At 40.2% G+C, this 288,358-nt stretch overlaps 3 long non-coding RNA genes across 6 annotated transcripts in view; all 3 read right to left on the minus strand.

Moving 5' to 3' along the window:
* Positions 1–47,948, minus strand: part of LOC309438363 — a 118,563-nt gene extending 70,615 nt beyond the window's left edge. Inside the window, exons 1-3 of one of the 2 annotated variants that reach the window (XR_014183772.1) lie at positions 47,681–47,948; positions 8,897–8,993; positions 1,468–1,524 (exon numbers count right to left, since the gene is read on the minus strand). This is a non-coding gene — a long non-coding RNA (uncharacterized lncRNA). Of the gene's footprint in view, positions 1–1,467; positions 1,613–8,896; positions 8,994–47,680 lie in introns of those variants that run through there. The other variant, XR_014183773.1, reaches the window with a different exon arrangement.
* On the minus strand, positions 11,729–40,712 carry LOC309438364. Of its 2 annotated transcripts, none has more exons than XR_014183774.1 (5): positions 40,239–40,712; positions 25,488–25,689; positions 21,467–21,553; positions 15,259–15,476; positions 11,729–15,152 (listed from the first exon to the last, which is right to left on the minus strand). It is a non-coding gene; the product is annotated as an uncharacterized lncRNA (long non-coding RNA). The 2 variants fall into 2 exon arrangements; XR_014183775.1 differs by having other exon boundaries at positions 11,729–15,155.
* Positions 47,949–73,594: 25,646 nt separating the features above from the next.
* On the minus strand, positions 73,595–197,080 carry LOC309437890. 2 transcript variants are annotated; one of them, XR_014183663.1, is made up of 7 exons: positions 196,922–197,080; positions 192,082–192,151; positions 150,613–150,726; positions 149,938–150,022; positions 147,997–148,098; positions 146,540–147,146; positions 73,595–73,688 (listed from the first exon to the last, which is right to left on the minus strand). It is a non-coding gene; the product is annotated as an uncharacterized lncRNA (long non-coding RNA). The 2 variants fall into 2 exon arrangements; XR_014183664.1 differs by lacking the exon at positions 73,595–73,688 and having other exon boundaries at positions 146,248–147,146.
* Positions 197,081–288,358: the final 91,278 nt, after the last annotated feature.

Below are 288,358 nucleotides of genomic sequence, written 5' to 3' on the forward strand. Positions count from 1 at the left end.
CCCAGGACAAAGAATCTTAATTGACTATTGAAGAACATGCACAGAAAGCAACTTTTGGGTTCATAACTGTAAATATTGTGTCAGAAACTCAGCCCTTGCAATGACTCTCATCTATTTTAGACAGAAACAAATACTAGCAAGCCTAATCTGCTCAAATTTTGTCATTAGACCACACAACAGACTACTCTTGAGCAAGGAATAACCCAAAAATTAGTCCAAGAAATTATAAAGGAAATAATTTAAAATATCAAAGGAAAGAGGATCATGTTTGATACAAAGAGGTAAAACACAGCAAATAAGTTGTCTATTACAAAGAAATATCCAGAGTCACAACAAAGGGCTTCTTATACTTCATTTGTGCTATAACAGCATAGGGAGTGGGCTGAAGGTGAGAGATTAGAAAGAGCCAAATGTTATTAAAAGACAAACGTCTAAACTATAGTGCCTTTTAAGATCTCAGACCAGCCTTGAGAAGAAGGAGGAGAAAATAAAAATAATAATAATAAAAAAGAGCACCAAAACAAACAAACAAAAGAAAGCTGAATGAAACAAAAATGCCTAGAGCAGCTTTGCACATTCATAAACTACGTTTTACCAAGTCATTTCAAGGACATTTTCAAATTCTCCTGCCCTTGATGCTCTCTGCAAGCAAGAACTCATTTTATCCCACCTCTATGGGGGCTGCAAACCATTGAAAACAGAGAATCTTTTATTAGACACATGCCGTGTAAAAAGTGCCAGTGTGGCTCCTCCCTGTGTTCTCATCTCAAAGCAGACCCTGAACACAACTGTAATACCAATACTACCATCAACCATTGACAGCAAAACATTTTCCCATTGAAGTGGATCTCTTTTCCAAGTTACGTTTTTCTTATATTTGCTATTTCACACCAACTCTATTAATGTAAACCAGGTATCTGTAATAACCTTTCTAGTGGTGCCTGAGTTCAGTGATTCATCAAGTGTATACTACTCTTTAATAAGCTGAGGTCAATCTAATTTCCTCCTCCCAGTGCTCTCTCCCCCACAACTACTTCTTCCACGTGTTCCAGCTTTACTTTGAAGTACCTTCCTTGCTTGGCATGCTAAAATCCAGAAACAGAGTGCCTATCATTATGACTGCAGTTCATGCCCTGACTAGCCACAGCAGAAGGAGAATTAGACTATAATCTCCTAAACAATGTAGAATCTGTAAATCAACACCAACCAGCTCTTTTTGGCATGTAGATCAATGAACCAGTGTAGGGGCATGAAAATCCAAGCAACGTTTCTAAGGTAAGGTCAACCTCAGCATATGGATTTGTTCAGCTTGGATTTTTTCTCTCCTTTGCCTTTTGCCCCCCAAAAGCAAGTCTTCAGAAGACAGTTTTTATTGCTTCCTGAAAAACAGCAGCTTCTGCTGGCAGAACAGGCACACACAAACATAAGCTTAGAATATAGGCAGGACAGAGATTAAAAACAACCTACCTTCAGTACTACCCCGCCCAGCCTTCTTGATGGTGAGGAAATTTGCATTTCTTTGCTCTAAATACAAAAACAAGCAACAGTGGCTGCTCTAATCAAAGGAATAATAACATGTTGCCAAGAAAATTTGCAGTGCATCAAACCAGTTATAAAGATTCTGGAGTTATTTCGCTGAAGAAACACAAACTACCCATAGGCACATACAGAAAATATTCGGAGCGTCAGAGGAATGGAGTTGTGCCTGCTGGGGTAACACAAAGTTTCTTGGCACAGAGCAAGAATTTCCATAACACAGTGCATGAGGGGTTTCTACTTGCAGAAATGAAGTCCTGTCATGCTGACTGATATGTCATCATGCCCACAGTTTCACCAGGATAGCCCAAGTCCCATGGAAGTCACTGATGCTTTATATTGTAAGTTACTTGAAACCTCACAGGTGTTCAGGGAGCTCTCTTCCAGTAATGTGAGTCCAAATATAATCCCCCCAAAGAAGTGCCCATAAGATCAATTTTTTCCTTATCTGTCCTAATGTAAAACATAAAATTGAAGGTTTATGGGAAAGAGTTTTAAAGTAGAACTTTTTGTCTCTAGTCCTCTTTGGTTTCTCAGCTTTGATGTCTGCCAGATTCATCATATTCTCTGGGTTTTATTCTTTAACGGATGCAATTCTCCAAGAAAGGGGGAGGATGGTAAAGGCCAATCTGCTGACCACATACACCCAGTATGTGCTTCCTAAGGCTTCCTCTAAGTGACATTTCTGAAGTGGAAAGCTAGCAACTATCATAAACAAAAAATCTGTAATCTTAACTCCTCCTTACACTCAATTTTTCATGCCAGTGTGGACCAATGTGGAAAGAGAGGGCCTCCAGAGTATCAGCTTTAGTAGATGGGAACACGCAGGATAGTGTGAAACAGTTGGAAGGCCAGGTTTAAACATGTAACCTGAAACACTGGAAACTAGAACTCGCAGCGGGGCTTAGCAACAAAATCAACAATATAGGCAGCGCATGACATGTGATCACCAAAGCAGAAGCAAGGATGCTTAAATATAGTCTCTGTAGGTATTAGAATATTTCTGAGAAGTACACATCAAGCACGAGACAGATGCTACTAATAAGCAGGGCTTTAGACATTTATTTTTGTATTTAAATATTCAGCTATATTTATCTGAAAGACTCAACCATCCCATTCTTGACAGAAGGGTATGCCAGTTACTTACTGCTGTCTAGACAAAAAGATTTAAAATGGGAAAAGATAAAACTTCTGCTAGGGAACATGGAAAAGTGCTTTAAGAATCCATGAGAAGGGCAGTATCTCCACACTTGAGTCCCCAGAGCTTCAGCTTTAAGAGCTGTGTCTATTGGGGAATTTAATATATTATTTCATAAACTGTTTCCTAATGCTTATTCTTGACCTTAAATTGTTTGGGTTTAGGGGGAGAGGTTAGCAAGTTATGAAAACTATGGAAACCTGGAAAAAAAAATCAGTCTTACAGGCAGGAGTGATGTCTGATGATCATCTGACACTTCTGGAGTTGTGACCATGGTGTGGTGAACCACTTCAAACTAGGACATAAATATATGAATCATCTACAGTGAGTAAGCTGTCCCACTTCCAAATTTCCTGAAAAAAATTAATAATAAATCCAGACTATCTGGACATTCACCCTAAGTGTTTGGACAGCTTTAAATGATCCTGTGATCTCAGCAAAGAAATTGTTCTTGAAATGAGTTACACATTTCACCTCTATTTTTAACATAACCATAAACCAGACCTGCTAAACAGAGGTTTCCCAATCTCTGCTACAGTGATTTGGTACCATGTCGTACAAAAAGCTGGAAGGAAGCACCATAAAAAAGAGTTACTCTAGGCTTCAAGGAGAAGAAAGGTTTGAAGAATTTCACTAGCTTCCCTAAATATTCAGAAATATATATATATATATATGTGTATATGTTTTTGAATAGGGCAAATATTTATGTATCGCTGCATCCTTTAAGCATTTCATTACCATCCAAAATAAATGACAGACTGCGAGCAGTGCTCAGGTAACACTTTGGAACATGAAGTTCCTATCTAAAGAGAGAGCTTTGGATAGACACAGGAATGAAATGGATAGAGTTCATCCCTCAGCCCCTTGGTCACCCCATTTGCATTGCGTAAAGGATGCCCTGGAGAAATAGCTGAAGACAAAGCCCAGGTGATAAAAAGTCAGTGCACTGGCTTTATGCAACTAATTCCTCTGGTCCGTCTGGAAGCGATGTTGAGGTTCGCATCATGGGCACATTACACAGTACCATAGTATAGAGTGCTCTGCATGGATCTCTTATTGCCATGGTCTCCTGAGACAACTGCAGCCTCGAACAGCAGAAACATACCTAAAGGTGGTGTGAGTCTGTCACCTTCCTTTTCCCAAAACTTTGCATGGGCCACTGAGCAAGATTTAATTTTACTGAATACTCACCTTTATTCCCTAAGCAGATAAAATCACTTCAGAATTTATTTTATTATACTTGTACTAACCTGAAATACCGATCTTAAAATAATTCCAGGTACAAGCCAATATAAATTTAACCAAAGAATTCATGTGGCAAGAATGTTAAGCAATAACTTCAACAAATCTAGTTCTTGTACGTGAGTAAATATTGCTCTTGTTGACTAAGAATTTTTCCTGTGAATGAATAAATCTCATGGAATTAGGTACTATTTGAGATACACAGAGTGGCAAACCCTGTTCCTGTCTTGATATAAAATTATAGGAAATAGAGCTGGAAAGGGCTTTTTGTCCTCAAAGCAGAATCAATATTCGTGTCATTTGTAAGAGATGTGTGTTCTTAATGATGGTGACTTCATCATGTTCCCAGGCTTCGTCATGTTCATGTTTAGAAAGATTTTCCTAATAACTGTTCTGAATCTTCCCGGTGTAATTTTGCTTTTTATTTCTTATTATGTCTACCATGAATAAAAAAAGACCTATTACTCCCTTTCTCTTTACAACAGTGGTTTTTTTTACATCTTAATTATTGCCCTGGCCCTTCCGTCTTCTTTTAGAGTGTTTAATAACTCATTTTTTTTAAGCTTTCCTTGGCTACAGTTCTTAAGAGTCCTTACCAATACAAAATACTAGAAGATTACTTCTGCAGACTGCATTCTGGTTTTCATATACATACTAGCTGGTCACTTAGCTCTTTAATAATTCATCAGCTCATGTTTCATTTGATCCACGTCCGTTCCCGGATCTTTTCCAAAGAACTGCTGTCTATTGTGTTACCCCATCCTGTATTTGTGCAATTGATTATTTCTGTCTAGCACTTTGCATTTGTCCCTATTGAACTTAATCCTATTTTTTTCAGATGATCTCTCCAATTTGTGAAGATCATCTGGGATTCTAATTCTGCTTTCCACATGTTCAGAATCCCTCATCTCTTGTCATATGCAAATTTACTGCATATAATATTATTCCCTCATTCAGATAATTCATGAGAATACTTAACAATATTTAATCAAGGACAAGTCCCCGTAGAAACTTGACAGTATATTTCAATTAAACATTAAAATTAGAGAATTATGCTCCAAGTTTCACTTTTCATTCAGCTTTGCATTTACCCTCAAGGCTACATTTCCTTAGCTTTCCAATAAGAATATAATTCAAGAGAATGACAAAGCTTAAGTAACATAGAGGCAGGACACTTTGTGTGTCCCCTGTGTCTGTGGACTCATTGCCTCATCATAGCAGGAAGTTAGTTTGCTTTGTCATAATTTGCTCTTGACAAATAATTAGCTGTTTCCTCTCTCTGTGCTGAGTTCTAGTTGCTTATGAATGTTTAGGACTTTCATTGTACATTTTTTTCTGATACATTTTGGTGATTTTGTCATTAAGTATGCAACTCACAATCAAGTAGCAGGATTAAATACTGTGCAGATTAATTTAATGCAAAAATCAAAAGTGCTTTGAATTCATTTTCATCAAAATGTATTCTTCAAATATTCACTGTTAAAGAGGGCAGCACCTGTAAGATGTCTTGAGTAAGTACAGAACCATGCATCTCACACATAAGTGTTGTATCTCATTGATCAGCACTAGTAGAACCATCCCTCTATGCTGATTTATGTCTCAATGCAGCATTTGTTCGAATAAAGACCCCCACAAAGTATATGGATATCATGTGGTAGTGAATCAATTATGCTCATTCGGATCACACTCAAAGCACTTATGTCATGTTGTTGACTCTTCAACCACCTGCTCTTGTCAAGGAGGTCTGGCACACAGTATTTGAAGCATTCTTGATTTGCTCCAGTCATGCCCCATTCTGATTATAAAAAAATCTGTTGTCATCATTTTCATATTGATATCATTTTGAATAGCCAGCACTATCTGTACATGTGCATAAATGAGATGGAAAAGGTGCGGAAGATCTGTGGTGTCTTTGGAGAAATAAATGTTTCGTGCATCAGTCAGATGATAAAAGCTAAGTACACATCTGTCAAATTAAAATCCAGTTAAAAATGTGGCACATCATCTCTGACCAGATCTACTACTAAACCAAATGATCTACTTTTTATCTGAAGTCAAGTCATGTGGAAAACCAGGATGCATTCAGATGTAAGAATCAAATAGAATTACCCTTAAAATAAAGATGTTGAATTGTTAGACTTTATGCAAAATAAAATAGAAATGCACATTATACCAAAACAAAACAATCTTGCATGAACTCTGTACATACAAATTAAAAAAAAACAAAAAACAAAACAGTAAAAAAAAAAATAAATCAAAAAGCCCCCACTAATCCTAGCAACAGTCACTATAGTCCTTCTATGTTGATGTGTGGGGTTTGTCTGCATTAATTGGGGGAGAAAAATTAACTGTTTGTAATGAGTCACGTGAGAATAAAAATCAATTTGTATATCAGTTTTTCCAGGAATCAATTCTATTTGATTAAGGACATTACTGAAGTTTCCTGTTCACAGACTTTGTACAAAACTTATTGCTTGGAGAGCATCTTCACTTTTGAAAGTACACTAAAAAGCTGGAAAGCAGAATTTCACAAGTTGTTTAGGGACAAATTTTCTCTCCAGTCATCTCATTTTAAATTGAGTTATTCCAGATTTACATCAAGTAGTTCAAGTGAAAAAAAATTTAAAAATCTTGCCTTTCATACATAGCATATGAGGCCTTTGCTGGCCTTTCACTTCTGGTGTTACTTTATGATGTCTCTACAAGTAATTAGATATTCATGGTGTTTTCCCCTTGCAAATTTATCCAGAGCTTCATTTGCAAGATTTCTTTCTCTCGATGTCATTCATTTAGGATTAAAAGTACTTTGTGTAAAAAATATAATATTTTCTTCCTGAATTTGCAGGAGCAGGAAAAGATTAAAACCAAACAAAAAGACAGTATACTTGAGGCTGGAGTCTGAGACCAAACATGTCCACCTGTGGGACTTTGTTATTGGACACATATGATTTTCTAAATTCAATAAACATGAAACGGTAGACAGTAAATTTCTCAAATGACAAATCAAAGCTACTGAGGTCTTTAAGAAATGTTAATGTTACACATGGCCTTCAGGACTGTCAATTGGTCCATTCCAGAGCAGGAGGAGTTGTCCTGTCAGGAATTGTAATGGCACAAAAGGAAACTAATATTAGGACTACTACCAGTCCTGAGGATAGGATGCAAATGTCTTCCCATTCAGCTATAATTAACCAATATTAATAAGGCTAATATTCCAGTCTCTAACAAAATTTAGGAACTAGCAAAACTAGAAAAGTGTAACCATGTGATCTATTGGCATCTCTTCACTCTTTTCACCCTGACAATCTGTGAAACGGCGAGATGCAGTGACCTGAGTGAGCTTCCTGAAGATGCCTTCCTACTGAATGATAAGTGACAAGGAGTGGACAGATCAGAAAAATCACATACCTGCTTCTTACTAAGTACCTGTCTACAGCTGTAGTGGAATAGGGCAACTGCTTTCTTTTCTTACCCTCACCCTACATCAAAACACCCTCGAAGGCAATTTCCTGAAATGGCACTTTTAGCTAATGGGAAAGCATATTATAGGACACAGAGAGAAACTGTAAATGATAACAAGGCTTAAATTCCCTGACTCTGGGCCCCCATAACCTGCTATTAATCTGGTCACTCTGAGGAAAAGGTGGTATGTTGGTAATTACTTCTCAGTTCCTCCAACAGAAGTGCTACTAGTTATACTTTAAATAGAATAAAATATTATTATCTTTTTGGTGTTTTCATCATACACTGTTAAAGCACTGCATTCCTGTGCTGCATCCCACTGTGATGAAGCCAAGGGCTGTGTCTATCTGGTGTATTTTTATGTGGGCAGCAATTTACACTGTGTGTGATTGACTAAATTTAGCCCAGCATAGGTACCACAGTTTCCTGCTATATTCTAAAAACTTGTATAAAAGAAATAATGCAGCAATCAGAAAAATGAAAGAACTGCAAACAATTTTTCAAAAGACTGATGAAATGGGAGTCTTTCTACTGATTTCAGCAGACAATGAGAGAGCATCTAGGTGACATATTAAACAGCAAAATTTCACATATGCATGCTTCTGAAAAAAAAAAAAAATCATTAACAGGAGAAAGTTTCAAAAGGTTCACCAAAAGCAGAAAAGGAAAAATCTACATAAAAAAAGGCTACAACAGACTTCAGTTCATGACACGCACTCAACCCATACAGCATCAAAACACAGTGAAATTCACTGCTTGAAGCCCCACTTCATGTTCTTCCCTCTCTCAACAGTATATGAACCACATAACATGCATTTTAAGTGTACTTCTATTTAAAGCTTTCAGCCATGCTGGATCATTTTAAGCACCTCTCTCCTTAAATGAAATAAAATATTAAATATTTAGACAAAGGGACTGTTAACTTAGGCCAGGATAGGCCTATATTAACTGAGATACATATTCCAAATCCAGCCAGCAACCACAGTGTCAGAAAAGCATGAAACTCAAGTCTTGTGTGTCTTATACTGGTATTTTTTCCACTATAGAAAGAGCTGTGAATAGGTCACACAAGTCTTGAACAACAACAAATCATGGTGCAACAAGGATACTACTCTTTGGTTTCTGCATATTCCTTGAGCTATTAAAATTTGGTTATGGTGAGAGCATGGTATGGTGTGTCAGACCACTAGAAAAGCTTTACTTCGTATGCACCTACACAGTGGATGATTTTATTGCCTTCAGTGCATATGCTGTTGATAAGCATAAATCCCTTTGCCCACTATTCTGTGAATACACCTGCAAACAATGAGGTGGAAACACAAGGATCCTCAGGTCACAAAGTGCACACAGATGTCTACAGATCGCTTGCCTTCCACTGAAGTGACCCAAGTCCTCTCCACGGTGAGTCTCTGAGTCACATCTAGAATCTTTTGTTCATCCTGGATGATCATACCTTACCCTTAGCCAAACTGCTTCAAGCATCTTTAGTCCAGAGGGTGAACTGCAAATCTTGGAACATCAAAGTACTCTTGAGATTTGTGGTGCTTATTTCTTCCTGTGAGTGAAAAAAAAAAACGGAAAATGGTTCATTCCTCCTTTTGGTCCTATAAATTTACCTCTTCCCATGGAGACAGATGAGGTGGCAGCAGATGGAATTAGAGAGACAATTGTTTTGAATGTGGCTTGTGCAGCCAGCTTCACTATCAGGAATCCAGAGTAGCTAATCTTGAAAGGAAAATGAGTATGTCCTTCAAAACCAAATACCTGGCATCAGACGTGCAGTTTAAGCTATCATTCATCAATAAACTAATCTAGAAAACAGCTTGCTTTCCCATAGTCATTTCTTCTTTTCAGATGAATAGTTGTAACAAGTAGGGGGGGACGTAATTGTGGATTCCTCATAGATTTGGGAAACAGGAATTTCTAAACCCTAAATTTTAATCTTGGTAATTGACACTGTGTATTTTTCTGCAAATTACTTAGCCTCATTATGTCTTACAGTCCTACAAACATCACATATCTTATTAAAAATAACACAGAGACCCTGAGCTTAAGAGGTTGCCCGCAGGCGGTTATCATATGAGCAATAGATGCATTATTGAAGCAATTTCTTTTGCACATCTATACCAGAACAACAACCATTAGAATAATTAGATTCTTTTGCTGGCCAAAGAGCTCTGAGGCATCCATCTCTCTGGTTGCTGGCCTTCAGTGAAGGCGTTTCTGTCTTTTAAAACTTTTATGGGCTACAAGCCGACTCTCAGGACAAACAGTTCCTTTCTCAGGTCAGAATCAAAATCTGTTGTATTAAATTGTACTTGCTGTTGCCATGCCAACATGCTTTCTTTGCTAACACTTCATTTTGCACTCTGAATGTCATGCCTAATAAAAAAATCAGGACTTTCCATTTTAGCCATCTCAAATGTACATCTGGACTCCATCCCAGACTGTAGGCTCCTTTAGGAAATATTCTAACTCCAGTTAAAAATACAGTTCTAAACCATTTAAAGGTGGCTAGGTATAATCTCCCAGCAGGACTGAATTTTAAGACAAAACACTTTGATAGAGAACTACTATTCAGATTTTCTGATATTATGGAATTTAGTAGACCAGCAAGGTAGAACATGAAGTTTTCCATCATGCAGGGTGCTTCTGTAAATTCAGGAAAACAGTGCGCAAAAAAAGAAAGAAACCTGTGTCTAACGAAGAATCTATAGACAAAGGTGAGCTAAGTAGAGAGCATGGATGTCCTCAGGATACATTGCTTCCACATACAAATATGTGAAGTTTGCCTTGACAAAGGCAGTTAGAAAGTTATTCAGCAGTTATTCAGGCAGTTCAGAAAGTTATTCAGCTAATCTTCATCATGCCACCAGGACCACCTGTAACAGTGTTTTACTGCAGAAACAGCCTTGGTTCTTCTGTTCCCAGTTGCCGCTTGGTGTAGGGAGCAGGGCTGAGTTGCAGAAGCATTCCCCCTGCTGCCTGGGGCATTCTAGTGGGCAGGGGAGACACTTTGCTTTGTGCCTCATCAAGCTTTACCCCAAACAAAGAAAACAAGCAGCAGGTTTTGAAGACACTGTAAACTTTGCTCTCACAGCTGGAGGCAGAGTGGAGCAGCAGCAGCCAGCAATAAGGAATAGGCGAGAAGAAAACAAAAAGTGATGGAGAGAGACAGCCGTGGCACAGAGAGTTCATTCTGCGCCTCTATTAAGAAGTCTGAGAGTCCCCTACTGGGGAAGAGAAACTATTAAAATGTTCATGAGAAAGAATATCACCTTGGGCACTTATTATTTATTGCAAGTCTTTATTAGCCGTTACTCTTCAAACGTATTCCAAGAAGTCCCCATGTACTCCCTGTCCTGCTCCAGTCTGTCAGGAGACCAAACATCCCACAGCAAGTGCCAGCGTCAAAGTCCTGCTCTGTGGCAGTGAGACCTTCAGTTTGCAAGGAGGTTTCTTTTACATGCACAGCTAGGATTGATTTACAATTTGAGCTTTTGTAGATGAATCCACAGAGTATTTAATGTAAGATTATCCAAAGGAAGAAAGTTATAACAATCAAAAATAGCTGAACATACTCTACATAGTTTGTTTAGCAGTGCCAGTGGTTCTAAAAAGAATGAAAAAACACTGGAAGCACTGATCATGTACATGGTACCCAGCCCATCGCTCCAGCTGCATGTTCATGTTAGCTTCTCAGCCCTGCAACATGAAATCTTCCACTTAGTTTTCCTCTAGTATCATTCACCATTTGAAATACAGGGCAGTCAGTCTATATAAACTACATATTAAGGTTATATATGTCTACTTGCACAGCATAAAGGCAAATGTAGAAGACCAGGAGACCTAGCATGTAGCTTCATTTTCTCATTTCTTACTGGAAGCAGACACCAACAGCATACAAAATTTCCTTTGGTCTATTGATTCGTGGTTTTTTTTAAGACAGACACCCAACCAAATGTTCTCCTTGAATCCACACAGGTCCTACTGTAGAGCACATGTTCTGCTGGAACACAGCCTTTCCAAAAATCCAGAGCACACCTTTCTCCTGCTGAAGCACACATCACTGAGACACCATAGATGCTGGGTTCACCATTAGGTGTAGGTCCAGTGTTTGTATCCATGATGATCCTCCAGCTACAGTACATAAACACAGGTCTACCACACTGCTACAGCTACAGCTAATTCTGCCATTAGCTGATGCAGACTCCCTTAGGCAGCAAATTCTGCCAGAGTGCACAAGAAAAATATAACACTACAGACATTTGAAACAGAAGGCAAACAACCTTAGATATTTCTCATCCCTATTTATTATGTCATCCTGCAATTATAGAAGTAGTCCTACTAGTTGGAATTCATTTGCATGAGGACTCAGAATCAATATAATTCACAGAGGTGAAAAATAACTTTATATTCTTAAAAGAAGAAATATAGAACTTCCCAAAGACTTTTAAATTGATCATACCACACACTTGACATTATCGTTTTTAGAAAGTTAGGTTTAACCACTTACTAGTCTTCACAAACCTTCTGGGCACCAACAGACTACTTCAACTCTAAAGACATTTGGAGGGCAGTGAACTGCTTAGTGAAATTAAATCCACAGTGAGCCTGAATCTAAAGCATTTGTCACAAAATTCTTACGTATTTGATATCTAAATCTTCCTGAAGTAAGAGGATTGGAGATAAAATATATGGGAGACAATAGTTCACATAAATCAAATCTCCTCAACTGATCTGATTCTGTTGCTTTCCCAGAAGTACTCCTGCACTTGGGAATTCCTTTAAATTACGGGAAAGAGAATTAGGCCACCCAAACACACCACGTAGCCTTAGTAATACACAATTAACAAGTAATAAACAAAATATTAAAACCCTCTTTCATTCTTGGCAAGTCAACAGAGTGTCAAACCTAGCGATGATTCTTTTTCAAAGCTGTTGTCATTTCCCCATTTTATGATGTCACTGCTTAAAGCTGTTAATGCCAAGGAAATATTGATACAGTAAGATATATTTCCATGTGTTCAGTCACATACAGTATTAGTACAGGGAATAAAGAAAACACATGCCGAAGTAGGGAACAATGTGACACATCAATAATAAGAAATCAGTATGTTCTTCATTTACCTGTATGCTACATGGTAGATTCTGGAAACGTTTACACAGGGTGCTTTGGGCAGAAAATTAAGAGGCTTACAACCACATCATTTTACTCACTGTGTCTTGTACTTGGGCACACTTAGTCATAATTGTCAACAAGATGTGTTACTTTCCTTGAAACAAGAAGAACTGCTTTCAACATTGCAAAATAGAATCTCCCTAGACTTTCTTTCACAGCACTGAACATGAGCACAGTGTCCTAGGCACACATACAAAAAGGATTGCAATTACCTGGCAATATTGCATCAATTAGGAGAAAGGAATAAATTATAGAATTATGCTGTTAAGATTTAGTTTGTGGGGAGGGGATGATAAGTTGATTCTTTTTGTCTCTTTCTTGTCTCTTTTTAACGAAAGCGTATTTTATAAAAGACAGAATTTCTCTATTTTTTCATGTTCAGAATGTATGAAGATTGAGTCTGGGTTAAGAGTTATAAAAATATCAAACTCAAGGGACTGGAGAAAAAGAGAATACTTTCCATTATTTAATCTTCATCGTCTGATGGGAAACAATTCCTTTAAGAGACCTGAATTCTGGTGCTCTGTCCCCTCCACATGCATAGGTGCTCTCAGCCAGGCACGGGTAGAGTATCAGAATTACCCTTGACATATGTTAATTGATCTCTGTGTCTAAGAACCTAAGGATGTGATAAAGCGTATGCTATACACGTCTGGTACATGGAAACCAGAGTCAATGTAACATAATACTATAATGAATAAAACCAGAGAATTCCTGTTCAGAGTATGATTCTGTAAGCTACTATTTATAACTTGTCTGCTGTTACAAATTGGCTTTCTAGCTGCTTTCCCATGTTTGTAACAAAGAGGCTTGACTGCACAAAGGTCTTCCCACTCTCTGGTAAGGATAAGCATCAAGAGCAGAAGAGCCTTGTGAATACCTAGAGCCAAGGTGACACACTTGTGCAAACTACAGAAAAGGAAATATCAAAACCTTATCATGTTTTTGGCAATTCATATAGCTACAGTTCTTCTCTGTATTAAACAGAACATGTTTTTGAATACATGGAAAAGGAGAGAGCACAGAACAGGGAGAGGGAGAAGAAGTATTATAGTACTAGGTAAAATGGGTAAAATAGGCCTTCAATGAGAGGAACTCCATCACAGGCCACTGTGACCCACATTAAAAATCTTAGTCAACTCTGGACAAGTGGGCTTACAATTTTGCCACCTTCAATTTATATTCAGATGAACAGACAAATGAGGATGAATTTATTACAGTTTATAACCTTTCTACTTTTCCAGACACAGAAAAGCAATATGAATGCACAATTGCAATAATTCCATGGCATTCACAGACTTAATAATTTGTATGTATGTAATCAGTTATATAGTAGATATCCAATGCTACTGTGTGTCATAGGGCTCACTGGCTAGAGACAGATGTCTTCTCTGTGTGTTTTCAATAGATTTCCTCTATTACACCTCCTGAAGTTACTTGAAAGAATTTAATATTCTCACTTCCTCCTAGGTAAATCACTCCTGTGTTTTTCCTTCTGGAGTTTATTGTCTTTTTCTGTATTGTGTTTAGATTGAGGTCAATGGCTCTGGTCTCTGTTTCCGCCCCCGCTACCCCAGCCCACCGCCTCTCTTCCAGGCAGGAAAACCCAAGTGAGGGTCAGCGGCAAAGTGAAGGTCAGAGATTTCCTTGGCTGGGCTTCCACGCCTTCCCGCAGCAGCCTGAGTCAGCAGCACTCCTCGCCGATCAGATCCGCCTGGTCTCTTGAGGGCACTCAAAGGAATAAAGCTCCATGACTGATGTCTCCTTCGTGAGAAAACCAGCCATTTCTAATCCAGTTTCCTTAACACTAGCGGAAGGCTCTTCTTCACAAAGCGTTAAGCAGTTGTCTGTTAAATCTGGCTCACATCCTATGCCAGGTGTCAGTTAAAATACTGAACCAGTCCTAAACAGAATTTTACCTCCATTTAACTTCTGTTGAATGTCTCTTCAGTTAGCAAGCAAGTAGAATTTTATGCACTTTTAGTAAGCTTTTCTTTAGTGTTTTAGCACATCCTAAAAATGTCTGAGTCAATCTACATTTCACAACAGTACCAGTTATCAAAATATGTGTTCTTGTACACAGTTTTTGATTAACATTCCCTCATTACCATGCACATAAAACATTGTGCTGGAAGTGAGAAGAGATTTTACCACTGTAAATCTAATCTTTCAAAACTGAGTATTGATTCTCATTTCTGATTATCCAACACAAGCCAGTTCACAGCCTGCAAAAAGAAAGTATTCAATATTCTCTGATATCCTATAGAGTTACTAGTACCAACAGTATATAAGTTTTGACCAATGGAGCATTCTTAGTTCAAAGTCTGTCTTGAAGCAGTTGATTGATAGACACCCAGGTAGAAAATAAGATGCAAATATTTCTCAAATATAAGGGCAAGACTGGCTGACGAGAGAAGTAAAATGCATGGAAGTGCTGCAAGGGGTACATCATTCTCATGCAGAGCTGACAGATGGAGAAAACGAAGGTCTCTTTGCAGTATTTTTTCGGGAATGTCTTTGTTAGCACAAGTTCTGCTGAGATAGACAAGAACACCGTTACTTCAAAGCACCATATTTTATTTACAGCAACATGATCTACCCTCGAGCTGATACACAGCCTCCACAGTCAAAGCATTACCTGAGGACACTGGACATCTGCCTGCAATTTCCTTGGGTCAATGCTGCCTAAATCTTCAGTGGGACTCTCATATGACAAGGTTATGCTCACTTCTTCTGCAGGGGCCCAGCTCACAGAGCAGGCTGTGCAGTCTCAGTCCAGGTAGCAGCTCTCAGCCAATCACTTACACGCATGGTGATGGGATTCCCAGCACCCAGAGGCCTCAGTCAATCAAGCTGCTGAAAAAAATGCCAAATGGAGAAGTGTGTCTGAGATCGCTCATTTCTCTACAGTGCAGAGCTTCTTTAAACTTATTGATGATCATAGGGATTATTCGTGAATCCCTTCTGTATTCAGAGGCCTCATATGTCCCTTTAGGTGTGGTTGACTAGATCAAGATCGCTCTCTTGTTTTACACATCCAGTGTTAATATCACCATTCACCTTAAGCTATAGCACAGAGGACAGAAGACTTCCAAAGGAAACAGGCAACTCGGACCCTACACCCACAATGCACTTAGGATCCTGAATCCATGTATCCCCTACTCAGCAGAAAACCCCAGAGTTCTTCCAAGTAAGTGAAGATTTGAATACACAGCTCAGCATTTCACCACAAGCACTACACACAGTTCTGAATGGAAGTAGCCGTGGATGCTCGCTCTGTGCTCAACCCACCACTGTCACCACAAGCAGACCTACCAAACCCAGCCCTTCAGGAGATGTCAAATCAGAGAAGCCTGCTTTGTAGCTTCTGATGGTGCTTTCAACTTGCCAAGACACTGAGTCTTACCAAAATGGTATTATTTCTGAATAAAGGCAGTACTACTCAAGGAATTTGTTGGCAAAATTGGGTCCCTGGGCTTTCAGAAACAAAGATGACTGCAGATGGCCTTGCAAACTCTCAGTCTGAACTGAAATGTAGGCATCCAAGCTTCACTTAAGGGGCTTGAGTCCTCCCTTTGACCAGTACAGACAGGCCTGTCTTGTGGCTAAGAGCTGCACATATATTGGTAGATTAAGCAATGTCAAATGCTTTTCTTGTTAAAGTGGTGAAGCAGCCCTGACACAGTTTTAGTTTGGGTCAGCTGGCATCTGGGAGTGTGCCAGGTTACAGCTAATTCCTGCACAGCTCAGGAGTTAGTATAGGCCAGACACTGCTCCCAAAAGTCAGTTTGGGTTGGTTAAGTGTAGGGGAGTTCAGAAGTATGGACTCAGGTCCTTCCAGTTGCAAATACATTTAAAGCTAAACTCACTAACATGGCAGTGAGGACCAGACACAGAAATCCTTTCGTGTCTCAGTAATTATGTTCCACAGTCCAAGACAGCAAAGCAATGAGAAGAAAGCATATAAGATTACACAAAGAAGGACTGTGCTATGTTGGAACTTTCTGTTCTTGGAGACAAAAAAAAATATTATTCTACTAATGACAAGACATATTGTATTCTTATGTTATGTAGTTGCACTTGTAAAATGCAAACACAGGCTCACAGCTGAAAAGTAGTCACAGAGAGCATTCACCAGGCTGATTATGAATATGTGCTCAGACAGATCAGGGACTCCGAGGATTGAAATTATGAGATACTCTACGTGGCAACGTGGTTATTTAAATACCTCCTCTTCCAGTGGGATTTCACCCATTATTTAAAGAGAGGAAGCACATTCATTCCTGAGTGCTCCAGATATGGGACAGTTCTGAAAAGCTTTCTGCACAAATGAAGCAAACGTGGTATCCCACAGGGGAACCAAACAACAGCTTCTGTCACAGCCTCAAAACCAACTGTACCTGAATGAATGGGGGCTGGAAGGTAGCTGGGTTCATGGACAACAGAGTTTGTTGAAGTCTGTCACTCCCTCTTGAGGGCTACTTGCGTGGGTTTAAAACTTTATACAATTGCAATAGATACAGCTGACAGCATGAAAACAATTAGATTAACATGTAAACAGTTGAGACTATAATGCTATTAAAATGGACGTTCAAGGAAACCATAGCCATTTCTACAGCTGTTTTGGAACATCTCTCTTTGGCAGAACATGCTGGATTGTCATTCTAAATGCCTGTGCTTCCCATGCTGGTTTCCTGAGGAAGGGTTTGTGGACAGACTTGTTTATTTATTACATTTTTTTTACCTCTCTTAGCTGTAGCTGTGGATTTCCCGGCCTTGTGAAAGCAGTCATTAGTTGCCTTGTTTGGCCAGGATAAATCTGTAAAGAAACCGGCTCTTGTCCAGAGGGTTCCTGGAATTTTCTCCCAACCTTGTGTAAGAGCTTAATAAAATCAAATTTAATTTTATGTAAGATTTGTTACAAGGCCATAGGTGTTTTGTGAGAACAAAGAGCAAAAGAACTGAAATCATCTTTACTGTTCCAAAGTAAATCATACCAAATGAAGTTCAGATGGGACTTTTTAAGGTGATCATACCTTCAACTGGAGCAAGATCATATGGGTCTTAAATGAGAACTGAAGGAAATCACCATCACCTACGTCCACACATCCTGAGTCTATTTAGAAGGCACGTTTCTTGGGTGTGCCAACCTAAAGCTGCAATGAACTCCCATAAAAACAATGAATGATCACAGCACTTATGACCTTCTGTCCCTCGAGTGTTGACTATTTTTCTCTGGGAAACAGAAAGCAACCTGCCCTTATACATTTTTAAAACAAACACTCCATTGCAAATGCCTCCCCCTTTGGAGGAAGACATACAGAACAAACACCTATCAGATTTTAGTCATGTTATTTAATACAATGTTAGAAGAAGAACAGAAGCTCCAGCAAAAACTGCATTATGAAGCCAGTACACAGTAAAGAACAGCGGTGTCAAATTCATTTTCACTGGGGGTCATATCAGCCTCGTGGTTGCCTTCAAAGGGCCGAATGTAATTTTAGGACTTTTTGAATGTAGGAGCAGTTACATTCATACGGTCCTAAAATTACATTCGGCCCTTTGAAGGCAACTGCGAGGCTGATGTGGTGCTCAGTGAAAATGAGTTTGAAACCCCTGGTATAGAACATGGTAAAATACTACATCTTCAGAAGACATTTATGCACTTGGCACTGAACATGTGAAGCTTAACAAAATACTGCCTTAGGTAGAATGCAAGTCCTATTTATGAAAGTTATATCCCTGACAACAGTATCCCTCATTTTCTGAAGTCTGCAGTTCTGTGGTGATTTTCAGCCACATCCATTATGCCAACAATCAGTCACCCATACGGAGTGCTGCATGCAGCACAACCACCTGAACACTATTTTTTTGATCATTGATTATGGAATTGTCCTGCATTATTACCTACTTACTAGGTGAGAGCAACCCAAAATGCTATTTGTAGCTTCAGCTGGCTGGAAGGACTTACCCATTCTAGACAACCATCCATTCTGACTAAATTACAACCCCTCCTCATGCTTCAGGATAGCACTAGCTATGGAAAAGTTGTGAAGAAACTTTCCATTGGCTAGAGAAGCACCTCCTGCTTGCCCATCTTCTCAAGAAACCAGAACAGCAAGCTGACATCAGCCTGACACTGCTTGCTGTGGAACGCTCACGCACTGCCTGATACCAAGATCCTGTTCTTCAGTGCAGTTCAAGGACTGGGCCTTGTACATCTCATATACTACCTTGCTTGACAGCTTACCATGACCTAGCATGACAGCTGTGGTCATCGGTAATCGCTGCCAAAAGGGAGGATCATAGGAGTGGGTGGAAAGGAAATCAGACATTCCTGGCATCTGGCCCAAGCTCTGAAGCTTGCTTTCACCAAACATCAGACTGAAAACAGATCTCCGCTTGCTAAGGAGAAAAGTATGGGCTTCCACTTTTCCATCACTTTTCCTTCGTGCAGTGTACAAATGGTTTCCTTTCCCAGAATGAAAAGGAGAAAAGAGAAAAGGCAAAGGGAAAAACACATGTGTTCAAACTAGCAGAGTAAAAACAAAAGGCTAGAGATGGATGTTGCTCCCTGGTTTGTTACTGGTGTTTTTTTGTTAGCAACAGCAGATTAGGCAGGCAGGGAATGATGGCCCTTGGAAAGCAAAACAGAGAAGTGCTTACCATGTAAACAGAGAATCAAAGAGTTACACAACACAGAGAAGTTTTCCTTTTTTTTTTTTTTATGAACGCACTATGTAGGAAAGGGTATATTACAGTAGAATTTAATAGGTCCTCTTTCTGTTAAATTTTCACAAATTCAGTAATTACCTACAATGCAGTTTCATTTAGGGCTCATCAGTTTTGTCTCTGCCCCCAAGGACAGTGATGCCTTTTTTTCCTCATAAATAAACCACCTGAAGCCAACAAAATTCTATGGTGTTTAGTACTATAAGCACTTCTCTTAGAAATGTGGAAGGGGTTCTGCTTGTTTCGCTAAGATCTTTTTTAGGGCAGATGGAAGAGAAAGTAAAAAAGAGGAACAACCACTGACAGGGGATTGTGAAATAACGTGGTCTAAAAACCCACTGATTTGAAAACAAATAAGTAAGATTTAGTGGCTATGTCCACTATGGTAAAACCCCAAAATTCAAGAACTTCCCTGGCTTCTGGGCCTGCCGCTAATTTCAGAATGGTATTGTGAAATCCTCCAGCTATTCGCTCCAGCTGAGCCTGCCTAATTTGAATTCCTCAGCACTTAGACATATTTCCTTAACAGCAAATGATACAAATAATCACTTCAGGAGACAGTAAAATATATAACATGGGGTCTTTAAAAGAAAATGTTATTATAAAAATGAAATACATAAGCAATAGTGACAGCTCTCCAACAGATTTTTGTCAAATCAAATGCAATCAAAACCATCCTGAAATTTCTGAGGTCGTACACACTGGCAGTTTAAAACCCTCTCTCTAACCCCATCACCATGACTCTTTCAAGTGAACAAACATGCAAAGATATTTCAAGCATCATGGCAATGTTGACTCGGAGCATTGTTAACTCCTACCAAAAGGCTGTGGGAAGCACAGGAAAATGATAGAAGGTTTCATTTATTAATCTGTGATGAAAACCAGGCTTCTGTTGACAGAGGGGGCAGAGGGAAGGGTAAAGATAGGCTTGTCTGTTTAATGCTTGGCCCAGATATATATATTTTTTTTAAAAAGCAAGCAGCTGAGTGCATTGCTTCTGGCTGTGTCTTTCTGTAGGTTGCCGGTTGCCAGCATTCACAAAGTGTAAGTTATGTAACGCACTCCTATCAGGAGTCCGAGTTCAAAAACATTTCATGAAGTCCCATGCTGTTCTCGACGGCGTAATTGTTTCTGATAATGAAAAGTCTGTATCACCCTGATTCAGCTCTCTCAGCCCTCTCCAAAGGCAGCACTTTATGCTCTCCCTAAATCTTTTCTCCCTCCCTTCCTCACAACAGTCTCTGCTCATTTCTTAAGGAGACTATTCTCTTCCCTAAGCCCCTTCACTGGCTTTTGCCAGAGGAAAAGAAAAATAAAGGAGGACACATGTAGTTTTGCCCTTCCTGTGCTTCTGAAACAGGCTGTTTTTCCTTGCTTACCATGTGGAAAAATCCTCATTTATTTGGTAAGAGCAAGAGAAACACTGGATTCAAGATCAAAAGTATATCAATCACATTTCAGTATTGACAGAATAGCTTTTCTGACCTAATTTTGAGAGTGAAAACCTAAATTTCAGGGCAATATGCCTCCCAGAAATGTGCTTAGTCCTGATGGAGTCATTTGAGACAATTTTCAGGAAAATTCTGCAACTTTTCACAGAAATAATTATTGGATGACTTGTTGAGTGAGGAATTTCATTTGCAGTCACTCTGCCACTTTGATATCATTAAAATCAATCAGGCACATAGATAAGAGCATGTAATTATTTAAGGTATCTAGATTAGAGTGTATAAAGTGGAAATCATGCCTGACAGCTCTCTGTTTCAGCCTGGATTCAATGTTCTCATGCAAGTACCTGAATATGTAAATATTAGTCAGTATATATCAGCATGTAAATAATAGCAATCTGCTTCCTTGGTAAAATGTAAATAGAAGAAACAAAAGTTACAAAAATAAAATTGCTATAAGAGTCAGAATTAGTATAAAATACCCTTATCAAATATCTCATCAAAATAGAGGTCTAAACTCTAATCAATATTAAACTGTGCTTCCTCATAATTCTGTTTCCAGTTGTGGTCGCAAATATAGCTAACAAACAGCTCATTCCTTAAGGAAGGGTGAAATTTGATTCATGTAACTGTGTCTAAGCAAACATGAAATTTAGGGCAAAGTACCTCTGGGAGTTTTGGTCCATGACAGTCAGTCAAGGGATTTCCATTTCTTTCAGCGGACTTCAACACAGATGCTTGAAGCAAGGATATCTGGGAAAGATGTGTTTAATGTTAAAGTAAGGATTTACAAAGTACTGGAAAAGTGTACTGATAGAAACCTTCAAAGCACAATTAGATAGATTGGCAGATGAAATATCCGTATGTAAATCTCAATCTAGTTCATTCATCACGTGTGTTGAAATAAAGGAGATGAAAGATGAAGGATGTAAAAATTATTTCTAAAACAGCAACAGAAAGTTTTATTATTCTTTCAGGCACAGTTAAATTTTAAATAACTTAATTATCTGAAAAGTATGAGGAATATTTTCTTCAAGTATTTTGTCTTAAATTTCAGGGATTTTGTTTATTTGTCCCCACTAGTTTCCTTTAAAGTGATGATTCCTAGAAAGAAGGGAATAGAAAGTTGTCAGGCACTGTTTATCTTTAAGTGAGTCTTCAGTTCTTGGTTAGGCAAAACTCACAAGGACTTCTGTTCCATTAACTTGTGGTCTAACAAGCCTCAAGCATATACATGGAGGAAAACCTCAATTTGTTTCAATAAAAGGAATGCTTAAAATCACTGCTATTAAGCATGAAAGGATAAGCCTTAATCACGATTCTTTCCACTTTATTTTAGCAACTCCAGACACTAGTTAATTCTTGCAGCGAAGCTAACAGAGATTAATTTAAACCTCTCTGAGGCACAGAAATTTTGACCATCTTCCCAAATCAATGACAGAATCAGCAACAGAACTCAAGTGCTGCAGGTTCAAGTTCCTAGTTATAAGAAATAACTTAAAAATTAAACAAAACACAATGAGACTTCCTACAGTAACTCAGACCTCAAATCCTACAACCACTTCAAAATCTTGTGAGTCCTTCTTCCATGAGTTCCCAGTGAAATCCAGGCCATACTGCTTAATTGACCATAGGACACAAGGCTATACAAGACCTACTTCAGGTTTTATATCTATAAAATAGGGCTAACAGTACCAACCTCTTTTTAAAATGCTTTTGAATTTGTTCAGATCAAAACAGCATGAAGATATACTGATGTTGGACCTGTGCCTACAGAAATCAAACATAGTTCACAGATTCAAATATGGTTCATAGACCATGTCATCCCAAGCTAGAGCTCTGAGAAAAATGAACAGAAAACATTGCAAGTGTCAGCTTGCTACTTCATGTAAAAGCACTGTGAATGAAACATGTAAAAGCAGCAGCTGCAAAAGCAAAGAACAGAAATCTAATTTGTGTGGCTTTAAGTCATTGAATATCACAACATAAGCAAAATACAATGTTTATTGCTACAAGGCTTTATATAATTTAGTTTCTTTTCTCTCTCCAGCATATTAAACTTTGAAATCTCAATGACTCATTTTTATGTTGCACATGCTTTGCAAAATAATTCCAATTGCCTGTAATTCTACAAAAAACAGCAATTTGCTAAAGATTTTGTTGGCTTTGCAAGGCAAAAGAAAACACACAAACATAGTTAATGGATATGCTGGAAAGCACCAACAAATACTTCAAGTCCTAAATACCAGTTCTGAAATACATTTTGAATAAATTGTTGATTAGCTGCAAGAGTTACAATACAATGTTAGCTAATACTTGAAAACTTGCCTGATATGCTTGAATTAGCCTGAATTTAAATAAGGCATATCATAATGAATCTGGGCCTAGTGGTATTGACACTACTACTAAATAGCAGTAACTTCAGTATTGATCTAGAGTGAGAAGAGAATGAGACCATCAGTACTTTAAGAATATTACTATGGAAAACAGAAACTAACCAACTTAGATGCTGACATGAGTAAGAAAGCACATTATGACACATTAGAGTGAAAAACCTGGTCCCGAAATGAACCCTTTGCACTTTCTGACTGGTACCTTAAGCAACAGTCAAAGATACAGGAATCTGGACAATTCTCGAAATCATGACTGAAGGAAGAGAATTTATTTTAGTATCTAATCTTCAAAACACGATTACAACATCTTCATAGAGTCCAACTTTAATTTCAGAAAACACAGACTAGTTGTCTTACAGCCAAAACACACAATGGATTTAGGAAAGCTGGATGACTGGTGGAAAGCACTGTAGTGAAAATAGCTATCAATATTTTCATCAGTTTGCTCCACTCAGTTTCTCAGCACAGTCATGTTAAGGCTCATTGCAAGGTTTTTCGTCAAAACAAAGCACAACAGACTCTTACTCCCTGGTGAAGTTTCAGTCCTGTTTTCCAAAACAGAAGATTTTCAGTCAAGTGTCATCTTCTAAAAGGAAGTTTCTACACACTCAGAAAGTAGCAGTATCACGAGATTTACATTCCAAGCTAATCACGTTACTTTTGTGCAACTAGGCAATGAATTATAAGGTACTTATGTGTTTGTACTCACGCTGAATAGAGAAGGCTCAATTTTCATTCAGCACCATACTTTCATTAAGTCCTTCTACATTTCTCAGAAATATGTGTCAAAAAGCATTTCAATGGTATATGTCAGTTCCTTTCTCTTTGAATCTCACTACATTTTAGAATGCAAGAAGGTACTTGAAGCAGCAGAGCTTACATTTGGGTAAATGCTATGGCTGTCTTTGTTGGCAAGATTCATGCCATTTACTTTCACCTGTGTAAAAGTTCGGTACTTCCTCTAAACCTCATCTAGGATTCCTGCACACTATTCAACAGAGAAAGTTAGGGACTACCAGACAGCAATAATCTCATCCTAATTTTAGATGATTTACATAGTTCAGATGAATCACCCTCTGGACACAGGCCTTTTTCTATTAATGGTCAAAAGGGAGAAAAAAAAAAAAAAAGTAAATGACTCACGTGCATCTAAAGCCAAATTTAGACCACTAAGTGTAGGTGAAATGCATTTTACCTTTACTGGTTGGCATCCATTTCGGATCAGGCTATCTTGGACTTACACCGTGACTTTCCTAGGCCATGGTGAGAAAACCCACACTAAATCTCCACCCATTAGTGAGAAACAACTCATGGACGCCAGCAACTTCTATTAAAAACATTAACTATACCAGTCCCTACAGTATAGTGATTCATGAAATTACATTGTTTATAGCATGTCAAATAAAGAAAAAACTGTAGTCTCCAAAACAAATACTGAAGAAGGGTAATATTAGAGAAGTTTATAAGATTCCAAGTAGTTAATAATAAACAGGACAAAACCATGATGTCCATATGCTGGCAGAAGAACACCTCATGAATCATGCATCTACTGTGAACAAATATTTGTTGGACGGTTTCATTGGGGTTTTTTGATGTGTCATACTGCATTCATAGGATGACATCTGAGAAGAGAAGATGAGCAATGGAGGAATAAATGTTTTGGAATATAGTAATAGCCATTTTTAACCTTTGCCTGGATGTGCTCCAAGACCTTCTAGCAGTACTCCTGCCTAGCAGCAGTCTCATCACAGAGCCATCCGAAAAATAAGAGAATGAACTCAAAGCAGAATAATTATGGATACCAATGAATGGGCAATTTAAACTAATGATGTAGGAGTTGACCAATGCATAGTAATCTCAACACGTGACAAAGAGTTTTATGCCTAGTATCAGCCTCACTAACCGTCTTCCTTGATAATCTAATGATCTTGTGATCGGCACAAGAGAGGCACAAGCATTGTCAGATGAAAGACTTGAGACAACTGACTGTTGGCCAAAATCTCCCCCTCTCCCTCCGTCCATAGCATTCAAAGCATTTTAACTTTCTGTAACAAGGGTATGTGATCTCAAAAAGACCTGGCAGAAATAAAATGGCTGTCTCAGATGCTGGACACCCAGATCTCCCAAATACTTTATTTTGCTACAGAAGACACATAATTCTTTTAATTTGAAATTATATTAGAACATATTATTTTATATTATGTAATATAGTATATAATAAAATACTTAATAAAACTAATAACACATAAAATAATTTTTAACATAACAATACTGCAAATATTGTCACAACTTACTCTTCAGAGGTTGGAAACGCTGTAAGGAAATCATCAGTAACCAAAGAACTTAACACCATGATGATAATAATGATTGGAATTTTGTGAAGAAAAGGTGGACATGGCTTGAGAAGGCTGTTCGCATCCAACATTAGGGAAAGATCTTTCAGACTCGTGCTGGCCATTCCTCACTGTGCTCCTCTCCAAATGTAGCACTCACCACCTGTAAAGCCAGTGAACAGACACAGTATTGCAGGCAAATGGAGAGGGCAACATAAATCTCAATTAGAGTACATTTTGAGTAGGAATTATTTTATCTTCAAGATGGAGAAAGGAAGTAGTTGCTCTAGGGGCTGAGAAAATTGCAAATGCTGAAGGAGGAGCTCCAGCTGAGACAAAGAAAAGGCTACGACCTTCCTACCGGTGTTGTGGACTCATGGTGCCTTCCCGGATGTGTCTACGCTGAGGTACCCACTCCTGGCAATCACAAGATAGATACACAGAACAGTATGATTCTTTCCTAGGGATTTTGTCTAAGCCCTCCCTAAAAGTACGGGCAGAAAGACAGCCAAATTAGTTCTGTATTCTTCCAAAAGGGTGTGGGAGAAGTGGAAACTTATGCTTTCCACAGATACTGCTGAGCACAAGAGAGGCACGGCCACTAGAAGACTACACCAGCAGCTGAATCCATCTGGAAGAAAACATCCCCACGTATGTCCAAAATCAAATGAAAAAACTCAAGGAATGAAGAACAAAGGACACCTAGGAATGATTGCACACAGCCAATTATACAACAGCTTGCAACACAGCTGCAGAGATCAGTACAACTTTGTGTTGCATGTTCATCTACATTCTGAGTGCAAATTGGACATTTTAACAGTTCAAATTTATACAGTTCCCATATGATCCTACACGGAATATTACAGTCAGTTGAGTATGAGATTACCAGAACCACGTGATGAAAACCAGGGAATTTTCTGAGCTGAGCAATGCCTTGTAATAGATTTATATTTAATTTTCTGTACAAACACATTTATAGCACTTCTAAGAGCTCTCATAGAAAGGACTTCAAACAGCAGTCTGGTAGTATTTGCAATGTAAACACCAAGAATGGAGGTAACATTACAATTGTAGACACAAAAGTAATACATCTATTGAGGAAAAAAAAAATCTTGAAGTATCAGGCTTTGGAATATTGTCTTTAAAAATACAAGGGAATCTTCATTGCATGAAAAACACTAGCAGAACAGAAAACCAGATTCCTTCAATAGGTCGTTTCAAAAACATACTTTTCAGATCCTACCCCATACTGGAGTCTTCTAACTATTGAATGGCATGAGGTGAAACCTAAAGAAAGCAAGGGTTCTCACAAACACATGAAAGAGAGTCATGATGAACATGTCTATATTTTTCTGTATGGACTCCTTTGAGGCTCCTTTGCCAGAAGAATGCAGAGACACCTGAACTCCTGGCAGAAGATGCAGGGCTAGCCCAAAGACCCCACAACAAAGCTGCATTAACCAGGTAGTCTGAGGCTTCTTCCAGGTTTGTATTTTTTTTAATTCTATTTTTATTTTTTACAGTTTGAATTATGATTTTTCACTGTTTTTCATCTTGAGATTAAGAATTTGTGAGTCATATCTATTTCTTTATCTGTCCTAGGTGGATGCAGCCGTAAGAAACACAGCAAGTCCCATAGAGACATCAGAAGCAGCGGGTGGAAATCAGTCGTGCAGTCCCTGCCTTCAGCTCATCATCTGACTAACTGTACCTGAAGAACAGACTTATCCAGCACAGAGCTTTACAGACTCTATATTACAGTTTAACTGTTGGTGCAGGAAAATACATTGTGTTACCCACTTCATCTTCTGCAAAGACATGCTTCTGCAAAGGCCAAAAGATGCATTTACCTCATGTCCATCTGCACGGCTCTACTATTTGCAGCAATTACTGCTTGCCTGCAGACTTGTCTAATCACTGAGCAGAGAGAAAAGAATTCTTCTACTTGCTGAGTGGTTTTAGTTTCCCAAAATAGTTGACCTTCTTCCTTTTCGAAGGCAAAAAAAACTTTCCCCTGCCTCCCCACCCCCTTCCTGCTGGCAGACATGAGAAGAGAGCTGTGTTTGTTTTCACGGTAAATAGGAGGCTGGGGCACTGACAAGTCTGATCTCACATTTTCCAGCTGTAATATTTGATTTCTTTACAATTGCACATACGCAGAGTTCAGAAGTTAGACTAGCCTAGTAAGAGCAGTACTTATAAAAAAATCTCACAGCACCAATAAATAAATAATTAAACAAATAAAGGTTTGAGTGGCAATGCATGGTTCTTGACATGATAACAAATACTCCAACTAAGATACAAAGGTTATTTGGGCCAAAACTGCTGAACACTGCAGCTGATCCCCTCCATCCACACGTCAGATTTTTCAGATTTTGAAGGTCCAAGATTCAATATTGAAATCAGACAATTCTTGGCATTTTTAGGTTGCCTGACATTGTCCCTATAGGGCTCAGGAAAATGACTTCAAGGCCTATTTAGAAAGAAGAAAAACTATCATTAGAAACTTTTCTTATCTCCCACTAACAGAGATAGCTGTGTATCAGTCACTGTGACGATGCTAGTTTGCTGCTTTAAAGTTCAGATGTAATTTTAACATACAGAATTCTTGTCTTCAGCTTTATATTAACATTACTGATATTAATTATTTACATTGATCACTTTCAGACAGATTTTTTTTATAGTTAGTTTTTTATTTTTTAATTTGAAAATGAGAGTAGTGACAAAAAGTATTGCAACAGGAATTCAACTTAGACATACAGGATTTTCAGAAGTGAACAGTGATTTTTTAAGTACCATTATTAAGAACCCTAAAAACCCTCCAAATAGAACAGCTGATGTTTGAGGAGGAAATGGGTAAATATATATCATTACTCAAATGTTTTTGTCAGGACAGTGGAAAACGTTCAGATAGTAGACATCCAGAGGTAAAAAGCTGACATGGTACTCCCAGTCCTGACATTAACTTCATTATCTTTGCAGTCTTTAATAAGTGTATGTTCAAGGCAGGAGGGTTAATTTATTTATTTTTATTTTAATGGAAATACTTCCCTCAATGTGCAGACTTTCCAACTCAGATTCACCAAGTAGCACGTACTTCTGGAAGACTGTAAAATCCTTGATGTTGCTCTCAGCCCAGCAGCTGGGAACCCAGCTATCCTGGGGCCCCATAAAGCTGAGCCCAATCCTGCAGACTCGCTGATGCAGACCTAGAAGTCCAGAGAGACCAAGCGAGGCTCTCCCAGGTACTTAACTACAGCAGCTCCCAAGCAGACTGGCGCGAAACAGGCTGTGTTGCAGACAAATAAAAGGGTTTCCTTAAAAAAAAGGCAGATTTCCTCAGCAAGCCTTTTTTGCCTCTATTGACAGATCAAAGCTGACACTTTGCAGTACACTTAGTTTCATCCTGTTCAGTTTTCTAACAGAAGATGTTTTGTGAGGGAATGCTCTGGACAGCTCTAACTGTCCATGTATTCTTACCTTAAAAACAACTTTTTGTTTTTATTTCAAGACCAGTGACACGGAAAAGATGGCTCGTGAACAGCCTTATAACTAGTGCAGTGAACCCTGCTGTTGCTCTGTGAATTATCAGGCAAACCTGAGTTTTGTTCATCTTTCCTAGAGACCACCTGGACAGAGTTGGTGTGTGGTCCAAAACCTACCCATGAGAAGGTTCAGATGGCAGATAATAAGAGACAGACCACTGCTGAGGACCTGGTGACCTGGGTATTTCCAGGCCTGGCATTAACTTCTCTGGTGCCTTTATTAACCAAGCACTTCAGGTCAGTGGGAACTATTTCCACCCTTCTCTGCCATAGATGCTTGGAAATGAAATGACAATAGGAAGCACTTGCATTTCTTTCAAATCTCAGAAACCTTATTTCAGTTTGAGTTTTGGAAAAGACTTGGGAAGTCCTAATTACTCCTGCTGGTTCATTCCAGGACAAGCACAGAGAGAACTAAAACAGACTCTTCACCTCTTGTTACAGTAGAGCAAAACAGAAGCAAAGAGAAGCAGAGGTACGTGGTAAACTGGCCTTGAATGTGCCTTAGTACTGGAGAGAGTTCAGAGGAGGGCAATGATGCTGGTAAATGGTCTGGAGCACAAGTCTGATGAGGAGTGGCTGAGGGGACTGGTTATTTAGCCTGGAGAAAAGGAGAATGAGGAGAGACTTTATCGCTCTCTACAATTATCTGAAAGGAGGCTGTGTCAGGGAGAGTGTCAGTCTTAATTCCCAACTATTAATAAGAAGTGGCAGAACAAGAGGAAATGGCCTCAGGTTGTGGCAGGAGAGGTTTAGCTTGGGCATTAGGAAACATTAATTCACAGAAAGGGTTGTCAGGCACTGGAACAGACTGCCCAGGGAAATGGTGGAGTCACCATCCCTGGAGGTGTTTAAAAGGCATTTAGACAAGGTCCTTAGGAACATCTTTTAGTGCCAGTGTTAGGTTAATGGTTGGACCAGATGATCTTGAAGGTGTCTTCCAACCCAAATGATTCTATGATTTCCCACTCCCTCTCAACCAGCCCCATTTTGACACCATAAAATAGAGCAATTCAAGGTGACTCCGAATTAGCAGCGATTGCTTTTGGGCAATTTATTCTTTGTGCTTCCAGAGGACCAACATGGAGACAATCTAGAACAAACTTTGTGCGACAAATGTCGACCAAACACATTATTCATTTCCACAGTTAGCTCAGAGACCCCACAGACCTGACATTCCTGAGAGCAGAACAACCGAAGGGCTTTTGCCTACTGAGCTGTATGAGCCTCACATATGTTAACAGAGTCATTCATGTTGTCCTCAGGTTAATAACAAGGAACTTGCTATTTTTTCACAGTACAACAGACAGCTGGACAGATTGCAGCTAACAGACAATGCTTATGTTCATCACACAATGCTGAACACTGAAGAGTTCTATAACTTAATATGTTATTGCTCCATAGAAAATGCTTCTCAATAATGATTTCTACAGTAAGTTCCTACTTTTAGATTTTCTAGTGTGATTCAGTAAATTATTTATTAAGCTGCAAAACACTGCTATCCATCTAAGACTGTATTATGATGATCTCTTCGGACGTTTACAGTTTAAAATTTGTAATTGAATTTCAGAGTTCAATATACTGCAGTTATTTTACACAGTGTTTTTCCATATATGGGATTTCAAGACGACAATAAATAGGAAAAATCAGTTTATTTTGCTCACACTCCATCTATCCCAGTTTGGTCATATCCAAGAGTACTAAGAATTTGTAATGCAAGACGTTTCATAGCCAACCTTTTTCTTATCCCTCTTTGGCCCCCATCTTTTACCCAAAACACAATCCCCCACCCTGAGAGAAAGCACCCTTATGAATACAAATGCCTGCAGACAACTTTTTATTTGGCAGCTGTATAACATTATGGACTTATCATCCGTGAAAGAGTTCTACTTGCCTCACACTGGAATTAAAGTGCATTAGGAAACCAAGAAAAATGTTGTTATTGCACATCACACTGGGTCAGACAGCTTTAGAAAATCCCCAGAAATAAAGGAGAAAACCATTTGCTTTTTTCCTGTACCATCAGTATCATCTGACCGACTGCTAATTGTACTGTTGAGGTTTTAAAGACCTCTATTCAGGTAAGTGCTGGCCAAAAAAAACCCGCTCTCATTCATCAAAGCACAAGTACTTTCAAGAGTAACCTAGTAACACAGAAAAGACTTGAAAATCCTCAAAGTCTAGCCACCTATGGAGCAATCATGTGAAAAAATGTCAAAGAATCACTTTTGTAAATGCTTAAGACAACTGCTACTGAGTGGTAAATACAAAATACTGTTTAATTGCGATTTTCAAAAATTCTTCCTGCTTTCAGTCATTATATGTCTGTCCCTCTGATGGAAATGGGAATTCTTTCCGTTTTCAAGCCTGTGCTCTCCTTTCATTGCAATGAGGACCTAATTCAGAGCTTTAAACTGTGTTCTGCAATGCATAATTAATCTGGCTTCATAGAGACCTGGACAAAAGACCCCATTCAATCTTCAGCTCCTTCCCCCTGAGATATTGTTATTTCTAAAAACTCCTGCCAGCTGGGCTGGAGGGAAATCTCAGCACTGTGGGAGAATGAACAAACTACAGGCCTCCGAGGGATTTGAAGTAACTATCTGACTAAATTGGATTAGAAAGTAAGGAAGGGGAGGGGAAGGAGAGCTTATTCTCAAGTCTACAAAAGCTCATAAAAAATTCTTAGAAGATTTTCATATGTTGAAGGGGAGATAAATATGCAAGTTTTTGTAACAAAACAGAGAAAGAATTTTAAAACATGCATGAGCCAGTAAACTTGAGGGTATTTGAAGGGATTACTGCTGGTATTATTTCAGGAAAACTGTTACGTCTGCCTTAGAGCTTTGAAATGGCATTTCTCTGCAAAATATAGGCTGCAAACCAAGAGAGTCATACTTTCTTTCCAGGTATTTGATACTTCTCCTGTTTGAACCTATAATGTAGCCTAACCATAAGTTGCTTTAAATTTCCTCCTAAGCGCATTGCAATTAAAAGCCTCTGTCCAGAGGATTTCAAAGGGCGATGGAGAAACAAATTCAGTCTTGTTAAGAGAGCCAGCTCCCTGCTTTTGTCTCCCGCAAGCTCATTTCTCCAAAGCATGTCGGTGACACTACCCAGATCACCTAGCTACCTCTCCTGCATTTCACAACATTTTTAGCAGCCATGCCCATATTCAGATATACCACCCCATTTACCACCAGACTTTTTGGAAGACAAAGCAGAAAAACCTCATGGTCCCATGATGGAAAAGATGCTTTGGGCTCTCTGTCTCACTTTGCCATCCCCAGCTGACATGAACCTGTTGCTCACAGACTCCTGCTCCTGTAGCACTGATGTTGTAGTTGAACGAGGTTATGTGGGTGCAGCTCAGGACAAAACGTGGCTCCCAAGCTTCAGAAATATTTTCAGAAGCCAGATCTTTTAGCCACCTTAACCAACACTCCATGTATTTCAAAGGGCAGCCCTTATGACAAGAGCAAGGACTAGTTAGTAGGCTTTTACATGTTACAGAAAGAAATAACATAAACACCTCGAGAAAGGCCAGTAGGCTCACTTAAAATGCTTCTGCTGTCACCATCAGAAATTTAAAAAGCTAAAGTTATAGCAAGACCTTGATAATGGGACCAGCTTCACCTTCTTCCCCCAGCCTGAGCTTGCCCATCATGGAGGTGAGGATGCATGGGCTGAGCCGCCTGGACTGCTGCTCACCACCAGAGCAAAGAGTTAATGGCACTCATGTAATGTATTAACTTCTCCATGATCAAAAGGACTGAAAACATTGCCTAAAGGCGGGTATCCTTAGGACTTGCATGTTTTTATGGAGTGAAAACCAGGGCAGTTTTCAAAGGTCTGGCATGCACTGAAGAGATCAGCATAAACAGTGAAAAATGCACCCTACTGGATGATGTATCTGTGTAAAGATGGGCACACAAAAGTTACAATCCATCAGAGCAATCCTAATCAAAGATCCCAGTTGTGCTCTTTCAATATCATCATTTGCCATTTCTAGACCCATTATCACAGAATAGTTTTCTGTAATCTCCCGTTGCCCTGGGGAGGAAGTGCATGGAGGAGAGGGAGTAAAAAAGTGAGGGGGAGGAGGGCAAAAGCAAAGGAGAAAGCAAGATTCAGCAAAATCTTTCAAACCAGCAGAGGTTTTTTAAGGGTGTCACTTCATAAAGAAACACTTGTGTGTAACTTAGCAACAGCAACAATAACAAAAGTACTGGTAGCTCATGTTCCAGACAAACAGAGAAATGTTTAAAACATTAACTTGTTATACAAAATTCATACAGGCCATTTCCAGTTCTTTTAATTCCCATGCTGCAGGAAAAAGCAAGCCAAATCACCACACTTTCTTTCCCAACCAACATAATGAGCCACTTGTGATGAGTGTTACACACAATCCAAAGTCATTGGATGTTGTTAAATCCATGTTGAGGCATCACATCAAAAATCCTTACTTTTAACAGTAATCTAACAACTCTGAATAACCCTGTGGCATTTCTCAAAAAGGGCAACTAAAAGTTTCAAATCCATGAAAGGTTTTCTAACCTCGTGGAGGAATAAAAATTGTTATGACGTTCAGCTAAACATATCCTGAGTAATGCTAACTACAGAAGTAAAAGGACTACCTAAATTAGCGGTGACTTGTCTTCACTGAAGGAAAATCTCTACCATTGTTTGGTGAGACTAATGGTGCAGTAAGAGGATTAGACATGTCCTCTCTATTGACAACATCTATTTCATCCTACCCAAAACTGGCATTGGAACCTGCAAGGAATGAAAGACAGACAGCCCAACCCAAGGCAGCCAAAGTCAGTGTTAAACCCCAGTTCTGCACTCTGGACTCTGCATTGCCCTACCATAAGCATGAGACCACACAGAGGATCTTCTGGCAGATGCCACTTTCCTCATAGGCTACTTAGACACTGTACCCCACCATGGTCAGGACCTTTCCTACCAGTGCACACTCAGCACTCCTAATTCCCACTCTGACCCACCTCCTTCAGCCCACCCATGTTGTTGGCACCACATAGAGAGTCTCATCCTGGAGAAGAGAAGGAGGGAGCTTGGAGAAGAGGAGCCTGAGAGGAGACCTCATGGCGGCTACAGCTTCCTCTCAAGGGGAGGAGGAAGGGCAGGTGCCGAACTCTTCTCTCTGGTGACCAACAACAGAACCCAAAGGAATGTCAGGATGCTGTGTCAGGGGAGGTTCAGGTTGGACATGAGGAAAAGGTTCTTCACCCAGAGGGTGGTGGACACTGGAACCGGCTCCCCGGGGAGGTGTCACGGCCCCAAGCCTGACAGTGTTCAAGAAGAGACTGAACAATGTCCTCAGACACATGGTGTGAACTGTGGAGTTGTCATATGCAGGGACAGGAGTTGGACTCGATGATCCTTGTGGGTCCCTTTCAACTCAGGACATTCTGTGCTTCTATGATCCTGGCTGTGAGAGAAGTCCTGCAGCACACCTGGGACAGGAGCAGCGCCAGAGCAACCATTACAAGTGTGTCGGCAAAACCCAAATCTGCTGTTCAGGAAGCCAAAGTAACTTGATCTCCCTGCAAGGATGACAGGACCCCAGCAGTGGTGCTGGGCAGATGATGGAGGGAAGAAGAGCGTAGCCTGGCAAGGCTGTGGGTCAGGTTTCTGCATTGGGACTGAGGCTCACCCTTGCTGCAAGGAAGGAAAAGGGTGGGTGTGGAAAGGAAAGCAGCAGAGTCTGGGATTTGCTGTTCCTACCGCTGCGTGAGGGGCAGAGAGGGCATAGAGCAAAGCTGTCTGTCTCCTGAGGAAGAAGGTCCTTGTCCCCACCCACACCACTGCACGGGAAGGGAGTGGGACACAGATCAAGCCTTTCATTCATTCATCTCCAAGAGTGTTTCTCTGTTAGAGAAGAAAACCAAGGCATGGCAAGGAGCAGGATTTGTTGCACATTACAGAAAGAGTCAAAGAGGAACCTGTATGTTTTGGACACAACTTCTCCATCTACATGCACTTGTATAAACTTGGGAAGCTAAACAGACACCCTGCTGCTTGCCCTGCACCTGGGTCTTACCTCTGCTCAGCCTGCTCCCAGCCCTATAGCTCAGCCTGCTCCCAGCCCCACTACTCACCCTGCACCCAAAGTCTGCCAGCTGCTATTGCTCCCTAACTTGCTCCACTTACACAGACGCATACACATGTTCATCTGTGTGTACATATTCATCCCAACAGCTGAAGCAGATCAGCCAAGTAACCACAACAGCAATCTGACTCACTTTGAGAGACATGAGTGAAATGCCCAGCCCAGCCCTGCAGGGCCAGCGGTGTTGTGGTTATGGTGGTCACCTACGCTGCCCCAAACCAAGGGCTGTCATCCAGCCTCATCTTTCCCCACAGCCCTGACGTTTTAAAATTTCATCCTACATAAACACGAGGGGAAATTTTAACTCTGTTTTGTTAACTCTATGTCAGTTGACAGATTGAGAATCCACAAAAATCTCTTAAAAAGAGATGAGTGAATACCGAAAGGGGAAGCAGGGCTCTACAGCAACAGCTCTGTCTGTTATGGGGCCCTTCAGCTCTGCTCCTTGCAGACTATGGTCTGCCTTGTCTTGTAGAAATAGGTCATTAACTTCCTTTTTCTTAAATGCTTACTCTGTGTTTTACAAGTATACTCGTATAACTCTGAGACAATTTAGTTCCTTGTTTTTTCCCCCTCTTCCTCAAAACCTTGAGCTTCAACTGGCAGCAAACCCCAGGACAAAATAACAGTACAACTCAAAAGGGCCCGACATCAAGGAAAAGTTGAGGAATAAAATATAAGCCAAGTTTTCCTGTCACTTACTCTGATACCACCTTGGATTTATGCTGAAATATTTCAGAAATTTGACCATTAGAGTCTCAAAAGGAGGCAGCAGTCAACAGGGCTTCCACACAGATCTAAACAGCCAGAGGTTTCCATAGAGGGACTCCCACAGCATGAAACATAGGCACAGAAACACTCCAGAGCAGACCTGGTTATAGTCCCCACATCTGTCCTTGGGAGTACACAACTCAACATACTTTCTGTGTAACTTCTCTTGTTCTCAGCTGTCTCCTTCATAAGTTACAAACTACACTGTCTCACCTATGCCATCTGGTCCTAATCTCCCTGATGAAAAGTAATCCTTAGAAATGTTGAGTCTAGGAAATTAAGTTAATCAGTGTTTTCAAAAGGGTCTAAACTAGTCATCAAAACCCCAAAATGTTGATTAAATGGCATACAAAAATGAATATGAGGCTTTTCATTCAGCTGTAACATTTGATTGTGCATAGGAAATAATTCAGTTTAGAAATTGCTAACTTTAAAGTTCAACAAATCTTGCTGAAACCAGGAATTCACATAGTCATGCATTTTAAGCATAAAGAATAAAGCTCTATCGAAAGCAAAAAAAGAAGATAGTGGCTTAAATGTAATATTGATTCACATTTTGGGCAAAAGCATCATTAAAAATTTGTCATTTTTACAAGTGTATTTTTGTCCAGTATTATAGTAATAGCAATTAGATCCAGAAGCACTAATTTCGACTTGTCAGATTTAATGAAGATGATGTTGCAGAGACTCTCAAGAGAACAGAGACCCAAGCACAGAGTCAGATGCACCACACTGAGATCAGGAGCTCTCCATTTGCTTGGTTCTATTAGCCTAGGCAGAACAACCTGGGTGTAGCATTGCTTTGTGCCCAGTCTAGGATGTCCCACACAACCCATTCCACACCAAAACCAAAGTAAAACGTAGTTAATCCTTCTATTATCAGAAGTGTAGCTTTTAAAAAACTTTATAGGAAGCATTTTAAATGACACAGGGAGAGGAGGTGGAGTCCTATGAAGAGTTAATCTGTTTGATCAAACATTTAACAAAACATTAAGAGCATCCAAGTTCCTTTTTATGCCAGGGCACATTCTTCAGATTACGTAAAGACATTACATATACCTATATTTTGGCATGGGTTATTGGCAGATCACCACCCTGAAAAGAAGGATAGACATCTTCTGCTTTCACTGTAAAAATACTCTGTGGTCTTGCTTAATAACAGTTGTGAGGAGCACAAAAATAGTCAGGGGAAAGAGCTGGGAGCAGGATGTACTGTCTCCTGGCATTCATCCTGGTACATGTTCCACAAAACTGCAGCTAGAGGAGCTAATGGCTGATGACACAGACACACGAGTGCTCTCCCTCCCATGTAGGTGGTATTAATATTTTTATCTCTAAACCACCTTTATCTGGTTCACAGAGAAATTTGACAGAGCCACTGAGCATCATACGAGCTGCATAGGAACTGGCAGGCTCTGGCCTGAATTTTATCCTCTGACCACAAAGTACGAAGAAGTTTAAAAGCTTAGGTTGAAATTTTTGTTAATGAGAAATCATTACAAGTGGGGAACACGAGATTGGGAGCATGCAATGCAGCCAAGCCTTGGTCCTTCCAACATGACACAACTGAGGCAGACCTGGCAGCAAGACATTACCCCTCTGCAAGACAAAAGGAAGGTCTATGGGAGCTGTGGGGGCACAGGTCTTGGGGCTTTGATTAGCAGACACATGCCCTGTCCTCCTGTCCAGGCACCCTATAGTCACTACAGTCTCAGTGATCAGTCGGTTCAAAGACCACCTCAGTTAAAACATCCTTGCACGGGCTGCTCGATGCACTTACTCAAAGCATGGTATGAACCACTGGTTTAACAACCACAGTGGCACAAGCATCAACCTTTCTCCAAGCAATCCATGGCACCTATCACCACAGAGACAACAATCAAAGCATTTAAGAAAAGCTGTAATGCAAGTTGTGTCTTTCTACAACTCTGGAATAGTATACAAAGTGAATAAATAGAAATTTTTAAAATGCATTTTTCTAGCTTTTTTTTTTTAATCCAGCTAACAGGTTTTATTTCAAATGCTGAAATCAATGCTAAAAGCATTTGACTTCCCCACATCATCACCAGATTTGAGCTGAGGTACTAGTACCACAAGAAAACCCCCCAAAACAGAAGAATTGCCATTTTGTCTTCTAGTACTATGAAGCCATAGTGTGATTCTCATCTCATGTATACCTGGACCAATTGTATGAATGCCACTCATGTAACTCAGACTGCAAAAGAACTGCCTAATTACTAGTGGAAGGGAGGTGCCTGTGCTTTCTCGGACATTTTAAGAATAAAAAAAACCAAAACACACCAAACAAAAAAACAAACAGACAAACCCCCCCCCACCCTCAAGAACAACAAAAACCCAATACAACAACAACAACAAAAAAACAAACCCCTCCACCCCAGTTTTGTAAAGATTATTGGGGTCAGAAAGTCATGTCATGAACGACACTTTAAAATAAAAAGCCATCTACATGATATTTTGAGTGTCTTGGTAGATTTAATTCCCTTTTCAAGCATCCTTAAAAAGTGAATTAGGAAATGGAGATTAGAGTGCAGTTGGCACAGGAAGAAACAAGAAAACAAAACAAAATCAAGTACTCATCTGCTATTGAAACATCTAATCTAAACCTTTTTATGGTTTTAAAATAGAAGCTATTTATAATACATGTGCTTTAATCAGCACATAAGAAACAAGCCAATAATTAAAAGATCAAAATAAAGGTTTAAACTCAAACATAGTTTTGCAACTGCAGTTATAGCCAGATTACAAAATTCCTTTCACACAATGCGCATAGCATCCTTTATACTTAATGACATTCTGCAGCTGGGGTAGTATGAATCTGAGTTCTTTCTGTTCCATGTTATTTACTTCTGCAAGAAAATTCCCCATGGCAACTGGCCAAAGGGGCTTGTCTCCTTAGTGTGTGAAATGTGAGCAGATACAAACTTGACACCATATTTCATCCCCCCGCCTGCCCTCATGTCTACATTCCTAACTGTAACTTAAGGGGTGGCACTGACCGTTCTGGGGTGGCAGGAAGCAGCTTATTCAGAAAGATAAGAAGAGGTGGAAGAAAAAAAATATTGCAATGCTTCAAGGCAGTTTCTGAAACTAGAGTGAGATTCTCCTCACCCATAATCAAGACAAGCTGAAATTGTGCAACAGCTGATTCCCTTCTAAAAATGTGATGTTTATCCCTTTCATTGACCTTCTAGAACTGTATTTATAATCTAAACAAAATTTTTTAAAAAGTAGAAATTTGTCAATACTTGATAATGGACATCTATACTTGCAGCAGTACTCTTCTCATTTACAGCCAATTTTCAGCAACACAGGTTGTTTGGTGTGGGGTTTTGGGGGGGGCTTGTTTGTTTATTTCTCTTCTTCCCTGTGTGGAAGGTCCATGAAAACACAGAATACTTCTGCAGCACAGTCTCCCAAAGCTAATTATGAAAGAGGCAATCTGGAGCACGGAGCCTCAAGCTGGACTTTAGAAAACAAGAGGCACCTGGGAAATGATGTGCAACTTGCAGAGACTCTAAATACACTCAGGCAAAACCAAAATTCCCCTAAGGACCTCAGTCAGCCGAGGGTGAAACAGTGACCTTGAACACGTTTACCCTTCTCGGAGCTGATCTGCATAATGCATCTTCTATTTTAGGTAAGGGATACCATCAGTGCACTTGCTTCCTTTTGCATCCTAGTTTCCACTTCAGTTCCTGAATGTACAGTTATGTGTAGTACAGACATCAGTAATGCTTAAAAGATGCCTAGTTAGCAAGGTACGTTTTCTGAGAAAGCTTGAAGGAGTCTCAAAATATTGCTATCAGCTTCTAAACACTCTGCTATCTGCCATGGCAAGGGGGATATGCCTACCTTTTGTGTGTTCCACACACTATCTCAAGAAGTTCAAGCTTCAGGCCACTCTAGGATGAATCCTGTGATTCCTTTTGGCATACGGGGTAGAATGCCCTTTCAATATTATTTGCAGACCCAAAAATGTCAATACCATGGGTGCAGTAACATTTTAATTAATTTCACTTGAAATTAGGATGTCTTACTTCGGTTTCAAGAAACAAGACTGAAACCAAAATTCTGACAGTCCAACTATGGTTTGATTTGTTGTTATTTTTGATTAAGAAACAAGAAATATTAAAGACTTTTTTCAATCCTGTGTGCTCTCCACGGAGCACGAGCAGAGGAACAAGCCGTGGGTGAAGAGGACACTTCATGTCAAGGGGACGTCACAGCAGTAGCTTTACTCACATGTCTGTTCCCCATGAGAGCTGGAGTCTTGTTCAGACTGGCTGCAGAGAAGAGGCATTCCAGGGCAGGGGTGCTGAGCTGGGCAAGTACATTGCACATCCACCAATCCCAACCTGTAAAACACTCCCTGGGGATCTTTCTAGCCCAAGCAAGTGAGAACAGATTAGTCTGTACACAAATCATGCCAGAAAAACTGTCACTGTAACAAGCCTCAGTCAAAATGTTTGTAAAGCTTAGCATTTTAATAATCGTTTAAATAAATGGAAAATGAGGATGGAAGTTCTGAAGAGAAAGCCAGGAAGCTGTTACCAGAAGAAGGAATCAACAGGCTAAAATCTGAAGGTTTTCCTCTGCCTATGCTAAGGCCTGCTACCAAAAATCTTACATTAATGTTTGTGTGACAGCTACTGGATTTGTGAGATGTAGCAATCGAACATGAATGTGATTAAGCCTGGTTGGCCTGCACATAGGACAAACAGAAATGCAAATGTCAAAGAGTGAATGGTAAATTGAAGCTCCCAAATTATTTTTATCATTTCAGTAGTCCTCTCCCCTCCCCTCCCCTCCCCTCCCCTCCCCTCCCCTCCCCTCCCCTCCCCTCCCCTCCCCTCCCCTCCCCTCCCCTCCCCTCCCCTTCCCTCCCCTTCCCTCCCCTCCCCTCCCCTTCCCTTCCCTTCCCTTCCCTTCCCTTCCCTTCCCTTCCCTTCCCTTCCCTTCCCTTCCCTTCCCTTCCCTTCCCTTCCCTTCCCTTCCCTTCCCTTCCCTTCCCTTCCCTTCCCTTCCCTTCCCTTCCCTTCCCTTCCCTTCCCTTTCTCCTCTCCTCTCCAGGAAGCCAAGCAGCAGTGCAAAGGGCTGAGCCAGCATGAAAGAGGACATCAAGTCCAGGATATCTGTACCTCTACCTTGTCCTACACAGCACAGTGGCAAAAGTTATCACCCACTGTTTTGATGTTGCCAGCAGTGCATTAACAGTGTGCCACAAGATTTGTTTATTCTGAGCGGAGAGAAAGGGCTGCTGCATTTTGTGTAGCCTGGTGAACACACTGAGCAGAGAGATGACTATGCAGCATCAGCTCCTAGGCATTCCCCAGGAGACAAAGGCAAGGATCCAGCCACTAACATGGAGCCCCAGCTCACTGGCAGAAGCTGGACAGCCTGGGCTGTCCATGGCCACTGTCATCCAGTCACAGCAGTGCCAGCTGATGGGGCTACAGACTCTAACCCAGCACCAGTTTCTCATCAATGCCCTTCTGCCAAGGGTTATTGACTCCTTAGATCTGCTGGATGAGCTGCTCCACTGGCCATCCCTAGCCTGTTTCATTCAGAAGCCCAGATAATTTAAGCAATTTAAATTTCGGTCTGTGCCAACCCAGCTCATTTTGACTGAAATTGGGAATTGGGAATTGTGTCAAGAGAAACACAACTGGCAGCACAGAGAAGTTTGTAGACTTTGGTAGGGACTAGTCACTGCAATTTGTGCAGGAAGCAGAGATTTTAAATCTCTTCAGCCATTTCAGCTGCTACCAGGAAAGGACTTGTGCATCTTCAGCCACAGGGACTAATTTTAACAAACATCATCTAACCACACTCCATAATGGTACATCAGCTGAAAACCCAGCGAGCACTATATAACTGCTGTTGGCTCTGAAACATTTCCAGCCCAGACCCTCCTGCTTCTTTGGCTGGAATGGGAGAGATTGTAGTAGTTACTCTACCACTTCACACCTGAGGAGGTCTTAACCAGCCAACTGGGACCCAGTTCTGCTCTTTCACAGTAACAAAAGCGTCAGAAGAGAGTAAAAAGAACTGATGGAAGGCTGAGGGAGAAGAGCAGAGGGGTACGTAAGCAGAGGAATCCTGCATCAGGGTCTAAACCGCATCTCTTGAAGGAACAGCATAGTGTAACAGTTCAGAAAAGGACAGGCTTATCGGAATTTACGTGATCTCACACATTGCAATAATAAAAGAACATTTTGAAAGAAAGAAAAAAAAGAATTAGGGACAAACACATTGTTCATCAGATCTAAAACAAGAATTTGGCAATACTAAGTCAAGTCAGCTGTTTCATATAATTTCAAAATAGATGTTTTAGTTTACTTTCCTCTTTTCAAATACTTCAGTTTTTCCCATCCCCAAGCACCATCACCCAAGTTCAGATAAAAGATAAAAACAGCAAACAAAGGGAAAAATAACAAAAAAATAGTTGAGGTTCAAAAGGCAGTTACTGTGTTAGAACATGATTTTGGCTTCTATTAAAGGGACCTGCTTTCACAGAAATGCTAATATGGCACAGGTTGGCACTGCTACATTCATGTCAGGAGAGCTGTTCTGATTTGCAGTACCTGAAGATCTGGTCCAACTAATTTTAGGCTCAGGCTCTGTGGGATCCATGTCTGTAGCACTGACATGAATCAGATAAATAATTTTTAAATACTGATCTTTCAGCTTTTTCAAAACAGCTTTCATGTTTTAAAGAGCTCTATCTTTGAGGAGGTGAAGGCTGTTGTTTTTTGGTTTTGTTTTCTAATACAGTGGATTTTCTAAAGGAGTTAGAACTTGGAGGGTGGGTATCATGGGCTTACCAAAAAGCAGCCCCTGTAGATGCAGATTCTGAGGAAAGCAGCAGGTACCATAGCATGTATTCTCAAAATTACTTACTAAATAAGTTAATTTTCTCCCTGTACATTACAAAGGGCTCTGATAATACAGTGCAGTGACTAGGTTTCCACAACTGACTTAAACAACCTGACTCAATGTACTGTGTGCTAGTTGTCCCAGTGACTTACACACAAAACTTTGCCTAAGTTCATGGTTTAACAGCCCATGTACCACCCTTCCAGTGCAGCTTTCTGTCCCCACATTTCACCTCCATTCACCACTTCAGTCCTTCCTTTGATTTCCTGTTCGTAACAGCCTGTGTTTCACATTCACTTCAGTACTTAGATAAGTGATGAAGAAGGACAAAGATGCTAATGGTCTCCAGAACAGAGGAACCCTGTTCTTTTCCAGGTAAGGCAGGACAGTGCCGTTCCAGAGACTCAAATTTAAAGCAAACTTTCACAGCTCCACAGCAGCAGTTGTCAGGGCCCTGCAAGCCAGGACAAGGGCAGGACTCTCAGAAGCATTTTCATTTCAAAGGGGATGAGGTACCAAAAGCCTCACACCTGGTCACCAAGGTGGGCCCAGTCCCAGGTGTATCCCTTGTTGGACACGTCTTTCAATAACTCCACTCCAGTTCACAACACTTTTACACTCAGACCCTGCCACCTTCGCGTGAGTTAAGCCCATCTAGATAAACAGGGACACTGAAGTGTGAGTAGACCCTTCTTACAACCTTCTTAGCTAACAGATTCAGCAAAAGGTAAAAAGCTAAAGGTCCTTTGAGGAGCTTTCACTTCCATTTATTAACCACTAGCATCATACTGAATAAGGACTCTTGCCTCTATTGTACTTAATTTTAAAATTATAAGAAAAAGAACAAACCTCCGGCGTGACATATTCTTTACCCTAGGCTTTCGCTCCTTTTCTAAAGTCTTGTTGATACTATTAGTTGCCATTTATACCATTGAGACCCATATTACCATCTACAAACTTGGCACCTCAGCAACCCATCCCAGATGAGCAAGCAGGCAAATCAGAGCTGAGAATCTTGTCTCAGCAACATCCTGCCAAAGAGCACTCAGATAGGGGAAACTAAGAGAGACACAGAAGATGGAAACCAATGGCACTCTCCCAGATTGCCCTTGAGAAATGCACTGGAGTTCAGGCATTCCCCAATTCCTGCTGTCCTTTGCTGGACTTTTTTCAAAGCAATCTCCCAAATTTTACACTGAGGAGGACACTATTATTGACAGGAGATCACAAGCAATATCAGGTTGCTGATAAATCAATAGAGGTGTCTGTTTGTAGAGTAAGATCTTCCTTTCTCAGCCCTTTCACAGTAGTCTAAAACTACACTCAGCTGTAGTAAGATTTCAGAGCATTTCAGTTCCTGTTCCCACATGCAGCACAGGAGTGCCTATAGAGCCAAAAGAATTCAGGCCAAACCACTAAGAGTTTGCTTCTTTAATAATACACACTTGACCACATACTGCTGGGCAAGGCATGTAGTCAGCTTTGCTTGTATCAGCTTACTGAGAAGACCACAGCCTTGTAAACTGTGAAGTTTCTTCTCGCACAAAATTGGGAAGGAAAGGAACTTCTGCTCATACTGTGCTGAGTAGAATTTTTTTTTTTCCCAAAAAAGGAAGTGTCCTCATAATAGTAGCATTGTTGGGTGTATATTTACTTCCAAGCTCATTAAGGCATTTGCTTTTCCTTCTTACATTACTTGTATCTTTCACCACAATCATGTTAGCAGTTGAGCAAATGTATTTCTAGCATTGAAGGAGCAGGTTAAATAATATTGTCCCCTGCTCACAAAAATATTCTGCTCATTTGGAACAAATCTATACTACAGCTCTCCAGCACTTCTCAGAATGAGAGGATATGCAAGTTCACAACTTTCCTTCTGAAAAGATAAGCAATTTTAGAGATAAGGAAGTAGCTACAACTATTTCAAAACTGTGAGCCTAGAGTTAGATTTCTAAGCTTAGTGTTTGCTTTTCCAGAGACAGAAAACTTTCATTATCAATTTTTGAAAATAGATATTCAACACCTCTGAATTTCAGAACTACTTTTTAGGTATTAAAGTTTAGTTTGAAAATACTGACATTTATCTTTTTCAGATTAACTCCAAGTCCTCCAGCTAAATTAAAACATAAGTTATCTACAAGTTCTTTATAGAGGCATAAACAAAAATGTTTCTCATAAGTATTTGTTCATATCTACAGATACACATGTAGTAGTTTGCACAGATAAGATGGAGGCCAATTATCACTCAGTACAACTGAATATTTAACAAGTAGTATAAAAAGAAAGATCTGTCAAAAGAAACATTTTTAAGAAAGTGACCAAGGAATATGGTACCTACCTCCATTGTTCCCCCCATCCAGCCAATCTCAAAGATTGCTCTCCCTAACAAAGTCCTTTATTGAGGCAAATAAATTTCTGAGACTTTACAGAAAATACAACATAACAATTTAACTCTGGGGATATTCTTATTCTGGATAAAAGGAGTTTAATTAAAGTCTAGCTTAAATTTCCCTTACAAGAAGAGATTTCAAATGATTTATGAAAATTCTGCTTCAGGTATCAGAGTAGCAACAGCCCTGTTACAATCCAAATCCCACAAATGACAAGTATCAGCTCAGTCTATAAACTCAACCTCTCATCTTGTTGTTCCAGTACAGATTGTTCCAGTTTGGCTGCTTCCTGAACTTTAGGGCTTGGAAGAATGAAGAGCTTAAAAGCAGCCTGAGCATATGCAATGCATTTCAAGCAGCCTGAGCATATGCAATGCATTTCACTTGCCTTATAAACACCGTGCATTTCTAGAAATTAGTTAAATTGCATTTGAATGCAATATTCTGGTAAGCAAATGCAAAGCATCATTCCCATATGTAATATTCACTCTGAGAGTGATATTGAAACACATATGTCCTAGCACCATGAGAAAGCAGAGCTACATGCCATGCCAGATTGGCAGGTTACAGAAGTTTAACATTGTATTGGTGGACATACTTGGGATCTAGGATTCAGCCCAATGTATAGCAAGATTTTAGCAGGAAGATGAACAAGATAGGGAGATAGTTTGCAGAAATATGGTTTAAATTTCTCCCAAGCCCACAGCACCTTCTGAATCAAGTTTTGGTACGAGTCAGTATCCACATTTCATGTGATAAATATCAGAAATTGCTGTTTTCATAGAAGGATTCATTGCCCCTTGGAAGATCACCAATATGGCCATGAACTGCCAAATCTAGGGCAAAAGTTCAGCTTCCCATCATGCTCCTATGGTAATGCAGCTCTATACTTGCCGTCTACAAAGAGTCCGTGTCAAAATGCATCAATCCACTGTACCCTTGTGAGCATGAGGAACAGTTTTCCTTTGTCAGGTTGCTTAAATGCTAGTTTCTAAGAATAAAAAACATTCAAGGCTCACACTTATTTTCTGCTTTTTAATGGAAACACCTAAATAATTTGTAATCTTAATTAGTACATGAGAGTATAGTAAACTACAAGGAAATGGAAGTTCCAGCATAACGAAAGCAGCATGTGTGGAAGATACAAACAACTTGATTCAGTAAGCATGCAAGGCACTGAGGCCTGTTTGTCACCAGATCTCCCCCAAACTTCCCCCTGGAGTGAAACTCAAGAAGCATGCACGGCCAAAAGCATGTCAGGACTTGGTAGGGAAGCCAATACTAGAATAGCTGTGGTAGTAACAGTGTTCCACATTCATGAAGATCTTGGGTTACCAAGATAAATTCAGCTGCGAGACTCACCCTTGTGCATTCTTAACCCCTTCACTGCAATGTGCCTTCACACAGGGCAGTGCGGGGGGAACACTAGGAGCCTCTGGAAGGGCTGTTTCTTCTGGTTGACAGTGATATATATGCTACCATTCAGATTTAATCTTTTCAGAAATTTAAAAAGTCTTATTTATGAGGTAGTTGATATTGCTGCGGTTATAAAGTCCTTGGCCATTAAATCATAATAATGCGATTAAGAGAGCTATTTTCCTCATGTATTAAGGCATAAGACCTCCTCATTGCAGTGTCCCCAAATGCAAAATCAAAATAATAACAAAAAATATGCTTATACTGCTTCCAGGTCATTCTTTGAAAGCTTTCACTTCCTTCAGCTAAAAAACAGTATCATTTGAGGTAATGCCTTTCTTTTCTCATTTCTAGATGCTAGCTGCAGTGCTAACAGGCAGGCATCTCCGATTTTGTTATCTTTTCAATCATAATATTACAAAATTATTATTTCAGGGTTGCCAGTTTTACACTAAATTGAACCTGTAGCCTTCCCTTTCAACAATATATTAGTGCAAACAATACTGAGGAAAGTACGTTCCCTCACTGGCACATGTCATTAAATTTCCTAATTTAAAAATATATTAAATAAGATCTAATAAGTGCTTGACTGTGTGCATATAACTATGTTCAAAAACATCCTTTTTGTACTTGTTGCACAAGAAGTAGATGTAGTGTAAAGTTTGAAAAAAGACTTGATTTATTTCTTTCTCCTGAATTGGTTAGCAAGAAGCAGAGGAAATATTGCAGCAAAGCCTAGCAATACAATACTTGGGTTTAAAACCTATTAAAGTATAAAATTTCAGCCATGTTTCTATCAAAATTCAGACTCTTGTTCCGTTCTTGCTCTGCTGGAATTTTGTGATCACTCTGTCAGCATCAATGCCTCATCTGTACCATGGGGATCCATAAATAGTTCCTTACATGGCAACAGAACTATAGGAACAAGGCCATGAATTTTGGGATAAATTGATTAACACATATTAAAAGGGGACATGTAAGTATTGAGACAGCAAAACTCACAGTAAGTACGGAGATTTGTGGTCCGCTGAGTAGGATACACAATTAAGAGTCAGATTTATGCCGGACAACTTGCAAGAATAGAGAGCATCCAAAGCTCCTGTTGTCTGAACTTGTGGCTTCTTAGCAAAAGTCTGGGTGTTGAGCACATAGCTGTCTTTCCAAACAGCTTTTCTAAGGCTGCAGAGGGAATAGCCCTGTTAACAGATTGAAAGCGGCACCACGTACAAGAGCTGGGAAGGCCAGCTCGATCCGAGCAGCAGTTCTTCCTTGCTCAGATCCAAGCACTCAGGCTGAATCCCACTCTGAACTCTTCACCTCCTCTCCAGCACGCTTCCCCTCTAAATATAAACTGCACTGCTGACATGATTGCAGCTGGCATTAATCTTTTCAGATGTTTTCCACGTTGTCCTTGGTTTTGTTTACTATGTCAAATCACGGGAAATTCTGATTTAGGCAGCAAAGAAATAACAGAAAAATGTATGTAGATGGGAAAAAAAATAGATTAAAAAAACATAGGAACCAATGGATGGGTGTGGGGAGTCAGGAAAAGAGATTCATAGAAAGCAAGTGATCTGATGAGCCTGAAGTAAGCTGAGCTAGTAATGCTAATCTGAAACATTAAATATCCTACAAGTGTTAGAACCTCTTTCATCTCTAATTGTAATAGAAACAAAACTGCATACTGTGAACAAACATCTTTGCACCAGAGATCTTTGAACTCAGTTACGCATTAACAAACTATTCAGAGCTCAAGTTCCCCTGGTATTCAAGCAGCTAGAGAAAGAACTTAAAAGAGAAAAATTGCAGACAGCAACTGTGTCCAGCTTGTGTCATTCAGTGGAAGAACTTCAGCTCAAATCTGTGTACACAAGTGTGGGACTACATAAAAATTTCAGAATTACAAGTCTTTTTAAGAATTCAAAGCAAACTGCAAAGCTAGCATGAATAAATGCAGGGAAGCACTGTGTACTCTAACAGAGGAACTTTCTCATTCTATTAAATCTCCAGCTTCTTCATGAAAACACAAGTGACAGCAATAAAAGGCTTCCTCTTTCCCTGTTGCAGAGTAGCGCATACTGCCATGGTATACAGACAAATGAGGTGTGGTACAACAAACATACAGACTCGTGTGTCAATTCTAATTTTTCCATTGCAATGAAAATGGCTATAGCAAATTTAGTCTAAGTTTTCGAGGTGACGCAGCAGGAACAGGGTTCAGAGTTCTGAGAAAAAGAAAGGGAATATGGGAAGACTGCCTAAAAAAATATAAATAAATAAAAAGAAAAAAAACACAAAAACAAACAAACACCACCATACAAAAAGATGCCAGTATTAGCTGAACAGCAGACCAAGAAGAGCAGAAAAATGTCAAAGCCCCATTTTCCCAATACTACTAGCTGTCACGAGCTCCAGCTTTTAAAAGAGAACAAGGGTCCATACTTGAAGGAAAGTTTAAGAGACAATGTGCTTGCAGTGACATCCACCGCATGTTACATTTCCTCCCACGTCTGCATGGCCAAGCTGGAGGGCAGATGGATAAAAAGGCATAATCAGGTTCTCATTAAATGGCTACAGCCCAAGTATTACACATATATGCTCTACATGTATTTAGCTGGCAGACTATGGCCTGCTGTGCTTTTCATCATGACTGCTTATAAACAAGATTTTCCATTAATGTTTTACAGAATTTTCTTATATCTACCCCTTGACATTGCATGCTGCTTAATTTGTCTAAACACTTGCAGAAATACACAGGACAGGGCAGGGGGGGCTGTTGCTGTTTGATGAACCAGTGTACAGCGCAAAACATTGGGGCAGAAGCTTGTGTACAAAATCATAAAAACAATAGGACAATTTCATATCTGAATAAGTCTCTAAATAGAAGACACAAACTTATTTCTTTCAATACTCAGTTTAATTTATACTCTCTATATTACATTGTGCAATGAAGAGTTGCTCATAAAGAGTTTTTCTTGCTGGAAAGCAGTAGATATTCATTGCCCTCTAGGTACTAAGATATAAACAGTCAGATTTGGAGAATCACAGTTCCTGTGTTGCTAAGATATATCCTTAGCTAGCAAGGGATAACATAATTCAGAGGATAACGCACAATTAACTGTTCTGCTAGATAACTAGCAATTCACCAGTAATTTCAGTTAAGTATGTTACAAGGGCCAAACAGAAAACTCAGCTTCCCAGCATATCCCTCTGTACAAGGTTACTCCCTTACTGCAGCAGGACCCCTAGAAAAACAAAACAATAAAAAACCCAAACAAAAAACAAACAAAACAAAACAAAAAGCCACAAACAGACAAAAAACCCAAACAAACAAAAAACCAAACCAAACAAACACACAAAACCCCAAACAAACACACAAAAAACCGACACAAAACACTACCAAACACCACAACCTGTCTGCACCTCATCCACTTCATTACAAATGCCTGTGTTTCAGTGTCAAAGCTTTCTTTGACAGAGCATGGGGCAAGAACAGCCCCAGCTTCCACAGCTTCAGGACTGCAGCAAGCTTTTCTGCTCTATTTTCTACTCAAAGCTATGTCATCTAGGGTTGCAAACTAGCACCAACAAGAATTCCTAATTTTCCTCTAGTCACATACAGGCAAAGGTATCTCAGCTCAATAAATCAAGATTACTGACTCATGTACTAGCTTACAAGTATGCCTTTTTGTGCTTAGGGAGGGAGGGATGAGGATGGAAAGGTGCAAGATTTCCCCTAAGCTGTTAATACACATAAGAAATTAATTTTTCCTAACTGGTTGAAAAAGGAACTGAAACTGAGTAGAAAACAAAAATCATTTCTCTATTTAAAACAAAAAGCATGAAGAACAACCTGGACCTTGCATATTATGTACATAATACAGCTGGGGAATTATAGGTAGAACTCTTGATAATTATTGCTGGTGGCAGAAGTTCGATTAGTGCTGCTCAGAGCTGGCAGAGTTCCTGCACTGAGGACAGATTTCTGTGGACTAAAAAGCACAGCTCTAAACACTCCAAGTGTGCCATAAGGGGGTGGAAGGGTTCTGTGTAATTACACTTCTTGCCAATCTACAAAAACAACAGCCATCCGCCACTCCAGCCCAAACATAAAATCTGGCAGAAGGAGACTAGACATTCACACTAATCGGCTGGCCTTCTGTTTCAAATGACACATGCTTGTAAACAAACAAACAAAAGTACATTTGGGTTTTCAGACCATGCCAAGAAGAAAAAGGAGACTTTTTAATGCGTTGGCTAAAATCTTAATATGCAAACCGTCATTCGAACTCTAATTGCCTAAATTACTAAAAATGCATTACAAATTTACAACAAACACTCTACCTGATGGCTAACATGGAGATATTAAACTGCAAATTAACAATAACAGCTATGGCATTAACCTGAGACACTTGAGAGAAATGAAAAATTAGATCATTCCAGAGGGCAGACAGGAAAATGCACAGCTTTCTTGCATTGCCTACATGTTTGCAATGAAAACCACACAAAATTTGCCCGAGCTTAGGTTTCACTACAAACATGAAACATAGCTCAAGGGAAAATTTGCTAATGTTTGCATAACTATTCAGTCAGCTGGGGCCCAGCCTCAAGCAGAGCTTTGTGATCTAGAGAGCCATGAGAAATGTGTAGTTTTACATCAAAACTAGGTGAAATGGGGAAAAATTTGAGTTTTGTTTTGAATTGCGAAGACATTTTAAATGAAACTTCACAGGCAAATGCAATAACAGAGCAGATTGCACGAGCACAAGTGAAGGCTGCAGATAATATGCTGTGTAAAATAATAATAATAATTTTTTTAAAAAGGCTCAGTCTTGTTCCAACAAGCCCTGTCAGGGTAAAATCTGTTCTCATCCTCACAATACAGCTGAGGGACAGAAGACACTCTTAGTTCCATGTTGTAGGTGGGAAACTGAGGCAGGGTGGTTACATGTGAGCAATAAAGCTTGACTGTGAACTCAATTTCCCATCTAAACATCCTTTCTCTCACTCAGATTTACCTCTGCATGCAAAGCCCATCACACACACACGCCTCCTTCAAGCAGCTCATTAACTCCAAAGCCAGTGTTCCAACAGTCTCATTTTGCACATACTCTAAGCAGATCATTCAGGAAGGTTCCACATGCAGTTACCCATTTGGATTTCCTTACATCCTCCTATCAACATCTGGCCCCATATATTTTCATGCAGTGCTTTTTAAAGCAGTTTGCATCAATGTTCTGCTTCTGCATTTTTGAATGATTTTGGGATTTCACCTCACTTGAATTCAGCCTGCCAGGGATCTTCAATGATAGAAAAGCTAAAGGGCAATCACACTGGTCTACAAAATAGTTGGCAATTGCATAGCTGCCCAAAAATTACGTGTTGCTGTATTGAGTAGGTCTCTTTATAGAGAGTCACTAAAACACCCTCCCACAACCCACACAACCAGAAGGTCTCCAGTAAGAGAATAACAGTAAAATGTATCTTTTGTTATGTCAAAATAGGATTTTACATTGAGATAAGTAACAGAGAATAAGCATAGCTTATTTTTATCTCAGTATGCATAATTACAGTCAGACGTATAAACTGTCATCACACTGCTGGGGAGGAGAGGAACAATAGAAGGGGATTTTTTTTTGGCAGAGGGAAAGGAGTGATTTTCTGGTTTGCTTTGGATTTACAGTGGGCTAGTTATCTCAAGATCAATATTCTGATGTGAGGAAAAAAAAAAATTTTCCCCTTTTTATGGCAAAACCATAGTTTCTATCCTCCAACATATGAAGGTAATGGTGGAAACATTAACAGTCACCATTTTCTGAGAGTAATTTATTCCTGGAATCGAATAGCCTCTGCCAGCACGATTACATTCAAAAGCGAACAACATTAGAAAATCCCAGTGACAAGGACTATTTAGCAAATTACACAGCTAAGAAATATTTTCTGACTCATTTTGGTCCCCAAATTAAAAACATGTTAAAAAGGTTGGGTTACCCAAATGGAAAGATCACTTGGCCTGGATTATAAGACAGACAAGGGTTGCTTCGGAGGGTACTGCAAGGTCTAAAACACATAGGAACAGGAACATTATTTGTCAGAAACTTTTTGGAAAAGCAGAGCAATAGCCACATTACAGCTCAAAGTGGGATTTCCACACAGCCCAGCTCCACAGAGAGTTACTCCCCAGAAGCAGCATAACTGTACCCATACAGCTATTTAGCAGGTCCTGTATGATCCACTATAGCACCGCACTAATCTAGCTACGTATTTTCCATTTCCAGCACCATCTCTGCTAACTCAGGTATCTTTTTGTCACTCCTTTTGCATAGTATAGACATGCGGTTTGCACTCAGAAGTATAAATCAGCTCCCAAACCAGACAGACCCCAGAGTCGCTTGGGACTCACAACTTTAAAAGATGCCTAAATTCCATTTAAAACCCAAGACAGGGTCACCGCCTGTCCCAATTCACTTCTCTATTGTATCACCCCAACAACAGCTGGTAGATGTGCTCTGAGCAGCTCGTCTCTTGGCACCTGGTGGAAACTTACTTTCCTTATACAAGGAATTGCTCTAATTCTTCTCTTTTCTTTATTCTGTGCAGAATATTAGGTGAGCCTTGCAGATACCACCTGAAGTGACCAGGACATTGTTAACACCCATAGAACAGAGATCCCAGTTCTAAAATTAAACAAAGTCTCAGAGTGACCTACTGTAATCCCATTTAGATCATACCCTGAATTAAAGGCAGAGGATTTTGCCAATTGTGCTATCAAGTAAAGGGGCACTGTCAGCAGCTACTGCTTTTCTAAACTGTTTCAATAAATCTGCAGAGTGTTTCCTTAAACTTCTAAGCATCTCAACTCCACTGCTCAATTTTCTTTTTCTACATTCACAGCAGGTCATAGAGACAATCAAAAATAAATAACTCTTCCTTGAGATGATGGACACTTGGCAATGCCACCTAGAGTTTCTCAAGACAGGCTGAACAGACTGAGAGTCATAAGATAGAAACAAATGTAAAGTGCCCAAAGGGAGCCAAAGCCCTGATACAGAGAGTGCATCCAAATTTTAATGAACTAGTTCAACCAGCAAATCCTGGAGTTTTGCGATTCACAAAATAAACCCAGACTCCAGCCCCTGCTGACCAGACATTTCAAAAGGCTTTAGTAAAGTCTTATTGGGGAAGGCTGGCCATCATTTACTTATTCTCTACAAAAAAGAGGAAAAAAATCACAAGCACTGTTGGCCAGAGTCACATATGGTTTATGTACATAAATGATCATAAGAAACAAAACACAGAGGGCCATTTTGCAATATTGTAATTGAATTTGATAGACTCCAGAAATACAGGATGTATAACATGTCAAAAAAAAAAAAGCAAGCTTAAAATATGCATTTGGTGCCATCTTCACAATATGCGCTCTCCTCTCAGTCTCTGAGATCTACATGTCATCAACCAAGATCTACACCACTCTTTTGGCAACAAACGGGCAAGAAAACAAGCCCATCAAAATTAATCATTGTGGGTTTTTTAAGGAATGTCTTCAAGGTACTTTGGAAATTATTTTAAGTCCCATAGTTAAGTCATCTCACAGCCTTGACCACTGTTTCCGTGACATGAAGCATCTAGAATTAACATCTCTTCCATGTTGAGCAGGTATGTTCCTGACTTTACCTCATAAAAGGTCCTCTCTTCACCCTCTCACTCATTCAATACTGAGTAATTCTGTTTATAATGCAGAGGGATGTGTCAAGAGAGACTGTCAAGGGTGGTGTACCACAGTGATGCCCTACTACAATTTTACATACATTTAATAAAAAAATTATCTTTAAGGTTCTTTGTTATCTCAAAATGGAAAACTACAGCCAGCAAGAGATCATGAATGAGAAACAGTGCAATAAATAGAGGGGGGAAATGCAGTTATTGGTGAGAAAGCAGATAGGTTTGCTGCTGCCAAGAGGGGAAAAAAAAAAGCTGGAAAATGGAGGGGTTTCATTTTGTAATTATTTATATGAATTGCTAGTGAGAAATCGTTGTTTGTTATTATTTTAGCAGCCTACTGGCAACATTTCAAAGCTGCTGGTAAATGTTTCAAGACCCATTTGAATAAAGTAATGTGGATTTAAATTTAGCTTTTTTTTTCTTTTCATCCTGCAAATCTTTTTTGTTTTAAATGTCTCTCCACCATCATTCAGGTCTGCATCAGTGGCCCTACATCGTTATCTTGCTCTGAAACAAATAAAATCCATTTTTGGAGAATGGGCAGCCAGACCTTTGGAACCCTGATCTTGTAAAGAATCATACAGACAGCTCCATTGAAACAAAATTTTGCAGTATTTCATTGATCATGTCCATGAGTAAAATGCAGAGGGACAGACTGTGACCTCACATTCAACAAAGAAATTGAAGGAAAAAATACAAGAAGGGTGTTAGCAAAGCAAGTCCTCTCTACCCCACCCTAAGAGGACAATGGCCTGTATTACAGAAAGCCTCATAACCTATTCCAGCTGTAATCCCTTTTGTCAATATTCTCAGAAGAAAACACAATAACTGGGCTGAGTCCTTGGCAACCACAGAAGTCAGGGTCCTTCATCCACCTGTCCTTAGCAGAGTCCTGTTAGCATCTTGATGATAACCAGGTTCAAATTAACAAGTTCCACACAAGCACCATTATTACCTTGGTCGTTTGCAGGTTCCCTAATCACATGCAATTTAGAAATACTCCACATAGTGTTTTCACATGTATAAACCACAGGTTATAGGTAAAAAACAAACCACGTTACTGCAAGAGTGCAACATTTTTCATGTTTGCCAGAGGCACAGAGGGGAAATTTGTCCCTGACCTCCCTTTCTTTTGGTCTCCAATATCCATATCTCTGCCCTCACTATCTCAAAGGCTCTCCTGCTTCTAACTTTCCACTGCATTATCAGTGAACAGGTATCGTTGAAGAGCAAATCAGATTAAGGACTTGTTTTCAATTACTACTGAAGAGTTGAGAGTCAAGTGAGATGACAAAAAACCCTATATTACTATATTTTATATGATATAAGAGCAAATGCAGTCCAGTTTAAGAAGGACAAGGAATTACTGGACAGAGTCCAGCAGCCAGCTATGAAGGTGCCTGAAGCACCTTTCTTATGAGGAGAGACTGAGAGCTGGGTCTGTTCAGACTGGAGAAGAGAAGGCTGAGAGGGGATCTCATCAATGCTTATAAATATCTCAAGGGTGGATGTCAAGAGGATGGGACCAGACTCCTTTCAGTGGTGCCCACTGATAGGATGAGGGGCAATGGGCACAGACTGAAGCACAGGAGGTTCCATCTGAATATGAGGAGAAACTTCTTTACCTTGAGGGTGCCAGAGCCCTGGAACAGGCTGCCTGGAGTGGTTGTGGAGTCTCCTTCTCTGGAGATATTCAAGACCCACCTGGACACGTTCCTGTGCAATCTGCTCTGGGTGAACCGGCTTAGCAAGTGGGTTGGATGAGATGATCTCCAGAGGTCCCTTCCAATCCCAACCATTCTGTGTTTCTGTTTGACTGGAGCTGCAGTCACACCACATGGTAGAAGCACATACCACCACCTCCAGCTGTTACCCAAGAAGCTGACAGAAGCCAGGTAAAACCACACCTTCAGAGAGAAGTAATTACAGAGGAGGCAGAGATTTACCAAAATGGTTTTAATACGTTAAAGTTAGCAACATACACAATGGCATGTCATACCATTTGCAACACGAAAGTAGCTGAGCACCATCATTATGATGCTTCAGGATCTTTCCAAGATGGGAAAGATAGGCTTTCCTCTCCAGCAAAACATTTAACATGAGCAGCTGTGTAGTTTCTTAGTCTTTAGTTTGGCTGTGGGCAACACTTGAAAATGAAAGGATCACCACTATAAATCTGGATGTCACAACAAAGTGTTCATCAGTAAACAGCAAACTGACAAATCTGACAGACTAGTCTGATAACTATGGCAAAGCAAGGAATGAAATCTTTGTGCAGATTATTTGCAGAAGTCACTGCCTGAAACTTGCCTCAATGGTGTCTGTATATGTTTATGCGCACATGCATACATCATTATAGATATAAAAATCACTAATCTACAAGTTTATCAACTTTAGTCTCAGCCACAAGAATCCAGTGAGTGGTGACGCATTTTAGATAAACCACCAGCAGTGCAGAGAAAAGTAACTTAAGTTTAAATAAAGTGAAGATCTTGCTCAAACTTTTCATTATGCTTCTCCAAATTTGGAGATAATTATTCCCAGCAGGAGAAGGATTTATTTTTTGTGTTCTCTCTTTAACAAACAGAAAAGCCTAGATGAGACATTCTGTTGAATTATCTTTATATATATTAAAATCTCTTTTTCCATGCTCTGAACCTGCAGTCTGTGAACTGTGCAGCCCCAGCTGGTAAATTCTGGGGTGCAAGTTGTAACACTGGTGCACTGAAGCTGTGCTGCCCTACGCTGCAATGAGAGCAGGGATAGGCTTAGTACTGACTGTGTCCTGAGTCACACCACAGCGACACCCACTCACCACTATTGCTGTTATCGAAAGCTAAAAAGCTTGAGAAGTACCAGCTGAAGCCCTCATCACTACAGATGCACTGTTATAGGTGTTCCAGTCTTCTACAATTATTCTGAAAAAACTTTTTAAGACTTTCTGTTGGATGGTTTCTTACCTTCGGATTCTCCTGTAACAATTATAATGGCTTTCCAAACTTTAAGTGAACAAACTGCTAAGTACTTGACCAGAAACACAGCACAGAAATAGGCCCACAGAGACCAGTGGAACTACCCAAATGCATCAAGTTTAGCAGGAATGGCGCCATATGAATTATCATCTGGCTCTACCTTGATCAACTAGAAGTCTTACAAGGTCTTGAAGGAAATATTTCATTTTTACAGAAAATATCCCTAATTCTTTCTTTCTCTGGGGGCAGGGGAGGTCTGGGAGGATGACATAGGGAAGAAGGATAGTGCATATGTGAGGAGATGCTTTTTGTTTTGTTCCACTGAACATCCAGAACCCTCAGTTGGAGCCTGAAATGTATCCATGACTTGGATTTCTTTTTTCCAAATAGTTATTAATTGTTCCTGACTATTGGCATCTACAGACAAATAATTAAAATTATAAAATAATAATATAATCATGCTCTATTAATGAGGCTTTAGATACAAGTCCAATTTCTCACTTTGCCAGAAAAGCCACATACAGAATAAACAAGGCTTACCAACTCAAATCTGCAGCTTGGTAACAGCTTTTGAAAACCCCATTTTGCGTACGCTATTTGCAATATGGTCAGATGCATCTCAAAATCTGTTGATCTCCATTTAGATTTCAAGAGTACTTTGCATCAAGTACCTACTGAAAAAGTCAGAAAACTATTTTTCTGTTTTCCAGTTCAATTGTAGATGTACATATCAGCTATTTACTACTGCACTGGTACCATAAGAAATATGTTCCCTGTTTATTTCTCCATATCACAGCAGGGTACACAAACTTGCAATAGTTTCTAGTGCACCCACCAAAGGCTCAGAATGACACAAATTGCTAAATCAGAAAATGTGTGCTGTGCATTTAAAAATCTTGTTCAGCTGTATTTATTATTGCTAGATTCCACCCCCTTTGTGTGTTTCATTATGAAATATAAGATGCCCACATAGTTCTAATCATGCAGTCCATCAATTCAGAGGAAGTCAATAAAGGCCGATACTGGAGAATGACAATAGCATAAGAACCACAGGGAATTTCCCCCTGAATTTCGAGTCCTCTTGGCAACTGCACTAGAACTGAAGATGAAAATAAACTGGATCACAAACCTTTGAAGAGCAGACTTTCAAACCCTTATTCAGGCTTAACAGCCATAGCCTCTTCCACTGATTTCAGGAGTACCTAAAAAACCCCATCAAAAACCACTGCTTTATTTAAAGAGAGGTTACCAAGTCTCGTCCACATGCTTGAGAAGAAAAAAATAAGATTTCTTACATGATGAAGGCAATAAGCAGAGAAAGAACAGAAAGGGTGGAGAGATCTATGGATCTGGCATCAGTGGAAAAGGCGACTCGCTAAGGCTTCAGCAGATCATGACAGAGGCAGCTGCAGCCCAGGGTTTCCAAGCAGTTCAATAGGAATTCTGTGTAGGGTCTACACCTTTCTGATGCAGAAGATGCGGGTACAACCCTAATCTCTAGCTACAGGAGACCCAAAGCCACCACTCCAGCAGCCATGCTAGGACTCCAGTACACCTGAGCACACTCTGCAGAAGCTTTGGGCTCTATTCTCTCTCACTTTTCAAATGCTCCTGGTTCCATAATGATGGTATAGGTCTTGTGCATTTCATCATATAAGAAATACGCTGCTCAATAGCGTCAGGCAGACAAGTCCACTCCTGACGCTGAGCCTGATTCTTCTGCTGCTTAGGGCTTTCCAGTTGCTTGTGATGTCTAAGGGTCCAATCTTCTAACACATTTGTTTGACCACTACTGTCCTCTAGAAGAAAGTCATCAGCTCTGATGGCTTTGGTGGGGAGGAAGGTGCAGTGCCAGTTTCTGATTGTTTCAAGTCTCATTTCTCATCACCAGTATTACACACCATGTGCTTTTGCTCCGTGTAAGGCAGGACACAGCACGTGGCTTCAGAGTGCATTGAGTGTACAGCCTTGTTTGTAGCACTTCACATACCAGTGGCGCACTCCAAACCATACAGTTTCCTGCTACAAAAAATTTATTTTCCCCAATTTGCAACAGACTGGAGGAAACAGGCTCCAACTCAGGGGTCAGGAGACTATCTGAAGGGACGAGGAAAGCTTCACCATAGTTTCCTGCAGCTGTCGTTGCAAGAATAGACTCGCCTTGTAAAGTCAGCATGGTAACTATCTTTTTCTTTTGAGGTCTGGTGATAGCAGCTTTCTCATGTAACATTTTTGGACTCTAGCACCAGGCATATCAGGCATCTTCGCTATTTCAACAGCATCAGCACAAACAATTTCCTACGCAGTCCTGTTCTGCCAGCTCTCAAAGATGGATTTGTTTGCTCATCCAAACTCATTACACTAGCTAAATGTTGGCATTGCTTTAGAAAAAACCCTACAATTTTTAGGCAGCCACAAGATATATAAGCATTGGATTTGCACAAATCTGCCTGTATTCTGAAAAAAAAAGACACTGTGGTTTCTAGTGTAATGCTAGGGAGATGTACAGCTTGCAAGCTAAGAATATGTATATGGAACTACAAACTATTATCTTATTGGACTGTACTGTTTTGTTTTTCTTTTAAACGTAGGGACCTTGGACACAAGGAAGGGGAGAAAAGACACAATGTATCTGAAAAGCATAAAATATCCTTCATTCTTCCTATAAATCTGCAGACATTTAAAAAGATCAAGAAGTGAGGGGGTCAGTATCCTCAAAAACTATGTGGGAGAGTCCGTGAAGCAGCAACTGAACTCCAGAAAACTGCCTCTCACAGCACATACACCACCACGAATGCCAGCTTTGAGTACAAATCCCTTCCCTTCCAGCACTTGATGTCTTCAAGAGCTGGAATACCACAAGGAATCATACTCATGATTTAGTGTTGTAAATCTACCTTTATCCTGAATGCAAAGCTTTGCTGAAGTAAGTGACAGAAATTTGCTGCAGGCACTATAACTAGGCGACTTTGCTCTGCATAGATGGGAAATGTGAGGAATATGGCAGAAGCCCAAGAGACATGGCTTGGTTTGTGACAGATTCAGACTGAGACTGTTTGAATGCATCATATAGCATTCTCTGGTTCTTTTCATCTTGCTTTTATGCCTCTACATTTTAAGACAGGACTAGCACACATGCACAGTTTTCTTCCATGTTTAACCATTCCACCATCCCCCCACATTTTTCTGGAAACAGTATTGCAGGGAACACCAGCCTTGGTGTCAATTAAGCTCAAGGTTCAGTAATAAATACCACATGTCAGATTACAACCCATATTTATTTAGATGAGCATCAGGCCCCCACAGGTCTAGAGGGCTGACAGCTCCGACAGACATGTGATTAGCAAAGGTATAATGTGTATAGAATGAAAGATAGTGGTCAGACAATCATTTCAAATTAAATGTTTGGCCCAGGTCAAGAATCAAATATTTTTGACAGTTCTCAGACCATTTTACTCTAAATTTAAATAGGATTACAGCTGGCTTGAAATATTGTTAGCTTTATAAAATGGCAACTAAATGACAAAGTAAACAAGTATTAAAAAGAAAAACTAATTTTTGATCCATTTGGTATTGAAAGAAAGCATTCTAATAACACTTTGTTTCTCTCTTTCCCTGTATGTAGTGTCATTGATCTTCTCAACTGAAAACATGGTGCAAATTGGCATGGGTTCTAGACATGGCCAGCGAGTCAGCATCTGTGGGAAGCATCAGCTGTAACTTCCATAAAATAATAGCTCATGTTTGGATTGAAATGCACATGAAGCAGCATTTTTTCTGGAGTTTGCTTGTGCAAGAACATTACTACTCAAAAATTATGGGCAACTGATCACAGAGGAATTGAAAAATTAGCCTACAAAAGTCTTTAAAAGGTTATTCAGGCTACCCCACTACCCCAAGGCAAGATGAACTATATCTATGTCTTTCCTGCCTGGTGGCTATCTAACCTACTGGAATTTCTATCACTTGAGGTCCTTTACAGCTTCCCAGGAAATTTTTACCAGTGCTTAAACATCTATCTTTGCCAGTAGAAAAACTGACTTGAGCCTTTCTTGTGCTAATTTATGGCCATTAACTTCCTCTCCTAACTACCAGGGACATGGTTATCAGATTGATCCCTTTCTTTTGGCAGCTGCTTGGTACCTACTTCAAAACTATTATTTCTTCTCTCATGTAGATTAAGAAAGCCTGAATTCAGTCTTGCCATACAGGTCTCTCTTTAACCCCTTTAACCTCTATTTTAGTTCTTCTCCTCAACTTATCTGTACCTGCATCCAAAACTGGAACTCAAAAGAGTAATATGGGATGAGAGGGCTCATTTCATGCAGTTTGCAAAGTTGTGTCTTTCTACGACCTTCTATAGCACCTGGGTTTTTTTCCTCCTTGCAGTCATATGAAACTGTTGGTTCCTGTTCAGCTGCTCAGTCATAAAAGCACCAGGCTGTTTTCTGCTGAACATCTACCTATGTTATCCTTTGTCCTGCATCCATACTGCTGCCCACTCAAGTCATCCCTCCCGTTCACTTACTCCAACTGAACTACATCCCATTTCTTCAAACTGTTTCTTCAGTTTCTCAAGATTACTTCAAATTTTAGTCATTCCTCAGCAGGTTTTGTTTGGGTGTTATCTACAAATCTTAAATGCACCATCCAAATTGTTTGAATGTTCAACAAAACCAAGCTATAGAGACCTGTACAGAGTCCCTCTCAAGGTCATGCTATTATGACAAAGGATTACTGATTACACCCTCCTTCCAATTAGTTTGTCACTGTCTGGAAGAATCTCATTTTTGTTCCGTTTCCCTTATTTCATTGTGAGTATGTCAACTAAACCAGCATCATAACACTCACAAATTCAAGGTATAAAGCATTTTAAGTTGTACAGTACCTTTTAGTTGTTTTTAGCCTTCCCTCCTATAGCTACCACCCAATTATAAACCAAAGCTTCTGAAACTGTACTTGTTACCAGAAGCAGCATGAACTTCAACTTGTGGTTACACTTTCAGCAACAAAATTGGATAAGTCATCTTAAGGCATCTCTGCTTTTGGCCACTCATTCACATGGCCACTTCATACTGCTTAGTGCTAACTCATCACATTTGTGTACGGCAAACAGATTCTGAAAACCAAATCACCCAGGCACCTCTGCAAGCACAGGGAAGAGGCAACATTATGGTTACTTCTGCTGCTGCAAAGAAAAAAAATCCCTAGACTACTATTTTAATGCCAACCTGAAAACCAACCCAAAACTTCTGAGAGTGAATTTCTAGTGATCTAGCTCAGTTACAGATTTCTAAGAGAAATCCAGAGTCACTTAACCTGTACAAAGTTAACAATCTTGTCAAGAGCCAGGCAAGCTAAAAATGGAAGCATCTTGTGGTACTTGTGCATGCTGGCAAGTACTGATCTAAGACTCATGGGAGCACAGCTGCAAGCAAATTCAGACATTTTCTTTTTATGTGCCAGTGAAGAATTGTGCGCACTGCAGGTTCCAGCTGGTGGGTCATGCTCAAGCATTTGGGATGTGTCTTCAACCAACACAGCTAGATTCTAGATCCAAAAAAGTTCAACTTGTTTACAGTCATAGTGATTCTCATGAGTCTGATCGTGAGCCAAGATAGCATCTTCAGCTACTACTTCACTTTCAAAAAAAACTTGGAATCCAAAATTCACAAAGCACAAACTCCTCCTCCTTAGGATAATGTATGTTGGAACTTTGCAAAGTGAGGTCAGCAAGTTTGCCATATATGCTTTAGAACATACACATCCTTCCACATATCTTATTATTCATATGGCATGGCTTACCTGCGTGTACATAGGACCCAAATCAGAATGGCGTCTTCACACACATGCTCAACATAAGCACGTTGCCTTTCCCTTTCAAGTCACAGAACAACACACGCAATTAAATTTAAAGTCCATGCCAGAAAGAAGATGACAGTACTTGTTTCTTCTTGTTGTGGCTGTCTCCCTGTCATTGAATTAAATGGTAGATCTTTAAATATGTTGTTAAATCTACCAGCAGTGACAGAAACACTTATTTGCCTTCTGCTATTTTGGATGACAGCAACTATTTTTTAATCAAGTTTCCATTCATAATTGTGCTTCCAGCATGTGAGTTCAGTGTTCTCTATTTGATTATTTTAATGTTCCCTTGTATATGCCAGCCAAAGGCTATTATTCCTTTTATTTCTGTGTGTGAAAAAAGCAAAGACTCATAAAATAGCTTACATTCCTAGAGCCTGTTGCCTTTGGGCAGAAGTGCTCTGGATCATCAACACTGGCAACAATACACAGTACTGTAAAAATAGCGTGCACACATGCAGTGCAACAGACTGGCTCGCTATCACAGGACAAGAGAAATGCAGCTCACTCTTATGACCTCAGAAATAGTTGCCTGTGCCAGTTTAAATCTCCAGCAGAGGAATTTAAATGAATGTTGATAACTGGCCAAATAGACTCTATGTTCAGTAAGGGGATGAATTCTTATTATTATTGCTGGTTCTGTCTATAATAAAGATGGAAGGTTTTTTTAGTAACATATGGAAAATCATTATAGCCACAGTCCAAAAGTAATTGCCAGTGGGCAGTGTGCTGTCGACTTCTTTCAGTTTGTTGCTTCATCACTTCACCCATGACCTGAAGGAATAATTTCTCCTTCCACAACACAGCAGCAGTTTAGTTTCCGTGCTCATTAATGTCTGGTGCCCCTTACAGTTATAGTTCTCAGCAAATCCAAGAGCCATAAAACACCTTAATGTCTGTGAAATTCTATGTCTACTATGACCACGTGGTACTGAAGTCTCAATTTATGTTAGATTTGCTAAATGAAATGATACAACACATTTGGCTTTTGGAAATAAATTTGGAAGATGGGACACTCCATTTGCCATGAAAAAGCCCAGAAAGAAAAATCATACTGTATTGGCAGAGAAAGACCTGGACAATGTGATTAAAGAGAGTTAGATGTGCATAGTCGAACTTCAGGCTTCCCAGAGATAATCACGCTCACATCCTCCATGAACTGGAACCAGCAGCAAAGTTTACACATACCATGAAACATAAATTTAGGGAACACCTGAATCGGTGGGCTCAATTCAAAGCCATAATTAGAACTATTAAATCTTTCATACTTAAGCTTTTAAGATTTTACCAGGTGTCAGACATGAAAGCGAATAGGGCTTAGACATGACCACCATCAAACTGGCTGTTCCCCTCCAGTCTGTACGCCTCCCCAGTCGGCTTTGAATCAGCTGGGCAACTGCAAGTTTAGAAGCTGGATAGAAATCTCAACAAATATTTTTTTGGTAAAAATATCATGGCTAAGAGATTTCATTTATTGCTATTCACTTGAGGAAAAGCAGGCACAAGCCAGCAGGACACTCGACATCTGGGCAGTCAACACACACCCCCTTCTGAACTAGCATGGCACCCTAGTCCCTTGCTCAGTTGTGGGTATCTAGGAGTATTTTTTAGCAAGGTTATCATCTAAAAAGATGAACAATCAGAACTGCCTTAAAATGCTATGGACTGAAGGATGTTCTAAAACTCAACAAATCAAAGCAATTTTTAAAAATTCTCAATAAAGGAAATCTCTACTTAAAATCAAGACTGGAAGATTTTTGCCTGTATTGTTTTTGAAACACTTCCTCTAGTTCCAGAGTGAAATAATTAAAGGAAGTCTTACATAACAGATCTGATTAGGTGATCCCAGCAGTCCTCTCTGTCTTCAAAATCTATGAATCTGCCCAGACACGGCATAAAAATCAAGAAACTAAGTTGCATAAAAATTGGCTTGAGGATTCTTATCAAAGAAAAACTGGTTTGCATAATTCTAAGTCAAAGCACATGCATAAAAATGGCAAATATAAAAAAAAAATTGGTAGATTTCAGTGGAAAAAGAAATCAAAATTTGAGAGTGGAGATAAGTTCAGATGCTGCAAAGATGGATGTATAGGCCTACCCACTCCCTTATGCCAGCAAACCCCTACTTGTACCTCTTCCTTCCAGTGAACTTGTGTTCATTTACAGCCTGACCACTTGTGAACGTACTAAGTGGGTCCACAGTGATCTGTATGTCAGTGTTCACACACCATCTGTTCTTTCAAAGGAGGAATAAATACTTTCTTCCCATACGATCCCTGAAATCTAACCAGAACCTGTAGTTATAGAAGCCATTTGCATTGAGAGGAGTAAGGTCAGAAGTAGTGTGCCTTGAACCTCAGCCCTTACTAATAAGAACTCAGTGATTCAGTATATCCACACACTGTCATGTTATGTGGAAGGAATATGCATTGGGAATGAGTATGGATGTTACTAATGCATGGAAAAACATGAGACAGGGATAAAACTTTGTCCTTAGTATGCCTACTTGAGGAAAGAACAAACGCTAGTGTAAAAATAGAGCTGAAGTTCTAGGAATTCTTCTGGGCAGTCATTTCCTATCGGCCTAATATAGATGCAAGGATGCAACCCCAATTTTTTATTTTTTTTAATCCTTTTTTTTCCAAAATTCTTACTTGTCATGCCATCTGACCTGTTCAGAACAGGAAAAAAAGGCTAAACAGAGCAAGGTATTTTTAGCACTCCTGAAGGAGCTTCTTCCAAATGTCATTCATTATAGAGCTACGTGAAATGATCTCTCTGGACGCACACTCTAGAATCTAGGACAAAGTGAACGACTTCAGCCACAGCCCACCCCAGAGTAATACTGCCTTCCCTGCTCCAGCATAGTGCATTAAATTCAAATTGTTTTGTTCCTCAGCCAAGGGACACAGCAACATAATTTACTATTTCCCTTCTGAATATCCAATACAGAATAAATCTGATCTGCTGGGGAAGTGTTTTGAAAATCTAGCCTCACAGCATATTATCTGTTTCCTGGAGCTTCCTTCCAAAGATTCAGCAGCTAATTTTACACCATTGTACCCATCAAGCCTTTAGAAAAGGCAGGTGGGAGGGAAGGAATTAAATGGTTTACAAAGCGTGAAAAAAAATGTTCTAAAAATGGAGGAAAACAGTTTATTACCCTTTTGTTGCAAAGCACCTTGTGTTGCACTACAAAAGCGAGATAAGATTACTAACTTGAAAATATCATCATAATAGCTTCTTTTTATATGACATTTAGTCCTAATCTCTCACAGCACTTTTTGAATTTCAAACCAAATCTCCACTTGTTAGTGGGTGAAAATACAAATGAAGAGTATTGTGTAGCAATAACATGACTCATCTTTCTCTATCATCCTCTTGGTTTTCTTTCAGGGGTACAGTTTTTCTGTCTACCTGATATTTACAGGCACTGCTACATGGTGAACCGCACACAAGGAACAGTAATAATTTGGTTTGTATTGCCTACCTGTGTACATACTGGCATCACAGGAAAAAGTGAGAGTTTATTTATTCAAATGCTCTTTATATGGCATATCTGGACAGCTCACCCCAGTGGAAGATCTTTACCATTAACAGTAATTTCTTCGGAACAGACACCTATAAGCATAGACACGTCTCTCCAGAATTAATGGCAAGAGGAACTTACTGTGGGACTTGTAGGAAACATGGGCAACAGAGGGAGGGATCTACATCTGAAGTCCACTCCATTTTTGGATCCCACTGTGACAGTCATGGGTCCCTAAGACATGGGACCGTGCAAGGTGGCAGGAAGGAGAAAGAGGCAGAAACCACTTATCACCGTACTCAGCCTCGCAGGATTGTTCAGGTGCAGGACGATGGCAATTCAGCGTTCACTGATGCTGCTTCTCCAGTTCACAGCAGGGCTCTGATCCACAGTGAAATTCATGTAAGTAGAAGCTGGACATTTAGTACCTTTCAGGATCTATATCTAAGCTTTTAGTCTACTTGTAGTTTTCTGTCCTGTGAATGTTCAGATGTTTTACAAAAAGAGACCAGTTTTCAACACAATTAAATAGGCTGACCAAGACAGAAATATTAGTGCCAAAGAAGAAAATATCTAATATGGCTAACAAAAACAGCTGTGATTAAGGCATTCTAACAATGGCAGGTCAACTGTACTTCTCTTTTATTCACTATGACTCAGCTACCTATGTCTGACATCCATGGCAGAGAGGTCTCACATCACTAGAATTTGGACAGGAAAATAAGAACAAAATCAAATATTTTATTCAGAGTCAAACTGAAGTTTTGGCCAGAAAACTGTATTTCGCTGCTTTTCTCCTGTGAGGGAAAGGCAGAGAAAATCAACAGAGACTTATAATACTTACTAGCATATTCCCCTGGAGGAGGGTGCAGCACTCAACAAATCCCTTCATTCACTGTGAAGAACATACAAAATACTGATGTGGACCACCTCAGCCATTCATTCTATCCATCTCTAACATTATCCTACTTCCACTGCCATTTATCCTTCATGTTCTCTGCACGTTTCTGCTTGTTCCTCATCCCCTTTCTTTAATTCTCTGTTCCTCCTTTATTTCTTTTAATTCTCACATTTCAACCGGGCTGAGAAAACTGACCCTGTTTAAAAAGCCTCTCACTTTGTATGTTTTCAACATATATCTATGTATCTGACAACAAGTATAGGAACAAGGAATACCATCTATCTACAAAAAAAAAATCACTTGAGAGTGCAATAAAAGTTAAGGAACTGACATTTATCCCTTTTCTCTTTTACTGTGTTCCTGTTTTCAGCTGGTTTTGTTTGTGGAATATATAAGCGTGCCCTGTGGTGTGCTACATCTAGTGCAGCACTGTCATTTTGTTAATCGTAATCAAACCCTGAATGTGCAGCCATGAGAGGAAGGAAGACTCCCTGCTCAACCAAGTTAGCAGACCCATTCTGATGCCCCGCATAATTCATACTTCACATGCAGACAGTTTAAGCAGAGCTCCTATCTGCTAGCTGCCAAATCCTTTCAGTGGAAGTAAAGCTGAGACCTGCTAAATGGTCCATTTCAGTACATATATCAGTGCTTGAACAAAGTAAGCAGTATTGGCAAAAGAACTTTTCAGCCACCATCTATTAATCCAAGTTTAGTCAGGATAATTCCTGGATTTTTTTTCTGTATTGTTATTTTTGTTATTTTTTTAAAGCTCCCAGCCAGTGTTGGCAAAGTTTGTAATCATGTAAAAGGCCTCAGTAAAACTCTGGAAGGAGATATTGTCAGGAAAAGTAAACCCAGCGTAGACCAAAGAGATTATTTGTGAAACAAATAGAATGCCTTAGCATCCTGCATTTTATTTTTTGAGTAGTCATGAGGTTTTGTCAAGTTCAAGCACAAAACTAGTGGCAATAACTTTTAGTCCAATGGTGGTATTGTTTTCAAGGCTGCCTGACCCAACAGTAGGTGAGCTCATCCTCAGCCCTGTGCTTAAAAATCAACCGGTGTCTACTGAAATCCAAAATTCCCAATTAGGACACAACACTTTCCACACAGCACATCAGAAGAAATTGGTGTCAAAGACCGCAATGCAGACAAAAAGTGTGAGGCAAGAAGTTAGGCAAGAGTAAATGATGAAAAGGAGGTGGTTCTGAGCAAGGTAATCACCTGTAAAGGGCATTCACAGCCCTGAAACACCTGCAACCAGTAGGAAACTACACCTGTCTTTTCTCACAAACTACAGCTGATCCCACCATTACCACAGACAGCCCAACAGAGACAGAGCTTTTCTGCTCCTACCAGAGAGAAATAACTGTGAAAATATGCTTGAACCTGTTAAGATACTTAATGGGGAGAAGGAACAGCAGTCAGAACACCTTAAAAATATTTAGACAAGATTAATTATGGCCAGCAGGGAATGACTGAGTTTTCTTTAGATAGTTTCAGCAACCTCAAATGTCTCCAAAAGCTCCAAAGAGGACAAAGAGCGCAAAGCCCGAAGGTGACGAAAGGTGGGAGAAGATCCAGGCAGTAGAAAAGCAACAGCATGGGAGGAGACCAGGAACTAGAACCTGTTAGTATCTGTGTATCATAGAGGTGAGCAATTTGTAAGCAGATTCTACAACAGTTAATATTCCAAGTCTTGAACTGAAAAGGCCACAAAGAACCCTCAAGATAATGCAACCATACATGTCAGACCATTTCCAAATGTTTTATTTTCACTTGTTCAGGCAAGAGGCCAGCTGTGGACTGCTCAGAAACTGAAACTGTTGCGCCGAACACAGAAAGGCACCACAAGCCTTAAGAGTGCAGTGGGCTAACAAACGCTGGTACAGATTTGTCAAGAAGAAATAAAGAAACATTAATCTAATTTCTTGCATTGACTGGGTGATGAGACATATCCATAAGAAGACAGTGTGTGCACATACCTTATGTGTACACATGCAAAGGTTTTTGTGAGATCTTACTTGAGCCTGTTAATATTCTCATAAATATATTAGGGAAATAATTATGAGACTGACACAAAGCTGATGGGAAAAAAAAGGCCACTAGTACTAGAAATGTGAACCAGACAAAGCTACAGAGAGGCTGCTCAGCAGAGCTCCTAAAAACCCCAGCCAAACAGTTGGCTATCCTAGATTGTACCCTGAAGATGTGAAACAGTATCTACCACATATTTTGAAGGAACTTTATACCTGTAATACCTCCAAGTTGACTGAAAAGGTTGTGAGGTTCTACACAGAAGAGAAACACTACAAGTCCTGCCCAGATCCCTCTGTGCTGAGCCTTTGGCCATTAGCTCCTCCTCTCCCAAAGCATCCAGTTGCATGACAGTTTCTCTTAGATGGTGGCGGTGGTTGTTGTTGTTTTAATTCTGCTTAAATGTTGATTGGATTCAGGGCTACACCACATGTGCTTCTAAATGTCTGGGGCATCATTTGTAATCAGATCAAAGGCTTTGTTTCAAGAATAAATACTCCAGTGATGATCCTGAAGCGGCTTCTGCAACACCTCAGGATCAACTAGTTTTAGGGGGGTAAAAATCATCCTGCAATCAGGTACTTTTCTTACTTTATTTAAAAGAACTACAGAAAGTTCTAACGCTGATTTCCAATTGACATTTCAAATCATGCTTTGCTACTCTGTATCCTCAACATTACATTTATAGGAAATAAATCAGAAAAGCAGAAAAAAACCCATGTTTTCTACTAAGCATTATATTTAAATTCCAGCTAAGTAAAGCTACAAATTATACTTGACTGCTATGCATTACTGTGTATGTTAGTATGGTAACTCATGAGCTATGAATACAACTGTAGTATCTATCAGCTGTCAGAGCTTCTGCAGATCCTGCTAAAATCCAGGACCGCCTTCAGTTCCCTTTAGCTTTGTAAAAAAGAGTACCTGCATCTGGCGTTGTGTGCACAGCATATACGAAGTTCATGGCCAAGCCCAGAACTCTTTAAACAGGAAATTCCTAGGGGCCAAATCTCAAAGCTGTTTTTCAGCCCTATATTGTGCCAAGAGTCTTTTTGATTCCAGCACAGTTTTACAAACCAAAACAAGAATTGTGTCGCACGAAATTCAGGGTTCAGCTCAATGACTCAAGATTGCTTTTCTTCCTTAAATAATGGTTGCTCCAGGATTTAATTCTCTATGACCAAGACAAAGAGGTTTAGCCATTTGGGACTAAGGTAGTCAACAAAAATTAAACACAATCTTTGTCTTCCCATGTTTCACCATAAGGTCTCAAGCGAGCCAGTATGGCACAGCTTTGAGCACAAAGCAAAGCAGAGAACTACACTAGGAGTAAAAATATGTACATATGTCTCAGACTGTATCTTGGGGAAAAACTTCCAACCCTACTACGCCACACAACTGACAATCAGCTTAAACAAGTCAGGCACAACTAGTAACTCCAGTGTTCTCTGTTGCTCAGTCTGCTATGTCTCATACCTTCTCTGTCATAGTTATTCTTCCTCTATAACAATCTTACAGATTTTTCCCCAATCTGGATATCTGCGATGAGAGCAGTGACTTTCAAAATAAACTTTTATCTAGAGGTAGATTAAAACTTTCCAGGAATATTCAGTCTACCATTTTCCAACAGATTTATCATACTCTTGACTGACTCTTCAAGCATCCATAGTAGCCCATGAGACATGACAGTAGTAAAGACATTATACTGGTTGCAGAACCATATTCTTGCTGGAGGGACATGGAATGTGAATGATGGTTTTCAAATCACAGCAAATGCTTCATTTCACAGACTTCAGAAAGAACATAGGTGAATCAATGCTACAACTACCATCTACCAAACTCCTAATTACAAAGACAAGTTTTCAATCCATCTTGCATATTCTTCACATCTCCAGAAAAAAAAAAAAAAAAAAAAAAAAAAAAATTAGTCACTCATTCTTTTATTTATTATGCTCAGAAAACAAGGACAGTGCCGTTTCTCATGTTAGTTACACAGAAGCTTCTAGACACCAAAACTACAGAGCAAATCTCTGAATCTCTGTTCCGATACACACTTTATACAATCCTCTGCAGATCATAGGTGTATAGCGTGGCAAAAACATAATCAACCACTGAAAATCTAGAATGCGCTATAACAAACTAGTATTTGATGACTGATCATAGAGCTTATAAAGAAATAATTCAAAAATACTATTACTGACTTAAGAATTAAGCAGTAATTTTCATTCCTTCTGCCTTCCTAGGCATAGAATTTAGAGAACATTTATTGTCATTCATGCTTTAGTAGATTTGTGTTTAGCCATTAATCTCTGAACATTTCCAGCCAGGTGTTAAGAAAATGTATATTAGCAGTTGCATTCAGCATAAACCAAATCACTGCTTGTTTCAGTTACTGGAAGTGACGCCCAGGTTAAACATGGCCAGAGAACAAGGTGGGAGTACAAGTAACTTACTTTGTTTTATGCCCTCCTCTCCACCCTCCCCTTTAAATAGATAGATAGATAGATAGATAGATAGATAGATAGATAGATAAATAATTGGGAAATCTAATAACAATTACACACAGAGGGAGATTTTGACACTCTGAACTTTGAATGAATACAATGAACCAAGGGAATCTGGCCCAGCTGCTTGCTACGTGCAGATTCTCATACGGCCCTTATCAGCTACTTCCATTTGCAGGTAGCATGAACATAAATACTCTGAGATGCAAAGACGACATCTATCACTCAGGAAAAAGATTTTTAAAATATCCATCTACACACTCGATACTGTAAAGGTTTTGCACTCCAGTTTCAGGGTCTTTCTTGTTTGAGCCTCTTTTACTGTACTTCTCCTTTATTCTACTCCATTCCAGCCTCCATTGTGGTTCTGAGTAAGAGGCAAACAAATCCTATTCTTGCTGTTTTCTTGTTCTACATCCCTTTAGCACAGTATATTCACCTTCCCAGTTCTTGATGGAGCTCTGATTTATTGCAGCAGCAGCTGCTCTTTACTGCTTGTATTAAAACAGAAAACACCAAGGACTCAATTTCTAAGAACAAAGGTTTAAAGAATCAATTTTTGCTTCTGATCTTCAAATTTTATGCATCAAGGTCCACACTACAAATTTAGCTGTACTTCTATGCAGTTATTTCTCTTGCATCTTTCAAAATCCCTTTCAAATATTCACACACAAAGCAGTAATGAGTTCTCTCTAAAAGGACGCTTAACTACCGATGCACTACAGTGACTGTGAACAGACTTAAGGTACACCCTTGATTTTAATTCCCATTTAACCAAGGCTCACTTAAATCTAAACAACGTTTAGCTTTTACACTAAAGACACTTTCTGACTCATAGGTCTAAATTCAAATAGATGTTTGGTGGTTTGTCTGACAAATAGCTATAGACTGAGTGTAACAAACTTCATTGAACTTCCACAGGAAAACTTTCTTGTAGAGGAACAGAGGTATACAAAGACTCAAAGCAGAAGTCTATTCACTTTCTGTCAGTTCTTCTAAACTGTGCTATAATATCACTTTTGCAGTGGAATTTTAGTCGTTTCCTTATCTATAGCATCAGATCTCAGAAAATCTATTATGTTGCAGCTGACAGTTCCATAAAATCATGTCATTTCTTTTGGGAAAAGATTTTTCTTCAAGTGTAATGATAGATTTTAATCACAGTTTTATATGCAACTCTTGGACTTTTCAGCACATGTTAAGGGAGAGGCTTGGAAGCTTGAAATGACATTGCCTTTAGTTGCCAGCCAGATTAGAAGTGTCAGGGAGGTTTTAATGATACTTTTGCAGAAAGAATAAGAACCTGACAGACTTAGGAGGTTCCAGTATACACATATTGTAACAAAGTGTTTTATTGGTTTGCAGATTGGAAGCTGTGAATCAGGTTTTCATATTTGAATTGCAGAGACACCTAATTCTTCTCAGTTGGAATGGGAGCAGCCTTCTGTCTGTTCAAGGAGTTAAGAGTCCAGTTCATCTGTGCAGAAGAGAAAAAAAAAAAAAATCCAATAGACTCAGACAATCGAGAAGGATTTGACCCAAAAGTTGGCAGTCTTAGACCCAAACATGTCTACCAGAAAATATGAACAAGACCCCTGAAAATGTAATGGTGCTCAAATAACGTATTCTGCCTAAATCCATTCTTTACTGTGGTTAGTCTCTTGTGCTTCAAGGAGAGACCAGAGAACCCAAAAACACACATCAAATTATAACTTACCATGAGGAAGGTTTTATTTAATGACCCCGTAGATGACAAGTGAAACCCCCAAAGCATGGCATTCTTAATCAAGCACATTTTTCTCCCTTTTTTTTTTCTTTCCTCTCCCTTTTTTAATAAGCACCAGCAGGAGACATCTTTGCATCAGATGCGATAGCAAGTCAAGGCTCGAAGTCAGACCAGCCAGGAACAGATGTTTCCTAGTGGAAAGCTATGCATGAGGATTGAGAATCTCAAAAGGAGCCAAATGATCATTGGGTGCCCTTTCATGATAAATTGTAACACTGTAATCATAATTAGTAATGCTACAAAGCCAGACTCTTAATTGTGCAAACTTGAGTTAAAGCTGTCTTTGTTCCGGAATCCTTAAGTCTGAACTCCACCATTACAAAAAACCTCATAAAACTCTGAAGAGGGTAATTTCTCAGGTGGAAAGCACCCTGCTGCCACGTTCCAGTCTGATAAGTAATGGTAACAAGTCATCCTTGTTTCTAAATATGTCTCTTCACACATAGCCTGCCCCCAAGTTTCGAATTAATTTTAACCATGGTAAAATAGAATTTGAACTGCTTATTCTGTTTTGGAGATCCTGTGAGCAGGAGACTAGTGCACATTAATGAACTTTCTAATTAAGAATTGTTTAGTAAATGACCTATCTTATAACAAGCTGATTTCTAGACTCTCAAACTCATCCCATATTCAAAGAGCAGATGCAAAGTTTTGGAATAAGACTTTATAAATAAAAGCTGAATCCCTACACAAAGTACAAAATTGAAATCAACATTGACCACAGATCTGAGATCAGCTCTCAATAACACAACAGCTGCAGACTGTGGTTATCATCACATTCTCTAGAGTATTTTTGCAGATGCTTCATTGCATCAAACTGGAAAATTTGATTTTTTGGTAATTGTACTTTCAATTTTAGAGAATGCTATGGAGACAAAGTAATTTCTAACTTTAATTTTACAATAACAAAATGGCAGTTCAAAAACCAGCAGTTCCTGCATGTCAAACATTGGTATTAATTGGGAAGGTCATAATAGCCAGACATGCAGATCTTCAGCATTTTTAAGGCTCCTCTGCACAACTTAATTAGCACCAACAGACACTTAAATCTGTCCTAAAGCTGACAATGCCTCAAGCATTTCCTTAATAGAGGGCAGTGCAGGTTCAGCTGTGTCAGGCCACACCAGCTGCCTGGCACCCCAGTTCAGCACAGAGCAAAATGAAGGAGAAACACAGTGACCTTCCTTCACCAATCAGGAATCTAAGCTGTACTGGGGTCAGGGTAACCTGGCAGCTTCTGCAACTAAATGGGGTAGAAAACAGGCAGAAAGCCAGAGGGAAAAACAAGCAATTCCACTGAGCACTGCCACAATATACTCAGCCAAACGCCTTTTCTCCGGGCAAGTTAGTATTGCGACTGCACACTCTGCATTAGTGGCAACAAGCTTTAACTTGTCACTTCTGTCCCCCTCCTGCACAAGCAGAAATGTTTTTAAAGGCTCATTGCATTTGTTGATTTTGTGCAGGTGGGGACACTGGAATCCCACCTGGATTCAGATGAAAGCCGCCTCTTAAAACAAACCCAAGAGCTCTGATACCGTTGAAAGCCTCAGCAATGCAGTAAGCCCTTTTTCAAATAATGTGGCTGTTTGACTTCCAGGTATTCAAATGAAGATTTTCTGTCAATGAGATCAAGGATAACCAGAAGCCAAACCATACACCAAGGCCAAGCATCTGGGTCTTCTCTTGCCCACTGCTCTTTCCCAGTCAGGCTTTTTCCTCTCCCTCTCAGAGAAGCTGAATTACTGACTCCCCCTTATTACTCTTCAGAGATGTGCAGGTAGCACAGATGTCCCTGAGTAGCTGCAGTCAGCCACATTGTGCAGTAGCTCATAAAACTGTATTGCTGTAAATTACCCAAAACACCCTATACTTTTAATGGCAACAGCAACTGTTTTTTTTTTTTCCCACAAAGCAGAGAAACATCTTAAGCAGCAGACTGGATGCCCTACGCTCTTCTACTATATGGAATTTGTTTTGCAAGCAGAGAAACAAAAGAGATTTCAAGTGATATGCTCAAGTTTTTAAGCTGTATTCAGATCTTATTTATAGCCATAAATATGTATCACAGTACTAAACTTGTATATCGTGCATTAAAACAGTAGGGCATTAAAAATATTCTCTAGTATTTTAAAGAGAAAGTCTTCATTAAGACACTTCAAAGGATGAAAAGGAACAAGTTTTCCCCAGTGAAAAAAACCTGAATGCTTATGACCAATATGTTCCTATGAAATACCACAAATTCAACAAAACTGCATTTCTGAAAAAAAGAAATACTTCAAACAAATAATTTTTGATTACTAGCTCAAATAATCCATTACACGGTAAGATCTAGGAGTTCCAGATGAAGGTCCCCTGCAAAGATCTCTGTACAACAAAAAATGTGCTGGTCCTGAAATTATGCTCTGAAGTTTCGATCTTAGTTTTGCCAAATCCTCTGATAATCTTACATTTTACAGCACACAACTAACTTGACCACTTCAGGACCATTTTCATAGCTACAGTACCCATGCCTTAAAATAAACAATACACAATGAATGGTAACCTGCATCTCTTCCACTCTAGTCCCTTCTGAGGTCAGAGGAGTTAACTTCAAGTTCTCTCTCTTAAATGGATCTTGGTGAATAAAGATGAGTATGTGGCACTAAAGTGAGCAGTTGTGCTGCCATTGCCTCATTAACCTATGCTTTTCTGAAAGAGGGAACCTGAACACGCTCAAAATTTTGCTGTTTACAGCAATAAAACTGCTCCATCCTTCTGCTACACTTTGTTTCAAATTATTCTTCAACTCCTGCAGCTGTAACAGGAATTAATTAACTGCAGGCTTGTGTTCATTTGATCAGAGGCCTTAGCGCACCCATTCATACTGATGCTATTTGAAACACCGTAAGCCTCAGCTAACAGCTTAGGACTCTGAAGGACAAAGTGAGAACCAAGCATTATATCCAAAAATTTTTTTGCCTTTAGCATCTGAACTAATGTGTTACCAGATTTGTTTCACCTTTTCAGTTGCTACACGCCTTCTGAAAAGCGCGGCTCTCTGAGTCATTCGGCCGTGTTACATCCACCAACACATCAGCATAGTGGGTGTCGGCATCACCATGCGCCTGGAGCACAGCCAGCATTTGTATTTTAATTTTCTCATTATTAAAGCCAGGAGGCTAGCCAAATTTTCAGCAGGCAGAGGGGGGGGGAAGTAATTTCACTATGGTCCTTTAATGCCCATCTCAGTTTGAAACCACCTTAGTGAAATCATACCTGTGCAAGACCTGGGCCAGCAGAGAATCAGGCTCTGGCATTTTGCTTGGGGACATTTGAGATCTAAGAGCGAACCGTAAAGCTCAAATCCAAGAGTTATGTTTGTATCTACGCTCATTACATTTTTCTTTTGTTACTTTTTAAAGCTATAAAAAAGGTTTCTAATACGTACCATAAGCAAACAAGTCACAAGCCAGCCTAATTATATCACTCTTGCCCTTTGCTTAGAGCAGTTTTAACTCATCTCTAAATTCCAGTCATCTGTTTCTAATTCGAGTACATTTCAATTTCCTCACTCAATATGAGGAGCAGCAGCACTAGTGCTCACCAGGGGCCCTCGCCAAGTGCAAATAAGAGTCAGGAAAAATCCTGGTGTTCTGCAAAACAAGCTGGCCCGGCAATCCTCAGCATGGGCTTTCAGTAATGCCACTTGGACCCTGCACCCAGCAGGTTGCTAAGTACAGGGCAAGTAGCCCATAGAGGTGCTATTGCTAATGAATATAGTTTTAATATTTTAATATCAGCTGCATTCTTCATGGAGTGATTAATGCCCCCAAAAAGTGAGTGTTCAGCACTTCAGGGAGTAGAAAGAAAAAAACACATCCATTTTCCCCTGTTTTTCTGTTACCACTTGCTAGAGAAAGCATGCCAATCGATAGACATAGCACCTCTATCAGTCGCTGCCCTGCTTTGATGCATCTTTACTAGTAAAAACTCATTTTGAATCTTGTAAGTCACTATCCCTAAATGTCTATGCATGTAACCTGTGCAGATGAACACCGACATGGGAAGTTGTGGGACTGGAAGAGGAGAGAAGCACAGCTGTGTGGCTATCAATCTATATTACTCTATAGCTCACATTGCACAACAGCATCTTTTGTTTCAGGATAATAGGTTAAAATGCAACAATCTCCAAATGGGTTGTGTGGGACTTTTTCTTTTCAGTGGGAAAAAATATATATATATATAAAATCTGTATTTCTATTGTTTATTTACAAGATGACGCTATGCCGAACAATATTTCCCACTTCAAGAGCATGTTACTTACAATAGACCTTTCTTCAAGAAGAATCAATTCACAAATAAAAAACATGATGCAGGTGAGGAAAAACTAACAATTCTCAGACTTAAGTGGACCACTATGGATTTGAGAAAAGACTCTCCACACGTGAGCCTGGGATGGGCTTTCCTGATAGGATATGTAGCTTCAAGAACAAAAAGTATAATATGCTCATTACAGTGGGAAACTTCAAACAATATGAAGAGGAGGAAAACTAATAATCTGTTCCAAAAAATACTCTTTATAACTATTAAAAGTTTTGCTATTTAAAATAAATATCCCCTAACTGTGAAATTTTAATAAAAGTTTGTTAGGGGAAATTCTGGTTGCTTTTGACTCTGTTATTTTCCATTCAAGTATAAATGAAGAGGAAATAATGAATTGCATCAGGACTTTTCTGAACTGGGGTCCCCCTAAGATTTTTTCAATGAGATTTCTCAGTCAAAACACTTAAGAATAGAAACAACATCTGCAGCAATAAGGGCAGAGAGAAGGCGGCACTTTTTGCATATTTCAGCAGCTCTGTGATTTCCAGATAACCTGCGTGAACCAGTCATAACTGTGTCAATTAAAATTTGAATTTAAAAAAAAAAAAAAGTTAAAATATTGCTGCAGACTTCTAACAGGGAAAACTTAGCCAAAATGAGCTAAGTCTAGTGTTCACATTTATTAATATAATTTAACTTATCTAGCCAATTTCTTAATCAACCATAAACAGCTAAATCTCAAGCATTATTCTTAACCATACTTCTCACAGATACATTGGAATTCTAAATTGAAATCTTATGAATATTTTTTTCCATAGATTAGCATAAACTCTATGGCACATATCTAAAATCAACTTCACGCAAAATCGGAGCCATGTGCAAAACCTGCAGAACCCAGAATGAAGAAGGACACTCAGCTTCTCTGAGTGGTAGCAGATGTGAAGCCCTGGCACTACAGCCTCCAGTTAAAGCATTAAAAAAGGTCTTAATCCACATTTACTGGCAGATTTCAGTGAGTGGGCTACAGAAACACCTCCAGTTGACTGCTGCCTCCCATCCAACCCCCATTACAATGTCCCCACTGACAGCAGACACAGAGTAGAATACATCCACACTCCTAAATCACTGTTTACTTCTGGCACGGTAATGTAAACAGAAGTTGGTGTGTATGCCATTAGAGAGATTTATTTGACACTCAGTGTGCAGTTATCAGCGCTCAAGTAATGTCTCAGTTCAGAAAGTGGTTGGAAAAACAGACGGCTCCACCCTGATTGCTGGCCTGAGCTCCCACAAAAGAAGACAGATCTCCAGAGAACAAGGCATGCTTCTTCAAAAGGCTGGGCAATGCCCATACACATGGGTTTGTAAGAGTACAGGTAATGTTGCCATCTAGTGACTCCTGCCATAGCAGTATTGGCATGATTTTGATGGGGCAACATCAAGTATTCTCAGCAGCTATGAGGCTTTCTTCAATCTGGGGACCATAGTGTGTAAGTTTGAGGGTTGCAAAGCTTCCCATCTCACATCCTATTATAATAAGGGCTATTCATTAAAAAAAAAAAAAAAATCTAATCGTTTTAGGGTCCCTCTTGCCTCTACCTTCTAGAAAAGCAGTTACAGCACTTCTTCAGCCTATTCATGATCAAGCTGATGACCCTTAGAAACCTACAGCTCAATAGCTTTATTCTCTAAATTCAGTGATTTTCCTAGAACTAGACTGTTACCTTGCACCACTTACTTAGACTGCTACGAAACAATAATGATTAATTTTTTGTTCAATTTAATTTGCAAGGTGCAAATGGATTGAGAGAACCTGAGATATCCAGCAGCATTCTTCTAGCATGCAAGCAGAAATAACCTGCAGCTGTGCTAGATCTGCAGCACATTAGCCAATCTTTGATGAAGACATGCTGCAAGACATTCTCCTCAGAATGGCACAAAAATCTCAATCTGTCATCTAACGTGTTGCAGATAAAGCAAGTCAAGACTGTGCCTTTCCTAATGCTGCTGTGGCAGAGCTGTGATTAAGTTTGAAGCATTTAGCAATCAGTGCGTTTGTCTATACATCACAGAAGACACTTCCTTTTTCCAGGGAGCTTGAGGCAGAGCTCTCTGCAGAAGTTTTCGGAAGGAGATGCCACCTTGAGACATTTGATTTGTTTAGTGTGTTTTTTCTCTATTCAGGTTTTTCAAACTGGAAGAGTGATAGCAATTTCCCTTCAACAGGCCCATACTGGAGACTACTGGCGGCGGGAGTGGGGGCGGGAAGACATCAAGAAAGAATTTAGCAGGAAAGCATGACTAGCACACACAGGAACAGGTAAAGCTCTACAAATAGAAGCATGAAGTCTAGCTGTAAAAGAGGTGGTTGGGCTTGGTTACAAGTGAGGGGAGAGCAGAAACAGAAGCAAACAACATTAGAGACAGCTTTAACAAATTAAAAATAGTAACACAGGGAAGGGGCTCAAAGAGAAAGAATGTGCACTCTTGGACAGTAAGAGGAAAAGCGCAGCTCTGAGTAGCCAGGAGACAAGCAAGGCAAGGATCCAAGAGCAAAGAGCAGTTAAAATGAATTCAGAACAGAGAAACACCTTTGACACTCAAGGAATTTGTTAATGCCCCACTATCAGGAGAGAAATTAGAAGATTTGAATCATGCTGATTCTTTTTCTGTGCCTCACGCTGACAGCCAGCGCCCACAGGTCTGTTTCACAGATTAGTCAACAGCATGTGTACTGCAGTCACAGCTTCTGCTAGGTATGATTTTAACACAAAGTAGTTTGGACCAGCCTCAGTGCATTGCTTTCATGTCATTCTTGCACTTGAATAAGTTTAGGAACATCAGCTGTGTGACTTGGAAAATTGAGAAACCCTGACAATGTCTCCGTTTCAGTTGGTCTAGCTGAGTAAACTCAATGCTTTGGGAAACTGGCCTGGTCTTTTGTGTCACCCTGTCTTGCCACTGGCCTCCAGCTCTCCATTAGATTTTCTCATGCATTCCAAGATTTACTCTGTTATTCTCAGTGAAGTTTTTTTTTCCACAGTTTGTGAGCACATCAGTTCTCTCCCTCATATGCACACAATCATGGAAAGGTCAGAAGTCACAGATGTTTTGCAAAAAACATAGAACGCATGACTTGCATGAGATCTGTGTCTTACTCATAATGCAGAGAGAAGCATATACATCCTGCATATGGAATGCATCACATTTATCTTATTTAACACATGATTCACGTTTCTCATTTTTGCACAGCTCATCCCAGCTATATAGTAGCTGCTATCACACTGCTATCGCCCAGCTTAAAAAAATTAAAAAAGCTTAGCATTGTGTAGAACTGTTCCCCATAAATGAAACCTTGAAGGCATGACCAATGAAGAATGCATCATTTCAGAAGAGAAAAGAGTGAACAATGCAGAACACTAATCTAGGTCTCATATCATACATATAACGGGCATGCCTAGACCTCATTTATGGGCTGCCACCCATATTGATGTTTATTTAGTGCAGAATCAAACAAAGAATTGCTGCCTCAGAAGACTTAAAGCTTAATTCTCCTACCAGTCCTTAGGTCAAGTCAGCCATAGCAAGTAACAATGACAGATTCTGAAAGCATAAATGGGCTCCTGTAAAGATATAAGAGAGTTTTAAAATACACTGAACTCATCCTAGGGGATCCCTGTAGAAGTAGCACTGTGTTCTTAGCTCCCTTTTTGTTGAACATACAGAGCATGGTCTGTACTAAGGAACACACCGGCTTCTTACACTAAATTGATAATCGTATTTGTTGCCTCAAAAATCCACCTATGCTGAGGAAGTCAGGCATACTCAACTTTTGAAAGAAAAGTGGTTTCCTACCCATGGATTGTTCACGTTGCAATCTAAATAGATAAGATAGAGAGGCAGTCTGGGACAGCAACAGTCTACAGAAGCAGCAAACACCACAGGTATGAAAGCTCAGTACTGTTTTGGTTTTGTTTGTGTGGGTTTTTTTGTTGTTTGCTTGGTTGGGTTTTGGTTGTGGGTTTTGTTTGTTTGTTTTGTTTGTTTGGTTTTGGTTTGGTTTGGTTTGGGTTTTTTTCCCCTCCTGGCTGAGGATTTAGTTGAAATAGGATAAGCTAATGGGGACTGGTAGAAACAGCTACCAAAGTGAAAAACAGACTGGACAGAGATGAAGAGAAAGTCTTGAGGACAAAGCACAGCTGATAGAAAAGTAGAGTCTATGGACCAAAGCTGTAGAAAACATTGCAGCAGAAAGGCAGAGGAAATGCGCAGTTTGACACTAATTTCCTGCACCCTGTACCAGTCAGTAATGTGCACAAGGCAACGTGCAGCATCTGCAGCACATGAACTCTCACACGATGTCCCCTCCATGCATCAGGCCTGAATGGATCCTCACAGCCACACTGAGACTTGTTTTTGCGGACAGGGGAAGTTGGGTGCAAGGATGGGGCTCATAGGGTGCTACTGAGGTGTGTACGTACAGGACTGGAAAGAAGAAATGCATTCTGACGGGTCTAAGCATTGGGTATGCAGGACAAAGGGGAAAGAAGACATGGCAGGCTTAAAGATAACCAGTGAGGGGCGCTCAGAGGTAGATGCCACAAGACTAAAGACACTTTCTATCTCAAGGCTATGAAGACCACATAGCTGGTATTTCCTTTGATATGATGGAGAGGGGCACAGCTGCATCTGCAAGAAATCAGACTATAAAATTAGCCCTCCAGATATAATTAGCCTAAGTTTAGTTAAACTTCAGGTACATTGCAAGAAAATCCTCCAAGATCAGTGGAGAAACTCAAGAGCTTCCCTGTCAATTATGAGGGGACCCTATGATGAGATATTTAGCTTTCTGAGTAGCTGTAGCAGACATGAGAAGTAGTAATCATACATCAGAATGACTAGGTAAGAAGATTTCAGATATGCATCTTAATATTAAAATTTATTAGGACACAGAAATAAGGAATATTTTACTGGTAACGGGAAAAAAAAAGTCCCAACAGTGCATGAAAATAGCAAGGCCTCCATTAGAACAAATTCAAGCTTAAAATGCAGTCTTGTAAATGTGTGTGCAGTATTTATACAGGGGGCAAGGGCTTTTACAGCAGTGCTGGGAAAAACACAAAAAACTGAAGAGGAGAAAAAACATGTATAGAGTAATAAGAAAAGCTTTTTTTTTTCTTAGATCTGTGATTCTACAGGACAGTCTAAAATAAATGTTCTCAGACACTTTAAATTGGGCTAGAAGAACCAATGGGGAAAAAAACCTAGAAATTCATGCCTAAGCAATGACTTTTGCAAGTTTTGCACTGCTGGATGTGAGTGCAAAAGGAAGGATTTGCACAAAAGCAAGACAAGCTGGCTTCCACCTCCCCACCCCCTTCTGCTCAATGACCAAGATAAGAGGTCAGGAAATTCAGATGCCCATGCATATGCCTTGCAGAGACCAAACATACCAGACACATTACTGTATCCAACACATTTTCTGTTTGCGCCTTTTTTTTTATTTCACAGTTCCTATAAGTTTCATAAGGCTGGCTTTTTTTTTAAGAAAAAAAACCAACTCAAGTGAGCTGTGCATGTTTTATAGTCAATACATCCATAAACCAAACACATCGAATACAAGAGCAGCTTGCTAAAATTCATTCAGGCGAGCCCTAATTAAAAAGAAAAGAAACCTTTGCAAACAGCATGTCTCCAAGAGGTGAAAGGTCCCCATGCTGCTGGGTGAGGAAACACCAGGGCCACCTTTAAACTTTAGAGTTTTATTAGTGCCTTTGTCAGCAGCATGTATCTGTGTGTTGTGTTTTAATTGAGGCTCTGAATTTGTCTGTGACAGACTCAAAACAGGAAATTAACACCCTGCGGTGTGGCGGCAAAGCCTCAGAGGAAGCAGCAGTGGGGTACATGAGGCCGAGGATGAACAAAGACCCATAAACATAACGTCACCCATAAAAGTCACACTTTAAGGCACAGGAAGGATCCTAAACAACACTTGGCTGCATTACACACTTGCAGTTAAAAAAAAAAAAAAAAAAAAAAAGCAAGCCTCAAGTTGAGAGTCAGAACATTTACAAGGCAGTTATTTTTCTGAATATTTGCTACGGTTTTTGGTTTTTGAGCAACGTAGTTCAAAGTTAGGCATAGGAAATACCCAACAAGCTCTCAAATGTTACGTTTCCACTTGACGCATGGCTCAGGGCTAAGATATTGCTTTTTATCTACCTCCCTGTTTATTTGGGTTATTTCCTATTCGCAAGGGTTTCAATTTTTCTGCAGGCAGCTGGATGGATTTCTACTGTTACCATGGTATTGCTGACCTTTAACATGGGGCTGTTAATGTGACCTTTGCTTCTTTCCATTTCTACAAGGATGTTTCAGTGTAAATAGTTTGGAAGCCAAATAGCACCAGGAGATTCCTCCTCTTGGAGACAGGAATGCAGCAATCTCAGCAAGCAGAGGAACAGGGGAAGAGGTGCAAGCTGATAGCTGACAGCAACAGAAAACTGCAGAAGTACCTGGAACAGAGAGGTCTTTTCTGCAGCTGAGACATATCTGGCAACCAACTTTTACAATGCTTAACACTACCTTTGAACTGCCCCGTCTTGAAAGGAAACAATAGGGGAGACCATACGCAGTTGCAGGGGCCCAAAGGCAGACTCTGTAGGGCAGAACATCTGACAGTTGTTTGAGTGGGGCAACAGAGGCTTAGAATGAAGAAATACTGGCAATATTGCTTAAGACAGCTATTGTAACTCCAAGAATTTTGAAAGCCTGAAATGTTGTCATGAACAGGGAGGATGTTAACTTTCTACGAAAAGCATCCACTTACAGCATGTCAATTAAAATAACACCAGAAACCACCTAATTTACCATTTAAACAAAAAAATAAAACCGTAAACCCCACTGTTACCGCCTTTATCTAACGTATTCTTTGCCCTAAGCAACTGTTACTATAGTTACATAAATTCTCATTCTGTTAATTTAAATGTAAGGCAAGTCCAAAGTTTCATGGAGCAATAGGAATTGCTGCTGTAAATTAGGCCTGTGTGCAGCCTACTGAACTTTAAAAGATTTCTGTCAGACTCCTCAGGCATGAAGTGATATTTTGAACACTGTAACAGTGGCTAGAAGCTTCAGGAAAAGGTGTTCATTATTGGAAAAGTTTTGTTCACAGTGGGAGTTTGCTCTAATCCTGCACAGATTTAGAATTAATTTTTCAAGAGAGACCAAATAATACCCTAAATTCCATTAAAATTCGATGGGATTTATGTGCCTAACATCCTAAGTCCTTCTGAAAATCTAAGCTTTTATGTTTGGCTTATGCTGTAGAGCATGAGAGGGAAATATTTCTTATATAACTCAAACAGTTCAGATTATACACAAGTAATCCAAACCATCTGTGGATCACTGCAGTCAAAAATTTGTGGGCTGCTTCCCCTCCACCCCCTTTTTTTTATTATTATTATTTTAAACAGGGTTTCTAATACATTTAGGCTTCGGACAGAGTAAAAAAAGTACAACTCTTGGGTAAGCATCAGAGCAGCCACAAAGCTCCCCTGGTTTTCACGGCTGGTCCCCTGTGTGCAGCTGCAGCTCAGTGTTCAGGGAGGAGGCAGCTCTGCAGAGAGAGCACCAGCTGCAGGTTCCCCTGTGCCAGGGGAATCCCCAGCCAGGGAACTCAATCCACTTCAAGCGCTTCCAGCTATCAGAGCGGCACAGAGGTGCTAGATCAGCTTTGGGTATGGCTCTGGTATTGAGGTGACCCAGAATTTCCATCCGTTACTAACACAAAATACACTACAGAATTAGAATAACTGCACTGACTTTGTATGGATTGTCTAGAAGTGACCTAAAATGATTAAAAAGGATAAAATCAAATTACTAATTTAAATCAATAGCATTGTAAAAGTGTACTTCTTGTGCATTCCTACTTTTTTTTTTTTTTTTTTTTTACAACACATAGGATTAAAACAGTAGAGATGGGTCCAGTTAAAATGTCATCTGGACTCTGGCAGCTTGAACATGTGGCTCCACACATGAAGGCTTTAGATGGTGCTCTGCTCTGACCGATACTAATGCAAAAAGTCAGCAAGAGGAAAGTACCAGAATAAATGTAAAAGCCTTCCACTACAAAACAGGAAGCAAAACAGCACCAAGAAGCTATGCTGTTTGCCGGGGATATGTTCAAATCAGATGTTATTGAAGAGATTCGACCCAAACTAGGATGCTGTGAAAACAAGTTTAAAGACAGGTCACAGATTCAAATGGAACCTAAAATTAGTACAGAGTGTTTTGTCTCTTCGTTCTATATTCCGGTGCTACGTAATGAGATCATATTGCTGCCAGAGCCAAATGATCTCTCTTACTGCTGTTGCTATGAGAGGCCAAGAGAAGCTGCCAAGACCTCCAGTGAAGCATTTTCAGTGAAAATCTATATACATGTTTTTACTGCACTTTCTATCACTGTTCAATGTCTTACAGAGTTAACACTCTGATATGGTAATTACTTACCTAGCAAAGAGTAAAGCTGTGCGTGATTCCACAACACACAGCTGATAAGGGGATGCATTTAATGTTAGAAATATTTTGTTGAGTAGAAAACCTGAGACGGGAGTTGGCTGCTATGGGCATTTCAAAAGCTTATATAAAAATTAAAATTGGAGTAGACTCAAAGGCCTCACTTATCTCTCATTTTTACAAGTGACGATCCAAACAAACCCCCGAATGCTTAAAGAACAATCTTAGAGTAAAATCTAATGTGATGGAAGGCTAATTAAGCCGCCTTGAAAAGTTAAAATAACCAGGAGTAGGAACTTAAGAAAAAGCCATTTTCAGCAAAATAAGTTGGTTGGAATGGTATGTTGTTTCAAAATCTGGTAGCAATCATCTTTGTATTAATATGCTGTAAATATGTTCACAGAATGAAAAAGAAATAAATACCAATCTTGAGAATATACTGGGAAAATGATATTTTCAACCAGCTGGCACTTGTCAATAGGCAAGGCTACTGTCAGAGCTCGGGCAGTCTTATTCCTTAGGTATGCACAGAGACCAGAGTACAGATACACCCACTCTGACCACTGACACAATTGCCACCGGCACACATAACTCTACTCTTACTTTAGTTTCTCAGGACGATGTTTCTACAAAGTTGCTCAGATAATCTAGAATTACAGTAGGATCTGGTGGTGCCATCTAAAACTGCATCTGTCAGTCATGTCCAATAAGGAGGCAGGATAAAAGCTAACTACATACAGCCCAAAGAGGCAAGCTGATGTAGGATCAAACATGAACAGAACTGGACTGCTTTTTGGCTGAGATTGTTATTGCTGGCCCTAACAGACTTAGTGATCCTGTTTTTCTGAGATCTTTGTAACTTCAGACAGCATTTATTTCAGAGGGCAGACTGACATATACCCAAGAGATGAATTGCAGATATCTCAGGACAACTTCGATTCTTCAGAGGAAAGATGTAGCAATGCAAGGCGCAATCCCAGGGCTTCAACTCAGCTTCCCACCTCTTTTGCCAATATATTTGGTGAAAAATAGGGGATGAGAGAAGAGGGAAAGAAAAAAATAAAGCAAATGGAGGTCAGATATATATAAACTAAAACAGATTTAGTGTTTTTTCATTTGGTTTGCAAATTTTACTTAAAACTTTTAATCCCTTTGGTACATTTTAATCTCAGAGGCAAGACCAATTTATGCAAGCCGGCCAGAATATGTGAAAGGGGTAAGGGTTGAGACTTTTCACCTAAGACCAGAGACGATCAGTATCAAGACTGCAACTAGAACTCAGGTTCTCACAGTCCTGGTTTTGCAGTTACATTTCTGGGACTCATTGTGTCCCAAATGAGCCTTTTTTACTTTCTTGGCATTACTAACAGAACAGCTTTTCCTGTCTACAAGGAAATCTGATTCTCCTGCATCATAAAGAAAAATCAGTATCGCATTTGCTGAAATCAGAGGGACATCCATTTGTAGCAGGTGTTAGGAGAACCAGGTTTAGTATCAGATTTTTCTCTTGAGAAGTCATTCCACAAGTTAACAGAAAACCTTCTAAAGTTTACTCCTGAGGATTATTTTGGGTCTAATAGAGACAAAACTCAGTTGGACCAATCTAGAACAAACAGATGGTTTTTGTTTTTTTTTTTTTTTCCTCTAGATTGTCCACTGAAATAGAGTAATACCTGGGTTCAACAGCTCATGAATTTAACTTAAGCAGTCATACTTGTGTAGCATGAGGCTTCATAAGCTGTTCGAATAGATTTACTTCTAGATCTAGAGAAGACATTTAGGGAAACATTGCTCCTGAATGGATTGCATAACACTTAATAAACCTTTTTCTTAACTAGCATCTTTGCCAAATAGCACCTCGTTTTAGTTTCTCAACCTTACAATAAAAATATGAAGAACCTGTCTGGCCACTAACAGCATTCACGTAAGGGGATTTTCAGTCTAGTTATATATAAGCATCCTCTAAGAGGTTTAAACCACAAACTTTTACTGCAATATAAAAAGGGACTGTGCCGGACTTTCTAAAAACATTTGTGCAGAGGCATGAATAGCCGTCTTGGGGAAACTCCCTGTATTAATAGAAATAGCTGTTATTGCCCGTGCTGTGCAAAAGCTCAGAGGGAATAATTACAAATATTCTTGTAACTTGTTCCGTTTGAAGGTAGTGGTTTTCACAAAGACATCTAAATAAGTGGGAAAGTCAAAAAGCAAGCTGATTAAAAAAAAAGCAGCAGTGTTTACTAATACAAACACTGGCAGTAAGAACTGTCATTCCCCTTCACCAACACACACATTTCTGCCCAAGGGGCCACCGGTATTCTACTCCCCACGAGATCAAATTTCCCCATTGCCTCAGGGTTTATAACTGAAGCAAGACCATTTCTCAGTTTCATGGACTGCACTCTAATTAGCAAAGTATCAGTCCAGACCTTAGGATGTCTGAAAAATTAAGGTCTAGGATAAGGATGGGGGAAAAGAAATGTAACCACCAATGTAAACCTACGGATTCTGATGTTAACACATGGCATTTCTCAGCTGCAATCAATTACAGCAGAGACTGCAACAGAAACCTTGTACTCCTCCCCCCTCAAAGGCTTCAGCTGTAGCGTCTTCTGCTGTCCCCAAATGCTTCAGCTATAACATCTTTTCTTGTGCTATTAGTTGCTCCAAAATAAGGGGAGGGTGTCATGCATGACTGACAGCCAACCCATTTTTATAATCTGTCTCCAAAGTACTGGGTGTAAGAATGCCAATTTAACAGTAAGGAATATTTAAATTAGCAGTTATTTATGCTCATGTAAAGTCACTGTTGTTACAAAGTATTCTCCAGTGTTTCCTGGACACACATTCTCAGCTTTCCAGAAATTTGGCTAAGGTTATCAACACCAATTAAGGAAGCAGTATGAGAAACAGAAAACCTGAGACATCAGAGATTATGAAATGCAATCTATTTTGTTTCATTTCTGAAAGAGCCATTCACAATAAAATTTAATGCTGAATTCAAACTGTGGGCCATTAAATCTCTTACCAATAGAACCCTTTGGTTTTCAGGACTTGTCTCACGTACAGCACAGGCTGCCTGGGGAATAGAAATCCAACTATTTTTGACATTTCAGTTGCCTGTTTATTGATGCTATCTGCTTACATCTTGCATAGCAGTAAAAAACCAACCCAACAAACAAACAAAACCAAGAAAAACCAAAAACACCCCACAACAACAACCAACCACAACATTTTATTGCATGGATATCACCAAAAAAATCATAATGACCTGCTAGGAAGTCTCCACGTTTTTTCATCTTGAAGTTGTCCAAAGGAATAACCATTAAAGTCCCTAGGAGTCTGTTGGGTGGCCAACTTGAAGTCAAGAAGCCATGGAGCTCAGCATTTCATGAGGAGGGGCTGGGGGGGACAGGGGAAATCAAGGAACAATGCCTTCCAGAATACCAGGCAGAGATTGAAAAATATACTAAAAGTTGAGCATTTTTTCAGATTTTTGGGTTTGCGGGGGGGGGGGGAGTTGTTCTTTGTTGTTGTTGTTTTGTTTATGTGGCTTGTTTAGTGTTTGTTTGTTTGTTTGTTTGTTTGTTTATTTTTTTCCCCTTAGGAAAACCCCACCAAACACACACAGCAAACAGCTAGGCTTAGAAGATGACTACTTTTAAGAGATGATGGGGTTAAATTGTCAATCTAAGTACATACACATTCACGAATGTCCCTCCATTCATCCAATCAGTAACCAAAATCAGAAAACTGGGATGCAAGAAGTATTTGCTCTTTGATTTTCTTTCTCTTTCTAGTTTTACTTAGCTTGGAAGATCAGAAGAGATATTTACAACATAGTCCTACTTTAATTATATCCAGAGACTTGTATTTATAATGAATTGAAAACAAGTTTCTAATTTTGTAAGACTAACAAGGCTGAAGTTTTTCCATGCCACGTGTTTGAGTAAACCAAATTTGGAGGGGGAAGAAAGGGAAGAAGAGGAAGAAATTCAGTCAACAGCTCAGCTGTTTCTAAGAATGAGGGGCATCAAGAGTAAATTGGTTTTGCAAAGCTCAAATTCTATCAGCCTTTTATTCGAGCATCTCTAACATTTCTAGACCTTGGATTAGGAATATTAAATTTCACAAGGGAAATCTTTGCACTGAGGATGGCCCTTTGTGGCTCCTGGGTACAATTCTGCCACTCTAAGCTCTTGCAAATGAAGAATGAAATAAAGTCTCCACTTGTACCTAGAGATATTTTAGCAATTAACATTTCCTAGTATCTCTTCATTTAGCAAGCTGCCATCTCTCATCAGTCCAAGCTGCACATACTATTCAAACCAGGAAATTTTAACATGCTCCATGCATTTACAACTTCTGCCTACAACTGCCACAGAATATCTGAACTCATTCCAGCTTGAGAAGAAGCAGATGAATCTGGATTTATTTTTCATTTCTTTATGTAATACCTCCTTCTGTTTCCTTTGCTTGGGAAACTGATGGTAGGGGTCTTGTCTGTTCTTGGTAAATCAGTGAATCCCCAAAGGGCTTTATTATGTCTAAAAAATATTCCTTTGAAATGAAAACTGGAGGTGCTGGGGAGAAGGCAGGGAAACAAGACTGAAGAAGTAGGAGGTTCTGGTCTGAAGAAAGAATGCCTTTTGGATTTCAGCATAGCAGAGGTGTTCATGGTAAAGACTGGGAGGGCCTGAGCACAATCTAAAGATCCACAGAAGAAACAAATGAAAGTGAAGGTGGACATGCAAATAAGCATTAGACAGACCAAGGGCTACAACTGACGGGTCCAGGACAGTAGAGCAAAGGAGGAAAAAGGCAGCAGTGGATCTGGGTGGGCAGTGCATTTACAATGAGAAGACACAAACCAGCCAACTGAACAAGATATCCAGGAAGGGATCTGTGTTCTGAGAGTAGGCAGAATGAGACACAAAGAGGTGATTTGGACAAGGAGCTCAGAGCCAGACTGACCAAGGGATGACTGCATGGACTGACACATTACAAGCAAGTTAAGAAAAGGCTAGCTTAAAGACAAGAGAAATCTTGTGCATAAATGGTACAGAAGGAGATTGGGCTTGCTGAATGAAGCCTACTCTCCTCCAAAGCCTGAAATGGGACCCCAGGTACCCACATTCCCCCTTGCTTCCATATCCATCAATATGGGTGGAGATGACTAACAAGGTTTAGATTTCATTTCACACTTGTACTTGTTCAGACAGAATAACAACCTCCCATGACTACTGGTTAGTCCAAGGTACCTCCGAAGTCCTGCTAGTGAGTCATCCAAATTGTCTGCACTAAAAGGATGTTAACATTATAAAAATAACAGTTAAGAAATGCATGAAAGCCCTATTCACTACAGATCTGGTGTATGGAACAGAGATGGCACTCCACTTCCAATTTATACTGATCACACACATCAGTGGCTGCACAGCAGTAGGGCAAACAACAGAGAAGATTCCTGTATTAGCCTACCTTTAGAACAGGGACTGAATATTGTATGTAAAGTAATGATTATTTTAGGTTTAAGAACTACCTCACAATAGTTTTGCATGGTGTAATTCATCCTGTGAGCATTAGCTCATTCACCAGGCACTGAATCCTTCTTTTTGCAATCTTGATTGCCTCTATTTTTGCTCAATTTTTTTGGCAGCAAGTTTATATATACGGCATCTGAATACACATGACCTCCAGTTTCTCACTGCCTGAAAGTCAATGGCAGTTACACAAGTAGCAGAAACAAAGAAACCTATGACCACTTGGGCTGAGGTCCTGCATAAACTGAGAAGAATTTTACCTAGCAAGCCCCACTGTAAGTTAAAAATATCCAAATAAATTAAGCATATTTTTCAGAAAGGCATCTAGTGTGGAGGTCAAGATTTCAACTGATGTCAAATCGCCTACATCATTATATAAATTGCTTTTAAACTGAACTTCTTCATTAAAATTTTACACTTGGTATTTTACTATGAACTAATCTAACTTGTTTTTTCTTATCAAAGTTCACCAATACCAATGAATACAGAGCCAGAGATGGTGAAAATTAGCACATTATTTTAAAGACTTTATTTTCTATTAAATGGTTCCAAATGAGTGATTTACAAATGATAAAACAGAGTTTTGGTGAGCACCAAAGGCCTGATTCTACCTTTAACTACTTGAGAAATGCAAGTTATACAGTAAGATTTTATTTTTTTTTAAGAGACATTCTGCTTTGTTTCCTTATTGCTTGAATATTGAGGTTGAATTTTTAAGAAAATTTGAGAAATGGCTCTTTCATTTTACAGTACAAGAGAATAAACAATTATATGTACTTCAAACTTTCATTAGAATAAAAAAAATACAACCTTTTCTTCAAACAAACTCCTACACAGTCAATATTGCTCAGCAAAGAGCTGGAGGCTGGCCTACAGGTTTCAAGGGCAAAAGCCCACCATATTTGTATAGTTGCTCAAGGGAAACAGCCTTGCTTCTCCGCTGATAGTTGAATGGAGAAAGCTGCAACATAGAAGCATGTGCTAAGCAAAAGGAACAAAAACAGAGGTCTGTTTACACTCTAAGATCAAGTCAGAAAATGGTAGAAAAACAGGAAGGCACATTCTGAACCCGATACCCATTTGGTTTCCGTATGCGGTTTCACGCTTCTGAGGTAATGGACTGATGTTAAAACACCGTGTGCTTACACCACATTGCTCATGGCACAGTCACACTTGAGGAGCGGTGGAACACCACGTATAGGCACACGGCAGCTCTTGCACAGTCTCCACCAAAACACTGATAAAAATAAGAACTATACCAGTTGGTGGCAAGCATGTGACATGAATGATAGAATATAACAAAGGTGAAGGTTTCATGTAAACGTTCACGCACAGATGACAGGAGAAGAAATGGTAAGTGGGGGAAATAAAATATACATATATAAACTCAACGAGAAGTTAGAAGTTACTACAAACCGTAGTTCATCCAGTGCTACTGCAAACCACTTTTTTTTTTAAAATAATCACCCCATGTGACCCAAAGCTACCAGTTGCTCCAGGCTTTCAAATCTTTCCCCAAAAAATCAGAAGAATCAGGCAAGGGAAGGGGAGATTGGGTGTAACTGTTCCTCCCAACTCATCTACATGTCAAATGACAGTGCTAAAATTCTGAGCTGCCTGGGGTATGATCTTGCTTTCATTTACGCATTTTTACAGCAAACAGCACAACAAAACCTCACTCTTTTGGGGATTTCAGAAGTAGGTGATAATAAATTCAGAACACATCATCAAAACAGGGATATAATTAAAACAAATGTATTCCATCAAGCAAAACAATTTTTCCATCAGCTTCAGTGGAAACAGGGTAAGGGGTCTATTAGATGAAAACAGACTGAAGAAGATACCTGGACACATTGTCTTGGTTTCGACTTGCTCTTCCAATTTCTCTTTTGAGACATCCTCACTTTGTCTAAAAGAGAGGTTATGAATTTGCAGCTGGGTGCCTATAGACTGCAAAGCTGCTGCCAGCAAGCGTAGCTATTGTCCATCTAAAAACAAACGACAAAAGCCAAAAGGAGACTGCCATACCCAAAGATCTGCTTGAACGAGGACTCTGGGATCCTTATAATAGATTCATCAAGACGACAATTCTTTTGTATACCATTCCACAGTGTCCCAATATTACAATTTTGAAAGGGGATAAAACACTTGACATTTTTATGTAAATGAATAAACAGCACGGTACACAATCACATAGTAAAGATTCAGACCTCTTACACTAAAGGAATAAAATTCACAAGTCATGTCAATATGCCTATTCATTTTGCATGACAGAGTGGAGTGACTTAATTCAAAGACACACATTTAAAATGCAGGATTCAAAAGCCTTATCTAAAGCCCAGTAAGTTTATTCAAATCTTTACAGCTAGTGCATCAGATGAGCAATTTGGATAGAGTTTGGCTTCCAGCATGTCATGAAGTTTCCTGTCAAGGCTTGAAAACTATTTTTCCTCAGATTCATTCCTGGGCGGTTTTCTCTAAAACATCCATAAAGAGGGAAAATACAAGAGTGCTCTAATACACAAATAATCATGATGCAAGAGCACACATAAAAAAATCGCACAAAGGAGTAAGCAAGTTTACAGAGCCAATGTGTTTTTTCAGAGAGAAATAATAGCCAAATGGGAGACTAAGCAGCAGGGGACAAAACAGATTGCACAGTTTCAGGAAAAATGGGTGGGGCAAAACGAAATTCAGTCCCAATTGTGTCTGGTACTGAATAATATAGATGAAAACTCTAGACGTAGAGTACATTTTGTACTTGCAGTCAGGTATGCCAAAAGGACATTTGTTTGTCCGCACATGTCAAGACAGTCATTATAATAAGAGATTACTAGAGATCTCCACCCTCATCTTCTAACAGGGCTTGTAGCATAGACTTTTCCTCCATTGTTTACAGGAGCTATAGAAGTTTTTGTGCATTTCTGCTTCAAACACACAACCTATAAATCTATGGAACAGAAGTATCATTTTCCTGCCCAAATCTGTAAGTGGAGACCAAACATAGCTTGCTATTCCTCTGACCCAGTTGAAGGATCTCTTTGAAACAGTGTGATGTAAAACCCACACTCATATTTATCCTGTGACACCAGCTTCTATAGAAAAGCTTTCACATCATTGCCTAAGCCTGACTGACATTTTTATTGCCCAAATCACTAGGAAGACTTAAATTTTCCAGTGTATTGCTTCTGCTGGAGCAAGACTTTTGGGCAATGCACCAATTACCCATCAGGAAGCAAAAAAGAAGGAACACACATTATGTATGTTAGTTCTGTCATGAGTACAAGCAGTGATTTTATGGATATCAAGGGACCATAAACCATGCAAAAAATTCTAACATACCACGTAACTTAACATTTGTAACCCCTGCATTAGCCAGGTCTTGCAGCAAAGTGTTCTGTTCTGAAACAGGCTTAGTGTAAAGTACAACTCAAAATACTGTAAGACAGATTAATGCAACATAGCAATTAAGCATCCTATTGACTTGTTCTGCTTCCAGTCATTCCAAAGCAGAGCATTCTAACTAAAATATTACCACAGTAAGATAAGAAAAAGTGTTCTGTATTCAGCATAACGCTGTCATTGCAGAAATGTGTCAAGGTCCTAGAAGAGCTGAAAGGCAACCTCAGGAAACACTTAGCAGTCTCTTCTTTAAATTTAGGTTAGTGCTTTGAAACTCCAACTTGCAGGATTTGGAGAAAGGCTAGCATATACTTGGGAGCTCAGTACCTGGTAACACAAGAGAAAACATGTAGATTTACACAGCTTTAGTCTCAATAAGTGAAGCTAAGGATAGTAAACACAGATCGAAGAACTATAGCATACTTAAATATCCAATTAAAAATTATATCAGTTCTTGAAATTATCACTATGACCAACATATTGTGTCATCTTGGTCTCAGCTCAAAGTCCTGAAGAATGACAACAGTGCCCAACCTGTAGCTTTCTTCACCTTTCCTTTCATCCTGTCAAGCAGAAGTGCCATGTGTATTTTCCCAGCTGCACTACTTTCTGCAGCTCCAACTCCTTGCTGTGTCACCTGTAATCAACACATTAAGCTTCCACCTTTGACTCACTCCCTCTTTACCTATAATCTCTCAACTTCTTCAAGAGTGGGAGTGAGGTTATACTAGCAGAATAATGTCTTACTCTCAAAGGCTATCTTTTCCTTCCATCTACCCTAGTTTTCCTTGCAACACTTTTTTACCTTTTTCCCTCCAATATCTCCGTTCTTAAGTTCTTCTCTGCTGATAAAACAGTGATGGCCCCCATGGCCAGCAAGGAAAGGCTGAGAAACCCAAACTTGCTTAGTCTGGAGAAGAGATGGCTTTGGGGAAGGCTAACAGCAGTTCCTAAGCACCTATGTAGAGGGGATGGAGGGGATGCTGAGGGGATGGAGGAAGGGGATGCACAGTGATATGCATTGGGATGATGAGAGGCAATAGGCATAAATTGAAACAAGAGAAGTTTAGACTGGGTGCAAGGAGAGGACAGTGAAATGGTTTGCCCAAAGTGTCTGCATAGTCTCCATCCATAGAGATTTTGAATATCTGTCTGGATAAATCCCTAAGCAACCTGCTCTGACTTCCCAGCCATTCCTCCTCCTCCAAGTCAAAATATACTGATCTGTGAAAGCAGTAGGGATAGTTGCTTTACAAAACAATAACAGTGAAAGGAATCTCTAACCTCCTTAACCCCAAGCCCTCAGAAGCAGCATATTCAGTGTAAAAAAGTAATTAACTTTGATTAAGTATTAACACCAGTTATTGATGCATTAGGTGGGGTTTAGTCTTTCTTCCTTGTTCAAAGTTCCTGATGGCTGTCAAAAAGCAAAGCCGTCACCTGGCTAGACTTTGTAATCCAATGACTTGCAACAAAGTCTTCTCAGACTGCCAGAATCATGTCATCGAAAACAGGACATGTCCCTAAATCTTATGCCAAGCCAGGTGCCCATGGTGATAAAACATTCTCCCAAAGACAGCCTGACCTTGGCAGCTGCACAGGTGCAGTTATCAATCAAGGTTTATAAACACAAAGCCAGCCCAGAGTCTTCATTCCGGACAGACAGAATGGACGCCCTGGTGTTTGGATAGGCAGGTGCCAATTGCTTCATCTCCTAGCACCCGCTGCTGGCCAGTCCAGAGCTGGAACTCTGGGCTGATAGAGGAACAGATGCACAAAAATAGGTGCCCGAAGTCCTAGTTGCTAAAGGGCTGCCAAGGTGACAGATTGTACAGCTAGAGGAAGAAGAGACGTGGATCTGGCTGCAATTAGAATTTAAGTGGTGTAGCTAGTAAGAGATGTCATCCACTAAGCATCTGCCTTAATTTATCCTTTAGTAGAAGATACTGGATTCCTGAAGTATTGCTCAAGAATTTATACAGAAACTTCAAAGTATGTTGTTCCTATGGCTTGGGAAGAGGAAAAAAAAGTTCAAAGACCTAACAAGTCTGTATTGACCTCATCTGTTTTAAAGCACAGCCTTAACTGGCCTAGGTGATTCTACATTTTATATTTAAAGTGGGCAGCTAGGTAGAGCAAAGAGGCAGGCTAGACATTTTAATGGAAAAGCAATGAGCTCACACATAGCGAGACACTTGTGAGTCTGCACAGAAAGGAGACAAAGTTTATGAACACACACTGCACAAAAACTTTTTAAGCCATATTAACAAGAAAAAATCATATGGCATCAGGCTTCACTAGTCCTAGCACTCCTAGAATTACATGGTTGAATATAATCCCGTTCAATGAAACAAGCAGAGACATGGTAGAGTACAGACACTAAAACCAAAACAGAGTATCAAAAGCATTTACAGGTGGTAAAAGCAGGCCCATATAACTAATCTGAACAAAGGATAAGAGGAGTTTCAGTTCGCTGATGGTTCTGGAAAGGAATACTATTTTGCACTGGCAGAATGCTAAGACTGACACAAATTGAGGCATCATTAAAAAGCCAGAGGACAAGCAACATTTTTCATTTCCCCCACTTCAAAAAGGGACATTTCAAGCAAAAATGTTCAGTTTTGATAGAGAGTTCTACAAACATTTCAAGAGTAATCAACAGAATAAATACAGATCTCTCTTCTGATATTGCCAAATTTGCTTTTGTTTTTGAAAAGTGGTCAAAGCAACATTGTTTTGAGCCAATATTTAACTATAATCCTGAAGTATATCTTTAAAGTATTTATGGTACTTGAGCACATGTGTTTCAAGGCTTCAAAGTCAGTTTTAATAGTATTTTTAAGACACATGTTTTTTTCCCATTCCAGTTTGAAGTTTTCAGATACAATAGTAAAATTACTCTACTGTTTTACTGGTAGATTTCACGTGCCTCAATTTTCCTAAGTGGATTTTGCAGACTTGCAGGCAGAAAGTTTTGCAGAGTCAGGAACAGGAGTTAACTCTCCTGGTTTCCTGTTCAGTGACTTAATGAAGAGGTCATCCTGTCTCTTTTGCACATGTACATTGTGTAATTCCTTTGGGGACCAAGGGGAGAGGAGATGTGCGTGCATACACACACCCATATGCATCCAAATTAACTACTTTATTTGATAATTCTTCTGTAGGATCCCTGCCAAAAATAAACAATTGGCAGAAGATATATGTTAGTATGTGTTCACCCAAATATTCACATCTAAAGAATGCAGATATCACTGGGCTTTGCAGTCATTGGATTGAGGGATAGTGACAATAGCAGTAGGATTAAAATGCTAGTATTTACAGAGAAAATGTTGATTCATCCACAAATATCCATTCAATATCTCACCAAATGGTGTAGATAATGGTCAGGTATAGTAAAATAAAAATCAATTTACAAAGCAAAAAATAGGGCATATATAAAGTATTTATTGCAGATGGCTTGTCTAGCTCTCATCACAACCAGACTTCACCAAGATAACCTGCTCAGTACAATAATTTTAAATGTTTGTGTGTCCTTAAAAAAACAGGTTGGAACCTAGAGGGCCTACTTATGGAGGTTTGTCACCCAATAAGATATTAACTGCGCCATTACATCCTAAAGCCCTCAATAAATCTGCTTCTTTGTTTGCCTATGGGCTGAATTGTAAGAAGAGGCTAATCAAACTTCTCTAAATCACATGGATGCTGTGGGAATTTATTGTTTATAGCAAGTGCTTTGGACATGTATTGTAAAGCTACTATTCAAGTTCTAATTATTCAGCAGCTCCAGGTTTGCTCAGAAATTCTTGAACTCTTGAGGAACCTGATCTGAGTTTCGACTGTAAGAAAACTTGAAACCAGTTGAGATTTGCCTGGTCTCACATTTCACTAAGTATTTAGCATAACTGATAATGATCCTTCTGATACATGTTCCACTTCCTTGAGTCTTTTGGTTTGCTTTCTAATGGCTGGGCAACATAAACATGTGACACTGTTTTTGCTAGGGAAGTGTACCCCTAGCAAGTTGCTCTAGGTATCAAACATTCATGTGTTTCATGCATTGTAAGCCCAGTTAGTTCAGATATTTGATACTTAAAATATAGCTTCATTAGGAGACATCTTAGAGTACAGCCACTGTGTTCAACAAAAAAGCCTACAGAAATATTTATCTTGTTGTCTGAAACAGTGATAAAAATAAATTGAGTGCAGTTATGCTATGAGTGCAGAGCCTTTCACATCCTCATTTCAGCTCTCATCCCTGAAGAGTCTTCCAGAGCTCACAGAATTGAACCTAGCTGTGGAGACCCAAAGCCAGCAGGTTGCCACTGAGTTACCACTTAAGACTTTGTCACTCAGCTGACTGCAAACAACTACATACCCACAGCATTACAGATGTGTTTCTGACTGTCCTATTACAGCTAGAATGCACATTTTGTAGCCTGCCTCACCAAACCTAAATCTAGCTCTGTTTAGAAGAGACATTCAACTGAGTGCTCACAGTATCTAGGTAAACTCCGAAGCACAGAGTGGGACTTTCCTTGTCTCCTAAACACATCCATCTAAAACTTCCACAAAGCACAAGCTAACACAGAGTTCAGCAATGCTTCTATATTAATTGCTCAACACTTAAAGCTACATCTCTCTGTCAAAATCACCCTTGTACACCACAATCTTAAAAAAAAAAAAAAAAGGCAAAAATCTACATTTTTCTTTAGCAATAAAAACAACCAACCTAATGCTAGAAACCTTGGCATATCCAGAAACCATTTAAGCCCAGAAAAAAGCAGTAACAATCCCTTTTTCCATATCCATTCAAATAATTTTGCACATCTTCTTTGCACATCTGTCGTCTGCCTTTTACTCATTCCCTGCCTTGTGTGTTGTTGTTTTTTTTCTTTTAACCCCCCACCCAATCAAGACCATTTACCTGTACACAAAAGTTATTCTTTTTCCTTAGATATTTATTTGCTTGTGTGGCTTATTCATTCTCTAACACTAGCAAAGCCCCTGAAGACATTAAAAACTGCTGTTGAAAAAGTTAATAAGAATGACCTGATCAGTACTTCTTTCAAAACAAGGTTGATGTGAAGCGGTTGTTGCCATCTACTAGCAAATAGAGGGAAAAATAAACTGCCTCTGAAGCACATGATCATAATGAGAAAATATTAAGGATTATTAATTTAAAAAAGCTGTGAACTGCTGCAGCTTAGCTATTGCTTTACAGTGCATTAGCCTTTCCTGCAAAAGTGGCAGAAATTTCAAGATTTCTGAAGGGGTGGGCAGACATAAAGGAAAATGCTCTTTATGAAATAAGGCCTTTTGTTTCTAGTTCTCAGCTAAAATTAGGCTCTTAACTTGAGACATCTTGAAATTGCCCAGTTCTCCACTAAGTTCAATCCTTCATCTCTAACAAAATCACTACCCTTTTTGGTGTGTCAGTTTGGGGTACCTGAAACAGAGAAAAATAAAACGTCCTGGTCACTTTAAAATCTTTATCCTATAGTGACCTGAGATGAGAAATGACCAGCTTGGGTCCCTAATCCTGCAGCCTCTGAAAAACCGAGGTCTTGACTTTGAGCTCCCTAATAACCACACCAGCTGTAGCTGAGATGATTCATAGATTTTCCAACCATTAAGATAATTTAATCTGTTTGAGTAACACAACACTTAAAGTCTTACATGGCAGTTCCTGCAGCACAATGGATCATGAACCACACTGTAATTTTACTATTTCTAGAATAAAAACTGATATAGTGACTAAAGATAAAGGGAAGAAATTGAAGTTGCAAGGTACATGCACACAGAATTGTCTTTAAACAGAATGTCCCTTGGTAATGGCTGAATTCCAGCACAGGGGGTCCTTAAAGAGTATTTTTAAAAGTCATCTGACTCTGAATTATGTTCTTTTCCTAATCTCAGATTCTAGCCTGCAAAGAGTCACGCTAGGGAAGGACAAATAGTTTAAGTTTATGCACTCCCCAGAGCATATAATCTTGCCAGGGCAGCTGTGTTGCAGTAAGCAGGCTGCTCTGTTGTATATCACAGATTGCTCCTGATCTGTGCAAGTCCTGTCACAGGAAAAACATAGTCAAGAAACAGAGCAAGAATGTAGAGCTTAGCTTTCAGCAGAGGGAGGTATTGACACAGCATATAACTCCAGGGGAGGGGAGCTGAGACTGACTGTTTCAGTGCTTGGCTGCAGTTAGAGGCAATATAACCCTCCTCTGGCAGTATTTTCTCTCTCTTTTAAAATAAAATAATTTTAAAAAAATAAAAAACACACATACAAACAAACAAAAAACAGCTTTGCTGACGTTGTTCTCCTGTTTGCAAATGTTGAGTTGCATTCTGTTGTCCATAGGGAAAAAAAAAAATGAGAGGGTGAGGGAAAAGGAAATAGAGACATAAATTTGAAGAGAGAAGTCTTTGGTCACCAAAAATAGCCACAGCAGATAGTGTAACTAAAACCTGCCTAGTGCCTGTGCTGTCAGCGCAGCGCACAGGGCAAAGTTACATAATATTTTCCACATTTATTTCAAGCAGGGCAGCCTGCCAGCTTGATAGATTTCTAGAAAGGGTGGGAGAGAGAGAGTGGTTTGATTCACAGACTGCTGTATTTACAGCTCACCCCACGGCCACTGCCTTCCCCTCTTTGGGCGTTTACCTTCATAGTTTGCCAGACAGCAGTGTGAGCATAACCCTGATATAGAAAGTAAGTCACTCTTCAGACTGTCTGAAGCACTACAGCTGCACAAGTTGGCTTTGGTTTTCTTGTTTTGAGGGTGCTAACCTGCACTGATTCACTGAAAGCTCAGTTGTTGTCAAAGTCCAGAAATTAGCAGTAGGAAAAGCGCCTCCACAAAAAGATGAGGAGAGAGGGGAGCTTCAACTTCTGATCCTTCACTGCCCTTACCTTTAGCAATAGACTCCAAAAATGGAGTCTTTAGCAAGAAAAGTTTTCTGCAAAACTGGAGAAACAAAACTTAATCCTTAATTGGTTTTAATTGGTTAAGGTTAGAGGTGGGCATGAATCTCTGAAACTAACCCCAATTTTCTCTACAGACAGGGCTGCTCTGATCAAGTGCCTGGATGAAACCAGCTACCTATAATAGTTTCCTGTGAGGAACTGCTAGGAAAGGTATAATTATGTGAAAAACATTTGTCAAGAACAGTCATACAAATGACTAAATGAACAGTTCTGTGCTATGTGTGACAGGACAAGCCATAAAGCAAAGCATTGGTCTGCATATTTCCTGCATTTAGTCTATATTTTCTTTACATGTGGCAGGTTCTCCATGGGGACTTCTCAATTACCTCATTAAGATTTTACTATTGCTGGCAAGCAATAACATTGCAGCTTCCCATCAAAGATAGACAGGAAAAATTACTAGAAAAATTACAAACAAAAAAGTGTGTTTCCTACGTCCAACTTGCATGTAGAGAGTGAAAGGGGGGCGAAAGGGGGCTGAAAGGGAAAAAATAGAACACTGATATCACTGTCATAAACCCAGTATGTTGTCCATAAACCAGACTACAGAAAATGAGGCTAAACGTATCCTTCCTTTTCCTATCTGTAATGTATGCACAGCACCATATATGACTCTGTAAGGATATCTGAATGGGAACTAATGGAAAAATGAGCTGAGACAATTCCCACCAAACTGCACACAGAAGTTGCTGATACATTTATGTAAAATATTGGAACCAGTATCATTAAATCAAGCTGTTCCTCCAAAGCAAGCTGCTCTGACCACGTTTTTTAAATGAAGAAAACAAAAGGATGCCAGCTAAATGCCAACATGTCATAATTTTAACCTGCAAAGAAGAGATGTTCCCATACCAGCAAGGAGATAAAACAAAAGCACAGTTCATGAAACAATGCAATGATGTCAAGTGAGGCGTAATATTCCCTCTTGTTAGTAACATTGTGTGCTTTGAGAGTAATGCCTTTGAGCCTGAAATCATCCTCCAAAACAAACTTTTTGCTTTCAACATTGGTCTCATCAATAGTTTACAACTGCAGTTTTTGGGTTTTGGTTATAATGACCTCCCCCAAAAATGTCGGGGGTAGAACATCTTTGAAGGTTTTTTTTTTGTTTCTTATGAGCAGGTTTAAAAGGAATCCCTCAATTTCTTTTCTATCTTGGATGACATTTTATCATTTCCACATTTTTTCCAGTCCAGACTCGGAGTCTGCACACTGGCAAAGTCTATAAATTTACCCAGAGAGAACTCAGTATCCTCTTCTTTTCCGCCGAAAAGAAGCCTAATTTTTAAAAATGAAAATAAATAGTATTGAATTTACAGGATCAATTGTTAGCTGGGGGGAAAAAAAAAAAAAAAAAGACATCTGAGTATTTGGAAGAGGGTGACCTATTCACAAACTGATAAAACAGAATAAATAGTCTCTAACACAATAAGCAATGAAATTATGTAGCATCATCCAACTGTAACAGTTTTTTTCCACAATCTTGTATTGCCATTCATTAAGTTTTGTGAATATTTAAAGATTGAATAATGAGAGTGGCAAGAAGGGAAAATAGAAGCTGAGGCAGAAGTTTGCTGGAGGGGAAGAACACAAAATCAGGAAAAAATGGAGAGCTGAGTCAGACACCAAAGAACAGAGAGTGACTAGGACAATAGGCTGGGACACAAAGATGCTGATTCGATTCCAGGCTCAGCCACAAACTCTGCAGCAAGCTCTGTGATTTACTTGGAGTTTCAACAAACTAGTGGTGAAAAGGGAAAAAAAACCTTCCACCTCAGGGAAGGACAAGTAATGAGTGCAAGGCACAAAGTGTGTGTATGACCACCATGCTATGAGGTCTGCCAGGGACTTACCCCATTTGGCTCTCAAAAACAGCTGAGTGACAAGATGCAGTTATCTGCATAGCTCCACACCAGTCAGTTCTCCTCAGCACCAGTATTACCATGCCAGTAAGAAATTACCATCAGGCAGGAATACACACTGGAGTTTCAGTGTAAAGTTTGGGGTCACTATGTTTTAACTTCCTAAACACTCACAGCTAAGTTTGCCAAAGCTCAGGTTTTTTACTTCTGCTGCAGAACCTCACTTCTTCTTCACTCTTTGGAAAAGGAAATTCAAAAGCTGTAACTAAACAGCTGGATGCAGGAAGGCACCGCAGTTCCCGAGGGAGGGCATATGCCCCTTCAGCACATCCTGACCACATCCTCAGGTAGAATCACTCTGAGCACTGCTTTCCTGAGCCCTCATACACTCCCACCTGGCTCTTCACAGAAGGGAGGTGCCTGGTGAGGGCTGTGGTGTCATTGAACAGGCCCTGGACTGGACACGGAGAACCAGGACCAGCTGAGCCACTGCACTTCATTACTGCCCCTTGCACTGCCACAGTCTTAATGCTGGGACGTTGGCTACAGAACCAGGTTTTGACATGGCTGGATGATGACATCGGCATTTACTACAGTTATTAATGCAGGGCTTTCTAATTTTAACTACAGAAATAATCTGGTAGCCCAAAAAAGTGATTACAAACCTCAACTAAATTCTAAACTTGAGGAAACTACTTAAATGTTCACAGGCACTCTCTGTCTTTTGATTGAGAATAAAGGTGGGTCTTCCCAATGGCGCAGGAAAAGACTTTAAAGCTATTCCCCTCTATTGAGGCTGGTTTTCCATTATAAATCTATTTTTATTACAAGACAATATAGTTAGACTAGTCATTATTATTTACACAATATCATAAATGTGTAGGACACTTCAAAAACTATAAAGCAGAGTAGTTCCAAAAGCTCTGAATTTATTGACATAGTGTTGCAAGGTGACAAGAGCCCTGAATTCCCATGGAAAATATTGTGTAATGGGAGTTCTCATCACCTTGTAGGAAATGAAGGATACACATACTCAAATGCACTGCCTTTTATTGTTATAGGAGGTAATTTCATCTAGACCAGCCAACAGAATAATTTACAAAGTGACATGAAATGTTGTAACTCAGGAGGCAATAGTGGTTTTTGACAGTTAGGGAATTTTGCCTTAGGCATAACCAAGATGCCAGCAGCTTTGTTACCTCTATGTTTAATAGAGAGCTGTTAGCATGGCTCCACCACTGTGGGAAGTTGAGGAGAAGATCTCTGCCATACAGTCAATCAAAGCATAAAATTCCTCAAAACCAGAGTGCTTTAACATCTTTAGTGCACAGTCATAATGAACTCACAAAGTAGTATCTGACGAAGATCATTTAACACTGGTGTTGTCCAGGTAAGACAAGTGCTGTCTATTAACAATGATACTGTATAACTCTAATTTCTACCAGAATTCCTCCAGAAGAAGAAAGCAGAAAAAATGTTTTTTCTCTGAAGCCAATGATGATATTGACCTCAGAAAACACATAACTCATAATCAAATTACTACTGCAGCAGTTTCATAAACACAAAATATATGTACTGTAGGACTGTGGAAAACTGCCTTTGGCAAGGTATCTCTCTGGTCTTAAATTCCTAAGCACATGTGCTTTCACATGCACCTCTGTGCTAAGGGCTAAGGGGTAAGTTGATAAGGTTGGTTCCTAGACAAATGTGAAAGTTGGGTGCCTTGTGACACTGGAGTTTGGTGTAAGCTGTTCCTCTTTGCAACTGGTCATAACATACTGCCACAGCAGGCCAAGAAAAGGCAATGACCGGCCTTTATGTGTCATCACAGCATTACCAGATTAGCAGGGATTACAGAGCTTTCCACTGCCCACTGTGTCTTGTGTATGGACCATGGGCCTTTCTCCTTCTGGGCCTAAATGAACAGATGGGCATGCAGGTGCTGGCACCATCTCACAGAGCAGTTCAACACCCTATGAAAAAGATGTCATGTACACGTAGCTCTTCAATACACAGAGAGCATTTCAAGAAAGGGATATAGCAACCACAAAACATAACTCCCTTCTGTCCTCAATCAGGTACGGTCTAGCTTCAGAATAACTTTAAAAAATCTTACAGGTTTTCTTTAGTTAGGGTTCTCTGTATGGAATGGACTAATATGCCAAAAAAAACCCCAGAAAAGACAAAGGTGAGAGAACAACTGAAAATGGCATAGAAGTATGTGTAAGTTAAGACATAAATCTGACTTCAGCTTTGCACATTCCTGCTAAGTATAACCCAGTTACACTTCCTGGTACAAGCTGAAGGATTTCATACATTAGAAGCATACCAAATTACTTTTTCACATATAATCAATTTTCATTTTCTCATCAGTCACAAAATTCTATTTGGGCAAAGCACTTTAAAAATCTATTTATATACACCTTGCTTCTCTATCTTATTTGTAAAAGATTGTTTTAAATGACTTGTCATTTGTTTACATCGTGCAAGCAATGTTTAGATCTAAATTCTGATAGTACATGATGAAACGCAAAAGAAAACAAAGAACTTCCACTGAAAACAAAAATTCTCAAATTTGTATCTTAATTATACTAATAACTACATCTCGGTATTTAGGGTATAAACTAACTTTTATAAACTAACAGAAATGTGGCTAGATTCCTTCTGTGTCAAAGACAAAATCATTTTCCCAGTGTGTCAGAGGATTGGACAGTTACAGTTAGTTTTTTTCATGCAGTTGTTCTGCTATACATTTGAGATTTAAAAGGCATATGTGGCCACACAGATTCAGGGGGTACAAATTAAACACAGATATTACATTCTCCGATCACTTACAGTTTGCAAATTAATTCAGCCTCACTAGGAACAGAGCTTTGTAATAAACCAATGTAACCACTAAAACTGAAAGGAGATTGAAACCCACAACCTCCAGAGGATGTCACAGCCAGCATTAGAAGACATCAGAAGAAAGTACTGAAGAAATGGGTCACTCACTCTGCAACTTACGAGCTCCTGCTGCCTAGACTAATACAACCCCATGTAGCTGAGGAGGTCTTCCGACTGCATAGCTTCTCAGCAAGTTCAGTGGGCAACAATAACCAGATGGCAGCAGCAAGTCCTGGGTACCATCCTCAAATAAATGAAAGTACAGATCCCAATCAGACCCTTATTCCTCTATTTTTTCTTCTGCAAAATTGAGATACAGCCCTGTAGGCCACTTTTGTGGTTCTTCCCACTTAAAAGCTCTCAGAGTCCTTGGGGACAAGGGAGCATTTATTGAGAGGAAGAGAAAGAGGAAAAAAGAAGGGAAAAAAAAGCCAAGAAAACCGACAAAAACTACCCATGTATTTCTATTAAAAAAAATAAGTGTAAAACCCAGCAAATGCAGAAGTAGGTAAACAGGACAAGTTTAGTTCTGGTCAAAACTCTTATTTAGAATGCAGTTTTCACCACTTAAACACCCTAAACTACCTGTGCTTGGATTCAGTGGCAGGTGACCCTTTTCCAGACTGGTCCATTCATAGAAAACTGTCACAAAAGGTTCCCCCAGATTTACAGCTACATGTGTGAAATGACCTCCATGATCTTCTGCCTTTGGAGACCCTGTAAAGTGAAAACTACACCACAGCCCCATGTATTCTGAGGCCAAACTATAACATCACCTTTATTAAAACTGTCCCTTCCAATTTCTCAAAGATTTCCAGTTCACAGATGAGGAATCCAAAGCAAAACTGGACCTTTTAGGTACAGCCCCTTCATTCATGGCAGCTGAGTCCCATTCCTAAACCAACGCACATTCCCAGGGTGATGTATTCACTCCAGAGAACATCTTGCTATAAGTAGTAAAATAGCATGGGTAGGCACATCTACAATCCCTGAGATAACACTTCTTACACCTTCTCTTTTTCCACAAAGGGAAGAGAAACATCTATCCCTCTTCTGCTTCCACATAGTACAAAACATATTACCTGTTGTCTGATCATGGAGGCTGTGAATTTCTAAATTGTGCAAAACCATAGCTTGGCAAGTATTTAAACCCCCACCATGTGTAATTACTGCAGACAGCAGGAAGCAAAATCCTGCAGAAGGCACAACTCTGGAATGCAAACTGGGAGGAAAAGAAGTAAATATGTATCTCCTAGGGAATCATCAATGCCTGCACCAGGATTTCCGAGACCTATTTCTTGGTTCAGTGGATCATACATCTAAGGAAACAGTCACTTTTTATTGAAGATCTGAACAAAATTACTGTACTTTTGGTTTGTATGCACCAAATGCAGAGGCAGCAATGACAAGAGGCTCACTGTGCAGCATGCAGCAAGTGTGCCACAGAGATCAAACCCCAGGTGCTACTGGAACATGTTGTGCTCTTCAGTCTCTCATCACCTGCTGCTATTGGCTGACTTTAGATATCAGATGGAAATATCACACCACAGCTCACCCAAAGCTGCACCCACTCTTTCACGGTAACAGACATTTATGACTTGCAGTTTGCGTCATTTATGCCCCCTAACAACAGAAGCCTGCAAATCTGCCTGCATTTGCAAAGTAACCAAACTGCCTTATCTAGAAGTGCATGCTTTCTTGTGGCTCTTGTAAGAAAATCTTTATTCTGTCATCTTTTTTTTTTAAAAAAAAAAAAAAGTGCTTCATTTGACAGCCATAATAGTGTTCTTTTGAGAGATATTTTGTTCATAAAATCCTGCTTTAAAAAATCTTATTGGTGGAAGAACTGGCAACAGTAGGACAGTGTTATCCTCAGCATAGATGGCAGTTTGATGGTTGAGATAACTCAGACAGTTTGTTTTGGCAATATTTGCTAAAGTACTGGAAAAATAAAACAGAATGCTGTAATTTCATTCCAAGTCTAGACATCTTTAGGTCCTACATTGTAAAGGTTCTGCTGCACATTTTGTTATTAAGGTTTTGCCTTTTTGCTGTCATTTGCATTTCCAGGAGACACCAGCTTAAAACTTTGCTTCACCTGAGAGGAGATGGAATCCTTCTCTTCTGGGACAAATTACACTTTAAAAGTGTAATTTGTAAAGCCTGGCTTTATAGAAACAGCATAAATTAAATTAAGTCCTCCATAACTTGATGTACAGAATCAATTACTATCATAGATTCAACTATGGACAAACTGTATTTCCAGTGGAAAGCAATATCATACATTTCAAAACCTTAAATATTTATCTTATAACAGCATTTTGAGTATCCTTGATTTAATGAAATATTTTGCGTCACAGGTCTCATTAGCAATTACTTCAATCTCCCTTTTCACTGGAAAAATGTGCTATCTTCCCTAATCCTTCAGATTTATAAGATAACAGTCTTATTTATACCACTGGTCCAGATGTTCCTCCAGGCACTGGAATTCAATAAAGCAGATGGATTTAAAAGAATGGCTTCTGATCAAGGCCATACTAAGTTTGCAATGTTAGAAGGAGCCCCAGGGAACACTGTTGTGAACAGCATGCAGGGATACGCATTCAAAGTTGCAAAATATGTTATCATATGAGTAGGTGACAGAGACAGGGTATACATACTGACACTCAGACTATTCTGGATGTAAGCTATTTCCAGTATTTGTGGGAAATGTGGACAGTGAGCTTGCTGGTTGATGGAGCACCTGTGAGGCTTGTGCATGTTTTGCCTCAGAGCATCAGCAGATCACAGGTCCCACCACCTTCTTGAAAATTCAGACTGACCATCTGCCACAGTCATGGCTCAACCTTGCTTCTGCCATTGTCCCCCACTTCTCTGTGGGGAACCATGCAAAACTCAGGGGTTTGGGGCAGAACTCTGGCTCCTCAGCAGCTCAGAGAACGTCAGCCCTGTGTTGACATGCTCAACCCTTTCCAAACTCAGATAAGCCTGCAATAATGGAAAACCAAGGAGATTCCTTGCACCTTTGCCTCCCCACCCCATGGCCTAACACACTGCTGAGCACCCCCACCAAATGTCTCTGCACTGCATTTTGTGCAGTGATCCATTCATTCTCAGTAAAGCTATAAATACACAATGCCATAAAAGGTTTGTGTTTAGGCCTTTCTCCTGGAAAGAAAACATATTTCAAAGATCATTTGGGTGATAAAAGTTTGACAGTTTTATCTGCAACTCTAAGCAAACCACTGTTTGCTAAACCTACAGAACAGCAAGGTGGCAGTCCTTTGGAAGGTACCAAGAACTACCCTTGATAAATGAGGAACAAAAGCAGATGCAATTTAAAAAATCTTTTTACTAAAGACATAGGTATGTATAAAAATCAGCAGTCTAAAAGTATCCAATAGATTTGACAGATAGCACTGTGATCTGCAGTAGGCAACACCTTGCAGTACTTTACAGTTTGATTCTAGACTTTCTGAAAGCACTGCGTATGATGGGGGTACATTTATATTTCCCTTTCTAAGAACTTCAAGTAACAACCTTCATGTAACAATTTTCTGCAGCTCTTTGGCAAGAAATATGAAGAAAAAATATGGTGTGGCGATGGTGTGCAGGACTAATATAGTAAATTTAATATTTTGATATTATACCATTCCTTAATTCACCTTTGTGCTTTGAAACTAGGCTTGTAGTATTCATATAACTCTGTGAGGTCCTGAATAACTCCAGTTAAATTGTGGTGGGCATGAGTTGAGGCGTTCATTAATTATCACGATCCAATTTCTCCGCCTCTCTTCCATGCAGATCCATACTTAGGATAATGGGTCACTAACTACAGAGATCTGTTTCTGATATATAGTTACTTTTTGAATCTTTTTTTAACAGGTATTTAAAGCATTTGTCTGCTACCATGCAATCTGAATACCTGCCAGTTGTTCGCTAGGAAATTTGAGTAACATACAACTTTAATTCTCTTCCCTGAAGTAAAAAGGTGCATGTGTTAGAACACCCTGCCTCGAGGTCTGGGAGGACATCTCCAAGGCTGTGTGTGCTGCTAGAAGGCAGCTTGTTGTCCCATTAGAGAAGTCAGAGTGGAAACAGCCTGTCTTCCACTGAGACTGGAAGCAAGCTCTGTCACATGAAGAAGTCCCTGTGGATGTCTGGTCAGGAGCTTTGGAGTGACCTCCGGGAAAGCTCCATCTCACCCTCCACAAAGTGAAACACACAGTATCTGAGGGATTGAACTGTAATCACCGTTTTCAGCCCAGAACTTCAGTCAGTCTTCCAGATGCTGGGCTTTGGCCATTATAGAGAAGCTGTAGACAGGCAGACAGACCCCCAGCTGCCTTGCTGGGATTGCGTGCCAAGCTAAATCTTCTGTAGCGTGGCTGAAACACTAACTCATGGGGAATTTGCATTTCTTTCCCTTCCTCTCATGCTGCAGCACAAGTCACCAAATGCTCAGGATTTATACTCAAATAGCCCTGGTTATTATCTGGTTGCAGAGGAGAAGCAAAGGGAGTAAGGGCTGCATAACTGGAGCTCATTGCCCCTTTTATCAAACACAGCTCAGGCATGCGAATGGTTAGATACACATCAGACTTTCAAACTGCGCTTTCTATAGCTGCTAAAACTCACTGAAACAGCACACGCAAATTTCCCTCTCTTCTCTCAAATCAAGAGCCCCTGACGAGAATCAGTGTTAATCCTTGGTTGCGAATGGGTTTTTATCCGTCCCGGAGACAGTTTATACTGCGGCCCAGCGCGGCGCAGGCCTGAGGGGCCTCTTATGTAACGCATGTCCCGCACAGCACGGCCGGCATCTCGCTCAGGCTTGCGGTGTGCCCTGAAAACCCTCTCAGACAGGCACCCACAGGAAATATTGAAGCAAAAACAAAAATAGGGAATATAGCTTTTTCGCAGATAAAAAATAACAAAGCTGCGTGCCATGCAGGAAGACTTTGTGCATGAGGAGTTAAGAAGACGCGTGTTTCATATTTTCATGTACACCTCTGCGACAACACCACAGTATCTTCCTCTTGTAACAAAAACCAGTCCACCCTTATTTATTTCTTATGCATCTGATAACTGCTAGAGAACCTCTAATACAGCTATTCTGCCTTTTATCGCAATGCAAAACACAGTATAGAATCAGAGCAGATCAAGCCCAAGAGCGCAGTTAAAAAATCTCCTAGAATTTGGAATGATTTCTGTGAGTATCCCCAGAGCTATCACCACAGTGAGTCAGCCTCCCGACTAAGTATAAAGGAGGATAAGTGTATATGAAAATCCATTTGTTTTCTCGCTACTTGAGCTATGCTCCACCAGCATCACTTTCTTGTTCCAGCAGTCTGGAAGCAGTTTTCACCTGAAAACAAGTCCTGCATATTATGCTCCTTGTATTTCTGCACAGAGGCCACCATTGCCTACAGCCTTGGAAAAGAAATTCTTAGAGTAGAAAAGCTGTCAGGATCATTGTTAGAGCCCATGCAAAGGTAGCAACTGCGTGTTGCTAAATTAGGAGTAGCTATATTCACTTGTGCCAACAGCATAGGTGGGGGAGGGAACAGGGAGACTCTCCAGAGCAGCTGAGTTTGGACATAGCAGTGAACACAGAGCCTTCAGCACTGACTCACTTTTTCCATTTTTAAAATAAAAACATTAGCAAAGAGATTTTAAAGTGGTTACTGTGCTTTTCTGCTGCAAGCAAAGCCTTTTCATAAGTTTCGACTATCCTCACCCCCCCACTCAGCAGTAACATATTTTAGCAATCCCTCCTCTTTTATTAAATCCTTTTAGCCATAAAGCCCAAGATAGTTCTACATGGAGCAGTCCTTAGTCCATAACTTACTGGTTTCTAAGGGAAAACTATTGTCCAGAGAAAGCGTAGGAGCCTGGGAGCCAGGATCCCCTGGCTCCACCCGTCATGTTTCTGCTGACATGCTGTATTATGGAAAAACAAAACAGAGTCCTGGTTGTGAAAATAGGGCCCAAGATGCACAAGCAGATTTCTGTGTCCACTGAACTTGACAGAGGCTTAGAAGTTCAGCCATACAGATGAAGATTCTTCAAGTGTAGAAGGTTTACTTATGCTATATACCTACAGAAATAATAATAATAGAAACATAGAGTTTCTATTATAGTATCAATAACATCAGCAGTTACAAAAATCTTGAGTCAAATCACATCTTAGATTCACTCAAGGAAAAAGAAAAAAAAAGAGATACTCCAGTGCATCTAGAAGAAGGACAAGCATATGACAGGATAACACTATCAGACTTGGACTGGTGAGTTGTGGAGTACTCTCCAGCTAAACTAAAAAGGATTTCAGCAACAGTACTCGAACTCACAGGTCAAGCCCTCAGCCTGAAGATTAAGCAGCAATGAACCACATCTGTGATGTACAGTTTCAGACAAAGTGGAACCCAGAGAGTGCAAGAGAGGTTGAGTGGCATCTTTTTTGACATTTAGGGCAAAGAGCAATTTTTCACATGCTACACCACCCACAAGTGCTGCCTAATTAGGCAGCTAAAGAAGGGCTCAGATTTTTGAAAGTGTTCAGTACCCAAAAGCTTACAGCCGGACACTTAGGGCCCTGTCTTTTTTAAAAGGCACACTAAACGATTTTGAAAGTTTGCCACAGAGCCTACGATAAAAGTGGGAGCAAAATTTGTGTGAAAACTGCTTCTCGGTCATGTGGTTGAAGGATTATAATTAGCATTTTCACTTGAAAATAATTGCATGTACAAAGCAACAGCCTTACATTGATATTTTTTTCTGAAAAGCTCCTATTTAAAGTTCAAATTATGAAATCCCCACATTTTTATGCTCCGTGATAACAATTTTGGTAAAATTCTCTTCCCTGTACCTTTTAATTAGACAGTATCAGGAAGCCTCACAGATTAGAACAAGTATTCCTCCTGTAGTCTTGAAATTACCAGCACTATCCAGTTGATTTTGAGATTTCTCTTGCTCTCGCTTTCCCCCTCTTCACTTGCGCATTTGTCTCTGTATTCTTCAGCATCATATTTTTTGGTAATTTGGGAAATTCTCAGCTATTGTTTTAAATAATATCCATTCCACAGAGGGGAAGTCTATTTTTTTTTATTCCTCTCTTCCTTCCACCCCACGCCCCTCCAATTGTGCATTCCTCTGCACAAACGGATCCTGGAGTTTGTTGCACGGCAGTCTGTCTCTATTTCCCCTACAGTTCCCACAAGAATATTGTATTCCTGTTTCCCATCCTGTCCGAGACTGTCTCTGTGGTTGCCATGTACTTTTTAACAGTTGCCACATTCCACCTAAAAAGTGGAACAATTTCTCAAAACACTCAGCAAGTGATTTCAGTTTGTTCAATACTTCCAGATCTTCCTTCCCACATGACTGGTTTACAAACACATTAGATGTAGTTTTGTGGTCCTTAGACTGATGGAGAAAATGTATACTCTCTTAAGCTCACTCACCCCTTATATGGCTAAAGGCTCAAGTCCCCACCACCACCCTGGGTGTAATCTGGCAGAAATTCAGGCACAAAATGTAAAAATGAAAACAAAAATCCAAATTTGGATTAGTTTCTGTCAGGAGAGAAATTAGGTGGTTAAAAAAAATCAGAGTGCACAAATTCAGACTATCAGACTCATGAAAAGTGCACTTTCCGAAGGATTTAACTCTGTCCCAGTGGTCTAGATTTCCACTGTTATAGCAAGCACAGAACAATGGCTAGGACTCGGTTGCCAGAAAATGGTGCATTTCCTCTCCGAAACTCACGTCTACTCAGCTTCATAGCTGTAAGGTCAGCTCACCCAGTCAAAGGGTGCATCGAGCACCACAATGTTCCTCTCTGCATTCAACATGACAGAGAGCCCAAGGATAACACTGTTGGTTGTATCCTCAGCTGCAGGTCCTGAGTGGGACAACTCCACGGAGTTGGGAAGAGCTGTGCCAAGCTGGCAGAGCATTTGGACCCAAGTGTGCACAGCAAATGAGGCTGCATAGGCAGAGCAGACACAAAATCACTTCATTCCTGGCACACCAGTGGACAAGTGCCTTGTAGATGGGAGGGCAAAAGGGAGAGGGAGAGGTTTCCCCTCCACCTCTCTGCTTTTCTAAAGCTTTCTCTAGTCCCTTTGAGAGATGATGTCTTCAGAGTCTTTGCAGGAAGCTCAGACCTTTGTCTGACAGCTGCAGAAGCAGAGGGTCCAAAGGATTATTTTTTTTCCTCTTTCAGTACTGATCCAGCAACAGCAATGGCATGGCAGACACAGCTGTCTTACTTGGGTTCAAAGCCAGTATCTTTTCCTTTTTTCCAAACACACACACACACACTCTCACTGTATCTTTTGATAACAGAGAGGCTGACATCATCTCCTACCCAGTTGTATTTCTCTCTCTGTTACAGGACCACAGAACCAGGGTGTCAAACTAATTTTTCACCAGGGGTCACATCAGCCTCGCAGTTGCCTTCAAAGGGCTGAAAGTAATTTTACAACCATATGTATGTAGGGGTAGTTACATTTATATGGTCCTAGAATTACACTCGGCTCTTTGAAGGCAACTACGAGGCTGATGTGGCCTCCAGTGAAAAGGAGTCTGACACCCCTGCCATAGAGGTAAGAGCAAATACACTATGTGAACCACTGTTGAGACAGGGGGAGAAAGGGTTCATATACACCCCAATTTGCCTAACACCTCTTAGATCTAAAACTTTTTAATTCATAATAGTCTTATTGGGAGAATTTGCTTAGCACAGAGATAAATCCACATTTTTGTACACTGAGAATTACAAGTAATGCTATTGCTATGAAGGTCTGATGAATCCTTTCTATTTATGACAAAACTTTTTCTTGTCTCTCAGTTTTACACTAAAAATCATATCTGCTTGCTGTTCATAAAAGTGCCTCTTAAACAGAAATAAGGTTAATTTCCATCCTGGAGTCAAGGCAGTTGAAGTAAATTTGTGCTTTCCCTCCTGGTAAACAAAATAAAATCCTCACTTACCAGGAAAGTACTGAAGACAGTGCTACTTGACTTTGTAAAAGCACTTTTATGTCACAGATAAAAAAATGCTATATGAACACAGGCTTAATTTTAGACATTACATGAGAAGCTAGAGGTGAAATGACCTCTTAAAACCATCTCACCTACCTTCTTCCCTGCTTTAAAGCTTAGCTCTTTTCAGTATGTTTTTCTGCTGTGTTGTGCTCATACTCTTGCAGTTCTGTAAAGAGTGCTCCTCTACTTTTCACTTTTACACTTATATGAGACTTCCGTATTTCCACTGTAATGGAGCTGAAGATACTTGATTTTAGAAGTCTTGCCTGCCCTAATGGAGGGAAGGTCACATAATAACTGATAATGCCAGGCCTAGTAAGAAAAAAATCCAAAGAATCACAGAACACCAGATTACACTGAAAAAAATGTTTAGCTGAGAAAGGGATGGAAAAGTCCATACTCCTTACAGGTTTATTATGCTACACAGATAAATGATTTTTTTCTGCTTGGAATTTTTAGCCTTTAAAAATGTTTTTTTTTAGCTGATATATTGTGTCTTAGCTTGTCTTTCTCTTTCACCCTCTTTTACTCCTATAAGGGCTCCCTTGAGGTTGACTACAGTTCCTGTTAATATAAGGCCCAGAATGGAACACAACATTCATGGTAAACCGCTTGGGTTTAATCCCACTTAATTTTTTTTTTTTTTTTTTTTTTTTAATATGTGATTCCAGTTATTTGGGTATGTTTCTCTCAACTGTAGTGGTTTAACCAAATGAATGCCTCCAGTCTGATATCAATAGTTTTGTCTTCTTCATGGGGAGACCAGGAAGCTCAGCTTTTTGTCTCTGAAGGACTGTGGCCTCTCTGGTTAAAAAGAGAACTCACAGCCAAACATTTTGACTTCAGATGACATCTGGATGTTGGGGAAACAACTGTGACACAGTCAGTTCACTAATCTGGATTCTGGGTTTCTGAGCGGAGCAGATGGGCTATGGTAGATACCAGAGGTTGAAAACTGATAGTGCAACAAACAGATTTTGTAATTAATAGGTATGTCACAGAAAATACTGGAAGTGATGTAACAGAAACTAATCTATACTCTACAGAGATCACCTTGGGTTGTTTCCTTAGGATAAAAGCTTCCTCTAAACACTTTTTTTTTTTCTTTCCCAGCAACAACAGAACCATTTCACAGCTTGTAGAATAACCTTTCTCCTGACTTTTACTCCACCCCATATGTCAATTTGATCTGACAGAAGAGTACATAGCACACAATCAATGTTTAAGATGTGAGAAGAAAATCATCAGGAGTGAAAAGCAGTTATACATTGCTTTGACTTCTGTGTCTTTCTTCTCTATTCTCCTGTTAATACAAAATGTCTGTAGAGTTTTCAATACAAGATTTGGGTTACAATATGATTAAACACCACTATATTTGTCAGATTTTCAGCCAGATAAAAGAAAAAACAGAGTGTTCATAAAATGCAGTCACAAGTCCAACTCGGACTACTTGTTGTGGCATTAAAACAAACAAGTTAAAAGTAAAAGGGATAAAATACATGTTAAGGCACATAAAGTCTCTTCATTGCTTTGTACAGTGAAGAGTTTCCTAGATGTGAAAGCAAATGTCAGCTGCTCAAAATGCACTACCAGTTTTGGACATGGCAGAAGACAGCACTTTCCACCAGAGGCCTTTCTTTTTTAGACCAGAAAAATGTGTTGTGTACATGGGTGTATATATATAAAATACAGAGATGCAGATATCAGGACAGTCACACCAATTTCTATCACAGACTAGTAAGGCACGGCTAAACAGCCACGCAGTTTCTTAAAAGCGTATCACATAGTCGCTAAAATCTCAGTAACCTCTCTTATTTTTCAACATCAAAAATAGATCCAGACATTTTTAAGATCTATATTTATTTGACTGACAGTAACTGACTCTGAATTACTACATCTATATTTAGAAATCTCTGGATACACATTTTACTGCACTGAGAGTCACACTCAGCTATTCACACATTGTTTCCAGAAGTGATGGGTTGTACCGAGTGCTCGGATTCGTCATATTAAGTCACTGATGAAGTTTTTCATTGTGCTTCTCATTGCCCTTAATAAGCAAGTCTTGGAACCCACAAGCCTTCTGATATTTTGGGAAGAAGAAATTAACACGTATGCAGATTACATACAAACGTATGCATGCATAGATTATTTATTTTCTACATTTCTTAACACTGGAACTTTTAGCTGATACTGAAGAGTAATTAGTTGTTTCCAAATAACATTTGAAAGATAACTCGGGAGATCTGCAAGTAGCTTTCTACCCCTGAGACCTGTCGGTGGACTCTGTCTTAGACGCAAATCTAAGAATTCCAGAACAATTTCTTTTTCAGTTAGAAAGAAGATAATCATAGACTGAAGATCTGGGAACAAGAAACAGAGTTACAGAGTTACAGGGCAAAAATAAAGTAACCAAAACAAAATCAGACAGAATGACTCCCTAAACGTTATTTAAATAATGATCCGTTATTTTATTAATTTCTTGTCTTTCTTTGTCTTCAAAAATCAAAAGAAAATATAAACATTAAGTAACCTTATTTTCGGTGTAGAATGACACTGCACAAAGTTATTAACAAACACTAACAACAGGAAAAAAAATCAATTATCTGCATTAATACAGTAACTTGGACATCTGAAATAAAACTCAATTGTCTAGTTTCATAATTCAAATTTTACTCTTTAAATCTTGATGTTACCCCAGATTTCTATTTTTGTACATACAGGTACATAAATAGCATATAAGGGGAAAAAACCAAAAAATTCTGGAAATGTTTCGTTTCCCCTTCTTCCAAAGAACTGTTGTCTGAAATTCATTCAAATGTACTTGATCTCCAAAACAATAGTCTACACTTTTGCAGTACCTTAAAATCCAAATATTCTAAATTACTTTATGAACTCATTTTAGCAATACCATTGAAATGCAAAGGAAAGCAAGTGTTAAATAAATTTTGAGAATAGCCTTAGTCTGTCTTAAAATTAGCTTAGCTGGGATTTTCTTGTATGCTTATACCATTTAGTATTTGAAGATTGAGCCTGTGTCTAGAGTCTACTAGCCCAACGTACTGACAATATGGACCAAAGTGATCGGGACCAAAGGTTGGCTCTAACTGGGAATTTTTAGCTTATTGCACTCCTTTCACAGATGATAGACACACTAGTGATTTTAATGATTACAGCCCACTGACATCTCGTTCCTAAAAATACAACATGTTCTTTCTGGAGTGAGTTGGAAGATCATTTCACATAGCTCAATACAGACAAATATTTGCCACAGGCTGCAGTTTATGCAGAAGTTTCTCAATTGTTCACAGCAGTGAACTCTCTGGCACAAGTATCAGAACAAAGGAAAAAAAAAAGTATAGCTCTAAGAACAAAATTTCTTCTTCTTTCAAAAATGTTAGATCATATGAAAGAAAGCTAAGTACTACAAAAGCAATAAAAATGTACCACAGTTTAGTCTTACATCATTTATGCAAACCACTTGCTTGCAACAGTAAATTAAGTAATATAATTCTCCAAGTTTCACCAGATTTCAAATTATATATCCTATTAGAAAAAAGTTCACAATTCTGAGTATTGTCTTTGCTCTTTCTTCAGCAGTACAAATAACCAAAAACTTCGTGCAACAGAGCTTAACTTTCTGTTGTGACTGAGGTGTCTAGTCATGACTAGTAGTTTTGAAAGCTGTTTATTAATATATGTATGAAAGGTTCCTAAGTAATTTTCTATTTGGTCATTTTCAGTCAACAGTGAATGCAACTAAAAATATTTGAAAATTCAGTATAAACTAAAATGCCACTTCTTTCAACTTTGACAATGTAGCACCATTTACAAGTAGTGGTGTTACTGTTACTCTGCCTACAAATTAATAGAAAACAATCATAAATATTTGCTTTCCATTAAATCGACACCAAGGTGCATTATCAGTAAGTTGTCCTTCAACCCTGAACAGCGTGTAACAAAAGTGTGTCAAAATGATTTAAATATAATGTGCATTTTAACTTGAGCACGTAGAACTGCCAAAGCGCATCCCCACAATTACAGAAAGAATATTAGAATACCTTCCAGCCAATAAAGATGACTTCTGGCTATTAAGAAAGGACACAAAATTGCAGTTTTTTGGTTCTACATGAAGGGAGATGAAGATGATAGAGAGAGTTTCAGTGGTTTTTAAAATGTGTAAAGGGTTTTCATCATGGAGTATGAACTCCAGTGTTTTCTTGTCCTCACAATTACAGAGAATTAAAGAAATTAAGACTAATTCTTGAAGAATAGATAGGTGATCCTCCTTCCTTGATTTGATTTTAGACATTCTCATCCACTGAAACACCGGTGGTTGTATTTCTTTTCTGTAGTTCTTCCAAACACAGTTGACCTCCATGTTTTTTTTTCCCCCTAATGCAGTCCCTGTACTTCAACCTGTGATTATCCTCTTGACAGTTTTTCTGAAATTCCAGGATTTCTTTGTGAGATCGGGCAGTTCTTTAGTCATTGTTTGTGCCATTCATTGCCAGCAATTTACAGAAATTATTTTATTAAAAAAAAAAAAAATAGGTGTTGCTATTATTTAAATACCTATAAAAAAACAAACAAACAAACAAACAAAAACAACATAAAACTTAAAATTCATATTTCAACTTAGCAAATGACACTTCCCGATTCAACAATTCTCTCTAGCAAAGCTGACTCTTCATGAAGACATAAAAGTACAGATGGAGGTTTCAAAAAGAATAGACACAAATCACTCGCGTCAAGAGTCACGCACTAAGTAATTGTGTAGCATTCACCTTCAAATCTTTGTTCTCTCAGTTTCTTACCGTTTGTGAAATGATTGATGTCTTTTCCTATCCAAATAGGACAGTGGAAAGAATATTTTCCTCATTTAAATAGGTTTAAGCAGACCATAGAAATGCACTGAATGTTGATTAGGTTACGAGTCAGCTTGAAATTAAAATGAAATTCAGCTTTAACTGTAAAGAATTCCACAGCACAACTTAAAAGAGTAAAGATAAAGTGAAATGTATTAAGATTGACAAATACATTTCTTTAAAAGAGACTGGAACTAATAATAGTTGAATTCTGTATTCGTCACAAATACCCGTAAGCAAAAAAACATTCTATTTACATAAAGCAGAACTGAAATAATGTTGAACGAAGGTCAGTATTTCTGTTCTTTGGTACATTCTACATCCTTCATAGGAAATTAAGAGCTAGCAGGAATACATAGTAGCACCTCAATGTTCATCACATCAGACCAGAGGAAGATGCTGTGCAGCTCTCCAACAAATCACAGCTAAGCAACACTTTAAAATTAGATTTTCCATGAGCAATCCACATAGCAATTTTTTTTTTTTCACATCATGAATCTATTGCAGAGATTTTAATCTCCATACAGATACTTTACAATTCACAGTCACAAAATATCTCCTTAACTTTACCAACTAGAAAGAGAAAAGAAAAAGGGTGAGGAGAAGAATTTTTCTTATCTTGGGTCTGTCAGAAGCATGTATTCTCTTCCTCCCTTCCCAACTGTCCCCTCCTCCTCTCCAAAAAAATCACTTCAGCTATCTGTTTGAGTGAATGCAAAATTATCAAAGCATGAGTAACTCAAACCCTTCAGGTTTCAGGTCCAGCCATCAGCTGAGATGGAGAGAGCACTGGGGTCAAGTGCCATCGTTTCCCTGCATTGCTGATGGGTGAGGTGTTAGAAAGCCACAATGGAGCAGCGCTCAGTTTAAGGTCATTTTTCAGAAGCTACAAAAATTATCCTTCTGTTTCAGGACTGTCAGAGCTGAAAAGCTTCAAAAATCAACTCCCAGGAAACTTCTAGCACTTGTCACAGGTTGTCACTGGAGGGCCAGCCCTGCCCAGCTCCCCAGGTTCTCCACCACCTTGCCCATGGCCCAGGACTCCAAGTGGGGACACTGGGGCCTGTTGGTGCCCCGTGGGCTCTGAGAAAGGAATCCTGGAAAAAATATCATTTGAGCTGTACAGTCCCCTAGCCAGGGCTTTAGAAATAAGCAGACAGTGTTTTTCCAGTAATACCCCTGATCTCTGGTGTTTTGGCCGCTTTAGGCCACCTTTTCCTGACTCAGCTATCCAATGTAAAATAAGCAGAACAATATCTAAACAATATCTACTGTTGAAGAAGTCTGAGACCCCGGGTCATATTCTCAAAGCAGTAAATATGACTAGATTGCAGACATATGAATGAGAGGCCAAAAAGATAATTTTATTTTATTCTGACTAGTTGTGACATTCGTCACAAATGTATTGCAGATGGAAAAAGAGGGAAAACATTTTGTTGTCTTTCCCTTCTCCCACTCCCAAAATTAATACATTTACAGGTGCTGTCGAAGTATAATTTACATCTTTTATCCTCCATCTGTGTCATTTGCAGGAGTTATGATAACACTTCAGCAATCCTCTACTCCCATCCCCATGGAAACTGCCATCAAACTGCCAAAAAAGGGACAGAGTGCTTTAAACTAATCACTTTTCAATGGAGGAAGGCCTTATTTTTCTACAGCCGTTTCCATGGGATCAGAAGCCATTGCTGGTTGCCTATTTGTTTAAAATCTTGTCAAGTGCACAGGCAAGTGCTTCAGCCTTTTAACTGTGACTTTTTTTTTTTCTTTCTTAACCGGGCTTCTAAAGCAGATATTGTGACCCTGATTCGTCTATCCCACTGGTTGTCAGCCATCAAAATCTCATGAACTCAGTAGAGTTTCTTGAGTTTGAAACCAGCGTAGAAGAAGTTCCATCATTTAATTTTGGAAGAAAGTTTTCAGTGGGATGAATGACAGAGAGAGCATATATGATTTTCATTCCACAAGGTAGTTCAGCACCATTGTGAAAGGAAGAACTCCTAGGCTGATACTATTGGCCAGCACAGGGAAAGGCTATGTATTAATATCAGGATATGGAGGCTGCAGTCACAAAGATCAAAGAGACTTATTTAATGACTTTCTGTTTGCACCTGTGCCACTTCATATTAATTCCCTAATCTACAAAAAGAAGAAAAAATAGAATATCAGGTTCTATTGAGAAGTGGTGAGAAGAAATACCAAGAAGGCATATTTTGCTGTGTAGTTCCTTGAATAAGCACTGCAAGGCAAATCTCAGTTATTTCTAGGCTAACAGATTAGTCCTGTGCTAGGAAATCTCCTTTGGTGTAAACAAGAAATTTCACGTGAATAACACCATCTGAGTCCAGTTTTTTCTGTTAATGGTAAACAGCCAGACTTCAAACCATTTTATTAAAATGATATATGTATTCCCATGAGTATGTATGATTGGATATGTCTCTGCTTTGGCGAGAGCATTTCGTTCTGCAAAAATCCAATCAGTTGAACTGCTAATGGCACAGATTACCATTAATTTGGACAAGGATGCTAGCCAAGCAGAGGAGAATAAAAAAATTCCAACTCTACCCCAGTGTTTTACAAAGAAAATATTCTAGGAAAAAATATTAATTATACAATAAAACTTCAAAAATATGAAATTCTTTGGATCCTACAGTCCTGTATTCAGAATTATGACACAGCATGGCACTCCTATTAAAACATTTGGTAATTTGTGAACAAGTCTGTAGATATGCAGCCAACTACATGGTTCTCCTGTTATAAAATTATACTGTCTTTTATTCCAAATGCATGAGAAATAGGATTTAAAAGTAATAAGTATGCGATTAAGTAAATGTCAAGACAGAAAAAAAAAAAAAATAGGAAAAAGCATCCTCACCTTCCACCACTGTTGCAGACTTATATCCTGCATGTTCCCGGAAGGATACAGTAAATTAGGAACTCAGTTTTTCAGAGGTATTAAATATCCCTTAGTGAGACCAGCTAAAATTATTCAAAGCTCATAGGGATGGAAAGAGGGATGAAGCCAAAGCGTCTAAAATGGTTGAGGTCAACAGAATTTTGAACTTAATGGATATGTGACAATTTTGTTGAACAGAGCTTTAATCTTGTTTAAGGCCAGGACCTCCTGAGGTGTAGAAAGGGGACAATCAGAGAACTCTGCCTTGAGCACCTCATTTTGAGAGGCTGGTTGGATCCATTGGGCTTTACATCAGGACACAACATTCTCCTCTGGATCTACTGAAACCTTTCAATTGATCTCAAGACTAGCAATTAGCTCCAGCACAGAACAGGTGCTGTCCACACCTGAGAGCCAGCCATTGGAAACAGCTGATTTTTAAAACAGTTTCTTCAGAATAGTTCAGCACATTCTTATTTATCCTAGCAAGCTTGTCAGAGCAGTGACTCAGCTAACAAAACTCGTCCAACCTTGGATTGTTTAACAACAAACATCAAATCAGCTTCCCCATTGACTCTTATAACAAGTTTCATAAAGATTTTGTTTTCAGCTAAACCCAAAAGGCAGTTGTACGAAAGCACTATTGAGAGCTGTTTAGATAAACACACAAGAAAGCCAAAGAAAGCCAGCCATCCCTCTTCAAATTGATGTTAAAATGATCAGTTCAGTTTTTCTGGAGATACATGACCACTGGCTATATCGACTTTTTACTCTCTCGGCTCTTTTCTGCCCTTTCTTTCACAGTCCTCATACCTCCATTCAGCCTCCTCTCAGACTCAAAATACCACGGCTCACTCTTTAAAAACGGGTCCCTTTTTTCTGGACAGTGCACAGGAGCTTAGAGAAACTTTCACTCCTGACTTGTAGTTCAGCTTGCCTCTGGCTGTTGTTTGTATAGCCTATAAAATGCCACACAATCCAACTCTGATGTACAAATTGCACAATAAAATGCAATGTGGTTTTTTTTGCTCTCACAGCTTATCTATAAAAGGAAAAATAGAACAGCTTTGCAATCCCCCAGTCAGTATTAAAAGAGAGGTAAATACTATAATATTAACTTTTCAGCTATTCTATACTATTCCATATTTCTGTGACACTAGAAAAGATGATACTGAAGTAAATTCAAATTTTTGCTCTGGGACTTAGTGTCAGAAGTTTTGTTCTTTATATTTCTTAATATTCATCTGTACCCTCTGTGCCAGCAAAAATGCTGGTATTGTTTGCAGAAGTCATTTTTCTGAGTCTCATCACTATGGGTCTTGATATTGTTTTTATTAATTAGTAATCATTATGTATCAAGGTCTTACTCATTTGTTCCATCTAGGAGATAATTCCTGTCCTCGGATGCCATTGGTTTGAATAGGAGTCTCTTGCATACATCCAATTTTTTATTCTTCCTGTTTATGGGGTTTTGTTTCATTTTAGTACTGGGGGGTGGGGGGGAGACACTGTGGAAAAATAAATCACATGTACGAAATGATAGAGTGTCCAACTGGGTTATTTTGGGTCACATTTCATTTTCACATCAAGAAAAAACGGGAAGAATACTGAATGGAAAAGTATTATTATAATTGGAATCCTGCTGGTTTATACAGGCCTGCACATCTGGAATAGGGTGGGAAAAGAGAAACAGAAGAGTGGGAAAGGCTGGATTTGTCTCACTAGACAAAACCAGGGAGTCTGGAAAGCACATGTAGTCTGGTTTCTTAAGTTACAGTGAAAGTCAGCACTCAGAAAATAAAATGTTCAGCACTAAGCCTTTCCTCCCCACACATCTCATGTTCAGAAGTGCTCCTGTTCTCTCTTTGAAGCTACACCTCAGCCACCTCCATTAGTTACTGTCTATGAATGTGTGGGCTGTTCTCCTCCTCTGGAGGCCCCAGTGAACACTTCACTGAGGTGGCAAAATGATCCCTTTCCAGCCAGTCTCCTGGTTACAGATTAACAGGGACAGCCCTGGTACCATACAGTAATTTAGACAGGCAAACACATTCATCCATGTGACTGATAAAATGTGTTTGCTTTGTATTAAAGAATCTATAAAAGCCTTTTCTAACACTGCTATTGAAAAAGACATGGAGGTTTCATTAGTGGTAAACAACTCGAGTGCCTTATCTGGGTCACTATGGTGTTACACACACGGGTCTTTGCTCAGCGGCCTTGACAGCTCTTCGGAGGCTTCATCTTGGAGTCCAACTGCGCCCCCAGGCAGGGAAAGAGCAGAGGCATGGATCAGATCATCTCCCTAACTGTGACAATTACCGCCCGCTCTCACAGACGGGAGGGGTAGCACATTCACCCCAAGGATGCCAGTCCACAGTCATTTCACAGAGAGGATGAAATGTCTTCTCACTCCTACCTCGCCAAAGAGCTCCAAGGCATGTAGCCGACGCTAAGGTCCAGAAGAGAGACAATGCATGCCGTTTGCTATGTATATGCTACAGGAAGAAGCCATAAGACTACATTAGTATTCAAAGACAGTGACAGTATGGTGATGTAAACTGTCAGGAAGTATCACATAACCCAAACACTATTATTTTTATTCCCATTATTTTGTCATCTCCATCTTATTTAGCTCTCCACTTATACTTCCCAATCCATCATACAGCATAATTACATTCAATGAATGAGCTCTCAAGTTACATTACAAAAAGAAACCCATTCTTAGAAGTTTCTCAACTGAGTCGTAAGCAATTAAAAACATCTCCAAGTGCTTCATTTAATTTTCTTGAATGGGAGAAGTCTTAGAAGTAGGTAGAAGTAATTTCCTTTGCAGAAGGGCCATGAATTCATATTATGGCATATGAATAATGCATTGTTCCATTTAAAACATCTGAAGAGCCAGAACAGTCTGCTGAAAGCTGGACTGACTGGCAATATAAAGCAGGGGACTGAAGTTCTGCAAATAAGTCAGACACAAGTAATGCAGTGCTGAGGAAACCTTGGGTTGCCTCATCTGTCAGATGCAGGGGGCCTATAGAAGAGGGGACCTTGTCTTGTTCCAAGCACAAAGTCAGCTTAACTTAACTTAACTTAACAAAGCTAGTCTGCTTCATGTAAGGCAAGTTATTTGTGTCCCTCAGCCACTTGACAATGAGCAAGGTCCAGATATTTCCCACCAAGAACAGAGATCTGGTGAAAAAAATACTTCCTTCAGTGTTAGTGTCACTGAAGCAGCATATTCATCAGGGTGAGCACTGCAAGATTTTGTAACTAACCCTTGCTCATTTTATGACTAACCACTAACCCATTTTATAACCAACCCTTTCAGATCTTGGAACAGAGAAAAAAGCAGATGTATTAATTCTGCAGCTGCAATTCTGACTGCATAGCTCTACCATCCTTCACACCGCTTTGTCTCTGCTGGGCTCAGTAATCCCTGGATAACAGGTTCACCTTAAATATATGGCCAAGAGACTGGGGAAAATGGTGCAGAAGTGTGTTTAGGTCTGTAACTGGGTTTGGGATCTTTTCTTATTTCTGAGAAACAGTATACTTGTTTAAAAAAAAAAAATACAGCTATAAAAGCCAAATATTTGTTCTGAATTAATGTTTGCATAATCAGGACTGACACTCTGGCATTTTTCTGCTCTGGCTAATCTCAGTGCTTTCTGCGAAATATAAAGTCATTCTCCATGATTTCTATTGTCTTTCCGCACAAAAGGTTCTTTGTGCACTGCAGGACCAAAAGTATTACATACAGTAAATATTTGAGCTGAAGGTGTGCTACTGATAGGTTTGTACCCATTATCATTATTTTATGTTGTTGATGTTGCTGGCTTGCATCCCACTTTGTGGCACGGCAAAGTAAATAACTGGTTAGAAAGGTGTTGAGAAGGAATGAATCTGCTACATAATATACAAATTGCAGCAGATGACTGCCACTTTAGACAATAAAAATCTTATTATTTTTAATTGCCATGAGAATGTAGGTTTCTTAGAATACAAAATATACTGTAATGACTCACAGGCTAATTTAGAATACTAGAACACCTTCATAATTTACTTCAGCTCCACCTAGAAAGGTCAATATATAAAAAATACTACCACTTCTGCAAACAGACAATGAAATTCTACTATGCTTATAGTGGGGCTTATCTCATTTAGCCTTAACTAACTCAAAAGCAAACAACCTTTAAGTTAGTCAACTAGGTATTCCTGTGATGGGATGAACAGCTTTGAGAGACACATATTGCATTGCCTCAATTTTAGAAGAAGCCAAAGCAACTGCTTCAGACAGATGCAACTTTTAGACAGCTAAACTACATGAGATTAATTCCTTCCTTACTGGTGTTTGTGTTTCACTGCTAAGTACTTTACTACAGTTGGAACACAATACCATTGACAACGAGAAAAGGATACAGAAGACTGACCTTTGTAAAAGAGGAGTTTTTCTCATGGCATAGGGACAAACAAGTTAAATTTAAGTTACTTCTGCCACCATTATTTGTTTAAATCCTCCTTTACCAAATAAGTAGCCTGACTGGTATGTCGGTGTTATTAGCTGAAGAGTTGGGTAAATAAAGCTGGTGGAGTTGACAGCATGCTACAACCCTATTCTTTTTTCAAATACGATGTGCGTGTGCTTCCTATCATGTTATTCTTTCAGTTAGATGTCAAAAAAGAAGCCAAAGGTTTCAAAACCTTATCCTCCCACTCATGACTTGAATATATACCCAACTTTGTACATGGCAAATAAAAACTGAGCCATGTGCGTTAGATCATTTCAAGATCCAAACAAAAAGCATGCTTAAATTTCCAGCATGAATTTAACTTGGAGAATTCCTAGCAGGTACCTTGGAACAATGCCATGCTATTTATTCTCTCCTTGTACTTTCTGCAACCTCATTCCTGCAAGATAAAACAACATTTCTAAGAATTGAAGTTATTTGCCTCTTTGTCTTTTTCAGATACAAACAATTGATTACTCTTGAGTATTAACCCCTAAAATGAGATGATGGGAATTTCCAGTTGCCAGTCCAATATATGTCCGCAAAATAATGTGCCACATGTGGCCCATGGTTCACCCTTACTCTACAAGATGTGCTGCAATGACTTAAGAGAACCTTATTTGAATAAGAATGAAAGATGTTACCCTTAATTTAAGGACACATAAACTAAAACCACTGAAATGGAACCAAGGATCGTACCAATATTGTGCTGTATGCTAATATTTTAAGTTTCTTGGTGGATTTAACTTAGCAATCAGAGGATTTTTTCATTCTACTTGGGGACTTTTTCTAGAGAGGAGGGAGGAAGAAAAGAAAAGAAGAGAAGGGGTAAGAGGTTTGTGGTTTTACTGTGAGTTTTGGAATGGAGAGTTTTGAGCTAAACCGTCATCTGTTTTTTAAACCACAACCCTAATTAATTAAATATTCATATTGAGATAGAATTCTTTAATCAAAGCTGAAATAATTTCTAAGAGATGTATGATTCCCCTAAAACAAAATATATCAGCTTCCTCAAGAAATTATATGGTAGAGTTCTGTGGTGTAAGTTGTCATAGGATCAGAGGGGACTTTAGGTTGGAATCTCAGCCATCAGGACAGGCCAGAACGCTCAGGGCTGAGATCAGTTGGGTCTTGAAAACCTCCAAGGACAGAGACTGCACAACCCCTCTGGACTCTTGCTCCACTGCCTGACTTCCCTCTTGGAGAGAAGGTTACTCCCTGGGTAGAGTTTGCTCCTCTCCTTTCAATAAATGTCAGTTTGGTCTCATCTTCCTGCCACGCACTGCTGTGCACGTCCTGCCACCACCCCCTCAATGACCTTCACACAGGCACTGGGGGGCTGCTATTGGTCCACCCTTGAAGCTGCCTCTGCCCCAGGCCGAACACCCAGTATTTATTTGCAGCAAATCCATGATCTGTAATAAAAATCATCAAAAACTCTCCTGTATTCAGTCCACACAGAGCTTCAGTTGACATTTCCCCTAAGAATGTCAACCAAGAAAAAGGCTGACCACTGACATGGTAGCTCCAATCTGTCTGCTTCTCTCATATGGACTGCACAAACCAAAAAATCTACTCTAATACCTAATTTCACTTTGTCTTGTTGCAGCCTCCAGCAGCAACTCAGGCATGCTGTGAAGACCAATGACTTTGTGCCGCATAAAAACATGCTGCAATGATGAGGGATTATTATGGCTCTAAGGGTAGTGAGTTGATTGTACAACACAAAATGTCAAGTATCAGTTTGCATTACAGCTTCCTAATACCAAGAATATGCACCCGATGAGGAAAAAGGTAGCACAAAAAGTCTGCTACAGTTCAGACAGGTACATTACCCATGTAAAAATGATCTTTTACTATGAGAGTAGTGTAATGCACAATTTCACACCTTTCTAACCACCTCTAGAGAGACTTCAAAGATCTGAAACCTTTGATATTCCTTGGAAGATATGAGGAATGTAATTATGAGTTTTGTAATGAGTACAATTTTTTCTAGCCTATTGTACAATATCATAGCATATATTATCATGGCAATTGTCTAAGTGAATGCTTTTTGACTTGCTTCAGCACAGTGTCAGGTAGCCACTCCTAGGTAACCACCTCCCTGCTAAACCAGACACAGATGGCATCTGCATTGAAGCAGATGAGGCTCTTTCTTGCATCCTATTCCGCCACCTGGTTCAGAAATATGGTAACAACCAACCATGGATACAATCACACCTGAATTTGCCACAACCCTTTTTTCTACTGTGAATCATTAACTATGATTTGAGTATTAATATAACCAAAATATGGATGCACTTACGCTCATAAAAAGCACAAAACAACGGAGAAACAAAAGTAGTTTGCTTCCCACCACTAAGGTGCTAAACTGAAATTTCAGTTTAACTCCACATTTCACATTTTTTAGCATGATCCTATGTAAATTATTAAGTCTCTCTATGTGTTTGATTCTTACGTACAGAAGTGATGTTAAAATATCCCTTTCACCGTCCACTATTAGTTTGCTGTTGTTCTTTTATACTGTCAACACTACACAGTAGTCAAGAGTAAATCCATGTCAAGCAGGTGTTATTAATAATTTGGAAAGGCTTTACATCCTGAACTTAGGCAGGATAACTGCATAGCACTCTTCAGAAACCAACTGTCTGAGCCTCCATCCTGGGCTTTGGGCAGGGTCTTTGCTCTAGGCAACACTTCTTCCTCTCCACAGCACTCGGCTTTACGCTCACACCTACATGAGCTGCAGCCACAGTTTAATTGGTGCTCTGGGCAATAACTTTACACAAGGTCACAGCATACGTTATACCTGAAGCAATGAGGAAACCTAAAGACGAATGTGGAAACACGGGATATGAACAGTGTAGCAATGGCATAAATTATCTAGTAAGATTAACTCTACATTTATAGCCTGTCAGCATTCCACTGGTCACTTAACAAGAAAGGACAATGTAGGAATGCTATTGGCATTCACGAAGCCATTTGTAGTTCTGGACACGTTTTTCACTGAAGTTTTGAAATAAAGTTACTCTGCAGCAGTACTTCAAGAGAACATAATGAAAAAATAAGGTGGCAGGAGCAACAGGTTCTGGTGAAATAAAACATTTAACATTCTTTTAATAGTCTGAGCACACATAAGGAAAATAAAACTTCACCAAAAAAGCAATTAAAGCTTCAAGCCAAATCCTCTGTGGGCATAAATCAGTTGTGCTATTTTATACAAGGTAAAGAGCAGGCCCTGAAATGAATTCACCCTGCTGCTCTGTTATCAAAGAGCTTCTATTCACCTCTCTTGCTCACCAGCACTTGAAAGGAAGCATCCCATGAAGTATCTGCCAGAATCCACACGATATATCTCATTGCATTTCCTCATCATATCCCCTCTGTTGATGACCTCTGGACCCTTCTTTTCAAATGCTCTGTGTTCTGATACCCCCACTGCACAAACATGGTTACCTGTTTCCTACAGAAATAAACTTTGCTCAGTAACCATGGACATAGTTTATCCAGTCAGGAAAACACACAAAACAACTGTCCATTGTGAAAAAAATGAAAACGCTCCTGTTCCCATTCAATGACCCCATCCCCACTGACACCAGAGCAGCAATTTTTCTTATCTGAGGAAACATGACCACATGGGAGAAGATTACACGTTGGAATATTGCAGTCACATTGAGCAATGCCTTTCTTTTTCCTCTTCTGTAATCACCATACTGAAGGATAGATCTGACAGGATTTTATTGACACAGACTTTTTATAGATCCAGCTAAAAGGTCCCCAGACACTCATTCAGCTTCCTGTACATATAGTACAAAAGCACTGCACTGCAGAATCATTGTTAGTGAAAATACATTTTGCTCTGCACAGGCAGGGGAGGAGAGAGGGGAATTCCAAAAGATCTTAACAGACATCACTTCAATACAGCACACTACCTGTGTTAGTTCACCATAACCAAAGAGAAATCCTTTTTTTTATCATTAAGGGAATTGTAAGACATGGCCTCAGTTCTTAGCCTCAATCTATCTGATTTTTGGCATATGTCTCCTTTACCTCGTTTCCCTATCTCAACAATAAAGACTAGTCCCTTCACTTCATCTGTCTTGTCAAATTAGACATATACACTAACCCTTTCACCCTATGTAATGTGGTTGGAATAATGTAAGAGAGCCCTAAAAGCCTCATAACCAGTCACTAAAAGATTGCTGCAATGAAACACAGAAGTCACAAAGCTGCTTTCAGAAGTACGATACTACATCATGTAACAGCCTGATCTCAAGTGAACCTCCAGAAACACACACACTAATTGTATCTTTAATTTTTTGTACTTTGAGATCCTTAACTGAACAATTCAGCCAACTATCAAAGTAATAGCACCGTTACTAGTTAAAGTTGGAAAACAATTTTTTCCTTAGCCTCTTGATTTCACATATTTATCCACTTTCGAAGCTGATTTTTTTTATGTCTTAGGGTATAAACAAAACACAACACCAATACATCTTGCTAAAATGGAAGCAAATTCCCAAGAGCTTTTCTGCTATGGAACAGTGGGAAACGCACATACACACACACTTTTCCCATTGTAATGAAATTCTAACCATACTTGTTTTTGAATAGAGCAACAGCAAAAACAGCTGAAGTTTGAAATGTGACACTCAGCACACACATTGTCCTTAATAAGAAGTACATGGTGTGCTGTGTTTGAGGAAGACATGGGTTTTGCTTTTTCTCTTCAGTACTAATTGGCTGGAAAAAAATAAAATCCCTTCCCATTTTAACAGAGCCCAATAAAGCTGTGCCTTTTTGACACCACAACAGTTACCTCTGCCCAGATTGACAAGCTCGTGGGCTGCTGATATGATTTGTGTGAGGGAAAAGTTCATACATGGATAACATCATACTGTCCGATTCATAAAATGATAGAGTAAAATCAGCTAAAAGCAGTCACTGATCCATAACACAGACCAAAGATTGGCTCTGGCAGCTCAGGCTTAACACAGTCTAAATCTCGGATGAAGTCAGAACACCCATTCCTTCTGGAAAAACTTGTGATCATCTGTGTACTTCATTGTGCCCTGAATTGCCGTTGCACCCAGCTGGAGGCCTTCCTCCCCCTTCTCCAGTCATGAAAGATTTGAAAATGTTGGTTTTGGATGTCTCGCTTCCTTTGTAAGTAAGTTCAAGACCCCTTTCCTATGATTCCATGCTGGTTTTCACTGGATGCTGCTACTACCACCTTCAGCTACCTACAGAGTGCAAATCTCCTGCAAAGACAACTTCTACAGTACTCTTCTAACCTTTAACATATTTATGGCCACATTTATGCCTTCATCTCTGTGCCACTATAAGGCCACAGCTGTAGTGTACAAAGTCTGATGTGTCTCACTGTGAGAGTGGTCCCAGAAGAATCTCCTTTTCCTTTGGATCAAGGATTTGGATCAGAGCGGCCTGGCTGTATGAACCATTTATGTGTAACATATGCTGTGTGGACCATCAGGATCCCAGGCCATTATCTGACCAAACGACAGCCACTGAAGGTTACATGCTAAACAGCAAGCCAAAACAATGCCATGTCTTAAAGAATTTGGAGCTTAGTCATGTGTAATCCAGGAACATGGTCATGTAAATCTCTCAATTTATGGGCACCTGTAGGAAGCAGCCTGGCATGGCAGATACCCAGAGACAGATAGAGTTTTCAGACAGGAATAGGGTAGCTGCCCAGGGCACAGAGTTCTGATATCTAGAACTTAAGTATTGCTAGAGAGATCAAGTGTAACTCAGATACAAAGGCAGACAAGAGCATTCATTACAATCTAGATGAGTCAGAGTAATCTGTCCAGGCAGAAACGGGAAAGGGGACATATTTACAGGGTTGTGTGTCTATCACTCTTAATTAATGTTGTCCTTTAGTTATGGAAGCTCCTCAAGCCTAGTGACGCTCCATAAATAGCTGTGACTTCCCCGCCACACTGCAAGCAGTCTAACACCACTTTGCAAACTCCGTTTCACTTGCTCCATGCTGCACCACAGTGAAACCTTGACAGCACATGGTGTTTCACTCCCAAATCCTAGCTGGTTACGTTTTCAGTTTAATAGATTCAAAAGATTACTAATACTCATAATTTAACATTGCAACAAGCCAAAGACCAGGTTCTAACCACAAAAACAGACACCTCACGCGTGCTGCCCTAGCTTTCCAGCTCAAATAATTGTCTGTGACTGCCAACACAGGACACATGAGTAAGACACTAGCACTGAAGTGCATACTTCAAGATCAGTTATCAGGGTTTGCAGGCATTTCTCAGCAGCAGGGAAGGCAGCCATCATTTTCCATCTCTGCAGGATTTCAGCAGAAACTAGCCTCTTCAACTTCCTGATGCAGAGAGAGCTTTACAGCCTTACGCAAGATTTCATGTATATCATTATAGCAGTGCTGCTTGATTATATTAAAAGAAAATGTAGATATAAATGCCCACTACCTCTCTCTTTCACTTCCCGATTTTCCATCCTCTTGTTATTGACAACTTTAGCTAATCACAACTACACAGTGCTGTAACAAGTGCCACAACTATCAGTTGACATCCTGATTTTTGTCAGCAAAATGCACACTCCTCCATTACCCTAGAGGCTGTAGATGTGCCAGGAATATGGACAAAAAAGAGTAGGCAAGATCATCAAGCAGAAAGACGTAGTCTACTTGTTTCTGTGATCTCCACAAGGCCAGCTAGAATGGGTGTCTCCTCTATGCAAGTTTCTATAGCTGTAATTTATTGAAGCTTAGACATCATGCACCCTACCCTATCTGAAGGATACAGAAAGAGCAGAACTGTTTTGTGATGGCTTAGAAATCGATGGAGGAAAACACTCTCTTGTTAATAGAAAACCTCACCAGGTCTACAACAGAGAGACTGGAGACGTGCACACTTTCAGTTCCTGTGGAATAGATGAGGTAAGCCAGATAGGCCATCCCTGGACTTCACACATCACTGTTCTGCAGATAGCTTGGGCAACTCTCATTTACAGCAGGGGTGTCAAACTCATTTTCACCGGGGGCCACATCAGCCTTCAGAGGGCTGAATGTAATTTTAGGACTGTATAAATGTAGGAGTAGTTTTCCGGCTTTCCATACCTCATAACAGGTTCCAACCCTTGACTTCATGATATCAGCTCTTGTCCATACAGTTAGATGTCAGGGATTGACAGTTTCTGTTGCTGAGTGACAAGTGCATGGTCAATATCATGAGCACAATGCTTACCACATCAACAGATCAAGAGTAGGCTGTCATGCACATCTTTCAGTATTCTCAGCAATTATTCCAGCCTTGAAACACAGAAGTGAACTTTACTAGCTAAACTTTCTTTATATCTTCCCCATTCATCTTCACTTGACGTAATTGAAATTCAGAGTATCATAGGTACATACCTATATTTTTACCCACCATTGGCAGAAAGTTTCATTTTCTGCAGACCTGGAGAGACATGGTAAGAAAGTAAGAAGTAAGACATGGTAAGAAATGGTAAGAAGTATTCTGTAATTCTCAGGTCTACTCCTGTTGATGATGGTTAAGTACCCCTGTAACACAGACTCAAAGCAGGGAAGTCTCAATCCTAATGCACTGCATAATCTGCAGAAGGCATTACTCTCGTGTCTTCCTGGGTTTCCTCATGTGCTGACCTTGGAAAAAGAAAAATCAGGCTGCAGAGGCCATCACTCACGCTAATCAACCCCAAACTCATAAAGCAAAGGAACACTTCTTTCACCAGGCACTACTGAAGCTCAGATTCAGATATGTCTCGGTACCAAGCTTTTGCTGCATCACTAAGCCTCTTCAGTTCAGGAGCTAGACTTATATCTTGCGTTTAACACCAAAAATACCCATCCAACTGTACATAGCTCCTTGCACACAGCAGATTTCTTGGAGCCATAGAATCACCTGGGTTTTGCTAATCAGCATCCCATAGTGTCTTTTGTTTAAAATAAAATACACTCCCTCATGGCTGAAAGAGAGCATTTTGATAAGGTCATCTTGGTAATTCTGAATGGAAAGTTCTTAGAAAGAGATATTAAAGTCTAATTAAATTCTGGTGCTTCTTGAATTTAGTAGGGGATGAGGATGTCCATCACTTTTCAGATTTCCCCTTATTGTACAGATACAACCAAAGAACAGAAGTGTGCTCACTAAATGATTGTAAAACTTTATTGTTCCTTACAGAGTTTCAGCATAGTTTTCACAGAGGGGGATCGAGGGGAAGGTTGTTAGGTTTTGGCTGGAAAACCGTATTTCAGAACAATGCTAATCAAACTGCTAATGACTATCCCTTGAATAAGTGTGGCCAGCATTGTTCTTTGGAAAAAAAAAAAAAAAAAAGAAAAGAAAAAACAAAAGGACCAGCATTGTTCAGAGACACTAAACTAGGATTCTTTTGTCTATAATTGACAGTGGAATATTGCTGGTACATAACAACATTCTGATGGAGAAGGCCTAATGCTCTGGGTGTTTACCTGAACATTACTGGTGCCTCCTCACTGGAAACAAAGTCATCAGCAATGCTGCTTTTGCCGGCCTTCCTTCCAAGCAAATATGGTAGACAGCAAGAACTACTCTTCAGTTCCAGCTAAATGAGCAACAGGTCAGCTCTAAGTATAATAACTATAAGCTCTAAGCATAATAACATAATAAGACATTTCTAAACATCCAAAAGATTGTGTTTCATGAATAAGCTGCCTTAAATGCTATTTAAACAATCTTATCCACCACTAATACCAGTGTTGACATTGTCCTGGATTTATAATGCATTTTCAAAGGTCATTAATGTTGTCATCATCAAATATCCAGCATTTCTTCTCTGAAAGGAGATGATTTTTGTTTTCTTAGATTTGATCTGATAGAATCAAAGAGAAACATTTTAATTATTTTTCTGCAAACACTTTTGACTCTGTGTTCTAATTCAAGACAAAAATAAACTACATGTGTTCTGAACTCTCAAACATCCCACCAGGCAGGAGCTCAGTTTTTTAAGCAATCTTCATCTACTGTTAAGACAAGCTGTTTTGAATGTTTCTAGGAAGATTGCTAAATACAAGTTATAGCTTGTGCTACCAGAACATGTGGTGTTATGGGAAGAGAATACGAAATACAAAAACACTCATGCAATTTTCCATGTATGCCCTTTTCTTCCCTTCAAGATATGGCAAATGCTTCTACTCTTTCCACCACTCTGACTCCATACCTCAATTCTGGGGCATATTCAGCCCACCATTATCAGAGCTGAGCATTGAAGCAGTTGCTGGGCTTCCTTTATTTGCACCAGCTATAAAGGAAGGAAACATTATTTTTCCTACTGGGAGCCCATATTGATGTCCTTAATGAACACGCCCTAAGCCACCTGGGAGGATCCCGGGATGCTGGAGATGGAAGTGCAGAGGGCCTGGAGTAGGTTGTAACAATTGCTTTTGTAGCAGGTCTAAGCACAGATGGTGGCATCTGGTTCCTGTAGCCTCACATCGGACTGAACCTGAACACAAACCTATTTATGAAAGCAATATGAATTATTTTCACACCAGTTCTCACTCTCTAACCTATTCTGTTCTCTCTAAGAAGGGTGTTTCCTTCTGGAGTTCTCAGGTCACCAAGTAGGAAGGGAACATATTAATTTTAACACTGAAATTCTTCAATAAACCGGATGCACTGATAAGAGCTGTCACTGTGTGGGAGCATCCCAGGCCAGTAACTTGGCATAATTACTCTCAGTGCTGTGGGCAGCGGCGGTCACATCTACCTCCATTCTGATCTCTACCTTGTTTACAACAAACAATCTTCTTACACTTTGAGGGGAGTGGCAATAACATCTACAGAGCAAGACTGGAGATATCAAAAAATTACTTGAAAATCATTCTAAAATGCATTAGAAGTGAGATGCACAAAAAGGTGAGAAAATCTGAAGAGGACATCCTAGTAAAAAATCAGTGTTCTGTGCAAAATAGGGTTAACACTTGAAAATGTAAGCTATTTCCCTGTGTTTTCAGGTGGGTTTAAAATCAATTAAAAAAAAAAAAAAATCTTCCTGATCACTTTCAATAGTTTAAACCAAAACATCATGGACATCCAAGACTCCTAAATATCACCAGTGGAATTCATTTTCTGTTATTTTCCTTGGAACTAGGATGAAGTTGAAAATTAAGTGCTCAACAGCTTTGCTCAGGAAGAAAAAGATCTGTGGGACTTAAAGCCTAATATATTAGATGCTCAATAAAGAATTGTAACTGAGATGCCCACTTGACCACAGACCTTTGGCTCACTCAACATATACTAGAAAAGGTATTACAGAACTTGCAGACACTTGCAAAAATTCTGTTTTCGAAGGCAAATACCTCAGCTTCACACAAGTTTAGAAAAATAAGTAGACCAGTACAAAAGGATGTTTAGTGTATTATATTTCCCTTTAAATGTGTACCTTGTTTCTTTTAATAAAATAACAGTATGTACGTGATTTTTCTAGGTTAAGTTATCATTTCGTCAACAAACAAGTACTGTACATCCCACCCACACAGCTTAGGATATATCTCAAGTAAAATAAAATAATGGCAGTACAGGAACGCCTCAGCTTTATTATTTGATTTTTCTGAAGTGCATATTTTATGCAACTCACATGTTTTGCCCAAAACACCCTTGAGAGCAGTCAAAGTGGCTGCAAGAATCACAGAATCTGTCTCATGCTTGCCTTCACCCACTTGGCTGCCTCACAGGCAATCCAAGGCTTGACACACCAAGCATACTCATGAAGTCTAATAAGCTCCAAGGGACACACATTTCTGAAGTTGCTATTCTGGCTTACTTTCAGCAAAGCAGGTAAGCAAAGTTTTGATAGTATATAGCACAGAAATATATGTTATGCATGATATGAAGCTGTTATTCATTAAGAGGTAGAGGATGGCCATCCACATGGTCCTTAGTCATTCATACTACTAAGCTTGCGTTATTGAAAAAGGTGCCACAAGGCAAGAGAATGGGAAAGTAAAGGGTCACTTCAGCTAAAGCAAAAATATAATGCAAAACCTGAAGTAAAGCTCTAATCCAAAATGTACAAGTTGTTGTCTGAGGAGTATTATGTACACCCTATTGTACCCTATATCAACTGGAATTTTCTTAATTCAGAAGGCCCTTGTTTAGTCATGCGAATAGAGCTCTACATTGTATTAACCGGAGAGGATCACACTTAAGTCCAAGGAACTGCACTGAGTTAATGGACTTACAGCAGCTAAATTATTGTGTGAAAGAGACATTGACAACAGGGTCAAGCCTTGTGTTTAAATCAGTCCACCACAGAAAACCTTATGCATAATGTCCAAGGGTATAGCACATTAAAAATATATTGTGAAAAGAGAAAAAATATCATGCTTTCTTTTGTAGCTGCCAAAATCTCCTTTTTCTCCTTTGCCATGTGCAAGTCATTGCTAGAAGAGCCTCTTTGTTCAGGCCAAGAAGGCTGGCATGAGGAAAGGGAGGTGCCTGGTCTCTAAACATGGGATCCCATTAATATTACTGATAGACTATTCTTTAAAGAGATCCATCTGTTTCTTATTTGGCATATTCAGAATAGTAGCTTGTTACATTTTTATAAGAATTTGTGTGATCCAAGAAAAACAAAACTTCATGTAACGAAAAAAAAAGAGAGAATACTTATTAAAGGATCCCATCAATGTTGTACAATTTAAACATCCATCTCCAAAATAGCTTCAGCCTGTTCCATTCGCAGCTGTCCAGTTTCTTTGCTTTCAGGGGGAAGAAGGTAGAAGGCTTCTAATTTCCCTTTGATTTTCCAAAATATGCAAAAAAGTAACATCTCCTAAGTCCAGAATAAATCCTCTCTTCTTGCGAGTCACTATGAAATGCTGCCCTTCATGGCTGTATTACAAACAGGTTCCTTCAGTCTAACTCCTAAGCTACCCCTGCAAGAATTCAAGCTGAAGGCAGGAGCTGAGGTGTGATAAAGTCAGGTCAGGTCAGGTCCACTCCATGACAGTAGGTACCTTTGTCTGGATAACGACAATTACAAATATTATTCTAACCCAAGTGTGGAAATACAGGACATGCGCTTTACAAAGGTGGAAAAGAAAAAAATGTCCCAAAATGAAGACTGGGTCTTTCTTCATATATTAAGTATACAATTTCCTAAAAACAGAAAGGGATTGTATTCAGCTTGTAGTATATATGCAAACTTGCTCAAATGCCTGAAATAGTCAAGAGCATCGTTTCTTAGTGAATGCAGCCAATATAAATTTATAAAGAGTCCAGCACTTCTGTTTTATCCTAACAAATAATTAAACCTAATTATTCACACTATTTACCGGCACTGCCACTCCTTCAGGCTGGTATTATACTAAAAACAACATTACAAAATGTTATATGCCTTCCTGATTTATAAAGTCATTTAATTATTATATTTTCTCAAATTTGAGGATGCATATTATCTATTGACAACATCCGTGCATAAGTATTTATATAATATCTAATATACTTGTGAACCAACAGACAGTGAGAATTCAATACATAAATATAATCAGAGTAAAAAGATGAGATGTTTTTCTTTTCAAAGGCAATATTATTTTCAACAAGGTTTCTATGTACTACAATGGCTACCACTCTTTTTATGTAGTTGTAGGCTTAGGATGTTGCCATGAGTCAGCTGTAAGCAGGCAAAGTAGATAATGCAGTTAAATGACATCACCTCTAATCTCCAAATAATTGTCTTTTTTTAATTGCCATATAACTGTATACAAGAACCATTATTCTTTTCTTTTTTTTTTAATATAGAAGTACTTATCCCATAGTCATGAAGAAAGATACTTAAAACTGGTTGTCATACAAAAGCTGCCAAAATTTTCCTGAGTCTGCAGATGTTTCAAACTCACAATTAGCAAAATCAAATGATCATCAGGATTCAGAAACAAGAATTGCCATTGAAACAAATTGTTTCAGCAGCAGAACCATGAGCTGATGTGCCTCCTTTTCAGTTTCAAAATGAAAAAGCAGTTAGGCATTTTCACAGTGCTCAAGAGGTGCACAAAAACCAAATCTGCTTTGCCTTCAACTGCAAACTGCTTGTGTCCAACAGAAAGCAGTGTGCACCAGCCTTCATTCCCACCTCGACTCCAAGCACAAAAGGCAGCACCACAAGCCCCCGTTGCTCTGCTGCCAGAATCTCCCCATTGATCTTCTACAATGCATTGGTGCTCTGTCAGTCCAAAAATAACACTGCTGTTATGCTTCAAATTTAGGATTTGAAACAATACAAAATGAACTGGGTAGCAAAAGAGTGCCACTGATTAGCACTGACAGCAAAGGATGAAACTCAGAATGCTCTGTTACATGAAGGTTAACACACAAATAGGACATTTAATTCTGGTAATATATTTGTCTAATGGGATATTCCACTAGCTGTTCTTTGTGTGTTGCCAGTTTGCAATATGGGTCTTGGCCCAGAAAATAAAGAACTCTGGTTTCCTAGGCTGGACGAGTAATGGGATGCATCTTACAAAACTATTCCTTGGAAAAAGATGCATCATGAAGCACCATCCCTCTCTGGGACTATGAAGAGGTGCTGATGCTTTGCAGAGGCCACTGCTAATTTCTGCAGCTCAGGACAGCACTCCTGATAATATGCAGCATATACAGACACAACAAAATGGAGAAAATATATTTCCATTCAGCGGTCTAACAATGAAGACATCTTGATCTCAGAGACAGTGTTAATCAGTCTCCAGATGGACGATTTCAAAAGTTTGCTTTAAATAAAAATAAAAAAAAAAAAAAAGAAGAAAGAAAGAAAAAAAGGAGTAAAAAGAGACCTGAGAATGCATATATTAATATATCTTAAAGTGTGTCCTTAATGCCATTTGAGCTTCACAATGGGTTGTGCTGGAACTTACTGTGACTGAATAAAATGCTGGAAGCCCCATTGAAGCCAGGAAGACCCACACAAGGCCTTCCCCACTTTTGACGGAGAACTTGTGATATAAGCTGTCATGTAAAGACAATATCCGCATTAGAAAATCTCAGCTCTTTCTCAGCTAAGCCTGAAACAAAAGAGTAGAGCTATTTGCAAGTCTGAAAAGCTAAAAAAAGCTATAAAGCACCGGTAGCAGTGGTGGAATCTCTAGAGGTCCATCAGAGCAGGGTCTGTCTCACCACCGTGTCCAGGAGTGGGCAGAAGGGGAACACGGGGCCTGTTGGTGTCCCCTGGACCCTGACACCCTAAAGCTGTGCACATTAATGATGCCTGTGGAAGTACAGCTGAGTAGCTTATGTGATTTTATGAAGAAAACACATTTAAAATACTAACAAACATCAGGATTATGAGATATTAAAGCAATTTAAAATGTCATTACTTTGTTCACATATAAGGTTACATATTTACTAATGGTAGACATTATACAGTAGTGCTCAGTTGGAGGAGGGAAAGGAAGAATCTGTTGAGTGCATGGGCTTTTTGGTTTCAGGCAGGAAGAAACCCCTTCTTGCTTATTTAATAACTTGTTTATTCAATACATATGAACCAACCCGTCTTTTCGGAGCTCTGAACACCTCAACTTGGATTTACCTTCTCACAGAGGAAAGAAACAAAAAGACTTTCACTGGAATAATTTCGCAGTATTTCTGCAGACCTTACCCCACACTTGGTGCTTCCATTCCAGCACTGGGACCTCCTCCATTGCCAGCCTGCAGAGCAGCTCCTTTGGCTGCAGGGCCGTTTGCAACCTTAGTTTCTTCCTAGCAGAATATACGGTCCATTCAGTCAAATCATGAAAGAAACGTATTTCTAGGGCAATGTAAATATTACCATCAAAAGTGAAAAAAAAAAAAAAAAATCTAGTGCTTATTTCCAGGTATAGGAGCCATCCAGACTTCTTGAAGCAGAGTTCATTAGTAATCCTTCGCTGTAGGCATTAGATTTTGTCCCATCAACACAACTGTAGTCATTATTTACAGGAAAATTATCCTTCTTGACAGATGTAATGGAAAAAAGCACTCAGTGTTCTAGTGAAATTAATTTCTATCATACTCATATCTACTGGGTAACAAACTGTGAATCAAAAATTGACATTAAAGAGTAAGTATGCAAAATGCAGAAACACAAAACACAGAACTATTAGAGTCTCAAATACTTGTAGAAGAAGAAGAATCCCAATTAAGACCATCGCAACACTCTCGCTATTGTCTTATTGCACCAGTGGATAAAGATAGTTGCCTAAAATCTATGTCTCACTCTAATGCATCAGTAAGGTAACTATTTCTCTTCATGTCTAGCTGTTCAGTCATGTACAACTTTCCCAGACTTCCAACTGACCTGCTAGATTTAAGTTTCTGCAGTACCTTAGACTTCTGTAGAGTATTGGCAGCCTGGGTTTAGAGTTGGGAGTGAGAATAGGACTTTCATAGGAAAGAATAGAGATGGTCACAACTGACACTTCATTAACACTGAAATTATTCCCAGAAGAGCTTCCTATCCTCACAAAAACTGGAAAAACAGGTTTTGAAACTCTACAAATGTGACATTTCAACATTTAAAACAAAAAGTATTGGTTTTGTGGTTAAAAACATATTTTCCTGTTGAAACTTAATGTAGTTTATATTAAAAGGTTAAAAAATAAAACAAAAAAAAATCAGCATTAAAAGAATATATATGTTTGGTTCTTAAGTCAGTCATCTATTCGCTGAGCCCCACACTAGGCCTGAAATTTCAAAATCAACAGAATCCTTGTGGGACAAGAAAACTGTTTTCTGTATATCCACACAACAAAGGGAACATTAGCAGTTAAAGCTCTTCCCAGTTTCCTTATTCCCCTCACCCCTTTTAAAAAAAAATTATTATTATACTTTTTAGAAGATGGCTACACATATAGTCTCTAAGGGACTAAAACCAATGAGTTCCTTCACCTGAATCAACCAAAAAATTATTCTTGTAGATTCATGATATCAAAGATGTAAACATACACACCTATATTTTACTATGACTTTTGCATAGCGAATAGATTAGTCATTGTTGATGCTGAAACTGTTATGACAAACTAAATTTTGTTTGGTTGGTTTTGGCTTGGTTGTTTGTGGGGGTTTTAGTTTGGTTTGGTTTGTATTTAAAGGATAATGTATTTGAAAAGCTGAAGAGCAGTCAGAGGCCACTCCTCTTTTTCAGTATCCAGCTTTTCCGATCATATTTTCTCAAGACCACAAAACACAGTAGCAAGAGAAAGCTGAACGTATTTGAATCAGCACAAGTTACAAATTTATGGAACTTAAGACCAGAAAAGGCTGCTCAATAAAACAATCTGAATGCCTCTATATGACAAGCTATCAAATTTCCTCTGGGCTCTCTTTTATTGTGCTCCCTCCGTTGCATCTCAGTGACAGGCTGTGTTTGGCTAAAGCATGTTTTGCAGACAGCCCTCCAGCTGTGGGGCAGCTAAGATACTTATATAGGTACAATGTACGTATATAGAAGAAATGAGCCACCAAGAGAGTTTTAGACAATCACAGAAACAAGGGTAACTAGCCATTGACTATAATCTGAAAACTAAAAACATGCCTCTGGAATTATGCATATTTGTTCTAGACACAAAATCATCATCTTTCCCTGAAACAGTTGAAAAGCTATACCATGATGTTTTACCAGATCTTCTAGAGTTAGTTAGGACATCCTAACTATGCTGTCCTAGCTATGCTGCCAAACCCACCCTTGTGGGCAGAAGGCATACCAGCACAGGTCTGATTTTGTCTTGTGATTAATGAGATGGTTTAACAATACAGAAGGAAAACCTTTTGTGGCCATTGTGGTGATTGCTGATAACAGTATATGCTATACATATACTCAAAGGCCTTTGTAGTGTAGGCTACAAGTTCTTTATCAGAGAAACAGTCCAGTGGAGTTACAAAGAAGATGTTTGAGAACCATCATTAAATGGCAAAGCCTTTGAGAACCATCACGAAATGGCAAAGCCTTTCTTCCAAGCATGTAGTCAATTCCTTCTTTCTCTATAGCAAGAATAATATGTCTCAACATTGAAGAACTATTTCTTTTCATGTCTAACTGTTCAGTCACGTACAACTTTCCCAAACTTCCAACTGGCCTGCTAGATTTAAGTTTCTGCAGTGCCCAATGCCCCAATAACACTGCAAATCTGGTGAAAAAAAAATGGTTTAGCTGTTCTCAATTAGAAGACAGCTATGGGGAAAAAAAAATCTTCCTTTAAGCAGTATGCCAGATCACCCTACAAGGAGGAGAAAATTCAAGTTTAGCTTACAAACAGTCTAAAATATTGAAAAATATCTTAGAATTTCCTTCATGGGTTGCCTTTTGTTTCACTGAGTGAATCTAGCTTACTTATTTCAGACTTAAAAGACTGAAATATATCATAGGAAAGCAGCAGTATGGATGCTTACTTGTTCATATGCTCTTTCATGAACTGAAGTACATGGAGCTTTTTAAGGGAGAAGAAGAGTCTCTTTAGTCCCCAAAAAGGGATTTCCAATATTGTAAAATTATGCTAGGAATATAGCAATATGACTTGTCATGACAGAAACACATAGAAACAGTACTACAGTCTGTCATTTTTTAAAATACTTTGGAATAATCTACCCCAAATCAGGAGACAGATTCAGATTGGTGCTATGGTCATCACTGCTTCTAAGGAGTTCTTTGTAATAGTATTTGTGAACTTACAGACCTCTTAAGGCTAGAAAGGACCACATAGAATATCTCATGTTCTCTTCTCTTTAGTACAACCATATCATTTCACCCAGCTGTGTCTCCATTGTTTGCTAAAGCATAACATCCACTCTCAGTTTGCAGACTTCAGGAAGTGGTAAGCTTGCTTTTCTTCCCAATAATTTGTTCCAGTGCCTGATAACTTCATTGGTAGCAACTGAGGAGTGTAACACTAATCTAGGTGGCAACCAAAAAGTACTGGGAATAGATCTACCTGTTTAAATAATGGTATTCAAGATGATTCATATCCTTCTCATCAGGTCTGTTAATCATGAAAGCAAAAAGGCTTTAAGAATTTATTTTTTTTTTAAGCAGCCACTACTTTTGTAAACTTTTTGCATTTGTTTCTCATCATTTGGGTTTCTAGAAGCTTGTAAAATTTGGAGGCAAATCCACATTCTGGTTTCCATCTCCATAAGCCACAATGCTTTCAAACAATGACTGATACTTTCTTCTGTAGCTTTCCGTGATTTCCATGCAGCCTTTTTTCATGATAGAATGGAAGCCTTCTTCTCACAATGAAATTATTCCCATATGGAGTCATTGCTGGAAGTTCATGAGAACTCCTACACATGCACAAAAAAGGAATAAGAAATGTGAATAGTCTTTGGGATGCCACAGAACACATTTCCAGATAAAATAATAGTTTGAATTTTTGCAGACCTTTCCATCTTCAAAGCATTGGACATGCACTCATCATCAGAAAATATTAGTGATATTAATCATCATAAATGTTATTTTACTATCGTTCTGCTTCATCATCACTGTCGGATTTAGCTGCCACAGTTCAAGGGGTGATAAAACTATTATATATGACGGATAGTCTTAGCCTCTGTAGTGTACCCAACTTTGACAAGTACATCGCCAGTAGAATTCTTGGAAATCTTACTCTGTGGAATAGGGTTAGGATATAGAAAGAGTGCATTGCACAAAGGCTGACTGCTACCATATATTAAGACCAGGTGGTCTTAATGGGTGGGCTACAACCCTCCCATCTGCCCTCCCTCTGTAAATCTGTACTCGCTTTGAAGCTTTACCCTTACAAGTTCTGAGTCCTTTATTAGAAGCTGAGGCTCAGCAGCACAGGGGATTAGCCTTTATTGTCTCACTCATGACCAGGCCTGTCTGAAGGCCCTTTTTTTTTTCTGTAAGAGGTGCTTATTGATGGCAGAAGTCCTGCGGCGGATAATTCCCAGAACACATCCATACATGGCAATGGACCACAGTGTGGAGACTCCTGAGCAAACCTGATGACTGAGATAGTCCTATAGCACACAACAGCACTATGCAGAGAGGCTGTTAAGGTCCCAAAAGCAGCTCAGCCATGTTTCCACAGCCCTGCACCCAACTACATTAGCCCTTGCTCTAGTTCAGAGATGCTTTGATACAGGTCTACCAATTCAGTGCCCATCTCACCACGACTGCAGCACCTCCATAACAGTGGCACATGGCCATGTACCACCCGCTGCAGTGGACTGCTACAGTAGTCAGAACTTCAGAAACGGACACACAGCAATGCTGAAAAGAAAGAAAGAAAGCGCTTTAAAGTTCTACGTTTATCATCTGTTATGCCAACAGAGAGGGAAGCTAAAGTTCGACTTATTTGATCAAACTAAGTAATTCAAGCATCTTCTATCTAATTTTAGGCCAAAGAAAATTGCAGTAATCCAGAAGCAGCTGATAAATCAAAAACAGAAAAATAGGAATTAAAGTTTAGTTGAGGCCTTTCATCTTTATTACCCTTCTTTATGTGCATATGGTAGGTGCTCAACACTTTCGAAGTCTGTATGATATTCTCTTGTGCTTCAGGAGCTGTAGGGCTGTAGTTGTCTATAAAAAGGCAACCTAACAGTCTCCTGTGACTGAGAGTTGAATGTGTTATTTGTTACCAGCTGGTTCACGGATAGATTGAGCCCAAGTCTTGGCTTTAAGTGATCAAACTTACTTTAAAACACTTGCTCATGGGGTGAATTCATGTATTGAGAGAATTCTGGCACAATATTTTATTCTGACTCTGGTCTATAACTTTTTTTTCTAAACTAATATTAAAACCAGAACCTATAATACACCAAATGCAGACTGCATTTTTTGGAAAGCTGATACCAAACGTAACAGTAAATGAACCCTTCTGAAAGGTTAAAGCTGCTTTCATATAAAACATTTTCTACCAGGAAATGGAAGTGGAATGTTGAACTAAGCATTTAACTTGAAAGAACCGTGCAAAAAACTCCAATGGTTGCATTATCCTTTAAAATAAAAAAAAGCAAAAGGTTTTTATGAGCATTCAGAGCTCTAGTTTCATAAAAAGGGTATTATGGTGACAAGGTAAAATGAATCCCGGTATTTTGGATGCTTTATTCAACCTTCCAACAGCTTCCTCCCTCTGCATTAACCATTCTAGGGTGACATTTCACAGTATTTCTGAATTCATCCAACAGTCCTGCTCCTTCCACTTCTTCCTGCATCCTTCTTTCCCTGGCATGCAGGCCCATTTCTTTCCTTCCACTCTGATTTTCACGTGGCTCCTTGGTGAACCCAATTGGATTACTAAACCAAGAGAAAACTATTCATGTTTTTATTTCGCTGAGCTAGGTTTCTACCAGCTGGCAAAGTAAAAGAGCTCCAGGGATGATACAGAAATCAGAGATGGTGCAGAAGAAGAAATAACTGAAAACAGCACTCCTAGATATTCTTGAGAGATCTCCAACTCTTAAAGCATCCATTCTAAGTAATGTGATTGTCTCTTACAAATAGACTTACCATTTCCATTTGAGATTGTGGACATGTTACGCTAGCTTCTGCAAAAAAAACTAATGCCAGTAATCATACCAAACAGATTTACTATTTAGAGAGACAACAAAGGTAAAGGGCAAACAGATACACCATAGGGTGATTGCACACTGCTCTTAGGAGTAGACACTCCTGCATGAGGGCAAAGACCCATGCATCTTTATGTTAAGCAATCAAAGAGTGTCTATTTACAGGATATAATTTTCTGCTTTTGGAGAGGGGAAATAAAAAAATAAAAAACAAAAAAAGGTTTTACAGTTTCCTTGACTCCTGATTTTGATTCCTTCATCATTCGGAGGTGGTTGGGGAAGCCATTCAAATAAGCCAGACACATTGAGCTACTGCTGATTTGCCAGATTCCAGTGTCCTCAAGTGTGACACAACATTATTATTCAGTGTCCAGTATTTAAAAATCAGAAGTGATTTAATCTGGCTCTCTGCCATCCCACTTGCTGACATGTTGACACCATGTAAATAATGCATAGCTCTGTGACCAGAGTGCTTTCATGCCACATGCTGAAAGAAACAGACAACACCTGCTATTATTATTAGCCACATCTTAGATACCTTAAATGTGCAACATGAACATCAAAATGTTGTGTCTCCAGCTCTAGACTTCTTCATTAGGGCTCAGAAGGAACCTGTGTATCCACTGAGATGAAAAACAGAAATTGCTGATTTATATCTCACATTCTTTAAAAGTCTCCCTTCTAAGACTGTTGCTAAATAACTGAATTTGTTAACTAACATAGGAACTTCCACCAGCGAGATTTTTCTCTGTACAGTGTTGACTGAAAATGCCACCATTTTAGAAGAAAGCTTAAAGAGCAACAGTTCTACACTCCAAAATTCTAACTATGTAATTAATATCAAACACTGCTCCCTGCTAACATTAGCCAGCCTACTTCAACTCTTCTGATCATGTCAAAATGTAAGTCTACCAATATCATCAGGGCATGCTTACTAAACCAAAGCAAAACTGTGGTTTCCATTGGAGAACACTTTAAAGCAAAGACCGCACATCTGATGTGTCACCTATTTCTTACATGACCGTCTTTGGTCATCTAAATGTCACACAATCTCAGTTATACTGAAAGCAGACAGCAATATATGCTGCTTCCCACAGGGCATTTAACAAGATTGAAGGTTATCTATATCACTAGTCCCCAGCTAGCATTACATACACCTGCCTCTCCACTCTTCTGACTGCTAAGCAGAGAAAGTGGCTGATTATATTTTTACCTTTCCATGGTGTATAACAGCAGAAAACTTGCTTGTCTTCTTCATTTCTCTGAGCCTATATCATCAGAGCAGGACCGTGATATGCATTCTTCATATGAAGACACACAGGTGTAACTGTCAAATCAGGAGAGACAACAAAACGATGAAAAATTATGAAAAGCAAAAAAGAAGTCTTCATAGTTTAGAAGTTGGAATGGTTGTGTTGTTGTGAAGAACACATCTCAGTCCTCACTCTGTGGCCAGCACTAGGGAATTGCAGCCATGTAGACATGCAGTTCTCTACTGACTTTAGATTCCCAAAGCCTGAAATAAAATAATATCTGGCTCCAAATCACTGAACTGTGCAACCAGCTCATAATTTCTCAGGGAAAATTAGATATACAGCTCAAAATGCCTTGCTGAAATAAATTCCTTTAGAAACTTTGGAAACTAGCAAATATATAAAAAAGAGACTGTTCTTTCTGGTGTTGTTCTGTTGTTTTGGTTTGTTTTGGTTTTTTTCAGCTCCTATGAGACAGCCAGAGCACACAGAAATTTGGTTTATTCCTGCTCAAGGATGAATACATTGTTCAAAAGGATCAGCATTTTGACAGTCCCAGAATGAGACCAATTCTTTCTGTTTTCTCCATTAAGAAGACCAGGAATCTTGTGGTCTCTTTTCAAAAGAAAGTCATTGTCCAGAATCTTGCCTTGGAGATTTATTTGCAGTATGTTATTTAGAACAGCAAAAGAACACTGGAATGACTTCCTAATTTATTTAATAAATCTGTTCTCAGTCTACTTTATTCGAAGCATTTTTATAGACAGTTTCTTACAAGCTGTTCTACTCTGAAGCTCTGTAATTACACACACCCACCAGTCAAACTTTCTCTTGACCAGAACTGACTTGTAGTGACTACAGTAAATTGAAAGGAAAAGTTTGAGGGAAAGAGTAGGTTGGTTGAGAAGATAACTCACTGGTCATGATGTGATTTCTGTTCTGACAGTTGCTATGGGTAATGTAGATGCCCCTCACACAGAAGTGAGAAAGCCTGTCTTGCGGAGCTCTTGAACAGTTTTTGCTTTGCCTGGGGTTTGGATTTCACAAGGCTAACTAGATTGCCCTTGTCTAGGAAACCCTGCGGGTAAAGCCAGATGGTGTCTGCATGCAAGCTGGAAAGAGTAAAAACTGGGAAAGGGTAGTGGCTGAAAACTAGGGAATAAAACTCACCAAACTAGACAAGCGGGTAAAATATAAAAAGTTAACAAGAAGTTATGAAAGTGGCATGACAAGGGTAATGAAGTGTGCTCACCACAGGAAAAAACGTGAGTATTTTGAAAGGAATGTCAAATGTATTTGGATCTTTTTTCTAAAGTTCATTCAAAGCTTTGTTCAGCAAAGTATGCTCTCTTCTTCCTCAATGAAAGTCTTGTAAGAATTCTATTAGTATCAGAAAATTCCTCTAAATTCTTGTTGCCAGATATATGTCTGTACACACAAGAATAAATTAATTATTCTAAACAAGTCCAGTGCTAGACAAGTAGCAAGTAAAAATAGCACAACTCGCACATTCTTACTAAGAGCTAGCTCAGCAGTCAGCAGCACTGCCTGAATGGTCAACTATAAAAGCTTCTGTTACGTGGTAACCTGATTTGACTGTTTCCTCTACCAAAATGTCCTATTTAAGCAACATAGAATGTACAGGTAAGCCTCATATTTCGTGCAGCTGAAAGTGTGTCAACACTGAAAAGAGCGAAATTTGGGTAAATGTGACTGACTGACAGCAGTAATGAGTCTCTTCAAGAGGAAACAGTGCACTCTTCCTGCCGTCATGGTTTCTCTCTCGATGGTGGAGGGGGACAGAGCAAGGGAAACAGACTCCGCCACATTCGAAGGCAAAATCTTCCGATGGTGAGGCTCTCTTGCATTTTATCTGATGTCCATATTTACAAACTTGAGAACATGTGGTTTCACAGAAACATTCAGAAGGGAAGACAGAGGCAATGAGCAGCACATGCACAACCTGTTTGCTGTGGTAGTTGAGAAGAGCATGAGGGATGCCAAGTCAGGCTGGTGAGGCAGCAGCGAGAGCTGTGGCAAACAGCTGGTGACACCACCAGAGCTGTGGCAAGGAGCTGGGTGTGAGGGCACCGGATGCACACACATACACGAGCCCAACTGGAGGCCAGAAGCAGCTCACTTCCTTGCTTGTAATTTGAGTCGTTTGCAGACCCGTTTCAAGTGGCACACAAAATAGCTTTTTTTTTTAAATACACGTAACAATTATTGCCCCATCCATACAGCATTTTGAACATTTTCTGTGATAAACAGTGCTAGATTTTTTTTTTTCCTACTATGAACATTTTAGATTTCGTATCTAAAATTCATGCACAGTTCCACACAGAGATGTAACCTCTGCTTGATTGTTTACAATTCCAGTGTTATACCCTTTCTTCTCTGCTCACTTTGGCTAATGTGGCTTGATGATTTCACTCTGTGTTTTCCCTTTTAAATCGTATACATCAGATAGCAGATATTCATACTTCCCTTCCATCATGTGACACATTTTCATGATGCAGAGTGACAACGTGGCAGAATCACTTTTTAAAAGAATTAGCCTTGATCTACTCTACAGCATTTCTCAAAAATATGCATGGATTTTTACAGAATAAATTAGGGAATGCAAGGTATAGATGGTGCTGTGCTTGCAAACATTAAATCCTATGTGTTACATTTCTGCAGAAGATCAGTGCTCACTCAATTAGTCTGATGATTCCTTTGTTATTTAAAGTTAATTCCGTTTCTGAAACAGCCTCTTTAAAACTGTGTTATCTGCTTCATCTCTGCACTAGCCTGCTATCTCCAATATGACTGATGCTTTGGAAGACATTGCCGTGAAAGGAGACTCTGCTTGCAGCAGAGTACTTGCAAGCTGACGAACTGTCATCCATCTTCTCTTTTACAGTATGTGCTGGTATAAACAATGAGGAAATCAGATGCTTATTCAGGCTGCATTGAAAAGTAGTGAATCAGAGTTTCATTGAAAATTTGCTGAGGGCACAAGGCTGTAATTTTAAAGGTGTTGAATGTTCCAGATAAATGTATTCTTAGCTTTCTGAAAAGAGCCTAGGCACTTTAACTTCACTTAGTTCAGCTCAAGGCGAATGCTTTCAAACTCCTCAAAACTGCAATAGTCAACGACTTGAATGTTAAATGCCTAGTTACCCTTAAAAACCTGAACCCCAGTTGTTGATGACCAGTAGTCTTAGCCTTGCCAGCTCAATTCAGTCTTCAACTGTACTGTATGAGTGCTACCTACCTACCCATTAGAACCAGGTCATTACCACCCATCTGAACAGTGACTCAGAAGTAATAAATGAGAAATATCCCTCTTGGCCTGTATTTGAAGTCATAACATATAGGCAAAAAGCTAACCATACCATTGCAACCATCCTAGCCCTACAGTCTTATCATCCTTCAAACCTCTAAATAAGCATGAAAAAAGAAAAATTCTTTCTGACAGTCTTTCCTCAGGCTGTGTATGACTGATCTGACAACATTCAGAAAATTGTCGTGAAAAGAGGTTGTGAAAAAATTTTTCATTCTAGGAGCAATTTTTTATTCTAAATAGTTTGTTTTTTAAAAAAATTCATTAAAACGTAACAACATTCCAAGCTAGGATCAATGTGTCTGAAATGACACACTTCAGTTAAAACAAATAAAAAAAAAAAAAAAGGCTTTTTTTTTTTTTTAAAGACAGAAGAATTTGTGTTTTTTAGATTATATCAATGGAAGATCTAGCAAGCCAAAGTGCTTTCCTTTTCCATTCCAGCTAAATCATACACTGTTTAGGGTGGAAATTTGGCAGGAAAATCTGTTGGATTATGCCCACATTGTGGCTGGACTGATTTCTTTATCCTTTTTTGATAGATGGACAACTAGCTGAGCCTTGAATATCTTCAGCAGTGCTGATTCGAAAGTTTCAGTTGGCAGCTGGTTTCCTTGGCTATGGATCCCTATGTTTATAATTTTTTCCTGATATAGAATCCCAATTTCCCCCTCACAATGCTTAGGATCACTTTTTTATTAATATTTTTTTCTTTCTTCTTTCTTGTTAACTAACGAGAATAATCAAATATCATCTCTTTTTTTTTGGTTCCCTTTTTATTATGGACAAAAAGAGGTCACTTCAAACTTCCTAGAATTAATGTGATTAATTCTCTCAATTTAACCTCATACCATGCGTCTTATTTTGTGAGCCTACCATCACTTTTCTTACATAGCTCAAGGTTAAGCCAACTTTTTTTTAAACAAAATATCTAAAACAGTCACGGTATTTTAGCACATGACCATAAACAAGACTAAAGTTTTCCTTTCTCATTATGTATATTTCCATGGATCATGTTGTATAAAAAGTTAGCTGATTCCATGGACCTTTCATCAAGCTAGAAAATGTCTGAGTTTGTAGAGCTGAAAAATACCAGTGCTACAAAAAGGAAGATGCTGATCATTGAGATAACATTTGGAGAGACTAATTCTAATCAGCAAAGCAATGATCCCACTGAACTGGGAGGATTATGTCTCTGGAACCACTACAAAACATTTAAGTAGGATCAGGGAAGGAGAGATTCATTCTAAAGAGAGTAAAGACAAGGTGACAAAGGAGCAGTGGACTGCAAGTTAGCACTTTGAAAAGCTGGTGAAAAAGAAAAAGTTTTAGGAGCTGAAGAAGGACCTAAAACTGACTAAAGAGTTTTGGGGAGCTGTTTGTACATTGGGAAGCTACAGAAGATGACATTAGCCTTGCAGTGCTGAGCTGTGTCACCCAACTACAACTCATGGATGAGAACCCTGGGAGGAAGGAGGCCAAACTGCCTCCTGACTGCAGAGAAAGGTGAAGTAAGCTAAGTCCTGTCTTCCTTGCATACAATTCCTTCCTGCTAGCAGTTTCTTCCTCAGTATGTGCAGAGTCTTGTGCGTTCCCCGCCACGGTGCCCAGGTGTGTTCCCTGGTGCAGTACAGGACATCTTTTCTGGATATATTCCATTAGGTGCATGAGGAAACAGAAGTTCTTCAGTGGTCCTAGCCCTGGGTTGGATTTTCACAAAATCATAATTAAATCAAAGGTAGTAAGTACCCGGTAGCTTCTGGCTGTCCCACTAAACACCTACTTGCCCTAAGCGTCTTTGAACTGATGTTCAAGTGCTGCAATCGGTCATTATAGCTTCATGGATCAGACAACAGGATGTGTGAACACGCACGGAAAGACGGATCATGATGGTATGACTCTGGGAGTCTTTTCTGTTAAAGGGGTGAGCGCTTGGTTCAGAGTGTGTTTGCTCAAGCTTCCAGACACATCCCATTCTCATCAAACGTGCTCATACGACTAACGGGAGATGTACCAGTGACTCCTATGCAGTCATTAATCTGATTTGCCAAGGCATTCTCACACTATTAACCTTTCTAGCTACAATGCAATCCTTCCAGCTACAGTGTAATCTTTTGCATTTTGTCAGTAGTTCCACAGTACCAAAGGTGCCAAGATCATTCAAATTTTTTGACAATTTCTCTAGTTCAGTTCCAACCATGAAAGGTAACTCAGCCAATTCCAAATATAAAAGAACTGCCTCGTATGGGCATTCACTGCCTTCAGTGACAAATAAGTTGGTTTAGGGTAGGAGTGTTATGGCCACTGAGTAGAAAACTCGCCATAGCCTCAGAGCTGACCTTGTTTTACCAGGTAGCTTTTAGCCACCACACCATTTCCTCTGAGCCATGAACCCTTTAACCCTTGCACATGCATCTGGATCCGTGTGTTCAAGGAACACTTATTTCTGCATCTCACTGACCCCCATCATCAAGGTGAAGATTACCAAAGTCTTCTTTTCACTATAGGACTGTCGCTTTTAGGACGTGGGAAATGTGGTTCCTTTTTTAAATAAAGGAAGTCTGACTAATTCTGTAAAGCCACAAAGACCAAACTCTGCCTACACATTTATTCCAGCACCTTACATCATTTCAGCTTTTGAAGTTCTGATGTCCAAAATAACCTTATTGAAATCACAGAACTTTTAAACAACCAGGTCCATACAGGGCAATTGTTTTCCTGACACTGAGGATGAAATTCCACAAATCAAAACACTATAATTGAAATTCTTCTTTAGACTCTAAGAACTTGTTGTGCCTCCATCTGCCTGCTCAATAATTTTCTGCTAAGCATTACTACTGTGTACAAACCATTTACCAGCATTGCTTTCAGGTTGAAGAGCCACTGCATTCAGTCTGACATTGCGAAAAGTTCTGCCTTGCTGGAATTGCTATTTTTGCATTTACATTTGCATCTTTCACTGGCTTGCTGTAGAATGCCATGTATCTAGTTCACGATCTGAAGCCTGAAACTACAGTCTTTGACAGAAGTAGACAGACAGACCTGCTTTCTGGTGGAACTCTTCCCATTGATGTGCAGTCTGGAGGAATGTCACTTCAAAATAATTCCTGACTAAAATGTTTGCATGGCCATTAGGACAGCTAGTAAGGCAGCAGAAGACCTCATGTTCTTGGGCTGCTGTTTATGCCTGTTATCTTTCAGCTCCTATCTGCTTCAGCCAGTATCAAAGCACTGAAGCATGGGGCAGAGCAAGCTCACTGATGATCAACTGAAGTTGAGCACAGTGACCTTGAAGAAACAAAGGGGGACTATCTGCATAGCTGTGGCCAACCCTCTGGCCATACAAGCTACCCACCTGAGCAGCGAGGTACCCGCTGTACACCTTAGGATATCAACAGATGTATGGCAGACCCAGGATCAATTAGCAGGAGATAATCAGCATACCACAGGTCCATAGACAGATACGTAGATGCTGAATCTGTCAAGTCCTATGACAACCTGGCAAAATGAACTTCAGCAGCAGATATAGGTGCTAATACACTATGGTGTTCCTTGCTTACTGACCACGACACCTTGCTGGGAGGTTTCCAGTGCTCTTGAGCTGGGGTGGTCAATCTTCTGGTCCTGCTCAGTCACTTATAGCCTATGGTCTGGCATCTGAACAGCACTTGCTCCTTCTTCCATATCACATTTAAGGGCAGTAAGGGCTTTAAAGCCAAAATCCCTTATTAAACAAAATGAATACTGTCAGGGCTTTTTGAGGTTCAGGGACACTGGACCTTTCCACCTCCAGATCAAACCAGTCAAATATGGTGACATTTCAGGCAAGAGTTCATTTTTGATGTGTTTTTGAGGGTGATAGAAGGTTTGGTTTTAGGTGCATGAAAGGGGAGGAATCAGGCCAGCTAGATTAACTGCCTGAATACTTCCTACTATAGCTCAGGAGGATCAAGTTCTGATCTGAACAAAGCATCAGGGTACACTAGAAACCTTGTTAACATGAATATGTACATAGAGTCACTAATTTAATTGGAAGCAATTGCTGACAACAATACTTAAAATTTACAGAGCTCTTTATACCTGGGATTTTAACATAACCTAGTTGAAATTTAACTGACCATTTTTAAGTCTATGGTAAAACTTCCACTGACAACTGCAGAAGCAGGTTGAGGCCTCACAAAAACTTTTTCAAAAAAATTTTTAAACTTTCACCTCACTGCTTTAAAACATTTTGCAAGCACATACACCCCAGAGGTTTTGTAAAGGTGGTGAGCAAGCTAAAATATATGAGGAAGAAATAATTTGTTCTAAACCGCAGAATAAATCTGTGTCAGAGCTAGAAACTGGACTCAGAACTGTTGATATCCTGTTCTTGTCTGTGGCATGGGCAAGTCTTCTCACTGAGCTTTCAAGTCCACAAGGCAGAAATGATATTATCAGTGAGTTAAAGCTGTTTGAGTTGTTTATGAAGAAAAGTGGACATGATGATACTTGTAGCTCTACAGTTTTCATTTCCTTATTACAAAATGGAAGAAAATTCTTACTTTAAAGCATCCATTCTAGCTTAGTCAGGCTGAGTTTAAGTGCTTAATGCACTTTAAGTAGGGACAATAATAATGGTAAAAAAAATACATGTTTTTTTAAGATCCTTTCAAGTATCACAGTTAAAGTTTTAAGGGAAAAAATAATCAATAGACATTGTCAGAAGCATATAGAAAACATTTCAAATTTTCTTTCTATTTTATCTTATAGAAATCAGGAAGGCAAACAGATTCTTCTCCCTGAAATGCTTACATTCTCCCTGAAAAAAAAAAAAGACAGCAGAGCGTGTATAACTACACAGCTGATTTTCAGCATGCAACCTGTGATAAATGTCAGTTCTTTGGGAAAATGAAGAAATGGTGTTTAAAATAATAATTAAAAAGGAAAGAGAAAGGAGAAAAAATTAGAAGTAAAAGGAAAAAAAAGCACCAGAAACTAGACAGTGACAAAATGACATTGAGGCAGATTTCAGGAAATATATTTTCTTTTCCAGTGTTACATTCCAAGATATTTTTAAATCATAGATATTGAAAACAGATTCCCATACAATTCTTAATCAGTTACAGTAGTTACCAGGGTTAGTGGTTCCTAACATGTGGCAAAAAATGTAATATTTCTAACTTAAGCCATGTCATGCTGGTATTTTACCAGCATTCTTCACACTATTGTTACTGTTCCACTAGTTTCGTGGCATTTGATTCTTTCTGAATGTAAGAACATAGTATCTCCCATTCTGATATTAACAGCAAGCAGTCTAATCATAATAACCATGGCTGTTTTCCTCCTGCTGTCTTAAGGTACTCTGATCCTTACCCCAGTTTTGTAGATGGAGAAACTGTAACTCAGGATAGCAAGGTGACTCTAGAGTCAGCCAGGGGTCTGACACGTGGCACACGCAAGTCCTTACCCCTATGATCTGCATCAGATTCAGATTTAGGAACCCACATGCATTGGGGCGGCACATTAAGTCTTTTATTAAGAAATAATATTAAAAGTATTACTCATCTGTGAGACACTTGTAATTATTTAGTGAATCTTGCTGCTTATACAAAGCACATTGAAATAAATCATATTAACAAAATCTACCTGATTAGGTAAACAATTTGTATCCAATGTTTAATATTTTAAAACCCCTTAAACACTTAATTTAACAATGGAGTAACTAGAAAATTCTGAGATAAAAGCTGTAAAAAGAGTTGAACTGTTTATTTCATGGTGACAGAAGACAATTCTGAAAGAGATCTTGAAAATCTTTCCTAGTTAGCTATTGTAAAACAAAGCAGAGTTATGCATAAAAGTTCAAAACAAGAGTTGCTGTCATTATTGCACAATAATTCAGAAGAAGCTGCAAAATACTAAAGATGTGCCATTTACAACACTGGATGGGATTTCTGTTCTGCACCAACAGTGCAGAGAGTGCAAAGTGGCAAATCACACATTTTCCCAAAAATTCAGTTTGGGAATGGCTAAGCATGTTTATAATACTAGACAGGAAAGATGATGATGGGAGAAAGACATGAAATTTAGAAAAGCTGGATAATTATGTTTCAAAATTGACATACTATTTTTACACACACACACAATTTAAATATATATATATATGTATATATATATATATATATATATACACATATGAGTTGAGTTTTTAATTTAATTTCAAGTTTACCTGAATCTGATGGTTTGTTTTTTTCAACAATATCACTTTTCCTCACATTCTCTGGGGTTAGAGATTAAAAAAAAAACCAAAACAGCAGAACACTAACACTTGATGAACAGTAGGGAAAAGCTTATACCAGGACACACAGGGATGGTTATCTGTCTCCTGCATAAAATGCAATTCAACAGTGGCTAGCAAAGCAGCAAAGTACTGCTGATTTATCTGATGCAGATGCTGCAGACGAGTTGAACATTTTGAAATAACCTTCTTACCTTACAACTGTTATTAATACACTTCAAATGCAAATTTTACTTTTCTTAATCCAGAATAGGAGTTTCTCGAGAGCGTGATATGTACCTGGATTGAAAGTTGTCAGCTTTATTTAGAAAGAAGATACATTTTTTAATTGAAAAGCTAGATTTAAAATTAAACAATTGATTAAGATGATCTGATATTTGTGAAACTCCACCACCAGAGTCACAAATACAACTGCAAGAATGTGGCCTCTCTTTTTCATGTATTATCTGTGAAATCTACAGAAATGAAACTGAACATAAGCTACTGGTGCCCATTGCCCTTCCAAAAACACTGATGTCCATGCTCAGTGTATTTGTTTTCTTGCAAGGACGTCAGCAATATATTTAGCACCAGGGTGGAAATCGGGGAGGTTAGACTGAAAGACTCATATTACATATTGCAGGTCTCATATTCCCACTCTTGTGCTGCTGCTGGATTTACAGCCTGCTCGTTTCATGGTTTCTTTTAAAGCATTTTGGCAGACAATTGTTTCTCCGCCTAAAACTCAGTAACAGCTTTAGTATGATACCCTAGATGCACAAAGGAAGCCTTCCCCAGAAAGTCATACTGGTTTCCAAAAGAAAAAGGAAGGGGGGAGGTGTTTGTTTTGAAGTCACAACAAGCAGATAAAGCAGTAAATGAAAGGGGACATAATTGTGTATAGAATAGGGGAAATAATTGTATATAGAATAAACACGATCATCTCTGCTGCATATATTCAACGTAATTGTAACACAGAGTTACTCTGTATGAGAGCAGGTGGGGCCTTGGACACATACAGAGTTAAATATAGAGACGTTGTTGAGATACTAGAAGCTGAGATATTGCTGCTGACCACAGAGAGCAAATTACAATTGAGTACGCGTCTTTCTGGGAAGTTTGCCAAGGAAAAACCAGGGAGAGTCAAGTCGTCACTGCTGCTTTCCCTATGCCAGGGAAAAATGTAGATCTAGTTGCTGTAACTCTTACCAACAGAGCAAATGCACTGACAACTTTCAAAGTACAAAGCAAATCAGTGCTAACGAGACAAATCAAGAAACCAGCACTGAGGAGGAGTTCAAAGCACAGAAGTAGAAATGCTTCAGCACTGTCTGCATTATCAGCTTAGGACTGGGGCAACTGCACCACTGCTGGCTGCTGCTGTAGCATGGTGTTACTTTTTTGCACAAAACAGGCTTCACAGACTAAGAACAGCAGGGGAAAAGGCTTCAGATGCAGAGTTACAGCAGGAGAAACCAGGGAGATTGTAGAAGAATGAATGAATGAATAAATAAATAAATAAATAGGTTTGAGCAACATTTTTGCCTTTGATAAGAGGGTACCAAGAAGAACTGAAATCCTGGAGGTACAGTAATAACAGCAGAACACGATCAAGAAAATATTCATATAGAGCTGAATTTCTCCAGTGGGCAAAAGGAGAGGGAAAGGTAACAACATTGGTCACAGTGTAGCCCATAATGAGATAAAGCTGAAAAGGATCCCAGCCTACCACTCCCTGTATTGTACTAGGGGACACAAATTGAGAGGAAGGACAACTATAAAAGCTAATGGAAGCAGGAAAATGTCACATCCTACGTTATTTCAGTACTTCTTTTCTTCCTTATACAGAAACTGTCTAATCCAGCAAGAAACAGATTACTCTGATTTTTCAGTCAGGTCAAGATATCTTTAGAAGTTTTCTAGCAGTCTTTGCTGGGAATAAATGGTATTAATACATCTATATATGAGCTTCACAGGTGAAGTGGCTGTCAGCTGCAGCCCCAGCATGGTTAGCAGCATTTATGTATTTCTGCCATTCTAATTGTGGGGGCATTTAGACAGAGAAGGGCTCTTCAGCACCAGTGTCTCTGGTACCCTGGCAAGCAATTTATCTCCACAAATGCTTTTGTTCTGGGTCCAATGTTAGCTCCAGTTCTCCTCTCTATCATCCTGGATGTTGCAAGGTCTCATTTGTATAATTTCTCAATAATTTTTCAATGTGCAAAGTTATCATTTACTAAACACCATAAGTTATACTCTGCACAATGCTTAAGTATATTGATGTCTACCACTGGATCAAAAAACCTTTTTTTTTTTTTTTCTGTGTGAGAAAAAATCCTTTTTGGTGTCAAAACAAAATACAGGGAGTTTCATCTTGCATGGCTTCCTGAGATCCTCAGCAAGCAAAGAGCATTGATGCTACTGTCTCTGATCATCACTCAGCCTCTCGCAGGGCTGAGCATCCAGGCTGTACCCAACCGTGGCTAATCTGAAAAAAATTCACAAAGAACAAAACAATAGAGATGCAAAAGCACAATTTCAAGCATTAGATTTCTATATAAGTTAGTATCTCTCTCCTTTGTAATTTCTGAGCTGTTGAGTTGGACCTAAGAGTCTTCTCGTGGGAGATTTCCTGTTCCACCCTCTACCAAAATGCTGGTGGCGGCACTTCACAGGGGTCTGTGGTGCAAAGAAAGCAATGTCACACGCATACTACAGAAGCCAAATGTACTCATTCATTAGTCCAAGGTCTCTTTGTAACTCAAATACTATTTGATAATGACAAAAACTTTGGGACCCAGAATTTACTTAACAACATAAACCAATATTTCCATGTGGTTTCTATAAACTCTCAATCCAGGAATAACATCCAAGGGTTTAATTGCACAAAAGGCAACATCACCAGTCTGTCACTCTTGATGACCTGTATTAACACTGAGTCTCGAATCACTTGCAAAAACACTGTGAAAAAGTAATGAGTCCTGACCTTAGTGCACATTTGTCTGCATGGTATTATCACAGAGTTCAGAAATTTGAACCATCTCATAAATAAAGAAGGCATTAAAATCATGTGGAAGCACCCAAAGTACACGAGGAAGCCTGTGCTCCACTGCTCTCTGGCAGCAACCTTTTCCATGAGTCCTTTGCTAGTCCGACCATGCACAAGGCTGCAGGACTGAAGCAGAAACTGATTAAAATATGCATGGGCACGTGTGTGTGTGTACACATTTATGTGTCTACACACATGTTTCTAAGTATGCGTTAATGAAATAAAGGATGTAGGGAAGACTTTCAAAAGGTTTTACACAGGGCAGGCTTAAGGAAGTCAGGGACAACTGCTCTTGGTAAACTGATTTGAGATTAAGAAAAAAAGGAAATGGTCCCCTTTGATGGAGTTTAGAATAGGTACAGCTGCATTGGGCAGGAACAGGAACTTGATAATAAAAGCAGTCTGATGTGGCATTTACCCCAAAACATCAGTAAGTAAAAATAAATACACGTCCGCAGAGCTTGGGCTATTCTGGTGCAGCTTAAATCACTTTAGAGCATCACTAGATTTGGGATGTGCTGAAAATTAGGCTTCTAGCGATTATTTAGGGTTGCTGCAACCGTTTAGTGTCTTTTAGGGAGTCACGTATAATGTGAGCAGGAGGTAACATCTGTGGGTGACAAAGTTCTGCATTAGGATCCTGTTATTTAAGGAAAATTATTGCCCTGAGCCAGGACCTATATCACACACATTCTTCATTGGGTTCATCTCTTTTGCTCATCAAGGCTGTTTGCATGGATTGCTACTGTCCTAAAGTGGCACAAACTGAAGTCCTCCTGCTCTTACTCATTTGGGCTACTTTTTTCCAGTCCAGTACAGCTGTCAGTGAGGGTATGATCTCTTTGAGAGCAACAAATGAGCCAGATGCATAGTTCAATGGCCAGACACTTCAAGTCATAACAAGCTAGTGAAGCGAGCTAATTTTGCTTGCAAAAGAATTAGCCTTCATTAGCCACTAATACCACTTTTTGCCCTGTGTAGCCCTTTAACCAGCTGCAGCTCCATTGACATCACATTTTCGAAAGATTACTAGTGGCACGTCTGGTTATGGAAAGCTTAGAGGGCTTTCTAGACCAGCTACCACTTACTAGGACAGCAGAGGAATGAACTTAAAATACCACACTGTAGGCATTCATATGGGATAAATCCTGTCATCCAGACCACAAATTCTGCAAGGCATTTTTGCCTGTGTCTAATTTTTCTAATATGTTTATCACATGTATAGAGATGCACTGTAAGGCATGAGTATTAGTAGCTTAATGAACTGAGGCCAGAGGTGATGGAGAACATGTACAGAATTGCGTATACACTTACACATATTTTGTATACGTGTGTATATAGTCAAATTATATCTATTTTTCTGTTTGTGTCATCATGTTTAGTCCTGGTTTTGGAGACAGTGATAGAATCATCAGTACTTTGTATTTTTCTGTCTTCTCCATTTCTGTAGAATTGAGGTGAGCTACACTCATAGACTCTAACTTCAGATATATTTTGTATGCATCACTATGATTTACAAACCCTGGCTAAATGCAGTGTAGTTACTTTTTTTTTCCTATGGAAGTGTCAGACTTACAACTTTGTGATACTGCTGTAAATCAAAAATCACAAATTAATCTACTGATCTAGAGGATTAGACAAAAGATCAAATCTATTTTAATCAGCTATGGCATCTCCTACATAGAAAAACAGTAGAAGCTCTTAAGATCCTAATCAGCTGAGTACAGGCAAACTCACTTGATTTCATTTCAAAGAGTTCAAAGTCCAAGTAAGGAGCAAGATTAGTTTCTACTCTGAATATTTAAAGAAACAAAGTACAAGGAAGCTATAGGTGGTGAAGGGAGAAGGGAGGAGAGAAAAATCTGAAAAACATAATAGTGTATTAAACAAACCGCTTGCAAGTTTTTATTAATTGTAGTCTAACTTTGAAGAAGAGGGAGAACTGAAAGTATCATAGGTTCTTAGTCAAGCTATTTGGGTGGCAAACCCAAACCACTCACAGTTTTTAGTAACTATAATTATAAAAAAGACCCATGAAGGCAACTGATGCCTAAAAGTAGTAGAAAGGCCAGGTAAAGGAAAGGCGGGGAGATAACCTTACTTTCAGAGTTGCCTACACCAAAAAAATCAGGCTGTGGTCCCCCGCACACCAGGAACGTGCCTCAGTCACTGGAAGTAGCAGCCCTGATGTTTCAGGAAGCGCAGCATCAAGAAGTCTCCCAACAAATGGGCTACATTTTCAGCTTCATGTGACATCTTTTATTGTTTTTTTTTTTTCTAATCTAATAAATAAGGAGTGGATCATTAAAGGATGTGTTTCTCCTGGAACATAACAGTAGTAATGTATAGCAGCAACTACCATTTTCTGGTATAGCTAGGATGCTCAAGGCACTTTAAACCTAAACTGAGTAAAAAGAACAAAGGAGGGTGGATTATTTCCTTTAACGTAAGTGATATTTTCTGTGGATCAGGTGCCTGGCCAGTAGCATTCCTGACATCAAACTTTCATTATTTTCAGAACTGTAAGAAAGGCCTCCTTAGGACCAGATTGGAATTTCTGATGGGCATATTCAAGTATGGAGCAGCTGAAACATGGAAAAAAAACCCCATGGTTTAGCATTCATAGGTAGGATGTATGAAAGAAAGGGAGCCCTTTTTCTCACAAAAAGCGTACCTGAGCAGAGTGCGCCAATCTGACCAGACTTCAGGCTTTGCCAATAGAAATAGTAAACAATAAATAAGGAAGCCCCTTTGGACTGGATGAGGACTGGTGTTCTCCCTCCTTCTGCCACATGCCAACATAGTTTTGATAAGAAAACCATGGGTGTACATCTTATTAGCGGTTGCAACAAAGAGCATTTCTGATGACATTCTACAAAGTCTGCCATAACGGATTATCAACCTGGAAGTTAGTAATGAATGCAGCTGCAGTCACCCTCTTTTGATTACAAGGTTGGACAAGATCCTATGAAATATGTAAAAGGACAGCCCCTTAAACATTTCTCTTGCCCACTATAGGAACAATAAAGAATCCAGCAGACAAAACCCCAAACACCTCATGCAATTCTTGTCCCATCTTAACATCAATTCTCCTCAGTTGTGCCACAAGCAACACCTACCTTCACATTTTTACTTCACTTACAACCACAGAAACACCAACTTGAATGCAGGGCTGGTCTTCTAACTAACTGCGTATACTACTCAAAGCAAATCTGAACCATGTGGCAGCTCATCTGGCAGCTCTGGTGCTCCGACTGGTGCTAACCAGAAAGGGCAATAAGGATGGAGAAAAAATGTTGTGCAGAAAAAGCTGCAAGGAAATACCTACTTTGTAAACTCCCCTTGCAAACAAACAGTGGCTATTAAACAGCATACCTGCTTTGTACAGCGTACAGAAAAAACCAAAATATTTTAGAAAGGATATGTACTTCAGAGTAGCAGGAACAGAGATTCCCATCAACTCCAGTGGACCTGGCTAAAAATGGGTAAAAAAAGAAAACATCCTTTTACGAAAAGCAAAAGAACAACCAGCCAAACCTAATAACATGGTTAAAACTAAGGTGAAGACAAAGAATGCTTCCCATGAGTGCAACACACCTACAACAGAGGGGAGCAGCAGAGAAGCACCACTTTGCCCACAGCAAAGACTGGCCCTGGGAGAACATTTGCCATGTACCACAGTCAAAATAAGTGTCATCTGCACCATGTGATGCTGCCAGGCATACTGACAGTCTCAGCAAGTTTCTGGATTTGATGCATCAGGCATTGAGTTGCCATTCATCCACATGAAAAGGACAAACCTGAAAGGAGGGATTATGATTGGCACAGGCAACTTGGATTAAATCTGTACGATGGTAAAAATCAGGCTCAGATTTTTGCTTATATTTCCTCTCCCTCCCCCCGACCCCAGAGCTCTCGTGATTAAAGAGCAAAGAACAATGTCAGATCTCACACAGAGTCAGCATGGCATGAGACGGGGAGTCTGCACAAAAGCAATTTTATGGATATATGCTTTTAAATGAAATCAAAACTTCCCTAGCACTGCAGCCCTTCTGCTCCCAAGGTTTCCCAACTTCTGGGGGTTACTTGCAGTTTCCTAAGGACTTTTTTTAAGAAATAACTGAAAAATTGCAGCAGTCTGGATCTCTCGTAAACAACCAGCCACAGCCTAACGTGGGACACTGCACCGCAGGGTACCCAGACGGTCGGGAACTGAGGCCCTGCAGCTGTGGCTGAAGCAAAGTGGGTTTTGCCGTCCACTTATCTCCCATGCAGCCAGCTCATGGCCACAGAAATAGTGCAGTTGTGCTTACATTCAGGACTTAGTCTGGGGGGATGTCAGTCACAGGAAATCTCTGTAGAGGGGGATCTTCCCTGCCACCTCCCCCAGGAAATGTATGTTTAGGGTTATTTGTCTCAGGTCACATTAGTAGAACAGCTTGGCTACCAGTTGCAAAAACATTTGGGTGACTTATCAGATTATAAAATACTGAAATGTGAAGATTATTCCATAAGGGCCCTCTCCAGTCACCACAACCATCACCTGTGGTTTACCAGCCAGAAACTTAGAGCCACAAAAACAGAGGCTATTGGCTAGTGAGCCACATGTGCTCATCTCCAGCCCACCAAGCGGTCTGTCACAGCAGAGCTGGAGCGCAGCTCTGGAGCACCTTAACTTGCAGTGACGCACATCAGTCAGAGGCTGTTATATCATGTTCATCGTGTGTTATCTTGATGCTTATGGGATGCAGGCTCTTTCATTAGTTGCTCCGTAAGGGGTTTTGGCAATGGTTTCATGTTGCAAGACTGCTTTTTATATCCCCTGCTGCCTCTTTCAGGCCCTATCCTTGCAATTATTAATAAAGTACCCCTTCCTCCAGCTGTGAGAGCAGGCTTCGCAGCCTGTTTTTAAGCTATTGTTGCACTTTTAACAATTAAGACTTCACAGCTTACACTTCATTATTTTCTTCCCTTGAATCCAAAGTGCATTTTTAAAGGAGCTATGTCAGCTGACATCTAGTCCTAAAAATAGGCATTCAAAAAGCTAAAACCTATAGAAATGCTTCCGAGACTGGTTTGGTTTTGTTTTTTTTTTTAATTATTATTATTCAATGCCAGCATTTCTTTAAACAAAGTTTCTTCTGTAACTGAAACAGTACTGCTTTGTATCAGCAAGATAGAATTTGAGGAAAAAGTTAACTCTAAGCCAGCTATCCTGAGAGTACTCACACACATGCCGTCCTTTTTAAAAAGCCTGCAATCTTGTTAGCCCTACATTGCCTAGATTCACCCACACAATGGGCAGAATGATGGAATACATAGGTTATATATGCACTGTATTCCGTAGATGTTACAGCTATTCCCCATATACTACAGTCAGCACAGATCTCGCCAACATCTTAGTGGAAGACCACATCTAAAACTTAGATAAAGCCCTGGAGCAGGGGTGTCAAACTCTGCATTTATATTTACATTTACACAGCCCTAAAATTACATTTGACCCTTTGAAGGCAACCGTGAGGCCGATGTGGCCCCAGTGAAAATGAGTTTGTCACCCCTGCCCTTGGGCAAAGAGCAGGTTACAGAAGCGCAGAGCCAGGGGGCTGCCACACTGCTCAGCTGTGCTCCCTTCAGCCCGGACCACAACAGGGTACATGTTCCGGGTACCCAAAATCTGCTCACCTTGATTCAGCAAATCAAAGATCAGACACTGAAATTCTGAAGAGTGAACACGGATTTTGATTGCATCCTTTTTTCTTCTTTCATTTTTTTGCTATATTGACACACCTCACAGACAACTAAGTTTTAGAAGACGCATGCTCCGCACTGCTTTAAACCACCCTTCTCTAAAATTTCTCAGTTTGGGACCCTTAAAAAATGGAGACGTTCAAAAGAAACAATCGCTTTGAAAATCTTGGCCTATATCCCAGTAGGGAGGTAAATCTAGTCACATACACAACAGCCTTCAAACTACACAAAAATTAAGCATTAGAACATTAAAACCACAACAAGCAATATGGAAAAAAAAAACTCCACATGATGTAGCAGCTAAGATCAGGTAGCTCACACCTATTTAAAACATAATTGATCACTGCTTGGTTTGTTAGTCCCTGCCACGAACCAGAACCCCATTGACTTTCTGTTCCTTGAAAAGCAATGCAAAACACAGTTCCTATGTCATCAAGTTTAAAGTATGTGCAGTCAGAGCAAATATTCTGTGTTACCTTTTACCTGTGCTGTTTCCTCTTCCTTACTGAATGCCCAAGTGTAGAAATCCCATATTTCTCTTATTGATTGCTGCCACTTCTGTCTTTTTTCAGTTGACTCCATCTTTCAGAGGAGTTGTTACCTCTGCAGTTCTGGTGTCATTTTGGATTTAATGAGAATATAAAGCTGTACCAAAGGTATATACTTGATTAATATGCTTATTTTGTCTAAGCATATTCATTCACAAAATCAAAACGCATGGCCAGAAGTAACAGGAAGCATCAGTTCTTGAACAATAAAACCACGGAAAGAAAAAGTTTTACAAGCCAGCTCTGGTCCACAGACCACAATGTAAAAGCTGTTACATTAAGTTATTTTCATTGTCTAGGGTAGAAAAAGGAAGGAAAAAATATCATAATTAGAGCTGAAAAAAATATGGTAATTTAATCCTACTAAACACTTTGGTATTCACCATTTTTTTACTGGGATGCATAAGTAAATATCCAATTTTTTTCAAAAAAAAAAAAAAATCTTTTCCAGCAAGAAAACTTTGGGGTTAATTTGGGAAGAGATTCCAATTTTTAGTATTCATGAACTGAAAAAAATTGTTTCAGTTGGCTGGATACTTTTCCTGTTACATTTCTCATGACAGCTGCAGGAGCTACAGTCTGCATCCCTCATCCTCTTAGACGGGATAATGACTACCATAACGTACCATGATGCTCAAAGAGAACTAGGATTCTGCTGCCTCCTGGCAAATACCAGTTGGCAAGCAACCTCAGACCAGCAGAGAAACTGGGAGCAGCAGGCATGCAACATATAAATCAACTAAAGAAATACACTACAAAAGAGAAATGCAGAATTTACTAAAAACTAAATAGTCTCAAAATAGAAGGCTCTATTTTCTTTGCTGAAATAACACAGCACAATGCTATTTTTTTTCTCATAACATTTTAATTTTTCAGAAACTGCATTATAATGTCATCATGATAGCAGATTCCTGCCCTATCTGGATTGGTCCCTTTGAAAACTCAGTATTTCATATTATCTAAAAGATAATTCTGTTATGAAAATCACCTTTGAATGAGCCAAAAAGCAGGTTAGAGCACAAGTGGTAGAGAAGTTACAGTAGTATTTTCTTCAGGTCTATTCAGGAAAGTCTCCATGTCAGGAGAAAATACAAAGCTTAGGCTTCTGAACATGTAGGTATCACACTGCTATTGTAGCACAGGGAAGCAGGTCAGTTTGCAAGTTAAAATATACAGAACTGGCCAACACCATTCCTAACTTCTTTTCCAAGCTCTGCCACTGATCTGCTGCAGGCTTGCACAAGTCACTTTGACTGTATTTGAAAGGTCTAATAGGATATCTCTTTTCTTCCACAAGTTGCATGAGACATAACTCTTGTCTGTGCAATACTACAGAGATCCCCAGTCAGAAATGGACTAGGGCAATGGAAAGTGGAAACAAATATAACACATGCATGCTTGATGCTATTCTCTCTCTGTTTGATTAAATAACATGCCCTTACTCCTGTCCTGTAGGTGTATTGAGTGGTTCTCGCTTCATGAGTTCTGTCACATTGGAATTACTTTTCTCCAGCATGATTTACCATTATTTTATTTTTCAAGTTTGTTTTGTTTGTTGTTTTGGGGTTTTTTTTAATAGATAAAACAAACTCATGAGAGAAGCTTTCAAAGCAAATATTCCTGTTGGGTTTTCTCACATATTTTCTTCACACAGACTAGATTGCTGCACTCTTCCACTTAAGCACAGGAACTGAAGAGAAGGACAAGAGAGAAGACAGCTTGCGCTCTCCAAACGCTGTTTAGAAGTTGGGTAGGAAACAAGTTTCACGAGCCCAAACCACAGATGGCATGCTTGCCTTCAAGATACAATCCACTGGGGGTTGAAATGTGGGAGACACCATTTGGGAGAGCCCACAATGTCACTTCTGAAGCACAAGCTGCGTTGTCCATGGGCAAAAGGCCGGCAGGGTCCCTGGGTGCCGGTGTACAAAGGGAGCCTGTATGCATGAGAGCTCTTATCACTGGCAGACTCCAGGACTTGCAAAGTCAGAGCAATGAAGCCCAAAAATACATATATATGCAGAAGGAGCCACAAACTTTCCACCCTGATGAAAGCATGATGAGGAAAATCTTTCCGACAGATTCACAGCTGGTTTCAATCCACAGCCTGAGCATATCTAATGGGCCGCCTTTATCAGAGAAGCCCTCATAGGGTTCTGGCTGCTACTGAGGGCAGTTTGCCACTGTGCAGACCCCTCAACAAAAGTCAGAGAGGACACTGTGTACTCTCTACATGAACTGAGGCATGGGGTAATGGAGACCATCTGCTACGAATTCTGCCCCTACTTGCACCTTTATTAATCTGTTCCAGCTCCTAATATCTTACTGCGGTTAATATAGCTGCCCTATTAAAGTATCAGAAAAATGAAAGATGTAGCTTTGAAGAACCTCATTTCTTCTCATATCACTCTTAGAGGTAAATGTAAGGATTCTCCTCATGTGAACACAAAAAGTAGCACCTGGTCTCAAATGCTGTGGGGTGAAACTCTGGCTTTTCAGGAGACAGAAGAAGTTTTTCAGTTACAAGAAGTTAAGAGATGTTACTAAATTCAGTAAAAGCAAGACTTACCTTATTTTACAGCACACGCTATTTACTAAAAGAAAAAAAAAGTCAAAATCCCACACCCATTTATGAAAATTTGAATGCTAGGGACTTGTTGAGAAGTTATTGTGTGCATGTCAACCAGTAACTAAAAAGTACTTCAAATATACGTGACTTTATTTTTCCCCTCAGTGGTTTACAGATTTGTCCTGGGACAATAGAAGTTTACAGGGAAGGGGGAGATGTCTGTGATTAAGTGGCTTTCAGCTCTTCTTCCTACAGATACCCCATGGACATTGCTGTATTCTCCAGAATCTAAGCTTCCACTTAAAAAACAATGAAGTTTCTAGCCCATCTGGGTTTGCGGAAGCAGAATGTAAACAGATGTACTGTTGTCTTATTTTAGAAGCTATAGCAAGCCAGACTGAAACAATAGCACTAAGAAATGTCAACTGCTTCCATTCATCTCAGTGGGGTGGGGTGTTAACTTTGAAGCCTAATTGTGACCACTTTAAAGCCAGCCTTTTAACCATTTCACTGCTATTGCCACACCAGAAAATCCAAAGTAATGAACTTAGCCAGCCTCTGTATTGGTATGCATTGCTCTAAGATCCTCCATTCACTTGAAAAGGACACTGCATTACAATCGAGCTAGTTTGAATATTCTTAAGAAGCTAGCTGGATTGTTCACTACTGTCTTTCAAAATTAGGGTTAAAAGCAAGTCCAGGGTGAAAGGTTAGCTTCATTGCTGATGCTCTCAAAAGTGCAACACTGTGGGATTTCATGCTCTTTGCTTTGATCAGGGTGCAGGGGTGGCAGTTCATTTCAATAAACTGACAAACAGCCACGTACAAAACTGGAAATAATTACTATACAAATAACACAGCACCATCAATTAGGAGTTAAAAAAATCCTAATCACATGGTAACACATACTTGTAACAACAAAAAAGGGGAAAGAGAGGGGAAAAGGGTCTTCATTTTCAAGAACTTGTGACTTTCATTACCTTAAATCTAAGGTGCACCAGGCCTAGTTCTGAGAGAAAGGAAAAAACACCTTTCTGAAGATGTCTCCCAAGAAGTTTCAGAATTCTTCATCAGTAGTCATTCTTAAATCAATATATGAATTTTCCTCTGGGACCAACAGTTGAAGACTAGCAGATCTATGCACACATTTTGTCAAACATGACTTCAGACGCTGTGGGAACTCATAGATGAAAATTATTAGGGCGAGTTAGTCTAGCGCATATTTCAGAGCATCTAGAAACCCACCGGCATGAAGCTGAATTCTGGGTCTCAGAAGCAGTGGTGCTGCAGGGCACAATGTACATGCACTGGTCCCAGTTTGGTGAGGCTGTTGCAGAGCTCTGCTGAGCCAACCCTCCTGCCCATCTCCACTGCAGGACCTTTCTGCAGTGGCTGCCATAGGTCGTGAGTGGTACAGGACCGCTGCAGAATAAAATATGCATTATGTTAATAACTCTTCCCAGCTCACAGTTACATCTGTTACGGTTACATCTGCAGTGATGGATCCAGCCACAAGGCTATTTACTTGTCATTTTATAAATATGTAAAGGGTGAGTGTCATGAGGATGGAGCCAGGCTCTTCTCAGTGACAACAGACAATAGGAAAAGGGGCAATGGGTACAAACTGGAACACAAGAGGTTCCACTTAAATATGAGAGGAAACTTCTTAGTGAGGGTAGCAGAACACTGGAACAGGCTGCCCAGGGAGGTTGTGGAGTCTTCTTCTCTGAAGGCATTCAAAACCTGCCTGGACACATCCCTGTATAACCTCATCTGGGTGTTCCTGCTCCAGCAGGGGGGATTGGACTGGATGATCTTTCGAGGTCCCTTCCAATCCCTGACATTCTCTGATTCTGTGATTTTCTTCCTAACATCACATATATTAGGCTGAGAAGTAAACACTAACACCACAACAGCACTAGTCTGGCTGTCATTATTACAACCACACTAGGTACATTAACTAGATAGTTCTGGTATATCTCAAGACACCTTCAATGCACCTACAACCACCAGCTCAGAGGAATATCATCCAGATCAGCTATATGACACGTCAAAGGGAAAGCTATCACTCAGCATAAGGTCTTGAACAAGCAGCTGGGACAGGAGTAACCTCTCTAGCTCACACAGCAGCAACTGGAAGAAAGCAAGGTGGAAGGTTCTGAGTAACCCACATTACATTTACAACAAGATAACTTCTTGAGTGCACGTTCTCATTCCTGAATAAAACTATCTTCACTTGGGAAGGTCTTGAACTGGTATAAGAGTGCCTACATGTGGTAAGGAATAGGGTTATTTCAGTAGAAAGGGGAAACGTTCCAGTCTACACTATGCTTACGTGTTTGTGAAAACAAAGCCCTAATTCACACAGTTCAAGTTTGTTCAGGTTCTTTCACCCACTGCAACAGACAATACTCTGATGCTGTAATTAGCATGTTATGAATGCACAGCTCTTCCACCTGTACCTTCCACACTAAGCTGGGCATTAAGGTGTTTGGACTTTGCCCTGACTAATAAAAACACCAAATCCAAACCCCTCTGTTATCAAATATCAGTGTTTCCTAAATCTTGGTCTTTAAACTGCGACAGAAGATTTTAAAAATGCTCATGATAGAAAACTGGAAATAAACCTCTGTTTTCACCGAAAAGCCCATGAGCACCAACTTCAAACTCAACAGGCCTAGTATAGAAAGACAGACAGACACCTTCATTTTTTATTGCCCTCCATCAGCAGCAGCAGGATGATCAGTTCTCTGCGGAGGGTGCTGAATAAGATAACATATTATTTCACAGAAGTGTTTGAGTGCTGTTGAACACATTTGCTGCAGATGCTTAGAGGTACAGAACAAAGGCAGCTGAAAACAGACTTGGTAAGTTTACAGTTTTACTTTATCACTGTATTAAATTCCCATTCAACATCAATAAGGCACCACAGACTTGTTATAGAAAGAATAAACAGCCTCATAAAAACTAGACTCGCCACTCTTTGCTTTGCCTCACATCCCTCTTCCTTTCAACTGCTAACAACTAAAACAACCCCCCGACAGCTGGATGTGCAGAATCTGTGCTGGCCATGTCCCGGTCCGGAGCGACGCTGCAGGCTGGAATGCTGACGCTGGCAAGGCTGCCACCACGTTTACTTAACACACATTTCTCTCAGTCTGCTTCAGACCAGAAATGCAGGCAATGAAAACCTATTCAGCCTTTGAGAACCTCAACCGTAGTGGTTAGCAGAGCAGGGTCTTTGCAAGGTACATGAAAGAGGCATTCAGAAGACGCTCCCATTGAAGGCAGGTAGACAGAGAGCCCCCAGCCGTCTCCGGTTACCTTTTATCGGCATGAAAAGGGCAAGGCAGGAGGGGCAAGGTTTCAGGACAAATGAAAAACCAGCTTTCTAAGATTCACTGTTCAAAACAAAAGCTCGGTGAATTTAAGCTAAAGTGGCTTAGTTCAATTTCTTTCAGTTTAGCAATTTATTATAGTGAAGAGAATGAAAAAGCTTTTTCATGTAGGGGATTAAACATTACCAGAAATAGAGTAGAAAAAATATAAATAATTAATTCCACAAGTTTTTCAGGCAAATAAATAGCAATTAGCAAACACATGAGAAAGTGTAGCGTATTAGTACATATTAGAGCAGAGCGCAGTGTGGGGACCCCAGGGTGGCTCCAGGCACCCGTCCTGCAGCCCAGAGCACGGCACACCTCTACAGAAAAATAAAACGTTTGTATAGAGAAGAGTAAACTTAACAATATAACAGATTACTTCAGTTGGGAAAACATAATTAATAACCATAATACCTAATATTTACATACTTCTCTATACAAACCTATTCTTTTTGTGTGGAGGTGTACAAGTATTACCTAACCAGTCACCTGAGGACACATGGCCAAAGCCTTGGTTTCTTGATGAACTGCAGAAGTCTTTTAAATTGTGATCACACACTCCAAGGTTTGTTGCACGGAATCTAGGCAACGCAAGTTTAGCTGCACTTGTGTAAATATCTTGAGATAACTCAGAGCTCTTTATAAATTGAGGTGGTCTTCATGCCACCTAAATTTAGATGAGTTTATGAGACCTGAAAAATCATACAGCCTAATTTATTAGCAACTGTCATAATTTTTCAAAGACCAATATTTTGTATCTCTGTTATATGTTTTTGCTACAGTTTTCATTTCATGCCAGCATGTCTCTTAGAGGTAAGCTAGCCAGAGAGCAAACTATCTGTTTGAAGCCATGATGTGGATGATAGCATGGTAGCTATCACCTTGACATACAATAAAATATCAAAAACCAGGAAGGATTTATTTGGAATTCATTTGCAGTACTGCAGGATTTGCTGTAAGGGAAAATATCCAGGAGATTATGTAATTTCTTAAATCTTTGAAGAGATGAAATGGATAACTCAGAAGAAGTTCTGAGAGACACTTAAGAAATAAGATATTTTACTTATTACAGTGACTTATTTTTTTTCTAGACCATTCCTTTAGTCTCTTGACATATCTTCAAGCAAACATGGCCTGCCAAATATTTCAATCAAACTACTTCTTATCTGTAATCTCTCTGATATGGATCATATCTTCATCATTTCACAGTCTAGAAGAACCATTAGAAGCAAACTACAGCACTTGCAGATGGAATATACAGTAGTCAGTGTTACTCTAGGTGATATTGAAGGATAGAAACAATGGTCAGGATTCAGCGTTGATAAGAAAACATTGAAAAATTGGTGGATAAGGCCTTGATTCCCATCCGTTGCCAAGCAACGGTACTGAAGCTAACCTTAAAAGTTAACATTAAAAAGATGTTATGAGATAATATGATGAGGTGCATTCCTATATAAAACTTACTCAGGTCAACAGAAGTCATCCCACTGACATGAATAGGATTTGGTCAAATCCTGGTTCAGCAGTGTAACATGTTTGCTAAGGAGCGAGAAAGTGTCAGAAGCAAAAGGATTTTAATATCTCGAGTCCAAATGCTAGATTTGTTCTGTTGTCTTAGATCTTCTTGCAAGACACACAATACGTTTTGGCCTCTACATTAAATAAAGATAAATAAATCAGTATTAGTCTTACTTCCCTAAAAGGAGCATTTACTGGCACCATCCTTTCATCTCTTCTCAGATTTTACATTGGTGGAAAACCTTGCAGGTGGTAAGTTAAATAATATAGCAGACATCTGCTAAACACAATGCAGTTGTATTCTGTTATTAAAAGTGCACTCTTTCTTGAGTTTTTGGTGGCATTCACTGTTCCGTGTAACTTTCTGCTTTACCGGTGTCTCAATACATGTGTCCCAAAAATTAACCAGCCTGTTTTTTATCCAGTTTGTCCCTTCCATCCTGACTCCTCGCTTGCAGGGCTCTTTTAGCACTTACTTGAGTAAGCTACGCTTTTCTTTCTATTTTAATTATTGTGGGCAAGCTTATGCATATGCTAGCCCCTTGTAGAGAATGGACACAGCCTGCACCTGAGCTCCCACCCTTGTAAACAATATTAGCAGAGTGTTCAGGAGAGTCTTCTGGTCACATTTCTATCACTGGGCCAAACTCGGTTCTGTCGTGCACTACTGGACTCCTCCTGTTTTCTCCTTGATCGCATGTCCTTTCCTTCTCCTTCTCAAACACACCTCTGAACAGAGAAAGGAGCTGGCCCCACTGGGCCAGTGAGAGCCTGTCCAGAGGCTGATATGAATCTGGTCCCACACTACCACAAGAGCCCTGCCTTTAACTTGGACATCCTAACCATTTCTGGGGAAATTCTACTGCTCACATAACACATTGGCTCAGCAGAGAAGTAGCAGTCTTTGAGGGGATTCAGCTTTATTGAAAATTAAAGTCTTTTTCCCATTTAAACATATGAACAGCTGCACTCTTGTTTTAGCATCCCTGCTAGCCAGGGCAGAACAAACAGAAAGCTTTCCAGGAGTGGCCTTCAATAAGGAAAACACAAGTGACTTAAGAGGCTCAAAGCCACACAGAAAGACCATTTCCATCCAAGAACTTGAATAATGAAAAAGAGCAGCAATATTATGTGCTAGTAAACGGATCCAAGCTATGTGTGACTCCTGACATTTAGTAGTAAATGCAAGAAATGACAGTATCTTATTTGCAGGAAAAATTTAGTACTAAACATGATTACAAAACACTAAAGAATTTGAAAGCTTTGCTTCAGATATCTTCACCATTCACTACTGATTGCACAGGGAACTCACACAAGGAGCTTGCTAAGAAGGTTTTATAATCTGATTCCCAAGTAATTGCAATAAAAAGCCAAGAAAAAGGTTTGAGATACTGAAATAAAACAGTAACATTGTGTGGATATTGAGCAATAATATTTACACACCATGACATAATGGGTATTTAGGGGTGTTTTGGTAACTATTTTACTGACTCACTTCTTAAGGGCATTTCTGTTACAAGGAGCACTTGAAAAGGAGACAACAGGCATGTTATAGAAAAACACGCAAATGTAGTTGCAACAGAGGCACAGAAACAGAGATTAATGAACAAGATTAATAACATTTTAGACATTATCAGTTGTTTAACTGAATGTCTGCAGTTTCCTTTGGTTTAGAAGTTAGGCCTATAAGAATATTAAGTATCTGCCAAGACAGACATAACCACCAAACTCTCCCACTGTATCTTGACTCCTCCTCCTCCTCTTTTCCTGTACTTGAATACTAAGCTGGACATGAATAGAAAACTACCACTAGGTTTTTGCAAATCTTGGGAAAAAAGTGTCGCCCAGTTTGAGGTAATCCTTTTCTTATCTGGACACATTTACACAGTACTATTAAAATCCAATATGAATACACTACTGGTACTTTATGTTGCTGCCACTGTCTCACAGAATAGACTGACACTAACTTCATACACAACCTTAACTCCTATGAAGCAAACTTGGGTTACACAAAAAACATGTAATGCCCCACCAGTTGCACATTGCACAAAACCAGGACAAAACACTTGGTAACAGGAAGCAATGGTTACGGCATAACTATTATATTTGATGCTGCAGGGGGAAGAAGGCATAACTTAACTTGTTCAAAGCACCTGGATTGAACACCTTATTCTTATCGCTTATTCCACATAACAGACCTCAGCCAGTTGATCTTTATTTGGATCAGTAAATTCTATGACCTGAGGGTCATTAAGGCATTTCCCCCTTCTACCTATCATTATGTAGACTAAGGACTGCAAAGTTTTATGAAGTCCTTGAAAAGGGGTTTTCCTTGCAGGTTTTAAAAAAAGCTAAAGTATTTCATTTTCAAAGAAGGTGCAGTGAGCTTTCATAAGAGACTTAGTCTACTTTCAAGTGTTGTGGTTTTTTGGTTTTTTTTTCTGCAAGGTGACACTAGCAGGAGTGGTTTCTGAAAAAAAACCACCTGAAAATGCTGTGAATATATGTTATGAAGTAGGCAACACAGAAAAACTCTAGAGATTCAGCTGCACACGGAATTCTGCACCACTTTACAGACTTCACTAAGTTACGACTAGTAACGAGAGATGGAGGTCTGTATGGTTTCTAGGTTACAATTAGCAATTAGAGATAGAGGTCTGTAAAGTTTCTATTTATGGTTGTCCAAAACCACACCGGAAGATAAAAAGACACACCTGTGAGGTACAGTGGCATGGGGTTTCAGGAGAATATCCCTACTTTCATATCTCATTTGGGTCATGCTTACACAACAGGAACAAACAGTTTGTAATTTAATCAGCTGAACTGGACTTGTATAAACAAGACCTGCTGAAGTTTAAGTTTTGTCCTACAATTTCTAATATTCATCTGCAGCTTCTTCCAAGAATTTCCTGTTCCTGGGAATTATGAATCTTTCATGAGGCCTCTGATGAACTGTGAGAACATAACAGGAAATTAGGTGATTGAAATTAATTTTTGTGTTCAGTCTAGCACTTAACTAGCTTGATTTGAAATGCTGAATTGGATATTAAATGTGCTAAAGGTAGGCTACTCTAAACATTAATTAAACTATTTGTAAATTGTTCTAGGATGTTTGAATGTGTTTATATGCCTTGTTCACAAATGTTTCTAGGATTTTAAGTAATTTAATACCCCCAGTAAAGACTAAGCCTAAAGGTAATATATGTTGATGCGATCAAAGTCTCTCTCTTGCTGAATGAATATACAACTCAATAAAATATCACAAACACAATAAAACAAGTTCTGTCAAATAACATAGGCCAACAAATCACAAACCCAGGAGAAGGTCTACAGGTAGAAGACCCAGCCATTTCTCTCAAGACCATATACTTCTGATTAGAATTAAAAAAAAAAATCCCTGATCCCCCTTTTCCCCCAAACCAAACAGAAATTAGTCAAAACTAGAGGATGATATGAATGCAGTCATTATCATTAACACATCTGCCAAACTAAACAGAATCTCACTTCATATGAAGTCTCTGCTTTTTTACTGTTCACAGTAGCCTTATTAACATTATTACAGTTTCGTTTGCTACATACACCAGAAAGTCAATGTCAGAAGTATTTCAGTATTGTAAAGTAAGCAGTCTTGGTACCTATTTAAGACAAACTAGTTTATATTCTCTCAGGTTTCCCTGGAAAAAAAATATGCATATCTAAACTCCTAATGGGAGGTGGACAACTGTTGGAAACAGAAACAGACTTTTCTCTAAAGGTCAAAGAGGAAGAGTGAGGATGTATCCCAGAGGTTCTTCCATTTCCTGTCACCACCATAGGAAAGGACAAGAATTAAGACAGTTCCTGTCTGCTGCTGGCTTACTTTGCATGTTCACTGGTGCTTCACTGCTTCAGCTTAGTGCTCAGCGAGAACTTTCCCAGCCTGTCTCAGTTATTACCAGCAACACTACAAAGAGATCAATCAACAGAAGCAAGACAGTTCTTTCAGCCCTACAGGAGAGAAGCTATGGAAATGAGTGAGGTGCTAGAAAATGTCAAGCCACCTGTCCACCCACAGCAAAAAATCGGGGGAGAGAGGGACAGTAAGTGGCCATTTTTTCCCCTAACAGAAGCAGCAGGATGTTTTCCAAATTGAAACATTTCTGAGAGCATCACAGTTGATGTTACTGCATTGAAAGAATGAGACCAGGAAATCTGTCTGCAGACATTTCTGAGAACTGTGGCCAACTATTCCTGCAAATGGCCCACGTCTCTGTTAGCAGCCTCTCTTAAACTGTGGAAGTGGGTGGCTGCATGCAACGTGCCTATTGGGATAGTCTCTGGGATGCCCCATCTCTAATGAATGCCCTGATGGATTGCAGGAAGAGAGGACCGCATCCCAGCGCATGGTAACGTTCCCAAGCACAGCTTAACAAATTACTGGTACTTATGCAACACTAATGTCTTTTTAAACTACCATACTCCAGAAGAGACTGGTCAACACCCTCAGACACATGGTGTGAACTGTGGGGTTGTCATATGCTGGGACAGGACTTGGACTCAATGACGCTTGTGGGTCCCTTCCAGCTCAGGACATTTTGTAATTCTGTGATACCTTCCTCTTTCAGAAGGCAGTCACAAGTGACCAGCAATCACCTGTTATTAACAAGTGGTATTTGCAAAGAAAATGATAGCTGTCCTCTCCTGGAGCCCAGGGACAAGTTACGGGGTGGGAGAGGTTGTGGGTGGGTACCTGAGAAGCAGATACACCTCCACATCATCAAAATGGACAGACACCCTAGAATGGACTCCCTATATAGACTCTCATAATTTTGCTTTATAGGGCTTTACGGTAACAGTCTTTAAAAAATTTTAAGCTCTAACAGACACACGTGTATTACAAACAGCCTCTCACCAGCTATATTTGCATTCATTGTTGCTTCTTAACCTGAAACCTTGGGTTTAAATAACTGCCAGCTGATATTATCAATGTTTGGCTTATGAGTCATCCAGCCAGCATGATGTGCCAGGGAAGAAAACAACACCTTTATATACATGTCCTGATTTTTCTGCTGCAATGGGCAGTGGGACAAGCAGGGAGAGGGCACTGGAAGGAGTTGCAGCCTGAACCAAAATATACATCCCAGGCCAGGGTTATACCTGTTAGTCACACATATATTCATAAATCAGGTCATAAAGAGAACAGCAGGAAAACAGCTCTGGGACATGAGACTTAATGTTTTAGTACAGTTTCAAGTTTCAACTTCTGCTAACTTGCTTCCAATTTAAATTTGCCCCTTCACATAAACCCCAGATTTCTTTAAAGTATTTATTTTTTCCTCAGTGAGGCTCCAGAAATTTGAAAAGAGGGAAAGGAGAGAGAAATCCCTGCTCTGAATTTGGCCTTACAAAAAGTAAGGTCGTTTAAAGAGGAACAGTCTGCCCTCCCCCACACAAGTGTTAAGGACAGTTTTGCTAAAATTGGCAGAGCAATCCTCTGACAGAAAAGCAGTGAGTCAAGTTGTTCTCATGAGTCTTTCACTTCTCAGCAGAATTCTGCACCATCCCAGAGCCCAGAGGACTCAGCCCTGCTGGGTGCTGAACACCCCACGCTGGCCACTGGCTCCAACAAAAGCAGCAGAGACCCAGCAGCTGAGCAAGACACAGGTTGCACAGATATGCAATATGCCCAGACTGGAATCATCTGGGATACGTTAGGCTGGGAAATCTCCCATCTCTGTTAGCATACCTGCTTTTTATTCAGGGCAAGTGCCATTGCAACAAGAGTTATACGTTAGGCTGCACTGATGAAATTGTCTGTCAGAATCTGGGTTGGTCACTCATCTCAATACCAAAATTAAATATTTCTATGAAAATCAGCCTTGACTTTCGTTGCGCAAAGTAAATCAAAACCATTTGTTTTGTTTAAACTGGTGGATTGCAGATATTAGGGTAGAACATAAGGAGAGGAGTGGAAAATTTTGCATTATGGCACTAGGTGATTCATTATGTTTTATCTGTGCCTCAAAATCATTTTCAAGGGTATCATGTTCTCTGTAAATTATTATAGCTTCTAAACCTGAGCACAACCTTCAACAGTAACAGGGCAAAACCAGCATGCAAATTCTGACTTCATGTCTCCTGTTCAGATCCTACTAGCAATTTTTCAAGTACAGGCATATTTAAATTATGAGCATTTTTCTTATCTGCATCCTTTATTCAAAGGTGTGGACCCTTACACTTTTGTGACGCCTCGTTAATGTTCATGGCTTCCGCCCGAGAACAGCAAGGTAACAGCTTCTTTCATGTATTTTACAGTACTGCCTTGCTTCAGCCAAACCAAAAACATAGGCAGACTTTTGCCGTGGACAAAAAACAGCACCAGAATGTTGCCTGGGCTCCCTGTGTGGTCAGCTGGAGCAGGCAAGCCCTTCCCAGGGGCATTTATTTCCACCATCACCACCCCCACCTCCCCAGATTAACACAGGTGGGATGAATTGCCCTCTGGACACACTTCTTTAGCCTCACTGACTACAAACAAGGTTTAGGCGATTATCTGTATTGCTCAAGATAGGCAGGGTGAATCTGTAACTGGAACCTAAGCCTCAGGAGAGAAATAACAGCACCACCACCACACATTCAGTAAGAATGTGGGTGCCTTTTCCTTTAAAAGCAACAGCCCAACTGGGATCATGCAGCCACTGGAACTCTGCAACTTCTCTGTCTTCCAGCTATTTCTGGTGCAGGTCTCGGTGTTGATTTTTGACCTTTTGGAGACCTCTTTGTATAAGGTAACACTGCTCACTCACTCCCTCCCTAAAACGCATAGAAGATTCAGCAAAGCTGGAAAGTGAAAGCAACAGCAGCATTCCATCAGGCAGGGAAAGAGTTACAGCTATGAGGCTCAGGAAAGCTGACTTTCTTTATGAACTCCTACGGTTTCAGTCAGTTATTAAAAAAGGATTTGTATTTCTGAAGTAAGGATCTGCACTTCCTCCCTCTTCTTAAGCTATACATTTCTCTGCCAGACTGTGATGAAAAGGGCACTCCCTTGCCCATCGCGAGCCAGCACTGAAGTCATCCTGTTATTCTTTTTCACCTTGCACACATGTCGAGGCTTCTCTGTGAAAGCCTTGCAAAGACACACATCTCTCATTGTCTCTTGCTCCCCTTTGCTCATGAGGCCTGTTTTTTAATCCCAGATTTCTTCTGCACATAGTTCAAGCAAGAATGTTGCCAGGATTTCAATGAAGGAGGATCTATACATGTAAACAATGCTGTTTTCTAATTACACGTGATCATCTGTTAAAACCAGGAATCATTTCTATGAAGCAGGTATCGTAAAGAGCTCTTACTAGAAGGTCTTGCTCACCTCTTGTTTGAAAGCTCACCTGCTGTGCCTGACTACAACTGATCCAAGCAGTGAGGTCAGGAGGATGGTCCCCTTTCACACCACTGCAGGGTTTGTAGGTTGCTGCTTTTGGCAGGTAGATGTGGAACAAGCCATAGCGTGATGTGGTTGCAAGAGACTCCTCTCCCGCCTGCTTCATCAGAGAAATGCTGCAAAGTCTCCATGTCACTCACAGTACTTCTCCCTGTTGGAAGTGAGAGAAGCAGAGGTTCTCTCTGCTCTCCGTGTTAGGTAATGTTCATCCTTAAGGCTGAACTTAAGGATGTTGTTAGGAATTGTCCAGATTTTTTGGCTGCTCATTTGCATTCCGGGCTGATGCGTGCGTGCCAGGGCACTGAAGGGCATACATGACTGCAGAGGGGCTACAACAGCCACATCCCCTTGCCTGACTGGGTCACTTCCATGTTTCCAGTCTGTCCTCCCAGTACAAAAATAAAAGGGTTCTTTCATAAATGGGCATCACTGTCATTTGCCAGAAGATGTAGAAGTCATAGGCAACCTGATCTCTGTGTAGCAAAGACGCAATGAGCACTGCAGGCTTCAGACCACTCCCGAGATCGGTTCAGATACAATGCAGGTGTAGCCACAGGCTTTCCTTGTGGGAAGGAGAGAAAATTGGATAGCTGTATGTTACGTGTCTTTGGAGTTGTTAGAACGATGAGAATAAAGTGAAGCAAGACTAAGTGGTTTATTAGGCTGTCTCTGACAGATCTTTTCCACTTCTCAGGAAGAGCTTCCCACTGAGCTCCTGGGAGGTGCTGAGCCCCTGAGGACTCCATGCAGAGGCTGGAATTCACAACCACAAATGGCACTGTTTTTCTGAGCAAGGCTGAGCTAACAAGCAAGGTATCAGTGCAGCCTGTTGCTACTGATACTGTGAAAGCAGAAGACAGAAACAGTGGATCTTTTGTTTATCAGCCCTCTGCAGCGCACAGCGCCTTTGTGAACAGTAAGCCACCTTTCTGCAGCTCTCGTATAGTGCAACACAACATTTTCAGGTCAGCTCAGCTAAACTGAATCTGCAATCACCTGATATCAGTTTGTTAAAATAGTGCTGATAAGAATAATGTCAGTACAAGAAAATTCTAAGGAGCACTGTGCAAGAATAAGTTAAACCAGAGAGGTCATGTTCTTTCTAATAAAAGCAAGTTACTTTTGGCTGATCTTTGCATCTCAGATTTACTACTCGTACTATGGGAATTGTATTGCCTCATGGGAAGCTATGCTTACTCATGCTTGCAAAGCATTTGAAGATCAGAGAATGTAGGGTCTGTAAAACCATAAAGGATACTGTGTTACCATTATTATTTGACCACAGCAATGGGGAAACACACTTTAAAAATGCTTCAGTTCATTAGTTCGTGACTATCTTTTAGTAGCCATAAGTTTAGCTGAATATCTAAAAGTAAAAACCAGCAAGCTGCAAGACAACAGGTTCAGACTTCATATACCACAATATAGTCCTATTTTTTTTTCCTCACTGTAGCTGGTACTTACTTTTAATACTGTCTTTAATCCAAAGGTAGCAAGTAGATGCAGAGGTAAATAAATGCAAATGAATACGGGACTCACCCTAAAACATCTGTCTTCGAAAACGTTACCCTCTGACCCACATCCTGGGTTGCTATCCTTCTCCCTGCATAAGCTTTTGGGGTCTCATTAACAACACCGGGCAAGTCTACACAGCAAAAGGTTGTTAGAGATCCTGAGGTAGCTTTGAGGAAACTGGCTTGTCTGCTTGGTACATTGCAATGCCATGCACGGATGCTAGCTTAGATCCCAGAGGCAATATAGCTGTGTCTGTATAGCAAAGCACCCACGCTAATTAGCCCTGCCCCTAAGGATGCTGCAGGAATGGAGCTAATTAGTTATGCTGAGAGGCACTCCTGCTAATTAGCCCAGGGAGAACAAAACAACACTAACCGAGCTTCCGATCGTGGCATTTGCTCACAGTTCTCTACGGTGTACTTCACTCTGTAGCATAGCTGAGGCCACAGGCTCTTTTGAGTGTCATCTTGAGAACCTAAACATCTTCTTTCAGCCCAGTCTCACCATCTCACCCTGCTTTTGCAAGTATTCATGTTTTTTTTTTCTTTTCTTGATGGTAGGAAAATTAAGTAAACAAACAGATTCAAAAGAATGAAGGAAAAAGCCTGTATAAACCACACTACAATAACCTAGTATTATTAAATTCAGCTACAGGTAGTGACATGCCTGTATGGAAGCACTGGATGTTCCTAACCCATCTTGATAAAAGGCATGCTTTGGCTAGTGGTGCATGTTTTGCAAGCAGTGTATCTCTAAATGTACTGTTAACTCCAGCCAACTCACTCATAAATACAGACTATGGTATATTAAGTTGTTATCATGCAAGATTTTCCATTACAAGTTCAGGGCTGAATGAAATAATTTAGGCACAGGGCCACACCTAGGAAAGATGGAGCTCCTGAGAGAGCAGTTTTAAGGAGTCATAGAAACATTTTGTTTGGAAAAGACCTTTAGGATTGAGTCCAACCATTAACCTAACACTGCCAAGTCCACCTCTAAACCATGTCCCTGAGAACCTCCTCTACAGTCTTCTGAACACCTCCAGGGATGGTGACTCAGCCACCTCCCTGGGCAGCCTGTTCCAATGCCTGACAACACTTTCCGTGAAAAAATTTTCACTAATATCTGATCTGAACTTCTCCTGGTGCAACTTGAGGCCATTTCCTCTTGTCCTATCACTTGCTGCTTTGAAGAAGAGACCAACACCCTCCATGCTACAACCTCTTTTCAGGTACTTGTAGAGAGCGATAAGGTCTCCCCTCAGCCTCCTTTTCTCCAGGCTGAACAGCCTCAGTTTCCTCAGCTGCTCCTCATCAGGCTTGTGCTCCAGACCCCTCACCAGCCTTGTCACCTGGTCCTTCTGCCTCATCTCTCCATCAGATCCCTGGCTCACCAAGCGCCACCATCTGTAGCTTTACACAGCGTACATCAGAATCTCCCCACTGCCACCACGATCTGTCCTGGCTGCCAACACTGAGCCACATGTGCAGTTATGTCTCTAACTTCCACAGGTTGCTGCACAACGATGCAGTCTGTCTCCACTACAGCCAGCACTGATATGAGGACTGCGATGAGACTATTGCTAAGGAGTGCTTCCAAGCACCATTCCAACCACCACATCACAGGTACACACAAAAACGCAAAACGAATACCTTTCAAAGCCAAAATACATATACTTTCTGCCATTCCAGGAGGCGTTTTCTGTGGTTCTTATTTTTAAATATGCAGCACAGTGATTTCTGATTGTCTTCCAGGCATGTGCGTAAGAGCACCCAGTTCTTTCCCATATGTTTCAGAAAAACATTTTTGCATATGGGGAAATTCTGAATAGCACCTAAGCCCTTAAGTCCTGGCTTGCCTTCCCTATCACAGTGAAACAATGCATGCTGAAATTTTAAACCAGCCTCAAGAGCTTATAACATGGAGCTGCTGGAACATTTCAGACAACCAAAACTTTAAGAAAGTTGATATTACGAAATGATAAATACCAGAGAAGGCAGAGGTTTCTTCTGGAATTAATCTCGTTCCAGTGGACACAATACTTAGGCTTCCATTAAAAATGGCTACATTTTATGTGTATAAAACAAAAAAAAACCCTTTAGGCTCTTATCTTTCAGGTTCCAAGAATTTACTATTAAGGATATAGGGGGTGGGGTGTAATATATCTGAAAATTAAAGGTCAGTAATTAATCTTCATATCCTTTAGGAAAAAAAAAAATCTTAAAAGTATTATTTCTGTCTATGTAAGATTATTATACTTGTCAGAATAATTCAGTGAGCTATAGCATTTATTAATGCAAACTGGGATATCTCATGCAACCTTGACTTCACAACAGGGGTTCTGGATGTATACCAGATGCACAAAATGGTCATTCACTTGATATGATATGAGAAAGGTGTTGAAGTGAATAACTTATGTAGTAGTAATAGTGGTTCTGACTATGGACAATTTATCTTGCTCTTGAATAGCAAAAAAATACTTTATCATGCTTTGTCTCCAGGCAAGTTTAGAGTGACCTAGAAACTTCTCAGTTTCAGAGTTAGAAATCTGCCTCTTCATTCATACTTGGCCAGTGCTCAGACCAAAGCTGTGATACATCACATCATCTCACAGAGAACTAAAAAATAGAAGAGACTGAAACTCTAGGCAGGAGCATCTCCTGCTTCTATAAAAGTCGATGCTGTGTGCCAAAATAATGAAAAATAAAAACCAACTCTGTCTCCAACTGTATAAAAGATTTTCAGCTTTACTCCCAGAAGTTTGCTAATACCCTTCAGTTTGTCCATCCGGTTTTACATCTACCAATCCCTATTTTCTCCATTTCTATCTATTCAAAACAAAACCTGAAGCACAAAGGTTATCAGCTTCCAAAACCTCTTGTGCTTAGACAGACCCATAAGGTCTCTGTCAATGAACAACAGCTCATCACTCGCGTTATACTGGCACATAAATCTTCCGAGTGACCAGGGAAATGAGAAGCTTGCTACTCTCATAACATTCCTTGAGTGCCTGCTGAAGGCGTTGTGTCTATACATTGCCCGCGACTCCCAGAAACACCGAGTTAAGAGTAATCCAAGATACTAATATGTAACAAGGAACAGGAGAGAACGCTGACCTGCATGTCAACATTGCCAAAAAGTCCTCAAAACTAATTGTTCAAGGTGGTTAGAAAAGCAAGGAAAAAAACTGCGATGGTTATCAATCAGACTTACTTGTTTCTGAAAAGCCAACTGGCCTTCTTAGTATAGTTTTGCATGCCATTAAAAAAAAAAAAAAAAAAAAAAAAAAAAAAAAAAAAAAGAAAAAGAGCTGAGGCTCATAGTTTTATTAGATTTTTAAGCCCTTAATTTTCTAATGAAGGTGATACGTGGACAACAGGTTCACATTTGTTGAGTTAGCCTGCACTGACCTCTTCCAACAGTCCACAGAAACGAGAGGTCCAGCAGACAACGGGCTGGGTGCCACAGAGCTACAAAGCCATCTGTGAGACAGAAAGGCTGATGGCCCGAGTGTCAGTGAGTCCAGGGTGCAAACACAGCATTTCCCAAAAGCAACACACTCCAGGACTTCTCAACGTGTCCATACAGACAGAGCCCGTTTCTTTTTTACGAAGGAAGAGCTGCTATTTCATACAGAAAATAAACATGTCAGCCCTCCAGTCTCCTAGAATTATAAATAGTTTGAGTGACAAATACTTCTGTCACAGTGTTCAGAATACCTTCAAAAGATATCCTTAGCGCTGTACATGATTAACCATCACCTGGCAGAGTTCACCCTTATAAATATATTATATATAACCTTTTGGTTTGAACAAGAATTTGTGTGTCTGTATCTAAAGGAAGAAGAGAAGAAGAACGACGGTAGGTTGTGTCAGTCACTTGTACACTTTTCAAGCTAACTGGTATAGCTTGATATCTGTGCTTTTATAGTAACAAAAGCATTACATTCCTAGGTTTTGTGTACTATATTGCCTAACAGGTTCTATCATAGAGAAACTGAGCAGTCTTGATGGATGAAATTTCATATAGGATAACATTTAAGAAAAATTTGACATTATTTGCATAGATTGCATTAAGTTGCTTGTTTCCCACCCCTCCCAAGAATCTCAGTACCTGAGAAATAAATTATAGTCAGAGGGTTATTAAAATATTTTTTTTTATAAAAAAAAAAAGGAGTAAATCTCAAACCACTAGACAAAGCAAACAGTACTGTATTCTATTTTCAGACCTTCTCAAAGTTCTACATATTCTAGTTGTCAAACAACCGTGCAACTCCCAGATGTCATTTTTCTGCAATTCTGCTATGATGTCTTCCATAAACATACTAATAAATAAATAAATAAAATACAACCATCACCCTCCTCTGTTAATGAAGTCACACTGAGATTTTAAAAGTACCTAGATTAGGAAAGCAGTAGTATTAGTAGCAATGTCATTGTCACATAAGGTAGAAATATTCTTTCTAATCCTTTTTTAATTCCAGCCTCCCTGGGACACTGTTTCAACCTGTATGAACTAGATTCTTTGCTAAATGTATAACTATGTTGAGAAACAGATCACTTCAGCAAAGCGTGAGGATAACTGTGTGAAATACCAAAGTTTAAATGCTCTTTCAAAAATATTTCTTGTCATTCTGACGCAACTGAAAGAAAAAGGGAGCTGAAAGGTTTGCAATGGAGGCTTGCCTTGGTTGGTAGAGCCTGAATATAGGGTTTTGCCTGGTTTATTTTAAGTCTGAGCAGCTAGCAGCTGGAGTATGTCCCACATGCTAGCACTTGGAATTCCCCGGGAAAAAGGTTTGTTTCAAATGTAACATCAGCCCTCCAAAGATAGTCATCCTTCTGCTTTATTAAGTTTATGTACTCCATCGTTGCCTCAGGTCTTGACGACAATGCACCTATCTGAACCAATCAAACCTCCTCACCAACTTCACATGAACTGTTTTTGATTTAAATGCAATCTATTAACAATATCTGCTTGCACACGCATACACACCCCAGCCAGATACTGAACAGATGCAGTCCTGCAGACTTACACAGCAGCTGTGACAACAACTGATGTCACCTCCTTTGCAGAAATTTCCACAAGTGTCTTCCAAAGGCCAAGTTAAACGAGATAGAGCTTATCAGTTTCTTTAAAGTGCTCTGGATGAGCCCGGTCCATGTGACCCCCTTCCCGGCCGCGGGGGTGTGGTATGTCACAGCTCCCCTATCAGCTGGCACATGGCGGTGGGAGATATGAGACAGCAGAAAAAGTCGTAGTAACAACATCACCCAGACTGCCGAAGACGGAACGAATGCGCTGAGTAACTTCAGTGTGCGTGCACTTACTTTCCGAAAACAGGTGGAGGGTTTTCAGCCCTGGCTTCTGCTCGCACATCCCACTCGGCACAGATGGGTAGTCATGTTGCCAACTATGCGGCAGAAAGGCGATGGTTCGTTAGCATCGTATTAGCGCCTTTAGCAGTGAGTTGCAATTTTTTTTTTCTCTTTTCTTCCCAAAGTTTTCTCCTCTTCTGATATTCCATGAATTAAACAAAATAAATTACTAGCAGGGATTATTGTTCCAAAATCAATTCCTTAAAATGAATTCCCCGACTCCGTTCTTGCACCAGAAATACTAGAGAAGTTCAGTAGATATCCTCCTCAGTTTTACTGCCAGAACTGACAAATGTTTCAGTTTTCCCTCACTGCCTTTAATTGTGATTAAATGATCAGCTGCAAAGAGTTGATTTTTAAAGCTTTCACAATTATTAATTTTATTCAAAACATTAACTAGTCAATAACATATAAGCAGAAGCATATATTTAAATTTTGCAAAGCATGTAATTTGATGCTTCATCCTTGATAGGACAATAAGGTGCCTTACTTGCAGCAATTTAAAAATATAGCCACGATATTGAACATTGCGTTTGAACATCTTGCAATTTTCACTCCAGGGCTCTCTGAGTTTTCCTACACGGGCCTCTTAGCCCAGAAGACAGCCTTAAACTCTTACGTTCAGCTAGTTATCCTATTTTAGTTAACAGATGTTGGCACTGCACCCTTTTTCCTTGTGTATATACCCCTTTAATTCCTGAATTTAAATGCACTTACCCCTCCTGTCACCATTCCACTGGGCTTCATTAATAGTTTCCACACAGTAAATATTTCTGATTTCAAAGAGCTGAGGGGAAGGAAAAAAAAATCTGCTGAACAAAGACAAACACCTGTCAGACTTTTTTTTTATTATTTTTTTTTTTTTACATTTCAGAAGTTAGGAGATTGCCTTCCTCTTTGCAGCACAGCCATTTGCTTTTTGCAGTGCTGTACCACTGGATATATTGCATCAATATGTTCTCCTTTATTCTTTTTTCCCCTTCACATTTCCATGCCAATCTGCTTCTACAAGTTCACACTCTTCATGACTAAGAATTCAAGTTATACGGGGAGTTCTTGCACCAGCATAGTTACAGTCAGGCTATTTCATTTGCACATGCCCCTCTTGGTTAGTGGTCTTGCTGCAAGATTAACAGATTCTGTCATACAGCAACACAAGGTATAAATTCTGGACCCAGCACAGCAGTGAAAGTGTTATGTATGGGTACACAAGGATTTGGTAACAAAGATAGAAAGAAAAGCTAAAATTCAGTCTTAGCCTTCATTCCTGAGGTCCTTCTTCTAGCCCTGCTACTGAGTGTGGACTGATTTTTTTCCTTTTAAATCAGATTTTCTGCAGTTCTGCCAGATTGTAGCAATCTTACTGCAATCTCACACCTGTGAAGAATTTCACTGACTGGTGTAGCCAGCTCATTTTGGATGAAAAAGTCTAGTTCACCTTTACTCATTTCCTCTTTCAAGTTAAGTGTCTGCATATAGAAAATAAGCTTTCTAGGACACGGAAAGCTTCTCGTTTTTCAACTATTTTGTGCCCAGCACAAAATTGTGGCTGGAACCCAGTTGTTAATGCCATCTTAAATAATAATATTTTTTCAGGTGCTGGCCAGAGTTTTAAGAAATAGTTCCAGCAATGAGCATATTGAAGTAGCCAAGACACAGCTGTTTGAAACAGCAACATGCAGCAGGTATATACACAATGAGAAAGACCTCCTTCAAGAAAGCTATCGAGGACAGCTGCAGAATGGTCCTCCTCAGGGTTCATTAGCCTTTCTCATCTTCTGTAAACCAACACCGGGCATGACTTTAGAAGATGATTAAACTGAAGATTTGTGTGTCATTATCCACTCTCCAACTCCAGCTGCAACTTTTTATCCATGAAAACCCCAGAATTCATGATCCAGAATAGAAGCCTTCCTACTTCTGATATTTCGTTAGCATGCTGGTTACTATCACTTCTCACGCCATCACCTATTTCTGAATTACGTTTGGTTAAAGAACCTTAATCATTGCTGGAACTGTATAAACAGAAGTGTAGATTGCCAGCCACCTAAAATAACTTGTGAGCCTTGGGCTATGGCAGACAAAAGTCCTTTTAATATTCTCCCCAGAAAGTCTTCCACAGAGGTATGATGACTATTGTGCCCAAGTTCATTTTACCTTTATGCTGTAGGGATGCTTTAAATGGTCCTGTTGTGTACAGGACATATATATTTATATGTAATCCTGCCCATAAAGATGGTGAGATGCCAGCTATGAATCAACATAATTTATAAAACTTTGCCAAAGGTACTCATAGCTGTGAGTTGCACACACGGGTGCTTTAAGTGCTAAAAAGACCCTGCTTTCTTCACACCTGAAATATGGGCCCACAGCCCCTACACCCACAGAATTCACAAGCCAGTGCATGATAGCCCGCGCACAGTGAATTTTAAATGCAGACACATGACCTCAGATTCCACTCATAAAGGGCGATCTGTACTGCAATGTTTGAGACTTAGAAATGCAAACATAGCAGAGGCACTACAGGGCTTATGTGAAAAAATAATTATTCTGTGTAGAAAGGAAGTTGGCTCGCTTTGAGCTGAGGTGTTAATAGACTAACCTTTTTCCCCAGCATCAGCCTGCTTACCTGAAAATATGAACACATCTACTGACGCAGTGTTGTATTTATTTGAGATCGATATCATATCCCACACATGCTAAATGTCTTGCTGCATTGCAGACTAAGATCGTAGTTAATCTGAATGCCAGTTAGAAGCGTCATTTACCAAAAAATAAGCCTTGGACAACTGTGCTGCAATTTTAGTCATTTGGGGGCAGAGAGGCATGCAGATTATGGAATACAAATAGGGCTGAATTTCAAAGAGCAGCTTCAGAATAGACACCTTCTCCTCTTCCACTGGGTTTGGGATAGTTAATAAGAGTTGGATTTGAATGACAGTAACAAGACAGGGACTTGGCACAGAGAAGACTTGCTTCATCTCAGAGTTCCACCAGAGTAAGGATAAAATCAGCAGTAACTGGAGCAAGGGAAAAGGTGAAAGGATTACAAAGATCTATGATAGAAAAGGTATTTAGGTCCCTCTCAAAGGCAGCATAACTTTGTTGCCTAGACAAGGTTTCTTTTCCTTCTCTGTCTCCAATATGTTTCAATTGCAATCAGTGATAATTCCCTAGCAGTTGCAGAAGTGAGAACACTTGGACAGACGTGGAATTAGCAATTAAGCATTGGACCATCAGCTGCTCTCACTGCACCTGAGTAGCATCCCTCTAACCTCCTGTCTTCCTCCATCAGAGGCAAATTTCTCTGCCAGCCTAAGCACGCATGTGATAAATCCCTAGCCCTATCAAAATAAGTCAAGCCTGAAAATGGGGAAGACAAAAACCTACAGAAAGTGCTTAAACTAAGTCAGACCCTACTGAGAGAACCAAGCAGTTGTGTATCTATGTCTCCAGGCTGGGTGGGATCCCAGTGACATTGAGGGTGTAGGACCACCTCCTCACTTGCTTGCTTTCCAGCTGAGACAAGAGGCATAAGCCAGAAAGCACCTCACCAACAGCAATACAAATATTGGTGTCTAGGAGTGAAGACCTGTTGATGCAAAGTAGGCAGCAGTGATCAAGGTCACTTGTTCTCCCAGCAAATCCCTTATACCTCAGGGAGATGCAAGACTGGAATGGATGGGCGAGGCATAAAAGTCTTCATCTCCTACATTGCAGCTTAAGTATGTAGCTACTCCCGCTTGGTTCTGAAGTTCTTTTGGATAAACTTTGGGTAAGGATAGGAAAGGGCAAACTTTGTTGTCTTAGGCTGGATATACCCTCAGTTGCATTTTATTTCCAGCCTAAAATGTTTTAGAAGAGAGGCAGTGTTCATTTGTCTCCCAAAGTAGGAAAGTAGACATAAAGCTGCTAGGACACTCAGTGGAACATGGTGCCAGTCAGCTGCTAATCTGTGAGGCAGGGGGTCCCTGGACACCCACACCTCAGTGGAAGTTCTCCCTCCTCCCTCAGGATTCTACTGTCCTCTGTGTTAGCATCTCTGCAATAACCCAGTGACACAAGATCCAGAAGAGAAAAGGAAAAACATGGCACTTGCATCACATACTCCTATCTATGTAACTCTTACATCTGCTTCCATGAATTGATCCATTTACTTTGCTCCTCTCAGAGCTAAAACTGTCTGCATTCAAGAAAGGACTTTGCTTTTTCTCTGTTTGTGGAAATGGGTGTGTGTATTTGGGTGTGTTTGGTTTTTTAGTGTTGGTTTTATACGCTCTAAAATAAGCAAGCTGAAAGGCTGTTTGCTTTATGGAGCTACACAACATAAAGGAATAATTTCTCACCAACAGCCCAAGGCAGATCAGGCAAAGGTCATTTGCTGAGATGTTGGAGTGCTAACATATAGTATGCATGGGCACCTTTTATACATATCGCACACACCTACTTGCCTGGAAGCAAATCAATAACTCCCTACACCAAAGCTTGCATTTGTCCACTCTTACTAGAGGTGGGGATAGTGCCCTGGGGAGGGCCACAGGCATTCCGTTACTAAGGATCAGCGCTTGAGCAAAATGGAAAGGCTGCTAAAAATAAGCAACATTTGCTCATTGGTATAAATAACAAAAGCGAGACAGAAAGAAAAACAGAAAGAGAACAAGACAAAAATGAAAACTGGCCCCAGACCAGGCCTTGCAGAATGACTAGTCACCTCCTCATTGCCAATTCTGTCACCATCTCCTGTATGGGCAAGATACTTTCTACTGCCAAGTGCCCTCAGCTTCTTTCCATTACTTGCAGATTTGTAGTGAGCCTGAGCATAGGAGGTAGCTCCCACAGCACATGTGTCTGTCCCAAGGAGTTTCGGGGCTTGGGCATATTGAAATAAGGATGCAGCACTTCACAAGCCAGCACACAATGCCAGTGTGATCCCTGCAGTAGCCTGTGAAGCAAGTATTTCATTTATCTTCGTTTCGCTTATAAAGAGAATTATGGACAGAGAGGTGGGGGAAGCGAAAAGGTTGCATTTCCATAAAGCTATCATCATTAAAAACTTTACCCTCTCATTATTAAAATAGAAATAACTTTTGGATTGTCATTTTTTCTGACAGATCTTCCTAGCAAATAGTTCCCAGAGCACACTTGGTTGCCTATTCTCAAGTATTAAAGTTGAGAAAGCTAAGAAGTGCCTGTCTATATTTGGAGGAAAATAAGAAGACTAAGCTAATTAAAAATTCACCCTTGCCCTGTATTCCTAAAAGCAGCACACACCCCCATGGCACCAGACATTTCCGGGTGACCTGCCCTTTTATACAACTGGAAAGTTTAAGGCCAAGTATTCTGGTTACTTTTCATTTTAGACTCTCATTAATAAAAAGGAATAATAACTGGGAAACACCTCCTAAGTACCACACTCAATTTTTCCTCTGCTTTTATTTCATGTATTCTACTGTAATAAAGCACACACGTGCGCACACACACACACACAGAAAAAAAAAAAAAAAAGTCTATTAGCCTTACAATTAAACAAATAATGGTATTAACAACTCCCACTCACCGCCTTAAGCAGGTTTATCTGGGAGAGCTGAAGCAGCTGTCTCTGTCCTGTGTCTCTGCCAGAGGTCACCATCCTGCAGCGGGATCAGCTGATCCTCCTGGATAAACTCCTGAGCAAGTGCAGTCTACAGGCTGCAGCATTAACATAAACCACCTCCAATTTCAGTTTACTCTGGCAGTAACCTCCTAGAAAAATAAAAGGGAGGAAACGTAAGACTGGTAACTGTTTCATCTCTTAGTATCAGATAAATCTACCTTTGATTACATTTCAAAGCCCTGAAAAACGGAACAGTCAAGAGGTTTATAATAACATTCTGGCTTGCCATGAATTAACATGAATGCTTGTAATGAAAAAGGTCACTAGCATAACTATTGAAATACACTGCTAAAATAAGAGCTAAGAAAGGTCCTCTAAAGTTTATGCAGGTATGTGTAGACTTTAAGCACATTCAAAAATAGCTGTATCTATTAAGCAATTTCCAAACCTAGGATGAGGACCAATTTGGGTATCTCCATAGGGCTCCAACAATGTTGCAATATCCAAACCATCATACCTACTGTATGAATTATCAAACAGTAGGAAGATGAGAAAAGGACAAGGTTCCTACTCCAGTGAGGTTATTTTTTGGGTCAGCCCAACAGATGATTGGCTCAAAAGCTATCAATGTCTCTTTGGCATCCAAAGTGGAGATACAAATGCTTATCATGGATTTGCTTACTGGTACCTATGGAGAAAACAGCAGGTGTTTACAGTTAAATTTCTGGTGCACACATTTCACACTGTCAAATTCACACGAAACAGAGAAAGATGTCAGTTTTGAGTAACGGTGTGAATGAGGAAAGTGCTAAACAGTAGGCATACCTTGAAAGAAGGAAAATAACACAGAAGTATTGCCATGGTCTCCATAGTGGAGGGATTGTGTGCAACTAGAGAAATTAAATGTTAAAAAATGAGGGCAAGATTTATTATGCTTAATCTACAATGTGATGCTAAGGTGTTTGAGGCTGGGAGGTGGAGGAAGACTGAAATAGTGAAGAACCTTTAAAAGGACAATAATTTGTGATATCTGGAAGGGTTTTGTTTTACAATGCTTGAACCGCACTTACATAGCTACAATAACACGAAGTCCTGGTATAGGTGCATTGTGTTGAGATGTGGCTTTCACTGCACTTGTCCTAGTGTCCTATGTGTGGTTTGCACTGATGTGGCTCCAGCTAACCCCAAGAAATTAAACCCTGACAGAACCAACTCAGGCATCCTTCTCATGCCACCTTTCCAAACAACACACAAAGCTGGTAACTCTGAGACCTTCTCTGTAGCTCGGGTAAGTTCAGAGCAGGTGTATCTGTACAGAAACAAGCAGGATCTGGTGTCTAACAGGTAAACCCTGCCCAAAGTCAGCCTTTACAACTGCCACGCTGTTTTCAGGACTATCTTGTTTAAATGATCCAGAAAGCCTCTGAGTAGGAGAGAGAAGGAGAGGGAGTGTGATGTTGCTGGTTTGAGGAACAGGTGGCAAGGGCAGGCACGGAGCCAGTCAGCTCCCCAAAGGCAGGGGAGCCATCCTCCTTCTCCCCCAGGCAGCAATCCCTGCTATTCCTGTCACCGCCACTCTGCAGAGCCTCTGCCAGCCCTCCCAGGAGGGCACGGGCACGCGATAAGGATAAGCGGGAGCTGAAATGAGATGGCACCGAACTAATTTCCCTTGGCGTAACCTATGCGATAGATTTTCTGGCATCTCAAAAGGCACTGAGAGAAACCCACTGGAGTAAGCAGGGCCCTGTGTCAGCAGACACTTCATTTCTCACCTCAAACACCCAAGCTGGCAGAGCTGCAAAGGTAAAGGATTACTCACTGTTTCCAAGCGTGGTACCACGTGTTTAAGATATGAGTATGAAGGGGCAGGGAGAGTATTCATCTCGTTTTCCTGTCTTTCTTCTTTAAAATAACTTAGGGTGCACAATGAAGACATGAAAGATGCCAAATCAAACAGGGAGAAGATTTCCACTGGTTTATTACCAGGCAAAGTGTCTACCATGAAACGCTCTGTGGATGGCCAAAGAGAAAATACAATGAAATCAACACAAGGATAAAGAAAGTGAAAACTGATCAAGAAAAGGATTTATCTGCAGCTTGCCTCGTGTGAGTAGTTCAGTCAAACAAAGAACAAAAATCTTAACAATTGTATTAAGAGTTGAGGAAGATCTGTGAATACATTTAAAAATGAAGGTCATGAAATTTGACCTGTATTGTTCAGCCAATGATATTTCCTCTACTTACATTTTTGTATTTGGCTTTTGCTTGCTGCAACCTTTTATTTACTTATTTTGGCCAACAAAAGGAAACAGCAAAACCAGAAAGGAGAACAAACACTTTTTTTCCAGGGAAACTGGAAACTAATTCAGCAAAGTGGGTCAAAGGAAACACCAAAAAATACAAATCCATCCTACAGTTTTACTTAAACCAGAAAGCACTAGTTCACACACAGTTTTTGTAGCACTGAATAGGTAGCTCAAATTTGGTTTAGAAACCAGTAGAGAGAAAACAGAACAGTCATCCAATGTGGATAAATAGGTCACATCATCTGGGACTCTGGAAAAGGCTATTTTAATAAAATTATGTAGCGGTAAACACATGTATTGGCCAAAGATCATATAGGTGCTTTACCAGCAAGAAAGACCTGCACTGAGAAATGCAGGAGCCTCTTAACCGCTTATCTACTAAAGCTGCAGGTTAAAGAGAGGTACCTGACAGAGAACAAGGGCAGGAGGGGGCTGGAGGTCAGGAGAAGCTCTAATGACAAACCATCTCCCTTCAGATGAGGTTGATGGTGGCTTTAGTTGCATTACAAGGGAGCAAAGATAAGGGAAGAAGCCCTCCCTCACAGTGGGATTGAGAGGGATTGGAAACAAGATGGAATTGTGCATCTCTGTAGTCCTCAGAGAGGAGAAAGTAGCTAAACCAGAAAATAAATAATTAAAGAGTGGTACCAAAAGGGAATAAGGGAAGATGGTAAAGGTTCTCAGTGGCTACAGGCATCACCACCTACACGCAGGGTGGCTGTGTTGAGCCAGGATTTTCTGGGGAGCATTGCAAGCAGCTGTGGGGGCACTGGAAAGGTGGGAGGCCGCATCACAGGACATTTTGTCAAACTCTGTGATGCTCAATGGCCATGTCTTACACCAGCTTTCTCCCTCACAGCAAATTTCAAGGCAAAAATATTTACAACATGTAAAAGCTTTGAAGGTACACCGCAATAACTGAAGGGGATTGTTTACAGCCATCAGACTTATGCTCTATTTTATGCCTACAAATGCAAAGTAAATGAGAGGTGATTTGGCAATGACATAAAGAGGCTGTCCCTCTGAAACTCCAACCTTTCCCTCAGTTTCAGGCCATGCCGTGCCTTCTATTTTGCTTTCAAACAGCTAATTGGCAGAGAAATCCATGATGTAAGCTAGTAACTACACAAAATTAGATCTATCCAACTATGAATTCATTTGTTCGTTCTATTTGTAGTTTCTCCTTTGCTGAAACATAAAACTTGGTACAAGTCAGCATATTTCACCACATTTAAAATTATAACAACAAGGGAAAAGGCACAAAGAAAAATATCACTAATACAAAAGAGTCATAAAAATCCATCTTAGGGACAATCATGACAGCAGAGCAATTCAGCATACCTGACTACTGTCTTTCATTTTCTAGTTCTAGTCTAGCCTTTTTACCCTTAAAAAAAAAAAAAAAAAAAAGTAATATCTTCCTATGGGTTATTAAAAACAAACAAACAAAAATACAACAAAACAAAGAACCCCACCACACACAAACCAAACTAACCATTCTAAACCACTCTTCAGAATAAGACTTTGAGACTTTTTCTGCATGCTTTAAATACTGCTATATGATTAATAGCAAAGTAAACATCACTTGCCAAATAAATCTGCACTAATCTAATCTAACAGCATCTAACCATTCTCTGTGTTTCCCTATTGTGACACTCCATTGAATGACTTTGCTATCCCTCCCCTAAGCCCCTTGCTTCCTGTACCTCCTGCATCTCAAAGGCATGCAAATGAATCCTTAACAGCTTTTCCCCCTCCTTTGACACATCCACTTTTTTTTTTCCCTTTTAACAGGCTAGAAACAAACACACGTATTTATTTACATTGTGATAGTCTCAGAAGGCTCCATCCAGAACCATGGTTAGAGCAAACAACCAATTGGCAAAGCAAGTCCAGGATTCAAGCAGCAGCGATCAATGCACTGAGCTCATATGGTGCAAACCTGGGCGTGCGGGTACCTGCAAACCAGAGCAGTGCTCACTGGACTCCAGCAGCACTGCGAGCTGTAATTGCTTCTTCTGCTAAACTGTTTGGTATTTGAAGTGGGGGAATGTATTTCCTTTTAAGTAGGGTTTCTACCCTTTACATTGGCATAAAAACTGGTTTCCATCACCTCTGTCAATGCATATGATAACTAGGTACAACCCTTATTCCCAGTCAATTAAATCTATGTGGGTAGGTCAAGCATTATTTTAACACAGAAAACACACAGCCAAATGGAAGTATGGTTTCTTGACTTAGACAAGATTAAAAAAGTCAGGGGCAGAATTTTCAAACGTATGGGCAAACAATAGACCCCTGAATCTGTACTGGGACACACTAAAGCCTCATCCCTCGTTAGGAATCTATTTCAGTTAAATAGGATCATTTTGGTTTAATAAGGTCTATTTTGGTTAAATCCTAGGCAACATACCTTTGAAAGAGCCTGCAAACTTTGAACAGCAGAGCACAGCACATAATTCCACCAGGACTGCTCACCACTGGAAACTACGGGGCTATCACTGTTGGCTGAGATATACTTGTGTTCCCTTGCAATTATTCCAAGCAAGAACACTATTTTTCATTCTTGTCAGTGCTACCTCTGGCAACACTTACTGCAAAAATCAGCCTATGCTGCTTACATTGCGGCACAAAGTGTGTTTCTGCATCTGTCTGAATAACCGCAGAGTCACTTTTGCTTCCTGGTTGTGTGATACAACTTCTGAAAACGCATCACTTCAGGACAGAATAAAACAAAAACAAACAGTAGGGCTGTCTCTAGCACAAACAAGAGGACTGCCCCTCCTAATCTCCACCTCATCACACTTGGCTGCAAAAGTCGATGCTCAAAACAGCAAGAGCTGTCAAGGGTTAGTTTTTCCATGGGGTTTACTTAGTGAGAATCTTTAAGAAAATAAATCCAGGCTTCAGGTGAGGATGCCTGAGGTGTCAGTGATGCTAGGCCGGGGTCACTGGGGTCCCCTTTCCACACTTAAAAGAATGTAAGCTTGCATTTGTATTGGAGAAGGGAGAAGGTAAGGAACCTATAGCTGAAAATAGGGATTATTCCTGAATTTTGAGGCCATGAGATGTCTACAGGCTGAATACAAAAGACCTCTCCCTTTCCCTAATCAATCAAAACAGACATTTCAGGAAAAGTGTGCACCTCCAGATGTTCTCCTGAACCACCTGCAAATATGCAAGCATATTTAGGCTGAGCTTTAATCAGATGGCTGGTAGAGAGAATCATGACACTCTTGCAAGCAATCCACTGTGTGGCCTTAAATAAATCACTTGCATATGATCAGCACTAGAGAAGAACATTTTCTGCTCCTTATCATGTATGGAGGCATTATATGAAAACAGGCAGAAGTATTGGCTGTTAGCCAGGAAAGGAAAAAAAGTTAATACTTAGTTATAATGAATCTTTACTTTCTTAGTTTTGGAAAGAGATTTTTAGGTGAGATCACTGTACCACAAAAGACCACTGCTGAGTGAGAAAGGGGAATTTTCAGTTGGACCTGGTGATGAATAATTATTCTAAACTAACACAGATATCTGAGAAAATATTTGAAGAAAAGATTTCATTAGAGAAAACTAGGGATTGCCATGGCTCAGAAAGAAGAGAAACAGCCATCTAAGAGCTTGACAGAAAATGTCATGTTCCTCCCCCTTGCAACTGAAGGTTACTTTTATTGTTGGTGAGATTCTCCCTCTGCAGAAGGGGTGAAAGCAAACAAAAATGCATCACACACATCTGCTGATCTTCCGTACTTAAATAAGTTTCCCATGAGATTCCTTGGTTTTTCCTCCTATTTATCAGCTATTGACACTTCTCTGTGTGTCCGGAAGCCAGTTAATTTATATCAATAGAGCAGGTAGATGTCTATAACCTGATCAAACTAGTAAAAGATGACTCTAATGACTCTGCCTGTAGATCTGCTTTTAGGAACTGCCGTTTGAACTGGGCAGCGCCAAGGACGGATCAAAAAACCCTGGCTGAAACACAAGGTACAGCTGGATCCTAAAATAGAGTTCCCCAGGTGCTGGGCTCAGGGCCTATAGACACGTCTGAGCTGCAGCACAAAGCACAGTTGGCAGCTAATTTGGATTTAGCCATTTCACACTTGCAAGCCGGGGATTCAAAGCCAAACACCCAGGGCCCCCCTCCTACTTTCCAACACAGAAACAATTTAAAACAGATCTAACACCTATGTAGTACTGATTTGGTTATCTTCAAAATCCCCATTGTTCTGTTTAAAGAGCATATCCTCCTAGAATAGCCCTCTTTTGATAAACAACTCCTTCTGCATGTCAGCCAAACAACAGTTTTGGTCTTTATCACAAGTGGACCAGCAGCAGAAACAGTGTGTGGTGAAGCGGGGGAGGATGGGGGCTTTAGCTGAAAATAGAGTTCATTGTCAGCTGGACTTTAGACTCAGGTTTTTAAATAGGTTTTGGAATGTGGATATGAAGCAGTTAAAAGAACCCTACTTCCAGCCCTTAAAGGAAGAAACGTCTATTCACAAGCTTAAAAGCATAGCAGGACCTCAGGTAATGGGGTCGTTTGTGTGTCGTGCACAGAAGTTTCTTGTGCAAGAAGGTCAAAATACATAGGAAACAAAATACTAATTCCTCAGGACACAAAAAACTTTCTTAAATGAAAACACACAACTCTAAAGAACCCATTAAAAAAAAAGTTTCTAAAAGGGATTATTACATTTAAATGCATATTTAAAATATATATATATGTGTATATATATATAATTTTTAAAAGTTGTAGAGGCCAGGGATTTCTGCACCTTTTACACAGTTTGTAGGAAATTACTAGAGCTGCTATAAATTATTGATATTTTTTTACATTCCAGGTACGCACTTGGTGAAATGCAACCATTTCTTGAAGTGTTTATTTTGTGAAAAATATTAACTCTTTTCAATGAAAGGCCAACAGCAGGAATCTATAATAACACTACATAGTTTCATTGCACATTTTAGTTCAAATATGCCCTCATCATAGCTGAAAATAATTTTACTTGTACAATTCTTAGAATTAGTTGGCATACAAGTGTAATAAACACATTCTAAAATCTGCCACCAAAAAAACCCTTATTTTGTGTATTCCATTAAGATCAAGCTACCGTAAGAAAGTTGATCTTTGAAAAGTTGGTTTAACTGACTCGAGTATGTAATTATCTGCATATGTGGGAAATAGTAACGCGGAAAAAATGTACACTCAAACACAAGAAGTGATGACCAAAGTAAAATATAGGCTAAATACCATTTATAACCTAGCTTCTGGAAATCATGCAACTCTTGCAACATCCATGCGTTTTACTAGCAACTGCATAAAATGTTCCTGTAGTTAGAGACAGTATTCCTATCGTATTCTTTTGTTAAAAAAATGCTCTTAGGCCCACGGGCCGCCAGGGAAATCATATCACTTTGTTCTAAAATGTTTGCTGAAAAGCCATAAGTGGCTGAAACAACACAAACTTCAACATCTTTGGTGGTGCTATCTCCTGTCAGGGTGACTGACAGCACACCCAGGCCAAGAGGTGATCCCAGCTCGCACAAACAGGCAAGACCTCGGATAAGAAGGTTGAATTTGGAAAACACTGGCGGTGGGTGCTGCCTGGTTTCTCAGTTTCCCACAGATAGAGCATCTGGGCAATGTTAACTGTGGCATCCTGTAAACACTGACTGGATGATAATGGAGAAGAAGGCAGGCCACAAAGTGACGGTGCAGGACGGTTTTGCTCTGTTTCGGTGGTAATCAGATGGCACAGCCAAATGTGCCTGTGGAAACCAGCTCTGGAAGTAGTTAAAGAAGTGTTTACAGCACAGTCTGCAACAGATAAGGAGACAAGATGCTCTTCAAAAGTCAGGAAAATCTATTCAAGCATAAGGTTTTTTTTTTTCCTGTTCAACACCAAGAGCCACAGATACCTCGAACACAACTTCAGCCAGGAAATCAGACTGACTTTTCAGCAGATTTCCAGTGCCAGGGGCTCGCAACACTGGGAGAAGTCTTGGTCCACTAGCATCATATGGCAAAGCTCCCCACTGGTCAGAGAGGTGATGGAAGTTCTCAAAAAAAATCTTGCAAGGCAATAACTTTTCAGATCTTGCAATTACTATTTCAATAAGTCAAGCAGCCTATATGCACTTAAATATATGCAAATCATCAAATGAGATGGTAAAAAATTGAATATCATTGTCGTGCAATTGATAGGAAGGAATTAATGTTAATTTTCTTTTTACCAATGACTTTTTCTGCATCTTGATGATAAATGTAAAATATTTCCTCAATTGTATTTTCTAAAGAAATGCAAGCTAATTCCATTCATTCAAGGCTCTATACTGAGAAATGGGTGGCAGCAAGGAATCACAAATGCTGAACTGACTTTGCTCCCATTTATAATCACCTAACTTCCTTCTGACAACTACAGTAATTGCTGCTGCGAAAGAATAATTGTTTAAAATCCATTGTGGATAACCTTTGATGCAGTTCAGTAGTTGAATGGAGGAGGATGACTTCTTCATGTGACCAGTTTCCGGAAGTTCTACCTGGACTGCTGACAAGCACTCACAATATGAGAGTCTAGTCTGTGCAGCTCATTTAAAATTTCATAAGTTATAAAAAAGATGCAAAGAAAAATAAGTAACTTATAACAATAGTTTATGCTTGTAAAAAGCTAGAAATCAGCTATTATAATGAAGACAGTTGGCATTTTATGTTTATCTCATATTCGACTGCAAGAAAAGAGATACAAACTCTTGTAGAGACTTTAGTTTTCACAAGTTTGGGGTGTGAAGTCAGTTTTTTACATTCAAATAAAATGTAAAGAAAGGAAAATGTTTTGCCTCTTTTAAAGTCAACTACAACTGGAAGGAGCTCAGAGACCAAAAAAAGGAGAAAAACAAAAGATTTCTTTCTAAGGAAGAATAATGGATTTATCTAGTAAAGGAAAGATTAAAATTTAATGACTTTGATTAACATTCCTGGAAAAAAAGGCAGTCCATGCATTCAGGCTATCATGCTTCAGACAGAAAAACTTGCATGTAGCAGTTATCTGCAGATGTGTCACTGAGGAAAACTAACACTGTGTTACGGAATTAAACAGAGAAATGAAAATCGGCTGCAAACTAAAGGTGAGGAGGAACAGAGTTTAGTTGTGGGCCTCAAGCTCTGACAACATCCTTTAAATATTCAGAATACAAGGTCAGCATCATCAAGATCACAGGCAAAGAAATCCAGTTTCACTTCATTGACAGAGAACAACTCCTTTAAGGAAATCAAATCATACTGCAGAAATGTGGAGGCCCATCCGATAGCAGAGGGGGTTGCAGCAAAAAGAGAGTCCCCTGTTCTCAATGCTCCTTGGTCCAGCTTGTACAAATAAACATTTTTCTCCCACTTTCCCTTACTTTTCTTTTTAACAAATTTGCAAATGCTTATGAAAAGAAAACAGAGACGAGATTGCATCTGGTTTGTCTGTGGCGCCATTTGTTGCTATAGGGAGACTACTCGGAAAAGGTGATGAGTGGTAAGTTGGTGAATGATATTAACAGAGAAACAATAGACAAATTGCTCTCAATGCTGTGGTTAACCCTTCTTCCTCTTCTTCAAGAGGCACAAGCAGAGGATGATGATTACATCTCCCTGCACAAGCTGCAAATTGTTTTCTTTCCAAAATGTTAGCATTTAATCCTTTTCACTTTCATGAGCACTGTGTATGTAAAAATATTTTTGGAAGCAGGGGGGGGAAGCAACCCACTGAAATGTTATTTTTTTCCTTATTTGGGTCCTTAAGCAGAACTGAACAGCATTTCAGACTTTAATAAAACGGAGAATTTGTACCTCCAGAACAAGTCAAACACCAACTAATGATGTATTAATATTTTTTCCTGAAGGTATAGATGAAGAATACATAGATTTAAAAGAAAAACTCCACCCCTGATATCAAGGTAAAAGAGAGCTCAAGCATGCAAACCACTAAGTACTTAATGTAAAGATATAACTTTGCTGAATGCAAGACTATCGCTTCAAGAGCCTTTAATTAAAAAAAAAAAAAGCCAAAATAAAAACAATTTTCAGTTTTCTAATGAGGACATCAATTTACTTAATTAAATATTGCTTTCAGAGTTGCACTCACAATAGCTCTTGTCCCTTGCCAGTTGCAGTAAGAAAGATACATTGAACAAGGATGTCAGCTGAATACCAGCATTGATGTTAATGCCAACTGTCCAAAGCCTTGCCAAGTCGCTGACGTTTAAAGTGAGGACTCCCTCGTTTTCAGCTCTTTTTAAGGCTTTGTCAAAGTACGGAAATTCTAGGAGCCCATTTTTGTGCATTTTGCAGAGGCATACAAGACCTTATATTCTCAAACAGAACAAGATCCATCTACCACGTTGAGGTTTTTTAATGGAAAATGTTTGTGTCACAGATCATTTTTATTTTCGTTGCTGCCTACTAGATTTTGATCCCACACTTTGTTTCATTAGATTTAAGCTCACTTTGTAAGTGCACTCATATTTTAATTCAGTTGTAAAAAAAATGAAAAAGAAACAAAAAAATCTTCCCTCCCCCAAAATGCCAGTCATTCTCTGAAATGGATCTCTCATTCAGATCACTATAGCTTGACACCGACATTTTTTTTTCTTGGTTTCTCATTTCTGCACAGGACATGGAAACTCAGATGCACTCTTTTAAGTAGATTTCTGTATTTTTGCCTGCATCCTCAATTAACTCCAGCCTACTAATTTTTAGCAGAAGAAATAGTTGTTTTCTCCTTCATCTTAAAGCTGTGTTTCTAAGTAGGGAAAGAATCCAAGAACAAAACCAGTTTTGAGTAATAGTGTCATTCGGCAGCTCCCTGAGCATCAGGATTGAAAGGTAAGATCATGCAAAGAGCAGTGACTACAGTGAAGACCCTTTTTTTCCCTCCCTCCCCCTCACATCCCCCCCATTTGCTTCTTTTTTCACTTTCAGTGACAGAGTCATAAAAAGCAGCAACAAGATTTGTCAAGTGACACTGGAGGTGACACATGATGTACACACCTAAAGCACCTATAGAACCTGTTCAGTTACCAGCAGGCTTAATATTGCATACGATTCCTTTGAAACAGGAATTGAGTTGATAACATTTCTTGTAAGCAGGTGCCTCAGCCCAGACTCTCGGTGGGGCTGTCTTAGTCCTTGTGGACTTCTAAGGTGAGAGGCATAAATAACTGGTCACTGATGCCGCCTAATCACCCTCGACATTGTAAACTTCATTCCAGAAGCAACTGCGTTTTAACTTTGACATACTGGAGACATGCAACTAAGACTCACATCTTCTCAAAATTAAGTGAATGAAGTTTTGGCATTTTCCCCTCGACATTGTCGAAATCCGCTCTTGCACTGTCATTCCATCCCAAGTCAAAGGTACAGGGATCATACACAAAGTGGAAAACCTTGCCCCTCTGAAGTTGTATTCAATAGTCGTCCTCTCTCTTATTTTAAAGATATCTTTAGTTAATCTGAGTTTAATGTCTAATATTAGACAAATGAGCTTACGATTTGCTTGGCCATATACCAGATTGTTTTATATTGTAAGGTCTAATCCATTTTTTTGAAATTTCTATTTTAGGACACATCACTTGTAACTTATTGAATAAAGGGTTTTTTTAAAGAGTAGGTACTTCCTAAAAAGCACAATGTGTCAAGATACATTTATTTTAGTGTAACACAAACACAGACCATGCCCAATAAAAACCCAGCATTATTAAAAGGGAGTTTAAAAAAGTCCCAAATCTAGTCCCGAACTCCTATGACACATACCCAGGTCTTTAAAACAATATTTCCACACGTTTGAAACAACAGCTTATCCTCATGGCCTTATTATCTGCCTTGGAGTTAGTCTTTTAAGCAGAGTTAGAGACTTCAATTCCAAATGTTTAATATAAATGCCACCTCAGGACTGGAACAAATATCATTGTGGAATACAGCCATGGGGGGGAGGGGGGAAAGTCTGAACTGTCGCTCTTGAGACCTACTGTCATCAGAAGGAGCAGACAGCACTGAACACCTCATAAGCCATAGTTCTGTGTTTTAATTTAATTACAACTGTAATTTTATTCAGAAAACAAAAAACAATAACTGAATGTCTCCTTCACGACTCCCTAGTGTGTAAGTTGCACGTTGCATGTTCTCTCCATTGCTTTGTCCAGGCCTCCAAAGCCTTAGAGAGACTGTTGCACCATTTCTTGAGGCATTTGTCCCGAAGTTTCAATGGCAAACCAAATAAGAGGCAGAGCATAAAATGAACTATAACAGCGGAGTGTGGTGTTCTCTGTTGTGTAACATCACAGCTTGAAATTATAATGAAATTAGTCATACAGAAAAAAAGCAAACTTATAAATCATATTATGTGTAAAAATGCTTCATAAAGAACTCCTCGTATCCCAGTGAATTCATGAGTCAGTTTTAAGTGACTCCCACTACAAAATTTTGCTGACAAAACCGAAGAGGCTGAATGAACAAATGTGGGAATGAAGGACCAAGTGTTAAGTCTTTGAACTTACAGGTGTGAGCTTGGTGCCTTCAGCATCACCTGGTAGGTAGATTGGGGTCTCTTTACTGTTGCATTTTTGCCACTTTCCTGCAATGCTTGCTAACATCTGACTGACTTCTGTTTCTCCTTGTAAAATAATCTATCATTCTCATCCTTATGCCCCAGCCAACATAACCAGTGTTCAAATAATTCCTTTGCATGTGGAGTTTTTTTTTATTTTTTGTCTGTCAACAACTGTGAGACTAAAACAAAATATCTCTCTGTTTTTCTTTTATGAGCAAAGTCTTTCCATAAGTCATCAATTCTGCTTTTCCCCCCAAGATCTACATACAGCCCAAAGATCCTAACATCTGGCATTGCACCATTTAATCAGTCTTGGAAAGCTGCCATTTATTGCACACTGAAATAAAGACAGACTAAAAGCATTTATTCAATATAGTGCAATTGGTCACTAGTAGTTACTTAAAGACTCTTTCATGTGCTCCAAACACTGTTCACATGCAATGCAACTGCACTGTGTAACATGCTGGAAGGCAGCAGCTAACTGCACAGTTGGGGAGCAAGAAAAATGTAGTGACTCAGGACAAAAACCCAGCTCACCCAGAAAATGCTATGTGCACTTTTGAGTGTTTACACAGAACAGACAGACCTTTTCTACTTCGTTGTTTTCAAGGACACATCAGATGCCACAGCAGAAGCCAGAATTTAGTTTCTCTTCTGAAGGACAAAGGGCTGAATCAACCATCGCTACTGGTCCTGCAATCCCAAGGAGCCTGTAGTTTTTCAAACCTAAGACTGAGAGGCTTTCAAGTAGCAGCAGTGTCTTCACACACACTTAAAATAAAAAAGGCAGCTCTTTCAATATAAGCTGCTCTTGAGAGCTCTACATTGTGCTATGCTTTTTCTTCACCCTTCTTGTTTTTATCAAGCAAGGATGACTAATGTGCTATTGTGATGCACTTTTCTCAGAAATGTGGCCAACTGAGGCTGCTTCCACCGTAGTTCCATGGGTGTTTAACATTAAAAAAGAGCCCTTGGCCAGGCAATGGGTAAGTCATTACACTCCCCTTTAAAACAACAGGTCCCATACATAAACTGTGGTCTCATGCAAATCTGACCTACAAAATGTTGAAATCTTCCAATGTCAGGAAGATTTCACAAGTAATCCCACGTGTCTCATAGCTGTAAAACCGGTGTGACTTTAGCACCACAGGAACCACAACATTTGCCACAAACATCTGATTGTGGCCTGATTCAACTCCTCGCTGCCCTTCCAGTTTCTTACAGTTTGGCCAGGAAGTGTAGATGGGACAAACGTGTTCGGAACTATTCATCCTATGCCAAGAAATGCTCTTCCAGTTCAACAGTTTAACCACCTGGGAAGGACTCTAGTAACAATTTGCAGCTCGAAAAAAAAAAATAAAGAACATTCTAGACTGTATATGAGATCAATACAAAACCACTGACTTAAAATAGGCCAGAGTTTTACTCCTTATCCCTACAGAACTGCTGAATATTCATTTTAGGCCCTAAGATACAAAGACCAAATGGCACCCCAGAGCACAAACAATAAGGAAGGTAGTATTGTTTTGCTATTGGGATACTTCAAATTATTCATCGAAAACCAGACTCTTGAGCACAATTATAATATATTACTGACCTCATACACAATGGCCAGAGAGTTTTAGACAGACTGCTCCAACAACTTTTACTGAATTTAAATGCTTCAGTTTGAACAAGGCCTTGATTTCTCTAGACTGAAACCTGTCAACTCTGTTTCGACAGAAAATTATAACAGGTTTCAACTTTTTAAACCATTTTTCAGCCCAGAATGATGACCTTTCTAGAACATAAGGAGATGAAAACATACTTTTTTTTTAAGATGGGCATCTATTCCCAAATCCATCTAATCTTTTCATATGACTATGTAGAGGTCAGTAGAGTTGTAGCACAAGCTGTTAGCTTTCATTTCACATTTCAAGACCCACAATTTTTCACCCTTTCTGCTAAACGAACCCTTGTCATTCCATCGTTTTTGCAGAAGCCTTGCCATTTCAAATTCAACTCTAAAACTGGGCGCTTCTACACAGAAAAGGACTACTTACTTTTGACATTCACATGGGCCTACAGTTAACTGCACAAAAAGGTTATTAAAAGAGCATTTTTTAATAGCAGCACTAGATATTCTTAAATACCTTGCTCAGCCACAGTAAATACAATCACTTTATTCATCTCTTCATGGAAAGCTTACCCTTATTCATGCCTCATTAACCTAAAAATCCTTCCAGCATGCTTATCATCATTCACTGTCTCTGTGAATTAAAAAAAGAAAATTTTCTTGCCCTAATCAAAGGGGTGATATGCTCCTTTGAATGACATTATGAAATGATACATGCCTTCATCTTATAAGGATGCCTTATAAATTTCCTTCCTTATAAGAAACAAGAACAAAAGGAATAAAATTATTAAATTGCATTAAGTTGATTAATCTCTTGGGCCCAAATTAGCCATATCTGAGACTTGGAAATATACTACTGTGTCACAACATAAGTGTTTGAAAAGCTGACAGTCTTCAAAACACTTGGAAACTAGTTGTGTGGCTCAGAAAATTAGTATTGCTCTTGAAGTGTCTTTTAAACAACAAAACAAAAACTTGAACCTAATTCCAAACACAGAATTAAATTATTTCCTCTATACTAGGAATTTCCATATGATATTTCACACACCTTAAAATAGCATTTTTTTCTGACTTCAGTGAAAATTCCTTGAATTGGAAAGAAGACTGCGAGCAATGAAATCCCCAGGACATATCACTGGAGAATAGTTTAGCAGTAGGAAGAGCTTTATTCCAATTACTCAGACATGAAAATAACAAATTCATAGTAAGGTCCTCGTTAATAGTATTCCATGATGTAACACATTTCTCCAACACATATTTGATACTAATTCTTTGTTGCAAATAAATCTACCTAGAAATACTAACTCGTGTTTTTTTTCTTTTGCTCTTACTTTCACCTATCTATCTCGATTTGAAAAAAGAAGGTGATCAGAAATATAGGAACGGGTTACTTATATGGTTCTAAATTCTACTGTATTTCACTGACTTTTCTTGTGGCAACATGGAGAAGGTTAAGGACAGATTATTTAACAATGATCTTAGCTAAAGAGATTATAAAAGTTTGAAAAAGTCCTTACCATGCTTGCTGAGCAAATATAAACTTCATAGGGTAACACTGGTCTGAAAGAGAATGTCATTACCCAAAAAAAAAAAAAAAAAAAAAAGGAACCTAAACCTGTTTGCTTTATTTGCCCATGAATGAAATCATCCCTCTCATTAAGATTATTTGACAAACAATCCCATATACAGCAGGTGAAAAGGTTGGCATTGCATTCAGCCATGAAAAAATGCTAATTGTCCTGCTTTTTCTTTTCCATGACTGACTTGGTACACAGCAATTTTCTGATGCTCTTGTTAACAATAGCAGACAGGAAGAGTGCAGTTCGACCTAGTTTATGTTTAGGAAGAGGAGCACTGACTTCCCACAATTACTCCTTGAATACAGCATCGAGCCAAAGGAGCAGCAGGGGAAACAATGGAAGGCTTCCATGTGCCTAAGAATATTGTTTCTCTCCTTTGAAGAGCTCCTCATTAGATAAGCCCACAACATAAAGGAGACTTTAGGAGAAAAGAAAAACACTGATCTCTATCTAGTGGATAAAAGCAAAATCACAGAACAGTTGTGCCACATTTATCACCATGGAATAATTTCTCTCAAAGAGTTCCTGGTTGACTCCAAAGACAAATTTAGGCAGCAAATCAGAAAAGTGGAACAATTTGCATAAAGAAAATTCCCTGGGACTTTCTTGACCTGGTCTTGGCACTTGTAGACCTCCTTGCCTTCATAGTTTGGTTCAGTAACCCACCAAAAACTAGCCAGGACCCATCTTCTGCCACAGCAGCAAACTGAATGAGTGTGGCATGCTGTCCTATGGACACCAGAGGTGTCTCCTGCTGGCAGGAGAATGAAAGGGAAAAAAAAAAGAAAAAGGACTTTACATTTTCCCACCAGATACTCCATCTATGTCATGCATTGTTATTGGGGCCATAAAGTGTGTACCTGAGACAAGAAAAAGCAAGAGAGAGGAAATCAACAGGGGAAATATGCTCTGTGATTAACATACTGAGTAGAATCTGGGAGATCTGGGTTAATTTCTGTATTTCTTATATATTTCCTGCATGACTACAGGTCACATGTGATCTAATAACTTTTCCGGTTCTGCATAACTACCTTATTCAGCAAGAAAATTAGCAGTCTTATACATTAGTATAAGCTTTTCAGGGCAGAGTTTGCCTATCACTGGATTCATATTGTGAGTGAGCTTCTACTATTAAAGTAATAGTAGAGTTGAGAATAAATATTAGAATGAGAAGAATAAGGAAGCATGTTTTAACTCCATTGCTTTTGGTAGAAACGTGCTTCTAAAATTTATTCCACATATCACACATCTTATTTTAGCTAACACAAAAAAAGGCATGCAGTCTGGTAAACACAACCTCTGTTAAGTAATACCTATGCATACAAACAAGAACATTGTCCTTTTACAGCAATATATGTGTTCTTTTGCTGTATTTCCCATCCAAAGAGATAATTTACTTTATGGACCCAGAGCACTAATGAAAACCGATATATTGACCTGTAAGATGCAAGCCCAAACAAATTGCACAACACACAGAGTGGAGTTAACCATTGATGACGCACAGATTGTACCACTCAAAAAGGGAAGGGTCATAATACAAAAATATACATGTACACAGGGGCTGGAAATTGACTGCCAAACATTTAGACATAAGTTATTTCTCTACATTTTTGGACTGTGAACCTAAGTGCTTTGACGTTTATTAGTTTACTGTTTTTATCAGTTATAAAATTAACTAATCAGTCTGCAACTGTTTAGGATCTATTATTTTAAGCAATCTTCTTGAGAAACACAAACAGAAAATACAAACTCCATGGCTAAAGTGTAATGACATTGCATATAAATAAGCAGAGACACTCATCTACATGACAAAACACTATGTTTGCACCAAGGTATGTCAGGAAGCCACATTTTCCTTTCTTACAGCACAAAACAACTGAGTCTTATTGGGATTCCTCCTGACTTTGTATTTCACCAGCAGTGGGGCTGTCTGAACAGATGGGAAGAGATCCTGATGGAGAGATAGGCACATGTAGGTTGATTAATGGTAAAGGACCCATACATTGTTGATACACTCCAGACTCTCTGACCTTTTGATGTTGATTGTAAGAATGAAAGCATCTATTTGTGTTTAAAATTGCAATAAAAGCCCTAAATTAGAGTTGCTTCTTTCAACACTTTTAAGAGCAGAAGCCTGAAAGGTTCAAAGTAACCAACTTCTCTTCCATAGATCCAAGGTTAAGCAAACAAAGTTCCTCAAGTCTCAATAAGCTGTTATCAGGAGGAAAAAAAAATACATATAACAATAAATACGGCAGCATAAAAGCAGCCATGCTGAAGAAACTGGAGCTTATCAGACTGAAAGGAAGAAAGCAATACCTGGTCAATAGCAGCTCTGATCCACAACAGAAGTCTTCATCCATTGCTTTTCTTTCCTTGTCCTTTAGCCTGTTAAAGGCACAAATAAGTGGTACGTTACTGATGCACAGAGTGCCCTGGATTCCGGTGACAATTATATAACTGATTGCAAGCTGAGGTGCAGAAAACTTTTGTTTAAATGATGGATAATTCAGACATGATTATAGTATGACACTACCACCACCACCACCACTTCACTTTCTAAGGCCACTTTCCTATAAATATCTCAAAAACTGTTAATGGACACCATTGCATGAACCATCGAGGCAGGCAAGTATTATCACTGCTATTTACTTCACTGTTTTACTTCAGTGAGGAAGAAAGAGTATCTCAGGAATAACCTCAGGGAGAGAGGAAAAAAAGCCCCACAACATACCACATTCAGATCTCCCCGATCCCAAAGCTTCAGCTGTCCTTCCCCAGTGATGTAGACAGCTGAATCTGAGAGCAAAAGGAAAAGTTTTGAGACCTATCCATAACAGGCTGTGCTGAGAGAAGCAGGTGAAGCAAAATGGCAAAGCTACCCAGGAGATACCAATATGAACACAGCAATAGCAAGGGCTTACCTGAGGGACATGAAGACCTGCATAAGGCTTTAGGCCCTCAGGTCTTCCAGCACATCCATGCTGGTTAGGCTGGTTAGACTCAACAGACATGAGTCCCTTCTGCAGGTACATGAACTCAGCTCAAAATGCTCATTTGGAATCTTCTTATGGCAGTTATACATTTTTATATTTGTTTGCCCAGAGAGGTCCCAGCCCTGGAGACATTCAAGGCCAGGCTGGATGAGACCCTGAGCAACCTGATCTAGTTGAAGGTGTTCTTGCTTATGGCAGGGGGGTTGACTAGATGTCCTTTGAAGGTCCCTTCCAACCCAAACTATTCTACTGTTCTATGTAGCAAGAGATATATATACCACTGCTGCGCTGCTCATCTGCGTGAGCATGGGCATAGAGTCAGACAACCCTATCACAGCCAAGAAAGAAAAAAAAAATAAAAACCACAAAGCTCAACTCATCTTTCTTGTGTAGACGGGACTTTGCAAGCAGTGCAGGGCCTCAAAGTGAAGTCCAAATTTATGCCTAATCTCACCTTACTCTGGAGACCACTTACACAGGTGGTTTTATCCCTTTATGTCATTACTTATTTTGGACGTGGGGGGAAGAATTCTGTGTCTCTTTGAAATGGTGTATGTAATTTGTTCAGTCTTACAAACATTTCCTGTGAAGACTTGCATACTGACCTCTATCCACTGAGGATTTAAAAATTGTCTAATTGCCGAGAGGCATCTGAACAGTGATCAAGAGTCTATAACTTTTAATATTGACTAACACATGAAAAGCCAATTGCATTATCCAGTTACAAAATGTGTAATTCTGCAAACTTCTAGAGGTTTCCTTCTTTCAGCAGCTGGCAGAATTCACTATATTGGGATGATGGCATACACTTTGTTCCTCGTTGCTCCAACAGTTAATCATTAGACCATTACCAATAATTCTCAAAGTAATGAGAACAGAGAGCAAGCATTTTCTGTCAAAGTCTGGGAAAAAGACATAATGCAAAGTCCAAGCCCCATCAGCACAGGGAGATGAAAAACACTAGTCTGTTCCTACTGAGATGACCTCCAAGCATACAAAGCAGTTTCTAAATTGCTTGAGAACACATTTTAAGCTTCGTTTTAGCAGGTGTTAAGTACTTGAAAACCGAAATACCAGAATTGAGATGATCAATCTGCAAGGAAAAAAGCACATAAAAAGAACATGCATACTTAAACAGGTTAAGTAATCATAATAGTAATTATTAATTGCATGATAATTATTAATTATCATGTAATAGATCTCTGGCTGTTCTTTTCCAAGAAGCTTACAGTAATTTCCTAGTACTACATTACGTTATGCAACAGAAAGGCATTCCTGAAACAGCTTTTGAGCAGCAAATCCCACCTCAGCAAAATTATTTCTTTCCACAGGATATCAGAACTTCAACAAAGCACTTGACTGCCTCAATAAGATGTACTATGACTGACCATTAACAAATCTGGAGAAGAGGAAATATTCTGTAATGAAGGTCTTCATTATTTGGGTTTTCATTATGAAAGTTGCAGACTCAAGTTATTTATTTAAATATACGTATAAAGTTATGTTCAATATGAAATAATTATATATTTAAACACACACATATGCACATATATATAACCGTTTAATCTCTGCAGGTTTTCTGGGACAGAATTTTTTTTTCCCACTAGTTCTATTCTCAAATACTGCCCAAGGCAAACACCGCAGCTGCTAGTTATAGATTGGTAACTAAGACCCAGATTTAAGAACTTGTCCAAAAGGCATTGAGAGCCAACGGCTGCATGAAGAGCAAAGCCAGTCCCTGGCTCTGCAGCCTGCTTTGCTTCCAAAAGTCTGCTGCAATGTGTCAGAGGTGCTGCATTTATGTCACGCTGACCTGGTGCTGTGTAGAGTCTCCTGTGTGCAAAAGGCAAATGTCGCCATTCCATCCCCTGGGGCTGGAGGGTGGGGGTTTGCATGGGAGGAGTTGCAGAAGGAGGCTGGCTCACCCAAACAGCACCCTAAAATGGATTTTTATATGAAGAATGCAAGTGTCAGGCATGCTTGCCTGCCTTTTACATGGATTTTAAATCTCTATGGAACACTTTTGCACAGTGGGACGTGCTTACAAATGTGGCCTGGGTAGCTGTTTCACTTTGGTGACAGTCTTCTTCTTGCTGCAGACTTAAAGCCCCTGGGACTTGTGCTGCTTTTCAGAGGCCCAACTCTTCTGTCAGGCAAATGCTAACTGTCGGGGTGCTTGCAATGCTCTGTTTCCTAAAAACTTCTCTTGCTACCCTGTGCTGCTTGTTCGTCTAAATTAAAAACTATCATACCAGAAAGTTGTACATCTGTTCTTTATAAATGACTGTTCTACAGAAAAGAAAATAACCTTCATTAGTAGCATGGGGCTCATATCCCATATTTAAATATTACCAAGCAATGAAGCCATTCTGTACATTTCATTTCATTGAGTTCAATCATGTTTGAATCCACTGAGAAACTTGCCTTGGTAGGTTAAAGACATGGTCTGCTTGGACCCTGGAGCAGTCCTCAGACTATATATAAGCTACTCCCAAGAGGAGCTATGTAAGAAGTATTTTCTCTGCTTCCTGTATTAAAAAAGAACCAGGAAAATAACATTTTTACATATTCATCTGCAACTCCAGCTTTTTCTCTCATGAAGTCATAAAACCACACAACATGCTTACATCACTGCCAAAATTCATAAACTATAAATAGGTCTATGACCTTTTGGTTCAAATTGGAATATGGGATTCTTTTGAAAAGACAGAAAGGAAAATGGAAACTCTATTACTCAAAAAATAAACAACATTCCTTTATACAGGCATTGTAGTACATATGTTCAACAGTAACCAAATGTGATGCCAAAAAAAAAACCCCACAAAACAAAACAAGAAAGTAATCCAGAGAATTATTATTTTGGGGGGTGAAAATATAAAGAGCAAGAACAGATGAGCATTTAAAAATAAAGAGCCTATTATATTCATATAAAACAAAGAATGAGGAGAGAAAATAATAGTCTATAAAAATATATCTGTCAGCAAAGCTGCTTCAGGACTGACCATTTCCCCCATGAGATTCTCAGGAAGCACCAGGCACCCTCCAGGTTTAAAGCCTTCATCCCTGGACTCTGAGCTATATTAGTTTCCTGTATAAAAGGAACTGAGATGAGAAGAATACATTTGACCAACTGCCCGAGCAATCATACAATGTTTTATACTTTGTGGAGCTCTGCCCAACACAACAAAACCGAGTATTGTTACAGAGTACTCAAGAGTCCAACCAATTATGTCCCTTCACGGGCACAGCTATACTAGCCTTTGATCATCAGTTCTAACTACCAGCAGTAAAGCAAACACAAATCTGCAGACAGCATCAATAAACTTTGCAGGGGGAGGGAACAGAGACACTCAAGTGCCCAGTTGGCTTTTTCTTTTATTCAAAGCAAGGGAAGGGTAGCTTTGCTCACTTTCTAAAGCCAGTTGCATGGCATCAAGCAGAAAATTTAATTTTAAAAAAGCATGCTACTTCAGCAGAATTCTCTAAACAAGGCAAAATTCAGTCTGCTAATTACCTGGAATTCATCTGTGTTTTTATTAAGCTCTCTTTTTATGCACACACGTAAAAGTAATACACATATTGGTGATCCAGGAGTCTGTAGACACATTCTTCTCTTTACTATTTACTCTGTGGACTCTCTTCTGAACATTTTCCTGCTAAACAACATATAAATGTTTCAAATTTTCTGGCAATTTGTGCCATTATTTCACTGTGATCTCACAGTACAGGGCTTGATAGTCAGTGAAGAGGTCTTGGGTGAGCCTGTACGCTGAGTATTGCTCACCCAGCACTGTAACTTGGGCTTTTGGTTCCCACAGTGCAGAAATTCAACAAAACAGACCTCCCATACCTCAGAAGCACATAGTCTTTTCAAGATCAGAGGCACAGCTTCAGCATAAAAACCACAATGGTTTTCATCATGCAGAACAGACAGGTTTAAGGCAGAGATCGGAACAAAAGATTAGGGAAGGCAGCCTGGTCCAGTGGTTCAGCCACCAGCCTGGGACCAAGAAATCCCATCTCCACTGACACTGCCTGTGATGCAGCCTGTGCTGCTGGTGTCAATGCACAAAATCACATCAGCCTTGAGCCTCAGAAATATGCAGGGCCTGAATGCCCTTGAAATCATTTAGAGTCAAGCAAAGTACCTCTGAGGGTCTGGGTCTTGTTTACTTTGTGTTGCAATAACTGTCCATAAAATGAAAGATAATAACATTTCCCTGCCTCACCAAGTGGACTGACCACCCTCTGTAACAAGGACACCCAGTATACCTGCTAAAGCTGGGTGCCATACTGCTTCAAAGAGGCATGAAAACAAACATGAAGTTTTACATCAGCCTCGTGAAGCACTTCTAGCCTGAGACAGGCACGGACTGTGTAAAAGCACAGGGTTGCAACCTCACAGACCTGTGAAGAATTAAATAAAATCCAACTCTCTCACCCTCATGTCTGTGGTCAGATATTTCTTAATAACTGGTGGATGCTAACTAGGCTTTACGCCTGCTGTCTGGCACATGGTTCAGCTCCTGTCGCTGCATAAAGCACTCAATTTATGTAGCCGTGTGTCCCTAGCTGGCAGGGCCAGTCCTCCCTTCTCTTCCAGCTCTGCTGCTTTAAACACCTCCCAGTGCATTTCACCAGGGAGAAGCGCTGCTCCCATGGCTGGCTGGCAGGAACACTGTCTCTCATGTGTAAATAAAGGCAAGACAATGCTTTTTTAACCACATCGCCCAGAAAATAAGGATCTATTTAAAATTTTCCATGTTCTCTTCAGGTAAAAATTTACATACTATTATTTAAAGTACTTTGTAACAACCATGGCAATCTAAAATTTAGAGTGGGAGAATCTGGAGGAAAGGCAGCCAATACTTACTTATAAAGTACTAAAAGAGGAACAATGTGACTTGGATTCAGTTTCCAACTTACTATAAACTTCACATATATTCTTACCACATCTTCCCAATACCTGTTCCTTTTGCACATGATGCAGATGATATGGCATCTTTTCTCTCATCATCTTACCTATTCAGAATATAATCTGGATAAAAATAAATTTATTATGCTGGAAGGATCTATAGTCTTTAGCATAAGAAGAACTTAGTGAAAAAAGTTACTATAGCACAAACACAGCATTTTCACTTTAGTAGTACTACTTACATCTGGATGAAAAGGTAGTGCATGCCACTACCTAGTAAAAGCCAAAACACATGGGTGATAACCAAAAAGACAACCCAAGCTTTCTAATTTACAATCTGTTAAACTCATGCATTTAAAAAAAAAAAAAAAATAGTCTGCATAACTTCTAAGCAAATCCCCACAAGAAAAGTAGCAAGCAGGCAATAAAGAGAGAAAAGTCAAAGAAAAATCAAGCATTGACTGAAGACTGAACAGAAACTTAAACCAAGCCCTTATGTAGAAATGAAGTATGTAATACAGTATCTATAGCAAGCAAAGCTGTATTTAAATAGTTAGATGTGTGAGCAAAGACACAAGGTGAAATTACATCTAGTAAAGTGATTCATACTAACTCAGAAAATCTGGTTGTTACTACACTAGTTGATGCCTGGCTGCATTTTATTCAAACCAATAAAAACTTTTGTGTGGTCTCTTGACCTCACTAATTATCTAATTTACATTTAAGACAATAATGTTGCTTAATAATTTAGAAAGGAAGTGTTCCCACCCCAGAGTGTGATCCCTTCATCTCTTCTGAAGGAAATTTAAACTGGAGAATGCTGCAAGTGAATGGAAGTTCACTGCAACCCAGATGGTAATTATCTCTCTTAATTGGTTGAGCTCTGGAATGTTTAAGGTTTTACATATCAATTCTAAACAGCATGCTCATAGAGACAAAATCTGGAGATATCCAGACTTAGCTGACTCTGTGAAGGTTAGAGGAAAAGTAAAAGTCTCCCCTAAGCAGGCTCCAGGGTACCAGGATGCAATCACACAGAATCACGGAATCACAGAATGTCAGCAATTGGAAGGGACCTCAAAAGATCATCTAGTCCAATCCCCTTGCCAACAGTTTAACATCTTTTCATGGCCTTGAATTTGAAAGACCAAACCCATCTTGATATTCTGGTCATCAAATGTCAGTACAGGACAGACGCTGGGACTACTGTGCAGCATCTTCAAACAAACATTACTGTACCACAGGTAGGAACTGCATAGCCTGGGAGAAAAAGCATTACTCCTTGAAAAATAATTCCATCCTTCCTGTACCAGTAAGCTGGCAGGGTGGTGGGGGGGAAGAATGCTAAACTTCCAAAGAAACTGCCTCTCTCTACTTTGTAATAGTATTTTCTGTTTATGTAGCATCTTTTCCCTTCAGACCCTAGAGTCCTTTCCCAAAATCAAAGTTGGTATTACTACTGCAGCATGAAAGGAGAACTTATGCAACTAAACACACAGACATAGAGCCGAACTCAGTAATCTGCTTTTTACTTCACCTTTTCCTTCTAGTCACTGTCAAGGGTCCAGCTGAGTTCATTTTTTATATATAATATGGTTGTTCCTATTCCAACAGTCTGTGAGAGGCCACAGGTGCTTTCTTGCTAAATATAAAATAGGTATAAAACCACCTCAAAATGACATAGATCCCCTAAATGTTATGTTCAGTGAGTATTACCATACTGACAGGTTGTCTACCAGCTGAAGCCACTTTCATCTGGGGTCTGTGCATGTGCATACGAACCAAAAGCGGAAGCTGGCTCAGGCCCCAGGGTGCATCAGGAATTACTCATACCACTGGTTTACACACTTCTGTTCAAACAGTCTCCTCTTCTGCCACCCATTTTCCCTAGCTGCAAAGCCACCCGCCTCTACTCCACACCATAGTCCAGTGCCACCTCACATCAGTGTGCCTGTGCTGAGGAATGTGTATAAATGAAACAGATTAGATCTGCAGATCTGAGTTAATAAGGAAAAAAAAAAAAAAAAGGTTTTGCTGCTGGATATTTTTGTGTATGGAGATGTTTAACCTATATCATTTCAGCACAGCCCCACAAACAGCTGCATCAGCAGCCACAAACTGCAGTGCAGGAACAGCAGGAGTGGGAAGCAGGAATTTCTTAGAGTTTGTCTTGTGTCAAATCCAATTTATTTAACATCTAATTACATCCTCATAGTTACCAAAGAATTGGGGAAGGAAACGATCGTTAGTTTTTAAGAAAAGATCTGATGTAAATTACTTTATATTGCTTGTACTTACACAGGAAACAAGACTTGGACATGCTGCATTCACTTTCTAGTTTTGTTCTCAACTGAACTAAGAGAACTTTTCTTTAAATGATTCCTGGGAGTAACTGATGAAATCCTCTCAAACTTGCCAGTTTCTGAAATGTTTCCCATTTTTTTCCCAAACAATGTTGTGTTCGTCCAGCAATAAGGATATGCTGATGCAGTGTGCCCCTGAGCAGATGACACACTCTGAGATGTAACCGTGATCCTCAATGAAAAGAGGGCAGCAATACACTCCCTTAAATCTCATCATTCACTCATTTAGCTTTTAAATGGTTCAACAATAAAGGACCGACAGCACGGGTTAAAAAGGATACCAGCCCCTGCTCGTCACGCCCCCCATCCCAAGGTTGCTGCCTGGTCATGGGGTCTACAAATGTCTGCTCCTCAACTGCAGTTCACAGGCCAGGGTAATAACATAAAATAAGTGGTCACTAAGTTAAAATGCCAGACACTAAGCAGTGGTGGCTGAAAAGCTGATACACATTCGTTACAGAAACTTCTACTATAGAGCAATGTTTCAGCAAGAGACAAGTGCCTGACAATACCTAAATCCAACCAAAACAATTCCGCAATATCCCTGAATCAAGTCACAAAGCTAAACCCACAGCAGTGTCCAGAGGAACACTTCCTTCAGTTTGCAACATGTGACTGCAAACATACCTCAACTCTCAGAAGTACTAAGAGCAGATCACACTGTGGGAGTGGTGAGGACTCAGCCCTTTTATAAAGGAGACCATGAAGTTGCCACCCCTGTAGCTGCAGTTCTTCCCCAACTAACAGCTCAGGTCATAAAAGACTGGGCCACATCTCACTTGAAAAGTTTAATATAGCTCAGCTTACACTAGTTGACAAAGTTATGAATGCTGTGGAAAAGACAAATGAGAAACAACTGTCCAACTTATCTTTGATACAAGAAATAAGGAACTTCTAGTGAATTTTTAGGAGAACACACTTAAAACAACAATGGATAAAACAGAAACCCACTGCAATGTGTTGTTGCAGAGACATTTAAGACAGGATTTTTTCAGTTCAGAAAAATTTCTGTAGGATAAGTCCCTTAGAAACTGTTATGTCCCGGAGACACCTTATAGCCCAGAACTCCCAACACCTTGCAGCTGCGAGGATGAATCGCGTATAGCAGCGCTATACACGCTGTGTTTCCTGCATCCTCTACAAAGCTACTGCCCTTGTTAGACAGAATACAGGGCAAGAAGGGTGAGAGGGAGATTTTGTCAGGAACAGCACAGCTCTTCTGAATGAAGCACATTTGTGCTGTCATTGTTTGCGTTTGTCTGTCACATCTATGGAGATGTGCAAACACTGGGCAGTTTTCCTCTGGGCTGTACACAGAGGTAGGCACAGTGGTGCTCCTATCATGATTGCAGCCTCCTGATATTACTTACTTCAGGGCAAACATGGTAATACTAACAATTAGTCAGTGACTCGGATAAGACTCTCAGTTATAAATTTCCCATCCAAATCACTGAGGTTGTACGCAGCATAAACTCTTCTGACACGCAGCTGGAGCTCTTCCCTCACTCTGGGACACGTTTTCCCACTCTCTGCCATGGGCCAGCACTAACACTTACCTGGCTTCCTGGGGAGCAGGTTCACACAGCTCATTGCTTCTTTTTCAGGTTACTTTTTGGCTGAATTGGCTCCTTGAAACAGTGCAGCAGAGTTGCATGAGCACTGGTGCTGCTGCAAAAGAAGGGGAAATCGTGTATTACCGCAGATAGGAGATAAGGAAAGGATGAGACTGATGCATAACCTGGCCTGGAGCATATCCTGATTCTTGACTGAAAGAGAAGGCTGTGGCTGTCACAAACCAAAGGGGTTCTTCAAGCCACAGAACTGCATGGTCCCAGCCTCAGCAACCACCATCCTGAACTTCTCTGCAAAAGTTCAGAAAAGGCTCCATCAGGCTGTGGAGAGATGGGCAGATCAGAGTGCTCCACTGGGCACGTATTTGGCAGACTGTGGCCACCCAAGGCATTTAGAAAGACAACAGCAACTACCAGAAATTAATGGTTACGTACAGGAGTCCTCCTTCCAAACACCAAACAGCAGAGACAACATTTGTCTCCTAAAAATTAGATGTAGTCAAGTGTTCTCTGATAACTCCATCATCTCACATGCTGCTCCTTCACAGAAGGAACGGTGCCCGTGGGGCCTGGGGCAGGAGCCAGCTGGAAACACTTGCTGCGCTGGTCAGAGGTTCACATCACATACCAAACTGATCAGCAAGACACTGAGAGAAAGCGATTTTTCTCAGACTCCAGGCTCCAAATACAACTCTCTTGTTTGTAAAGCCTTCCCATGACCTTGGCTCACCAGTTGCCCAAAAAGAAAATTGGATATAATTTTAACATATAATTTTACTGATAGGCTTCTCTGCTCAGAGATGCTTTTTATTTTACAGATACACATAAATGAGTTTGTTTCTCAAAACACACCTCTGATCAGAAATAGCTGTCAAGAGTAGACACCAATGAAAAGCTGTAAGTGATACCAGGCTATGATTTATATTCGCCAAAACATTGGAGCTATTTAAGGAAAGTCTCCAGCACAAGGAATTCTTCCTTCAAACAAAGCCAGGCCCGAGTAAGACTCCAAGAAGATAGAAAATCTGCTCAAAATGTTACTAAACCATCCCCATGGAGTGAGTAAGAGGAAGTGAATAAGTCTCTCAGGACAAAAGGCTCATGTCCTTGTTCCAGGTAGTCTGTCCAAACCATTTCCACTAGCACTCAGCAGAAAGCATGAGGTTAAGCAGGCACCTGAGGTCAACAGCAAAGAGCTGCAACAGCTTTCTTCAAGGCGCCTCTCGAACTATCCACCTTAACCTAGCTTTCTATTTAAACTCTCTTGCATTTGTTATACTTGTTAATGAATTCACCCCAAGGGGTTTGAAAAGCCTGGGAGGATTCCCCAGCTGTCTTGGACTCAGGCCCTTTTCTGAGCACAGGGACAAGAGGCCCAGCGTTTGGCTGTCACTTGTATTTTAACAGCTATCGATCACACCATTTTCATATCACAGAAACAGTTCCAAATACTTAAAATATTCCCTCTCAAACCCCTCAAGTTTAATTACCCTCATGAAAAACAAAATTCAAAGAAACACTGGTGTGTTTCTTCAAATCAAAATGTTGTCAGATCAGACACTGGCACAAGTTCAGACTTAGTGTTTGTGGGGCTGGATCAAAGCAGAGCCCCAGACCTAAAACCTGAGGAATGAACAGGTCTGGATCTCAGTGCTGTGTTTTTTTGGAAACCAATGTATTTCCTAACATGTACATTTCTTAAAGGTAATTGGTTAAGCATTTCCTAACATTACAGGAAGGTGCAGAAGCACAGGACACCAGATAATCACACCCAAATGGAGCAGAGACCACCAAGATGTGGGGCAACCAGGAAGGCACAGGAGGAAGAAGCACAAAGAACTGGTGAATGATGAGAGCTGGAAGGAAAACTGTACAAGTATTGCAATGCCTTAGAGTAGCTGCTGGTAAACTCAAGCAAGTGCCTGTTGTGTTGGCCAGTAAGCAGCACCCTGGTTTAGGTTTAGTACTTAACATGATGATTTAAAGAGAGGTCCTGCTCCTGTAGCCCTGAGGACTATCTGCTCAATACTTGATGAAAGTCACCCTCTTCCTCCTGCCACCTTGGGTGTGTAACATCAGTACAGTGCTACGAAATGTGGTGCAGGGACGGCACTTGTGGAGGCCTGCCCAGGTATTTTTAATTGCAGTGTTGCCTGAAGCTGCTCAAAGTAGATTATACATGCAGATGTAAAAATGCCTGGGGTAAAATCCCGGTCCTGTCACATTAACAGCACCCATGTTCAAAGGCTTGCTGGAACTTGGCACAAAGACAGTACCATGCATGCACTTTTAGCTGTATACAGAGAACTCATTAAATTATTTCAGCCTATGGCCCACAGATTCCTAGTCCCTGGACTAAACTATGAGTATATAGTAGCCAACAAAATGTCAGGAGGCTGAGGCACTCAGGTCTGTGAGCTGGACTGCACATCCACCAGAACAGTTATAGGACTCTGCAAAAGATTGACAACAGCTGAAACTCTGTTGATGCTCAGTTTTCAGCTTCCCCACTATCTTTTTTAACACCATTTGGACCCTGAAAATGCGTGTAAATGTCGGAGACTGAGGGTCTCACAGCAAAGTCAAAGCCACGTACCAGCCATGTTGAGCACTGGAGCTTGTCAGGATGGGGCAACCTACCGCTCTCTCGCAGGTTCGAGGATGTTCACCCCAATGGGACCTGTTGGAGTCCCCAGGGCTCAGGACCAGCTTTTCTGGAGGCAACAGGATCAAAGACGACATTGAAGAATCACTCCACTATGGTTCTGCTCACTTCAACAATTTATTTCTTGTATTGGGAAAAGTAGAGGAAGTTCTTTTAATCTGTGTGGGCTGTGAGGAAAAACTAATATCAGGTTTTCTCCTTTTTCTTGTACTTCAGTCAGTTGCAATTTGCTTTCCTCCTGTAGAAATCCAAGGGTGACAGCCTAGACAATGTCACTGAAAGCACACAGGCCCAAGGGAATTTGCTTCTAAAGTACTTGCTATTTGGTTTACCTTAGCTCAGATAAAACGGTAAATAGAAAGTAATGTGCAGAGCAGAAAAGGAGAACAGATCATTTTGGCATCTGCAAAGGGGAAAGCCTGAAGGGTCCTCACATCCAGACTATCACTCTAACCATGCTGAAGAAAAACTTCAGGATATTTGAAGAAAAGAATATCAGTATGTATCACACATTTAAAAGCAATTATTGAGTAAACCAATCTGCCAAACTCAGTGTCTCATTGGGCTCTACATTCAGATTTTGTGGATACTTCCAGTTCAACAGACCTAATTTCCAACTTCAAGACACACTGATCTTTTAGGAAGGCTTAAATGCTGAGACTAGCTGGCCTGGGTAACTCAGCTAGGCCAGTCATCAACCCCTTCATAAAGATGCAAACATGCCACAAGTTTGCAGCACATTTGCCTTACCCTGTAATGTCCACAATCAAGACTGACCGCAGAAAGCATGCCAAGCATTTCCATCTAGCTGCTAAATTTGAGCCATTTTGCTTATAGAAAAATCTGCCAATTGTAAAAATAACTTAATTCCAGGTGGTTAGTGGTGGACTGGGGGAGGTCAACAGAATGTTAGTACTGCTGTCCACACAAAAACATCATGTTTTAGCCAAGAACATTAAAAAAAAAATCTGGATGACATATGAGGAACGCCTACAATTTTCTGTGCATGACCCAATGAATGTATTGTTCCAGCTGATCTGAATTATATCCCGCATTTGAAGATTTCAAAGGGCATTTATAACGAAAAGAAGGAAAACCTGAAATAAGAGTCTTCATTTCCCCAGAGTCCTTCTCCTGTGAATAAAGGCCACTGCTTCTTTTGAGGAAAATAGAAATCACAATGCCAATACTGATAACAAGTGAAAGCTAGCAGCCAGCTCGGCACAGGACTCTCGCAAAGACCTGACGACCTTTTTAAATGTGACTAAACTGTGGCAAAGTCTGAAGTTTCCTAAAGCCACAGCAGTATCTGAGGAGACGCAAATCCTAAACTTGCTACAAATGACTGTGTCAAGGACAACTGTATGGCATCTGGCTCTTTCCGATGCCTCTACCCTAAATGCTCTAGTTATTCAGTTATACCAGTAAATGTTACAACTAAGTTAAAAGAGTATGGAAGATGGGGTAGTTTATTAAAATGAACAAAAATGTACGTTTAGTTTCTGAAGTTTATGGTCTATCTCTTGAACTGTGACCAATGCAAAGATGCAGGGTTCATTCCTTCTCCGATACACCCTGGGCTGAGACATCTTTGCGTGATGTTCTGTTTCAGCAGGAAAGCTGCCAGCTGCTTGAAGGGTGATGTCCTCAACTTCCATTTTGCAGTCTTAGATGTCAAGTTAGTACCAACGGGCCTGGTTTATCCAGGTGGAGTTAACCCCAGCCCGCAGACTACCCCATCATATTCATGCTGCACTGAACCAGAACCTTTCCAAGGAAGGGTGACAAGGGTCCTGCACCTCTCTGTACAGACAGCCCAGGGCTGCAGCACTTGCATTTCTTCTGCCAAAGACCACACAGAGTTGCAAATGAAGCATAGACGTGCTGGAAAGCACGTGGATAACACGAGGTGCAAGAAGGGAAGGAGCAAAGCGGGGCGTCCCCACTGTAGCACATGCATCTGAACTTCCACAATACACTATCTACACAATTTTAGTACTTGAAAACTTGTTTGACCTTACATTGCGAGCAAAGAAAACCTTCCAAGTAAAGCAATAGGTTCATTCTCTGTTAACTTTATCTACATGTTTTGAACAAAAAGAGGGCAAAAAGAAAAAAGCATGAAAGATGGGGATAAAAGGGCAAGAGAAAAAGACATAAGAGCAGTAAGCTTAAGAGTAAAACCTCTAACCTTCCTTTCCTAAAGGAACAGAAAAACTTTCCTCTACTCATACTACTGATATTCATTAGGGACCTGATTGTTCAAACTCACTGAAGCTGTGAACACACTATGAAATGCAAACTTTCTCCTTCATACTTTCAATAAATTAAGAACATAATTCTCTGCCCAGATTCGCAGGTCACCTTGTGAGGCAAAGGTCTCAGCCCTGACCTCCAGTACAACACAACTAAAAGGAACTTGGCTAGGTGATGTGAAACAGAGCTTCCAAAATGCTTGTCACATGAGCCTTAATGAAACCATGATAAATGCTTTTCAGAACAAAACTAAATGAGAACCCTGGAGTACCCTGAAAGTCCAGCCTGAGGAAATTAATCTATGATTAGCACTTTTTCATCGTATTCTACAGACATGTTTCTTCTTTGGGAAGACTGTGCTTTCACAATGGTTATTGGGAATAAATCTCACTGCATCTTGATTTCTTATTTCCCCCCAAAAAAAGTCCTGATACCTCTATAGTGCCAGAGTGACTTGTAGCAGTGCATTCAACAGTATGACCAACACCTATAATGTGTGCTTTGCTCTCCCTCTGAATGAATTTGGGAGTCCTGTGTGTGCACTGTAATCTCTTGTTTTCACACACACAGCACTGTCTGTTTATGACAATAAGAGGCAAAGGTGCAGCTTCTGCTAAAAGCAGTTCCTGTTGCACAGTCCCATATTAGGACCCTTCTGGGGAAGTTACATGTCAGAGTTGAGTCACTCCCACAGTTCATCGTTGTCAAGATTAGTACGCCCTGCTCTCCAGGCCTGCCCTTTCTTCTCTCCATCCCAGTCATGCTAACACACCCTTTCTCTTGCATCAAACTAATGTTCATCAGAGCCTTCACTAAGCTGAATCAGCTCATTCATCCAGGAGCACACAATTCACTTTTTTTGTCATGTTAGTTTTCTTCCAGGCCAGTGAGTTGAATCCATTTCACTTGGGACATGAGGAGCACTAGACTTGCTGGAGGCCAGTGTGAGTGTGCAGCCAGGAGCGGGGAAGAGGAGCAACAAGATGAGGACAGGGCATCAGATGTCACCAGTATGAAAAGAGACATGGCCAGCTATAATATGTCACTTTACCTTCACCAATCTGACCCTGAATGAAGAAGGTTTCTTTGCAGCCGAGGAATGAAACAGCACACTGCAGATCTCAGCAGTCTGCCACAAACCTGTGCTCCAGGCCAATAAGGACCCTGACAACCAAAAGGCAGACTCCGAACCTAATCAAATACCCAATGGAAAGCCAGGGCAAAAAGTAAGTTTGATGCATGCACAACAGCTGCCTTTGGGAGAGAAATGCATGCTGCAGCTTTCTGTGTTTCCCTATCGCTAAGAGTTTTAAGACTGATCATATTGAGGCATTTCATCACCTGCAACCAAATTGGAAAAAAAAAAAATAAAAAAAAAAACAAACAAACAAACAAAAAAAACACCACAACAAAACAAAAAACAGCACTATGTAAAGTGAGTGACAAAAGAGATACTGGAAAGCCAAAGAGTTTGCCATGCTCTTAATCCTGAAGACCTTCTTCTTTCAATGCTTATTGCAGATCACTTGCTCCTCCTTGATTACTCCTGCTCCTTGCCAACTTTTCACACAACTTCTTTCTATTTGCCTGCCTCCTTATGCATGGAAATCCTTCCTAAATACCTCTACAGCTGCTACAGCCCATTCCTTTTATAAAGCCTCTAAGAGCATTCCTCTACCATAGATGTTTACAATAAATCAACTACTAATTAATAGCCAGAAAGCAAAAAGTTAACACGTTTGTATTTGCACATGAATTTGTATCAGATGTACACATACTTAAATTTGGACAGTATATTTAATTTCACTGTTTCCTCTCTTCCCCTATTCATTGTATGCCAGGGCACCTCTCTAGATTGAACTGGAGCTTAATTCCTATGACTAGTCAGGAAATCTCATTTTAAGGCGCAGTGCTTTAATACGCTGCAGGTTTGTCTAATTCCATCCAGTTTATTCACACAAAAAATAACACAAATCACTGAACCTGACTCTCTGTGAGCTGACACTCCCTTCCAACAATAAAAGCAATTTGTTACTTTTCCTCTTACAATAGGTAGGAGGGAAAGGTTCCTTCTCCACAGCTGTTTCTTGAAAACCTACTGGTACACTACAATGACTGACAGACCTTTCAATAGAGTAGGTTGGATGCTTATTCATCATGAATTGATCCAAGCCCTTGATAACCTGATAAAAGGATGCAGTTGACTGCTTTGTAAAACAGCCAGGATTTCAAAGACTTTGTAAAACTGTGGATATCATAGTATTTAACCCATTTTATTGAAAGCAGAGTTCATCTGCATAACTCAGTTGTTCAGTGATACTCATCTACATATTAGCATCACACACACAATCTGACCTCCGTTACATGTAAGGTTTCAGTTTAATTTTTGGCTTCCCTTCCTACTGTGTTTTGCATTCCAAATGCATTGCTTGTAACTTCCCAGCCAAAGTAAATGGGTTCAATTCATATAGCAGTGAAAGCTTGTGCAAGTGGCTTCCCTTGAAGCCTTTCTCTGCCACCACCACAGCCTCTGTGATACCATCAAGACTGGGTAGAGTTACCATCTATAACAGGAACTTTTCCAAAAGCCACTCTTGCCACCTTTCAACTCCGCAATGAATTGAAGCACCGCTGCTGTGCAGGGAAAACCCCTGCTGGAGAGGCAGCTCTGAAAATTAGAGAGGAGGAAAGCGGTCAGGTCCCTTTAGGTGTTAAGAGAGTTTACGGTTTCCTTCCAATAACAGTTACCAGACCCTTTGATATTCTATCTACTTTATCGTTTTCCCCAGTTATGCAGAATAGCAGCTATTATAACACAGACCCCATCTTTTCCACTGCCTGTCACCGTGCAGAGGGAAATCGGTGAGGATGGAGAAAAGCCTTGTTGGGAGCCTTCAGCTTGCCTCATCCAGGAGGCAGAAGATGAGGCACCACCCGACCTGGGAGTCAGGGGTCACTCCCTCTGGGGAGTCACTGCGTTGTTGCATCCACTCACAGCTAATCCCCAGTGAGTGGCTCTCGCCAAAAGATTTCTTTATCCTCTTGCCTGAAAAAAAAAACATAACAACAGAGTTAACAAGCCCAGTAAAAATCCATGACTCAGGCAAATCCTTAAGGATCAAGTGGGGAGGGGGAGGGAACATAAACTAATCTGAGAGTCCAAAATGTCTTTTGCCAAAGCCTTTTAAAAAAAACAAAAACTTCACTAGGGTCTCCTCGTTAGTGGCGATTACAAGGGAAGCATTTCTTTATTTCTTTCTTAAGAATCTCTTCTCAACAACACAAACAAGGGTGCCCATTGACGTGGTGCAGTGCTTTCTAATCTATCTGACCAGCTGGCTTTGTATGTCTTTTATACATACTGCGGGAGAAAAAAGAAAGGCTTCTCAGGGAGAAGAGCCTCTGTCTCCTCAGTCGAAATACTGGTTTTACACTGCTGGATGACCCACAGTGTTCCTGGGAAATAGATACAAATTTTTCTTTAATAGAAACATTTACTGTACATGGTTTTAAATGTCAGCAGTGACTCACATAAGTTATAAATTACTGTTTCCTCCTTTTTTACCAGAGAAAATAACAAACATCTTAGATGTTGGTTCCGCCACTAGTTTCCAAATCCAAAAGCATCAGCTCAGATTTCCTGAGGTTGAAATAAAAGCATTAGTGATGTCACTAAATTTCAGTAGGTGTCTCACAAATGAACATGAGAACAACATATGGCAGCACATACGTCAGAGAGCAAAAAATTACATAGGAAGGGCCTGGATGGACCTGTGAATTGTCTGCAACACCAGCTTGCAGTCCTCATTTTCTAGGTTGATTTCTGGAGTCATGTGGGAGATATGAACCCTCGGCTGCTGTCAACCCTCTCAGTGGTTTCTAGCCTGGGCCAGCACCAATTTAACAGCTCAGCACTGCAGAAAGCGAGCGCTTCCCTCCATCCTCTGTCCCAAATGCAGCCTAGTTCCCTCCCAAGGCCACCCTATCTGGCATTCACTTTTCTTTGCACAGATCAAATAATAGCCAAAAAAAACCCCAGCAAACCAGCAAACCAGCAAAGAAAAATGAAGAGCTGTTAGAACGACAACAGCCAGGAATGAACACTAATGGGGGGGGTGGGGAGGAGGCAGGCAGGATCCTCCCTTTTTTGTAGCAGCATTATTCTGTTTTGGCTCAATCCACTGTATGACACCATGCCCCAGGATGTACCTTTACTTTCCCACTCCAGGCCCTTAGTCCTAGATCACTCTCTTTTCCCAAAGCAGTGTTTCTAGAAAGTACCTTGGTTGTTGGCTTTCCTGTCCTACTGTCCATGCATGTTCTTCCCCCTTTTTTTTTTTCTTCCATATTCCAGCACACAAACTACAGCTATGGTGCTGGACCCAGAACAGATGAGTATTAATTGTTATAGAGAGAAAAAATTACATTTCACCTCCAAAACTTGTAATTTGGATTCACGTGGCATGGGTTTCTACATAGCACATTTCAAACTCAGAAACATCCGCTGAAGGCTGATACAGAGCCCTGAACACACCTGAGGCAAATTAATTTGAAATTTTACACTTGGCAACATAGCTTTTCCCCACATACCAGCTAGCTTCAGCTGTCTGAATTTTTGAAGGACTTCAGTATTTTTGTTGCTTTATATAATTCATATCAAACATCAGCATTTTCTCCCTTGCTGTCCCACCTTATTTTGTTTCACATGCCACATCCTTTTAATTGAAGAAGTTGTCTCCATTTTGCTTCACATCTGAGAGCAGGAAAGTTTCCAAACCATAGTTTCCTTCACAAAACTCTGGGCCCTAGCCCTAATTTGAGGGGGTCAGGTGTAAGTGCTGTCGGGGACAGCACCTAAAGGGGCTGCAGCAGTGCAGAACTCTGTTAGAGCAGGTGCAAGATGAGGCTTGGAGTCAACAGTTCACAGTTTTGTCTAAAGCTGTTAGGATTCACAGCTGTGTTTTGACCAGCTTCCATGACCTCGTGCCTACATGGGAACCATTGTCAGGCTTCCACTGAGCCCTTGGAGCAGCACAAAGCCTTCAGCAGCACACACTTGGCAGAGCTAGTGCAAATATGGCCTTTACAAGCTCTGAAGGTGTGAGTCAGAGCTCACCTCTTTTTGCAGACTTCTTCCCCTCCTCTCCCCTCACATCAGAAATATTTCCATCTGCCTGGGTGAAAGATACCTTCCAAAGCAATATATATTCAGATGTTTGGGTTACATCTGTGAGAACTAGTCTGCCCTAACATTAGAAACAACACAGAAAGATTGTTTTGAAAGGCACCAGGCAAAGGAACTTTATGAGTAACTAAAAACTCATGTAGTTACTGTTCTGTGTTTTCAAAGAACACATGTGCATATCTACAATAAAATGATTGGGAGGCATGACTGAGAACTGGCATTTAATCCTAGAAACTTTGAAAAATAGTTCAGCCATTGTTCAGGTGGTCCCAATGCCTTCCAGAGTTGACAGCTCCAAAGGTAAAGTCACTGAGCCTTGTGCAAGGCAGGAGAGAAACAACACAGGGAAGCCCTGCACCAGGCAGCCTGGGTGAAGATACATATCTACCAGGAGCAGTCTAGCCATTCTTTTCCACTTAAACCAGCTTCCCCTCAAAGCCATGAGTAAAGGAAACCAAAGGCTGGATACGTAAGGCATTTTAAACATAGCTAGGCTCCTTCATTTTTCATGTCTTTCATTTGCCGGGGCTTTGCAATTTGCTTCCAACCTCCCAACTGTGAAGTCCCCAGTCAAGTCAAACCTGTTTGCCATTTGTGTGTGTGAGTGCCCTTAGACCCAAACCCAGCCAAGAGTTTAGAGTAAACAGACCTACCCAGGGAGGAGCTGGAATTTGAACAGCAAATCATTGTGTCCCAAACAATTACTCCCTTTCCAGGTGAGGGAATGCAGCAACATTTCTGGTGTCTGAACAAATTTATCTGCAGCAGTTGGAAATGGGGGACACCAGTCCTTTTCATCACAGGCAGGGCAGTGCCTTAGAGAGACTCAACAATAAAAAAAACTGCTTAGCTAACTAGTCTGCTCCTTTTGCTTACCTACTTCTAATTTGTTGAGCTAATATTTTAAGAACAGTGGGTACATCCTGGAACCACCCTCTTAACTTGATGATTATGTCTAAATCATTCTGCTGAGCATCTTACATAAGACTTGCATAAGTAATGCATTCTGCTCCTGGTAAATTTGGTTGCTCTGGCTAAGGAGGAGTACCACACAGTGAACTTCCCAGACTGCAAAATGCCCAAAACTGCACTGCTCGACACAGTGTGCATCATCTTTAACACAAGACTGACCTTTCAGAGAAGATTAAACCTAGGCAAACAATCAAAAAGCCTGAGCAAGCTGAGACCTGGCAACAAAGGCAAACACTAGCACAAAGGGAGAAGAAAAGGGCAGGTATAAATAATGGAGAGTTGTAATCGCCCTCCATCCGAGAGTTCAGGGACCAGAGACAGACATTTGGATGGAGGAGTTTTGGTATGGAGCACTAAGATCTCCTCACTCCATCTCGCCCCCTCACCAGCACCACCAGTTTAGGGATGCTCAGATTCGGATCTGTGAACCCACCCGCGACGTATACATGTTCTAATTACACTGGCTAGTCCACTTACCTCTTGACCATGTCATCTGAAATGTAAATGACAGGTCTCAGATAAAGGCTACCTATTTGTGGGAAGAGCGTGTCCCAGGCAAGACTTGCACACCCTGCTCCCCATGGGAAAACATCTCTTCTGGATTGACTCAGGAGGTTCCTCTGAAGACAGGTCAGGGTGGTAGAGGCTGAGGAGGGTGAGCTACATAATTGGTGTGGAGGGATATCAATTCCAGATTGTAAACTGGAAGAGTAACTTCAGAGAGCTCCATTAAAACACTAATTATTACATATGTTTTCATCTTTTCTGTCTCTTTTCCCAAACTCCAAGGATCCAGGATTTGTATACACAGAAATAGAAGCAGATAAAATGCACAAAATACATGGCTCGTATTTGTCACACATATCCTATTATTTATAAATGAGAACCCACGGCAAATTAAAATGGATAAAAAATTGCTACCAGCCAACGATACTTTGATAATCACATAGATAATATGCATTACTTTCTGTATTAGAGAGTATGTACAGTATGATTTAAAACTTACACTAAATCTGCAAGGAAGGTGACCAATGGGACTAAAAGTAAAAAAAAAAAAAAAAAACAAAACACCACCACACAAAACAAAACTCAATGGTTGGGAAACACACTAAAACACACTAATGAACGTGGATGGTGCAACCGTCATCTGCCTCCCTTGTCATTATGAGGCAGTCCTTATTACGTGACCACACACTGTTTTGCCTGGACTCCTGCCTCATTCACTGCATCATTATAATGAAAATGAAGGTAAATGTTTTGATGTTAAATGTCTTAGAAGCTTCTCTTACAAGACACATAGCATATGTTTCAATATACACTGAAACACAGTTAAAGCTAAAAAGTGTGTGCTAGGCATCAAATATTTTATCTGGAGTGATTGGCCTGGTTATACAACAGGAGTCCAAGCCCGGGAGAGGAGAGAACTTCGGATCCCAATTTGCTTTGCTGTCAGGTGCTACGTTGTGTTGTGACCTGTTCCAGCCACACCTATAATCACACAGCCAACTACAGGTAACTCCCGAGATTGCCTTTTATCTTTAATCGCTTCCTGTTCATGCTTCATTCTGCCAACACCTCCTGTCAGGATTATTGCTGTTTATTTCCCATTAATATCTAAGAATATCATTCATCCCAGTAATAAAGGTTTCCGTGCAGTGAGGCATACTTCAGAAGTGACCTGCAGTATTTCCTAAAAGGTTACTTGACTGACTTGTTCGTTGGGAAAGTAAACAGGAAAACCTACATTGTCTGTCATAAAAAGCAATAGCATTAGGCCAGCAGAGATCACTGAAGCAGTTATCCCAGAGCAGTTCTCTAGAAATGAAAGTCTCATACACAGATTAAATCATCTTCTAGTAGCACCAGTACTATGCATCTGACCATGAAAGTTCTTAGGTTGAGTTGTTTTCTCTTACAAATACTCAGATGAGACACGGCTGCAGATTTTTGATAAACTGTGTTGGTCACTAACTACTCAGATCCAAGATTTCTAAGAGATGCTGGTTTTATTTATGATCCTAACTGCACAGCACAACAACTGAGTCGTACCACAGCCTCTTAGAAGTCCACATCTTTCTCTCCCAGCTACACATAACCATACTTAAGCCATCAGCCTAATTGCTTCCAAGATAGACTTGAAGAGGCTAGTAACTAACTTTTTTCTTATAAGGACCTGCAGGTGTCAGCAGCATTAAGTCCCATCATACTTGCTACACCCTATCACGCAACCAACACAATAGATGGACATCACTGAGCTTTGAGAAGAGTTGTTTGACAAACACTTTAAAATACCAGAATCTGTTTGGAAGACTACATGACGAACCCATACCAGAATATTTATGCATTTGAAAAGGAACCATTTTTATACTGCAGAGAGAAATAACATGAAAACGAGGGCATGCCAAATGAAACTAGCAGAAGGTTACTCTGAAGCAAAGAGAAAAAGGACAGTTTCTTGCACTAGCTCCACTTCAGCTGTGGAGCACTTTGCCACAGGATACTGCAGACGTCAGGGTTGAATGGGGTCCAAATGCAATTGCACAAAGCCATGTAAGACAGATCCATCAAGGGCTACTAACCTCGAGGATACCACCCCTGGCTCCAGATTGCAACACACTGCTGAAAACTGGGAGAGTTCACTAAAAAAGCATCAACAAGTCTGTCCTGCTCTTTTAGCTCACTACTGACCACTGTCAGAGGCAGGACAACAGGAGCTGTTCTCATATTGTTATTCTTATATTCCCTGTTAGGCAAAGATTTCCAAGTAGACTTCAGCTTTCCACCATTCCTCACACGTCTCTTGTCTCTGCTGGAGCTGATGCAACTGTAATAAACTCAGCTCAGATGTGCTGCCCCTGCAAAGGACTGACAGCAAACAGCAGCGAAATGATGGACACACTAGAGCTTGCAAGTCCCCAGTGTTCAGTCCCTGCTCAGCATTTCCATTGGCCCCATGGAATCCAGACAAAGAGAATTATTCCGCATCTTCCATTTCTCACATGCTTGGTCTCATTCTCTCTCTCAAGTCACAGTCTTGCTCCTGACCAGACGCATCTGCTCCCCAAGCTGACAGAAGTAACACCTCAGCTTTACAGCAGTCATGGGTGCTTCAGTGTTGCTCTTTTTTCCTTCCATTTGAAAAGGTCCTGCTTTATATTCACTGTAAGCTGGAATGTTATTCACTGCTGCACAGAGCTTCCCCTACTACTGTTACTTTCATAATTGAGATGTCTTTGCCTGAGTCAACTGAAAACTGCTGAAAATGTCAAGTATTTCAAAACTAAGTATTGCCAGAAATAGTCACACACCGTTTTCAGATAATCTTACTTCTGGCAGGCACTCCTTGAATGGAGAACCTAAAGCAAGTTTTAAGCCTCCATCTAACCTCCATGCTCATTAGTATTTGATAACACTTGTTTCTGCATAACTCAATAACGTGTTGCAAACCTTTGAAAGGTTTTCAAAGGGCCCTATGACATTTGTGTGTACACTGGCTATGTTCTGCCTTATCCCTTGCAAAAACATACTTGGCATTTACTTTCTCAATGACTACATCTTCCTTGTGGTCCTTCCACTTTGAGATAGGGATCAGTATTCACATATGCAAGACATAAGGACAGCTACCTGAAGGATCAAAATAGATTCCTGTCCTATTGGGTTGATTGATTCATCACAGTCCTCAGGGACCTTCAGGCTCATCCGTACCCAATTTAATATCTTTTCTGTGCTTGGCATTATCGATTCTTCTACCGCTTCACCTATAAATTATGGCAACTTCCCCTGTGAGTGAAAAACTAAGCATGCTCAGCTCTTTCTTCTTCAGAAAAATCTAAGACAGCAGTTTGGAGGTAAATTCATAGCTTTTAGTAAAACCAGATTGATTTTTATGAGTCTAACTTCATTCTAAAGATAGCACATCACCTATTTACTCTTACTTCATGAGTGACATGTTGGCATACTCTTTATCACTACCCCATGAACAAAAGACACAAAAGAGTTTGCCATACCCTGTAAATTACAAAACATTGTTAACCAGTCAAACCATTTGTGTAGTTGAGGAGCTGCTGCCTACAGCTGCTTTGAACACAAGAAAGAGATATCACACTTCGCTAGTACTTGGAGAAGAAGCAGAGAAATGATGGACAGCTACTTCAGAAAAGCATCACTCGTTAACCACCAAGTGGTGGTGGTTCTGGTTAGCAATTGAAGCAAACAGCAACCTACAAACCAAGTATGGAGAAGCAGGATGAGTCAGAGTACACTTTAACAGAAGTCAGCCAGCCAACAGGTCTCTGAAGTGGAGTCTTTTTTCTTAAACTTCCCTCTTGGAAGGATTTTACAAAATAGTGGGAAGTCAGCAAAGCTTGGACTTTTGCCTAACAACTCATGGTGTAAGACATCCATAGAAATTTTTAAAGATTACAGGTATTTGAAACTGTAGGAAAAGATACTTCCAGCAACAATGAAGTCAGGTTTTGCCTGTCTGGTTGGTCCAATATTTTGGTACACACATTTGACTCCCTCAGTGTACTCCCTACCTTGTCTCATGCAACAGGTGCTTGAAATCCCAAAATGTTTAATGCTTTATTTTAATTTTCATCGTGAAGATATATTATAAAAACACCTCTTTTAAACAGTGTCCTGGAAACAGAACAAAACCAATCTTTTCCATGCAGATACTTGCTTCTTTAGATCTTTCTTTCAAGCAGCATAGTTCTTGAGTCCTCTCCTCCAACACACAGAAGGAAACAACTCAAGCTAGAGGCAATGCTGCCAAGCATATTTCCCTTTCATTTTGGGTGAATCCTTCCGGTAAGCTTTTATATGCTCTGGAAAATGTATGCTGTTATAACTTTGCAGCTGCTGTTTAATGCAGCAGTACTTTCTGGATCTCATCCAGTGTAGGTCACCAAGACTCAGTGCTAGAACAAGCATTTCTTAGCTACAAGCAATTGCATCATCACAGCACTTCCCAGCATAGTGTCTTATCATTGATCAACTGGGATAGAGATTTTTGTTAGTTTGGCAGATGGAACTGAGTAAGGCATGTTCCTTCTAGCATATCTGAAGGAAAGAAAAGCTACCTGTAGCATTCTTTCTCATTTTTATTTTTACTGAAAAGTAAAGCAATCAGTGCTAGATTTGAAAGAAGATCCTCAGGGTTATCCACAAAACCAGAGAACCCCAAGTAACTAAATGCCTAAAATAAAACAAAAACCAGTAACAAATGCATTGTTTTCTCTTGCTTCTAACACAATACATCCCACTAAGCCCCTAAAACCAATTCTGACTTTATTTAATTGTGATCATGCTGAACACAAGATTACCGGAGCCAGAAAATATCTTGGACTTGAACCAACAATTGTTTTCCATTTTGAAAACTTCACAATGAACATGGCTGGAGACTTGGCCTTCCACTCCCTGAATGAAACCCAACATCAGCCCTGGGTCCCCAGAGTCCCAAAACTGAAGTGACCCAGATGCTGCAAAGGTCAGTGTAACTGAGAACCACCACTAAATTTACTATTTTTGCTATCATAATGCCCAGTGCCTTTAGTCCTGAGCCAGGACCCCCACTGCATTAAGCAATGTGCAAACAGTCTTGAAGTCCCTGCACCAAAGACCTTACAGTACAAGCTTTAGCAGACTCCATCAGCTATGTAAAGTGAACAAGGGTGGCAAGGGGGGAACCCTGTAACCCAAATGCAAGCACATCGTGGCACAATGAGCATTAGTCATGGCTTACCACCAACTAATCTCAAAACAAAATATTTTCCAGTAACAGTTCTCACTTTTACCAACACACGACATAACAGAGCTTTTTTTTTTTTTCCTCTGAGCTCTCGGTACTGAACCACCTACAGATAGAAAACTCTTCTGGTTTTGCTAGCACCATGCTATTTTGCTGCATCTTGTGCACTGTAGAGGAGAAAAAAAAAAAGGCAGCAGCAGTAAAAAAAGTTAACCATGGCAAGCCAATCAATTAAATTCAGGCTGGCCTTTCTTTTCACAGTGAAAGGGTTTTCTTTTTCCCTCAAGAGTGAGAAAGCTCCAAAACTTGGACATATAAGGAGTGGTCAATGAGGTCCCTTATGTAAAAGCTGCATTTAAGAGGGAAAATTCACAGTTCTCAAAAGCACATCACTTTTTCCTTCCTGTGTGCTTTCTTCTGAGCCTGCTGTTATTTGTCTATCCACCGGACCAGATTTTGTCAATAAGATTGGACACTCTGCATGATAGTTCAGAGAGAGTGGATGATCTTCTGTGCACTATTTATTACTTTGCTAAATTTGAAGAGTCCTATTGGACTAATGGCCATATGCTTGCTCTGTCAAGCATCCTGCTGGGTTGGAAAGGGAAGCCCCTCTACTCTGGGGGTGGTTTGGTTCAGACCTCTGGAATGCCTGGATGCTGAAGGAGACTTCAAAACCGCAGGAGAGGCTGGGCTCACCTTGCAAAGCAGCAATACCACAACACACAAGCCTATATTCTGTGTTAAGTTAGGAAGTGCTCTCTCCATTTCTCCCTAAGCTCTGCAATGCTAAGTGAGACAAGCAGAGTAAGTGGATTCACGTGCTCTAAAAGCACACCGTCCAAACAGACACAAATCCTTTTTCCATTCAGAGCAAGACATTATTTATGAGTTAACTATATATTCCCCTGTGGTCACAGTGCAAGAAAAACATTCATTCCCTCCTTGACATGATACTATAGTCCTCCAAGCTTTCTCAATATAGTGGGTTCAGGGTAAATCTCACATTTGTCCTGCCCTTACAATTACCAATAAATGAGCCCTAGAATGACAGACCACCATTTTATTGAACTAACTAGCTGCTTTTGGCTTTCTTCTCATTACTGCCCTATAACACAGGGCCTTTTATCTTGGGGCTGTCTCCTCCTGGGCATGCCTCCAGCTAGCCTTAGTGCCTGCTGCACATGAGCACTGTCTATGCAATATCATCGTTGCTTTAAAAATGTACCAAATGCAGCAAAACAGTTTCTCTCACTCTTCCCCATCCCCCCTTTTAATAAGAATTTTTCCGTGTGGTTAGAGAAATAACATCTGGAATTACTGAAGGCTGCCAAAAGGAGAGAATGAAAACAATGAGTTGAGTCACACTTGAACCTGCCAACTTCATATAAATTAGACCTTCTTGAGGCAGCTTGAAAAGGGGGGGGGGGCGGAGAGGGAGAAAGGAAAATGAAGGAAAATGTTTTAGTTTGCTTTTCATAATGCAACCTTACCTTTTTTTTTTAAATCTACTGATGTAAGTTGCAGAGTCAGCCAAGACAAGACATAGCACCGTGGCATGGCCATTGATCCTCGAAGTACTCTGATATACCAACCTTTCTATAGTTCATCTGTACACATGCAGCAGTAGATCCAGGTGTCTCTGAGTAGAACCCCACTGAGCCAGTCAAATTTCTCCCAGGAGCAGATACAGTGCTGTACCATCCCACAATGCACCACAACAAGTTTGAACATTTCCTAAATGCCCCTTCATTTTTCATACCCATGAACAGCACTAATATGCTCTGGTAAATTTTAAAATAGTTGTATATTGTTGTAGTGTAGTCTCTGTAAAAGATCAGCTCCCGTATGATTGCCCGAACCCTAATCAAGAAAATAATATTTCTCTGCCTAGGCCAGGAAAGGCCTTCAAGTGTTTCCATGGTCTGAATTTTCCACCTTGAACAGTTTTGCTATGCTAGCACATGGTTGGTATGCCCACTGACCCTGATGCTTGCATTGCCAGTACAGATAGCGGTTAAACTGTTTAATGAAATAGGAAAATCAGGTGATAACAGCAAGATATTCTGTGAAAAAGTCACAAATAGGAATCAAGCGAGGCAGCCTGTGGAGCTTTTTGTGGGATTTATATGCAAAAGTATGTGTGTCAGGCTGAAGCTGTATGCAGTTTGCTGGAGCCTTGCACGTATGAGAGAGAAGAGCAGCAAAGCACAGTAATCAATACGCAGCAGAGGAAGATTTGTGGCAGCACATTGGGAAAAAAACTAACAGAGGCCTCCGGAGAACAGGCTTAGACAGCAAACCAAGAAACTTTCTCCTGCTGATTGATACACAACATATTCAGGGATTTATAGGTATTGTTTATAAACTGTTTGAATCCAAGACATACTCAATTTGTCAGCCATTTTTTTTTCTTCTTAAAGAAACCACTCAAAAGGCTTAACTGTAGCTAACTGCTAGGTTGAGCAGGATTGCACGGTTCACATCTAAGCAAAGTATGTGAAATTATTATCACTCCCATATAGCATCATCCGATAATGGAGAAAAGATGATGTAGAGTCACACTCTATGACCGCAGAAAATGCTACACTCTCTTCATGAGGGCAACTATAGTATAAACCCTATTACAGGAGTGCTTTTGCTGGTATTTTAAAAAGCCCTTAGAAATAGGCACATTAGCATTTATACTAACATCACACTTGTCTGACATTATGTTACTACCATCGTTTCCGTCACTCCTGCGGGAGGAGCAGCCAACATTCACAGTAGCCTTCGCAGCAGTGTGCCAGTGTGATAATTCCACCCTGACTTCAGCAGCTCATTACTGGCTGGGGCAGAAGGCATCTACTCCCTCCTTTCATTTCACAAAAGTTGCCATTTCATCAGTGTACAACAAACTGCTTTCTGCACAGCTATCGTAGCTCCTTTCCCTCAGTGCAAAGCTACTGGAAATTCTTATCGAGCTTGCCCACCCCATTGTTCCATGCTATCACGTGTTATCGGAGAAGTCGCTGCACAGTTAGCACGTGTCAGCTTTTTTCTTTTCACTAAGTCACTTGGCAACAGTTCCAGTAGCTCTCCTTGCCTCAAAGGCTTTAAACAATCCTACCAAGATGGCTGAGCAGCTAGAGATGCATTAACACATCTCCCTCACGTGGATAGACCTTTGTTCCAGGGTAAGGCAGGATAAGACTCACTGTTTAGTTTAAAAGCCTTCATAAACAGTAAGCTAAAATGACCCCATCTAGTTTAATACCAAAACAGGAGTGTCTACCAGATGTGGCTACACTGATTTAGTTCTACTGTTTTAAATTTGCTCCTTATCTTACGCCAAGAGCTTTCCCATCTAGACAAAGTGTTAGTCTGCTAAACAGTAGTTAACCACCCACTGTTTTGTACTTATTAACTTACTGTCATTTAACATAAAATATTTAGGCAAATCATAAGAGAGATCAGAATTCTGATCCTCATATTAAAAAGAAAAGGGCTCCAGGCATTAGATTGTGAAATATGATTTCCCAGGATATATTAAATTCTGGTTTAATATTCTTTTTGATATCACAAAAAGTCAAACCTCATTTCATAAGAGGGCACTTCAGCATGGTTTGCATACAGCAAGCTTTCCCTTGATAAAGTCTCTGTGCCGCAGTAAACTTGGAATTTGATCAGAACCTCCGGAGCACCCGGCGGCGGGAGTGGAGGAGAGCAAAACCCAAACTGTGAACCTCATCTCACTGAAGTTCCTTAGATAGTTTTACAGCAAACACAAACAAGAGGAATGAGCCAAGGTGCTCAGCAGAAAGCATCACAGACTTGAGCTGTGCTGCAGAATGGACTGCAGATGCAGGGCCTGTCTCACACAGCAATGCTGAGCACTGCATACATCACAAGCATGTCCGCATGTTGACTACATTTCTGCAAGAGACATGGCAGAATGATGGGCAGAAGCATGAATTTAGGACCATCTGCAACTGAAAGGGTACTGAAAGAGTGTCCTGATAATCTAGGCATGAACAATTTACTGCAAACAACCAATCACTCAGTTTCTTCTCCTTCTCTACTTGGGCACGCAATTCTTCAGAAGTAGCAGATTCCTGTAATTAATGTGTGATATCCTAAGGTCAACAGTGTAGCTTTTTAACCAGCAAGTTTAAAATGAGGGACCACCATTTGCAGTCTGTCTTATAAACTGATTACTCCAATTTTGCCACATTCCAAACCTACTCCCTGTATAGGTGGCTGCTGAATAACCAGGCTGACACAGCCATGTGTAGCACTTTAAGCCCCTTCACAGGGCCATCGGTGTCTGATTGCAATTGCTGAATAACATCATTTTGAAGCCGTGGGGGCAGCCAGGCAAAAGATGAGATGGTCAAGAGCCTTTAACTATTCTCCAATTTGCAAGTCCCAAGCATCCTCTCTGGTACACACTGCCACACTATCTGCAGACTAGCGAGATGTTGGTGGCAGAAAGCAGTAAGCTGCTGTCCTGTGAATATCTGCTACTCTTTTCCAGAAAACTTTACTATTTTGCAACTAGGTCTTAATCTAATAGGGTGGCTGTGGTTGAGTATCTTCTGCACTACTCCCAGTATGCTTTCAGCAGAAAATAAGTGAGTTTTCAGGACATTCTTAAGAGCAGATCACAACTCATGTCATAAAGGAAGGCTTGTATAGCAGTGATAATGCCAGGGCATGGCTTGCCCAGAGGCTAACACAATAGCAATGGTTCACTACACAAGACTCTAGAATTGGTCCACGTGTTGTCTGGCTTTGAGTAACTAGTTAGCAAAAGATCTCTGTACATTTTGGATCAGTTTATATGCTTATAGAAAACTGTCACAGGTAATATGGATAAAAAGCAGCAATAATGGATTATTTATATCTTATTAGCATCAATTGTTATTTAATCAACTTCATTACATTTCATAACCAATTAAGACTCTTCCATATTAATTCTTGCAAAATAAATTGCGAGCCTCATCTCCAATGAAGTTTTATCCCACTCCTTCACCCTCCCACAGGGCAGGTGCTTTGTAAATTGTGATTACCTTTTATCACACAGTTCTGTTATTTGTTGTAACTCATTTTGATGGGTATCTTGTTGATGTGTGATTCAATACTTAAAAAAAAAAAAAAGACAAAACACATGCAGTGTCTGAAATTTACTTGTATTCAGGCATTGTTCAGTTGCTCCTTCCTGTGTTTCGTGTCCCCCATTGCCCTTCCCCCAAGACCCTCTTGTAATTTAGGAGGCAAAGGGAGGGGGAAAAGGAATATTTATGAATATCATCAGATTCACTATTTTCTGCAAGCTTATGTTTAGTCTGAAAAAATGAGAGAGACTGTTTAAATAAGTCTCCCTCTCTTCCTTTTAGCAGTCCCTCCACATTGAAAAAACAAGAGTGTTATCTAGGGAAAAATAACCATTGCCAGTTAGAGCAGGGCCATGGTTTTGTCAACCAGACAAGCTACTCTGATGTAACTTGTGCTAATCTAGCAAATCACAAGCTACCTGAAGGTCTTTGTTAGTGGATCTGCAGAAGCAGCCCAAGCTTCCGTGTGCAGAAAAAGGATACATTAGCTACAGCAATAATTTCTGGGTGGATTATGTTTGTTTGTTTGTTTTGTTTGTTTAAGTCAATATCTGGCAAGTCTTTCAATCCAGAAACCACTCAGATGATGGAAAAATCAAATATTTCACTAGTCAGCATGGACAGGTATGGCTTAGCTTTGGCACAATTCTTTTATGTTTCTTTCTTAAATAACAGACAGATCTAAATAAATAGTAAACCTTTGCAATTTACTTTAGCATAAAGTATTGATTATATTAATCTTTAATGCAACTCCTTCTGTGGCAAATAAGTAGATTTAGTTATGGAATGGCATGCTCATATATGTTAGGAGCGAAAATCATGGCTTATTTCATTAAATATTTGAGGCCACATTGCAATGCGTTCCAAAGACACTAGATTTTGAAGGAAATGAAATGAAGCTTTAAAACAAAACAAAAAAAAAAAATAGAGAATGCAGAGCTCAAATCAAAATGATTTAACCATACACATTCCCCAAACACACAAAATATTAAGAAAAGTTAAAACTTAAACATATCTTTGGGTCTACGACTAAAGCGAAAGAGTTGAAGAGGAATAGTGTCCAAATTTTGTCATTTTACTTGTTCTTGAGAGTATTTTCTTTCATTGACAATGAGTCTGTTTAGAACACTAATTCTTACGTAGGAAATAAACATCAGGAAAACATTAGACCTCTTTAGAAATAAACAATTAATAGGCTTATAATGCGCTTGCTCTGTTGATACAAGTCCTCATGAAGGCATTAGTGAAGGATACCAAAATATGAAGAGGAACTAAACAACAAGTAACTACCAACAAGTTAAGTGAAAACATTTGAATTAATGACAAAGCTTTTAGTTCAATTTTTGCACAGAGTAGCTATTCAGAGAGAATAATAACGCAATGCAAGATATTAAAAAAAAAATTCCTGCTTCTACCTGACTTCATGTAAGAACATTTTTAAAACATCTTTCAGGCTTTACAAGCCATTGGAGTTATTGTTTGGCAGGGCCTTCACACTAAAATACAGATGTTTTATCATGAATGTGAGTACAAATCTCATTTTGGTTACCCAGTTTTAGGAATTCTCAAGTTATTCCTGGAGTTTCTTAAAACCTTCCAACCAGATAATGAGGTGAGCTACCCAGCTTTCATTTGGGGGGTGGAGCCGTTGATGAATTGTTTCTAAACAAATACATCTTTAGCCTTTGTAGTTGTGGCAAATAATTGAAAAACATAAGCAAGAGTGCACGCCCACAGCCACAAATATAAGAAAAAAAAAAAATTTTTTTTTCCTGCTATCTAATTATATGGGAAGGTTTGACAATATGAAGACATAAGGAAAAGAAATATGAGAAATATAAGAAATATTAGAGAATTTTTTGTCAATAGAATACAGCTATAAACCAGAACCCCTAAAGCCCCATGAAATGAAGCAAATTGTAGCAGCCTGGCCCTGCTTCATGGCCAAGCAATTCAGCCTCTCATTCTTTTGCCTAAATTGTTTTCAGTCTCTCCAGCAGACAGCCCAGCTACGGGGCAGTGAAACAAAGGAGCAAGGATTATTATATTAACCCCAGCAAACAGGCTTTTTCCTCCAAAGCTACACGTGAGGTCATGTTGAACATATAACACTTCACCTTGCAATAGTTTCCTCTCCACCAGTCAGTATGTCACACCTTCATTTACCTGGAGTACAGAAGATGTTATATTCAAAAACAAAAAGGAAAAAAATGAGGGAGAAGGGAGTGGGGGCAGAATCTCTTGTATAATGTCCTTTCTTCTTTTAGGCAAACAATATGCTTCTGTTGCATCTAGGACAATTAGGGAGTTTTTCCCAAGATATGAAAAGTAATTCAGTAGTTATCTCTGTATCACAGTTAGTGTTGTGTAATTATTACTGAAAGGTAACTCTGCATCACCAAGGTGACAACATACAACAACACCAGTTTGTGGACTGTCAGGTGTCCAATGTGCGGTGTCAGTAGCTGCTTTCACAATAATAGAAATAAGAATAGCGGTCACTATTCACTGAAATCAAAGCTCACAAACAGCTTAAATGCATGCCAGTTTAAGATACAGGTCAGATGTTCCTGGATCGCAGCTTCCTCCTATATCCAGTGGTCAACACTGTCCTCCTGGCTGACAAGAAGTTTGAAATGTTTTGCAAGACTGATGAAAAAAGTGTCTGGGAGGGTTAAAACAGATTAGCAAGGAACAGCAAGGTGATGAATGGAGCCTGTCCCTGCAAGCCTTCCAGGTTATCTTCATCTTCATGCCCACTGGGAACTGACTCACAGGACTCACAGGTGTTTTAGGAAGAGGCAGCTGCCTATTTTGTGACATTTCAGCTTTCGCCTCCAGGTTGAGGAGGCTTTACCACGTAAGATACACAACAGGAAGGAGACAGTCTGCTGGAGATATCAAACTGCATTTGCTACATCCAAGGTAGAGCTTGTCTAACAACTGAGCAGAAAGGTTTCCACATTTCAAACTCAAAAGGGGGCTGGTCCCATCCCACTGACAAAGGGCAGAGACTCTGAAAGGGGAAAAGCATTTAGAGCAAATTAACGCCATTAGCGAATTTAGAAGTGCTGAAAGCTGCTTGACATGGGCTGACATTTCTGGAGATCAACATCCTCCAGTTGCAGAACAGACGGAACAGGAAGAGGTGTGGAACAGCTTCCCCCTGCACAGGTCCCCGGGCAGAGGCAGAAGGCTGAACTGTGCACATGCACAAATCCTGCCCGTCACAGAGCACTGATAGTCACAGATAGTCACAGATAGTCATGCATCATGTCACTCCTGCCTTGCTCCACACCAAGCCCTTCAGCTCTTCCACCTGTGGGTAAAAGGCACACAAGGAAATCGCACACCAATTGAGAATACTTGTTTTCTCAGTGTAGTTCAAATCAATGAGTTTTAATTTCAATGTAATTTACAGTAATGGATCAAGAAATCAACAAACTCAACTCTAGGAGTTTTGTGGGTTTCTAATAGTTACTTGCAGAGTCATGGCAGCATTTATGTAAGCAATAATCACAGTTTTTGATGGAGTTTTCCTTTTCACTAGCATAAAACAAACAAACAGACTCACGGTATATCTATTAGTTAGAAGATAAGCCCAGCAGATAGGAATCTCTGAGGCTTTATCTCACTTTGCCCAAAACTAATTAATATGGTATTATCATGTCTTCTAAGAATCATGGGTGATTTATAAAGTAAGCAAAAATTGTCATTATTCCTATATCTGGCACATAGTGAAGCTGAGGTATGTGAAGGTTAACGGGAAGGGAAGGGAAGGGAAGGGAAGGGAAGGGAAGGGAAGGGAAGGGAAGGGAAGGGAAGGGAAGGGAAGGGAAGGGAAGGGAAGGGAAGGGAAGGAAAGAAGGAAAGGAAAGGAAAGGAAAGGAAAGGAAAGGAAAGGAAAGGAAAGGAAAGGAAAGGAAAGGAAAGGAAAGGAAAGGAAAGGAAAGGAAAGGAAAGGAAAGGAAAGGAAAGGAAAGGAAAGGAAAGGAAAGGAAAGGAAAGGAAAGGAAAGGAAAGGAAAGGAAAGGAAAGGAAAGGAAAGGAAAGGAAAGGAAAGGAAAGGAAAGGAAAGGAAAGGAAAGGAAAGGAAAGGAAGAGAAAGGAAGGAAGGAAGGAAGGAAGGAAGGAAGGAAGGAAGGAAGGAAGGAAGGAAGGAAGGAAGGAAGGAAGGAAGGAAGAAAGAAAGAAAGAAAGAAAGAAAGAAAGAAAGAAAGAAAGAGAAGGAAAGAAAGAAAAAGAAGGAAGGAAGGAAGGAAGGAAGGAAGGAAGGAAGGAAGGAAGGAAGGAAGGAAGGAAGGAAGGAAGGAAGGAAGGAAGGAAGGAAGGAAGGAAGGAAAGAAAGAAAGAAAGAAAGAAAGAAAGAAAGAAAGAAAGAGAAAGAAAGAAAGAAAGAAAGAAAGAAAGAAAGAAAGAAAGAAAGAAAGAAAGAAAGAAAGAAAGAAAGAAAGAAAGAAAGAAAGAAAGAAAGAAAGAAAGAAAGAAAGAAAGAAAGAAAGAAAGAAAGAAAGAAGCTGAGTTTTTAAGACAGTACTGAACTGTTGATATCTGTGCCCATAGTCCACCCACTGAATCCATAAAGCTTGCTAGTTACATGGTTTTGCAGTTTTACTGCAACCTTTGTCCTGGGAAAGATTACTTATCTGCGAGTCAATAGCAACACAAATTTTTATGAAACAGGAGACAAAATCTGAGCAAATTTATTTTTCCCCCTCAACACACAACTTCAAACTCCAAAGCTGCATTAAGTCCAGAATCGCACTAACAGTCCCCCCTTCACCCCCCGAAAAGCATGTGAGCAAAGAAGAAAGAGCTGAATGAGTGGAAAAAGGGCGTTGCTTGGTTCAAAGAGTCACCGAAACTATTTACAAAGGAGGCCGAGAGGTCGGAGCGGGGCCCGCACAGCCGTCCAGAATTACCCCGGCCAGAAACAGACGCTGCATCGCTTTGCAGGGTGCAAACCTTGTTCTATCAGTGAAACTATAGTAACTACATGACCACTGGGGATTAGAGCAACTCCAGGTCATAAAACTTGATCGCAGTGGATTAGCAAAAGATCGGGCCAGCACTGCAGAGGAGGCCTTTTTTCTTTCTTTTCAAGAAAAAGCATCACAAGCGAGACACTAATTCTGCTTCGGATCAGAAGTAAAACACACACATGACAAAACAAATGTGTGCTTACAAATATTTTGTCATATTAGATTAAATTATAGCTCACAGACTAAACAGAGAAATCTGAAATACAGGGTCTTGTGTTTGGGATATCCTTGGAGCTTTTATACAAAGAAAGAGAGAAGTTTATACTTCAGCATTGCACAGCGCACAGTCATCTCATACCTGCTGCCTAACACAAATATGGCTTGCTGTACATCAGCGATCACCGAACCACAGACTAGTTGGGGTTGGAAGGTATCTGTCAATGCAAGAACACATCAGTTTAACTGTCAGAAACCTTCTCCTTTCCTACTGATTTCACTGTGCCTCCTCCCCTCTGCTTGTGGTGCTTCTTGTCCTCTCCTGATAATCGACAGTCTGCCCCCTCTTCCCCCGTGCTCAGTTTTGGGTCTGTCTGCTCTTATTTCCACTCCGATTTGCTATTTGTCTCCTATTTTTGTCTCATTTTAGCTGTGCACACCCTCCAGAGGCCCTGTCTAATAGGTAAAGCAGCCTCCCACCTTCTACCTACCTTGCTCTCCTACAAATACCACTCCTTTTTGTGACGCTTTCTTACGCCAATCTCCTCATCAAAACCATGTCCACACCTCCTTACCTATCATTACTCTGCACAGCAGGCTGGTGTGAGTCACGGGAAAGCCCGTCGGGGCGGAGAGCTGGCGGAGGCAGCGGCACATGGGTTAGGTTGGGCAGGGAGTCAGGCATGGGGTGCCAGGGGTGCCCGGGCACTCAGTTTGGCAAAACAGCTCCTGGACCAGAGTCACTTCTGACAGGCAGAGGAAACTGCAGGAAACAGTGATGTTTGACGTCAAATGGAATATTTTTTTTTTTTTTTTTTAAGCTACAAATTATAAGAAAGGTACAAGTCACTATGCTAGTCTGATGGCTTCCTGCTTCAACAAAACATACTTGGTTTTTAGAAGAAACCTCATAAATTTAAGAAAAGGATGGCACAAGTGCAAGATGCTTACTGAGGCAGGAGTGCCTTGACTCAGTAACCCAGGAGGTCCTCTCTAGTTCTGTGTGTCTTTATTTTCCAGGAAGTAAAGAGTGAGCAGTAACGGAGCTTGTTGGACTGGTATAATTTTCACAAGGTAGAAGGAGGAGGAGAGAGCAGAGCAATGACTGAGCTTCAGGGCTTTTTTGGAGAAGGAAGTTTCAACCTTTTCTTCTTTTTTGAAATATATAATGGCCCGTTCCCACTTATCCTATGAAACAGTATGCACCAAACTCCTGAACAAGTCATTTGCTCCAAGATCTTTCCTGTTCCTAGGGCTGCTGAAGGTTGAAGAGGAGCATGGGGGAGTTCAGTGGGGCCAGCACATGCAAGGAGATAAACTGGGCAGTCGCCCAGGCTGTCAGAACTGGAGGGGCAGCATTTCTGGGATGCTTTCTGCAGAGCTGCTGACTGGTCAGCATAGCTTACTATGCAAATGTGAGGGGAATAGCAACAAAAATGGATTTTGCCAGAACCGCAAAATAATTAGGACAATTCCTACCCTGCAGAAAATATATCTAGCAGAAGTTAATTGCATCAGCAGACAGCTGAAAGCCTGCACTAACTGTACTCAGAACAGCACCAGCAAGCAGAGCAGAGATACACCAACCATGGGTGTCCAGAAAGAGCCCCTCTTATTTTTGCTACCCACCACCCAGAATACCCCTTCCTACCTCACCCTCCATCCCCTCAGTGCCTCCCCCAGGGGAGGAGGTCCTCTCCTTTGTCAGCTCCTGATTAGTCCAGGCAGAAACCCCACTTCTCCTCACAGAAAAACACTCTCCATTCTGATGGCACAGGGAGGAACAGTTACAGGCAGCCAAGAGGTCTCTGGGACTGCAACACTGATGAGGTTCTCTCTTATCCTCTAGAGAAGAAATAACCCGGAATGCATGGATTTAACAGCTTCCCATGGGAGGCCCATCGGAATCTCCACATCCCTTGTCAGCACCCAGCAAGGACATGTGACTGCAGCACACACCCCCTCCTTGACAAAAAATTCCTGTAGAGCAGTTACATCAAAAATGTTGTCACACCACTGTACACCCTTCTCCTTTCCCTCCTCATTCAGCCCTCAGTGCTGCTGCCTCTCTTGCTCAGCCAGGAGCGGTGGCAGCAGCATGCATGGGAGATGAGACCCTGCAATTTGAGGTGATGAGAGCTCCAAGCACTGGTTCTGGCACCTCTCAGAGCTCTGCCATTGTGGCCCAAAGCACTGGTGCCTGGGATGAAGCGGGTGGTTCTGTTGGCACAGATTATTTGAATCCTCTACCTGCCAGCAGCACCCAACATTGCCACCATCGCTGCGTTTGGGCACTAAGGACACTGCTTCAAAAATCCCTTCACTCCTGTTCATTGCAACATAAAGCCAAAATGTCATTAAATCTGCCACTCTCCTCCTTTGCCCTAAAGCTCCCAGATGGCTTTGACTTTCATGGGACAGACACCAAGCCTGGTCCCATGCTGCACTCGCCTCCCCAAGGCCCTCCCCAACACAGCCAGCACAAACTACCACACTGACTTGTTTTTGCCTTTGTTGTATCCATTTCAGAACTGATCCATGAAACAGGGCAAGAGTTAAGGCACTGATATGCAGACTGTTTTCTGAAGGAAAAAATATTTTTGTTCTTTTTGTATACATTAATTACCTAAAATTCTGCATTTATAGAGGAACCATACTCCTCTATGAGGAGGAAAAAAAGGTATAAAAATTGACATTATTGTATATTTTGGATAAGAAAGTTAGCAAAACTCTGAGTGGGAGACAAGACCATTTCCTATGGTGAGGTTTCGACCAGCTGAGCTCCCACCTCAAGGGTCCCCTATCCATGCATGCACATCTATAGAAATGGCTAGTATTCATTTGACCATGCAGTCTTTGATGTCTGATAAGTTAAAAAAAATCATCTTCCTGATGTCTGTGGTTGAGAAATGTTAATGCCAAGTGCCATTCATCTGGTAGTTATAGCTACATATATGTTTATATTTGACTTGCACTTGACTTAATACCACACGAACTGGTGAGAGTAAAAGGACATTTATCTCTGACTTACTACTTTGCTTCACAACAAAGTTGCAGGCACAAGAGGTGGGTTCACCACAGAATATTCATGTATTTCAGTTTGGGCAGGAACAGTTTGTAAACATCAGAAGAAACAACAAAAAGAAATATTTGTATTGCGAAACAGTAACATGTGTCATTAAAAGACAGTTTACTTTTCAGACATGTACAGTGCTCCACATTGTTCCCATGCTGTTCAAAGGAAATGATTAGTGTTATTAGCACAGCAGTCCTCTTTTACAAAAGCAACTCTAGCCAAGGTTAATGTTTAAGAAGGTATTAAATATTAACTCAAGGGAAAGCAAAGAAGTCATAATGGTTTCAGACTATACATCAGACACGCAAAGAAATTTTTCTGTGGAAAAAAAAAAAAAAAAAAAAAGCAGGTTTCATTCCCAAAGCTTAAAAAAAAAAATAGAAAAAAAAGAAAAAAGAAAATCAGAGTTTTCCTGCCTCATTGCCTTCAGGTTCCCCAAGACAGCATTGCCTCTCTGCTTTTCACCCCAGGAAAGGTAATTTTCCTCCTGCATTTGGTTTAGCAATGACTCCTTAACAATAGAAGGTGGATCACAGTGACTTAACCTGCTGAGGAGCGCTGCAATTTGATTCCCAGCCTGAGATTTGCAGGTAAGATAAAGTGCAAAGGTGACTAAACACCACAACAAGCAAGGTCTAGCCCCGTGGCTTTGCCTGGAAGGGAAAACGGATTATTATTATTATTATTATGGCAGCAAATCTAGCAAGATCTGTTCCTTTTCTCCTGTTCCAGCTCCAGCACATGAAAATCCTTGCAGCTGTCTGAAAATGGTTTTGTAGTGGCAAAATGACTTGTTATATTAGTCCACAACATGCATTCTGCCCTGTTCTACAATAATCCCTTATTCTCTTTCCCATCTTTGCCTTCTCACTGCAAACTTATGAGCTGAGAACAAAGCCATGAATATTAATTAACTGCACGACTTTAAATGCACTTTTTTATACTACATGTTGTGCTGAACTTCCAGAATAATTTTCTCATTAATCTGAATGTTTGGTCATAGACTGTATCTACACTATATTTTTCATCTCCAGAGCATTTTAAAGATATTAACTAATTAATCCACTAAAATCCCTCTGGGGGAAGCAAACGCTCATCATCATATTTTTCTTACATTTTTCCAGAAAGAGAAACTGAGGCAGAGAAGTAACTTATTCAGTGCCTCAGAGGGAAGGAGTGTGAGAAAGCTGTCAGAACTTGCTGTCTCCCTGTTCTAAACCCAAGCTACCACTGCACCTCATCTGCACCTCATCACTTGTCACTGTGGGGAGCGTGCCTTACTCCATGCTCACGTAATTTTACAGCAACTCTTCAGCACATGGTCTTTAATAAATTGCAAACACCAGATAAGCAGCTTTCTATTCACAATACAGAAGAAAGGAGGAAAAAAAAAAAAAAAAACGGAAAGAAAGTACCAAAATAGCTGCATAAGTAAAGTGACAAATCACTGGTGCCACCTTGCTTCTTTCAGCTTGGAGGTAGATTTGCATGCGCTGGCCATTATATGAGCAGTGTGTGCTCTTAATGAGAGCAAGTGGATGAAAACTCCCCTTCTCTAGGGGAGCAGAGCAGTATGAAATGAAATCTCAATTCTGAAAGTATTTATTCACAGGAATGGCTACATATGTGGTCTGTCTCGGGAACTCAAAAGGACTACTAATGCGTATGAACAGAAACCCTACAGATTCCAGGTTGAAGGATGGAGGGGAAAGCTTCCACAGTTTTTGGTTGCTCACTAAATGCACTCCTCCAAGAAGCTCAGAGTTCTTGAAAGTTTCCTCTGCAAGGCCTGTCCCTCTTTCACCACTAAATCCACATCAGGCTTTTTCAGTTTCTTTTATCCCTTGCCTTAGAAGGGAAATTGGCAAAATTGTGTGGAACGGTTTCTGTCCCACACTTGCTCATCTGGAAGCCAGTACATATTGCACCTTGAGAAATGAAAAACTAACTTGGGCCTTAAAAGCTAATCTTCTAAGAGTCAGAGGCTGAATCAGTAATGATATTCATATCCATATCCATTCATATTCATATCCACCCCTACAGAACCTGGAAAGACTCATCTAAATAGACTCTACAGAACACCAAAACATGATTATTTCTCAGACAGTTGTTAGAGGCTGGAGTCTGGAGCAACAGGCACCACAGTCCAAATAATAGGCACCAAATTTTGTAGCAGCATAATCTTATATTTTCTCTGGGCACTTACTTCAGGCAAGGATAGCCTTCTATCAATTTTCTTTCCTTGCTGCAGCTTTGTCTAAGAGAACTTCACAACGTAAAATGCTGATTTAGTCCCACCACTTGAATGGTTGTCAAATGACAATCATGCATTATGCCTGATTTCTCTTTGCTAAGTAAATTGCCCAAGGTCAACACAAGCACAGTGGAGTCCACCAACGAAACTGCAGAGTCTGGGACACCACATTACCTGGGAGTGTCATTGCTCTGTCCAGGACAGTCAGAACAACAACATCCAGCAATTCAACTGATTTTTCAAAATCCGAACAGTAATTTACAACAAGGCAATTTGAATGGCTTCAGGTGAAAAGGTCTCCAAGGCCTTTCAGAAATGCTGTGTATTTCTTTCTCTTTTTTCCCTTGGCTTCATTGCATCATATTTTACAACTGCTCGTGAGGTATTTGCTAACTGGGGTTATTAGGACAAGAATATGATATCTCTAGCATTTTACTCTGTTGCTTCACTATATCTTTCTTAAACATTTTCTGCCCTCAACAAACTGATCCAGCTGCTTTCAGATGGTGTTATCTTGGACTTTTTGCTGATTTTGATAACTCTGGGAGATAAGTGCAATTCCTCCCCTGCATCCGTCCCTTCTTTCACCTCTCTCTGCGTTGAACAGTTTATTTCACAGTTCCACACTGGCCACTATCTGGCTTGGCTTATTCTCTCTATCAGGCCAAGGATCTTATTATATTAGTTGTACAATTTCTTGCTACAAACTTTTTACACAAGGTTGTTAATCATATACTCGTCAGTCTCTTTTATAGCACTGTACACATTATTTGAAACACTGCACTAGAAGTCCTACCAGTCCTGCCAGTGACACATTTTCTTGTGGTTGATGGTCATTTTTTGCTCAAATGCCTTCACTCCTTTTCTACAGTGGGACAGATAGCCAGATCTGCAGCTAAACTCATCCAGATAGGAGCATGCAGGTCTTCAGAGCAGTTCTGCCAGTGGCCTCTGCAAGACCGTCTTGACCACCGCAGCCAAGGTTTGAGATGGGCGCACAGGGCTGTTTCTCAAGCATGTTCCCACCCATAGAGGAAGTGCCAGGCTGGGCAGAAAACAGGGACTTCCCAGTAAAGACTTTTTCAGCAGCTCTTTAGAGAAAGCACAAAGCTGCCCAGTTCAGGGAAGGCATTTCCATCATTAAAGTTCACAGGGCTTAACTTCAAAATTTCCTCAGGTGCTTACGTTTCTGATGGTCATCATGTTTATGTTGCAATAGACCATCTCCATGTAGACCAACATAGTGCTACAGTGAGCAGAGACAGCTGTCAAAATAGAAACAAAGGAAGATTTAAAAGCCACAGGATGCAAACAGTTCAACATCTGTGTACCTAAAATTCACATTTTCCACACAAAATCCACATTTACTACCAAAATCCCTTTTCAATGAGATTAATTCTTAGCTCGACTAAACAGAATGGTGTGACGTAAAAGCCGCAAACGACCCTTTCTAGAACATCTCAAGAAGTATCTCACTGGCATTACATTTGATACAATTTTCAGAGAGAACAGCTGGGTCACCAGCACACTTACAGAAGTGATGGCCATGCCACTGTCTATGGGTGGCACAGACAAGTGTAAAAGGCGCAGCATGTCTGGAAAATATCCCTTGCTACATGTTTGCATCTAGACCTCCAAGTGGCTGCTGAGAACCTACGAATAAACACTCTCAGGGAGAATTCCAGAACTGGTAAGAGCTTAAATTGATCAAGGAGGTGAATACCAATTCACTGTGGGTATCTACCATAGAACTGGCACTACTGGGGTCAGGACATTGCAACCCAGAACTGCATCCCAAATACAGTATCGCAGACAACCACTGTTTTGTCTTACTTCCATTCAGCTATGTACTGGCTTCCCTGACTGTTTCCAACAGGCTGATGAGTCTGAGGTTTTGATTTGACATAGCTTTCACTCGTGTGCTCCTGTATGAGTCCACCAAAGTATCATCAGTAACAGACCCTGTATGTTAATATATCTATTGGCAGCACTGATAATCTGTATTTTAGCTTTGATCTTAAATGCCATCCTCAACCATCTGCATTTACTTGCTGATGCCCAGAATGTGGTAAGGTAGGTGTTTTCCACATCCACTTGCCAGTACCCTCAGCACTCAGTGCCAAAGGTTGCTGCTTTTCATTTTTGCCACTGGCTCCTCAATCGCACACACTTTGTAGTGAGATCCAAGGCACTCAGCTTTGCAAAATCACAACATGGCTGGCTTTCCACAGTGACCATATTCCGATTCCCTGAGTAGACTTTGCAACCATCAAAATTCCCCCCCCTTCAATTTCTCTATAGCTCACATTTTTTCCTCCTCATATAGCAATTACTCTGTGGGGCAAGTGCTGCAGTAGTTGAATTCTTTAATCTTTTTCCAGGTGCAGAATGCCTGGAAGAAATCTCAGACCTTCAAAAACATTTTGATAATCTTTCAGCAGTTTTGCTGCAGGGATATCACACTATGTCTGCTCAGACTAGATTTCCAGAGTTCCTTGTGTCTCTGTTATATGAGTCACTTGTCTGTCTCATTCTGTGCATCACAAGGGTTATGAATTTACTAGTATTGGTGACTAGCAGTGACTTTGGCCTTGTCAGTACTAACTGCACCTTTATAGTGTAAAGCTCCTCTTGGTGCCTTGCTGTGCTTTATATTGACATAGTGGAATGAGGATGATCCATTATGCAGATCTTAATATTTGCAGTGCTTGATTGCATTTTCACATTCTTCCCTTTAATAGTGCAATGCCTTTACTGGTAACACACCCTCTACATGGCATACAGTTTCCTGTCTGCGTGTAGCTGCCCTGTGCTGGTGTTAGATTAAGGTTTACAACCGTTTCATGGTAATATTCTGGAGCTGGAGCACTGTCTTGCACAAGTATTATTATATCTCTTTTTATTTTGTCTACACATGCTTACAAACTTTTCAATAATGATATCATCTGCCATGATCGATGCAGGTGGCACTGTACTTGGAGCATTTTTCAATACAGCGGGATTTTCTTCTCTCCAGAACTTACTTCTCATTTGTTCATCTTTTCCTGCTTTTTCTATGGATTTTTATCTTACAGAAAACTTGGTTTATTTTTATACTTTTTCTTCTCTCTGTTTACACTCTGTGTTTGATGTGAGCTGCCTCACTATCTTGGAACATAGCTGTCGTATTTGGCAGGCTTACTTCTAGCTTTCTGAGCAGCCCTGTTCGAAATGATATTATTTCTGTCCTCATTGCTAAAGTATAGCTTGACTTTTGAGATTTGATGTTCACACAAATCATCTGGTTTTTAACACTGGTATTAACCAAGCACTTCTCAGCAACCACTGATGAAAATTTTTTTGTGTTTGATACTTCCTGCAGTTTGAAGATGTTTCTGGAGTGCAGCTGAAATTTTACAAGGATTTCTTCAAGCTGCTGCTCCTGGTTCTTCTGGAATCTATGGCAGCTATTGCTCACCAACAGTTCAACAGGACCTGCCCCTTGCTGACATTTTTGGTATCAGAGTAATGTCACAGCCTTCTTGGTTTGTATTTGGGTTCTTTGCTTGTACATACTGTAAATATTCTTAGATTTCTTATTTCATATACTCAAAGGAGGCCACTTATTTCTGACACCAGGTTCAACATTTAAGTGTGAAGTAACAGGCAAAAAGCCAAAGCCGTCCAGTGTTACTTCCTCTGCATAAGCTGTCTTTTCTCATCAGGTCTTTCTTGAAAGCAATAGTCTCTAAATTTCTAGACATTGGCATGTATTCAGTGGTCCAAGTGGCCATGCAGACAACAGAAAAGTACCCTAGAAGTTCTCCAAACAGCAAATTCCCTAAGCTAGCACACTTCAGAGGTGGTCTGTTGGAGAAATCACTTCAGTTCTAGAACTGCTATATGGTACACTCTCAAAATTTCTGCTTTGACAAGTCTCTCAGTATAGTCTTTTACTGTAACAACTCATATAGGAGTAAAAAAAGATGTGAAAGAGCAAAAGACATAACCCACAGTAGAAAATTTTAAATAGGTCCTTTCAGTGGTAATACAGGATGTGTCTTCTCTGCCTTGGGTAGCTTGACCTTTTTATACGTAAAGGCTATAGTCTTCCTGTGAAACGTTATTTTAGTTACTGCATGTATAGGACCGTGTGTGAGGGACAGCTGTGCATGTATATCCTGAGCCTGGTCTGGAAAGACCAATAGCATCATCAAGGAGCCCTCATCAGAACCACAGGAAGTATTTCTATATTCCTGTTTCAATTAATCTAACGGCAGATCTGTTCATCTGCCTGGAGTAGATAAGGAAGTGAAACCATTTGAGCAGAAAATGACCATAAACCACAAGAGAACATATTGTAAGAGTTGTTGATAGTAACGCCAAAACTTTTAGCGTGTATTACAAGAGCTGCATGCATACCAAGCCATGCATACGTTCAGTGTTACCTGTGCTAGTAGAAGTAACAGACAAAAAGGAAGAGACATGTCAAGTTCAAAGTCTACGCTATCTGATAAGGCCTGTCAGAACGAAAACCAGGAGGTACCGCCAGAATTAAATTATTTCCTCAGGACAAATCATGCATTTGGAATCAAGCAACATGGGCTGAACAGATAAAGCCCATTTGTATAAGAATGGATAGGTATATGTTTCACCAAAACAGTAAATATATACACTCTCTACAAACACAGGGCAAACCCACAGACACACCAGACAACACATCCTTTCTGCTGGCGCTTGAACAGCAAGACACAAAGAACAAAAAAAAGGTAAAAAAGGTAAAAAACAATGGACTGATAGGTATGCATATACTCTCTTGAAACTCCACAACTCTGAAAAAAAGGAGTCAAAGCTGTCTCCCCCCTCACAAGAGGGGATTACACTTGCTTCAACATGAAACCACCTTCAAAGACTGCCCAAGAATTTCTAAAATACTGAGGCATGAAAAGAACCAAAACATAAAACCCTCCCCAAACTACAAAAATATTTTTTTTTCTGGTAAATGAGAGTTAGTCAAAACAAACAAGCAATTCCAGCAGAGCATGTCGTATATGTGATGAGACAAATTTTAAGGGACTACCATATTTAATATGCAAACAGGCTTCACTAATTATGACAAATTTTCCTATCTTGATGGAGACCAAAGTGGTGCTTTATGAACAGGAGGGTTTTGTGAACAAGCAGGGCTGCATGTAGGAACTTGGAGCGCTCTCGTTTCAGAAAATGCCCGATAAGGACAGGAGCCTTCCTGGGTGAACTGTTTCCATTCAGGAGCGTGGAGCAGTCACCAGGACAGTGTCACCATCCCTGCGACCCAACCAAAGGGCTCTCATGGGCAGTCTCCATCATTAACCAAAGCAGAACCTCCCTGCCAGACCAGCACTGATGCTGGTCTCTGCTTTGGGACAGTCACATATGCTCCAGACTCTACTCCTGTTCTACCAGTACAGAGGGGCTTTATTGCCGCTAAGCAATGGTGTGGGACAGGCAGAATTCACCCTGCTTTGTACTCTTCATCTCTCCACAAACAGATGAGCTTAATGGTCCACACTTCCCTCTACTCCACAGCAAGGGTTTAAGGGCTTATTTTACAGTCGGCTCACAAAAACATGTCCTTTACAGTGATAGGTGATGAAGCTCATTTTTTAAAACATACAGCTTCTGCTTTTCCCAGCATATTGGAGAAAACAGTACAGCAGGGGAAAGGAGATTTACAGGTTAAATAAAACCCTGTAGATTCATGATGTTCAAGGTTCCTTTTCATGAGCTTACTGCAAACATTTGTAGCAATTTAGTTCCATCTTCAAGAAGGTTCACAAACATGGATAACACTGCAGGTTCTTGTGCAAACATATATCCATTAATGAAGATATGCTAAAAGACTGGCACAACTATTTGCATTGAGAACATTTGCAGAGCTAATGTAAAAGCTTCTTGTGGTTTGGGAATTCCCATGGCAGGTATCAAAAAAAAAAAAAAGCACACTACAAGCAACCAATGGAGCTAAAGCAAATAACAAATATTCAAATCATGTACAAGTACCCTCCAGACGTAGCTATGCTCCGTCTAACCATTCACTGAGCAAGATGAAAAGTAGGTTAGAAAGTATATATATATATTAAAAAATCAAATAATGTTTGCATAGTATTTGTAAACAGAAAGGATATATCCACCAAATGCATTTTTGCTGCAGTTAGTTCACTGTTCGTAGCCAGATTCTTCATACTTCTGCTTACAAGAGCCTCTGTTTGTTCTCTTTTGCTCAGCTCCACTCTGGATTCAGGTTTGTTCCAGGTAAACGGAGACACAGCTGGGCTGACAGCACAGGGTCAGCCAGCGCAGGGTGGCACCACCGGTACGCCCTTCAGCACTTCGCTCTGGCCTTTACGTATTCTGCTTTTATTGACTTTTCACAAAATGTCACCATAACACTATGCAACCCACAGCAAGAGGATGAAGGAGAGACACTAGCGATCATTGCTGCCTACCCAGACCTTGGCAGACACCCTGGGAGACCAGGAACCCTCTGCTCTCCGTGCTGGTGTGAAGGGGCCATCGCACACGCCGCCGGTGGAGCAGTCACCTCTGCAAACGCTCATCCCTGCATCCGCCGCGGTGGGACAGCTCCCCTTCTACACCACAGCTCCTCGCTCCATCTCCTCCTCCTGCAGGCCCAGGGAATGGGGAGGATTTGATTCATGGTGTTCCACTGAAGCCAACATGTCGTACAACCACATTCTGCAGGGTTAAGGCAGCTCAGGGGTTTCAGGAGAAATCATCTTTTGTTGTCAAGACACACTTCTAGTAGAGACAGGGAATTTGTATTTCCTGGGCACTAACGAAGCTCACTAAAACCGTTGCTTGCTTATGACTTGCTGTCCATTGTAGTTCCTCTAATAGCAGCAACAATTTCTACCAACCATTCAAAAGTAAAGCCAGGGCCAAAACAACCTCAGTATGACTTGAAATGAGAGGTCTTGGTCTTAAAAAAAAAAAAAAAAAAAAAAAAAAAAGCCACCTAACAACTCTGTGTTTTTTATTTGCCTTTAGATTAAACCAAAAACCAGCCACATTTGTTTAACCTCAGGCTTTGGTGAACTGACATGCCTGAACAGACCTTAACACTGCCAGGGCTGCAGATGCTGAGGTAACAAGAGCAGAAAGCTGTAGCCTTTTGAGAAGATCAGGCAGCTTCCAAGTCCTAACCATGACCACAACAGACATCCCATTTGAAGGAGAAGCACATACGAAGGAGAGAGTGGCCAAATTTATGCTGGATGCCTTGCCAGCACTCCTAAATACAAGGAAAAGAGGAGGGGAGGGGAGGGATAGAGACAAAGGGGTTTACAAGGAAAGATCTGGGGAAACTTCACATTATTCTTTAGCTGTCAAAGAAACATAAATATATACACCCACAGTGACTTATGCTGTTCATCACACATGTAGATAAAATGGGTTACAAATACCAAAACTTTAAAACAATGATCAACAAAAACAACTCACTCAAAACCCTTAGAGACAGTTATGTCCCCTTCCCTCAGGGTTTAGTAGTGAAAATATTTGCCAGAGTCAAACAATACTGAACACAGTAGCATAGAAATAAGAATACAGGGTTGGGATGGAGCTCTGTGTGTGCTGCAGGAATTACCATGACTGGCCCCTGCTCTGGGAGCAAGCCGGGTATGTAGAGAAAATGTTCTACCAAACTTCTGGCTTATGCCCACACAGTTGACAAGGTCAGTCCAGAGGCAGCCAAACCTGACGACAAGGTTAACAACACTGATAACTGGTGTTGAAACAGCACCAGCAGGAACTATTTTAGCAGAAAATGCAGGTGGGAGAGAAAAGGAGTTCAGCTGAAGAAGCCCCTTGCCCTGTGGAAATGAAGAAACACATCCTTTGAGCTTGGGTGAGCTGAACTCAAATATTCTTCTCCTACTCAACTAAAACTGTGTAAATATTTAAGCCAGATGGGACACCATTTTTACTCTCTCTGTGTTTTGTTTTGTTTTTTTAAAAAAAACCTCCCCAGCTCTCCTCCAGCTATGTGTGTACACACACCCCTCACCCAGGATTATAGACATAACAGGTAGGACTCTCCTAGATACCTGCCAAAAAGTAAATTAGTGCTGTTTAGTGTTACCTGAGCTTGCGATTTCTCATAGCTAAACAGATAACCAGCTTTCCTGCTTCCCTTCATCTTTTAACTGTACTTAATTTTACCAGGTACAAAAATGTTTATGTTTAGAGGAGAAAAAAGCAAAACTCATTAGACAAACTTAAGTAGCAACATCTGTCCTTGGCAGCACAGCCCATCCAGTCGGAAAGTGTTGGGATGGGACCCCGGTTGTGCTGGGGCAGTGAGTTTACTGAATCGCACACGGTTAGTTGCACTCAAGCTACAAATGACTCTGGGAGCCCCGGGCCCACAGCTGTGGCCACTGTCCCCGGCTCACGGATGCCCAGCACCCTGCCAGGAGCTCCCCCACGCACAACAGGCATTGCCAGCACCACTGGATGCATGCGGAGGATGATTCACTCCTAAAGCCAAAAGCACGGCACAATTAAAAAAGCGAGCCCATTTAATTTGTCATTAAGATGCAGGGTTGTGAAACAGGACTCGGGCAGAATAAGCACACCAACCTGAATGCTCAGCCAGTGGTGCTGCGCTGGCCGGATTGCTTCTGTGTGCCACCTTTGTACCCTTAATTTTGTCTCTGGAAGGTGCCTGTGATGCACCTACCATGGGGTTACAAGCAAGCTCACTAAGCCAGGCACATCTCATCTGCATTGCAAAACCAAACCAGATCTGAAAAGGGCTAAGGAGGCAGCTAGATTTTTCTACCACCATTAAACTACCGACAGTTTTTATACAGCTTTAGGCCACAGCTACAATGGGAAAATAGCTTTATTTTTACTAGTCTGTGTTTTCTAAGTAATATATATTATATATATAAGCATATATATCACTTTTATCAAAAGGGACTAATCATATTCAATAAGTTTTTTAAAATGTATATGTACACACTCATTGTTTTAAATATAATTTCAGATAGACTGAACATTTTTAATCATCATTAATTAAGCAAGCCAGCTGTCGTATTTTTAAAAAATGCTCTGTTTCCATGGTATAAACATGACCTGCAGGAGAACATGTCTTTAATATGCTTTCTGATGGTGGTTAAGCCCTGGCTGAGATCAAATCTGCATTAGACAAAAGGTTATTCCAGGAACTCAGGGAACTTCTGTTCTACCACCAAAGCTGTTCATTACTGCAGAGTAGGTGGGTTGCTGCATCTGGGTTTTGCTCTTTCTCCTGTAACGGTGCCGTAGTTACAAAGGTGACTTAGCAGGTTCTCCTAATGTCACAACTCATTCCTAGTATGAACCACTTTTTTAGCAAGCTTTTCATATGCTGACAACAAATCAGATATAATCATCCTAAGAGCGTATCCCCACATCTTCCTATACAACAGGCATCATCATAAAATATTGTCCTTGTGAAGAGCGGGAACGCTTGACTCAGCAGACTTTGCTACCAGACTTTCCTTTTTGCTTTTATTTCTGAAACACGTTTTGTCTCCCTTCCAGACAGAGATCTCAATGTGCGATGGGCCTATGTGCCTCTTTCCTGCTTATTTCTCATGCTAATTTGTGGACAGATCAGCAACAGCTGCTCACACAGACACAGGTCATTTCCCTGCCTGTGGCCTGCAGTCTCTGCACTATTCCTCATTACAGAAATACGGGCATGTGTTCATGTCTCCAGGCCGCTGCTAAACCTGCGTCTCTCAGGGAGGGCTCTGATTCATGCAGGGAAAGGGCTTACACTGCAACTTCTGCAGTGGTTCCCCAGGTTTCCCTCCCACACCTCTACCTGAGATTTTCACCCTTCCTGCCAGGACAGCTCTGCGGCTCATAAAATAACAGCTGATCTGCCACAGTTCACAGCCCAGTGTATGACAGCAAAACATTACTGGGAAAGCTGCAGCATCACGGTCCTCACCCCAAGCTAAGCTGTCCCCATTTCTCCATCCAACCCTTCCAGTCTGCGCTGCTTCTGCCAGCAGAGTGGTTGCAAAGGGTTACTACAGCTAAAACCTTCTGACTCAGAAGATACAATTATCACAACTGCAAAACATCATACCAATGTTCTTTTGACTAAGGAGGCAAGATAGAAATCTCTCATGAATCAGGTCACCTGGACACCAAGACCTCCGTGGGCAGAACACTGTACGTGCCGTAGAAGCGATACAGCAGCGTATGAATTCTCAGTCTTTGTTGACCCCAGGCAGTTAGCCAAAATTGTTTCCATTAAGCGGAAAAATTGATGACAGAGTCTGTTCTGTCCTTGATGCAATAATGTTTCTGTGAAAAAAAAAAAATTCAAAGTCCCACTTTTCTTCAACAAAGACTTGAGAGAGTTACTTTGCCAAGCCTCAAGCCTCACGCTTCATGCAGCAAGTACTTAATGCAAAAAACTTTTCTCTTTTTTTTTTTTTTTCACTTCCTTTTAGGCCATTTAAGCAGGCCTCAATAGCTATGTCTGGGTGGCATTTACTGTTTCTCTCTGGCTCAGTTTCCCCAAGCAAAACCTCACACAGTTTTAACCCTGTCCTGCACTCAAAACCTCCTTGGTGTTCCTATCTATATTTTAAACGAAAGGTGGCCATTACTCATCTGGCTAGAAGCCAGCCTACAAAAACATGCCACTTTTAATCGCGCTTTACTTTTCTGGTCTTCAAGGTCAATCTCCTTACCCACTTCTTCCTGACTGTACGGGAGCACAGTGTTTTCTGGCAGTGCTCTGAGAAGGTCACTCAGAAATCACAACGTGATCCCCACGGGACCATCAAGTTATAACATACAAATGCCAGTAACACAAGCAGATCGACTCCGCTCACTCCTTTCAAGCTTTGAAGAGTCCAGACACCAAGCAGTAAAGCAATTTTGCCACCTTATGCCATGGGAACGGGTGGTGGGCTGTTGAGACCATCCTCCTCTCTTGGTCTTCAAAAGGCAAACAGAGATCAAGAAAGTCATGTGGAAAGAAAAGCTCAGGTTTCTCCCACTGAAACCCAGCAACAGGCTTCACTGGCCACCACACAGGGCCAAGATCTCACTGAAATACCCTGGTGGTGCCCTGGAGATCCTGCCACCTGAATGTCTGGTTCAGCATCAAGTACTGCTGTAGGTGCCATTGTACAAGATTTTCTTGACTTTCTTTGTAGACTTTTCCCCTGAGGTTACTCTTGCTCAACTACCCTCCTTGTTGCATAATCTAACTATTTTTTCCCTTTGTGGGAAAAGACAGCTTTTCCGTTAAAAAAAAAAAAAAAAAAAAAAAAAATCAAATACGGCTAATTAACAAATCCATTCTGAAAAAGAGCAAAAGCTAAACAGAAATTAACATTCCCAGCCAATCAACATTTCAAAACAGAGTGAATAATATCAAAGACAAAACTCAAGTAATTTCAAACCTTCAAAGGTTGACTGTAATGCTATGGAAATGGTTTTCAATCACTCCTTCTAAATAAGGTTTATTTGAAATTAACACCTTTCTGCAAAGGGCTGGATGAATCAGCATTTTCCATTGGAAAAACCTTCCACCTGAAGATTTTCAGCTTGTTCGACGGCTTTTACTGAGCTCGACTTTCTTGCCTTTCCTGTACCCATGTTTATTTTAGCATCATTACATCATATTTTGTCTCATTCTCGCAGTTCTCCTTTCTGTTTCTTCCCGGCTTGACAGGGCCAACATTTATATAAGGCTTAGTCAATGTAAAAATGAAGGGCTACTAGGAGAAGTATGGTGAGGAACAGGGCTCAACACATTCCCCAGCTACACAGGTGTAAATCCTATAAGAAGGGAGGAATGGCTACAGCTGTCCCAGTTAAATCATTCACCTTCTGCTGACAAATGAACATGCAGTTCGATCATTTTACAAAAAATTCCTCCTCTCAGTTAATTTTATATATTGGGCACAGAAATTTCATAGTAGTTTTTATTTCTGTTGCAATGAGAACCAGCTTGGATATTGTTTGATACAATATAGCTGTTGTGCAAATTAAAATATAAGTAGGCTGAAACACTGTGGTATGCTAGAGGAAGGAGGAGAAAGGGGAAAAATAAAGCAAGAAGCGATGAAAGAGGAGCAACGGCAATCTAGCAAAAGGAGCAGGTCTTGTGTATGATAGGCCAATACCTTCTTCACATAATTATGGATTTTTTTATTCATCTGCTTACATACAAATGAGCTGTTTCTTCCTAGGATCCTCCTAAGACCTTGAGGTGTGCTGATTCCTTGCGGCAACGAGATCTCCAGCTTCATTACATGTTGTGACTCGGAATCAATGGTAGCCAGCCCCAAGCAAGCTCAGGTCCCACTCAGCTCTGCCAAGGGCTATGAAGTCTGAAGTACCAGGCGCCAGCAAGGGAGAATGACAACCCTGGAGACCACTTTCTTCAGACATACTGCCACTCAGGTAGGAAAGGGAACATCTGTGGCAGGCAGAATATAGCAGTTGCCCCTATAATAATTACACTGCAAGATTTTTGGCATGGTACATAAAATAAGAATGTGTCAATGTGTTCTCTGTCTTATAGAAATTCTGATCTAGACCTGTGACTTCACAAGGTGCTTTATATTAATAATGCCAGCTGCCCGTGAAAAATAACTGCAGGTAACAAGTTTTTGTCACTTTCAAATAAACAGTAACAATGACTGATCACTCTTCTGGCTTGTTGTCTAACAATTTCTACGGTAAACTTATCTGAGTAGCATCAAGCTAAAGTGGTCTTACATTTAGGAACATTGTAAGAAAGGAGGTCCCTTGTGTTCCCAGATCTGATGAGACTGGCCAAGTGCAAGTCTGGAGTTCTGGAGAGGTTTGACATTGATAGATGTAAGAGGACCTACACAGCTCATCAAAATGAAAGTCAAATAGGTTTTACAATTTCCATGTGCCAGCAGGAAACACAGTCATAGAGATTTGTGATTTGGCAGAAAAAGACAATATCTAGAAGATGACACAAGACGAAAAGAAGGCAACAAGTTCTGAAATGAAAAAAAAAGTGTCAGTAGAACAGCTTAGCCTGGAGTGGGATAGCACCCTGAGCCTCCTTACCAAGGCTGAAGTCTTTATAATTGTCAAAGGATCATCCTCCTCTTACAGTAACAGCCAAGTCCCTTCAGCCTGCGTAATGCAGCAGTTCACAGCAGGATGTGGTAATGGCCCATAATATCCCCATTTATGATACGAGTGATGAATGTTGCAAGCAGAAATTCATCATGATATCAGGGTTAGCACTCCTGGAAGTCTCCTGCCTGGCAGAGGGTCCTTAACAGTTTTCACTATTTAAATCTGATGTTCCAGTAAAAAGAATTTAAAAAAAAAAAAAAGAAAATCCCCCACAAAACCAACAACCAGGATTTTCCAAAAGCAAAAAAAAGAAAACACCCCAGCTGATGACTATTAAGCATGGTCAGAATAGCTTTCCAAATGTCTGTTTTGATAAAACCACAGTTTCTTCTTAAAATTCAATTAATGCTAGGCAAAGCCCCACAGGAAAAAGTATTAAAATTTAGTTGAGGAAACTTAAGAAATGTAATTTAAAATCCCATTATATGACCTTTCATGTTTCTTATTCCTATGCTATTGCCTAGAATATCAGCACAGAATAGCTGAATTTCTCCAGGAGGTTTGTTTGTTTGTTTGTTAGAAACCCTGTTATGGTTCAATTCATCCATTGATTGAAATACCATTCCTTTTCCAAGTTAAAATATAACATGTATTTTGCACTGAAATACCTTGACACTATTTTGAACATCTAATAGACAAAAACAGAAATTAAAACCTTAGGAAAACAATGGTGAGTAAGGAATTCTCAAAACCAGTAGTTTTCATTACAACTGCAGATCAGAAACAAATTTCAAAGTGGCATGATTCTTCACAAAACTGATATTGTAGATTTGACTGGCTCTACATGATAGGTTTGGTTGGGATTTTTTTGCCGTTTGTTTTTTATTGTTGTTTTGGTTTTAGAGGGTTTTTTGTTTATGATGTTGATTTTTTTCTTTCTGTTGTTGTTTTTCTTTTTGGCGTTTTTTGGGGTTTGTTCATTTCCTACTTGACTGGGCTTGAAGAAAGATTTGCTGCAGGAACGGCCAGTCCATGCTCACTTAGAATCGGGAAGATTGTTCAGATTGTACCTCCTACAGAAAAGCCATCTGCATTTATGCACACCCTTTTAGGTCCTGTATCTGTGAATCAGCAAAAGAAACAGCACTTGGCCAAAGGATTCCTTTCTTATCTTGCACTCTGTGACCTGGTCAAAGACCTTCTGTTGAAATAATGTTGAGTGAACTGGCAAACTCAGAAAATACAATCACATCTCTTGTGTATGCCCAGGAATGCAAAGCTGGTTACCGTCCGACCATAACCACAACCACATAAACACAACTTTCCATTTGAGGATATGCATGTGCTCAGCTCTCCCTTTTTACCTCACTGTGCGTGTTGGCAAGATGCTGGGGAGACATCATTGCAGACAAAAGCACGGGCCTCGCTATTAAATGGGGCCTTACTGCAATGAAATACTGCTGATTACATAGATGTGGGAAGTGCGTGAACACTGCTCCTGGGAGGAGAGATGAAAAAATCCAGGTATGTGTGAGAGTGGAGGGAATACAGAGGTGGGTCATCCTCATCAGCATTTATTTTAATGTTCTGCACCCCAAACTTACTGAAGGACATGAAATAAGTACAGTTTCTTTATAGTATCCCAAAGGATGTTCCTCCCAGTACACGGATTGCCACAGAGGGGGCAAGAACCTTACACCTCTCTACTACATATATTGTGAATAATTACACATAAAAATGGGGTGGGGGACAAAGGAAACACAGGGAATTTTGTAACCTCCTGGAATATTAAAACACAGACATTTTGTTAATTATCGCTATGTAAGAGGACTTTTTCTCTGTGTGTCTGCATGCACGCCTTCTCTTAAATCTCCTTCAGACATGTTTATAGAAGGAAGGATAAATATTTTTCCATAGCTTCATGGAAAATTACTATGAGAAGCCTTGGAGGAACACAGCTGTGGGGTCCTTCATTACCTCAGCATGAGCAGAGCCTTCCACACACTGAAATTTCATTGTGCTTTGCTCAATGTGGGCCTCCAGTTGTAAGCTCAAGCCTTTTGAAACACCACACCAAAAGGATCCATATTTTTCAATCCAGTTGGTATTTTAGAGGGAGACACTGAAGGGGAGCAATACTTCCTGACACAGAAAACACACTGTTTCCCAAACCTATACACAACTTCATAACATGAGAAAAGGGGTTGGGGAAAGGCCACCTTTCAGATAAGACCCCAGGCTAGTACCTAAATACACACGGAGCCCTTCTACATCCTCTTAACTCCAGAAAACTAACAGCATCCTAGAAATTCACCTCCCTGTCCTCCACATTCTGAGTTCAGCAGCTATTTTTGTCTTCCATCTTGTTCCAAAACTGCAAAAATAACACCTTCCTCCTCAGAGGTGGCAGAATTTTTGCAGCACGTTAAAAATCACTTGGGTGCTTCTCAATATATCCACTAAAGGTGTTGGGGATTCTCTGCAATGAAGGGCTCTTTATAGAAATAAAAAAAATCCTATAAACAAAGCTGTGCAATAGGAAAAAAAAAAATAAAAACACACACACCACCCAGAAACTGGACAGTTTTCACTGCCTCTGATCCCTCAGATGAGACTGACCAAGATTGGCATGAAGCTGATGGGCAAACTGTAGAAATAAGGAAACAGGAAAAAATAAAACAAAATCAGGATAAGAAAATATTTATTATTAAGGGTTTGCTGCCTGCTGAACAGTTGCTAACACAGATAAAAACACCCTTCACACCAAAAAACACTTGAGCCACTGTTTCTTCATACTGTCTCTGTCAGTGCACATGTCCAAACAGCTGACTGAATATTTAGGAAGATAGTGGGGTTTATATATTAAAAATTTTACAGTGTGAATATTTTAATTTTACATAAATATTGGTTTAAACGGAAAACCAGAAGTTTGAATATACAAGACAGGCCAATGATTTTAGGAGTGAATAAGACCTTGATATCTACCTGTAGCCTTCTTTAGCATCTTTGTATGTGTTCACTGATACATCAGCCCCCCTCACTGAAATACTGCATCTTAACTCTGCATCATATTTCCAGTTCAGTAACCTTCCCGTTCAGAGCTGTCCTATTGACAGTGACCTGCTGAAATTGAGATGCTAACAAATAGAGATGAGATTTCTATTTATTTTTTTATTTCCCCCACTGATTTCTAATTAACTGGAGAACTCAGTAACTTGAAGCTCCCCTTCATGGTGCAGTTGACACACCTGAGGGATGGGATGCCATCCAGAGGGACCTGGACAAGCTCAAGAAGTGGGCCCATGCAAACCCCATGAGGTTCAACAAGGCCAAGTACAAGGTCCTGCACATGGGTCAGGGCAACCCCCAATATCCATACCGTCTGGGGGATGATGGGATTAAGAGCAGCCCTGCCAAGAAGTCCTTGGGGTACTGGTGGATGAAAGACTGGACATGAGCCGGTGATGTGCACTTGCAGCCCAGAAGGCCAATTGTATCTTGGGCTGCATCAAAAACAGTGTGGCCAGCACGTTGAGGGAGGTGATTCTGCCTCTCTGATTTGCTCTAGTGACACCTCACCTGGAGTTCTGGATCCAGCTCTGGAGCACCCAACAAAAAAAGGACATGGACTAATTGGAGTGAGGCCAGAAGAGGCCACAAGAATGATCAGAGAGCTGGGGCACCTCCCCTATGAAGACAGGCTGAGAGAGTCTGGGGTTGTTCAGCCCAGAGAAGAGAAGGCTTCAGGGAGACTTCACTTCAGCTTTCCAGTACCTGAAGTGGGGCTACAAGAAAGCTTAAAAGGGACTTTTTACAAGGGCAGGTAGTGATAGGACAAGGGTGGGTTTAGATTAGATATACAGAAGAAATTCTTCACTGTGAGGGTGGTGAAACACTGGCACAGGTTGCCCATAGAGGTGGTAGGTGTCCCATCCCTGGAAACATTCCAGGTCAGGCTGGATGAGGCTCTGAGCAACTTGATCTAGCTGAAGATGTCCCTGATCATGGCAGGGGGGTTGGACTAGATGAGCTTTGAAGGTCCCTTCCAACTCAAACCATTTTATGATTCTTTCTCTTCCTGGGTGACTGCCTAAAATTCCTGTGACTTCTACCTAAGTAGAATACGTGCAAGGTCAGAAGGAAGAAGTTGGTGACACTCCATATAAAAAGTTTTTTTTTCTTTGAGACTTTCAGGATGCTCAGTTTCAAAAGATTCTTCTTGAAAAATAAGTTTATGATTACTCCTTTCATTCCTTCCCTATTTGGCTTCATAAAAGGAAGACATGAAAAAAAAATCACAAATGTAAAACCACAAAAAATTATCTGTATTGTTTTTTCAATTCAATCATTAAAAGTTTTCTAAAAAAGTAAGTATGCTTTTGCAAAAACAAATGTTCTGGTTTTATAAAAAGATCCTTTCTGAAAAGAACAAGACTTCCACTGACCAAAATTAATTGCAAGGATAGGAAGCAGGGCTGGCCAGTTGCCCTCCCGCCCACTGCCCAAATTTTATTATATTTGTGGAAAAAATATCTTGGCCCTAAAAGGCACAATCCATTAAGTCAACAAGGTTCTGCTGACTTTACTGGAGGTCGGACTAGATCCTACATGAGAAAAGGACAGTAATTAAGCAGGCAGCTGGTCAGATATGTCTCTCCAAACATAGCCAAGTTCAGAGATTTGGTTTACCCATTCAAAAGCAACGCACTTGATGCGTCAGCTGTATGTCAAGCTGCTGCCTTTCCAGCCTTCCCTTCCCACTCCATAACCTCTTGAGGTCACTCCATCTCACAGCTGGCTCTGGCCCTCTCCTGGGGACATCCAGCACCACTCTTCCCATTCCCCAAAGCCACAGGCGCCCCATGCCCCTGTTCCCAGCAGGAGCCACGCAAACCTTCCTCCTTCTCCTCTTCCCAACCCCATGGCAGACAACTCCCTCACTGTGCTTCACACTACAAAGGCCATGTGCAAAGGGGGCTGGAAAAGCTCCTGGCACCCCTCCGAGGGTAACCGTGGTCTGACCTAGTAAAAGGGGCAGAGATGCTCAGGGCTGCAGCTGTGCTGAGCTGGTGCAGGAACCTCACCTGACCCCCAGTTTTCCCTTCCTGGGCAGTTCTGGCTCTGCCCCACATGTGACTGAAATTTTGGAGCCAGGCAGATGAGGCCACCAGACCCTAACCATCAAACACACATACGCTGACACATAGCAGCAAAGGAGGTCCTCAGTTGCACTGAGCCAGCAGATGTAGCTATGAGCTTCTGCCTCCTCCTCCTTCTCACAGCAGACTGCAGCTGCAGTCCTGCCACTGAATTTCCTCAGCTTTTGTTGCTCTAAGTCCGGATCATGGGTGCTTCGTGCTATCATTCCCTCTTTTCCCTTCTTTCATGCATAAATAGCAGGCAGCATTAAAGTGATAAGATTGTCAGAGACAAGGAAAAAATGTCTCCCTAGAGCCTCTCATTTCAGGCCTGTAGCTGAGAAAAGCAAATACATATTATATTACTGTGATTGGTATTGAGTGAAACAAGCTCTCGTCTTCTGTTTCACGTAAGTCTTTTCATGGAAGACTGAAGATAAGCTGTTTTCTGCCTGAATAATAGGCTTGGGCAGGTTTTTTCTATATGCAACTAGTCAGTCCACACCTTAATAGGAGGTCAAATTAATACATTTAAAAAAAAAAATGCTGTCACTACTTATCTTTGCAGCAGAGCTGTGCTGAGTGCTGCTGAGCCTTTTATACTAACAGTGCTGCAAGGCAGAGAGATAGAAATCCTGCCTCCGGCAGAGCCTGGCTTAGAGGAGCTCTCCTCCCGTCACAGGCCTTGGGTCGCCTCAAGCACTTTGATGATCTGGAGCTATAGCTACGGTAACTAAGCAAGCGTTTAAGGTCTGGACTCTGCTAACAAGCTCATTGCTGTAATTTATTACCAGCACAGTCCTATTATAGGCATCAATGGCAGAAGCTGTTGCTTGTTTGAGGCCTTGGTGCTTCTTTGTTAAATGACAGGGTTGCACAGAAGAAAAAAAACGAAACAAAAACACACACCAAACCACAAACCCCACGCATCTTCCCAGTTCTATAGGTGTTAACATACATTCACACACCAAACCCCCATAAACCAGTGGTTTAGAATGTTACCCATGTTCTGTCCTGCTTCCTTCCCCCTGTTTGTCACTGCCCTCCCAGCAGAGCTGGGAACCCAAGCACGCGTCCATGCCTGCATCGCTTCCAAGTCTGGCAGCCCAGCCTAAACCCATCTTTTACAGACGTATGAGGCCCGCTACATAAACTGAGCATTAAACTTTGATAGGTTTATGGAGACCTCTCTGACCATTTGGCTGCTTGTTTTATTGCCCCTTTGCATACGCAATGGCAAGTCCAGCCCCCACATCTTCAGTGAAACCACCAGGAATGTCTGCAAGTAGATCCCCTAATTCTACTTGTAAGTCAAAAGGAATTGTTTCCACAAATGCCTTAAAATTCAAGGAATGGCTTTTCACCTCCATGGCCTGTGGGTTCTGAAGTGGCTCAAAATTACCTAAGTGAATTTATTTATTTACTGCCAGAAATAGCCATCTGAACTGGCAATCTTTGCCAACATCTTTTTTTCATCTTTAAAAGTCTTGTTTTCCTAACTGAACAAAAAAACACCCAATGAATTTAGTTGCATTAGTCACTGAGCATAAAATTTTTGTCTGTCAGGATTTTTTCTATTTTTGAAACTTTTTTTTTCTTTTCCATAACTAAGAAAAAAAAAGAAAAAATATAAAGCAAAGAAACTATAAAAGGTATACCATAAAAATAAGAGACAATTAGCAAGTTTTAACTTGTGCTTGGAAGTAGATTTCTTCCTGGCCTTGCAGATGTTCAGTGCAGTCTATGTTCTGTGGCATTCAGAGCAGGGGAGAATGCTGAGCATGTCACAGACTTTGTTGTTTAATTAGGTTGTGGTTGTCACCACAGCTGAGCTTGATCTAACATCTACTGTTGACTAAAGGGGCAATCCTCCCTTCTCGCCACTCCCACCACCACTTTGCACGGGGTTCCTCCGCTTACCAACCTCTCAAAGCCACCTCAGCTCACTAAACCAAGAGGAGGGGGGAAAAAATAAATAAAAAAAAAACCAAACACCACACACACACACACAAAAAAAAACAAACAAACAAAAAAACCCCACCACCTCAGCATCCCCCTGCCTCACTTCTGCCCAATCTAATATTTTTTCTGCTCATCAAGTGAGCTGAACCAACAGATGAGCCAGGTGCTACTCCCTGTGCAAGAAAGGGGCAGGACCACAACAGTGGGGTGGGAGGGAAGAGGGGCGACAGCCCTTTCAGTGGTGAGAAGCTGCTGGATTGGCACAGCTGTATCACTGCTGAGAAACCCTCCACACAACCTGCTGAAAAAGGCTGCCAGAGCCACTGCTGCTTGCTCAGAAGCAGTTGAGATGTATGTGCTCATCCTATTCCACCTCCAGTTTCACCAGCCTGCGAGAGATGGCAGGGATGGCAACTTCTTCCACTCTTCCATGACATTTCTGAGCATACCATCTCCCACAGCTGTACCCAGAGACACCTGTCAGGTTGGCTAAATCCATCACATCAACTGAGAGATCCCAGGCTGCAGACACGCACCATGATTTATCCTTTCTGTGCACCTTAGAGGTATTTGGAGAAAGTCTTCAGACAAAAGGGAAACAAAACAAAACAAAACACAAACCAACAACCCACACAGTTGGCTCCTTGTAATATTTTTACCACTGTTTGCCAGAGGAAGAGGTTACGGTTGTGTGGTATACCCGTCACACGGGGCTAAGCAGCAGTGCAGGAGCAGCGAGCGACACTCACAACTTGAGATAGGCTTGACAAGGGAAGCCCTCACATGGAAGGACCAGGACAAACACCTGCAAGAAGCCCTACGTCAGAAATGCCACCACCAGTACCTTCTCAGGATAGAGCTTCTCCTGCTTACTGTGGGGAAAATAGTCAGCTTTGGCACTGGGTAAAATCAAAAATTGCCAGCAACGCACACAGCAGTGAGGGAAAAGAATGAAAAAAAAAAAATTAAAAAAAAATAATATATATATACATATATATATATATTAAAGAACAGGTGCTTGGGCCCAAAGGAGGCTTCAGGACCCTTGTTAAGCGCCATGCCTCTGTGACCATTGCACACACAATATCCAGCACCCCAATTTGTAGCTGCCACACACAGGCAGCTCAGGCTGATGTTGGCACTCTCCATAACAAGCAAAGGCAGAGGGCTGGTGGGTGTTTTCAGTGTGTCATTTCTCTCAGGGTGGCAAGGAAGCTTTGAAGATACCAGCCTAGCCCCTAGCCCCTTGCCTTCAACAGTTGCTGCAGACTTCATCTTTTCTGCTAATATATAGCAAATGTTACCTTCCCCGATCCATGGAAAAAGGAGCAGCTGAAGCACCACACAGAAATGGGAAAGGCAAGTTCAGCAATTTCTGTCTTGTTTCCTATCCCAGGAACATGCCCAGGCTGGAGGCCATTTGAAGGGAGAGAACGGATTTCACAGAATCACAGGATGTCAGGGATTGGAAGGGACCTCAAAAGATCATCTAGTCCAATCTCCCTGCCGGAGCAGGAACACCCAGATGAGGTTACACAGAAAGGTGTCCAGGCAGGTTTTGAATGTCTCCAGAGAAGGAGATTCCACAACCTCCCTGGGCAGCCTGTTCCAGTGCTCTGTTACCCTCACTGAGAACAAGTTTCTTCTCAAATTTAAGTGGAACCTTTTGTGTTCCAGTTTGTACCCATTTCCCCTTGTCCTATCATTGGTTGTCACTGAGAAGAGCCTGGCTCCATCCTCGTGACACTCACCCTTTACATATTTATAAACATTAATGAGATCACCCCTCAGTCTCCTCTTCTACAAGCTAAAGAGCCCCAGCTCCCTCAGCCTTTCCTCATAAGGGAGATGCTCCACTCCATCATCTTTGTTGCCCTGTGCTGGACTCTCTCCAGCAGTTCCCTGTCCTTCTGGAACTGAGGGGCCCAGAACTGGACACAATATTCCAGGTGTGGTCTCACCAGGGCAGAGTAGAGGGAGGAGAACCTCTCTCGACCTACTAACCACCCCCCTTCTAATCCACCCCAGGTACCATTGGCCTTCCTGGCCACAAGGGCACAGTGCTGGTTCATGGTCATCCTGCTGTCCACCAGGCTCCCCAGGTCCCTTTCCCCTACACTGCTCTCCAACAGGTCATTCCCCAACTTATACTGGAACCTGGGGTTGTTCCTACCCAGATGCAAGACTCTACACTTGCCCTTGTTATATTTCTTTGAATTTTTCCCCACTCAACTCTAGTCCAACCCCACTGCCATGAGCAGGGACATCTTCAACTAGATCAGGTTGCTCAGAGCCCTGTGCCTGTGTTTTACCACCCTCATTGTAAATATTCCTTCCTGCTGTCTAGCCTGAATTTTCCCTCTTTTAGTTTAAAATCACTGCCCTTTGTCGTAACAGGCCCTGCTAAAAAGTCTGTCTTCATCTTTCTTTGGGGCCCCTTTTAAGTACATATTCTAGTAGCCTAGCAGCTGGCCCTGGAACATAATCTATGGGACTCTGGTTGCTTATGGCCTGGTTTACAGTTAGCTTCCCAGAAACATTTGCATGCTTGGGTTAAGTTGAATATAACAATGAATCTTCGGTTCCAAATAATCAGAAACATTTAGTTAGAGGCAATCTTAATGAAAGACAAAGGAGGCTCCAGGACAATCAGCAAGAACAGTATGAATTTTTGAAATATCATGTATTTGATATTCTCCATAGAGATTTAATTAAATATATAGAACAAGAAAGAGCATATTCATTATCAGGACAAAAAAAACCCAACTCTTGTTTAACTGTAACAAATATATCAGAGCTCAGAAGCACTTTCTGGATTATCATTATCTGGTTAGAAAACATTTTCCTAACTATAGTTATTTCCCATTTCACTGAAGTCCTTTGCTTTCCAAATAACTTTCTGGATTTCATAAAGGAAAATGAGGGATGACTGACCAAGATTAAAGGTCTGAAGCTTTTTGCTCATTGAAATCTGCCTCTCATTTTCCCAGGAATAAGGGAAACTCAGAGTTAAATTTACAAAGACCAGTCCTTCCTGCCAGCAAAAAGAAACCATTTGCCAGGCTGCGTTTGGAACGTCTGCAACAACACCGCGATCAAACATTTGGGAAGGAAATTGGCCCATCTATAAAGGATTTGGCCAGGACGGAGAGAGCCAGGCTTTGCAAATGGTCACTCTCCCCCTCTTAATGGTAGCAGCAAGGTGCGAAGCAGATACAAAGCAGTTCACAACTCCATGACGTGCAAACCGTGATGGTTCTCACACCTACCAGATCTGATGCTAATGCATCTATTACCAGATTTTAGACTGCACAACAGTAACATGAGAGGTATAATATAGTAAGTCATAGGGGAAACTACCCTCAAGTTTTCCTGAAGCTGTTTGGAATATAAATCCTGTCATGCTGTTACAGAAAAATACCGTACTGAATGACTTCACTACATTATGGCAAAAACTGCATTCTCTAGTGCAGTATAGAAGCCAAATATCCTCTATCAGAGTAGCAATTAGGAAATATTTATGCTAATTTAACAGTAGTATTAAGCCTGGGGGTCCCATGATACAAAAAACATGACTTCTTGAAATACAGTTGTTGAAATTTCCCATAAAAGACAAAAAGGGACGGATTTTCATCTGCTGCTAAGTGTGTAGCTCCTTTACAAAGCTGTACCCATTCATACCAAACAAAAATACATCCCTGTGTCTCCAGATCTGTCAAGATTAGCAAGATACACCATTTTTCAAAAGGAATTAAATGATATTACCATAACAGTGAGAAAATTCTTTCACAATGCAATAACTTTCTTAACAATTAAAACATTGCAAGCTTTCCCCTTTGTTCCTTCTCAAACTAAAAATATGATTTGTTGGTTTTGACATGACCAACATCTTCCTTCAGATTGTTTTAGTGCATTGCCATTCTGTCTCTTTACTGCCTTTTTATTTGAAGGGATGAGCCCTGTGTTTATTGAATCCCACAGCCAGATTGCCATTGGCTGCAGTGGAATTGAGGCCACATCTTTCTTGGCCTAGATTATCCACTTGGGAGTCCTCAGATCTTGCACCAAATTCACATGCATTGGATGAAATTGCAGATGTCTTAGGTAAGTATGAAGATACGTTACATGGAGACTATCTATGTCCATGGGCAAATTTAAGTAATGGTGATGCTCAAGTCTAGCTTGCATAAAAGCTTTAAAATAAGACAACGGCGGTAATAAATTATGTCCAACACGCCATGAATTATGCTGCTTAATTTCACCATAGTCTGCCCCTCTATTGGACTTTCCAAAAGCTCCTTTCAGTGAACTGCTCACTGGCTATGGCTGTTAAGCTGATGAGTGCAACAACCATCTCCTATTCAGGAGATAGATAACAAAAACTGGAGAAGTTGGCACCCAAAACACAAGCCACGTGTGGGGCTGGAGCAGGAGCAGAGCTGTGCTGTCTCAGGGAGTTTCTGGAGGGTTTGGGAGTTATTGCTCGGAGCTGTGTGCATGTAAGAGATAAGCAGCAAAAGATACCACACAAGCACAGAGAAAAGACAGCAGGGACACATCAGATACAGCCAGAGAGGCACTTGCCCAGGAATCCCAAGGTGGAAGCAATGTTTCCACTAGAAAAAAGGAAGGAATTGTGGGAAAAGTCACTTTCCCTGAACACAGTGGGACTTACATAGCAGGAGAAACCGGACCTTATGTACAACCTCTGTGAAAATAATCAAACTTCAAGGATATCTGACTAAGTCATCAACAGGCACAACCCACAGAAGTCCCAATACTAGCTGAACAGAAAGTGTGAAAACTTATCCCTCTCTTTTTTTTTTTTTTTGGTGTGTGTTGTTATTTTTGTTTTGTGTGGGGTTTTTTTTGTTGGTTGGTGGGGGCTTTTTTGTTTTGTTTTTAATTAAAATAAAAACAAATATCAGCTTTGTTGCTTCAATAAGCATGAACCTTGGCTGAGAAAAAGCTGAGCCCAGGCTGTCAAGGACAGTTGGGTTAGATCTTGGGTAGCAGCTTCACAACTATCTTTATTCTCCAGACTCTTGAAAAGCACTTCCAAAAGTTTACATGGTTACGTTTGTCCATCACCACAGCCACAGACCAGCGTGGTACACACAGGTCTGGGTACCAGTTCCTAATTCCTCTGTAGATCAAATAGGAAGAAACCTTCTTCATGGAAAGATACTTTTAATTATGTTCCTTCATATAAGCTAGTGCCTACAAAGGAACATAAACCAAGACACCACAAATAGGACCATCACCCAGAAAGAAGTCTTTGCCTAGGCACTGGGGTAATGACGACAGGCCAGAAAGAGTTGCCAGAATTAGGACAAAGTGATTCTTGCCAGAAAATGAGGCTCCCATGAGCAGTATTTCCTTTCAGCAACACCCAGAATGACAATTTACAAGTTCAGAGCAGCTTCATTGTCATGAGGACCCAGAGAAAGCGAGAAGCCACAGGCAGGAGCCTGGCCTACCCAGAGCCGTACACAGTATCTGGTGCTCCCTTTGCCCACCTGCACCCATATGAGCTGCCTTTCAACTTCTGCCCCTTCTCCTTGTGTCTTTTTCCTTCAGTTCCCATTTTATAAAACTGAAAACTTAGCTTTACTATTTGGGCTCCCCACCACAGATAATAACCATAGCCTGCCTCCCTTCCAAGGCACGTTCTCCCCTTTTCTGTCAAAGGGGACACCACTACCTGAAGCAACAACATTAGTTACTTCTGAGAATGAAAAGCAAACGTCCTGCTGTGCTGAAATACCAATAATGAATTCCAGTAACTCCAGTCAGCCTGTCCTAGCATTAAAGTTGGTAACAAAGAGAAGTTTAGATCAGCAGACTCTCTAAGCACATTTATTAAGTATGCATTTAAGCATTCAGCTAAAACAGGGACAGAGATGCCATAGTATCGAAGAAAGCTGCCTTTTTTCACCCCCCTTTCATATTGGCCTGTGGAAAAAGCATAGTCATGGCTAGATCTCATATGTTGCACAATAATTGAAATTTTCATAGAGAATTCCAGAGTAAATTGTTAGCAGACTGTACTGCCACAAGCTTGTCAGCATTTCTTTCTTTTTTTTTTCTTTTTTTTCTGTTTTTTTTTTGGTTTAAATTTGTGTTCTATCATCTCATTTCATAATTTTTGTGTCATAGAGTCTAATCATCTTGTGACTCTCTGATTTAAGAAAAGAACAAAAAAAAGTTGTTTCTAATCTAAACAGGATTTTCCCCCTTCACCATTCCAGGAAACAGAAATTCTTCCCAAACCCATAATTAAAGAAAAGTCAGAAAGAGTTCAGATTTTATGAGGAAAGCAAATAAGCTGTTACAGTATTAAAAACATTGTGGAATTCAGCATATGAAGTTCTCAGTCTTTTTGTAGAACAGAAATCACTGACTGATAGTGTTTCCTTCTCATGAAAATGTACTCAAAGCATTTCAAATAGCTTTTAAGTAGATTTACAATTAAAGGTATAGAATACCAGCCTTTAGTGCTTGACTTTGCTCTTACCCCTACTGTCTGTGATCATGTTATCTGAAAGTAGACGTCTTTTTTGACTATTTTGGCACTTGTCCATTTGAAGCAGGGACAATCTCCCAGTTCAGGCTCTACAGACTCTTCACATTATCATGCCTCATTTCCTTATTTTCCTGTTTGTGGATCAATGCCCAAGTGAGGTCTCCTAAGGAAAATTGGGAGGCGGATTGAGAGCCAGCAGAGGGAGCATCACAATAGCTCCCATGTGGGATCATTTCTTGCAGAAGAATCCAGAAACTTCAGCTAGTCTCAGGACCCTATTGTGTTAAGAAACATACATGCCTACAGTAAGCACGCTTACATTGTTTTACTACATTTTCCATGCTAGCAATGGATTTTTTGCAAAGGTCATTGGATCCAAGCCAATCACCACTGGGAATATAAATTGTGTATTCTTCGTGTTGAGTCATAAGGGGAGATGGGGGACTGAGAAAGGGTGGGGAAGAGAGAGACAGACTTGCAACTTTCTTCCTTTTCTTATTTCTAATTAAAATGGCTTTTTCTCTTTATAACATCAATATTCCTGGTTCTTCTATGACGTTTCTCAGGCAGCAATCTCAAAACGTGTTAGGAAGTACTACCATCCAAAAAGATATTGAAGCCCAGAAAAGCAAATTGATACCTATGCACCCCAGTGCATCGAATATATACCAGGAGGAAGAAAAATTATTCAAAAAACAAATGTTTGATATGCCCCCAAACACCTGAAAAAAGCTTTTGCCCTCTAGTACAAATGAGGATGCTCTACGAAGATATGCAGACCACCACCACTGGGAACTTGACTTCAGTAGAGTTTCTGTTTCATAACTGAGGGGGTTACTCTTTCTGTGCATCTCTCAGCTGCCTCAGTAACAAGGGTTTTTTTCAGGGGGTGGCATCTATTTTTTTGAGCCTCGCCTGCCCATGGAGATTTACAGGTACTAACTCGTCTTTGATTTCCCTCCACATTGGGTCAATAGGTCCAACTTCAAGACCAAGTCTGCCACTGGGAGGAATTTGTCCCCAAGAAGCGTTACCGTGAAGGAGTCCGGCCCACAATGGGACACAGAATGGCGATTCCACTGCCCATTCAACAAGTTGAAAGCCCAGTTCTTATACATCCATCAAAGTCCATTTTAATTGGGAGCCTAAAGCTATTTTACTCATCAGTAATAAAGGAACAATTAAGTTCACAGCCAAAAATGAGTTAATGAGATACTACAAACAAGCTAATTAACTCCTTCACGAGTATTCAGATAGAAACCACACAAAAAACCCACAGGGTGTGCTAATTACTTCAGGGGTCTGACTAAAATGAAACAAAAAGATAGAAAACCACAATATTTGGAGCAAAGGCTAGAAGTCTGTCACTAGACCACCTTCTCTCATGTACAGTGAGCATAGGAAACCACATATGTCACTGCACATGGAAACACCTGCTATCCCCGTACAATGGATCAAGAACAGCGTCAAGTTCGGTAACGCAAAAATTGGACACATTTGCTTCGTTTCCTTTGGCAGATGCTCCAGGTGGCACATGCCTCACCATAAGCAGAAGAGTTGGGCAAAGAGTTGGTTTGTTTAAACACACTCTGAGGGAACACAGAGGTTTTGCATGGAGAGCTGGTGAAAGCCCGCACGAGGTACGTGACATTGTGCAGTGCCTGGCCAAGGCTGACTTACATGACACAGTCTGAGGAAGAACAAGAGGGTCTCTGTGTATACATTAAGAAGGTTGAACTGTCATCCTTGACAATTTACATTAACTACATGATATTTCATTGCTACTCACTCAGGAATCCATAAAGTCATTGGGCCAAATTTGCACATTCCCATGCTTTGGTCATTTATGGCCATGCAAGGGACAGGTAAAATTCTGCCGTTCAGGCAGAGAAAAGTTTTACTGAGGCTTTTTTTGCTCTGGTACAAACATCACTCTTGAAATTTAGAGAAGAGAAACAAGCCCTTTCCACAAAGTCCATATGGTGGCAAAATACAGTTGCTTTTCTAATCCTGAAACCCGGGCTATTTTTAAGGAAAAAGCCAAAGGTTCCCAGTGCTCACAGTGGAGTCTCAGCCTGCAGAATTCAATAACCAATCCAGGAAACCCATTTCAACACCAAGTTTCAGAGAGGTTATTGTAAACAAAGAGCAAGCCCACAGAACAATATGATTCTTGATCCCCATTTAAGTAGTAGGAACACAGAAAAGCCTCAGAAGTGGAGACATCTGTATTTATATAGAGTGTTTTTTCCCTGCCTCTTTGTACTCTATTAAATTGCAAATGGTGAAATGGAATTTCTTTTTTGTGTAGATCAGCCCTTGCATCTTAAACCACCCCAACTACAACAATACCACCACTAAAATATAAGAAGGACACCTACTGAAAGCTGAAGAAGCATTACGATATTTGTTTATAATTAATGTAATGGTAATTAAGCCTGACCTCATGGCAGTTCACAGCAGCCATCACCAGCTTTATTGGAGTTTGTCTGAAGTTACATAGGAATGAGATCAGAATCAGGCCCTGAGGACAACATTTATATATGACAGCTTCTCCAGGGCCTGACCTCATAAGTCTTTCTTTATTTGGATTCTGTCTATAGCACAACTTTTGCTTCTCATTCATATACAAAAGCAATTTTTACTTTTTCCTGTTAAGGCAAGTTAGGGCTATAGGCCGTCATACAAAGCCAGACATAATAAGCGACTGGACAATGAGCTCTTATTGACAGGATTAGAAAAAATGTTTTCATCTTTCTCTGTACATGCTTAGCTAAACATAGGTTACCAAGCCTATAAAAGATTATTTTGCAATAAATAGAGCTTGGGCTTCATCTTGTCAAGATGATGGCTAAGTCTTCTATCTGCCTGTCAGCACAAGTATTAGCCATAGATGGACAGAAAGCATTTGTTAATTAACCTGTTTCAGTATAGCAAAAAATACTTATTACATGCAATGTGCTGTTAGTTTGTTGGGGGTTTTTGTTTCTTTTTTTGTTTTGTTTGTTTGTTTGTTTGTTTGTTTGTTTGTTTGTTTTGGTTTGGTTTGGTTTGTTGCTTGTTTTTGTGGGGTTTTTTTTCAAGAAATACATTAATGCTTATAGTGGTCACCAAACCAATCTGTCTAACACTAAGTAGGTTGCACTTAGGAAAAAATATATGTGATTTTTAACACTGCAAATCCCCTTGTTCCTAGCTCAAAATGATTCTGCTTGCATGTATTTTTCTTTCTAGTTTATTTTGACTGATGTAAGAGGGAGGCTCATGAAGTCACCAGCACACCCAAAGTTTAATGTGTTTGAACACTGGACTGTGACCACACTATTTGTACATGTGCATTACATCTATAACTTCGCACTGTCCCAGTAAGTAGTTTGCTGCAGCTTGCCCTGGGGAAGATAAGCCAGAGCATAATCTATGCATCCCGCAGTCTTGAGGCTGTTGAAATGCATATGCTATCTCTTGAACAAAACAGGGCTGCAAACTGATCTTCAGCTATATCAAAACAAAGTGAGCAAGGCAAAATAACTACTGACTTCTGTTTTTATTATTATCAAAATTTCTTATTTAGTGTTACAAGGAAAAAAAAAAAAAACAAAGTGAGCCTTTCTGGCTTGTACAAAAGAATGTGCAGTTATTGTTCACTTATTCATCGAGCCGTAAGCCCATCTAATGGTAGTGTCAAACTTCTTACTGTTCTCCTTGGAAGCAGGACACAGGAGTAAGAAGTCTTTCCTTCTGCTGAGAGAAATATCCACGTGGCTTCCATCTCTGCCACTCAAGGAGGTGCAGTTATAAAAATATAACATCACAGTCACACTAAATACAGCTTAGTGGAAAAACTGGAAGTGGAAGAACTAGATTCAGGGGCACCTGGATTTTATTCCAGTTTAGTCACTGACTTTAGCAGGATAAAGTGACCGCCTCTTTGTCTGCTCCCCTCCTCCTCCCTCCAGTAAATAAATTATAGGCGTAATTTATTATAAATAGCATTTATACTGCAGGAATATTACACTAACCAGCAAGCCTACTGTCAGGCCCAACAAACATCTAAAATACACACTGAGCAGGGCAAAGTACTGTTAACAGTCATAAAGCGCTGGGTTTTGAGCTGTACTGATACGGCAGTGCTTTGGTCTCAGTTTTATGTTTCACAGCCACGCTCTTCTGCTCTTATCAAAAGACGGTATAAAACTGCCAGCTCTGAGGAGTTCCTGTGTACAAGCTTATGCCACACTCCACACACAGCATTTTC

Source organism: Streptopelia decaocto (genome assembly GCF_964273445.1).
Source record: "Streptopelia decaocto genome assembly, chromosome: 3".
NCBI lineage: Eukaryota > Metazoa > Chordata > Aves > Columbiformes > Columbidae > Streptopelia > Streptopelia decaocto.